Source organism: Cebidichthys violaceus, unplaced genomic scaffold, assembly GCF_023349555.1.
Source record: "Cebidichthys violaceus isolate CVI_PGR_0920_01 unplaced genomic scaffold, fCebVio1.0.p SCAF_15, whole genome shotgun sequence".
NCBI lineage: Eukaryota > Metazoa > Chordata > Actinopteri > Perciformes > Stichaeidae > Cebidichthys > Cebidichthys violaceus.
This window is the reverse complement of record NW_027176318.1, coordinates 14,857,090-15,145,447: the sequence shown is the minus strand read 5'-3', so window position 1 is coordinate 15,145,447 and position 288,358 is coordinate 14,857,090. Positions and strand designations below refer to the sequence as shown.

General features: G+C 43.2%; 1 protein-coding gene across 3 annotated transcripts; it reads right to left on the bottom strand.

Annotated features, from left to right (window-relative positions):
• Positions 1-87,221: 87,221 nt before the first annotated feature.
• LOC137872027 (cadherin-18) lies at positions 87,222-232,024 on the bottom strand. Of its 3 annotated transcripts, none has more exons than XM_068710223.1 (12): positions 231,783-232,024; positions 146,076-146,631; positions 131,828-132,122; positions 126,772-126,891; positions 116,622-116,789; positions 115,600-115,787; positions 114,567-114,820; positions 109,898-110,034; positions 106,202-106,323; positions 103,087-103,204; positions 93,583-93,834; positions 87,222-88,034 (listed from the first exon to the last, which is right to left on the bottom strand). In XM_068710223.1, the coding sequence occupies exons 2-12, from the start codon at positions 146,304-146,306 to the stop codon at positions 87,529-87,531; spliced, it is 2,391 nt and encodes a 796-aa protein (XP_068566324.1). In that variant the 5' UTR covers positions 146,307-146,631; positions 231,783-232,024; the 3' UTR covers positions 87,222-87,528. The 3 variants fall into 3 exon arrangements, with proteins under 3 accessions (XP_068566324.1, XP_068566323.1, XP_068566325.1); XM_068710222.1 differs by lacking the exon at positions 231,783-232,024 and adding an exon at positions 163,917-164,088; XM_068710224.1 differs by lacking the exons at positions 146,076-146,631; positions 231,783-232,024 and adding an exon at positions 145,200-145,271.
• Positions 232,025-288,358: the final 56,334 nt, after the last annotated feature.

The following is a 288,358-nucleotide window of genomic DNA, read 5'->3' as shown; positions in this document are numbered from 1 at the left end:
GGATTCTGTTGCCTTTGTCTCTTCAGATACATTTAAAGTGTCTTCATGACAACTACTGATCTGCTGCTTGTGTCATATCCTAGTTTCAAAACGACACTTTGTAACAGATACATATTTACTCTCACACTAAACCTATCAAGTCTCTCCTCACTCGACATAAAACCACACGTACACACACACACACACACACACACACACACACACACACAGGCTTTGGATCAAAAAGCTTGGCACGGAATCATTTCTATACAAATGCTACTTAAAGGGCCGGCGTGTGGGATTTAGTGGCACATAGAAGTGAGGTTGCATATTTGCAGCCGACTGAATACCGTTTGCACTCGCCCCTAAAGTTTCAAGCTTGTTATGAGAACTTAAGGAAAAAACGTAAGCCCACGAAAGGTTCTGTCTAGAACCAGTGTTTGGTTTGTCTGTTCTGGGCTGGACAAAATGTCAGTGTATTATTAGGGAGGACAGTTATTAGTATGATTCATTTACTCTTTAGTTAAGCTTCAGTCTTTGAAAGTAAAAGTAGAGAACCACGTTCACCCTTTCCCACCTGACTTTGTCCGTATGTTCTCTTGTTTGATGCCAAGTGTTTGCCAGTCGAAAGCAGCGTCAACAGAGTCCATGCAAAGGAGTGCAGAGGATGCCAATCTCTTCTTGTCGCATCAGTGCCTTCTAGTTGACCATGAAACCCAATCTGGGCGCTGATGAAGCGCCTGTCAATGGCAGAGGCCCGACAAAGACGCGTCTTTGCCTCTTTATAAATCACCCCCCTCCCCTCCCCTCCCTTTGTTGCCGTGGAGCGAACCTGGGGCTTTTACCTCTGGGTGAACCTCCTGGCAAAAAAGCAATTTGTCAATGACTCATCTGCATTCAGGCCGTATCAAGTGTGATGCGGTAGAGACTGACAACTCCATCAGCCCGTTCTCCGGGAGTCTGCGGAGTCCGCCGTGGATATATACGGGGTCGATCGGGAAGGTGGGTCCTCTTGTTTTCATGCAACAGCAAGGCTACTGTGTGTGTGTGTGTGGGGGGGGGGGGGGCAGTTTAACCAGACAAGCCGAGTTAACGGCACACTGTGGTTCCACAGGCTCCGTGATGCACAAGCAGGTCTGGGAATATTCATCACGGCACCGCTCTGTAATTGACTCGCCAACGCCAGCGCCTGGCGCTCCATGTGACACCTTCCCACCCCGTTTCTCACCGCCAACATCGGCGACCGGCCTCCATTATTTATTATTTCCTCTCAGCGGGTACTTGAAAGAAGTGCATGGTCAAAGCAGCGGCAGTGAGATCATGTCGCCTCTCTGATAGCGTGAACATATGTGGGCCTTTTAGTGTTGGCAGTGTGATGAGAGCGGTTGATGCTCACACACCGTGTGTCCGACTCACATTTAGTTTCACAGATGTTAGGGGGGGGCAAACCGTGGCATGTACACGGCTAATGGGGGATGCCTTCACAAGAACACAAACAAATGGAAGTCACATTCTGAATAATAGTAATTAGTAAAGATCACAGACCAGCGTTTACAGTGATGCTTTGTGTCAAAAACTGAAAGAAATGTAGAAAGAATCTAGAAGTTGAGAGGCTAAATTTGATCAGAAATATATTGTATTTTGTTTATTTTTGTTGGGCAACATTGTGCCATAATCCAACTCTAAAGAACAGAGTGAGCTCCTGACCCGTCTCAATAAAATAGGCCAAATAACTCAGGAGCCTCGGTAACTCAATTAGGATCCCTTTTGTCCATTTTGTTTCATCTGCAGTCGAAGAATTTGTGAAGCTTGGGGAAATAAGTCCAATAACAGATTAGATCAGGAGTGTAAATGTGAACGGTGTGGCGGAGGGCAAAGTGAAGAACAAAAACCTGAAGTCAAACAAAAGTCAGAAGTTGCAGGCAGGGAAGAGAGAGACAGAGAGAGAGAGAGAGAGAGAGAGAGAGAGAGAGAGAGAGAGAGAGAGAGCCGCACTGAATTATGGGGCTTTTCTATCCTGTATGGAGCACTGGGTCCAGTTCTCTTCAGGTAAATGCAGTGAAGGCAAGGGACTCACTAGGGACTACTGTGATAAAGTTGCTGGGTTCTTATAAAAGTGTAATACATATATATTAATTAGCTTCAGGCCTTCATATACCGGGGGCATGACGAATAAACACGGAAATACGAAATCCTTGCCTGCCAATATTATATGCCTCGGGCTTTTATTGTGAAAGGTAACAACGGACGATGTGGTTATGGGTTAGTATGCACTACCTTTGTTCAAGGTTAAATGGGGTAATACAGTTTGCCATCTTGGTTCCCAAAACAGAGCACCGAGTGGATATAAATATAAGCTCAACTCGACTCGTTCCGCAAATGTGGTTAATTCTGAGTGAGAATAATCAAACCAAAAAAAGTGACGCTGCTTTTTTACCGGAAAATAAAGTTGTGGTCTGTGTGAAAGTGATCATGACAAAAACAACGGATTCAAGAAACATATTGACGAACAAAAAAAAAAAGTTGTTACAGTTACTGCAGGACTTGTGCCTGAAAATAGTTTTCACTTTCATTAAATCAATAACGCCGTAATTAGCAGGCTGGATTCTAAAGCACTGGGAATCATATCCCGTCTCACTGTGTGCAACTCTCTTCATAATTCAATTAATGTCTGCTCTGTCCCGGATCATCGAGGGAAGTACATTTCTTTTACTCCTCTCACAAATATTTTTAAGAAAAATGAAGTGTTTTCTTTGAACATCCAAAAAAAAACCTGCTAAAGCTGGATGTTTCTGCCGGTGGTTCTATTCTTAATGTGGCCTCCAAACAGCTGGAAACAAAATGCTTTTCCTCACTCCGTTCTTTGCCAGAGGAGTGAACCCACAACAAATGTCAGCTGTAACAGGCACTTCGTTACGTACGGGGATAACATCTCGTTCTGCGTCGGAACCCGAGATCCGAGCAGAAAACAAGCAAGGCCCCGAACAAAACCAAACACACACGGAAAATTCCATTACAGAAAGGAGTATGAATCAATTCTGCCTAAAAACAACAAGTCCATTACGCAACGGCTCGCTGTGCAGTGGCGATATGCGCTGAAATGGATAGTGACTGTCATAAACAAAAACCTCCAGAGGAAACATGACATCCATCACAGCCGTGGATGCAAAGCTCTGAACGTCTCCGCGTTCCTGTCGCAAGGAAAAGACACACACACACGAAAAAAAAAAAAAGAGAAGAGATTCCCCCAAAGAGGAACTTATAAAGACCGCTGCAAATGCTGCAAGGAGGAGAAGAAGAAGAAGAAGAAGAAAACAGGGGACCCATTAGGGCCGTTGGAAAAGAGAATGGTGTCCGTTTGCGAAGAGGTACAGGACTCCCAGGAAGTGTGACACAAACACTGTTCGGGAAATCAGTGTCGCAGCGGGGCCTCGGCTCACGCGGCGTGAGAGAAAACAGTTGTGACTGGAGGACGGCTGCCCAACGAAAACACAATCACCGGCACGGAGCCGGTAAACATCCCCAGATAGCCGAGGCCCTAATGAGGAGAGACGCACGACGTTTGGACAAATGCACTTCTTCAGCGCCGCGCAACGACGCCCCGGCCGTCTCCGTCGCTGTGACGTTTTTCTTTTTCCCAAATGCAATTGATATATTTGCTGAAGCTGCGTTAACACTTGCGACTGGAAAGTGTTTCAACAGATGATGTATGTGATCCAAAAGTTAGACCTACAGTACAACCTGCAGAGGCAGTCTGTGCATCACGGGAGGAACACTATTACATGTGACAACACTCAGTATTGCATATTTTTAGCAAAGGGAAATTGTCGGGATTTATAGTGGCAGGAATGGAATATGTTATTCGTTCATGTTTTCATTGGTGCACCCGAAGAAGTGGTTCTGCTACCTTCACAGGTCCTGTTCGGCCAGCGACGGGTCACCGGGGTTAAGCGAGTCGCTCACAATGGTTGGGTTGAATGTGGAGTTTGAATATGCTGAAGACATGGAAGGATGTGATGGACGCATAGCGCTGGAGGAGGATGTGCGAGAACGCCGTTTGTATTCATGACGGGGGAACATGTCACCCATAATATGTTGCTATTATTTGAGAACGTTGGAGTTCATGAGCCACGTCAGACTGAAAATCCATTCATGAAACTGTTTTGACTCAGGGATTACAAAATAAAAACAAAAAAAACAGATCAATATCAAAAAGACGTTAAGTACAATCGATGTGAGTGGCACTTAGTGCCTGCAGTGCCAACCTTGAAAACCACAGAGATGGAGAAAAAAAATAACCATCTCACTGCGTTGTAGCTGCACAACGGATTCCCCCCCGCCGGCGTTTTTGAGCCATGTGATTGACTGGGATCTGACGCCGGAGCCAAAGTGGTTTTGGAGACCGTATGAAAAGAGATAATTACAACAGAGATGGAGGGTTGATATCCAAAGCGAGCGTTCATTTGTCACTTATCGTGTCTGCCTCCTGCTGTGCGCGTTGAGGTAATGTGGTGAAAGAGGCACTTTAAGGATACACAAAACTTACATCGCCGCACGCCGGAAAAGGGGATATTAGAGTCCTTGTTAATGGAGAAGTGTGGATCATAATGAACAAAGGGAAAATAATGATTATCATTAATGGGCTTGGTGGAGGAGGGCGAGTCAATGGGAATGCTTTTCATTCGCCTCTTTAGGGCCACTGAAGAGTGATGCGTCTCTCAGTAGACTGTTGTTAATGTGCCATCAGGGGCTTCTGCAAAGCTACCGCAATGAATAATAAGTTTAATGATGTTTGTTCTCCGCGATGACACATCTACAGTGCCGGCTAACCACTTAGCATTAAAGCACTGCTGAACTGCAGAAGCACTCACGCTGCCCTCCTGCTTTTGTTATTCATAGTGGTGCGTAGGAATATATTTCACGCTATAATATGTGTGTCAAAAAATTGATTTTTTTTTTTTTCTGGCAAAAATTATAGATGATTATGAATCTCTCTCTCTCTCTCTCTCTCTCTCTCTCTCTCTCTCTCTCTCTCTCTCTTGAGAATAAATGGGCTCTCATTTCATTCAAAGTGCCTTGAATCTCAAATAATATGACCTTTTTAATATGCCCTCCTATTCCACTGCTGCATGATGGTCCAGCAGGTTTGTTGAAAAGGTGCAATTGACAGGTGGGCACAATGTGCCTCAGTCTGGACGGGCAATTTTTTTTTTTTTATTGAAATCACCATTTTGAATGCGAGTGTGGTTGAGACCCCCAATGTCCTCTTCAATTTGCATCTCAAACGGTGATGAAATGAAATGAAACGGCCACTAATTATCTGGTGTTTACCGACCAGGAACAATCTAGTGTTTTATCTAGTGTACAATATACAGAAGTATACAGTACCCACTTACACAGAACAGAAGGAATACCTGTTCACAGGCCTGCCTCTGCATACGGTAATTTACACCTTGCTGCTGGAAGCAATAAATTCGGATGAACAAACATTTTTGTTACGGTATCATTTAAAAATAACAAAAAGAGAAAGAAACTTTTGCAAAAAATAAACTTTTTACCTCATGAAAGGCAGTGGTTAGTGACAGCGCACTACAGTATATTGTACTTCACGAACCCCACGTACTTTTTGTTTTATTGCCTCACAGGTTCTGCACAGCGGGGGGGCTCGTGTGGACGTCTAGAGGAGAAAAACACAAAATAAGTTTCAGCTCTGTGCCTCCAACCTTCCTTACAGAAGAGCGTAGATCAGTCCTATGCCAAGTGTGTGTTCCTCTGGTGGAACACAATCTCACTGGATGTTCTGAAATGAGGACGCACTCCCGATAGTTGTATTTTGTCGGAAATACTGAGAATTAAATTCCTCCACCACGATTTACAGCCAGGGTCAGCTTTACCTGCCTGTCTACCTACCTGTCTACCTGCCTGTCTACCTGCCTGTCTACCTACCTGTCTACCTGCCTGTCTACCTACCTGTCTACCTACCTGTCTACCTGCCTGTCTACCTACCTGTCTACCTACCTGTCTACCTGCCTGTCTACCTACCTGCCCGCGCACTCATGCGCATTGTTTACGTTCATTATGACCATTTTGGGGGGGTGTGGCTCTTGGAGAGAAAGCCACACCCCTTCTCTGAAAGTTGAACGAAACTCCAGGAATGAGGAAGTGTCCTTTTTGAAGTTGAACTACACTAATGCAACATCGAACCCTGTCCTGTCTGTTTCCACTCATGTCTCCTTATCACACGCCCATTACAGCGGGGACACGTTTTTTTTTTTTTTTTAATGCTCAGAATTTAACAAAATTCTGCAAAAGCCAGGCTGCCACACAAATCACAGCACACGTCCTCCGTGCAGACGATTTCCTAACTACTCGAGCCGTAACGGTTACGGCCGATCCGATAATTAATGAGCTGTCTGCTCAGCGGCAACAATGAAATACGTTGCTGCCGTTCTGCAGCCTTGAGTGATGCTGATGAAGGGCCGGAGGCGAATCGTGCATTTTCCCTATAGCGCCATCGCCACGGTGACTGCTCGCGCTTTGCATCAGCGGTTAGAGGAAGGGAATGACAACAAGAGGGAAAACAAAAGGGTCGGCGCAATTAACCCCATGGATGTGCTTACCATGCGGGAGTTTCTGCAGACGCCACGGCGACTGCTGCCTTTAATTGGTCAAGGCGAGGGGTTGCATATAATACGCTGATGTTTGAAGCTTAAAGGGCCGCTGTGGAAGCGACGTGTAAACACGGAATTACATGCCAATTAATTATTGGTGCTAATTTCAATTATACGAGGAAACTAGATCCGAACGGAAAGTTTCTTTCCGATCGGATATTATAATGGCGAGAGTAATGGGTCGTGTTCAAGCAGAAATACATAACAAAAAAACACATCGGCAGTGTGTTTTCATGTTAAAGTTGGTCGTTTTTAATGAGTTTCAGGCAGGAAGAGTGAGTCATCCGTTGTACGTGAAGGGAAATCTATTGAACGTGTGCCGCCACAAACTACAGCGTTAGTGTATAATAAACAAAACTGTACTCTTCTTGTCATTAGTCTTACTCTTCCAGTGGGTTAGTCTGTGTGTTGAGGAAAAGAAAAACACTGCTGCTCATTATGCAAAAGCCCCCGTTGGTGCTGGAGCGTTTTGGAGTCCACACAGCGTTTCCATGTTCTAGAGAGTGCATCGACCGTGAAGGTTCGTGAAGCAGAACCCCTAAAACAACCCAGCTCAGGAAGAGTTTACATGACTGTGTGAAGTTCTCTGTATGTATTTCATCTCATTAAAACACACTATACAGGTCCGGTATGTAAGATGTAGGGGGTTCTATCAGCAGAAATGGAATATAATACCCATGAATGTGTTTTCATCAGTGTACAATCGCCTGAAACTAAGAAGCACCGTGTTCTCGTCAGCTTAGAGTCCTCTTCACAGAGTCCTCCATGTTGCACCGCCGTGTCCCTCCAGCAGCCTAGAACTGACAAAACCAAAAACACCTTTTTCGTTTTTACGTTACCAGGAGGCCACCGAATTCACCGACACTGCTTGGAAAACTGCTGTCGCGCGACTCGTGGAGTGAAAAACCGCGGCACCACCAGCTGCCGTCTGACTTCGGCTGCTCCCAAAGAGGCGTTATTACGGTAAGGAAGGGGGTTTTTGCATCTCAGCGGCTCATGTTACCGTGTTTCGTGGAATGAGGAGGGGTTGCAATGTACGTCCGCGCCACTGGATGTCCACCAAATCCTCCACCAAATCCTCCACCAAATCCCGCACTCTGTGCCTTTAAGTCGTCTGCCTGGTCTTACGGGAGGCAGTAATGGAAGTTGGAAAAAGCTGCCACTGAAATACTTGTGGAATAACAGGATTTGTCTGTTTCAACAAATCATTACGAGAACACACGAGTGCTACTTTGAGTGTGAATGCAGCTATAAAAAAAATAAATAAGAGAAAGGTTAGACTTGTACTTAGCTTTGTGATCAATAAGTCATAACCAAGAAAACACAGAGGCACGCTGGGCTGCAGAAATTAAATAGCCTTTGATGAACGCGCTCGGCTCCCATATGCTCCTCAACTCTCGGCCGTCTTCGGTACACGCAAACTCAAGTGACAGCTCAGAGATACACCCAGGCTGCCGTCAGCCGCCAGGCAATCAGGTTAGCGCGGGGTAATTGACATGCGGTCAAGCAGGTAGGTGTGCACATAATAAGTCCGACGCAAAACGTCGATATTACGAAGGGCAGACCGCACACGTGTGAGAAATCGCGGACACAATATGCAACCTGCTGCAGGGCAAAAAAAACAGATTTGATCTGAAAGCGATCGTGACTTTAAGAGTGTTTCAAGTAATGCGTCGTTTCCCTCGTGCTCGTTTAAAAAGAGGAAAGTTCTTGAATGGAGTCGACGTTCACGAGGCAACAAAGTTTCATTGTTTTGCGCCGATTAATTAACACACTGGAATAAAAGGCCACTGAGTGGCGTCATACACAGCGACACTTCTCCATAGTGTTTGTCTAATCTCCTCCAGACTGATAATGGGCTCTGGGTGCTTTTAGTGGTGAAGAGATTAGGTTTGATATCCGTCATCTAAAGCCAAACTGGACAAAGCTCTCTGGATGCTAACACTCAGGGGGCCACATCGAGATGAAATCACGAGTTCAAGTGAGCTCTCAAAAAAAAAAAAAATGAAAAATCACATCTGGCACGTCCTTCATAATGTATCATCTGCATGTGCGTGTTTGACTTTTGATAGTCGGGCTGCGTGGAAATGCCTCGGAGCTCGCTTGGCTGCAGCCGTGTACAGATAAGGTAGGACATGCAACATGCATTATGCGTTTAAACAACGCACACACACACACACACACACACACACACACACACACACACACACACACAGACCAGAGATAAGCCTGCCAATCAACACCAAGGCTCCGACGGTGCATTGTAGATTTGAAAACGAAAAGGTACGCTCACCTGATGGAAACGTCTACGATTTATATGACTACACCGTAAAATCAATTCCCACATATATGTGAGTTCGGGTCACGTTGAGCTGCGAGAGCTGCGTCGGAATATTTTATTGCGATTAAAAAAAATAAGAAGCTCTACACCAATGACGGCGGCGTCACGATGACAGCGGCTCTGGCGAGGACGGCCGTTTTCATCAACTCAAAACTTATTGCAATGTCTGTTCTTGCAAGTTTATGGATCTCATACATAGTCATAAATGTTATGCATTTCCTTCTGTTATTCTTCCACGTCAGCTGTCAAAGTTCAAAGCCTTTGAAATATTTCCCAGAGTCTCTTTGAAGAAATTTAAATTTTACATGCCCCGTTGATTGAAATGCAATCGGACAGAGCACGGCTGCGTTTGCACAACAAAGGGAGAACTGTTGTGTGCCAAGTAAATACAGTACACGTCCGTAAAACGGGAGAAGCGAGCTGAAATGATTTCGCTTGAATTATTCATGATTTGGTAACACCTTGCACATCTCTCCTAGCCAGTGGTGAAACCTGCAGCTTTTTTTTTTTTTTTTCCTCAGCACGCGTTGTTGTTGTTGTTGTTGTTGTTGTTGTTGTTGTCCTCAGTCCTGCGTTGAAAGGCTGAGCGCTGACAGCTCCAGCGTGATCGTTATTCCCCAGAATTGGCGGCGTAACGTTCCGTCTCCTCAACCATCGCGGGCCTCCTCATTTGTCAAAAGTTATTACCATTTAGACCCGGGTGGGGGGGGCGATGACTTTGTGAGTTTTGGGGGTTAATTCGTTGCGAAGTGATTTCACGACCGGCGTAGATAAGAACACAGCGCTGTGACACGCAGAACAAACATGTACACAGCGCCGGGGGCCTGGAGGCTGCTTGTACTGTATGCTCTTCATTAAAACGTCTGGGATCAAAGTGTGTTGCAGCTACACGCTACCGACGGCTGCAGATGCAGTGTGAACCTCGTACTGTAAGACGCCGCTGGCAACTGTGTCCAAACTCATAATGCAGTGAGAGAAAGACACACACACACACACACACACACACACATGAATGCATATCAAAGACCTGCACACAACCTTCAAACAGACAGCCAGACACACACAAGCTGTAATCCATGCCTTATAGCCTGCTGTTGTATTTTTTTTTTTTTTTTTTGGGGGGGTCTAAATGCTTGGGCCCCATCTCGACAGCAGATGGGGGGGCACAGCTGGTGTTCCCCTGTGTGCCACACAAGTGGCACCAGTGGAGATGGATGTTGGAGCCTAATGTATGCGGGCACACAAAAGGAATCAAACTTGCACTAGAAAAGAAAAAAAGAAAAAAAGAGAGACAGCTGAATGAATTTTCAGACTCATCCCTGGTGCCTTTGGGCCGTCCGTGTGGAGGTTTGCTCGGCTCGGGAGCTGTAGATTACATTCCCGCTTTCATCCGGATCTTGTTTTAATGACCAGAGGTGCTGGTGGACCCACATGAACACGTGTCCTATCTGTTCCCCCCCCCCCCCCCCCATGTGAAAATGAGATATTTTTCCATATTTTTTTCCCCCGTCTAATACTGGTGAGGAAATCGTTTCTTCACCGCTTACATGATGTCCGTCAAGGAGCTTCACCAATATGTGGGGGTGCTAAGAAAATAGTTGAGTTTCATGACTTTGCTTTAGTTCTCATCTAAAACAATGAGAAGAAGATATACGGTACATTTGATGTAAATGTAGTTTTTAAACTTAATTTGGACAGTTTACAAGATAAAAAACCTGTTTCTCCAAATGTCTGTTTAAACGCCAATTCACTGTTCATGTATGTGAAGAAGATGATGATGATGGGTTAGCACACAGAATGGTACGTTTGCATGACAGACTTCTACATTACATTACATTACAGTCATTTAGCAGACAATTCAGATCTATCTATATACCGTAGGCACAGCTACGGGAGTAATTTCTGGGGTTAAGTGTCTTGCTCAAGGACAACATTGACATGACCTCTGACCCTCTGATTGAAAGACAGCCCTGCTCTCCACTTGGCCACGGTCGCCCCAACCTTCGGTCTTCCTCAACTTGTTATTTAACGCCCCCGAACTATGAACGGACTAGAGGAGCAGAAGTTTGATGTTGGTATTAACGGGAATAAAATACGCATTTGAAATAAAAGAAGAACAATCTCACGGACGGACAAATGCTCCAGGGCTGATGTTGGGATTGATCCCAAGCACAGGTAGGAGTGGAAACATCATCAAGAAGATATATCATTGTGTAGTTGAATCATTCAAATGTACTAAGGGCCTTTTTCAAAGCAGCCATGTTGCCATAGCAGGACAATTATTGCTAATTGCACCAGCTATGGCTCCGTTCTACTCCTTCTCAGGCTTGACAGTTTGACAGCATGAACAATGGAAGTCAGCCACCGTTAATTATCTCCGCTATTGTATTCACGACGCATTTCTTCTGAGAGGTCAAGAGGCTCGTTGGGTCGTCGGTCTGAATGGCTCTTTAGACGACCGGCTCCACTGTGATTGGCCGGCGGGTTCAGAGGCATGAGGCCGTTTCCTGTCCGCTACACGATCACTGAAAGTCTGGGCCAGTCAAGACGTGGAGGATTAAGATCGTAGCCCTGCCTGATGCGGTACGGCACACGCCAATACCATGCAGTTATAGTGAAATTGAGTGGTTTCCACGATATTCACACGTAACCAACTTAGAACAGAGGGACCTTGAAGATGAGCTGTCCTCCTGAGATCTCGAGTATGAAAACAAACTGGTTCTGACCGGTGAATCGGAGACCGACCATATTAGATGAGCCTATATGACGTATTGTGCTAGACTGTTGAGCATATAAGCTTGAGTGTGAAATCAAAAGTGTGACTCCTTTATGTTTTTTCTCTCAAAGCTTATGTCACATTAATGTTTCGATAAGGACAAAGTAAGGACTACTTGTGGCTGATAGTTTCATTTTTTAAGTCTTTGAAGTGAAGATTTACCTAAAGTACCCGCGTTTTCGTCACGTAGCATCCATAAAAAGTATTCCCTGGTGCAAATAGTCATAGTTGCACGCATGTGACAGCAGCGTGAAATGTCTGGCGTTCAAATAAAAACACATTTTCAAGTCGATCTGGTAGCAATGGCTCAATTTTGGCCTGCGGTGACATACACTGTGCATCAATGGAGGAAGCACAGGGAGGACGCTGACAACCCAGCAGAGAAGATCATCACAACCACACAGCAGCATTAGAGGAAGCTAGTGAAATAGAGCAGTGTCCTCGAACACATTCAAACGGCAGACTGTGCTGGTGGCTCACTGGTGAGGGAAGCTGACCAGATGGTGGTTTGATCGGTGTCGATACTGGCGGGAAAGATCTGGCAAAACCTGGTCGGACTATGATGGTGTGTGTGTGTGTGTGTGTGTGTGTGTGTGTGTGTGTGTGTGTGTACCACACATTGAGGTTAAAGTGCATGTGTGTTTAGAATTTCAAGATATTTTGTGGCTAAATGTACAACACACATAAATATTGAAATATTATACTTGACAAAACCAACTTGAGAGCACTCACACACACACACACTCTCACACACACACACACACACACACACACACACACACACACACACACACACACACACACTACTTAAATACATACAAAGTGTATTTATTTTTCAGCATAAATTTAACAAAACAGAACAGGACTTCTAAATATTTCTCTCAAGTCCACTCATGCCAGACTGGTGGAGTTACACCATCCTAATGAGAGGGACGCCAGAGTGTGCCAGCCTTGGCTGATAAAGCGCCTGTGCTAAGTGTCCAGGTGAAATCACACCCTATACGTGTGTGTGTGTGTGTGTGTGTGTGTGACCAGCTGGTGCCCTGCGACGCTGCCACTTCCCCTGGCCTCTGTCCCAGCCTCTTAGACCACGGATGAGGCCGGTTCAGGGGTCCGCTTTTCGCGCCTCCAGCTTCCCCTCATCACGGCCGATGATGCAAAAACACATTCCCCTCTTTGATCGAGTCCAAGGCCCAGCTGCCTCCAATCAACTTAACTGATGTTGATCAGTTAATCGACTCTGCGAGCAGATAGGGCCGGTTGAGAGAGATTCAGTGTGACAGAATGTAAATGTAAGGAAACACAAGATGACACAAGGTGTTAGCGGGAGGTAAGTAGCATCAGTGGGTCCGAGGATATTCAACATGTGTGCAAGACTACCACACAAAAATACATTTTATTTAAGAATGTTGGATTGAATGTAGGATTCTGCATGCTACTGAAGTACTGTTTGACACTTGTATTGCAGTAAACATGCCACCCGCCGAAAAAAAACAAGGTTCTCCTTCCCTTCCAGACAAGGCGTACAGGTAATGTACCCGATGCTTTCTCCACAGCGAGCCATCAATCAAAAGAGGGCTTCGTCAATGGAAACCCAAATCCCCGAGGGGATCAATAAAGTGTAGCTTCACTTAAAGCTTAAAGGGCAGATTGGACACGAGACACGGGCGATTAACAAAACACACGTCAGCAGGTGTTGGGGTGTGTGTTGCGCTGATTGCGGCTCGCGGTCGAAACTTCTTCAACTTGTCAGTCTTTTTCCTTTTCTTCTACAAAAAAAAAAAAAATCTGCTTTATCCATGTTTGTTGTAATTAAGATACAGAAAGGCTCGTTCATTTCTACGGATCAGGCTGATCCCAGTGATTCGTCGGAGGATAACGTCGGTCACTTTGCACCACGCATGAAGGCCCAGGTTTGCCGCTCTCGTTTGCTGTCACTTATTCAGCGTGATTTCATTTCCACAGACGAAAAATTGCTTGAATTTGATAATCCATCACGATGGCGATAAAAAGCCTTTATTTGGGTTTTTTTTTTGTCACCGTTTCAGTTTTATTGTCTCTTCATTGTGCCCTTGAGTTGAGTGTTTTTCTAACAGTGCACACATTTCGTTCCACTCTGCTTACTGTCAATCATTCGACGCCTACGGGGGGGGGGGGGATGATAGAACAAAATAAATAGAATAAGGAATTCTTCCACCAGGAAATAATCCCTCAGAAAACATCTTAAAATCTTCGCCTCAGCCCTGTTTATTCGTTTGCTCCATATTTGGCAGTTTATTTTCAAGCTAATGTTTAAAAAAATGCGACTAGATGGTAAAAAAAAAAAAAAGAAGCCAATTTCAAATGCGATGTATTGTAAAATGATGGGGCGAAATCAAAGTGGGACAAACGAGGAGACAGCAGTAAACAGGCTGTAGCTAAATGAAAGCTAAATCTCCTTGAAAAGGACTTAGTTTTATCTGTATTAACTTGAATCAACCGCCCTTGAACTTGTCTTGAAATTCTCAACTCTCACGCGCTCCTCTCAGCTGGAGTCCTGACGCCATATTTCACATTTCCAGAGGAGGATTTCTCCTTTAAGTGCCGCGGGACACGAAATAAGTGCGAGGCTGTTTACACCAGAACAGTGCGAGGAATTTAATCAGCCCTAAATATACTTTCTGCTGTACCACTTGTAAACTAATACCAGCTTAAGAGTGTATTTCCATTATTATAGTAATACCCCCCCCCCCCCCCCCCCCCCCACCATGCTGACTTTGAAGTCGAGTCTGTGAAAGCCAGTGTAATCTGTACTGATTTCAGAAAAGCATGTTTTACTGGGAGAACTAGCTGCGATAGGAAGAGGATACAGAACCCTTTGAAGCCCGGCTGACGAACACTCGGATTCAGACGTAAATAAAAAATGTTTTTTAATCTTTTTCCCTTCTCCCTCTTTTCTGCAGAAAGCTTCATCTGAAGGGCTGTTATCTAACAGCAGTCAACAAAGTGTCCAAAGTCAATGACAATGTGGGGGGGGGGGGAAAAGGGGGTTTCTTTTGTCACGAGGGGTAAAAAAGTAAAAGTGCGCTAAACGGACTTTCTACAGAAAAAGTGTGAGTAGCAGGGTGACGTCATCACCCAACACACGGAGCCTCCTGACATTCCTCAGGAAGCTGCATTAGAGGAGAGAAAAGGCACAGATAGGACGTAAAAACATTACATTTCACCGAAACGTAATGTCTTTGTGATAATTGGTCCAGAGATTGGATCAGCAGGAGTCTTTCTGTTGTGAGTCTGTCGCTCTGGTTAGAGCTGCCTGCTTTAAATAATCAGGAGAGAACAGATCTGTGTAAAGAAGTCCAGGCTGGAATCACACGATTCACACTGAGGCTTATATGTCGGCTAAAACCGGGACTTGAGATTTGTCCGTCGTACGTTCAATTTAAGTGACCGGTGGAGATCTGCACCAATGTGAACGCACCAAAAGAATCCAGCATTACTAGTAGCATAATTACAATATGTTTTGAAAAATCGGTAAAGCATCATTCTGTTGTTCATAAGGTTGCCAGTAAAGCATATTTTTGAAGGTAGCTCCTATATATATAATAATGAATGTTGAAATAATTATGTTTGATGAAATGCTATATTTTAGCCAAGAAAGGATTGAAACTAACATGCTGTATATCATACAACTATTATTTTTACTCATAGCCAACTTTCTTACACTTTGTGAAAGAGTTCAAACAATTTAGCATCATTAAAAACCAAAAAAGGTCATTAAGATATTTAAGTGAAATGAATATAATATGATGCATGTAAGACAAATCTGGCATTATACAATGTAAATGTGTTTTTAATGTTCTTTCTATTGCACACAGATGCTTTTGTACTTCTGTTGATGAAAATGTGCACAAAAATAAAGTGAGGAAAGCTTTCAGTCCACCAGAAACAAACAAATCTATCTCCAATGTAAAAGTTTCTACTTCTAAATCCATATTAGCTTTGTTTGCAGGCATTGGTTCTGGACGGTTTTGGACCTAATCGATCCAAACGCAAAATTGCATAAAAGTTAAGTTTTCCACGGTTGGTTTGGATCAAAGAAAGCAGTCGATGTGATCCCACTTTTGAAATACTTGTATGGATTGTGAGTAACTGTTCCTTTTTTGGTTGTTTTTTTGCACACTGCAAAACTCTCACGGGAGTACTGAACCGTGTTCATAAATCTGAATATGTGGTCTCGTGTGACAGGCTGGAATCACATTAAACTAATTAATCAAGGGACTATTTTTGAGCTTAATTGCCCGCCCCTGAATGCCCGTACAGTAGGTTTGAAAAATCATTACATTCATGAGATTAAGCCTCGCTAATTTCATTCTGAGGGCTGAGCTTTAACACACAAATAAGCTTAGCTCAGCAGACTGACAAAAGAGGCAGATTACGGCTGCTGGGGAAAAAAAAAAAGAAGAAGGAGGGGAGCATCAATGATTTATAGTTGTGGTCTCAACAAGGCCGGGCTTGAGGTAAAGTTGTTTACCACACTCCCATCCTTTCTACATCTAATTCTGTCACTCATGTATGGAGTTCATTTATGACGGGGATGTATGGGGGGGGGGGGGGATTTGCATTTTAACCAGTAATTTAATCTTGCGTTGAGTCCTAAAATCTTGAGAGAGAGAGAGGAACGTCTCTGATGGAGTGGAAGTGGTCCCTCTCGCTCCCGACACTCGGCGGCGTCCCGCACACCGAGGCGCGCCGTTATGACAGGCTCCATTTTTCACAATTCTGCCGTTTGATTACAACTGCGTCGTGATTGATGAAGCCCACTGGTTGACTTTAACGCATCGTGCTGGGTGGTGCGGCAGGTTGACATGAGGAATCGGGGGGGAGGTGGGGGGGGGATCCAAGCAACTCACTCGAGTGAGTGGCAAGTAATTCTACCCTTTTTTCCCTTTTTTTTGAAAGGTTCAGATCTTACTTTCTCACGGTTTGAGTCACATAATTAAACCGAGATGACTTTTCATCATTATTATTATCTCCGCTTGAAGGATCACGTGCTCGGTAGCGTCCGCGAGTGATTGAGTGAGCGTGCAGCTCCGTGTCTGTCCGCGGACTAATTCATTCTGTTTGCAGCACACCGCATACTATTTCGGGTGGCCAGTTATGGCTGCATGGTAATAGGCCTGTCATGGCTGTGGTGACTCACACTTTCTTGCTGTTACCGCCATTGGCTGCCTGCCGGTTCCTCACTCGACACCCAGTAACATATACAATACTGATATTTACAAATCTGAACAAATCTCACAAGTGTAACCTTTTATTATACCACCAAAACTATTACAATACACCTTGTAGTTAGAGAAATACACTCTTTTTAGTACGGGTATGCAATTTTCGAGCAGAGTGCATATCCAACCCCTCCGTCCGCTATTCTGCGCCCACGGTGCAAACACTGCTACACCTCTCTGCAAAGCAGTTTGGTGAGTTTCATTTTGTTTTTTGGCAGGATTGTAGGAGGAGCATTATACAAGGACTTCAAGCCGACCGCCTGCATGCACCGCCGCTTGTTTTTGGAGTTTGAATGGAACGGGTTTTATGAAGCCGTGCGGCCCGTCGGTGTGTGGAGAACGCGTGGTTAAGCCAGATGTGTTCATTTTAATCTCACAATACAGCAGTGGTGTGCTGAAGACACACCTGGCAGACATCTGCAACAGTCCATTACTGAAAAAAAGTGTGCAAAACGAGGCATGCAGAGACAGAGCAGCACATTGACTGCATGCAAGTAATAGATGCAGTCACTGTGACTTCACTCAGTGAATGCTTAACGAGACTTTTTTCGGTGGCCTAAATTCATAAATTGAATGGACTGAAAAGAGGCTGTGAAAGGGTTAAAGTTTAAGATAAAAACACGCACAGCAAACACAAAGTAGCCACGCCTTCAAGCATTCCCTGCTTCATCATCTATTTTATTCTAAATGGGACCATAATGTAGGAATCATGCTGTGTGAAACTATCTATTGACAACAACTGATGTTTACAGTGTTTACTGAGGTCATACATTTCCATCATAGACTTTCTACACAATCACATTTCTCTTTGCAACCAGAGGAGTCGCCCCTACCGGATCTTAAAAAAAAGAATCCCGAGCGCTGAAAAAAAAGGGGGGTTTTCTTTTATCATGAAAACACGATGAACTTTAAAATTCCTACAGAAAAACACTTGGCGCCTCCTGACATTCCTTAAGAAATTGCCGGCGACATTAGAGGAGAGAAAAGGCTCAGATAGGACGTGAAAACATTACGTTTCACCGAAACATAATGTCTTCTCTTCAGAATGTGCACAGTGGCTTTGTGATAATTGGTCCAGAGATTGGATCAGCAGGAGTCTTTCTGTTGTGAGTCTGTCACTCTGGTTAGAGCTGCCTGCTTTAAATAATCACGAGAGAACAGATCTGTGTAAAGAAGTCCAGGCCGTAGTTTATAGTTCTGAGAGTTGGTTTGAATTTCGAGCCTGTTTTGGGGAAAACTTGACACAAATGCACTGATCTCCACCTGCTTCAGCAGAGGGAAGCTGTGGCTGCTTTGGGAAGCTTACCAGGTGTAAATGACCACATGATCGACCCAGACACAGGTGTTTTAACTTGTCGCCTAATCAGATCCCTCCACAGGTCCATGTGGGGGGTGTACAGACTGTGATTGACTATCAAGCTATTCTTTTATTCCCTCCATCTCCATCATGCTTATCTCAGTAGAGCTCCAGTCATTGAAATCAAATAAAATAAAAAGTAATCATTAAAATAATGTAAGCTGCACTCATGCATGTTTTTTATTTGACCTGAAGTAAAGAGAGTGGAGTTGGCGACCAAAACAAAAGTTAAAAGGATAGAACGCGATAGCTTGCTGATACAATATTCATATTTATTTCTCCATCAATCTGTAAAATACGTGTTTTTTTTGTTGTTGCAGGAGTTCGTTCCCCCACTGACCAAAGAAAAAGAAATGATGCAGCTTTTAAAAGATAAGCCACCGGTGACGTTTTGTCTCGGGCTCTTCTTCCCCGGATAAATACCCTCATGTTGGAAATAAGTCATGTAAAGTTGCGTCACATTAAACAAGTTTTAAAAAAAGGCACTTACGCGATAGTTTCACTTTTCAGAAGTGGAGGTTTGCTGCCTGACCTTGACCCTGGAACGTTTCCTTCTTTCCTTCACCTCTGGAGCTTTTCCCTCATTAAGGGAAAATCTAATTGATTTGTGTCGGTGGACTGTTGACCACGTTACTGAGAGCATTTGTGGATTCTCTGCATGGAAACATTTTCTGATGTCTGATTTTGTTTTGTTTTTTTGGAAAGAAATCCAAAAAGTGCTTTGGCAGGAGAGTCTTCCCTGACCGTTCACGTCTGCATGAATAAACATGGCCGACAGGATGGCTGAAAGCTTAGTTCTTAATGATATTTCACTTTATCCCATATAGTAAAGGGAAACGTTTGACAAGCACAGAGGAGGCAGAAAGAGGAGAGACAGGAATACATTACTTTACGTCTGCGGAGATAAAAAGGTGGGATAATATTTACTGAAAATATGTGCGGTTCACAAACATTAGGCACGTATCAAATTTACGGGCGCACGTCTTTTTCAGTGGTGTGGCAGCTCTGCTTCAGATGTGACAAATATAATGGATGCCCTCGCTGCTGCCTCACTTTACAAAGTCGGCGCTGATGCCGAGATCGTTACGCTCGTCATAGACGCTAGATGGATGGTGTTGACTTTAGCTTTTAATTTATCTGTAATTACAAGTCACAAATCTGGCTTTTAGCAGACACAAATTGTTGACTTTCAGGTGTTTTGATAGAAGGTACAGTGCAGCGCTTACTTAAGCTTGCAACAGACCAATTTCAACCAGTCATGACATCCATCCATCCATCCATCCATCCAGCCATCTGCAACTTTAGCGACAAGGGAAGAGTGTGTGGAGCCACGGTCGTCTGTAGCTCCGTGTCACGCCGCAATCTAAGCACGCCCACTTTGTAACGGTCCAATCAAATGCTAAGGATTTGATCTAAATCCGTCTTGTAACTGTAATACTCTGTTTCACTGCTGAAGCATCACAGTACAGAAGGTAAAGAAGCTCTGACTTTGAGTTTAGAGCTAGAACTAGAAGGCAAGCTTCAGCACATCATGCTCACTAACAAGCGTGTTTCTTTTCTCCATGTGCACAAAGACGTGTGAATTGCGGGGGGGGGGTAGCTTGCCGGGCTAAGCGAATGGCCTTCTGGCTCTGTAGATCCATACGAAGGGCAAACGTATGAAAGCCGTATTGATTTCTATCAACTTACTTTTGAGCAAGAAAGCAAACGGCACATTTCCCCCAAAAATGTCTTAACTATTCCTTCAAACATGGACTGATGAAGGCTGAAGCTGTTCCCATCTTCCATCAATCGCTAAAAAGCTCTTTAAGAAAAGCTTCATGTTCCCCACGAACCACATCGACCTCTCTGCAGGTCTTGCTCAGCCTGCTTTGCTCTACTAGTGCTTTTTTCTACGGCTATCTTGTTTATGTTTTTCCTATAATGTCTCTTTTTTTATATTAAAACCGATTCCCGGGTCGTCATAGCAGCACTATCTTCTCAGTGTCCGGACGCTTTGACCGTGACTCTTGCACTCCTAATGGTTGCTTTCAAATTTAATCTTTTTATTCTCAAATTATTATTTTTTTTTTTAGATTCTATGTAAGCCTCTCTGCCAAGTAGACGCTCATAAAATATGAATGGAAAGATGACTGATTCTTTCAAAAAAAAAAAAAGTGACGCAAGATTATTGAAAGAAAGCTACACAACACAGAGCTAGAGGTGCATCCCCCCCTCAGCTCAACCTCTCCTCTGCAGGCAGGCGGGGAAGTCTTTGGCTATGCAGGGGAATATCACTTTCCACAGCGTTCAGTCACCCTGCCTGCGCTTATCAACTTACCCTTTTCCCATTTCCGCCTTATCAAAAATAATTATCTTTATTCTCGGGGGCCCCTCGCCCTCGGCTTTTTCTTTTTTTTTTATTTCCCCACTATAACCCGTTATCGCATGTTGACTGGCACGCAGGATTTATGTCATTTATCGCCCTCCTAACATACAGCCCAATATGGTTTATTTCTCAATCTCTCCACACCCTTGTGATCCGCGCCTTCGTTATCGAGCCCCCCTGGCCGCTCTGAAGATAGCGCGGGACGTTTCGCCGCGGCTGCAGTACAAAGGCCGAGAAGCCGAGGGAGTCGTCGTCTCGGGGACTTCTCTCGAAACCCCCCCCCCCCCCCCCCCCCCCCTCGCTTGAAGTCCGACCACCATCTGGTCTTTTTTTAATTCAACGCGACAAAGCAGAGAAGATGATGCGTCAGTGTCACCAAATCGTACTACTTACTTCCTGCTTCGCTCAGACCCTTTTTTTTTGGAGATATGCATAGATACTGTAAACTATACGTGGAACATTTTTATTGCATTTATAATTAAAATAAAAGCGCAGAGCTGATAGCGCACCCATTGGAAACACCTCAATCAGAATGAGCTCATTCTGAAATACATTGTATTCAGTTTTAAACTTAAATCTCTTCTCCGACATGTTCCCTTCGCACACGCTCTGGTTTTGCTCTTTCCTCACATGTGGTTTTCCCAGGTGGCTCCCTTTCAGTTGTTAGTAGCTGCAAGAATATTAAAACCGGTTCCTTCAGTGGAAAACACAGCAGCAAAGCAGCCGTCGTGTTTTTATTTTGACGACACGACACAGCTCTGACCCTGTCGTACGTTTACTTCTGTCAGATTCATGGTGGCCTCTGATTACTGGCTGTGGGGGCCTGTGTGCAAAACATCTTCAAGATCATTAGGTTCAGCGATCATGTAAACACAGGCTGTTGGGAATAATCATCCGTATTCAGACAAATGGACACAGCTGCCATGTAAAAAAAAACAACAACAACTAATTAAGAGTTAAAACATGGTCTTATATTAGTGAAGACACTGAACATTTGAAACCGCCTTGAATAAACGACAAAAAAATGCACAAATATCATTACAGAACAGTATTAAATGTCAGGTGTGCTTGAAGATTAGTTCATGAGATTTATTTGTCGACAAACGCTTTGTACAAATCAACGCTGTTTTAGATGCTTCTTAATGCTAAATGTTAGTAGCAGTGAATGATGAGGATATTAGGATGAACACTCTGCAACTTTGTTGTTGTTATGTTGACTTAAAAAAATATTTAATCCAGCCATAATTATGATTCTTTCACACATATATTGTTGCGAATGACGTAAATGTCATTTTTACAAAACCGAGGTTTGTGTTCGCGGCTCGTAGTGAATTAATTCTGTTGATGTCGTCCAACCTTTGTTAAATATGAAGTGCATTTGTTTCAGCTATAGTAAACTTGAGGCTGTGACGGTATATTTACAGTAGTTTCATCATAACATCCCCTCAGTCTCTCTTACTAACTGTTATCGGCAGCTCATCTTGATAATTGTTTATCCGAATGAAATCATAATTTTCTTTCTCAAACTGTGAAATGACCTTTTTTCTTCTTCTTTCTTCTTTTGTCTCCCTAGCGTCACTTCCTGTAGATAAAGCACGGTTTGACACACAGCTTTCCTTTTTTTCACGCTTGACAACAATCTGTCCAGGAAGCATATACCATTACTATTGTCAAATTGGGACTGCAGTTTATAGCTCAATAATGCAGTCATCATTCATGCTGTCACTGACCATCACGTGTTTCACATTAGCTCTGCGTCTGACACTGATTTATTCCACCGCTCTTTCCGCTGCAGAGGAGCTGAACAAAAAAAAAAAAAAAAGCATCCAGTCAGCATCTGTTGTGCCAACCTGTACTTTGCCAATATTGTATTTTTGTTTAAGATCTCAGAAACTTCACAGCTTTTCTGTGCCGCTTCATCCACTCCACGCACTTTCTCCTAAATCCCTCCTCTTACAGACACAGTCTTACGGTCCAGCGGACTCCGCTCCCGTTCTTGACCCAGACTGTAATGCCCCGTTGGCAGAGAGGTAACGGCCTTGTGTTCTTATATCAACGGTGCGGCCCGGGCCTTTACCGTGCCCATCCGTGGTGGAATACCCATAAATAAAGTGTGACAAAACGCTGCCCGGGACGCTCCTCGCTCTGCTCGTTTGACCTTTTCGACGAAGAGAAACTCGACAAAAAACAAACAACTCCCCTTGACACAAGGACGCAATTTGGTGCAGAGGCTGAAACAAGGCTTTCCATTTCAGAGTCTTTCGGGGGAACCGATTCCAGCTCAGCACACCCACATCAGCGCTGGCACATGGAGCCTGAAAAGAAATCAATGGCAAAGGCTTTAACAGGCTAACCATAATTGGTCTCATAGTCTGGAAACGCTGTGGTCTTTGGAAGTTTTGTAAATACCAACCGAGAATAACAATCTGGGTGAAAATAGCCTGTGTCTATCTAGATGTGGCTCATTGATTTTTTTTTTGTTCTGTTTTTATTATTTATTTATCGTCTGTTTTGTGCATGCTTCAGAGAATCCTGCAAGACAAAAAGCAACCAAGTGAGAAGCTTTGTCAGATGAAAATATCTTTTTTCCGTACACGGAGCGGAATATTATCAGATTATCCATACGGCAAAAGTGCATTATCTTTTACATTTGGAAAGATAATGCAGTCAGCGCATGCTCTTATCCACAGGAGGTGACAGGCAGCACTGCAGCTGAACGAGCACGCATACCTGGGTGTAAAAACAACAAGCGCTGCAGTGACCCTGTGGTCGTTATTTATGATATCTGGCTTTACTAAATGCTGGGGAAAAAATAATTAAAAGCAAGGATGAAAATGCAGAAGAGAAGCCATTTGTCTGACACACTTAAGAGTCTGAGAGTTGCTTTTACTCAATAGTTTAGAGGCTGACGGGAGACTTTAAATATTGGACCGCATGAATATGTGTGAATCAATTAGACATTCGGATGGTAGTCGCTCTCTGGGGGATTTTAGTAATCAAGGGACATGTAACCTTACAGATTTAGTTTCTTTTCCCCCACTGCTAGGAAGGTCAAACAAGGTGGGATTAAAATGACTCCAGCTCAAAATAAAGTAGAAAAAAAACAGGTCAGGGCTAAATATACCCAGATATTCAAGGCAAAGCTTCTGCATCATCTTTCAACATCAAAGAGATTCAAAGTGCTTTACGCCACGTGTTGTTGAGAAAATAGATAAAAGAAGCACAAAGCACAAAGGACGTTAAAGAGTAAAACTAGATTAAATGAACGACAACAAATCAATCCGATAAAAATCATTAAGCCTTTTCTGATCCGACACAGTTTCTCTCATGGTTACAATAATACTTGGTTAAAGGCAGAGCAGGATTTGTAGGGTTTGAAACACAACATTTAAAGTTGGCTCCTCCTCCAACAACACCAGAAGCCACGCCCCTGCCTGCCCCAGATTCACTCTCGTTTTGAAACTACTTCATTATATTTGAGCTTTTTTTTTTCGGACGCTGTGTCCTCCATCTTGGATGCATGCTTACGATCTGACACCTGCTTCGCTGCAGTTTGATGGAACTTGGAAGTCGAGAAACATCCCGCGCACAGCAAAGAAGACAATGCGGGCAGCGGGAAGGTTCTCCCAGACAGCGCTGTGCTATAGCTGGTCATAATCGGACTCATTCTGCCTCTTTAAGGTTCAGCACCAACACCATGGTGATGGTGTAAAAGCAACCCAGAGCCCGTTCTGACCTCCCTCTGCACACTGTTTTGCTCATACTTTCCACAGCCACTAGAGGGCTTACAGACCTGAATGTAAACATGCAGACTGCTGTTTGTTTTTTTAAATGCACTTAAATCAAATAACAATGAACATTTTGTAGACTCTTTCAATCTAAACCTTTCCTCAAAAACAAACAATTTTGGAGATTATTTTGGCATTATATGCATGACAAAACACATCTGCTGCTGTAAATTAGTGTGCCTATTCTTAGGAAAATCCTGGAACAATAATGGATTTGTTGTTTGTTCTTGCTCTTGTTCTGATTATTATGAATACTAGTATTATCTCTGAAATGTGACTTCTCACTGTGTTCTTGTTTGTTAGGGTTAGTTTAACATCACCATGTTGTACTTAGACCTGCGCTGCATATCTCATGTTGCAGTTTATAATTTGCTCATAGTAATTTGACATGAAATTGTGTTCTTGCAGGATACAGAGCTGCAGGTAAACGGTGATGGTAATGAGAAATATAAGTATAAATAAGTAAATTATGTATGTGTCCTACACCAGTAAACCTTCACCAGTTTTTTCTTTTTTCTTTTCCCCTTCACGCCACCTTTTTATCGTTTACATGTTACCTTTTTATTCCTTCACAACAAAGTCTTTTACAACCAGATGGTGTATGAAAAGTGTTTTTTAGTGGCTGGCTCATATAGACACTGATACAGTGCTTCGCTCTCCGTCAGTAATTACTGTCACCACAATTTCCTGGTTGCTTAATTAAATATTTATGAACACTCGCTCCCTATTTTTGTCTGGAATCACTATAACAAACACGAATTTCTAATTAATTACCCCACGGCGGCTCAGGAGACGGCTCGAGTGATCACACAATAATTTGCCGTCGCAATTACGAACCATTGTTCACCTAATATGATGTATATATATATACGGGAAATAAACTTTTGCGAGATACACTGTGAATCGCTGCATAGACCAGCAGTTAAGATGCAAACGCACAGTGAAAATTGACCAGCAGTGAGTAGATTTACATCTGGCTCTGTGTTTACACACACACACACACACACACACACACACACACCGTCATCCTGCAAACAGCACGCCTGATGAATAAATCATCAATAATCATTTTGTACAGTAATTACTTAGCCCTTTCCAATGCCAAATAGCATTGCTTTAATTAGATTAACGGTAAAATAGATTGTGAAAAAGTCTTTGATCGATGCTCTAGGACAAATGACTTCAAAACAAGCTACGTTTTCATCCACATGCATCTGGCTGTTAATCCATGTTGGAGACAATAACCTATAAGGAGCGTGTGAAGCGTTAACCTCTGCGTATGCATATCCCAAAAAAAAGATAACAAATGACAACATGAAAAGGCCATGTAGTCATCTTTAGACTCGCATTAAAAGAGAAGAATGCGGACTGAATTCATGTTCAAGGCACCTCATCGCTCCTTGTAAAAACACACTGGGCAGCAAATGGGAGCACAGGGAGTGATCAATGCAAATTACCCACAAGGTTGTAGGAGAAAAGAGTCGGCAGGTAGGTGCTGCTGCTGCTGCTGCTGCTGGTTGGTTGGTTGGTTGGTGGGAGCAAATTGCATGCAGGGCAACAATTCAGCGGCAATAAAACGGTTGCAGACATCTTTAGATGGTGATCGGACCGCTCAGGTTGTCTTTCTAAATGAGCTTTCAGGTTTTTTGTTTCCTGAAATTTATTCGAGCTTCAGCGTGTCGTCCAGAAAGCTCTGGTCCAAACCCAGGAGCTGTTGGAAGGCGCAATCAATCACACCTGCAATTAGTTCAAATTACCCAATGGTTTTTTCGATCATTTACTATTTGAACAGACAAATTATGTTCTAGTTGCCGACAGTTCGTAAACACACTTCACATGATTTGTTTGATCAAGTTAATGATGTTGGAAAAACAAAGTTAGTGCCACAAAGTACGAGGAAAAAAAAGACAAAGCTTTCGGCATATTGCAGATCAATTGGTCCGAGAGAACGCTCGACTTCTGCACCTCCTCTTGGCTCTGTTTTCAGCCCGTGAGCTCAGAGAACGGGCGTTCCCATTGGCTGTTCTAGAAATGCAGTGCGTGCATTTGTTCTCATGTTGCAACGTCCTAATGTCCTGCAGGATAGGTTGCTATTTCAGCATCGGCAAAAACTGCCTAGGCTGGAAAAACAACCCAAAAAAGGAAGACGGACCATTCAAGGAAAGAGTCTCACGATAACGGTGTTTTAGAGAGGGAGGGAAAATGTTGTGAAGTTTAGCCTCAGGTTACTGTATGAAGGAAAGAGTTTTGGTTTTTAGGCGGAACGCATTGGTCGGAATGAAATCTCGGAACCTTCTGGCCGTCGTTTGACGACGACTACGCTTTTTATTGGTTTAAAAATAGCTTGTAAACTTTCTAACTGTGAAATAATCCGTTGGTGCGAGTCATTTTCTGAACTCCAACTCCAGTCTCTTATCTCAAGTTGCTAGCCAGAGCGTAAACAACGAGGAGCGCACTGAAAAGGAAGCCTTGGCCCGGATATCTGCTAGGCTGCACCAGAACCCCGGAAACATGTCGCCTTCATCCCACGAGCCGATCCATCGTCAGACCCGCGGGTTCCGAGATTGCCTCTTTTAATTACAAAATGCTAAAAGGATTTTATGAAATTTCAGCCCAATGATGATAAACAAACTGCCTGCTCCAGCTTCACCCACTGGAACCCCCCCCCCCCCACACACACACACACACACACACAGATCGACATCAAATATGTTCCTTACCTTCTTGCTCCAGCATCTAATTTAACATTTAACAGCCCTGCGCCCACACGGTTGTTATTCTGCTTGATTAAACCTCTGCTCAAGTTGAAGATGGGCAAACCCATACAGGAGATAACAGTATGCGAGGTCACCAAACTCAGATGTCAGTCAAATACCTTTCTCGAGATATTTAGAGGACCTTTGGATATTAGCACAATGTGCTCGTATGTGATTCATAATTGATATTACAGGGTTTATTGTAAACAATCCTCTGGTGGCTCTAAAGTGAACTAAACCTTTAGAGTTATCACCAACACTCCAACCCCTTTTTATGTCTTTAACCTGTCAGATCAGCAGTTGTTATTTCCACCTGTAGACTACATTAAAATGTCCACTTGTAGGACTTAAGTGCTGAGGACACATCACTTTATTGAGCACAATGAGCCTGCCTACTGCAATGTGCAAGGTCACACAGCGACATAACCATGCATAGTAATGGCTTCTTCTTATTTTTTTTCCTCCATCAAGTTTCTCGCAGAATGCCGTTTAGCATGACAAGACACTTCATTACCGGCCACGCTGAATACGGCGCATGTTGATCCATGCGGAGTAGAGAGGTTGTCTATACAGCTGTAAGCCACCAAGTGAAGTATGAAATACGACGGCGGGGCCGCTCAGCGCGAACGACTTGTTCTGAATGCTCAGATTATCACGTCTCTGTCTCGACTGAAACGCAATTTGTTTTTGTTTTTTTTGTCCGTCTGAAAAAAGTTTGAAAGAAAGAATTAAAAAAGAGAGAGAGAGAGAGAGAACGGCGAACAGGAAGTCGGCAGCTTATTAGAATGCAAATGTGTGCTCCGGGGGTTTGAGATTTTTGCGCGCCGTTATCAGTCGCCATCGCAGGGGTAAAAGAGTCACAGCGGGGACTAATTCAGGGAAACATGACATTTGGGAGATAATCGGCCTGTCTTTTTGCAGTTCTTCAACTTTTCAGCGGTGTGGAACGCTCTCACGCTTCTTCAGATCTGAGCTGCAGAGCAGGCCTCGCACTGTCCTCTGGCAAGGCTTTTATTGACAGGAGGGATGGGGGGTTGGGGGGGGAGGGGGGGGGGGGGGGGGGGGGGGAATATAAGCATGTGATGGAAATCCATATCAAAGTGGTTTAAAATTCAAACGTACAGTGTGTGGATCTTCTGATGGTTTCCTCCTGTCACTATTTAAAAAAAAAATGAGGAAGTATATTGTCTCATAATAATCAGCTAATCTGGAAAACGCTCACGCCAGAACCGAGCGCGATGAGGAGGAGACGGACGGAGGTTATTCCTCTGCTCGTGTGCTCATGGGAGATGTTTTTCTTAACAGTAGATGGTGTGGTAAATTTTGTTTATCACTGTGTCAAATACATTTCAAAGATGATTTTCGAGCCCAGCTGCAACGTGTGAGTTGCTCCCCCATCACACACGAGAGAGCGAGAGAGAGAGAGAGAGAGAGAGAGAGAGAGAGAGAGAGAGTGAGAGAGAGAGAGAGAAGAGGAGGAGACACACAGAGAGAGAGAAAGAGAGCGAGAGAGAGAGAGAGTGAGTGAGAGAGAGCGTGAGAGAGAGAGAGACAGAAGAGGAGGAGACACACAGAGAGAGAGAAAGAGAGCGTGAGAGAGAGAGAGAGAAGAGGAGGAGACACACAGAGAGAGAGCAAGAGAGAGAGAGAGAGAGAGAGAGAGAGAGAGAGAGAGAAGAGGAGGAGACACACAGAGAGAGCGAGAGAGAGAGTGAGAAGAGGAGGAGACACACAGAGAGAGAGAGAGAGAGAGAGAGAGAGAGCTCTGTACACCCCCTCACTCTGTGAACATTATATCCAGACAGTTTGTGCTGCATAATTTAACTCCATCTGTGAAGAAATGTGCAGCTAGAGAAGAAGAAAGGCGTGAGGAATCTGCTCTCCTGTGTTCCTGGTGCCACTTCTCATACTGAAGCCGGCTGGTAAAATAACATTATCTATCAATGAGGCTTTTAAGTTGAAGGAGAGAATGGAAAAGTCTTCAAAGAATCTGGTGGGTTTCTTCTCTTATATTACAGCGCTCCTCTGAAGTGACTTTACAACAGACTTTATATTTGCTGTTCTAAACACTTCAGGTATTTCCCAAGAGAAATCATTGACTGTTCGGAGAGTAATATCGTTCACATTTTGAGTGGAAGCAAAAGTGATATTTAGCAATACTTAAGAAGGAGAACTGTATAGTTGTAAAGTAATGATCTCTCACCAAGAGAGCAGAGGATGGATGTGAATGTTAAAAGTCACGACGGGGGATCTTTCATTTTGTGTCCAAGTCTTTCCGAGCACCAGAGTCCCTTTTAGAAAACCTCTCATTTTTACTGCACCGTGCGGTCCTGGTTCTGGTTCTCCCGTGCCTTCCTTCCCTCTAGCGGGCCCAGCTAGAGGGAAGGCCCAGTAAGGCCTGGGTCTTACTGGAGTCTGAGCTGAAGGAGTTTCTGGGGAACCTGCATGAAGGAGTTTCTGGTGAACCTGCATGAAGGAGCTTCTGGTGAACCTGCATGAAGGAGTTTCTGGGGAACCTGCATGAAGGAGTTTCTGGTGAACCTGCATGAAGGAGTTTCTGGTGAACCTGCATGAAGGAGTTTCTGGTGAACCTGCAGGATTTCATCTGACTGTGCGTGTGAATCTGACCCGGTGACACCGCATTTAGGTTAGTCAGTTAAACAGCTGTCTGGTGTAAAATGACAAAAACAAGAGGTGCTTGTAAGTTGAAGCACTTTGGAGACAAATCCAAGACGGGCGACAAGAAGTATATTAAAAAAAGGAAGTGTGTGTGTGGAAGGAGGGAGGAGAACACTTTGACCTCTTTCCTGTGTTCCATTGAATATCATGAACTTTTGTCCCCAGCCGCCGTGGGGAGTTCCGAGTGGTTTGTAAACCTCCCCAAGTCAGCAAGACAACAGTCTCTGACAAAGAAAGCGTCTTGTAGTTTGAGCTGTACAGCGAGTGTCAGACTCTGAAAGCATGTGTTCTCCCTCAACAGCTTCTTATGGAGGACACTGAGCCCCTAAATGCTAAAGTATGAACCTGAAAGTGATATTTCTCCAGGCACATGTGGCTTCCACATCGAGAAGAAATGCTTTTGTTTCATTTAAATAAATCTACTTAAATTACAGGAGCTAATCCCTTTGTTGATCATTATCTTTCCCAGCTTTTATTTTTTGCTTCTCAACCACCTGGAGATAAAAAACCAAAAAACCAAAAAACAAACTTATGACAGAAAAGTAAAATCAAACAGTTCCCAGAGGATTTTAATGATTAAGCCAAAGTTCCTCGCGTACGTCACAAGTACTTGACAGAAGCAGGCGAGCTCAGTGCGGAGCGCTAAGAGCTACACTAATTAAAGTGGTGCTCAATCCCGGTCATCTGGGCTAGGCGTGCGTTTTAAAGCCCAGTTAATGAGGTTTTTGCGGCGTGGTGATAGTTTCTCCAGGTTTTTTTTCCCCCTGCCCGCCGCCTCTTCCTCCCTGTTGACCTCGGCTCATTACCGCCCACGAGGAGAGGTGACGGTGTCGCCGTGACCCCCGGGGTCCAATTCATTACCCTGCATCCTGCACCGCACGCCCCCCCCCCCCCCCTCCTGGGAACACGCCACTTCCACAGGTTCAAGGTGACGTTGAAATGTAGAGAAAGAGAGTGATGAAAAGAGTGTGAGGAGGAACTAGGAACGAGGATACGTCTTTTCCTGTCACACTTTAAGCCAAGCGTCTGATTAACAAACGCCCTTAATTTACGATCCGCTGATGAAATATTGCCGCCGTCTGGAGTCGGCGGCTGTGACATCACCGCGAGACGACGAACTTGGAGGACTAATACTTCGAACATCGACTGTGGATGCAAAAAAAAAAATACCCACAATGTGTTCTCCAACCACAGCCTAATCAAGCGTAAAATGCAGTGTTGACAGGCCTGTGTTTAAAAAGCTTTCAACACAAAAGATTACGCAAATGCCCCCCCCCCCCCCCCCCCCCCCCCCACACACACACACACCCAAAAGAAATCCTGCAGGCTTGGAGCTGTCCTTTTTTTTCATGGAAGTGTAATTACATCAGCGTCTGCATACGAAGCAGCACAGCGAGGTGCAGAAAGCCCGACACATCATCTCTCAGAAGCGCTAAATTAGCTTTTGGAAGTGTCATGTCAGAGTTGTTGGACTCATCCTCAGCAGGGATCCTTTCCCTCCCCTTTTTTTTTCACAACCCCAACCCCAACCACCCCCCCCCCCCCCCCACACACACACCTCAGCCTGTCAGTTCCCATATCGCTGCTGCTGTGTCAGACGAGGCCTCTCACCCTGCGGAGCGTCGCCGGAGCCTTGTTCCTCTCTCCCCGTGGCAGCTTGTCACCTGCATACACCTCATCCCATCACTTCCTCCCTCTCTCTGTCTCTTTATTTCCCCATCTCCTTCCTCATTTCCTCGAAACGTTTTTTTTCTCAAAGTAACCCAAAAGTGCAAGCAGATGACCTACATGCGCCGGCCTGTGACTTTGATCGCACAGCTCTTAATTCCTCGTCCCTCCAACCGGCTCTCTTCTGTATCCTCTCTCACTCCATCCTAAGTCTCCCTTCCTGTCTGCTTCGCTCTATTCCGCAGTCTGCTTCCTTGTCCACGCGGCAGGGTCGTCCTCACGCTGAGGTCACAGAGTGAGGCGCCACCGATCCTGCTGGAGAGCTGTGTTTTTTTTATCCCCCTTCTCACGCCTCTGCGAGGGGACAATCTGGCTCTATCTCTTAGGAGTCAAGATAAAATTAATAGGATAATGTAAAAGGACTCTTCAAAACAAAGTCCCTTTGGAGCGATGATAGATATTTCTATTTGGCAACATGTTCTTTCTCCGTCTCGCCGACTGATTTGATGATTTGAACCTGCAGTTGCTCAATTCTGGCAGTGCACTCTTTAGCTAAAGCTGTTATTTTGATGACCCGGTGCTTTTCTCAGGGCATGCCGGGCTTATCGAAAGTTGGGCATTTAGCAAAGTGACTTCGTCTCCTCTTCCTCTTTGCACGCCGGTCGAGCCGAGGCTCCTGAGCGGAGGAGCTGCACAGCAGTGGGAAGAGTTTTGACTCCTTTCTCCTTTCCCTCCTTGCAGGTCTCTGAGTTGATGATCTTTGTTTGTCACTCATTTTAAAACACCTCTTGATCACGACCGACTGAGCAGGCGGCGGGGAGCGGTGAAGAAGACTTCCTCTTCTTTTCCTGCAGGTCTCTCTCTAATGGGCAGGCAGAGAAGCCTCAGACAAGAGGAGTCGTGCAGGATAGCAGCTCACTTTCTCTTTTCGCTAATGGGCTGTTGCACGCCAAGGCAAATGAGCATGCCCTGACATGGCCGGCGTCCAGTTTCTCCCCTGCCACTGGAATGATCTCGCTCATTATCTTATTTAGCTGCCGGGTCAACATGAACAACACAAACCTCGCTTCTTCTGCCAGCATCAAGTTAATAAAGGCAATTCTTCCTGCACCTCTACCTCCCTCTTTATGTCCCTCAGGGATTCTATGCCAGATGGTTTTTGCCGGTGATGGTGAAATAGGAGTGTGTGTGTGTGTGTGTGTGTGTGTGTGTGTGTGTGTGTGTGTGTGTGTGGGGGGGGGGTATCAAAGGGGCCTGTCCTGCAGTTGATCAAGGCAGAAATCCTACAGGTGGCTGGCTGCCTGTCTCACGAGGAACATGGCCAGAGGCAAGGGATCCACACAGGAGGGGTGAGGCGATCATCACTTCTGGGTGGAGTCTTGCGCCATATGTGGATTTCTTTTCTGGCTCCGTTTGAGTAATGCCATTATTAATGCATTGAGAGAAACGAATAAGAAAGAGGGAGAGAGGGAGAGAGACTTTTGTATGGGGTTTTTAGATGTGGGCATATTTCCCCTGTGAAGACTTTTATATCCATTACCTGAAGTGCCTGGCAGTCTGCGCCACAAATGGAGATCCCAGTCGCTCTTTATCATAACTCTGACATTCAATATTAAGAATAGATTCAAGCATGATTGAATGTTTGATGGTGTTATTCTATGAGTGATCGAAGTGTCTGGCGGCTGCATATCATTTAGGGGGACTGATGCATTCGTAGAGGCAAACATTAAGCGTTCCCCCCCGCCAGCAGTTGCTAAAGGATTTCTTTTCGATTTGTTCTGACCATTACCGCTGTACCCTAACACAAAAGAGGCAATTTGACTTTCGTGTCATATTAACGTTGGCAAAAAAAAAGAAGAAGAAAAAAAAAGGGGCGTGAGACATGAGTCAGATGTGTTCTGTGTGTCCAGCAGTCTCACATTAATCTCAATTGTTCCCTTCCATTATCTCTGCATCTAGCTATCCGATCATTGACTCGAGGGACAGAACCTTTCATGAACGCTCGCCCCGCGTCCCTCCACATCAAACCAGATAACTGCACACAGAACATCAGAAAATAAAGTGCCGATGGCCGCCGACAAAGAATCCGATAGGAGGCATCGCTCATCCGGCACTTAGTCCCCAATTGTGATCTACGGTATGAATTAACCATGCTGGAAACTGGCTGCAGCGCCGTAGAAACGTCCGCCCGGAAGCAAAGTGGAGGTTGTTTTTTTTTTTCTGAGGGGACAGGCAGCAAACTCTCCGGGGATTTAACTCCGTATTTCCAGAGTCCAGATCAAATGAAAAATGAATCATTCTGCAGAGGGAAGAATGTGACGCATGACTAAAGGGGATGAGGATGCGAGCGGTAAGGGAAGGTACTGTAATGTAGACCGGAACTGTTGGAGGATGGAGATGGACCAACATGTGCCGCATGGTAAAGGCAACTACTATAAGAGAACACAATGTTCTATCAAAGATCGGCAACTATCAAGACCTGGATCACAAGACCTTTGTCTCGACTTCCAGAAGTTTTAGCTCTTGTTCAAGTCCCATTTTTAAGGAATAAAGTAAAAAATAAAGTATTTTTGAAGCAACATAAATGGCGGATGAACATTTTTGGTTGAATGGGCTTTGTTGCCTTGCAATGAAAGGAATAAAAAAGCAAATATAAAAAAGATCTTTGAAATATTACACAAGATACTCATCTGTCATGAAATGACATAAAGAACCTGAGAGTTTAGCATTCTTTTGTGCAAATCAATCTTAATTTAAAGTAATATCTGGGTAGAGCACATGGTATACATTTTATTAATAAAACATGCACATTCCTGTATTGAGGGGATACCTTTGTGCACACTCTTGAGCTGTGGAGACAGGGTAATTCTGGTAGATTGCCAGTGAAACTGACATTTACATTCACATTGGCAAGTCTGAATGGTGCTAAACAAGACACGCCCCACTCACTGCATACGCTCAAGAGAGACGCATGCTCTGGTATTATGATTTAAAGCCGCTGATAGATTATTTCAAGGGATTCCGGCGTTTACCGGAGTAAGTTCCTGGATCACACAGATGTATTCGAGGGCTTTTTTTCCCACCACAAGCGCCTCTTGATATCTTGATTCTCCGTGCGTTTGGTTTGACTCCTGCCACAGCTTCAATACGCAGCCGACGTGTGGCGGATTTTACAGTAGGATGTGGTTTGGGATGCAAAATGGCACACGGCAATAACGTCTGGGGAGAAAATTATCTGTTGTCAGACTATTTAAAAAAAAACAAAAAACTTCTGCTCAACTCCCTGAATAATAAATGTGAAATGTGAGCGTAGCGCCGTGTTTTTGATGAATTTCTTAGACGCATGAGTGCATCATTTATGACTCCAGAGTGGCTGTCTTCCTGACAGGGTCTGGAGATGTTTTTTTTTTTTTTTTTCCCCGTGTAGGACTCCAGGTACGCCGGCATTATAATGACCGCACTCGAACATGGCTGATGTTGTTCCCTCTTCCTCTGGCAGCAGCTGGAATAATGAGCCACTGATGAGTCACACCGTGACAGCGGTGCAACTCAATTACCCAGCAACATCAAACACCAAGAAGTGCAGTTTGATGATCCCGAAAACAAAGCGCCTTGTTCGGCTGTCTCGTGTAGACTTCAAGCTTTTGTTGTGAACGCCCGCTCCTTATCAACTCCGCCGGTTTCCCCACTGTAGCGACGCAGAGCCGAGCCCGCCGCGTTCATTTTATATTAATGCTAATTTGTATTTAGGGTTAAATGACTCACTGGTGTCAGGCTCTCACCTTCCTGTCTCAACGTGTGCGAAAGAACAAAGAGGGCGCGTTTAGCAGACACCTTTAATGCACAAGATGGCACCTGAGGAATTTGACGTGCAATAAACACACACACACACACACACACACACACACACACACACACACACACACACACACACACACACACACACACACACACACACACAGACAGTACAGGGTTATCCACTCATGAATACAGATCCTCTTAAAACATCTATTAAATCATCTCATTAAAAAGCATAAATCTATGTCTGTGTTTACAGTCTCTGCTGCATCATTTGTAGATTAGCTTTTCAAAGCTTCAGCTACCATCTCATGCTCTCCTTCGGCTTCATAAAGAAATGCAATCTTATGGTCCGATTTTATCTTTAACCATTAAATCAATTAATATTAAGAAAGTACAAAGTTTGTTTAGACATCTCATTTAATAGAAATATTACCCCGCAAGCAAGATCCATATCTTATTGACCGTTTCTGGTCTTGATTTACATTGTGGCGGTCAAAACTCTCTGTTTGATTTTACTATTAAAGATAAACACACTTATTTTCCAATGGACATGCGTTCCTTAAAGCCCTATGGTTTGTTGTATAAAACAATGAGTCCGATTTCACTCATTAAATCTTCTGTCCAACTGTAGAATAACGAGCAGTCTGAATGTCTCCCAAGGCCGCGAGTGTGGGGGTGGATCATTTATACGGACACATTTCAAAAGATATACAACAATAAATCATCGCAGTTTTCTCCAGTGGGATAGTTGTAAGTGTCTAAATATTTAGTGCGTAGGCTGGCAAGATACACAAAGTTAACTTAAGCCTAACATGACAGGACATCCTGTTTCTTATCTTAAATCTTAAATGTAAAATAAATTAGTACTTCCAACAGCAATACCGCTTTGCAAGACTATATTCTCTCCCTGAGCATCTAAAACACTGGCACAATTACTGCCAAACACACACACACACACACACACACACACACACACACACACACACACACACACACACACACACACACACACACACACACACACTGCAGTTATTTCCCATTGAAGAGGGTGAGGGTGGCTCTCATTCACACAGAAAAGCATGGGTGGGTGTTGATTAATATAGGGCATCAAATTCAAGTTGGCAGCCCCAGAAAAATAAACAGTCCGCACTTTAATTAACTCTGCAGAAGAAGAAGTATGACTAAGTCAATATTTATCATGTCTGGCGACGGAGGCCCACGCTGGCTCCCCCCACTAAGCCCGACGCTAATTACCTGGAGGCCAAGATGAGCGCCGCACAGAAATGATGAGATGTGCGGCAGATTGTTTCCTAAATTTCCCCCAAATGCCAGGGGCAACACAAAGCAAACACACACACACACACACACACACACACACACACACACACACAAACCTATTATGGTAATTGGCTCTAAAAAAAAATGTGGACAGATGAAGAGATGCATGATTAAAGAGAAAAATAGTTTGTGTTGCAACAAACAGAAGCGCTGTGGTCGCGCAGGACTTGCTTCCCACCTGATGAGAGGGGCTCTGCTCGCCTGATTAGGAGCAACACCTCCAAGTGTTCACAGGAAACCCTCCGCTTGGTCCTTGTTGTTGTTTTGTTTTTTTTTCGCTCAGAGCCGCATGCGGACTCTCTGATGCCGACGATACGCCGCGCGATAAACATGCACGAGGGGAAATGGTAAAAAAAAAAAGTAAAAGGAGGAAGATCTCTGGAGGATGCATTCATCTACCCAAGTTTCAAGTTTGCAGGGTCACAGCGAGCCTGCTGCGGGGGCAATAAAGCAAAACGATATCATATTCCCTTTTCACAGCGCGAGGACTCGCCCTTATCTACTACTGGGGGAAAAAAAAAATACATCTTTGAAGGAACAATTTTAATTAACTCCCTATTTAGGCGTTTTGTGTTCGCTATCTTTTTGCTTCCCTTGCCCCCCCCCCTCTCACCATTTCCCCTGTTCTTTCTCGCTCTCCCTTTCCCTCTGATATGAAATGGTTCCGGGCGCAACTCGCTCGGTGTAATTGTCTCCAAAATGGTGCTATGAAGGTCGAAGCCAAGGGTCATTTGAATAATTTGATTACGGCACGTTTTCTAACCTGCAAAGCTCTTAATCCCGCGGCGGCTGGGGAATGTTAATGAGTCACCTGCCTTGTTGTGTTCGCCGATAACAGAGAGGAAACATTTTGGGTTTTCATTTTGTTTTGGGGAGAAAAAACAAAAAACTAAATTACCTCCAACACAGCTGATAGACATCCCCACACACATGGCGCGCAACTCTAAACGCAGCGCTGAGCTCTTTGGGGGTATTATTTCCAACCGAATCGTAGTGGCCTCCAGCTGTTTCACATATGTAGAGCGATAATTCATAAGCAATTAATGAGGCAATGTGACCCCAGCAGATAGAATGGGGCTCCGCTCTCATCAGTTAACTGCTTCCTTTGCGCCGCTGAAAGAGCTGAAATGGAGCTTATATCACACTCATCCGATTCACACTCGTGAACGTATCAGGGCCTCAAATGCAGGAACTACCTACAAAAAGGGAAAAAAAAAAATGTGCTTTTCAGCGGAAAATTGAGTTTTTTGGTAAATGCATTAAGTGTACTCCTTCAAAATGTAAAATGTTGGAGGAGCATGCTAAAGAAGGAGATGATAGGCCTGTTGAATGCAGTGGAAGTGTGTTAGCCAATCTATGTTGGAGTTTTTTCTTTTTGCCACTGAACACTTTGCTAAGTCCGACGAGCGGAGACCGTCTAATCGTAGCGTAGCATAGGTCGGCTGCATGGACTCTCATTCTGCAGGCTGGTTTTGTGGATTTGGAGCTATTAATAAGAGGTGTAATAGTGATACTTGTTACCCAGAGAGTTTGGAAGGAGGACAAACCTACATGAAAACCTGCGGAGCTAACATGAGCAGAGCACATTAACACTGCTATTACCGTAGCATGGAAGTGCTAACGCTAGCTACTGAAGGTACACTGAATGTATGCACATGCTTCTTTTGCTTTTTGAAGATTGTAACAATCAATAAAGATCTACCTGGCCTTACGGGAACAGTGTTGTTCACATATTAATGCAGTGAGCGCAGTTAGTGACAGTGTGGGCTCCAAGGTCGTTTTAACTGTCGAAACTGACAAAGAAAAGGAGGTTTTTTTTTGCCTGAACTCATCATCATCATCATCAACAGTGATCAGCAGTTAATACTCACAGAGCAGATGGACAACACGCTGTCCTTTTGAATGTACTAATTTCCTAAGTTTAGTAGACAGCAGGATTTCACACTTTGTTGATTTGTATTCATTGTGAAGCTCAGAGACAGGCCAGCACAGGAATTTCTTACTGAAATATTCATCAGAATCCCGCAGGGCTTGTACCATTGAGAAGCTGGCATAACAGAAAGCAAATAACATCCAAACTAAATTCATTCAGGGTAAACATTTTGCCCTTCCAAACAAGTCACAATTACAGAGACATAAAAGCTGCTTTCTCCCGGTGTCGATTTTCCACCAGCAAAGAGAGAAACCGAGAGAGAGAAATCTTTTCTTTCTTTTCAATTAGAAATCAGTTTATATGACAGTCTGGCATGATGAAATGCATGCTAATGCCTGCTGCTAATGCCAATGCATACTAATGGCCTCAACCCACGTTTGAAGATTCAAGATTGAACATTTTATTTTCAACACAGCAAACCTTCACTGAAAATACACTGTGTGCCCGAGATAAAAAAAAAAGACAATTATTCTAAAAACACACACAACCGAAAAACTGTGGATCCATAAAGTGAATTCAAAAACACACATTTCTAAGACAGGGACTTTCTAGCAAAGTAGGGGCAGTTAGTGCTTTTCATTTAGTCTCATTGCAAGCTCGTCGGTCATCAGGGTCGGCCTTCTATGTGCTGTTTTTAACTCTTCAACATGTTGCCACGTACGTCTTTCGTCTGTCTTTGTCCTTTCTTTCTTTCCATCAGTCGGTCTCCATCAGCATATTGCCAGAGCTTGCATAACAGCTGGTAGCTTGTTCATCACAGTGTCTTCGGGTTATGCTGCCTTTGGTTTGAGGCCTGCTCTGGTCCACATAGAGCCAAGACCCTCCGTCGCTGGAGGACAGGCAGCTTCCGAGTAGCCTCACCGGTTTGTTCTTGCACCAAAATGGAGGAATGCTGAACGCATTAATGAATAAAGCTGTGTTTACTTTGCCTCTATGCTGAGTTTGACAGCGTAGACTAATGTATCTGTGTCTACACCCCATGCTGTGATTATTAAAAGAGTCCCAATTCTGATGCGTAGTGTCACCTGCGGCACAGATCTGATGTAAAATAAAAACATCAGTCACAGTTGTGATCTGCACGTGTGGCGCCAAATTGGCTCCTGAGGGATTCAAAATCAGCCAACGACTCCTTGACGGTACATACATCTTACACAATCAATTAAACCAATTCTAAGCCATAACTTCATGGCCATACAAACCATCTGATCTCATTTTTTTTCTTTTAAAGAGACAGTTCACACTAAAATCTAAATTGGATTCCTTTTACCTAGAGTGCTATTTATCTTGATCATGTTTGTGTGAGGTCCCTCGTTTTGGAGGTATCTGCCTTCCCCTCGAACATAATGGTAATAAACTGCTTGTGGTGCACCAGAGGAAGGTAAGAGGATAAATATGCATTTTCTTTTTTTTTTTTATTCATTTTGGGGTGAACTGTGCCTTTTGAAGCAAGCTAAATCTGCAAGACCCATTGACATATAGAATGATAAACATCTGCCTTCAGGGACTTCTTATGCAGCATGATGACATGCGTGTATTGAATGCTTAGCTGTAATTGATGAGCAGCCCAGATGTGTGTGTGTGTGTGTGTGTGTGTGTGTGTGTGTGTGTGTGTGTGTGTGTGTGTGTGTGGCAGAGCCCTGTAGGTGTAGCAGTGTTGAAAAACGATCCTAGACATGACGGTACGTCTCCATACGCCGTCTGTTTATTGTTCTTGCGATGTGATAGCCATAGTTGTGGTCATATTGAGACGAGCTCTCCCTAAATGAATGCATAATTTGCTGAGGTGAATTTAGCTCAGTATTCAGCTCAGTAGATTGCTCAGCAGGTTGCTGGCACTGCGTGGAGGAGTGTGAAACAGCGCTGCAGCCTAACATTAGCCATCGCTGGCAAGCTCTCCGACAGGCGTGCTGTGAAACCTCGTCTGTGTGTCCTGGCCATGCATAAAGACAGCATCTTCAAATAATTAGTACATTAAAGCAATCCAGTTGCCAGATATACAACAAAGTTGTTTTTTTCCCCCCATCATCGACCCTTCGCTAAGTCCCGCCCCCTGCTGCTACTCCGTCAAGCTGTCAGAGCTACCATGCAGCCCACACTTTCAGTAACAGCGCTCCCTGTTAGTGCCGCGATCCGTTCCAGCTGCCCGATCCGTTCTGCGACCTTCCCAGCATGCCTTGCACGAGGAACCGCCGCCGCTCTGCCTCTGGTTGGCAAACTGGCCGCTAACCGCTAACCGCTAACGTCGATGTCCTGCAGAAATATTAGCGATCAGAGAAGGGTCTACTCTCCAATATGCATTTGAAGGACACATCCATGATGTCAAACTGATTCATCAGTGAAACAGGTGAAAGATACAGATAAAAGCTAAAGCCTTAAGATCACAGTGTGACAGTGAACCACCACATTGTTTTAGTACAATTATTTTCAGGAGGTTTAAATTGCTGAGGTCAAATTAACATCTAATTATTAAATGTATGTGTGTATTTAAATGCAATGTGCATAAAGAAGTGATTCCCCCTTTCTGAGCTAAATATAACCTCAATACGGTATGCAAGATGTTCCTCATAATTAAATCATTACGTTGCAGTTAAACCTTGAAACCGTCACAGATCGCTGGTGCTGGTGGTCACTGCAGACACCCAGTCAGTCAACCCGGACAGAGACAAAGAGGGCCTGGGTGTCTTGGTCCAACTGTAACATGAAATCTACAGTACGTTGACTCAGGACTGTGAAGGACTCGGGTGTAATTGGCTGGCGTGTCTGGCACACGTAGAGGACCAGGATCAGCTGCAGATCCGGAGCTTATTCTCCGTTCTAGAAGCTAGCATCAGCGTAGTCCTCTTTTAATTGGCTTGACATGATGACATGATGCTGTTTCAGATGTTTGTTTGTTTTTTCCCCCTTAATGTACTTCTGAATAAGTCAGAAACATCCAGGTTCTATTTCATGTCTTTTTTTTTTTCTTCCCCTCTGAGCTGCTCAGGACTGCCGCAGTCTAATGTTGGCATCTGAAATGTGCCACAGGTGCAGATTTTGGGTTAAGTTTCATATCAGTTTTTTTCCAGGACTTACTTTTTCATTTATCTAGGTACTGAGCTGCTGTCACCTGCAATACCTAAGAGTCAGCATGTCAGACTAGGATGAGGGATGAGAAGCTTCATGTCAAAGGAGAGACTGAGCTCAGATGGTCCTCTCCGTCACCCTCTTAAAACCTTCCATCTTTTGTCCTTCCCAGGTGAAATTCAGGTCGGCAATGTCACCCTTTGTCATGACTTGTTTTGTTGAGATATTACAAATGTTATATGCAGGAACAGGCTACCATAACAGTGACTTTAGGACTGTTAGCAAAAGACTGGTACTATGTAGAGATCTCATTTGATTAATGAATTACTCCCCAACCTCTGTGTTATGTGAAACACTGGGCGATAAGGCAATCCAGTCCATTTACAAAGACTGCAGAAAGGTGCAAAAAGAGGAGTCCATGAGAGTTCTGTTCAGGAGACATTTGTCTTTGCCAAAATACAGTATAGGCAACTATAGGGCTGAAATTACAAGCACAGTGGATTTGTACTGGATTAAAACCTCCAACAATCTCAACAGTCATTAGAAGTCACCGCATGATCCCAGGTATTCCCTAATTGGTCCTGTGCGATTACAGCTTATGTCTAATAAGCCTTACAGTGGCTGAAGTCTCCAAATATCTCCCGCTGCCAACTCCTGGATTCAGTCGCACACTCCCTCGGTGTTGGCCAAATATCCGCTGAGCTGAAGCATCGGCCTCGGCACGCGATGTCAACGAGTGCTTTACCGGGATGAGCAAGAGCATTTCCCCACGGCAGGCGGCTGAAGGGACCGGAACTGAAGTGTGCATTTCTTCACCAGAACATCATTTCTGACTCATGTATGCTGCCAGAAATGTAACATGACAGGTATGAGCTTGCATTTAAAATGTGTATTTTACTGTGTGTATTATTTCCAGGGGTGAAATCTGAATAAAAGAACAATCTGATTAGATCAGGTCAAATCCTTTGGTAATTGTGTGGCAATCTAATACAAAAGTCTGGTGGTATTTTAACTTATAATTGCAAACCGAATGGAATAAAGGCTTTTTAAAGAGATTCCTCGAGAGCCTTGGGTTTCTCTTTTATCCACAGAACTCTCAGTGACTTCTTAAGATGAACATTTCCGTCCCTGCAGAAGCCGGGTTTATCCAGTCTTCCATTTGAATAAACAATTGGCAGATCTCCGTGTGTTCAGCGGAGTTCAGAGGAAGGTCTGCCAGTGTAAAAGCAGATTTCAGAACTTTTAAAATAGACTCCAGTCTTTGGTGGAACGCGTCACAGAGCCTAGCCTCGGCAGCATCCAACCTAAAGCTAATAAGGATTGCCAAGTCGTCCTGCTTGTTAGCCGGAGCCCGGGATGTTGAGCGGCGGTGCTGAAGCCTGAGATAACCAGAGCTGGGATACCTTGCTCCCTGTGCTGTCAGTATTTCATGTATTCGACTCGAACATAAAACTCAAAGGATGTGAAGGATTTCACTCTGAAGCATTTGTACTGTACAGGTTTTAGGTTTTAAGAAGTTGTTACACATTGTGTCAGGTTCAACCTCTCATGCTGACATTTTGAGAGAGAGCACTGTGTGCATAGAAGTTGAGTTATGAGACAGATTAAAAATACAAATGTATAGTCGGTATCACAGGTATGACTATATCCCAGTGGTGAAAGTCCGGCGCTCGTTTCGGACTTGGCTGATCGTGAGCTTTCAACCCTTTACTTCAACCCATGAGAGCCAAACATCTTGTTGCAAATCATCACTTTTAAAATCTGTTGCCATCAACTGTCATTATAGTGAGTGATTGACGTTAAATCCAACTCGTCGGGGAATCACAGTCTTTGGTTTCGCCTCTCTGTCACTCACCATGAACATTGTTTAGAGTCCGTAGAACTTTTCTTCCATGTTGGACATGATGACGTGTCACAGTAAGAAAAGCTTATGTAAAGTTCATGGTGGCAGAATTCCATTTAGCCGCTTTGATGTCAGGCTCCAGGTATTGTACGTTCTGGCTCACTCTCACTCACAATGGGACCGTTGGTGTTATTAGGGTGACCACGGCAAGGCCCGGATTGAGTTTAGAATTTACAGTGCACTGCACCTTTAACTCCGGCTCAAACCAACTAAAAAAAGCCCACAGGTTATCTTTAAGGGTGCATGTGGCAGTGAATGATCTACCGAGACCAAGGATTACCCCAAGATCACAAAGTTTATTACAGCAATTAACAGGATATTAAAATACAGGCAGTCCTTAACACCCAATAGGTTAAAAACAGTAAAAGTATCTAATATACTTAGTAATACAGGTTATAATAAAACGGTAATTTAACAAAGCAACACAAAAGCATGCAAAACAAAACTAAGCGAACGCCTGGGAGTCAGAGAGAGGGACAGACGCGGCTCATGGTGTGGCTTATATAGTGGCAAACAAATTAAGAACCAGGAAGTAGGAGGGGCTAAGAACTACCCGGCCCTACGGTAGCCCAGGAGGAACATTTCGTTAGCACCTGCACTTTTCCTACTTTGGTTAGTCAAAATGGCAGCTGTTGTGGGTGTATTACTGTATGGCTGAAGCACACGATTACACCACTAAACTTTCTTTTTACCTTTACGCTCTCAATTCGCTTTTTTTTTTCTTGATTGAAATAAAGTCTTTTTTTTTTACAAAGTCAGAACAAAGTCCTGTCAAAAGCAGCGGCTGCCTCACTTGCCAAACCAATTCACATAGACCCGATTCAACTGGTTCACGTCTTCTTTCCCTGAGCCGGTAGTCAGCACATTCCACTCGCGGGGGGGGGGGGGGGGGGGGGGGCATAAAGAAACAACACACGCAGACAGACGGCAGCATGTTTCCACAGCGGGGCTCCATCTAGGAAGGGAACCGTTGAAAGCGCCGCTGCCCTCATTCTGTTATAAGCAGTGAAAGATACATGCTGTTGGCATTTGAATGTGAATTGAAATCCAAGGAGCATGAATCTGGTGTCGGTGCCCGGCCGCACATTTGATGGTAATCATTTTTCTTTTTTTGTTAACTGTGATTTCTTGTCTGTGCGCAGGTTGCCCGTGCTGTGAGACATCTGTGCGGTAGATGAACCCGAGATGCAGGTTACGCGGTGACTTGTTTAAATGTCACAATTGACTCTGTGATGGCCGTAACACACCGAACCCCCCCCCCCCCCCCCCATGGTGCCGCCCTCGCGCCGCATCCGTCACACGTGGCACGTTGGACAAACGACACCATTTGCGAAATGGCAGTGGAGATTCAGGGATTCCGAAAGGCATTTAAAGGGTACTTTATCAGCGAGTTACCGATCTGAGGCGGTCGTAATGTTCTTCTCTTTTCCTACTTTCGAGATGACAATAAGATCATGTTAATTAATTCCTCCTATGTGCTGCTATAATGTGGTGTCATCTGTTCAGTGATATTGCCTTTCTAACAGCGGGGCTATCAGGCCGTGGACAAATCTGTCCGATGTAACACCAGGAACTAATGATGTTCTCCTTTCTAACAAGCTGTCATATCCCATTCTTCTGCTCAACACATGACTGATTTTATCCCTTTTTTTCACAGGTTCAATTGAGTATTTAAAGGTCAAATTGTATTTTTCTGAAGACTAGAAATAGGAGAAATCATTGGTAAATGTCAAAGTCAAGCTATCAGATTTTCTAATCAGTCAATACTGATCTTGATAGTGCAACCAATTTTTCAGGCCTAATGAAATATTTTTGGTCAAATCTCGCCTTCACTCTTCCCTGCCTATCGATTCATCTGCCTCGCTAATATACAGTACATGCCGTATGCTATCCGTATCTGTTATAGATAACAGCTACATCCACTTTTCATTAAAAAAGTGATGAAATACAAAAAAAAGTACTACTACTTTATCAAAGTACTCGTTCGCCCGTAACAGGTTAGGGCTGAAGCTGCTGGAGAAATGGCATCATTCATAACCAAGACTGCACTCCTGAGTGTTTCACTCTCTGCTCTGGTGACTCGCTGAGGCCGGAGCAGAACAGATCGAACGATGGACGATCCTTACTAGGTGCATCAGTGGATTGACAAACGTTTGGCAAGCACCAACACGATGAAAACACCTGTTTAGCTTTGATGTAACTGGTGCACCGTTTCAGCATGGTCACTAAGTGTGTGAATGGAACACAATTGGTCTTGGTTCTGTTCCAAAGCGCGTTGGGTTTGTAATGAACCGATAACTGGGCCATGGTTTAAAGAGAGCTTGACCATCTAATCACAATATCCCCGGTGGTGAGTCCGCTCAGGGACCTTTGTTGGAAACGCCATCCCACGTCAGCAAACTACTTGAAACTACTTTTAAAAAGTGTTGCTTTTGAGATGTAAAAGGAGCATTCGAGCAACGCTGTATTACACTTCAATAAAATTGGGTTAGAGATTAAAAAAGAAGCCGCAGCAGAGACTGATTGTTTCGTCCCTAACTCTGAAATTCCCAAAGTACTGGATCCTACACTTCCCACAATGCAAAGTATTTTTGTAAATATTTTTTCATACTTGACAAAGCTCTTTAACAGCCACAGAAGACATTCAGCAAACTGTTTACGCAGGTTGAGTAGAAATCCCCCAAGACAAAACTCTGTGCAGCTCATACACTGTAGGAATACTAACCATTTTCATATAGACAATACTGAAGTAGTCCAGGCACCCGAAGAGCTTTTGCTGGCCTCACCAGTTTGGTTTGCAGACTGTGGTTTTGAAGTCTTGGCATTCTTAGTTAATGGCTGTTGCCTTCTTTGTTTTTTGGAACCAGAAGTGAGAAGAGAGGGGTGGAGCTATGTACAACCGAACGCTGATTAGAACATTTTTAGGACATTTCTTAATTATCTATTTTACTCTAAATGGGACCATAATCTACCAAATGAACAGCGAGCTGTATAATGAAGAAGACTTGAAACTAGAGAATGAGACAATTAACACATTCATCGACTTCTTCTATACAATTGAATTTCTTTTTACAACCGGAGGAGTCGCCCCCCCGGTGGCCGTTAGAAAGAACACCAGTTTAAGGCACTTCCACGTCGGCCTTCACTTTTCAGAAGAGGAGGATTCGACCGGTGCGACACCAAGGAAGACGCTTAACAATAGCAGATGACTTCAGACAGTTATTACCTGGAATAATGTACAACCAGATATTGAATAAACATTTGTTTTTTGCCTTTTGTTTCCCAAAAATCCCTAAAATAATAACAGAAAGTCAGCAGTTGAATTTTAAAGACAATATAGAGGCGCAAAGTGCCAAAATAGCACCAAATGTATCTCTGGCTAAATACTTTTTGGACCGCACAAGCTTAAAAGAGCATGAGAGCTGCTATGTTATGATTTTATGACAAGAGAAGCTGGCAAACACGCATTCCTTCCAGCACAAAGAGCATAAAAAATTCACCCATAAAACTTTTTAGCACTCAAACGAACCACATATTACGTCTCAAATCACAGATTAAAATGCCACGCACGGCTTCTGCTCTTGAAGTTTGGAAAAAGTCTGCTAGGTATCATTTCATTTTATTTAAAAGAAGTTTTTAAAATAAAAAGGGTGAGTGAGGGAGAGAGCGCTGCGGTCTCATAAATGCAGATGGCAGCCAGGCCGTTGAAAAAAAACAACAAAAAAAACCCCGTCGCTGTTAGCCTGCGGAAAACCCTGAGAACAAAAGCATGAGCATCCATCAGGCTGCCGTTGAACAGAGCTCCCTCTGGGGAGCCGGGGCAAACGGGCCTCTCTTCCTCTCTTCCTCCGCTGTAGCGCTCGCTACATAACAAGGATAAGCCCCCCTAGCTAGTCGACTGTGCACGCAGAGTAAACAATTGCATCTCTTTTTCATGCCAGGGAGACGGCTGGAAAGCTTCGGTCGGTATTCGGCTCCCACCTGGCATAGCCGTGTAAAGAGAGAGAGAGAGAGAGAGAGAGAGAGAGATGAGCGTTGGAACGTCACCCCGACCTTGCTGGGCGGGAGATCTGCGGAGTCCTTTCATGTCTCACGACAGCGGGGGAGCAACGATACCCGCCGCACCGCAGTCATAGGCTAATTGTAGATTTGAATCTGGAGCTTGACCAAGTGACACCTTGGAGCTCGGATTACCAATTAAGCGAGCAGTGTGGGGACTGAAAAGGGAGTTTGAGCGGGAATTGTTTGAGCAGCCTTTTGCTGAGCAGCTGTTCGGAAGCTTGTGTTTGTTTATGCGATGAATAAGTCATGAATGTTGAATTCATCCGGCTGGTCACAGTGCGAAAAACAATGTGGTTGGTGGTTGGTGGTGCTGGGGGGGGGGGGGGGCGTAGGGGTCCCGGAGACTTTGCGAGCCGGTGGCACGACGAGCCTCAGACGGGCTTCGTATGCGTGAAGGGATGGGAATGATATGAGAGGTTGAATTAAGTGGTTTTGGCTGCAAGGCTTTGCTTCACTCTGCAGGGGCGCTTCAGCGCTCAGAGAGACCGTCTCGTCGGGCAAAAAGGTCGCAGGGTTCAAATGCATGCGGCGGGCCGAGAAGGATCGTCAGCAGAGCGCTTGAGTGAGACAAATCTGCTCTCTCTAATTGTAATTCACTCCGGATAAGAACGCCATCTTAGTGCTAAAGTTAAAAAAAGGGAAAATCCGCCCCCTGGATGCCCTTACACCGTTCTAGCAGGCTTAGCGAGGGTTCAATCAGACAGACGACTTCATTGACGAATTATCCCTCTCCCGCTTTAATTCTCAACAAGAAGACGGAACGTTCCTTTAGCTTGCATCATTTAATCAGCTAAGCTTAAACATATCCACTCCTCCTACCACACCCACCGTGGGAATTAATCACAAATCAATATGCTCTTTATTGCTTTAAATTGGCTTGTTTAACATGCTGCTGTCATTCCCGGTGTTTGTGATCTCAACTGTATCACCTCCTGTGTCCTTTTCATCTGGGTTAGAATCTTGTCCAGGGCCCGGTTCAGAGTCTTCAGAGTCTGCATTATTTTTCCCCTTTTCAAATATTTCTCCATCGCCGTCCGTCTCGTCACCGCATCCTCTCCCGCTCGCCGATTAATTCTACCGTCTTGAATTAACGCGGTCATTATTGCGCTACCTACTGCCACCCACTGGCGTGGAGGAGCATTTAATTACTTAGCCAGCCACTATATTGCAAGGCTCAGACGCTCAACAACGGCAAATTATTTGCAGCAACTAAATCATAACAACTCATGGACCCTGCTGTGTATTTGTGACAAAATCCAACTTATCATGTTCACGTTATCCTGTTTCCTGTTGAGGATAATTTACCAATAAATTAATGTATCTCACTATTTTATCATAGGAGATGTTGCCCTGTATTTGCAGGTTGAAAATTGCGAGTGCAAAGAATCTGTCACGGACGGAACATTGATTTAGCTGACGAAGAAATATCTCTGTTGGATAATGTAATTCAAATTTGGCCAGCTACCAAAGGAAAACAGGAAACTATACTGTACATCAACCAATAAAACCAGTCAGGGAACGTGTCCATAAGTTTTAGATGCTTTCGTTATTCAGGGTGACTCGTACTTTAAACTATCAGCATATGTCTTTGTCATCTTTGATTTCGATAAAACACTCCGCACACTTTGCCTCCGAGATTTTATTGCAAGGTGAGTTCCAAAAGCGTACGAGTGTCTCCTCTCTGTTCCCGTCTCTGCGATGGCCTCGGAGCTCGGCTGAGAAGATAAAAGAGAACAGCATATGTGTGCATTTTCACTAAAGGTTGACTTTTGAGGCGCGGACCGCATTGTCTCCGGGCTTTTTCGGCAGGACTCCCATGGGTTTCCCATTATCTTTTTCTGAGATGACGATTTCAAACTCAGTCAGTTCTTCCGCTCCAACCAGACGGCGGAAAGGAAGACACAGAACCTCAGTGCCAAGGGAGGTGCGGGGTGAAATGTGATCCTTTTTAAAAGTATTTCCCTTCATTTGGTATTGAACGCACCGACCGCTTCTGACCTTGTCAGAGACCAGTCGTTTGAGATATTATTTCCAAGAGTGTTGAGTGCAGTGGGAATTTGATGTTTTGTGGAAATGTTTTTTTTTTTCTTCTACAGGCATGATGCTGAAAGACAGAATCATTTGCTACTCTTGCCGTACACAAAGAAAGAAATATCTGATTTGTGGCTTCGAAAGTCATCTCGCACACTCGCACCAGCGAAGGTTGATTTAGTTCTGTCAAAATAACAAGGTCTAAGGCCCCAGGCTGCATGTTTCCCTGTTAAAGAAAGAAGGAAAGTCTGTGTTGGAGCTGTTTTTACTCAGAATGCTGTTACTGCGCACAGAGCGTGCTGAGAGACGGGTGCACAGTTCTCTGTTCTACGGCATCTACAGCGACGAGGTGACCTGCCATTAGGGGAATTATCTTACAGGTATTAGCTGACATGTCTGGGGTTCATCGCGGTGGAATGAGGATCTGGACAGCTCGGGCTCTGTGCACTAAGGGTCATTTATTATTCAAGAGTGGACCGCTATTAATGCATAACGTCAGTGAAGTTGATGCAGCGTTAAGCCGGCTGAATTCATCTAAATAATTAGTGACTATCTAACGCGATGCGTTGCACCTGTGCAATCTTGACCTGGGTTCTTCAGGTGTCATTCTGTCTCTGTCCCTCACCGTCACATTTCGGTTTGGGTTTCTGTGCATTACAAGCACTATTCCTTTATGATGAAAAATTGTTCAAATCTTGTGTGGTCTCCTTCTTTTGCCGAGCTCGCTGAGCCTGGGCTGTGACAGGTAATTGAAGGATCTCGGGATTGTGAAGTGACCTTTACCGTTGAAATATATTTTATATTCCGGTAGTCTTGAGACCAACAGATATATATATATATATATAAGATTTACATTGGAACCATGGCCAATGCCACATCACGGTGATTACTTTGACTATTGCCTTCTTGCCAAGCATCCCCCTCCGGCATAATGTGAATGTGCAAATAATGGCTGTTGTCAAAGGCATTTCTCTTGCCTTCCTCTCTAACCGCCGGTCAGGTCGACAAGAGACACGGTGAGAAAGACAATCGGAAGTTTAGAAAACCCACATTTAAGTCATGTTTAAATGCAGTGACAAGCAACCATTGTATCATTTCGGTCAGAGGACTTGTGATCACATAAAAAGACGTTAATAATGTAGGCTATAGGCTATGCCTCCTATAGTTCAAACCTTCAAACCGCCTTCATCTACGTTCGTGTTTAGTGGGTTAACATGCAAAACAGGAAGTATTCAGCCTCCAAAGACATTACCATCCATAGTACAGCACCCAGTGCTCACTATCTCAGACACTAGATACAGCATCAGTTATTTGTACTATGGATAAATGACAAATCAAAAAAGAGGTTTTTGCTTGAACTTATCATTATAAAGTAAATGATCGCCAGCGGCGCCAACAGCAGTAGGCTACCAGTTGCCAACGCTTGTCTGTTGCCATTTTGAGGAGAGAATAAAAACATGCTTCTGAGAAAGACTTGATGTATCAGTCCCCCCAAAGAAAGTCTTAGCTCTCATCCGTGAATTCACACAAACACACAAGTTAGCAGAAGAGTTTGGCGTTTTAGAGGACTTGAACTGAGGTTTTTCTCTCTGAATGTTGCAGTAATTATAGCTTCATGCGTCATTTGAGTGTGTAAGCAATTGAAAATGAATAAAAAATAAGCGAGGATGTTGAAATGAGCCAACCTTCATCTATCCATTTCTTTATCAGTTTGTTTGTAACCGGATCACTAATTCAAGCTACCGTCTCTGTCCTAAGAGGAGTCCTGTTTGTCCTCGCAAACCAAGCAAATCAAGGTCTTGAGACGTTATTACACGGCACAGGCTCCTCTTACATTGAACTAAATGTAACCGTAATTTGACCTTTTTGGCAAATTGCTCATGTTTATATGGCATCAGAGCGTTTCTTCTCTTGCACAGCTACACGATCGTCTCTCATCCTGTCCTCCCAGCGACTGTCCCTTCTGTTGTTTGTGGTCCCCTCTGTATCTTGAGCGAAAGGTTCTCATCATAAGCCAACAACTGAGACACAGTGAGAGGTATGCGATGATTTATCTCCTACTGAGGGGAACATTTCATCCATATTCTATATTGACAGAGTCATAGAGTAAATGCGTTGACGGAAGAAAGACACAATATCTTTGCAAGTCAAAGTAAGACTTTTAAGAAGACATTCTTGCTTTGAAGATAACCAGACACTATATATATATGATATGTATAGAATTAGCTGGTGTTTCATTGTCAGGATCTGACTCAAGATTTACACAATATCATTTATTTCAAGACGACACACGGAAATGTGAGTGTCACAGGTATTAGACGAGTCAGACGCGTTGGTGTGCCTTCAGGTTAGAATGTGAATCAAAATTAAATCAATTGTGTTAAACGATAAATTCCACGGCAGACATTTCCAAATGGCTCTGTTTACATAAGTGGCTTACATAATGCACATTTACATTATTATAATAAAGGCATTAGAGGGGAGGGAGAGCGTGGGGCGTGAGTGTGTGTGTGTTCCACAATGACAAGGCGACGTGTGGAAATGGGAATCAAATGAATGAGATTAAAATAAATACAGTTATTTCTAAACAGAAAGTAAGTGCACAACGTATGTTTAAATTGGACATACATGGTTTACGTTGGACAGCACCGCCTAATTGTGATATATATATATATATATATATATATATATATATTCCTCTATGCCTCCTGGAATTACACCCAATAGGTCTCTAAACTGTACACTGGGATATTTGGGAGTATGATGATAGAATACTACATGAAGGACATTAAAAAGTTAACGGTGGCCTTTAATTGGAAATTGGAAGTTGTAATAACCGTGTGTTTGGCAATTAGCATTCATCTCGACACTCCCAAAACAGCCCAAATATTGGACTACGAAAGGTAGCTTTGAAAGATATTCACTTGATGTGGACTGTATGGAGAGAAAGACGGCTTTCTGCAAAGATGGAGTTAAGAACCAGGAGCAGGGTTTGGGTTATTGCAGGGAGAGCGAGATCTACATGATCTCACTTTATTGTTTGAGTTTAATCTATATGAAAGTGATTTACCAGCCTGATTAATCTTGCGATGGGCTGCACATCACTGCACGACGTCGTTCTCTCAGTCCAATATCAAATCAATCCACCAAAACAAGGAGCGGAACCGCTTCAAAACGTGACCTCGAGCTTTGTAAAAGGCCGCTCAAGTCAAAGCTGCAGAAGATCATACACATCGTGAGTTGTTGCCGCTGTGACTGTGTGCACTATTTTAACCTTTTTTTAAAAAAAAAAGGGAAACAACCAGGGGCTAACAAAAGTAAACAGATGTATTTCAGCGTGATAGATGTTTTATTTTAAATCAGCGGGTACCATTTTTCAATTCAGGGGAAAATCTCCCACTTTGATGCCGGACAAATCAAACAACCGCACAGACTCGGGCGTGGGCAGCGGCGTGTAAGCCAGTGGGAAATACACCCTCAAAAACAAAAGCAATTTCTGGGAGATCACATACCTGCTGCCAATTCCCTCGCACTAAATCTATTCATGATGAATAGTTTGTGTTTCGCCCCCAATTGGAAATGTTGCGTCTGGTTTTCTCTGAAATCGGGAAACGATGAATTTCCTGGGTTACCTCGCCAAAACCAACTGCTGCCCCAGCCTTCCCTTCATCGCCCCCTGCTCCATCAGTCCGATTGGGGATGTTGTCCTCTTGAATTTGCTTCGCTCCGCTGAGTTGTTTTGACCGATATTTTAGACTTTCACATCATCACAGCTTTGATTGTGTTGTGTTTACTCTGAGGAGGAAACAAAACCCCAGCGTGATCGCATATACCCACCCATGTGGGGACTTGTTGGAATACATCATCTCTTTTATTAATGCGCTGCCATCGCTGCTGTATTAAAATGCTGGCCTGTTCTCATCATCATAATTACTCTAATGTGGGTAATATATGTGTCCTTTGCCCTCTGACTTTATTGGATCATGAATTCTGAGCTCTAATTGTGCATGCCGTTTTTTAATTAGAAGGTTATTACAGCAGGTTGCAATGCGGATGAGAGCGTCGCACTTCTACCCACAGAGTTAACCTATTTAGGACAGGGGATGACGCCTCACACACTCGGCAATAACACTTGTTTTGGTGGGCCCGGCGATGACGACACACCCCATGAACTCGGGCCGATCTGCTAATCTTCTGGCTGTTAGCGATACGCCTTTTGTTAGCAGAGACCGCTGGACTTCTGTGGCTCACTAACCTGCTCACTCACGGAAACAAAAAGTTGAAGACGGAGCTTCTTTTTTTTTACAGATGGTTCTGCATAAAAATAATCCAGACATTGATTTTTTTTTTTTTTTTTTAGTACTTGCTTTGATTATTGTTTATCCCTGAAACCTAATTTCACAAGTCTCAAAAACATTGACTATAATGAGCATAAGCTCAGATAGAGCTTATGTGTGGGTGCAATTTGAATATGATGAGTCACTTCCAGGAAAGAGTTTTGTGGAAAGAAAAAAAACTGCTGGAATTATACAGAAGGATACGTTTTTTTTTCCAACAAAAAAGAGGGTTGATGAATTCAAATGTCTCCTGCTAATTCATTTGCAGACATGCACAGTTTGTCCTGGCATTCTTTTACATTCATTGTAACAGAAATCTTCATTCTGGACTAATCCACGGGCAAGAGAAGAAGAAAATGTGCAGAAAACGTTCACAGTATAGTGCTTTACTTGGCCTAAAAGTTTTAATGACTTCTGTACAATCTCAAAAGGAGTTCCTACGTCGCACGCCGTTGGAGTGGAACGTCGATGGAGAACACAGAGTCGATCTGCCTGGAGAGAAGAGTCTCCTGGAATACAAAATACAAAAAGTTCAATTCATAAATGCAGCAGCACGTTAAGGTGTGGTGTACTGTATCTTTAAAATGAAGGCAAAATGATTGACTTTTCAATCCAGAGTGGCCATGTTTGCTTCCCTTATTGATTCATGCTGTCGGTGCTGAATCCGCATCTCAAGAACCTTGATATCGAACAATTCTTCAAAACCCATTGTTACGTTCAAATTCGAACATTTTAAAAATTCTAATTTTCCGAACTCTAGTCTCCTTCATGAAAGTCTGACAAACGCCCGCTCACGTTCTTCATGCCGACCTACAATTAACTCTATGTAAACCCATCCACGTCATTATAAGATGTCAGAGCAACTGACGTAGTTTAAATAGCGGGAGAAAGTCCAGTGGGTGGGGGGAGAAGACCGGAACAAACGCAGAACTTTTCACCCAGGAGACCGTCGTTCGTGTCCCTTGTGAAACCGAGTCACAGTTGTACTTATACTACCACCGTTTTGTGAAGTAACTTCCGTGAGCCAGTTACGTAACTGTCCGTTTCCTGTAAAATACGGGGAGTGTAGTTTGAAAAGACGCTTTGCATGTAACGGGCAGATACAGACACGTTCAAAACTGAGGCTAGACGCCCGTAGCTTAAAGCGTAAGGTGCCTAAACATTACAATAAGCACGGTCACAGGCAAGCTCTCACACCAGGACAGTGAAGTGAAGTGCATGCCTGCTGGTAATATCCCCCTTTGTCCTGTTCATCTGCTCCACTCTTCTGTCAAATGTACCAAACGCAGGAGGAACACCGTCAGAAGTGGTTGGAGTGCTAACTAGCTACCATTTTAAGAAATTACAACAACAACAGCAATTGATATACTGTCTCATAGCGGGCCCTCTTTTTGTCATCTTCCAGGATCAGGCCTGTCAGTATCCGTTTGAACATTTTTCAAACCCCCCCCCCCCCGTTGTCACACAAACAGGCAACTGAATCCAACAAAAGCAGTCCACGGTGCGATTGCTTGCAGCACGGTGGGAAAATGGAGCACATGTTGTCAACTCTCAGCAGTTCAGTCTTTATGCCATCTCTGTGGTGCTGCTGCTGCTGCTGCTGCTGCTCACTGTCAATCTCATCATCGCCATTTTGTGGTGAGAATATTGTGCGCATGATTGGGGTTAAGAGGAGCACGGTTTAAAACACAGAATAGTCAGGAAACAAATGAGGCAGGATAATCAGACATGTTTGTTTTTTGCTATTTTGAATTTAAGAAACGTCAAAGCTTTTTCTTTTGCATTCCGTTGAAGTGCTCCAATAGAGTGATGATATCAGGGGAGATCAATCGAGCACCACATGACTCCTCAGTGTTAATGCCGCGGTGCAGTTCGTCAGCTGAAAACCTGAAGACGCCCGTCCTGGAGGCTTACCGTCACTGGACTCAAACAAAAGAAACATATTATCTTGGCACACATGTGTTCATTGTGGGCCCTCGCCTTCCTTATGGGGACAAAATGCACGTTCCCATAACGTAAAGCATCACATAGGAGGAGGAAGACTGGGTTCGGGTAATTCTCCAGGAAATGAATGGAAGTAAATGATCACATCTTTACGAGTTGAAAGTCAAATCGTCTCACTCTGTCACTCAAAGCAGGTGTTAAACCTGCTTCACCGTATGTGATAAATGCAAAAAGCTGTTTTTTTAAAATTGTCCATTAAGAATTCTGTTAAATGCATCTTTAGGTGAACACCGACAACACTCGACAAAGTCTATCAAAAAGGTTTGAACCATGAAGTGTCAGTACGTCCTCATCTTTTTCAACTGGTGACACAATTCCATCGCAACAAACTGCCGTATTGCTCTGTGGCCCCGTTAACATCAGCTAATTGTACCTTCTTTTCTTTTTTTCTTTTTTTTTTTTGAAAGCCATTTAAACGTGACGCGAGAGGCTGATCCCTCCAGTGAATGAATTAACCCTGACAACTTCACACATCAAAAACGTCTCAATCTGGCCAGCTCGCCGCCTCTCTGAAGGAGCGAGCGCATGACTCACATGAAAGCCCCACGCTTGTTAATTCATGTGAAGGAATCAACCAACAGCTAAGAAACACAGCACATCAATTATTCAGACATGCTTAATTGGTTAATTATTATGGCAGGCACCCAAATCCACCAAAAGAACCCTTTTTTTTTTCTTTTTTTTTTTACAGAGCTCAAGTGTTTTCTAATAAACGTATTTGGCACGACGCTCCTTCCATCTCCACTTTGCCCGTTTCCGTCCTTGATTGTGAAACATTCCAATCAAGTTAATTTCCGTGTTTAAATTGTTTGAATGAAACACCTGTTTCTCCTCCAATTAGCTTCTGCGGTTGCATCTGTCTGCGGGTTCAACATTGGCAGTGTTGAAGGCATCCTGATTATAGCCCGTGTTGTACTTCAGCCCGGGCCGTAACCACGCCGCGCTCAAAAAGCAAAAGAGCAGTCGGCGATGGAACAGTCAGAGCATTTCTCTCATGCAGCGATACGCTATATCTGATGCAACTACATCCCATGTATTATCAATCTGCGAGCGTTGCTAGTGCCGGGTAAGTATTCCAGGCCATTACTTAGATCTGCAGCTGTGAATTTGAAATCAATGATGAAGCCAGTTCTCGTTAAGATGTCTCCGGTTGCTTTCGCACCTAAGCCGTTTGGTGTGGACAAACCGGTGCGTGTGCTCTTTTTTGGGGCTTGGTTTGTTGGCTGGTGATGATAAAGCTGTAATTTAAAATTCTGTCGAAGACCGAGCAGAAACACTGAAAGTGATGCCGGGCTGCTTCCAAGCAAACCCATGGTGAATTAGTAGTGTGAACACAAAGCAGACCAGCCAAAGGATTGTGATGCAGCATGTGTGTGACAGTAAAACAAATATACACACTGTGTGTTTTCTTCACTTTTCAGACTGATGTATGTGCTGTTTGAAACTAAACGGTTGTTTTCATCATTTTTAAGATTTTGTCATATACTAAATAAGCTTTTTTGTGGGAAAAAAACCCTCTCAGATGCAAAATGTGATTTAAAGCAAAGTGTTTTTATGTCTTGAAATGTGTCTGGAGGAGATACTTTCATTCTTCTATATAATCATGTAACATGTTGTGATAATCGTGGTAACGGCTGCATTTCAGTAGGTGTTTTTGCTTAAAGATTGGAAAGTGGTAAGGAGTTAAGACAGAGGTGTATTTCAGCAGGTCTTCATTAAAAGTGTATCGACAGCAGCCTCCCCACTGTGTTACAGTACGAGATGCTTCTTGTTTCTAGCACCATGTCATTACGTATAATGTTTGAGGACCAACTGCAGTCTGGTTCGAAAAAAAAGTACTCTAAAGTTCTAAAGTTTAAAAGTGTTGTGTTGTTTTTTGTCCGCCCACAGCTGAATGTCTGCTTAGTGAGAGCTGATGTCTAGTGGGCAGTTTTTTGACTGAAAACACAACTGAAGAGGCTCAGATGTAAATTGAATTCCCCCATCTCATATCCCCCCTTTTGGTGCCACCACTACCAGAGTCAGGAGGTGAAAGGTACCTGGTTTACTAGTATGGGAGGATTACTGAACGGGCCTACTGGGTATAGACTATCAACAATCAAACAACTACAAAGAGACACAAAAGTCCAGAAAAAGACAGAAAACAACTACATAGGAGATGCAAAGTGACCAAAAGAGACACAAAACTGCTACAATGAGTGGCAAAACAACTACAAAGAGACACAAACCCGCGTCAAAGAGATGCAAAACGACCACAAAGAGGAACAAAACAACTACAAGAGACACAAACCTGCTACAAAGACACGCAAAACTGCTACAATGAGTGGCAAAACAACTACAAAGAGACACAAAACAACTACAAAGAGACACAAACCTGCTACAAAGAGACGCAGAACGATCACAAAGAAGAACAAAACTACTACAAGAGACACAAAACAACTGCAAAGGGACCACAATGTGAGACAAACCTACTACAAGGATGACAAAAAGATACAAAATGATCACAAACAGACAAAATAACAGAATAGAAAGAGTCAATCTGGGTAATATGCTCGCCTGTTGATAGGCTTGAGGGGCCAGGTCATTAAATTAGTCTTTATACATGTTTACTAGTTTCACGAATGTGCTCCCCTTCTTTAAAACTGTGTCCCCAGTCTGGTTCCCCCCCATACAACAGTTTCTAAACACACCCATTCCCCTAGTTCTAACATCCAACCCACCAATCAGGAAAGGGGCTGCGTCCAGCGGCCCACTGGTTTTATGGATTCTAGGGACTTACAGTTAGCCTCTCTGCCCCTCGTCTTGATCTCTGCCACAGCTTCATTACCCAATGCTTACAAAGGATTTCTTCTCTCTGGTGACTCACATAGTATGATCTCCATTCCCTGGTAGTCAATGCTTTTATGTGTGTGTGTGTGTGTGTGTGTGTGTGTGTGTGTGTGTGTGCATATTACAGCTTTATTGTCCTCGTAGCTCATTAAAGCTCTCCTGAGGGATGCGATGGCAATAAACACAACAGCAGCAGGCAGAGCGCCGCCTTCCCTCCGCCGACCACCGGGACAGCAGGATCGATGGTCTCTGCGGTCGGGGCCGATGACCCCGGGGTCACCCATCACATCCGACAGCTGATAACGTGGGAGGATGCAATTGTGGCCACCTGAATGGATTTTTAATTCAAGCTTCTTATTGGAAAGAGCACTGTGGTATTGCCCTCCAGAAAGTACACCGCTCAGCCTGTTTTAGATTGACCTTGACTCACGGGGGGGGGGGGGGGGTGCTGAAGTTCCTTCGTCAGATCTTTTCCAATTCCAACAGAGAAGCTTGAGGATGCACAGTAATTGTTTGCCTATAGTGTTATGAATCCACGGGGACAGAGGGGACCGAACTCGGGTAGAAGAAGCTTTTTTAACACACTTATGTTTAGTTGTAACTGTCCTGGTTTTGCATGTCGCCATGCTTGACGAAACACAGAGTACTAATGGGGCTGAGGTCATTGGTGTTGCAGGCTTTTGTTCATAAATAAATAATATTTGACCATCATATATTATTGATGATGACGGCACTATGCGAAGGGTTGCGAGGTCACCCGAGATATTACCGCTCATCCTGAGGGAGGATGCGATTAACTGGAATTCACGGCAATTATTTCATTCACTTAAAACCACACATGTCAACGCATTGGTGGAGCTAAGACAAGACAGACCTTTATTCATCTGGATGGGAAATTGTTGCACTAACATGAACTGACATTGACCTCTTAACAGCGCATTACGTGGTGATCTCATCTCATCTTCAGCCGTTTTTCCGGGATCGGGTCGCGGGGTCAACAGCTCCAGCAGGTGGATCCCAAACTTCCCTTTCCCGGTGCCACATCAGCTCAGCTCTGACTGGGGGGATCCCGAGGCGCTCCCAGGACCAGTTCGGAGATATAGTCCCTCCACCTGGTCCCGGGCCTCCCTCGGGGTCTCCTCCCAGCTAGTCGTGCCTGGAACACCTCCCTAGGGAGGCGCCCAGGTGGCATCCCTACCAGATGCCCGAAATCACCTCAACTGGCTCCTTTCCACGCAAAGGAGCAGCGGTTTTGGCAGCAAAACCAACAATAACAACAAAAGGAATGTTAGGTTTAGGGTTAGTTGGGTTTAAGAAAAATGTCACAAACTGGACAAGGAACACAAACATTGGTTTTATAATAATAATAAATGTTTGTCCAAATTGCATGACAATCTATTCTATAGTTATATTGATGTTAGTGGACAGACAGACACATACAGCCATCTACAGAGCCGCACCACCAGTGTGTTTTCAGTACAGTGTCAGTTTGTAATCTGCTGATTCCAGGAAGCACAAAATAGAATGCGTGATGGAAATGTATAGCAATTGCATGATAATGCCACAGGCCCTAATTTAAAAAGTGCAGCAACAAAGCACGTCATTACGCATAATGGTCCATTTTGTTTACTTTGATCAAATTATACAGACCCAACACCAGAGTGCTGCAAAGTACCACTCGAACCTCTGAAATGATCAGTTACATGGAGAAAACAGCAACAAAAACAAACCGGGTTGAAACAGCCAAGTTCGGAGTGAGCCGCTCACCGCCACTGCTGCCGACGAGCTGAAGACGTCCAAGAAAGCATTTTGAACCTGAGGACACACGTGTTATGTCACTTAAAAGCCCAGCTAAAGAAAAGAAGCTGGCTAATAATTTAGACAGACATAACGGCACCTTTATGTGCCAGTGACTAATTAATGAATGGTTCATTTATCCTGCCACCAACAAGGAACAAGCTCTCACAAACACACTTATTTTCGTACTCATTTACTGTTTAGAACGTCTTTGTGAACAATGGACCTCATGCAAGAATAATTTCATATTCCTATTTAAAATTTCTATTGATTTGTTTTGGTACAGCGGGCTCAAACAAGAGTGCAAGATTCAATAATCGCTCCTAATTTCAGAGAACAGTGTAAACATGATGAATGACACTTTTTAATGCCACATAAAAAATAAAAAGCACGTGTTTATGAGAATTGTACATTAGCATTTAATTTATCATATAAGGCAGGGGTCAGTAATAGGCGGACCGCGGTCCGGATCCGAACCCCATCGCATGCATGAGCTAACGTCAAATCACAAATTGTCTCATGCATGCAATTTTGAAGGGCTTTTATTTTGAAATGCTACATCAGAATGTCCTGGTTCTCTCTGAGTGACACCTTGAGATGGTCTGCTATCAACCTGAGGTGAAATGATTTTGTAACTATGCACCATCTCCTCTAAAATCTAATCTGAAAATAGACAAATTGTCTCATGAATGTGATTTGAAGTTAGCTCATGCATGCAATTTTGAAGGGCTTTTATTTTGAAATGCTACATCAGAATGTCCTGGTTCTCTCTGAGTGACACCTTGAGGTGATCTGCTATCGATAAGATTTTGTAACTATGCACCATTTCCTCTAAAATCTAATCTGAAAATAGACACCCCTGATAGAAGGCTACGCGTCTTGCCCAATATGTCCTATATTGAAGGTTATATATTGAGGGTTGTTCTGACATAAATAATAATTTGATATGAAAAACAAAATTAGCAGTTAGCGGTTTTTATATTGGTATTGTAGTGTTATACAATAGTATCAACAGCCCAAGATCAATGGTGATGTTGTTAGGATACATGAAAGTCAAACATTATAATGTCAACATATTCATTAATTCTAGATTTTGTCTGCAGGCATAACCTACAATTTTAACTAAACAGCCAGCATGACAAAAGAACTAAATATGATTGCTGCCAACTCCATCAGTGACAGGGCAAGATGTATGCACATGGCACACGCCAAGTGGAAACTGGTAATTATCCTCTGCATGCTGTTCCCAGTATGTACCGGACATGTGCCATAATGGATCTCCTGCTGAGTCATTCATGTGAAACTTTGCATACACTCTGAAAGTTTATAACATTTGAAAAAGTCCAGGTAAGGAACGTCTTCTTATGAGCAATGCACTCACATGCAGTAAAAGTATCCATTGAGAATGCATCCATAGGTAAAGCAACTATTGCTATTTTTCATTAATTCTTACGTCTAATGTCTCCGCGGGCAACCAGTGGAATATCTGCCTGTACATTAAAGTACTGTAGTCTAAATTATCCAAGGTGATTAAGCACTGTGAAAAGCTTTCAAAACCCAGTCATTATGGCACATTCAAATTCAATCTACCAGCAGGCAAAGGCTATTACAGCCAGCATGGCTTTTGATTACTGATTATATGCTTTGATGCCTTCAAAACCTCTCCCTCGCACATTACTTCATAGAAGAAATCCACCTTTCATTGCCATGCATTCACGGTCACTCCCTTGCACCTGCTGGAGCAAATGTTAACCTTAAAGTTGGTGATAATGTACTGCATGGGGTGTTGCTATTTTTGGTTATGAGTTGCGGGGGTCTGCATCACCATCCTGCCCATTAGAGCTTTCCTAATATGGCAGCCATCATTGCACCTCCAGTCTGGAGGAATGCAGGTGAGACCGGACATGATTTGGCAGCCCGAGCTATCGACTGTGAAATAGAGGAAGGTGGACAAAACACACACACACACACACACACACACACACACACACACACACACACACACACACAGGAGAACTCAGTGGTGGACTCAGGCTGTCTTTTTAAAGAACACCAACTGCATGTGGTGGGGCGCTAGCTAGCAGCACGTTTTTTTAGCATGTGAGGCAGCCGATTATGATCAATTTTTCTCCATTTAAGAGCAACCATTGCATCTCATTGTATCTACTGAAATGGCACCCTGTGTGTCAAGAGAACACTGGTCACAGTGGTCAAGTGATCACAGGTGGAGAGTCATGGTCCACCACAGCGGGATATGGTTTTCATGGTTTGGCAGTTTTGCGATTTGAATAACTCTCCTGAGGTCATTTTTATCAAAATGCCTCATCGGAGGCGAGGAAGTGGATTTGATGAAACTGTGTCAATTGCATTCTGATCTAATCAAGAGACGAGGTAGAGGCTTCCTTTTCATTCGGGTTGATAACCTTCCTGGGAATATACACAAAAGACACAGTTCTTATCAGTTCGCATCTACGGGCGCACACTTTCTCTGTAACTCAGAAGCCCTGGTTGTCTTTGATGTGCTGCAGAGAAATAGCTTCGGAATAAAGGAATTTTCACGCTAACTTATAATTACTCTTGTCCTCATCTGCGGTATGTGAAGGTACTTTAGCGCTCAATGTGATGGAAAAGAAGAGGGGAAAAAAAAAAAAAAAAAAAGGGGGGGACGGTGTGCTTTTCTGTAGATCTAGGCTAGCGACACAGCCCGGCTCCAGCTGTGATAATGCAGCCTCAGCATAAAAGTGTCCTACCATTATTGCCATTTCCTCCTGTCAGAACACAGTTACTGAATAGCACTTGTGTGATATACAATAAGGTGCAGTGACAAAAACCTTGAGGAATCTATTGAGAGACTAGTGGGCGGTAATTATTTGCAAAAATGTGTGTGTGTGTGTGTGTATGTGTGTGTGTGTGTGTCCTAATCTTATGTAATCTTCACTGCAGTGCTACACAGCAGTTCTCTTCATCCCTGGCTTTAGCGGGCCCATATCGCGTTGTCAGAATCACATGGAGAACAAGGAACGGAGTGCACTGCGCTAATCCCGTTTTTTTTTTTTTTTTTTGTTGCATTTAATTACCCACTATTTCGGAATGCTCACTGCACCCTGTGCTGCAGAACTGTTTGCAGAAACCTAGGACTACCACTCCGCAGCACACACTCCCCAAGGGAGAAGGGCTCGGCTGAGCAATTGTTCATACTCCTCACATACGTGTCACATTAGCATATCTGGCTCCCTGCACAGACATTAAATGCAGGTGAAGCACAACCAGGGTATTATCACTTTGTTTAGAACACAAAAGGCAGTGTGCTCTTCCCCTCACTTCATTTCCCACAGACAACATCATGCGGCATGCTTTGCATACTTGTTTTTCTTTCTTTCTTTTTTTTAATTTCCTGCTAGGATTCTGGATTCTGACCCATAATCTCTGTTCTCAGCTGCTTGTAGGTCTTTTTTTCTTCTTTTGTGCTGCCTTTTATATAGATGTGTTGTTTTGCTCTCGCTCATCAAAGCGTTCGCAGGAACACCATCAGCACAGCGAATAGAGACGTTCATGTGCCAGTGTACCAATGCTAATTCCAGTGCTAAGTCAATGGAATTGAACGCGCGATGAATGAACAGCGTTAACGGTGTTACGTGAAGACTATGTCCAACACAGTCTTTCATCGCGAGCACAAAACCAAGCAATAATGACGACGTTGTACCAAAACAGCAATTGTATAAAGAGACAATAAGTAACACCTCCAGGGAATGTTTCCTGGACATTTCTTTAATTGCAGGAATTTGCGTGACCCTGCCGAAATCAAAAAAACGCTGCCAAAGTGGACCTGCGAAGGGGAGAAGAGACAGCAACGTTCAGTGCATTGGCTCAAAGAGGCATATGGCTAATGTGCCAGTTGGAAAATGACTTCCAGGCACAACAAAGAGACCAAGGACAGGAATTGAGTATCACATCACAAGCGTGGAGAAATGGTAGGTGCATTATGGATAACAGTTTCATATTTATATCAGCAACGATCCAATTATATTGCCAACGAAGTAAGGGACAGTACTCATCGCCATGCGATTATCAGTAACGGAAAACAGTTAAGGGAAAAACAGGCTCTCTTTCCACACTGCAATGTTAAAACGTCGACTAATATCCAGCCATTAAAAGAAAAGAAGAGAAACGTCTTTCTTCTGCCTCCTTTAAAAAACCAAAACACACATTCACAACGTTAGCAGTGCGACGAGGACATTTACAATTCACAGCGGCGGCAGTCAGAATATACCAACAATCGAAGCTGAGAAATATCAAGTTAGTGACTGTGTGATTGCTTGCTGATTAGCACGCCGTCGTCCTCTCCGCCTGCTGCCTCCCCTTCGCTTTGACACTTACCTCGCAATGCGACGAGTCACTCGTTCATCCACAGCGCATGCTAACACATGTAAACACCAGGCCATCGCCACGCGCTTCTTCATCCTCACTTAAGACGGGTTTCACGCAGGTTTATCCACCGAGGGGGTTGTTGAGAAGCTAAAGGCTTGCGATAGCATCTGGGAGAGCATCTGGATGAACACCGTTAGCACCTCGGCAAATCCTCTCTCGGATGACGCTGGATAAAGAAAGGGATGACATTTTCTCGTAACGCATTTTACTGAAAGTCCAATTAAATTGGACGAGTTGCTGTATTAGATGTCAAAAAGAAATCCCACCTTTGGATTTTTCCATATATTAGGTATATATCAATGTGTGATGTTACATGAAATGAACACATCCCAGAGAGCGAGGTGTGTTCTGTATTTATTCAAGTGTCAATGGAAAGAAAGCAAACGGCTGCATTGGATTCCGGACTTCAGAGGCTGATGTATGTTAGACGTTTCTGTCAATTATTTTCTTTGTCCTCCTTTGCCTTCTTGTCCTCCTATTCAATCATCACCATCCTCCTTTCTCCTCCCCCCCCCCATCAGTGGACTACAGGACACAGAATCAGGGATTGTGTACAGCGACGTCTCCCAGTCCAAGTGAATGATTCCGTCGGCCGTTGCTGACTCGGCTGCGAAAATATGTCGGTGTTTCAAAAAAGTGGGAAACAATGTAACCGAACTCGTGTATAATCCCCCGGCCTGTCTGAGCACATCCGGGGCCGTGTCTTTGTCTTTGCCTGACTGAGAGAGAAAAGAACAGCTGTAGTTCAAAGGGAGAGGTTCCGTCACACGCCTACCGGTTCTCACTCTGTGCATATGATCTGGAGGCCGTGTTTGCTATAGTTCCCTGGATGGTGACTATGTGAAGGCCACCCGTGTAAACGTCTCTCACTGCTGCCTGCCCAGTCTCTTTTACTCACACACAATCACACCCACACAATGGGATGACCTATCCCTACCGCCATGCATACACATCAATGGCAAGCGATGGTGTAATCACAAGAGGAGTACTGCTTTTGTTTTATACAAACACTACACATGAGTATTATTAGTATACTGTGCCCTAATATAATGTTTGCTTTACAGTACTTTTGATGTCAATCAGAGTTCTGGACAGCGTTCCCATCTCGTCTCATCTTCAGCCGCTTATCCGGGATCGGGTCGCGGGGGGCAACAGCTCCAGCAGGTGGACCCCCAAACTTCCCTTTCCCGGTGCCACGTCAGCCAGCTCTGACTGGGGGGATCCCGAAGCGCTCCTCCAGGACCAGTTTGGAGATATAGTCCCTCCACCTGGTCCCGGGCCTCCCTCTAGGGGTCTCCTCCCAGCCGGTCGTGCCTGGAACACCTCCCTAGGGAGGCGCCCTCCCATCCTTACTAGATGAACCACCTCGACTGGCTCCTCCTGGACAGTGTTCCAGCATTAGTTAAGTATTCTCTTAAGAAACTAACTTTAATACGTTTGTTTTCCTCATAGTCAGAATTGCCAAATAAACAGTGATGAACATTATATACATGCAAGTACAGTACAACCAAAAGCCTATATGATATGAAACACATTTTTATGCCTCGGCGCCGTTGCCGGCTGACAAATTGAATCAAATTTTCGTGGTCAAAAGGTCACAGTTTCTGTGATAAAACATGTTTTTTGTGACAATTTCACACAAATGTCTAAAAGGATAAAATGAAGTGATGACATTTTGGACAGACATGGATGTAAACTGCAGCTTCACTGGTTGCTGGAGGTAAAACTAATGCCAGAAAATAATTGCTTAAATCTAAATAAATCTGCTGAATTAGCCTGCTTAAGAGACCATTTGGATTTTTGTATGAACTAGTATTGACGCATCCTTGCCCACACATTTCCACACCTTAACTGAATAACCTCCTTAATATAGATCGCTTGACTAAACAGTAACCTCTACAACCAGCAGCCTGTGCACATTATAAGGTATGCTAAGTTGGTCGATTACTGTAGGCTCAGGTAGCCGTCTAGACGGGGGCCAGCGAGGCCCTGCAACATACTGACATTAACGATGTAATTATTCCTTAGATGGATAATGGTTTATTTACAAAACCCAGTCACTGGCGGGGTTACGTTCATTCCAGATAAAGCAATTTGCTTTGATAGACCCTCCGAAGCTGCTTGTGCATGCAAATGGCAGCATTCATTAGTATGTGACTGCTCCCTGCGTAGCACAGAGAGGCTATTACTACCCGACACTGGGTGCCATTACCAGACCGAAGAAAGTGAGATGGATAGAGCTTTGTTTTCACACTATCCATGCTTAATCTTATTAATTCGGGTCCTTGCATGTGGGAGTGGTGTGTTTTTCTAACGAACCCCCCCCCCCCCCCCCCCCCTCCGCGCTCCCCTTCAATCTACCGCAGACCGAGTTCCTCCGCCGGACTGTGACGTTTGGACAGTGCGGCCGGCGTAGACGGGGGTAATGTGCGATGGAGCGAGAGAGCACACGCACTCAGTGTCGTTGACATGAGCTGCAGACGGCCTCGCGGACAGGATGACTCACTAATCATAAGAGATGTGTGTGCTGAAAAAGTGGGATGCCGGGCAGCTAAGAGTGTTCACATGCAGAGGCAACGGTGTAATGACATGGATTCCGCAGGAAAGCCTCGGCGTTCTACACGTTCTGGTTGATAATGAAGCAGCTCGAGTGTAAACAAGCTGATATGTACTTGACGATAACAGTCGGCCCTGACATCGGTATCGGGTTACACTCTCGCTAATTATGTGATTGTGTTCACGCAGCCGGATGCTCAGCGACACTTTACGGTCCCCTGAAATAAAGAAATAGCGGAGCGTTCTCTTGTTAATAACCCCGTGTAAATGCGGCGATACTTCTAAACAGCGGTCTGGATGAGGACCCGAGCGGAGGAGACGGTGGACTCAGGTGAAGGTGAATTGACACAGTAAAGCGATCTACATTTCATCCTTCACGGACAGTGTACGCCCCAGATACATCCTCTTATGAAACCTTCTTTTCAACCAAAGTTAGTCTTTGTTCTGCCTTCTGGCAGTTCATCCTTTTGCCAGTTTATGACTCCTTATTATTTGGATGATGGCAAAGATGTTGTGTGATTTAAGAAAACAAAAAAAGGCTGACATCAGCATGCATCAGAAAATGCGCCCTCTTAATGCATTTCAATATGGAGACGTATCCAATAAGGGTTGTCAGTGTTAGACCAGTTCATCAACGTCAATCCAAATAGGCAGTAGCTCAGCGACACCTTCATTATTTAGAGCATGTTGTAGATTTGAACGCACCATAATACCATTTGTTGTCTATAGTTTTTTTTTTTAATTTGGCTTGATGTGATTCACTCTCATTAATTCTGACTAAAAGTAGATTTTAGTAGTAGTACATTTTTTTACAAAATACTTTTTACTTTAAAAGAGAAAAAAACAGAACATGTAAGGATTCTCAAGTTGCTGGGTATATCTCGGTCATCAGTCATGCTGACTGGCTGCGGGTTTTTGTCGGCAGGGGTGTGTCACAACAAATCTGATCGCAGCCTCCGTAACTTTGGCTCAGCGTGATGGAGTGTCGGCGCTCTTTGCTGTAATTTACCTTCTGTGGCGCTCTGTACCAATTAAGAACGCATTCATCAAAACCATCTCTGACCTTGGCGGACTTCGTTGTGTGGCGAGTAGGTGATCCACATCAGATGTCTGTCTGCCTAAACAATCCTTCGAATTTTTCATTTGGCACTTTTTATTGACATATTTTGATGATGTCTAAAAAAATTATTTCCACCAATAGAAGGATGCAGCTTAGCTTTGCTGAAGGATTAGTTGATTGCCACAAGCTGTTCAATAGCACACCAGATGACACAGACATGCATGATAGCCTGGTATTTTTTACAGTTGTTCCATCACTTAAGGTTGTCACATTGAAAAAAAAGGTGCAATACTGTTACTGCCTTTTCCCCCCCGTTTTTGTATATAAGTATCTCCCCATGCTGCATTCCATGGCAGAATATACTGTACTGTAAGTCAGCAATCTCCCAGCACTGTGCAGGTGGGGAGCCAGACAGCTTTAGCTTCGCAGGCAGGGTGATAGAGGAGACAGGGGAGTGTGTGTGTGTGTGTCTCTGTGTGTGTGTGTGTGTGTCTCTACGTGTGTGTGTGTGTGTGTGTGTGTGTGTGTGTGTGTGTGTGTTAGAGAGAGAGGGAGGGAGGAAGTACTTAGGAGATGAGAGACACGCTTGCAGAGGAGAGGGTAGAAGAGGCGGGTATTTCCAGACAGGAGGTCTGTGAGTGAATTGGGGAAGAAAAGCAAAGAGGCAAAAATAAGAGCCTGCAAAACCAGAGGGAATATATATAGAGATGGTCTGCGGGAAAGAAATAATAATGCTGAGTAATTTCAACTACGGTCAGTGGCCGTGGTTATATATATATATAGCCCATCTATGGTTGTTGAGAGTAAGGCAAAAAAAATAAAAAATGGAGCAGGGACATGAGAGGGAAAGAGAGAGCAGAGAGAGTTCAGGGAGACAGCAAAAAAAAAAGCTGTTTTGGAGGAGATCACAGCGCCAGACCTTGTCACAGACAGCCAGTGTGCAGATGTTACAATGTACAAAAGGTCCCGGTCCCCCGTGATCTGGAACAGCTTGACTATGGCTGCCAGGGCTCTCTCCGTGGAGTGGTCAGGTGGTGCGAGAGATAGATATAATAAGATGGGCTATTGTGTTTGGATGGGACTGAGGCGAGCCAGGGCACTAAAGGTCTAATGAGGCATCGTGTTCCACAATCACACATAAATACACTACAACGTGGCCACCTGATCGCTGCAGTCGCACGGCCTGCAGAAATTGAACAGCCTGTTGGAAATAATGGAGCGTGAAGACCCCTGCCCTCGGACATAAATAACGATAGCATGAAAACAATCTGGAAAAAAATAAATACTGACAGATGTAAAATCTCCTTCCTTGTTTTTGTCTCGGTTTGTTTGCATGCATGTCCAAATGTGAGCAGCGTGGATTTACATGCCGCCGTATTGTAGTGTTGGCTGTTGTGAGAGCATTATGGGGGGTTTGGATTCACATAACTCAACCCATCTGTATTGTCAGTTTGTTACCATGACATGGCCTTTTGCTGCCAAGTGTATTGTTGGCCATTGTTGCGCAATCTGACACGAGGCTATTGCTTTATTTAGTTTTTTCCTTATTTCTTTTGTCGAGTTCACTAATATCCAGCACACTTATGAAACGCTCACTTTGGAGCATGTACGCACATCATTTCATAGAGAGGGCTTTCGTTTAAATTTATAACAATGCTTATGTCATGAAAAGACAACCACATTGTTTTACCCTGGACGTCTAGACCAGCTTATCACCACGCTGAAGGTTACCAGGTGAATAAGGGCAAGAACTGCAAATAATGGCTCCGCATATGGGAAACTGGAATGTATGATATTCAGATATTCTTGTGATAATTACTGTATAAATGCACGAACATTAAAATGTGTGGTGTAAAGTGTGTATGTAAGGATTACAGGTACTAGAACCCAAAAGCACAACTCGGAGACAAAATACAAGTAAAGTTCTTTTTACTTAGTTCAGGCAGGGTCAAAACCGGGAGGTCCGTCAAACAGGCAAACAAATCCAATAAGGGGCAGGACCTAAATAGTGAGGGCTAACGAGGGAACGGGCTGCAGGTGAGATGGGGTGTGGAGGACCAGGTGAGGGGAGTGAGAGGTGATCGGGTGTGAATGGTAGGATCTGAAATGATTTAATTAAACAAGCAGACAGGATAAAAACAAACTAATATGAAGGGGGAATTCGTGACAGTGTATTTTGCGGCAGCTATCAAGGAAAGTCTAATCAGAAAATGCCAAATGAGGCTTTTAAAAAAGCACTTTTACCACGAATGATGTCCATAGGCTCCGCCCTCTTCTGGATTCTACGGGTAATGCTCTCGTGCAATCACAGGTACGCATTAGCCCTCTGGAAATGTGCATACCCTTAGAGCATAGAGTCCTCCGCCTGTGTTCATAGAACTAAGGTTACAACATCGTAACCTTCTTTATTGAGCAACGTTTCATTGACAACACTCACGTGGACTGGTTTACAGATATATTATGCATGTAGGCTGTATGATGTGTTTCTGTACGCCTCAGCTGAAACCGAGTGGATTATTTGTGTGTTTTGTGGACAGGTTTTTCTTTTGGTAACCATTTTTAAAATGAGCAGCGTGATCCGTATGTTTCAGAGGAAACTCGTGGCTGTAGGTGATCTGTCATGCAAAGATGAGTCTGGCAACAGGGGCTTCAAACGTGCTCCTCCCACACCTCCTCATCATAACAGCACCATTACGATGCCACATGTCACAAAGTGTGACCAAAGGCCTTTTTCTATTGAAGTGCCGGGCTAAGAGTCACTGCTGGTATTTTCAATCTTGCTGCAATGAGGGCCCATGGGTATTTGAGCACATTAGTGCTTTCGAGGGTAGCTTGAAGCCGTTACCATGCCACTGTGTTTGAACTCAGCAGAAGTTATTTCTTTCGGGAGTCATTATTGGATCCATCTTTTTTTTTTTTTTTTTTTTTTTGCAGATATGGTAATATTTCTGGACTTCGCCAAGCTTTGATGGCTTCAAAGAGGTATGATGGAATGTAAGGGTCAGGTTTAATACAGTCGGCGGTAAAGAGTTTAGTGTCAGAGCTTAGGATATAAAACACTCTTTTGCATTGATGTCTTGCATTTAATGTACTGTAGGTCTGTCATTCACAGAAACAGCCATTGGAGAAGATAAATAGTAGATCTCAGGTTTTAACTTCAATCATCAGAGCGACTTACAATCAGCGAGTTTGTTACTGACTTCCACAGGAAACTGCTGCAGGGCTCGTGACTAAAAGCTTCTGCCCACAAGGATCCTCATCTCAAGGTACAAGTGTAGTCCCACAATGTTAGGATTGTAGAGGTTTTCTTGTTGTTGTTGTTGTTGTATGTGCATAGATGTGATTACACCTTTGATTAGTTTCAAAGGAGATTAAAAAAAGGAAGATTACAAGGAATGGACAAGTAACAGTTGAGGTAGAGCTGGGCATTTGACCTTCTTGGTTTTCCAGAAAAAAAATCATGGGCATCACAGTTTTCCCCGTCCTCTATTGGTGGAACGTTCTTAGGATCGCAACGAATGACGGCACATATGAGCCTCCCTGGAGACGCACCGTCACAAGAAGAACACACGAGTCGTATGAAAAGGACATACCGGACATTGCCGGGTAACCGTCATCACCTCGGAGTTACGGTGCATTATGTTGATGAACAGTGGGAGCTGCGTTCACGTGCTCTGACTGTCATGAATACAGAAGACACACATTTTGCTGAAACGTGCTGTGGAACATTTTATTCATGTTGCACAGCAATGGAACGTTTCAAATAAAGTCAGCACACTGAGCACAGATTTGAATTAATTTTTTAACTTTGCGCGTAACAATGCAATTAAAAATTGTAATCGTTGCCCAGCACTAATATATGGTTTTGTTGCCCAAACCTAAAGTTGTTTTGATTCAATTCACAACTTTCATTTTCATTTTCAGAACCAGGTAGGTGCAGTTTGGCTAGTCTGAAGCATTCGAATGGAAGTGAGAACCCCCAACAAATCACAAATTTACATTTTAATCCAAGGTAAATTACAGTACTATTATATACAATAAGGACATTTTGTTGGATGGAAATCAAACCAGGAATTGTATTTTTGAAGTACCCACTCGGAAAAAAAAGGATCTCAATAATGTGCACTAAAGATAGATGACTGAGGAAGCACTACAGGAGAATCTGAGTGCACTGGTGTATATCCAGCTTTGCAGCCCTATATAAAGCTTCTCCGAAATGTTTGTTACTCTGTTGTAGATGAAATAAAGGTTTTCGCGTTTTCTTGGTTTGTTTGTTTCTCTGATGCATTCACCCAACCATACTTACAGTATAGCTGTCACCGCTGAACACCAGCTGTGAAATGTGGATGTTATTTATATAGCACAGATGGCAAGGCATAGAACGCTACCGGTCTCGCTTAATGAATGTTGGCAGTAATAAATGAGTCAATTCTTCATGTTCTCAGCCAAGGGGAAGTGTGTCAATATTCCTAAGAAACAGACATGTCACCGAAAAGATGAGAAAAACAGACATACACTCATCTCAATACTGTGATCAGTCATGATAAGTTGTGTAATGGTGAAGAGAAAGAAAACCCAGTTGGGGATCATTATAGAGCAAAAAAAAAAGAAAAAACGGTATGGATTCAGCCTGCTGTGAGGAGTCATATGAAGCCCAGGGCTCAGTGCGTTGTTAACTCAGGTGCATGGTGGGGGATGTTTTATTTCCCCTGTGTGAGTTAGCAGCCCGCGTGATTATTCTCTAACAGGCTGTAATAGATCCTAAGGCATTTTAACAGGTATTAAAATGATTTTAATGATTTTTTTCAGAGGGTTTAAACATATTTCAAGAAGATTTTTTACAAGTGTCGGGTAATACGACGTTGCCAAAAGTACGTCGACGCCCAAGCATTACAACACATTTATTATTGTTGGACAGCTCATTCAAAACTCATGGGGCATTAATCTGCCGCCATAACAGCAGCCGCTCTTCTGGGCCCCGGCTGCAGGGACCGGCTCCTATTTGGCCGGAGCGTCGGTGAGGTCAGGCAATAAAATGTATTCGATTGTCAATATCTAGAAGAAAAAAAAAAAAAGAATTTTCACAGACTGAACAGTTTATCTTCACTTGGCTCGATTCTGCTCTCTGAGATGAACGCGACACATTTCTGTAGTCAGATTTATTTCATCCCTAAAATGGCGGATAAACTTCTCCACAAACCAAGTGTCGGTGGGTTTGTGAGCCTCCGTTTCCCTGAACATTTGGTTTTTTTTTTCCTCCACTGAATGAAACTGATGAAGGCAACACAGCCAAAACAGGTTCAGTGGAAGTGCCACAGAGACGTGGCCCAATCATGTTTCACGACTCTGAGCTGGTATTTCAGTTGTTGCTCATATTCACACTCATTCCGCCTCAATCTAGTCTTTGAATGGAACCCAACGCGCTGCCTCGGTGCATATTTATGATGAGGCTCGATGACAGATTAGTTCCTCAGACACGTAGAGCTGTGAAGGACTCTGCAGTAGAGGTATCGTGCAGCAGAGGAAATGACTTCGCTTCCTAATGAAGTAATCAAGACCAGGGATGATGTTTATCAGTCCAGCAATCACGCAGTTTGAGTTCCTCTGAAAGACAGCTAGATGAGTTACATAGATTCACCTTTTTTTTCTGGCAGCTTTTCATCAGTCCTGGATGTCTCAGGGCTTCTTCTGTATTACATGCTTGCTTTAAAAAACAAAAATACTTTGCTGCCAAAACTAGCGCCTCTCTGGGACAACGATTGCCCTGACGCCACATGACCATGTACCCACTATTGTAGGTGTGCCATTGGCTGATATTTGCATGGATGCATATGACTTTTACCACTTAAACTACCCAATTTAAATGTTATCTTATCTGTTTCATGATGACTCTGATGGAGGTTGGTCTTGTGGGCAGGCTGTTAGAAAACACTTTTCATAGAAATGCACTGCAATCGTACATATCCTACAAAATCAAATTAGTGTGTAATCCACGTAAGCATTAACCAGGAAGTGTAAAGATCAACAAACGGTGTCCTGGGTGTAGCCAGGAGTCACAACGTTTGATTTCTTTCTTCGGTTATTTCAACTCAAACGTTGACTTTTTAGTCTTTTTTTTTTAGACTTCCATCATTATTTTAACCTAAACCACGATCTTTTTGTAGTTTTGTTGCCCCTAACAAAGAGGTTTTCTGTTAAGATGGAAGTTTATTTTAAAAAAAGACAGCATGTAAGAATTGTAAATGAACATAAGGAGGACAAAGCAGAGATATGAAGGGAGCCATAGTATGAGGACACACTGGAATGATAAAGGCCTTAAAGCGTCACTTTGTCTTGAAGCCCCATAAGGGAAAAATGTTGTTTTCAATTTTGTATTATTTCAATATGTAATGTGTTTACATTTTTATCAAATGAGCAGAGAAAGGGACAGGAGGTGGTGGAGTTACTCTGTTCTATATATTGTCCCCAAAGGTTAATAATACATTTAAATTCTTCTTTTTCCATTTTTGCTGCAAACGTTGCCGTGTATAATGAGAGTCGAGCCAAACCCTTCTAACGGTCCCTATTCACATTTTCAAAGACTCCAAAAATTGAAGCAGTTGCACTCTGAAAAACATAATCTTTTTTTTTTTTTTTTTTGGCGAAAATATCAAAAGACAATCTGGAGACTTAGGCTGCTCTTATCATCAGTCGACTACTTGTTTATTTTGCAACTTTTTTTTCTTTGTTTTGGTCGCAAACACTGTCATCACTCAGGGAATACAATTCCGTGGGAGTGATAATAAAAGTGTTGTATAGCCGGGTTTCATTTATTTGTTTATTCCTTCTCTAAATATACTTCCCTTGGAGATTAGCCTCGTGAGCTGCAGGACTGTGCCGTGAGGCAGGCGCCTCCTCGCAGGCTCCATATATTAGCTTTTTGAGCGGCTGAGCCAAGATTCAACACCGCCATATGCATATATGTCAATATGTCATCCTCACACACGTGGGTTGCAGACATTTCTCAGGGGTTTGGAATTGCGGTGTCGGGAACCAATTGTGTTCCTCACACATGCAAATGGAGATGATCTCGCCCCATTCTCCGCTGGGGAATCTCCCATAAAACTAATAATTCCTTGACCAAAGTCTGTTTGTTTTTGAACATTGTTTTTAGCTTCTTTCTTTCTTTGTAAGTTTTTTGTTAAATATTCGGAGGAGTGAGCACTTGAAGTAGATGTGAGAGCGTTGTTTGTGTGATGTTCCCATGACGGACGCCTCAGGCAGAAGAAGAAAAAGCCTTCAAAACGATTTTGCAAACAATCTTTTCAAAGCTCTTTTTTCGACAATAGCCCGTTTCTTCTTAATCTCCGTGTATGTTACTCTTTCATCTTGTGAGGTTTCTCGTTCACTTTTGGAGTTAGCAGGTGTTTCGAGCTCACGGAGCGAGCGAGCGCTGTTGGAATGGCGGCGCGCAAATGCCACGGGAAGCACGGACGTCCCTGGAGGCTTATTGTAATCTCCAGATCAATAACAATGTGGGATAATCACAAGACCCCAACACAATTATACATAATCATGAGATGCAAACAGCGATGAAAGAAAAAGGTCCTTTGCATTACCTATGGCTCGCTGTTGTTACTCCCCCCAGCAGGTTCTCACAGATCACTCTGCATGTCCCATGCTGCTCTCCTCAACTCTACAAATAGCAGACATCATATGGAACACCGTGTTCTTGCACAAACAGTGTTCAGTAACAGAAATGTGAGCCCTGCATTAATCCCCTACTGCTGCACGGTAAACATACATACTGGCTTTATAGTTAACTTTCCAAGAAATCAATTCACTTTATGAATGACACAATACAATACTGGCTTTTACTTTGAAAAACTGGCAAATAAAAGTTCACAAGGAGAAATCAAATCTGTTTCCGAAAAATTATTAATTCCCAAGATTTTACTGATCTTTTCATCACCGTCCACAATTTGTTTTAATTTCTGTAATTAGCCCCTCTGGTAGCATATAATCGACCCTTCCTATATCCAGTGTTATGTTCATTAAAAAAGCTGAAGTGTGAATACATTCAGTATAGCATAGCATAGGCTAACATACCCTGATAATGTATTTCGCTCGGTTGTAATTCATGTCATTACAGTGGCTTACTGGGACACTTGAAATGAAGTGGAGACATTATGTATTTTGATTAGTTCCACCTGTAATTTTCCCGTTATGCCAAGTCAAAAGCAAAAGCAGCGTTAGGACAGAGACATATCTGACACATCTAGCTGACTTTTCCTATTTAAAATTTTTTTTTATTAATTAGCAATATCTGGCCTCGTCGCAGCCAGATATCCCCATACTAGTTTTTGTATTACGCTGCTGCACATCTAAATGAGTGGGAGCTGGTGGCTCCACCCTCGTCGAAGCGAGCGGTGCGTATTCCGCCCTTAATGACTGACAATCTGCAGGGCTCAGGGGCCTTTTGGTTTATGTTCTCATCAGTGGCTGATTTGCACTTGGGACACCAGGTGAAGGCAATTAACTGTTAACTAGCTGGTAGGACAGAACAGCAGCAGGGAGGAGCGGCCTCTCTTCTACCGTTTCACGAGCATCTGCACCTTGATGTGGGGAAACATCACACGTCAACGACGCACATTTAGAAAGGCGAAAGGAAACACGAATGATTACCGATTCTTTTATATCAACCCGTTTTTGTTTTTAAACCGAGGCATTTAATGCTGATAAAAGAGAAGCTATTCCATTCTCGTCACAACATTACAGACTGAATTACTTGACCGTAATCTATTATTGTTATCGCTTGTGAAACGCCGCAGCGCTCTCCTTCCACACGCATCGCCTTGAGGAAACTCACCGGTTTTGTCTCTTGTGAAGGCAAATCAAAGCGGTGTATATATTCTGTCCCTCATTCAGCTGAATGTCAGAAAACACTCATCAGTGTCTCCCCGAAGACCTCATTATCCTCTTAATTTCCAATTATTTCAAAGACAAATGAGTACACCTGGCATCCGAGCAAACCTGTCAATGATGAACACTGGAGACCGTGCCATCCTTTGCTTCTCTCACTGGAGATAAATGGGCTGATGATCAAACCTTTTTTTTTTTAATTATTTCTCCTTTTTTTTCCCGTCCATATCTCAACTAGGCTGGAATTCAAGTAGGACTTCCTTCTCGTAGCAGCAGCGATTTTTCCTTTCATTAACGTTCCCGAGAAGGGTTCCGTTCTATCCGTCGTCTCCCCGCTTTGATGTTGCGGTGCAGACTCTTTTGTGGTCGACGTTGAAAGAGGGTCTCCCCTGCGCTTCCTATAGCGTGCACAGGCGTCCTTGTGGCTCAGCTGTTCGGGGCTATTACACTGCGTTCAACTTTGACCCTGGACCTCCTCTATCAGTACAGTTCTGTAGCAAAGCACTCCTGTACATGTAGGTCTTGAATAAGGAGTGCGTGTAAGAGCTGGAGAGACTCTGTGTTTGGCCGTCGCATTTGGCCTGAACATCTCAAGACAAAATGAGGTGGAAAATATGCACATAAATATACGCTACAGTTAAATCAGAGACTTCTCTACCAGAGTCATTATGATTCAGAAGCATCAAGGTTGTTGGTCCAATGAGTTAGCAGGTCAATATGAAAGCGAGAAGATAACATCAAATATTTTGGGCTAAAATGACTGAATTCTATTTTCGTTTTTTTTTTTTTAAAAGAAACAAATAAAGCAACTTTTCTGGTTAATTGGGGTAAACTCAAAACTTGAAACGGCCGCATCTGAGGCAGTAAGTGCATTACAAGCTCTGATAGTCGCTTCAGCAGATAGAAAACCATAACATCGTATAGCTCACCCTCTCTCCTGCACTAAGTCCGGGGCCCCGGTCTGCTGCGAAGCTCACAGCCGGAGCGGCTAACCACCTTCACCACGTGCTGCGCACCGCCCACAGAGGGAATGTGACCGGAGAGGTCCCGCGAGGGGGATCCTCCCATAGTGGCCGTCCCCTGACCCGCCGAGTTGAAGTCCTCGGTTCATTGTGAAACACCGCCCCAGGCAAGGTCTGGCTCATCACTTTACTCAAGAGCTGTGATGTTCTGAATATCCAATGGAGTTAGGGGATCTAGTCACGGTCTCCTTTTTTGATGCTTTGAACCCAAAGACGGAGGTAAAGAATCACCAAGTTTATGGAAGGAAAAAAGAAAAGGTTTCTATAGTGACTACCTGGAGCTGTAAACCTAAATCTCATACCATGTGACCTACACACTGATCTAGCGTAGTTTTCCTTAGATGAGGCGTTATTTTGCTGGGTGTTGGACGTTATTCATATTTCATAAAGTCTTGATATGTTACCGGCTGTGGGGCATAAGAGCACGAAGCCCAGCAGGTCATTTTTTTTTTTCCTTTCATCATGCCTGCGTGTAAATTAGTAATTCTTTCTTTCGAATAAGTAATTCCTGGCTGAACTCCAGGCTTCAAAAAACGACTTTCAGATACGTTGGAGTGATGTCACAGATTACCTACTGCGTAAAACCTTTTTTTTTGCATGATTCCCCGCGTGCATTATTTATTCAGTGTGTCGGTTAAAATTTGATCTGGTGTTGCTTTTAAGGAATTTGATGGAGCGGCTGGGAGATGGCATGTGGGTATGTTAGTGGGAACCTCCCATCACAGATGTTTAATTGAACCAAGCCCCAATCAGCTCTCGACTCTCTTTCTTTTTACCGACTTATTTAAATCCCACAAGAGGACCAAATTATCAGCATCAAGTTAAGAAACACCCTTCATTAAAAATCAGTGCAGTAAAGCGTGGTTCTACCCTGCTGAGCACTGGGAACCAATACATTAGCGATGCCATGTGTGCAGTCCAATGCGGCTTATTTCACACTCAATCATGTAAACGGTTGTGACTTCCGACTTGTCAGCTGGGCGGGAAAGTACCGCGGCACCGAGATGAATTGTGAATGTCCGTAACTCATCCGCAGCAATGGTTTGTTTTCTTTACGGGGTTGTTGACAGTAGGGGAGATATCACCACGCTCTCATTGGTGAAGAGCTTTGGGAAATTGTTTGCAGCTGCCAGCACTCGCGTATGGGCAATTTCCACATCTGATAAACTCATGGAGTAACTCCAGAACTACATTTGTACTTAAAGGGTGTCGGATTAGATTTTGGAAATCCTCGTCGAAATACAATTTTAATGTGGGGAGGGAATTTAGTCATAGACTTAATCTGTAATGCTACAATAGACAAACACAGCTGGGGTCAAAAGTCAGTACATCATAATTCAAGGAGTAAGAAGACATTAAGAAGAAAATATGAGCAAACTGCGTCCTCAACAGTCTCCAAACTACTTCTTCAATGAGAAAACAACACGAAACTTCACTGCAGAGAAGCGATAGAAGGTCCACTTTTTGTGTAGATAAATCGAAGTTTGAACTTTTCAAATCAATTGGAGAGTTTATGCGAGGAGAAATCCACGTCGGGGACTAATTAGTGCATTACACCCAAATGTTGGTGTAAAGACTCCGGGTATCTGAATGTGTTGCCTTTTTCATCAGTTGCACAGAATCGCTCTTCGCTCCAAAGAGAGTTGTCCCTTCATTCTCCATCCCTGCGAGGCAAAACGCCGTGTGGAAGAAAACTCATTCTCAGGACAGTGACTGTAAACTTGCACCAAAGTCGTACCGCATGCATGAAGAGAGTTAGGAGCTCTGACTGGCAAAGCCTTCTTGTTGGATGTATCTTGGACGCTTGGGGGGACCAGGTCAAGCCGGCGTCTCATAACTGTGCCCGGGGGAATAACAACGCTCCACCGCCGCGTGGTTCAACCCTCAGCTGCGCTGCTCTTGGCTCAGTGCTCCATCAGAACAGACCGGACAGTGTTTGTGGGTGTGACGCCACTCGATGCAACCTTAACAACATCTCCCAGGGCAACCTGCAGGGCGAGGGACGGTAAGTAGAGCGGGTGAAACATGGATCTTTTGAAGATGCTGAAAAGTCCTCGAACTCAGATTTAAAAGACTCGCTGGAGGGACGTGGTGGTCTGCAGCCGTCTCTGAGCAACAAGACGCCAGACCGCTTTTAACATGCTAAGACTGAGTTTCACTAAATACTAAATTAATAGATTTTATTATATTAAAAAAGAAAACAGTTCCTGTAAGTCAAAAAGGTGTGTTCAGGCTGAATGTAAAGTGAATTTTAGTGGCAGCGTAAATGCAAATTGAGTCAATGCAAAGACGTTGGTGAATGCGTCCCCATTTTTGCTCGTCACATACATACAGCGTCTTTTCAAAATAAACTTCCGTCTCCACAGGAAGTTGGGTTCAGGCAACCACTTGGTAAGGTTTAGGAAAAGAGCACGGTTGACTTTAACTTGACTCCGTGCGTGACTATCAGACGGGAGTCACGACACCAGCGTTGATGTTCACTATTCGTTTCGCACGAGACACAAGCAGCGGCCTCCTGCATGGGTAAAAGTCCTGTCCTGATCCACCCAGTGGACGTGACGCTGATGCAGGTTTCGTTGTATGTGAACCTCATTTCTAGCTTGTTATCTTCAACACTGCATGATTATGTTGGGAAATGATTCAGGCCAAACAATCAATAAAAGACAAAAATGGGTGAAAAGGATGTCCACTATTCATTTAACTTGTAAAGTTTGCTTCCATAAATTAATACAATTCTTTAGGCGAATGCAATTTGCTAATTCTCGGCTAGCTTAATGACTGTGTGATATTTTGAGACGGAGAACTTGCGGTTCATTCCATGTGCATTAAGCAGCACATGGAGCCGTCTCATATTCATGAAGAGGTTTCAATTTCATGATGTAGCTTTATATTAGTCACACGCTGGGGAAGAAAGTCTGCTGCAGCCTGTCCCCACTCCTCCCCTGCATAACTTTTCAAGGCTATGTAGGTCAGCCCATCTCACTGAATGGCGCCGCTTTGAACCATGGTTTTTCAAATTCTTCATTGTTTATTCTCTCATGTCTTTGGAATTTATGTATTACCACAGAGGTGACGTGTCGGGGAGACAAAATGCTAATCACCACGTTCATCGCCTTATTTCCCCTTTTTCCTGTTGAAGCAGTGGAGGCATGTAAGAACTCCAGCAATCAGAATTATGTAATTGTGCTTTCTAAAGAGACTCATTTTCAAAGCCTGGATTCACAGGCTTACAGCCCCCCCCCCCCCCCCCCCCCGCCCCATTACGGCCTCTCAACCGTCACAAACATCGGTGTAAGACGACGTGGCACTGATGAAGCCATTTTTTGCATCTTAAAGTTGGAATTCCAACTTCTGCAGAGAAGTTTTCTCAACAGAAAACAAACCTCTGCTGCTCCCTAAACTTTGGGGGTAAAACAACTTTAATGATCGCGAGCTTGAATTTGAAAGGATTTTTAGTCTCTTTGATCTTTTATTTCCAATTCACCTTCACATACTCCAGAGTCATGAACATTTATAATATGCAAAGCTCTCCACCATTAAATCATACTCGTATGTGAAAGCTTCAAACCTTCTTAGAAGCCTCTGACCTCAAACGGTATGAAAAGAAGCACCGGCTGGCTCTGCCGGCCCTGAGGTCTTAGCTTACACAACCCACCGAAAAACAAAAAAAACACACACACACACACACACACACACACACACACACACACACACCCTTACCTTTCAGGCACTCAGATACACACACGCACATCCATCCTTGACCTGATATGCAAAGTGCAATTAAAGCTGTTTTTAGTATGCAAGCATGCTGTGTAAACAAAGTGTACTGTACGATGCATGGCTGCTCATCTAAAAGATATGAGGGTGTTAAGGGTGAAGGAGGCAGTAAAACATCGCAGGAGCCATCACCACTTGCAACGGCGCTGGTGTTTTCTTAGATAATCCATTCCGCTTCTTTTGACAAAAGATAAAACCTCGGGAGCCATTTCCCCAACACGTATCCTCACGCGCCTGTGAGATATTACCCCTGGCCTTATCTGGGAAACATATGGGCAGAGCTTTGATAGATTGTGGCTCTAAAAGGAAGAAATCTTTATTCAGGGAGTGACGGTTTAATCCATGTAAACCCCCTCTCGGTGTCTTAACACTTATCTCCCCATTCATTTTTTTGCACAAAAGCGCAATTTTGGCACTCTGGAAACTTCACACCACTTTTTTTAATTAATTCATATTTGAGTTTATTTCTCAGCTGAAACTTCGTCTTTGAGTCTCACGTGTGCTTAAATACCTAGCAAGTCGCTAACTGCGTCGAGATTCGGGTTTTTTTTCAGTCTTGGATGAAAAATCTCCGTCTTTCCCTTTTTTTTTTTTTAAGGAAAGCTTTGGTCTTTATCGTCGACACAGATCGCATGTGATAAGAACACGCTCTGTACAATAGAACCTCGTCGGCTGAGGGGACGATGTTCATGTCTTTAGTCTGACGCAGCGTAGTTTACGGTGTCCTTCACATAACATGGGACGCTTACTTACACATCGTAGAATGTAATAATCGTGCAACTAAATCATCTGGAGGTAGTTAATGGCTTCCTATTGACTTGAACACCATCAGCTGTATGAAAGTCATGCTGGGTTTTTAAAATGATGAGCTACAGTATTTAAATTACTGTTGGATACTTGAGGATAGATTATTAAAAAAACAACACAATTAAAAATACAGAAACCTTCTATAATGCTTGAGAAAATTAGCCCGCATGATACTGATTGATTATTAAGTTTGCAGGATTTAATGGCATCCAGCAGTGAGGTTGCACATTGCAACCAACTAAAGATACAGATAGTTATGAATATTATATTCAATTTCTGCCAGTAGACCCCCCCCCCCCCCCCCACCCTATATCCTACAAGATGTCTTGACATTACTTGTGTTTGTCCCTGCAGCAGTTCACAACCGAGCACATTCAGTTTGACGTCATGTAGAACAGAGAGGAGCAGAACATCATCACACTTCAGACTCTCCAAGGATATTTGTTAGTTTTTGCTTGAAAATAAACTTCAAATGGTTTATGATCAAAATTGACAATTTTCTCTCAATTAATAAACAAATTCTTTCTGGTCTAAAATAAATTCAATGGGTTCTCCAAGGATTTCAAGAACAGTGAAAATGTGTGCAGCAGAGAGCCCATATTAGAGCACAGAGGACTTCATGAGAGCGACTTCATTCTCTGCTCCGGTAGAAATCACTACAATGAATCTTTACACGTAGCTAATAGTTGTTGGATATACCTTTTGCTCTGAATATCAAATAGAGAACCCTCAATAACTGCATGCTTTGATTCAGGTCACCGCAATTCCATAATTCTCTGTATTTTCTAGCTTTCCGACAGCTTTACCATTCAGAGCAGAGGGTCTCCATCTTTCAGCCAAGGGTCCCCTTACAATATAGAGAATTCACCGGGGACCCCCTTCATGAATGTCCCCTGGAATCATTTGATGAAGCCTATTTCATACATTGTAATGTATTAAAAATATATTAGACATAATATTCAACGCATTTGCAGATTCTAAGAGTTCTAGATTAGAACGTAGTATATGAACAATTATATTCTAGATTTAAAAATCGAAATATCTGCTTTTTGTAATAAACCCTGGGGGTCCCCTGACCCCTCTTTGGGAATCGCTGGTTTAGAGCCCTCTCCTGTATAGAGGCAGCTATCTATCTTACCAAAGTAAGGCTCACTTTGTCCAAAACTGCCCAGTTTCCACACACAGCCCTCCAGGGCATGTACTCGTATCTGTGTTGCCGGAGGAAAAGAGAGACCCTTTAGGAGCCTGGGAGTCATTAGAAAGTTGATGTTTCCCCTAAGAGAGACGAATTTTGTGAAGACTGGGGGACAAAATGCCGGATGGAAGGCAGGTGGACGATACATTGTGAGAGTTTGAATGGTTGCTGCTGCATTCATCTGATGATGAGTCATTAATTGAGGCTCAAATCTATGCGCGTTAAAAATGCAAATACACAAAAAACCTCAAATGGAAACATAAGCAGAGAAATAACTCCTGAATTTCAGTCTGAGAACTTCCACGCTCGCCTTTGGCTGCCGTACACGACCGTCGCCGTGGGCCAGCCCTCGGGCCGCTCACAAACGTTGGAACGAAATGTCTGTGCTGATTTTTCGATTCCGATCGCGAAAAAGAGGAAAAACACTTCCGTTCTGCGAGCCAAGGAGGAATTAATGAGCGAGAAACCCGAGGAGGCAGAACGAGACGGAGGATTGTTATGTAGAGAAGACGGTTGTTATGTCGGGAGGTACAAGTGGAGGTTTCTGAAATATTCATCGTCTTCACTTTGTCTTTCCTCACGACCGTCGTCAACGCTTCCGACGCTTGAACGAGAGCCTGACAGGACTGAGGAGTCAGTCAGGGCTGGTTGAAGATAACTAATCGCCCTGTACAAAAAAAAAAGCAGCATACAAGTGATGCGATCCCTGTACGTCAGCGCTGATGTTTCTGCCCCGGCACATTGTTACTCACAGAACCAGGGAGTCTGGTTGCAAAATGACATTCACCATCCGTGGCAGCTGCTGAACTTCACAGACGTGGCCTCGTTTTTTTTTTTTTTTTTTTCAAAATGCTTAATAGAACAAAATGAGAGCAAATCGTAGCGTTTTGTCGGTGAACTGGCTACTTTAACTCCCCGTTGAGAAAATGACAGCACTTTGAAGTTTTAGTTTTCTGGTTCTCATGGAAATGTTGCGTAATGAATGTGAGATCATTCTTTGTTCCCTAATGGATGTAAAGGAAGGTGATGTTCCTTCCACTTTATGTCATACAAAGTACTAAAGATGTCACCGACGGTACTTTAAAATGGGACATCTCAGACTTCTTATGGATAAAGCCATACTTCAACTTTTAGACAGAGTAGAACTACAGTATATATTAACAATGGATCATCTCATTGGAAACCACATCATGTCGCCTGATTCTGCAGAGCTTTATAGCGTCTTTCAGCACATCGTTTTTTTTTTTTATTACGACCCAAAACTTTGCTGTTTTGGTTTCAGACGTGTTTGTAGTGAAGCGGTTCTTAAAACCCACTGGGTGCTACAAGGCAAACGAAGTTAGCAACTAGCTCAGAAACACAGTCCATCATTTAGGAGCTAAAAAAGTCTGATAGTTCCATCAGGAGTTGGTGGAGACCAAAACGGAGCTAAAAGAGCTTGGACATTGAGACACAACTTCAAATGAATTACGTTGCTCTGAATCTCCAATATGTCTAACATGTCATGTCAAGACGAGACAACATATCAGTTTTGTGTTTCAGCTCGTTGCAGTTTTAACATCAATGAAACAAGTGATTTAACAAACCCTGCAAAAGTGGCCCAAATCAGATGTTCTGAACAGCACAGATCAATCTGATCTCTTAAAATTCCGCTGTGAAGCCATTCACACTGCGATCGCACCACTCCTGGCTTAGAAGTTGCCGAACAACAAGCCGTAATTACATATTATGCAGCTCTCTTTATCCCCGTCCTGCTCACACACTCACTCGCTTCTACTGCGCATCACCCTATCAGCGAAACCGTAAAACGCTGACTTCGTGCGCGGGGCTCAGTTCAGGACCGTGAGCAGCTCACACCGGGATCCGATATGTGACGTAACGTGACATAATCCACATTTTAAGAAAGAGCAATAAGGCTTGCAGTGTGAAGGTAGCTTGACTGAGCCATTACAGTAAGACAGTACGTGTGCTATACTTCCTGGTAAAGTCTGATGCACTAATGTTTGGTATAGAAGTGCACACAAATTCCTCCGTAACCTTGTTAAGAGTGTGTACGTATATATATATATATATATATATATATATATATATCCCTCAGCGGTCCCATTGCAAAAAGCGTCACGCACAGACCATTTAATGAAGCGATGCAGAGAGAGAGTGGCTCCTATAAAGGGGCCCACACACACCTAATGAATTGGAAAGCTGACCAGGAGGAGGTCCTGGGGAAACTTCGGGACACCGAGGCTGCATTTCTTGTGTTCTGTGGCTCCAGAAAAAGTCTGCTGCGTTTGTGGGGAGCAGCATGTTCTGAAAGGATCACAGGTTAACCTATGAGCTAAAAGATTTCATATCATAACCACTGTTTGCCCTGATGAATGTAATGCTAAAAATACTAGTTGTGATACTAGCATGAAGCTACCTCCCTTCAGTTAAAGAGAAATGTACATATGTTCAGAAATACTGGCTGAATTCAATGTGTTTCATAGATAATGGCAACATGGAGGAAAATGACACAAAACACATTGCAGCGCCGTAGGTGTCATTATTGTGCATATGGATGTCTCAGCGTCATCCTCTGCTCGGTGAATTATAAACACCTTTTGGTAATGCCTCCCACCGTGATCATCTTAACCGCGCGCTGCACGGTGAATCCACTCCTGGATGAAGAAGACAAATGTACAATTTTTTTCTTTTTTTTGTTCACATATCCACTCATATGGATTTCAGGACTTTATTGAGCAATAAAAAATATACACCAAGGAAAATATCATTTTCCTTTTTTCCCCATATTGTCGTTCTTCTCATCTCAAAATCTGATTTAACACTTCCAGATGAACAACCCCATGATCCAAAGAGACGGAATGAAAATAAAAACAAAACAAAAAAATTGTAGAGCAGTCATTTTTAGTTCAACAGCTATAAACCACCTGGAACAGTTTGAAAGCATCTCTGCTTATATTGTTCACTGAAAATTTGAAAAAAAAAAAAAAAAACGGACTTCAAACGGGTTTGGTTTGAACGGCGGTGAAATCACAGACTAGGTCGTCACATCCGAATCTGCCTCTGCGTAGAGTTCTGCCAGTTTCTGGAACTCGGGCCCCCAGTTGTCCAGGTAGTTATAATCCTGCTCTGATTGCGCGGCGGGAGTGTCTAAAGGGCTGATGGATCCCGTGGGCGAGCCCTGCCCCTCGTAAGCGTAGGTCTGGAGGGAGTCGTACGGCGGCCCGCTGGTGTCCATGTCGGCCTCCACCAGTCTCTGCTTGATGAACTCGTGCACGTCCACCTCGTCCAGCTCCGCCGACGCGCTCCGGCGGCTGCGGGGCCGGCCGCAGTGTTTTCTCGAATCCGGGCGGATGTCCCGCCGGAACTTGAGCTCCTCGGCGGCGGCCGGGTTGCGGAGGGCGATGATGTCGAAGGCCTCGGTGTCCTCCTCGCCTCCGCCCTCGTCGTCGTAGGTCACCACGTTCTCTCGGATGTCCTCCTCGGAGATGATGAGGGGCTCCTTCTTGCTCCGCCTCAGTGTGATGAAGAGAACCACGATGGCTGCAAAACGGAAGAGCAATTTTGTATGAACGCTTACATTTAAGAGGAAGGGAAGTGCTGGTGATAACACGCAAAAAACAAAACACATTCAACTATAAAGATGAGCACTTCTTACGATACACTGACTCATTTTAATAGTTGTAGACGCAGTCGGACAGAAAGAAAATTGCTTTTCCCAACATTTCAATCCACAAACCGCTAAGCAGAAGAACATCACAGAACACAGATCGGCTCCATGTGGTTACAATGATCAGCCGTGTTTTCACAAACAGCCGAGCGAACGAACACAATGTGAATATTTATCCGATTTTTACATCAGGAACAATAAAACTAACCAAGCGCTGAAGAGTTGTAAATCAATAATACGCATTAGCCGACATTAGCGTCGGCTGTGATGATTGTTTGAATGCAAGCTGTTGGGAGATGATGACAAGCGTACGCATTATCGTCATCTGCTGAGCAAATTTAAACTCGCATCCAGCCAAAAATGCAAAACAGCCTGTAAGCGCAAGGCGATGTGTGTCAGCATATGGAGGTACGTCTCGTGTGATTATCTTTTTGTTAAATGCGAAGCCGGCGGTAGAAAGAACGCGCCGGTTGTGCCACATTAAAGAACATATAGCATGTAGCCGCTAAATGCCTCTGCAGATGAAGTAGCTCACGGAGTGAAATATCTCTTCCAACTGTTAATGAAGTCATGAAGCCGAGTAATATTTGATGACACGCTACATCTTGGAACTTGTTCCTGCAGCCTAATGAGACTTATACTCTCTCCGGGTTAATGATGACCTCCTCTGCAATATGTTAACACTAACATCTATTAAATAAAAATGGCGTTGGCCAAGAGAAGTGCATTTGTGGAGCGGTGCAATATCTTAAAAGGGAGTTCATTACGCTGCATTAACAGAGACGAGCGGAGCGAGATCAGTGCTCCTCGCAGTGGATATTAGCAGGATAAAACCAAGGTGATTTGAATGTTTTCCGGCATCTTGGCGCTCCGCATCAAAACCGCGAGATAAAAAAAGAGCATATTTATAACCAGCAACACCCCACTGTGTGAGCTCAGCCTCTCAGGATGAGACTCCCTGCAACACATACAAGGTGAGAGCTCAGCGGAGGCGGGAAGGTGGTGCTGGATTAAGAGGAGGGGGGGGGGGGGGGGGGGGGGAGTTTCAGATTTCTATAATGTCAAGGATGCAATGAAGCATTTGGCTAATCTACTGTACTCGCTCAAGCGTTACATTTTTTTTTTTTTTTTGGTATATTGCGATGACTTACGGCACACTAGACAGAATATAAAGCAGTTTCAAAGAGAAGATGTAAGCCTCAGAGCAGACTTAGATTAAAGGTGCATTCACACCAAGCTGCCGCAGCTGTTTAGTCCAACACTGACGCCTTCAGTTCACCTTCAGGTGAGAGTGATCCCATACAGACTCTGGTAGGACTGAATAAGTGGACCAGACAAGATTGATAATGCAAAACCTCGCCCTAGTTTTGACGCAGCTAAGGAACCTAAACCAACTGCAGGGAAACAAATCCCCCTTAAGGGGCTAATCGTGGACAGATGAAGGTGTCAGGGACAAAAAGATAGATGTAGTCTCCTACTACTGTGAAGTAAAGAACTGTGAATGAAGCCGCTGAGCCCGGCAGGAAAAACCTCTATCGCATATCAGTGCAAAATAACATTTTTTAAAAACCTGGCTCAACTTTTTGCCCTCTGGGTTGACTTTAAACTCGTGGATCTATAACTTAAGAGAGCAACTTAAGACCAGGTTAAAAGGTAGTGTCTTTGTTGCTGTCTTTGGTGGATTTCCAAGTCTATTTCACCTCTGAACCAGGCGGCAACCTCCGGTTCTAAAGATGCAGAAGTGTCTTAAAGCTGCATTCTCTCTAGTGTCCAGCAGGGGGCGACTCCTCTGGTTGTATAGAAGTCTAGTCTAATATGACTCTACTTCTCTCTTGATTTATTCCCTCAGTAAACATTGTAAACATGAGTTTATGGTCTCAATCTCTAGTTTCAAGTCTTCTTCAATACAGCATGATGTTCATTTAGTACATTATGCTCCATTTAGAGTCACACAGACCATGAAGCAGGGCGTGCTTTAGGGGCGGGGCTACTTTAGGATTGACCGGTCGCTGCCCTGATCGAGCCGTGTACGGCGTCTCTACGTCACTCCTCCGCTGTCCAAATACGGTCCCTTCCGTTCATTGGTTGCAAAAAAGCCAAGATGGCGGCGGCCGTAATCCAAGATGGCGACGGCCAAAACGCCGAACTCGAGGCTTCAGTACGGCAGTCCACAAACCAACGGGTGCCGTCACAATGACTACGTCCACTTCTTATTATCAGCATATGCTCTGAACAGCCTGAACATTTTTTACAATGGGCCATGATTTTGTGCAGTATTGGTGCATATTCTCCCCAAGAAAGATACAATTAATCGGCGTACCTTTAACCAAATAGAGAAGTTAATACGTTCTGTGACCACGGGGCGTATGCCCTCTTTGTCCATCTGATAATCCAGCCCTAGGTATGAGCAGACAGATAGTTATGCTAATACTAAAATGAATTAAAGTGGTCTGGATTCATACTTTTGCAGCTATTTCTTCTTAATGGTTTAACTGCAGGACAGATCACTGACCTACTTGTGAGGCCACGAGGCTTCTTTCCTCAAGCCCTGATTGAGTTGAACCTGGATAATGGGAAAACTAAATGTAGAATGCAACAAAGTAAACTTTTCCATTATGGACTACAATTTGTTTGACTGTACCCTAAGACACCGTGCGACTTAAGTAATTATGCGCAGGTTTATCTATCTACATATATTTCATTGTTCAGTGCGGTTCCTTGCCCGTGGTTTTAATGAAACCTGCACGTGATTAATCTACGTTAAAAAAAAAAACAACGAATCCACTTCACTCCACCTGGTGCACTGGCACTGCCCGATTGGGGTTAGAGAGGGTGAGGACGCAATTTGTCTGGGACAGTGTTTATCGCTCGGCTCGTTTAAAGCGACCAATTACACGACGCGGGATGCGAGGGCCGTGCGAGGTGAGCTGGGTCAATCACAGGAAGCAGAACTAGGAAGTAAAGAATCCCGTTCTTCTCGTGCCGCAACGTTTTTGTCCACTTCCTGCTCCCGCTACGTACAGTTTAACGCCTCACTGTTCTGTCGAGGTAAACGGCCTGAATACAAAGACTCGGTTAATGCACCTTTTATTATTTACCAGCCTCTCGTACATTAAACGCCACTTCCCCACAGTTCGTGATCTACTTTTATTTGAATATTCCACATCCACTGTACACGCTATATTGTATTACACCTCTCTACATTAATGCTCCCTCAATGGTCCATTCGGGTCATTTAATTTGCCTCGCCAAGGCCAGTTGAGGTCTATCTAGCTTGTTGCTCGGTGCACCACTTACAGCATCTGGAGCATTACCTCAGTCTACAGATACCCATCTGCTGCAGCAGAAGCCGTTGCAGGAGTCTCATTTATGCTGCGTTCATCCCGGTTACGGAGGACCGTGTTCGTCAAAAGGATGTCTCTAACGTCTCCATTTCAACTTCCCAAGGCACAAGCGTCAGTTCAGAGAGAGCCACACTTAAACAACACAAGGTAAACACTACGACCAATATTCAAGCCGTTCATGTGTGAACAATATATTTTACAACAACTTTATTAATGTGGTTTATATTTGAGAAATGCAGTCATTGAAAAGCAAAGTTTTGCCTTTGGGTGCATATGTTAACCACCGAATCAGCGGAGCTTTGTTAGCGGCTATTCCTCGATAACATCAAGTCTACTAAGACTGCAGGGAGGAAGAGTGTGCAGCAAAAACCAGTACGGACTCGCTTTGTGAAGGATCTATAGGAATTCAGATGTGTTTATCCACCGTCCTTTGAACACGATCTGGTGCGTCTCGTTAACAAAAGACGAAGTGTAACCGCAACCTTAGATCGCTGTTTGAACGGCGCAACCGCATCCAGCTATTCCTTCAGAGCTGGTGAATTTGTAAAAAAAAAAAATACAAATAAAAAAAAAAACCGGTGCAGGCAAGTTCAAAGAGCTGCTGTTAAATGGAGTGGAATCTGATGTATTTTGAACACGACCAGGCTGACAATCTCTTATCTCTTGAGGTGACGGGTTACCAGACCTCTGTCCAGTAGCTGAGCTATGTGTGAGACACTTCCCTTGTAAGTGGAGAGTGTGAATCCAAAATGCAACACACACACACACACACACACACACACACACACACACACACACACAAAAAAAATAGATGTGATCTGTCTCTCTCTCTCTCTCTCTCTCTCTCTCTCTAGTATCTGCCCTGTGCTGATGATTAGGGATTCAGCGTGTGTCTCTCACTCAAGCGTTTGCTCCAAACAGTGGTGATGGCCTTTTGTTCGCCTCAGCCAGAGGCTTTGGCATGGAGGAGGAAGACAAGGCGGTATGAATATGCATAACCTTCACGCACTAATGTCCACAGACAATCACCGAGGAGCGGAGGGGGAGAGCAGCGACGGTGAGGCCGTGTTATTAGACAGTTTTGTGTAATCATGTCCTCCTGCAGAGAGAAGGAATTAGTGCGAGACATCTCTCAGTGTGATTTGACAGGAAGCTTGTTGACTTTGTTTTTTTTTTTATTTGATCTTGGGATTTTTGTTGCGCCATCTTACAGACGTTTTTTTTTTCCACCTGTAAAGCCGACTGTCCCCGTTCCAACTTCAAAGTGTCGAGATCAAATTTGCAAGTTTATATATATATATATATAAATATATATATATATATATATATATATATATATATAAAATCATACGCAGTTGCTGCAAAGACCGGTTGCTATAGCAACAAGGCACGCACATTCATCGATTCAGGACGTGTGCTCTGGCTGCTGCAATGAGCTGGCAAACATGCATGTGCCGCCCTGTTTATTTTTTCCACAGTATTTCTGGTGGGATCATCGTATTCATGTCCGTCACACCGTGAACTCAACGTACTAGCGGCATCGGTGTCGGCCGTCACCACACGGCTCCGCGCTTTGTGTGCCGGGCACCGGGAGCGATGGGGAGGAAGGTTCAGTTGAATTTTAAATCGTCAACAAACGTGATTCAGGTCTAATCTGATTCTCTGATTCGAGCTGCCTGTCTGGACTTGAATCCAGAGCTGCTCTAGGATTCAAGTTCGACTCCCCGACCCCTGTAGGGTTTTTTCACAGTTGTAAATCACACTGACCCTGCAATCTCCACTCCACTCTTCTTTGTCCGTACCATCTTCTTTCTAGTCACCTCTCCTCCAGCCTCCTCTCTCTGTGTCCTCCCTCTCTTCTGTCCTTCACACGCTTTTCTCTTTCCTCCACCTCTGCCCTCCTCAACTCTTTCTACCCTCATTCTTCATTCTACCTGTGTCCTCGAGTGTCTTTTTATCCCTCTCTCCTCCTCTGCCCTTGTCAGAACCTTCCTCCCTTCCTCGCTTCCTCTACGGTTCATCTCCTCCATCCATTGCCCTCGGGGTATTTGTCCCCGGGGCGGCTGTCCCAACTTACCCAGCAGGATGACGATGCACAGCAGGATGGCGATCAGAGCCCCCGTGCTGAGACCCGCCGAGGAGAGGAACGCCTCGCCTTGGCACATCCGGATCCTGCCGTGGCTCTGGCACGGACACACCCGCAGGGTCAAGGTGCTGGTGCCGCTCAGCGACGGCTCCCCGCCGTCCCACACCACGATGGGCAGTTCATACAGATCCTGGGTCAGGTGGTTGAAACGCCGCCGCCTGGCAATGATGCTGGCTGTGCTGTCTAAAATGAAAAAACAACAACTTGTTTAGGATAATTAGACCCCTTGGCTAAAAAGACTAATTGATGGTTTGCTTTGTCTTCTCAGCCGTGTCACTCTTTCAGCAAAGCCTGCAATTACCTATTTATACAGACAGACATTTAGGGTTAAGGGTGAAAAAAAAACCAAAATCCAACCCACAACATATTCCATTCTGAATTGGATCTGTTGCTTTTGAAGCATCTCGAGCTGCTAGATTTCTGTGACTTTCTGTGGCTTCCCCGTGTGTGTCGAGGCTAATTATTTTCAAAGGTGTTCGTTTACTATTTAAATGTGCTGCAAGAGAGCAGTTCACCTTGGCCTCTGCAGAGAAACACGTCTGTTAATGGGACTCGTCGCGTAGATAAACAGAAATAAAAGAAAAAAAAAGGGCTGCGTTTGTAGAGGAAGGAAAGAGCAAACAAGAGAGAGCCCTTCGAGAGGAAGGTATGATGGAAATGAGTCCACAGATGCAACACATGCATGCAAGTGCGGGAAAAAAGATACTGATTGTGTTACTTGTTACATCTGTGCTCTCTCCCAGGCGCACTTTAACCCGTAACCTGAGTGACATCACCACGACTCTCTAATTGGCTTGAGCTCACACCAATAATGTTGATGATAAATGTTCTGATTCCTTCAGAATGAATGCATACCACCGCAGGGATTCATATTTACATGTGTTTGCGTAGGGACATCTATATATGCACAGCACAATGTCCTATATACTGCTGCAGCCTATTGACACAGTATTTTGACATCAGTACACTGTGGAACTACAGAGAGATTGTATAAATAAGGGTCTCAATAAATATTTATGTATATTAATTGCGTATATGCTAAAAAACAGTGAGGAGCATATATAGAGCCTCTGTATGTTCAGGAACAGGGGGAACAACACAGCCGCCATTAGCCACCTGGTGGCATATATATATATATATATATATATATATATATATATATATATATATATATATCGTCCAGTCGTTCACCGATTCCAACCGGAACCCCACTTCCACTGTAGACTGCTTTGTTCGTGGCGTCGCATGAGGACAAACCAAAGACACGACCGCGGCCAACAGGATACGGGAGAACAGCTGACTGCTGACTCAGTGCACCTGGAACTCAAATCTGTGTTTGTACAACAAACGGCAATATAAATTATTCAAAGGCGGAATTAATTTTTTTGGAGCTTGAAATGAGGCCATTTCAAAGTGAGTAGAATGTTAGAAGGTATTCACTTTATTGACATTACTAAGTAAACGATGGGGATTTAATATTCTGAAAAACATAAACAGTGGATTTAAGGAACTACTTCACACTATAAAACATGATCTCATACCTACTTACTGTATATTCTGCTGCTTTGGCAGAAGGCCCCCAGCGTTAGCCATTTGCATAGCATCTTGATGCTAAAGGGTTGCGCTGGCTAACGTGAAGCGGTAGCGGTAAGCCTGGAGCATCTCACAGTCTCACGTCTCGTTTCCACTGTAAGTCACGCTTTGTCAAAATAGCTTTAAAGAGCGTCGCTCTTCCTCGGGGCTTGATTGTGGTTGAACAACTCACACAGCTGCAAACAGATCTGCTGATTTTAAAATGTCTCTTTTCCAATGTAAGTTTATGGGTTAAAAAGCCCAACATTAGCTCAGGATGGTCATTATTTAACCTGCAGCTTTTGATCTGCACAAAAATAGCCCCTGTTCAGCTCTGTCCTTTTTATAACAGCACAGACTAAGCTCACTTTGCATGTGGAAAGGTCAACGCTTCTTTTCAAAAAGCATGCATGCTAAGTAGCTCACACGACCACTTCACACGCCGGACTGAGGGTTCACCGTTAAAGAATCGAACATGCGTTAGGCTCTTTCTAGAGCGGGGGTTATCTCAGCGGGAGATCAGCGGTCTGTATATATCTGCAGGGCGGTCCAGATAGCTATAGCCTGATGGAACGCAGCACGGAGCGAAACATCTGCAAAAATTTCAAATCATCCCCGTTAATTGAAACGTATGGCTAGGCGATTCAAGGAACCACCGGATGACTAACTTGAGCTTCCCATGACTGACTAACGAGAAACTTGCATATGACACGTTGATATATAAGTTCCGGAAAAGAAAATGCTGAATCGTGCACGGGGTAACCTTTTCCCTTTCCATCCAGCGAAAAACACCTCCTTCTGTGCTGTACTTTCGCACTGCTGCTCAGAGACCTCGCCTCCCACTCCAATCTCTGCTCCATCTATGAATAATTACAATGATCGACAGCTGAAATGACAACACGTACTTCAAGCTTTATTAAGTCAGACTCTCGCAGTATCACCGTATCAGCAAGCAGATGGGTGGGTGGTGGTGGTGGTGGTGGTGGTGGGGGAGGATGGTGAGAGGGTGGAATGTGAGAGATGCAAATAACAAGGAAGAGAGATGGGGAGTTGGGAGATGAGTGGAGGAGAGGGGGGAGTGAACGGAGGAGATTGTGTGTGTGTGTGTGTGTGTGTGTGTGTGTGTGTGTGTGTGTGTGTGTGTGAGAAAGTGCCAAAGTGAGCAGAGAAGACGAGAGGCTGAGGCAGAGAGAGACAAACAAGCCATGTATACGTGCGGAGTCGGCCGTCACTGCCTTCACACAGACCCGAAGGCAGCGCGGGTCCTTGTAACAGACCACGGCGAGGGAAGTGCACATCAATTATGTCATGCAAATTTCACACTAAACCGCCTCTTCGTCGCAGGTGGGGGAGCGGGTAGAGGAGCAGCGGGAGCTGATTAGCGCCGCGGTGAGATGGGCCGTCAGCGTGGCCACGTGGTACCAGACTGCAGGAGTCAGCGCTGTAACAGGCTAACCGTTGTTGTGACAGCTCTCGCTACGTGACGTTACCCCGGCGGCGCCAGGCGAGCGACCGCCCAGGAAATGACGGAAGGAATGTGCTTTGAAGAGCATTTCACACTTTGTTTAGAAGTGATCCTGAATGCGCATCACTAGCAAGCAATTTTCCTTTTTTTCATCTGGTTTCTATCACGTATAAAAAGATATATATTAATATGCGTAATATGTGGTTCAACACAACCCTGTGGAATTCCGCCAGCGCTGGGTTCGTTAAGCCAGAGTGCGAGCCGCTAAGTGGAAAATTACCTCTTTTTTTTTTTTTTTTACTTTTCCCAATGCACTCGCATGCATTCACACATGGATTCCTGGCTCTCCATCTCAGGATAAGAAGTTCAGTGAGATTTCACAGCAGCAGATCAAAAAAAAAGTTGGCGAAAATTTGAAAATTTGAAAATTTTAGAGGAATACTTTCCTACAGGACGTATTTGTTGTCACTAAACTCTCTAAAACATTGTATGACTGTCATGTAAAGACAATGAAGGCATTTCAAATGTAAATTTATAGAATGAATTGATATAATAAAATGCCCAATTACATTGAGATCCAAGGCATTTAAGGTATTTGCTATATATGTATATATATATGAATGCAGATATCTTTGTTGAGGAGCTGACTCACTGTAAAACAGACAACCACAAAAATATATATCGACAACGGACACGGGACGCAACCACGTCTCTGCAGACTTCACACTTGCCCACACACACACACACACACACACACACACACACACATATGCACTTAGCCGGATTCCTTGTGAACTTCGGTGGGTGTGTGTAGGTGCCGCTCACGGGCTTCGGCACGAATCTTCTCTCCGGCTGCCACTCGGAGCACGACAGAACGGCGCTATTTTGGGGCGGAACATAATCTGCGGTCAAATTCTTAAAGGTGGGTGGTTAATGTCTGGGCGATGGCCAACTGATCAGTCGATGTGAAGCACGGACGTTTCCCTAAATCCTGTTTCAAAGTTTAAACTGGCCGTTGACTGAGTGTAGCGATGACAGAAACTATGACAGAACCGCCCAAGATCAGCACCTGCTATACAGTAGAATAATAATATTGATAATACATAAGGATGTGATAGAGAATGCTCTGTGTGGTACCAACCAAACAGAACAGGGCAAATACATATACCGCCATAAGTCTGGCTGTTATTATAGGACGGCTTTGAATATTGATTAGTGGCTCAGTGTTGTTCAAACATTAAAATCATTGTGTGCCAAAATAAAAAGGCCTTTCATGCAGAAAATGACAAACAGCAGATCAAGAGACAAACATAACAATCTCCTTTTTAAAAGAAGCCCCTGCATTCAATACGGATTAGTCCGACTCAGTGTGGCTTAACTTAACCAAACACGGCCGGCAGTGACGGGCTGCTTTTTAAATTAAAAAACGCCGTGTTTGCCCCACTGCATTGTTCTACAGGCATATTCACACGGCCGCAGTGTGGTACGGTTGTTCCATAAGGTTGTGTGTTTGAGTGACTTCGGGGTCAGCCTGTGCGTTTCTGCAGTAACGATTCAAAAAGAGGGCCGCAGAGTGTTACACAGGAACAAATGGGTTCACGGGCGCTGATGTGGCACCGACGGCTGCCGAAGGCCTTACTGCACATTCTTTATAGGATTATTTAATTAGGAACTTAAATCATAAACAGTAACGAGAGAAATATCTGACCTTTTGCTTGAAATAGCAGCTTATCATATATGTGAAATTCTGACAATTGCCAGCTGTTTGTTCTTCGACTTTTTTTGACAAAAGCAGCATGAGACAAGCCGCTCTGCCCTCGTTGCACAAATGATGCTGTTTCAGCAGATAATGGGTGTTTTGGGACACCAAGCGAAGGTTGAATGACATAAAAGCTAATTAAACGTCCCACGTATCAATGTCGTGGCGGCGCTTCTTTCTAACGCGGCTGATTAACTGTAATATTATAAGTTCCTCTGTACGCACGCCGGAGGAAGATGCCTTCAGAAATCAATTGATCTACTTAAGTATGTGGCTTATCCAGAGATCGCAGCCTCCGTTTAATTGCCTTTTTAGAAGCAAATGTCATCCCAATGTGACAGATAACGAGATCAAAGAAGCAGTCATTGTAAAGTAGGCATGGTGGAGTTGAATATATTTAAAAGGCTTTTAACAGAACAGGTTTGTCACAAAGTGCTTTCCCCTTGTTTTTCAGCTTTAATGGTGCCTAATATGCTGTAGGAGTTTGACCTGCGTTTAACGCAGCACATGCAGCACTTGAAATGCATCAACGCAGCCGCAAGACTGCTAGGAAGCCTCGGCTTCATCTCCGCACGCGAAGATCACAACTCCACATGAAGAGCAAGGCCGTGATCTAAATCTAAAGAGTGACTCTGTGCGTTTGTCTTCTTTTAGCTCAGAGTCGACACTCAGCCGCTGTATTGATCTGACTTTGTTCAACAGCTGGAGCCGTTACAGGTCTTTCTAGGGAGAAAAAAAAAAACAGCAATTATAACGAGATAGCTTTTAACAAATCTGATATGGTTGGAAGTGCGGAAAATAGCTTCCTGCAAATTATGCTTTAGTTAATGGGTTCTTTTAAAAGTCGTGATTGTTAAATTACCTGAATTGAATGAGGAATCAATTTGTTATTTAACAGAGGGAGAAAAAAAAATGGTCCTCAGTGTTTTAAATCCTTTTTTTTTTTGTTTTTCCTACAGCAAGAAAATGCACACCATAAAAAAAAAAAAACAAGAATCCAACTTTCATGAGGATCCATTGTGAGCGATCTGTAAGTGAGGAGAAAAGGAGGTCACGAGAGAGTTAGTCGTGTGAGTGACAGAGGGATTTCCGTCCGTTGCACAACAACAGAGGGAGGCATTAGGGGCTGGCGCAGAGCAAGCTACCAACTGTTGGTCGGCTGCAAACGGCAACGAAAGAAGCTGCTTCGAGTGCGAAGGGCTTTACTTTAATTATCAGACGCAGGAGTTGACAGTATGGTGCATTGTGCCTCTCTCTCTCTCTCACCCGGATATTGTGAATGCAGCAAATAACTTCTAATACACGGCGGCAGTAGAACGCAACATGACTCCCGACACCTCTTTCGAGTGGGAGTTCAAATGCGGGATCGAAGCGACTGAAGACGACTGAAGTAGCACGAACTCAAGAGTGCGGCGGCTTAACACTAAGAGGGAGTTTGGGTGTTTTGAAAGTGCGGATAAGCCTAGAGGAATTAAAAAAAAAAAAAAAAAAGTGATATGAACCATTCTAGGTGGACATGGAATTATATATTCAAGACATGAGAAGGCAGCACACAGGCTAAACGCTGTAATATCGTCTCTGTCTCAACCGGGGTTACGAGCTTTTTGACCAGCGAATGTCCAGATACGTGTTTTTTTTTTTTTTTTTTTTTTTTCCCGTCATTGAATTGATTGGTCCGCTCTGCCGCAGAGGTCACACCGCTAGCCGCCAAGGCTAATCTCCTCAGCAAACACTTCCGTCTATAATCACAACGGCAACATCAGAGCTCAATTTGATAAGTACACTCAGGCGGCGCAACCTCTGAGACGTGACGTCAATGTGAGAGTGCCTTTGACTTGCATTCTTTCTAATGGCCATCGCGGGGCGCCTCTGACTTCTATACAATCAGACTTCTTTTTACAGTCAATGACAAAATGGCTCTACTTCTCTTTTGATTTATCACCTCAGTAAACACAAAAAAGAAGATGGGCTGTGGCCAGAATGCCGGATTCGATCCCTCAAAACCTTCCACAACCAACGGGTGACATGGCGGCGACTACGTCCACTTCTCACGTACAGTCTAAGGGTGAACTGTGTAGTTTTGAATGAGGAGAAGGATATTGTGATTGTCTTTCCAAGCCAACCTAGAACAGGTTGTGGGTCCAGCGAGGCCCAGCCAGTGCCGGAAAGAGGTCTCACGGGGAGGGGGTGGAGCTAGAAGTGGTACCGACAGTTTGAGGATATATTGGAGTCACCAGAGTTAGTAATGAGCTCTGTTTCATACATGTCACTGGTACAATGTTCGTAAAGGGAGACCAGTGATATAATGGTTCGTCATTCACGTTTTTGGCCTAAACACAACACATTCCTTCATTGATAAGCTGCTGAATATAAGAGGACATGTGTGTGTGTGTGTGTGTGTGTGTGTGTGTGTGTGTTTGGTTGTGTGTGGACCTGGTCTCAACGTTAAAGGTTAAAGAGCGCCTTTGATCATTTCATTTAACTGCTCCAGTGCAGCGTCTCTGTGGTCAACAGAACAAGATGGAGGCTTTACTCCCTTTCATCTACTAACTACCCGTCTGAATCGGATCACGCTCTTTAACAGCTCCCCTGGTTGAAGAAAGGACGCCGTGGGAGGAGACATTAGTATTTCAGGACGTGTAAGTGACATTTTTAACACCATGGCCTTCATAAAGTTAGCTTTCCTTTCAACTTCTCACCGACAAATTATTAAAATATGAGTAATTTCTTATTTCCATGTCATGACACATAATCGGCCCATCCCACACGGGATTATATCACAGATGAGAAAAAGAAGAAAAAAAAAAAAAGCCAAGATCCTGTGGGATGGTATGCAGCAGGAGCTAAATCCAAATTGAAAGGCACCATTACTCAAACAGCATGAACCAAAAAAAACTGCGATCAATCCTTCAAGAAAGAAGGGTTTCCACCCAGAATGCTTTGGGAATATTTGTTGCTGCAGATGACGATGTTGAAATACATCCAACAGCTTTTGAGAGAATCACTCTGCAAGAGCGGGGAACACTTTTCAAAGGGTTGGACATCTATATAGTGTTGGAAGAGTGTTATTTGTTCTATGTGCCCAAGAGTAGACCGGCCCAACCTGTCCACATGTATAACCCGACCACCGGGCGCTTCTCTGGAAGGCCTGGCTCCAGGAGGGTGCCCTGGTTTTCATGACCCAAGCGGACCTTTGCAAGACACCGATCAATGGACTCTGGTCCCACATAGACACCAATTTGTCCTGGAAGATCCGAGCAGGAGCTCCCGTCAAAAAAAAAACCTGCCGCGATGGCAAGTTCTGCAATTTATCATGTTCAAAAATATAATAAAGATGAAAGCGGGGGGCAACAGCAGCACAGAATGACTTCATCACTGTGGCAATCGTTGTTGGTTAACAAGCGCCATTTTTTGGGGGGTTTTGGCATCTGTTCCTTCAAGTCCACGCTGTGGTTCTGTGAACACGGCGTACGGCCAATCAGCGAGAACATGTTTTGCAAGGCAACAGTGGAGGTGTCCCTCCTCATGTTTCTCGGGAACATTCTAGAAAGACGAAGTGACAAAGCGAAGAAAAAAAATTTGTGTTTTTTTTTTTTTTTTTTCACAACATCTAGAAAAAAAGTCACACCCAAAAAGAGGTGTTAAAATAACAGCGCGCTGCTGTAATTTTTTAAACTCCCCACGGGGGAACGAGGGCTTACTGCGGTAGGTAACGATTATAATAAAAGAAAAATATAAATACTGCACTAATTATTCCATCATCTACCTTCGACGAATCATCATCATCATCATCATCTTCCACTTCTTGGCAGTTGACTTCAGAGCTGCTCTGGCAGAGTTAACGTGTGTAAAACTGAAGCAAACTGCTGATGCGGCCGGTTATACGTTTTTCAATCTACAAACCTGCTTCGTTTGATTCATCCACCCCTCAGGAGCGGTAGGTGGGCAGGAGGTGAGGGACGTCTCTAAGTGCCACTTACACGAACGCGGCAAAAACTTTCCACCGTAACTCAATGTAGGCAAGGGTAGGCTTGTGGTGGGAAGCAACTGGACCAAGGGCTAAACAGACTTATCTCCTATTATCATATTGATTTTTTTTTTTTATCTCTCTTCCTCTCTGTTTTCTTGCCTCTCTCTGTGCTCAGAGATTCATCTGGAGTGCTGTGAACTCCCCCCCCCCCTCTCTCAGTGGGCGACTGTGAGATCTTCTGGCTGAGAGCTTTTCAAAAGCCGTGTGTGTGTGTGTGTGTGTGTGTGTGTGTGTGTGCGTGTGATTGCAGACCAACCCAGCGCTCGGGAATTCACCTGAGACCGAGATGGTTGCCACGGTAACACCCACTGTCGGGCCACGCGCCGGGGTTGGTTATCCGTTCGACGACGCGATGCGTAAAACACGGCAAACCTCTGTGTGGCTCCTGTGTTTTATGAGACCCGACTCAGAGGAGACCCCGGTGGCCCCGGGTTGGACCTTAACGCATATTTTCCTCGCGCCTCTGAGGTATGAGGAAAATCAGTACGGCTTATTGGACTTCAGAATGTGAGCAATGAGGATGGAGATCCTGCCCCCCCCCCCCCTCCCCGAAGGCGGTGCACAATACTCATAAGAAATGCAAACAAACATATCGATCACTTTAATTACCTTCGTTGTCCTTCAGGGTGAAGTTGGGATTAACCGGTAGCAGGCTGGGCAAAGCAAAGGAAAACCGCTGTCCGTTGGCAAAGTCGTCCTTGTCCACCGCTGTGACGGTCTGGATCACCTGTCGTTCAGAAGAAGACATCACACATTCAGTCGGTCGCCGCACCGTTCAGCGGAATCCTCTCTCGCTCTAGTTACAGGCAGGACAAGCAGCTGATGTTTCTCACGCATGTCTCATGATTTGTGGATCACAACAGGTCAGAGTCGAGTTCCTCTGACCTACAGCCATCTTGGTCTCGCAACACTTTCTCCTTCTACCTCGATGCTGCCAGAAAAAAAGACGCAAGGATCTCACAACAACACGGGCGCTCTCAGGGCAACCTCACTGCCACTTTGGTCAACTTGCTCCTCCTAATTGGTGAAGAGACACAGTGAGAGCAGGCAGAGAGACGGCCTCGAGAGAGGAAAAACGACCCGATGGCTCTTGTCACCACGGGGAGTTCTTCTCTGCAGTGTGAGATTTGGGGCGTTGTTGCGCTCAGGACAGGAATGTCACCGGCGCCGTGGTCCCGATGCCCTTCTGAAAAACGTATGCCCACCGGCCTCGATGCCCCGCCTGCACCGCTGCCTCGTTCCTGTCGATACCGTTTGTAGACAACTAGTGTCTTTCGTTGAGATCCTGAGCCTGGTGTGAACCACAGGTAAACCGGGGCAATTTGTGACAATTTGACGTGTGCCGCTGGAGCTGATGGGGGCGGCTGTAGCTCAGCGGGTAGAGAGGGTCGTCCTTTCGCCACAAAAGACGACCTGCTCCAGCACCTCAACGATCGATCCCCAGCTCCTCCTCGTCCGCATGTCCTACTGTCCTTGAAAGAGACACTGAACCCAAACGTTGCTCCCTGGACGCGTCACAGCAGCCCACTGCTGCTAAATGCACAGGGTGGATTAAATGTACCTCTGGTGTGTATATGGTTATTGTAATTATCTTCGTGTTCTACAGACAAACCAGGCGAGCCACAGTGCGTCTCAGAAGCTAATCCGCTAATCTCTAGGAGAAGAAATGCAAGCATTCACCCCTGCTGTATATGAAGTATAGATACACGATAATTACCAGGATGAATGTCTTTTTTATGAACCGGAATCTTTCATGATCGGACTTTCAACGGTAAAAACGTTGTCAGCCGGCTACAGCACAATAAAGTGAATAAACTAAATAAATAAACTGAATTTTAGTATTAAAAACCACCAAAGGCCAAGTGGCTTTGTGCTTGTGCTCCTGGTGCAGAGTCAGGATGTGCTTTGAGGTTCCATGTCGAGGTTGACAGGGTGCCACCGGTGGGAGCTTTTTGGCCAGAGTTCTCGTTCTTTCAGGTAATACTGGCGACAAAGTTAAGTTGCGATCAATTTGTTTTCCATCAATGTGAAAAAGCAGCCAACTGCCACTTGATTAGTCTTAAAAAAAAAACAAAAAACAGGATAGCGGGACATCTAGAAAACCAGAGTAAGCAATACAATTGTCTGTTTGCTTGTAAATGGGTGCCTGAGGAAACATCACCACATGATTGTTTCCTGAGTGGGTGCAAAGTGGGTATTTTTCCATAATGCAAATTTTGGTTTAGAGGATAATGATAATGGATTTCTTAAGAAACATGTGAGCTCGTGTGGCTGCTCGGTGGTGGGTGTAGAAGTACTGTAGCATACGTCTAATATTTGCATTCAGTAATTAACGGTTGCAAACTGTTGAGCGGCACGCTGCTGTAATTGTTAAGTTGACCCGATTCCTCCTCTCGCGTTGAGGTTAGCGCATTTTAAAAAGTGCGTCACAGATTACTGAAAAGATGGAAATAAGAACCGAAAATACAAAAACACCAATGCACTCAAAAAAATACAATGATAAAACATGTAAAATAAAAACTAAATTAATAAAATGGAATACAAATATACAACGTAAATACAATAAAATAAGTGAATTAAATAATGTGCGTTTCCATAATCCATTATTTATCAAACCTGGCTGAATAGATCAGTTATAAGGTCACAGTTGCTTTTAAACACTGGAGCTATGTTTATGTGGATTTATAATGATGGACTTATAATGATAATAATGATGTATGTTCATTTCGATAACGGAGCACCCGGGAGTGTGTTCATGCATCTCACCGAGGCCGGCAATCAAAGACGAAGGGAAGCTGTGTTAGAGGTCATTTAATTAATGAATGGTTCCATTTTGCCGGAGTCCTGTTGCTATGGCTGCCCACAGTCCAATGCATCTTCAGGCCCGATTTACCGCAGAGATTCCACTCTTAATTGGAATTAGGTGATTTGACGGACAGCTGCCAACCCATAGGAAATACATGTATGAATGATATAAACATTCTAATCCAAAAATAATCTGAAACATTAACGAGCAGCTCTTTTCTCTCTCACACATGTCATGTGAATGTTGGTGAGCCACTGCCTCATTCATCCCCACTTAATCCCCGCGCCGAAAGAAAACCCCCGAGGCTGTAACGCAACCTTAATTCAAATTTAATGCAAACCTTAATTCAAACTTTTTTTTCTTCCACTGGCTAAAAACTATTAAAAATGTATTTAGTTGCGTCTTCCCCGCTCTTTACTCCATCATCCTTTTGCCCGAACTGCCCTTTCAGCCATTTCCACGCTGCGGATTGCTCTGCGTCTCTCAAAAACCTTCTTAATTTGAATGAATCAAAGACGACTGAGAGCAAGTTGGAATGAGCTTCGATTTAGAGCCGTCATGGTTTGCTGCTGAGATACTCGTTTCCAATGAGGGATGATCGAGCAGCTCCCCCCCACCCCCACCCCACCCCCCCACCCCACCCCACCGATGCCTTTACAGTTTCTTACTGCTCAGCTCTCAGTGAGCCACCCAAAACTGCTGAGGGAAACAATAGCTGAGTGCAGAATGCATGCAGTCGATGCATCTGAGGTTAATGCACAGCGCCCGGGAACTTCGAGGCGTGCGAGCGTTGTGTGTGTGTGTGTGTGTGTGTGTGTGTGGAGAGAGCTGCGAGCGGATAGAGGGCGAGAAGGAGAGCAGAGGTGGGCGGCGCTTATTTAATTTTTTTTTTTTCTAGGCTGAATCCGAGACGCTCACCTGTCCCGGCCTTGAGCTCTCGCACACGATGACCTCCTCGTCCGCGGCTATTTCTGGCGGGTTGTCGTTCACGTCCAGCACCTGGACTGTAACGGGAACGTGGCTGAGAAGGCTGGGGTTGTCTGCAGCAGAGGGAGAGAAACAAGCGTTTGGTGAAAGTCAAACGTAAAGAACTTAATGACAAAGTGGAGCATCGACGCTGTGATTTCAAACTGGGACACACTGTGCTCTCCTCTTGTTAGGCTGCTCATGGGTTTTGTCTTAAGACTCCGCCTGCTATGAAAGCGCTGAGGAACGCAACGTTGCAGAAGGCAATTTTGTATATTAAAGCACATCTGATCATCTTTGTGCAGCGTTTTTCGTGTTCCCAGTTGGTGAAGCTGGGTTGTGATGCATTATTTGGCCCCCTTTGCGCTGCACGAGCGACTCGCGGGGCGTGCGAATCAAACGGCCTTCCTTCCTTCATTTTAATATAACGCAGCAGCCTTTAATGGCAACAAAATAGCCTACTAATTCACTGAGATAGGCGAACTGCGGTATGTGTGCCGTGCGGTGGACACTGTATCCGTGAAGCATCACGGTGCCATGAGGGCAGTAATGTCGAGCGAAATGTTTAGGTTACTTTGCGTTTGAATACAATTAAGTATAAATGCTCTGGTGAGGAGGGGGGGGGGGGGTTCTCTTCTTCATTGTGCCCGTGTGCACCTCTGCGTCGCTGAGCACACATATGCAGGTGGGTGAAATAAAATCATTAATGAGTTTTTTTTTTGTTTTTTTTAGACATTTTTGGATAAAGTACCTGCAGCAAGAAACGATGTGGGTGTTCAGAGAGAAGCTGCGTGCGTTAACGCTCAGCAGAGTAGCTGCAGTGATTATTCAAATCTCTTTGTTTCAAAAATGACATGTAAGGGAGCTTTATTCATTAATTTGTTTTGACACAACTGTCACTGCTTCCCAAAAATCAATGGTTTTGAGCAGACACTCCTCGTGCGCTTCAGTTACCACCAACCCACTGAAGACGCAAATAACATCGCTGTAAAAGCGTTTGGCTATCGGCTCTTCAACAAGGCTCGTTTTCATATCAATTTTGCGCCAATTTTATGAATATTACCTGGAATAAATACGTGCAAATAGCACAGGAGCAGGCACGCTTTGCTCTGCAGTGCAGTTAAGGATGCATTTTTCCATCTTGAGACGGTTTCTTTTTGTCTTATTTGCACAAGTTTAGCGGCTGCAAAAGCTGCACAACCCTTGTATTTTCACCCCGGTGTGATAAAGGTTTCCCATATATTACCGAAGGGCCCTAGAGCAAGGCATTCCACCCACAAACGCATACAGTACGAGGAGTGTGTAGCAGGACAACACGCTCGCTCAGCAAAACCTTGCTTGAATAGGAAAAAGTCCGGCAGGTGCGACAGTCTATTTAATTAATGTTTCCAGATTTTTTTTGTCTGCTTTATCTTTTGCATTACATTTTCCATACGTGGTATATTTCCAGCGCCTGAAGAAGGTCTCACATTGCACCAATAAGTCAAAGTCACACATTCATACTTTAAATTCACTCATTCACTACAGTCCGGCTACATTAGAAGGTCCAAAGTGTCCTGCTTTGTGTCGTCGCTCATTCAGAGTTGTATAAATGTATTGTTCCGTTCTTTTGACTACGTCTCGGCCTGTAACTGTACCCTTGAATACCGAGGAGAGGCGAGCGGATACAGAACCATTAGCATGCAGCACCTCTGTCGGTCGGCAAGAGATTTGCCTAATTGTGATTACAAATTACCCAAGTTACCTGATAACAATTCTAGAATTTAGCCGGGCCTGCATTGATTTAATTAATTTTCAATGTAGAGAAGGACATTGAAACAATTGGGACTAATTTGATTTTGGAGTTAATTATAAGAAAAATACACTCTAATGGAATTTGTATACATTCTAATCAATATGCAAATGAGCTCCTTCATCCTTGTTTTCTCCAGACTTTAATTGTTACTTTAGCTATTAACTCATCTGTTACTGGGCTGTGTTTAAATACCGTTAGCGAGTATGATGCTACTGTTCAAAATGCTATTAAAACATCTTGCGGTATATAGGAAAAGTGCACTGAACTGCACCATGCTTTCTGTTAACTATCGACAAGAGACGGACCTCCGATGGTACTGATTAAGAATCATGAGGTTACAAAACAAATACGTTTCTTTGTTGAAAGCTGTGTCTGAAGTGGCATTATTTCACTGCATGTAAATTGGATAGAGGCTCTTCACTGTGACCCTTAAATGCAATTTAGCAGACTAGTTAGAGTCAGAGGAACGAGCAAAGAGGAAGCAGAGACACTGAGCCGGTTAGCTGAATAGCTGCAGGCAACAGCAGTTATTGCAGTTGTGAGGGTTCGAACACTTCTGCCCCTTGTTTCTGTGCGTTCTTTCCAAATGTGTGATCGGTGGAATGCATCCTTAACTTTGCTGCCAATCAAAATGGAATTCCATGCTCCTCCGTATTTTATACTTTTGGCCCAAAAAATTGGCTCCTTTTTTAACGCAAATGAGCCTCAATACAAAAACAGTCCAACCACAAAGATCAGATCAAATAGCCACACGCAGTTACGGCGAAATTATCAGCGTCCTCAGAGACTGAAGAACATGAATTAGATCTCTGTCACGTTTACATTCCTTAAGGTTTAGAGGAAAGCCTCGTCGGTCAGGACCTGTAGCTCGCTGTCTAAAAAGAAGCCTTTTTCTTCTTCTCTCTGCCATTTCTCTTGCAATCAGCCGCAAAACTGAGGGCATGGCGTTATACACTTTGCGGTGAGCGAGGCACAAAACGTGGTGGTGCCATCCGGTCTTTGTGGATTCGCCCACGAGAGTCCTGCAGTGGATGTGAAACGGCGTTTCCCGTTGAAGTGAGTTTGATCAAACCAGTGAAGGGGAATATCTAAACGGCGCCGGTGGTTTTATTCTGTTGGTAGCGGTAACAGTGTTCAGTGGAGATTCATAAAGCCATTTCTTTTTTATGGATCGCTTCTTTTTGTTGATATTGATTTTGACTCCAATTTTACACGCTGTGATTTTGAACCCGGACTGCTCTCTGACTCTACGATCCCCTCAGGGTGTCTTGTTATCTTGTGGGGAAGGTGGAAAGGAAAAAAAAAAAAAAGCCTCTGGGTAGAACTATGGCACCTATCATTGCTTTTGACTTCCTAGTCTTTAAATCATGCTGTCGTAGCACAAAGCATAGCACCCCGTGATTTCAATGCAATTCTGATACCGATTTACAACGTCTCCCGTTAGCTCGGGGCGACGCAAGATGAGTGTGGAAAGCAAGAGCAATCTATTTTAACTGCTTCTTTTAGGCAACTGGATAATAGCATTGTGTGTGTTTACTACAGTGCCCGAAGGGGTCAGACACACTGGCTTTTTAAATATGTATATGTTAGAAGGTGACACGTATGTACAGCCATTTTTAAATATAAAGATAATTCAAAGACAAAGATCCTCTAAACATGATGAAATTGTGTGTCTGCAATTACATTACAATAAGGGAAGAAGTCTCCAGACTTTCTTAAACTATGCAAAATGAAAATTAAATCTGAATCCGTTTGTTCAACCATCATCTGCTCACTCACACGAGAGCATCACGTTTACTCCCCCCCCCCCTTGTAAACACTGTGTTTATGGAAAGCGACCGGGGGTTACCTACCAACCTCCGAGGCCATCACGGTGATGTTGTGCCAAGCCATGTCCTCTCTGTCCAGAGGCTGCGTCGCCCGTATGAGTCCACTGCTCTCATCGATTCTGAAGTACCTCAGTCCTTCCTCTTTGCTGTCCAGGAAGTACCTGTTAGGGAAGGAACAATATGATCTTATGTATCCACTCCAAATGCATCCTGAAAAAAGTAAACGCGGTGATGGAAAAAGAATAAGAGTTTAGGCAGATTTTTCTTAATTTACTGGTTGAAAGACGTCAAGATTTTCAGGTTACACTGAGCTAAATGTGCTCGAGAAGTCATGTTTTTGTACCATTGTTTCCACTGCATTTATTTGACTGCACTGCTTCACATTGCATCATATAGTATAGTGTGATGTGCCTTTACAACTGCTTTATGCCCACTTTGAACAATAACTTCTTCAGGTCTTTTGACCCACTGTAGAGCCACAGAGGACATTAAGCGTCTGTTTGTCACAGGCTGTTGCTCGAATGGTAGAGGGCCCCTTTAAGTCACACAGTGCTTGGTTAAACGCCTCTGGTGCAGGTTCTTCAGCCCTGGCTTTAGCTCACCAATTGCACCGAGGCCTTGGAAATCACATATTTACTTACTTTTCTTTATATTATATTTGGCAACTAAATACATCAATCCAGAAAACAAATAAACCTTACATTGACGATAAGAGATCCAGAAGACCAGAAGCGTGCAGTGAAATGAATAAAGTGCAGACACAGCGCAAGTGGAAGGGGGGGGGATGTTCTCACGCTGCTTTGATTATCAGCGCACGGGTAGAATAGTTCCCGCTGCTTTTAAATGGACTTTAGGCCTCGAAAGAATGTTCTGAAAATACATATTTCTAAGTCAAGAGCAATTATCTTCAATTTTTAATAATGACAAAAGGCGATGTTCTGCTGGCAGCGTGTTTGCACTGTTGTAATGGCTTTCTAGCAACGCTGTTATCCAACTAGAAGCAGAGCAGCCTGTGGCATACAAAGCAGAAATGGGCTCAGCCGCTCCCCTCATGAGTTCAAGCACGAAATGAGCATTGACTGTGTATTCCCTAATTTATCTCCTAATGACCTATTTACACCTTTAATCCGGCATTCATTCATTCTCCTGAGTAATATAGCTAAGTCGACAATTTTCAATTGGCATGAGAGACGGAAACGGTATAGGGGTATTAATGCCAGGATTGCATTTATTTGAAATAATAAACTATTTTCTTTTTTTAGCTTGGATTGCTTACAAGTGTACCCAGCAGCCTCGGTAGAAATGCTGTCATGATTTATTAAAAGCTCAGGCTCATAAGAGCGTGAAGGCTCTCCAGCAGTAAGAGAGTTTAGGTGCTAAGCATTTGCTTTGTCAAGATTAAAAAACGTGGGTTTTTTTGGGCTTGTAGGGGAAAATAAAAAACAACACTTTAATTACTGCTTCTGGTGATGAATCTTATTTGTTTTAAAGTAAGAATATTTGATTTATTTTCTTATTCATGTAGAAAACTAGAAAAAGTACAGGACGTGTTGTATCGTGTAATGATTATTTTCCTGAAATATCTTTTCTTTTCTTCAGCTAACATCAGGTTTTGGAATCAAACGCCCCTGAATCAAACAACAGCTGATGCTTGTGTGCAGATTCCCGTTTGTTCCGTAGCTAATAGCCCCCCCCCTTACTCTGGCATTCTGGGAAATATAGGGAATTCAAACTGAAATACAATATTTGTTTTGTTTTCATCGTAGCCTTGGAGCGCACTGAACATCAACACGACTAAACGCTGACAGTCCTGCAGCCCAGCAAGGTGGTAATGCTTGATACACAAAAACACAAAAACAAACTTGTTAGACGGACGAAAACAGGAAAAGCTACTTTTTTGGCACCTTTTCCAATTCTCAACAACACGCATCAAACAAGCTGACTGGTCTAACCTGCAGTGTGTAAGACGGACATACAACAAACTATTTGTACTCTTGTACAAGTGTTTACTACGTGTTTTAGCCTCAATCTCTTTGTCATTTGAACGTTAGCATGTTAGCATTAAATGTGGAAGTGTGAGTTTGGACCTGTTGGTGGCGCTAGATGATCTCATTTTAAGGTATTACACTATGAGCTGGCTGGGGATCATTATCTGTGTTCAACTGGACTTTCTCTTTAATGCTCTATTTCTTTTCTTTCACATGGAATGCCAAAATAACGTAACAAAAAAAAGCTGCCTTTTTCAGAGCCAGGTGGATTTTTTTTTCTGAGCTTTCGGCACCGTGAATAAAGTCAACAACAAACCAGGTTGTGCTGCGTAACGGACATATTTACGACGTACACTAGTGAGGCTCCGTAGTCCAGACTGGGACAGCAACGTTGTGACCAGGTCCACCGTTTCCGTTCATACCTTTCACAAAAAAAGCTCGAGACATATAAAGTGCACTGCATAGCTGTTTACCAGAGGAAACTAAAAGTCACTCAGAGCATTTCCCCCACAGGAAGCTCAATAAAACAGCTGAGAGCAGCTCTGGCTGTACAACACTTTAGCTCAGACAGACTGCTAGACGCTGCTCTGGTTCAAAAGCGCCCCGGTAGTCGGTCCTCTGCCTACGCAACTCTATCCAAACCTTTTTATTGAAAAAGTGCTGCAACTGTTGCAAACAGCAGTGATGCATTTGTTTCCATTTCATCTTCATATTTTCAAAAATGCACAACTTTCCTTTTTCCGTGGTATGATATTACAGCTGTTTCCACTTCAAGTAAAATGCATGATGAGTTAATAGAAGGCTGACTTAAAAGTAACCCAGGCCGACCGAGATGTTTTCACAGCTGCTCTGCTGATAATGTCAACCAGAGGTAATGAGCCATCAAGGCGTTCTTTGGCTATTTAGATGTCAATTTTAGACCAACATTTAAAATGTCACTTCGACAACATGTTTGTTTCGTTGCACGCATGGCCGGGCCCTCTGATGATCCCTCCTGCATGCTGATGCCTACACAGGGAGCGGCGGCGCGGTTCTTTAGCTTTTTTTTTCTTCTTCTTCTCCGGGTTCAAGTGGCTGCCGTGGAAATACCGCCCTCGTCTCCCGTTTGGCGAACGTTCGGGAGCGGTGAAACTCGGGAACGGTCGAAGGAACGACGTATCCCACAAAGGAGAGCAAAGGGAACTCTGACGCAGATTGCCTTCTTGTTCCAGCGAATCATTCACAGAGTCTTAAGATTGAGAAGATCGTTTTTTTTCCCCCCACGTCGTCCTCGCATTTTCAAATTACAGTCATTAAGGACCGCAGAGCTCGCCTTGTCTAAAACAGGGAGGACGGCGGCACGGCCATAAGTCATGTGCTAAGAACACCCCTGGGCTCTGCACCCTATGGCAAAAGCTTTCCTGTGATCCTATAACACATAATAGCAGCATAACTGTGTCTTAATGATATATCAGCAAGAATTAATCTCATGAGGACGTCCGTGTTTACAGCTACTCCATCATTTAACGCCGGGGCTAAAGAGGGAATTCAGATGAACACAAGCAGTGCAGAGCTGCTCGAGTGCAATGTCACGAAGCAAAAGGTACCTGTGCAGAGCTAAAAAACCCTCGGATTAGCCCACTGCCTGAGGCCAGTATCAATCTGTTTCAACAGTTCCCAAGCATGTGTTTAGAGCGCATACTAATGTGCTCAGCAGTTGTACCGCTTCGGGTTACTCTTGCAGACTTTGCAGACAAAATAACTAACGACGGTGCAAAAAAAAAATAAAAAATGAGGATACACAATGCATGTTGTTGCATTTGTACACGTTAAAGGCGTGTGCATAGGAGCAGGAACAGACAAGGCGCTACTAAAGAAAATGCAGTGCATCCGTTTAACATTATGCTCTGTAGTGGCGGTTCAAAGACGTCTGAAAAATCCTCAATTTGGCAGAATCGGAATTGTCATATGGCGCTTAAAGACACAGGCTACTGCATATGTTGAACATGCATGACGAGTGACATATACTGTACATGTGCAAACCACAGCGTCATAGCTTCAAATGCTTATCCTCCCAATTATATGGGGCAGAGATATGACATGCAAATCTGGGTTTTAGTTAGACAAACATTTCTTGGAGGCATAAATAATCGTATTAGCTAGACTTAAAACCTCGAGGGGCGGATCTACAGCACCTCACTTTTTTTGCAGCAAAAGACATCTCAGTGGTAAACCTGAATGCCAGAAAAGAAAACTCTGATCAAAAGATGAATACATGAATACATAAGCGAGTAATTCCCAGTGAAGCTGTGAGCGATTTGGCAAAATCTCGATTCTCATCAACAATCTTGCAAGGCGAACGTACGCTTTACCAACTACTTAAGCAGATGTGTGTAACCGTTCTTCATGGGGCTTTATGAGGCTGGTATGCTTCTAAAATTTGGCGACTAATTAGCTGACGAAGTGAGAGTGGCTGCATTGGCTGCCAGGCACATCTGCAAGAGCACTGAGCCTCAAAATCAGCCTCATAATATAAGTAACCTCCACTCTCACCCTTTGCTCTTTTGCAGTGGGCTTGTCTGATATTTCTCAACGAGAGAAGCGGTAGATCTTCAATTATACCCATTGGTGCACAACTAATAAGACAGTATGCCTACAGAGCTGGTCCGCCTCTGCACATTTGTAATCTTCTCGGCAGATCGTATAGGAGTTAAAAGTTGTCTTACCTGACAGGACTGTTCCTGCTGTCGGGGTCTCGAGCCGTTACAACGCCCACCTCTGTGCCGCTGGGAGAGTTCTCGTATACGTCCATGATGTAATGGTCTATGGAAAAGACCGGGGCTTCGTCCACATCCCCGACGGTGATTTTAAGGGTGGCGGTGTCTTTGAAAGAGCCGAGATAGGAGAAACGAGGATCCACGTGTGTGTTCGTGCCCTCGATGTGGAGAGTGTAGGTCTTCTTTCTCTCGTAGTTCAGAGGCTGTCGGGGGGGGGTGGGGGGGGGGCATCATTAGCACACTAGAGCTGTCAGATTAATGCCATGCTGGTTGATAAACAAATAACGCAGTGGAATCAGATGTCTTAACTGCATGTAGAACGTTAGAATCCTGTGAACATCGTAAACCTCTTAGACGTACACTTCCGATGCATTCTTCTTCTTCTTCTTCTTCTACTCTTTTATTGGAGCATTATTGGAGCTATCTTTTTAAGTTCCACCAACTGTTACCGCTCTCTGCATACGGCAGCATTGTGTAAGCATGAGCGTCCTCATGTGCTGGTTAATCATTTGATATGAGGACCTGTTTTATGGTACCACTCCAGAATACACCTTTTCAAAAGGGGGAACATCGTGGAACACACACTTTCTTTCTTTTCTCGCGCACATACAGATGGGTGTCCTGAGTGCAAAAAGACAACCTTTGCAAAGGTACAGCCATATTTTTTCCTCGCAAGCCAATTAGAGCAGCAGACTGGAGCTTGTTTCAGGAAGGTTTAAGGTCTTAAAGAGACAGGCGTTAAAACGGAGCCTTTGAGACAGAGGGTGATTACAGGTATATTCAGGCAAACAGTACAAGAAAAATAATGTGTTTTTTGAACATCAAAGCATGTAAACATGCTCTAATTAAAACCCCAAAATACCAGTGTGAACCTGACAATTAGTGTGTTATGTCCCCTTTAAGTAAGTGTTCAAGCAACACTGCTACACAGAGCTCTTTCCTCGTATATATATTTTACGGAGGGGTCACGTTTCTGTGTTACCTTTTTGAGGCTGATGACGCCCTCTCTCGTGTCCCTCTCCGTGGCTATGGAGAACATGTTGGCCCCCTCCGAGTTAATGATGCTGTACTTGATGTCTGCGTTGATGCCAAGGTCCTCATCGTTGGCTTTGATCTTCCCCACCGGCTTCCCGACTTGAGCCGATTCAGGGACGTACAGCTGGTAATTTTCTGTGGATAAACATGAATGCGTAAAATATATATATATATATATATATATATTTAAAACAGAAGCTGACTAGCCCCACAATTCGGACAACGTTGATGGTATTCACTGCAGCACAGAATGAAAATCTCCGAGCTCTGGGGGATCGTGCTTGGTGGACAACAAAAACAACATAATCACAACTTTATCATTACTTATATTCATTATTAAAATGGGGGAAATTCAGACTGCAAAACAAGAGGGTTTTGATGAATGCTAGTGTAATTTAGCTAATTATGGAAACATTTAACTGCAATATTAGACTACTGAGCCACACAATAATGAAGTATAATACATCACAGTGAGGAATGGTAAAGAGGTCTATGAGGGGGAGCTTCAATAATCCATGATCTGCTCTCTAAGACCCTCTAGGATTGATATATGGTTAATCATTGCATGCATGAATACATTATAATTAAAAGAGAATGTTGTCCCCGTTAAATACTGAACTGTTTCTTCTTTTCATTCAAAGCAGCAAAAACAGCAATAACCTGGTTGTCTTTTGTGTGCAGATGTGCTGCGTGAATGATTTTAAAAACAGCGTGTCTTCTACGACACAGAGCTCCTTTTAGAGACGCCGCTCAGGATCAGCCTCAGGCCTCTGCAGTGGAGGTCCTCTGCTTCAAATGCTTTTACAATTTCCAGCCAAAGCAACTCAATTCAACGTAACATACGTTGTGTAACACGTTAACTTTACGGTAGTTTGCGGTAGAGTTTCCAAATGGCCAAAGACAATGTAGCGTATCTTTCCAACCTAGCCATTGTTCACGTAGCTGTGGATTGTAACAATGCATACGCACTTTGGGGAAACATGGGCGGGTTGTCGTTGACGTCCGTCAGAGTGATGTTAATGGTGGTGGAGCCGGAGAGGCCTCCGACCTGGCCCGCCATGTCTTTGGCTTGGATGACAACGGTGTAGTGTTCTCTGGCTTCCCGGTCCATCTCGGATAAGGCAGTCCTGATGATTCCTGAGCGGAGGGAGGGAAACACACGTGAGCTAAAATAGGCGTGGATTTTTGAGAATAAAAAACAACAAAAAAAATAAATAAAATCAATTTCGGGATGAAGACGCAAAAAGAGATCACTGTTGAGAGAGTGAAGATAACACTGTTACTATTGTCAAGATGTTAGTATCATTGTCCTCGTGTTCTCCACAACAAATCGTCTTTCAGTCATGGACTACCCGTGCGGCACCGTATCACACTTCCCTTTTAAAGACCAACACCATGAAGCTGTGCTTCTTTCATCTGTGATTCTCCCGGTCTTTCATTGTCAAGGTTAGTCTTTCCTCACTTTTCATTATATTGGAAAATGACTATGCAACCTTGGGATCGGGGCAGAATGCAACTTTCTAAAAAAAAAAAAAAAAAAAGGCACAACCTCGATCACATTTATTACAACAATAACGGAGAGCAAACGCAACCGTGAACTTTCACAATGCTAACTCAGTGATATATGACCGCCCCTCTGCCCGCTGCACAGAGATTCCGTACACAGGTAAATTGCAACAACAAAAAAAAATAAGCCAAAAAGTCAGGCGGAGTACTTTCTTTGTGTAGGTGATTTATAGAATATAATAGCCGCATGTATTGCACACATTCTTTGTCGGTGTCTGTGTGGAGTCTTAACACGTCCGTCTGTGTTAGTGTTCTGTTTGTGTCTGTGTCTGTGCTGCAGGGTTAATTCGCCCATCTTAGCTCCTGAAACCACATCACCACATGGGGCCTGATTTAATATGTTCTACCAGTAACATCAGTGTTCTTTGGACATCTCGCTTTTTTTTTCCTCCCCCCCCAGAGACGAGACCCTCCGGCAACCATTGAACTGATGTTCTTGTGAACTTGTGAACCCTTCAATAATACATAGCGGCTGACAAGGGGAGCAGCGGGACCCGGCAGGAGAAGGGACGGCGTTGATCGCGGACGGTGGATGGATTGCCGTTGCTTCGCGTTGGGAGTGGAAAACGCAACAGAAGGCGACGTTCGACGAGAGGATGTCGCCAACGTCACTGAGGCCAGGTGAAAGCCGTAGACCGTGGGTAAGAAGGGGGCGTAGTCACAGCGGCCGTCGCCCGTTAGTTCAGCATTTTGGCCATCTTGGTTTTTGGTCCGTCACCACGTTGGTTTACGGGAACCAGAAGTGAACACAACACAACCGGTGGAGTCACCACAGATGCACGTTTATTAAGGCACTTCAGCACCGGTTTTCACGTTTTAAGAACCGGAGGTCGCCGCTTTGTGAAACATATTATTTACACCAAGTTTGGTTTGTGGAATCTTCTTACTGCCCCCCCCCCCCCCCTCACTGCTTATTTGCATTCTACTCTGGGAAGCAAGATGTGTGTATGTCATTGACTGCAACCGGCCCTCTTCACAAACACGGCTTCCTCACTTACCCTCACTATTACTACATGCACACGTGTTACAAAACATCCAGAGTATATCAGTTCAAAACCCTAACAACTTCAATTTCACAGAATGAAAAAAAAAAAAAATGTTTTTGAGTGAATTAATGCAGTTTCATGATTTTTCCTCATTTTCACCAAAGAGTCAGCTACAGCTGCGTTATACAACAGGTCAATTTTCCTCTTTGTTTCTCCGAGGCTCTATAGGCAGAATTAATCCACTGGCCTAAGGCAGAATAATCATTAAAAAGTAGGTTAAGGAGCAAGGCAGCCAACAGTATTAAGATCCAGGGATCTCAGGTCACACATCATCCGTCACACTGAGCTGCTGCTGCTGCTGCTGCTCAGGTCCACAAGAAGCAAATCAACAAAACAAAAGGGAATTATGTCATAGCTTCATAGATGCAGAATCTAACTATCACAGGCAATATGAATAAAAGAAGAGATATATGAGCAGAAGTTGTTGTACGGATTAGTGTTCCGCTGACATTTGCGTTTGAGATGTGACCTAATGTCACAATGTAACCTTTCAAAAAACGACCCGGAGACGGTGATGGCGTTCCCGTGAATGAGTTGTGATCAACTCCAACCTATTGATTCCTCTTCTTCATGTTCCTCTAGTGGCTGATGCGTGGAGACTTCTTTTCCATAGACATAGACAGAATCTGCCGGTTGAGGGGGGGGGGGGGGGGGTTTCAACGTACGACGTCAGCGTACTGCATGTCCTCAGATTCCTCTTTAAGGCTACACAGAAGTGCGAGTTGTTGGATGTCGGGGAGATAAAGCAAAAACAAGATTAAGCCACTTTCTTTGTGAGGTACTTTCAAACATATTGCGGTGATTCGGTGTGTTTTGTGCAGCAGCTCCGATAGTGTCGACTCCTGGTGCGCCGTGATTTAATGTGTCTTAGTTCTGCTTGCAAAAAAGAACAACCGTTAAGTGGGGCAGCAAGCTACGCAGACACTAATGTGTTGCAGGGGCTTTATTCCAGGAGACATCAAAGCAAATTCATTTACTTTGACTGTCAGGTAGATTCTTTTCTGACACAATATGAAAAATATATATATATATATATATTTCACAGCATTTATATCGTTTCCCTTTGCTCTTTTCATTGATTCATTCGATTGTTCAAGAATATAATGAGTTCTTCCTTGAAAAGCAATGACAGCGGTTGTATATTGTGGCTCCGGCGCTCGTTGAGTGATTAGCTTAATTAAATGGGAGAGGACCGACCTGCGAGTTGACGGCCAATAACACGTTTGGTACATTCTGCCTTTTTCAAACGCTGAAGAGAAGACGACAGACCGTACTCCGTTTGAACTCTGACGGAACAGATTAACACGCCGCCCTCCCTGTCGGCGATGCCGGAACTATGAGTTGAAACGGACACGAATATGTACGCCAGTGTTTACAATCGGGACCGTTGGGATTCTCTGCAATCTCAAAAGAGTCTGAAATATCTGTCTTCTTGTTGCAGTAAAGTATATATTGATAATGGACTTAATACAAGAGGTTCAAATTGTGCACTTCAAGAGAAAACACAGCTGTGCTCATTGGTTGCCGAGTGTTTTCACTTAAGCCGGGAAACGATTCATAGAAGTAGTAATAAAGACCGGGGGTGTCCGATATCCGATATCTGCGTTTCGTCTGTATTGTGTGCACTTGTTATATTTCAGTTTCTTGCGTTTTGCCGTCATCTACGGTTTCAGCACAGACCGCACTCACTCACCACGCCACCGCAAGGTCAACAAAAGCACTGAAAGTATTAATGTAATGTGCACAAAAGATTCACGGACGACGTGAACAAACGCTCAGCGGATACAGTTGATTCACTTTGAAAAAAGGGAGCGAGAAATTCCTTTTAAGACGGCGACGAGGTCAACAGAAGTACAGAAGTAACTTAATGCGATGCAGAGCTATTCAGTTGTTGAGCACATGCATTGGATTGATTTGAATAACTTCAATGTTCTTGAAGTGTGCACTCTGCAGCTGCGTTATTTAGGAAAACACATGGCATTGAGTCAGGAGTTAGTATCGGCAGATACTCAGGTTTTTATTAAACAGACCCTACAAGACTGCCTTATCGCAAATGCAAAAAAACTAAATGTGATAAGAAAGATTTAAAAAAACAAAACATGTAATGTTATAGAGATTTCCACTGCAACAAATCCACATGTGTATTAAAACGTTTCCAGAAAGCGGAGCCCAAGAACTCTTCATTTTTTTTTGGAGCCATGCTGTTATTTCTTCTTTTTAAATGTCAGCTCTCAGCATGGATCCACTTCTTTTTTTCCGCAGTTTCTAAACTAATCAAAGTGCTTGCAGCCACTTCCCTGTAATGATGCGAGCTCTGCAAACTCTATTTGAAGCCCCTTTTTGTTATTAACTGGTGTCTTAGCATTACTTAACCTGGGGTCCTTGAGACACACCAGACCTTGGCGAGTGGCCACACTTTCCATTAAACAACAGCAAGACGGATGATCTGACCTTTCAAGTCTCTTATTACGCCTTTACTCATGAAGGCGCAGCGCTCCCGAGCAATATTTCACGGCGCCCGGATTTAGGAACGACGAGCACACGCACTAAAAGTACGAGGTCTTCTTTTCTGGGCTCTGGGAATTCCACCGTAGCCCACACCGATGGAGATGATCTTCTGTCAATCATCGAAGCGAGCGATCAACAGGAGGAGAGATTTGTGAGTAAACACGTTCACAGCTGATGCAACGCGGCTACATGTGCAAACGTACTCTCGCTGAACTGCATTCAGTCTTGAATTTAATTATCTAACGCCATAGAAAATGCCACGAGGGTATTCTTTGGTATCTGAGAGGTATGCCGGTGCTTTGACACGAGGATCGCACACCCCTGAACCGCCTTCCCCGACCACTTCTGAACCGCAATACCTCAGACAGTCTCCGCTAAATCTCTACGGAGCCTGTGAGTTAATTTGGAAAATAATTGAGAAAGAGCTGACTTCCTTGAACCCTGGGCCCATTTGACACGGCGAGGTGGCTAGCCTTTTCCTCAACCTCCCCGGTCTATTAGAGTTGATACCATCGCAGCTATCCACCTCTTTGTCTGGCTGCAAACTTCTAAAGGAGGACAATCTCCTGGGTGAACAAAAAGGATTATAGGAGATTACTCGAGCACTCTTCAATCTCCAGCTTCAGGAATCTTTTTCGGCTCATCCAATACGATGTTATCCCTGCGTGCCTGCACTCGCACAGCATTCCTGGAGAAACGGTAGATAACGGGAACAACAGCAGCTATAAAAACAAAAACAAAAAATCTCAGAAATCATAACGGGAAATCTCCTCTTTTTACTCGCGTATCGGAGAACATATCTGATTGAGAATAATTGGTTGGTCCGCTCAAGAGTCTGCACTGATTGCAAAAGTGGCGCTGTATTCCTTGATTTATACCAGAGGTAAGGCTTAATCCGCGAACCGCAAAATAATGTCTTGATCTGTGTCAGCTCCTTCAATAAACTCGAACACTCCCAAATCCCAGATCAGCAGAGAAATTAGCCTATTTAGAATGCAAAAGGGACTTAGGGGTTCTGCGGTGTCGCGTTCCTTTGTGTGTGTGTGTGTGTGTGTGTGTGTGTGTGTGTGTGTGTGTGTGTGTGTGTGTGCCAGTGCTGATGTATTCGACTATGAGACTCGAGAGGGGGGGGGGAGAAACCCTGATGTCTCTGCGGGCAAGTGACAGATGCGCGGCAGCGATGGGAAAGACGGGAGTTACGACCCGACAATAAAAAGGATAAATGCAGCCGCCGTCTAAGTTGTACTTTTCCTGAGATATGGAAGGTGCTTATTAAAACTGCCGGCTCGCAGTTTTGAGATTTGCAAAAGCAAATGCGATCAAAGTTAATCCATCGCAGCGGATGCTTCTAACACAGTTAGCGTGTCACTTTAGCTAACTAGTCTGATGGCAAGTTAATATTGTAAGAGGTGTCAGACAAAAAGAATGAACCCGTCACATGTACATCCAGCCGCCATGTGCGACTTTCATCCCGTGTGATTTACACTCAGTGAGCCGACAGAGGTGCAGTCAGTCTGCCTAATGCCCCGTTGTCCTTGTGTATCCGCTCTTGTTATTGACCAAAATCCCCAGACAAGTCACAACACAAGCAGCAGGTAGTGGCGTTCAGGGTCCTTCTTAAAGGACAACTTGTCAGGATTTGTAGCTGTTGTCAACACGTTCTCACTGCAGACTCGTCAAATACCCCGGCTGGGTCAGTGGCCCTAAGCTTCAAACTAGCTCAAGCTTCAAAATAGGTACAGTTAAGGATGTGTCAGGGACAAAGTGTCAATGTATGCAAAGTGTCTTTTCAAAATAAAATCTAGCGAACCTCTTTCCACGTCTAGCTTCTCTGCAAAAAATGCAACACATGTTAACGACGTAAAGGAACAGTTTGACGTGTCGGGACATGCACCTATTCTCTTTTTTTGTGAAAACTTGGCCGAGCAGATTGATGCACTCTTAGCTGGCAGACATTTGTTTTAGCCCTTCGGACAGAGCAAAGCCAGCTGTTTCCAGTCGTTCTGCTACGCTAATCACCCGCTGGCTCTCGCTTCGCATCAAGAACACAAACATGAGAGTGAAACATGAGAGTGTTCTCGATCTTCTCATCGAGCTCTTGGCAACAGAATGAATAACCTTATTTCCCCCAAATTTCTTCCTCTAAATCCATTTCTAGAAAAACCGCAAATGAATTCCTGTTTACTGGTGATGAAAGCGAACGGCTGCCTCCATGCGCAGTGACTCCAGGTAGGAACGGGGAGCGAATGGTATCGAATTGTGCGTCTGGAAGTTTTCACTCCTGCCACAAACGGCTGCACCAGGTGACTTCACTGATTAAGGTCTCCACTCTCTTTGAATGTGTGGTAATCAGTGGCTGTAGTCTGTAGTGTTTAATGTAGACACACCTCTAAATAACATATCGTTGTGCTTATTAATGCTAAAGACACCTTATGATACATTTACACAGAACTACACTTGATTTAAGAGGTTTGTGTTGGTATTTTTTGGCAGTTTTTTCGTCTACATTGTGTGACGTACACACCGTTTATGATTTAATGACCTGATTGCTTTGACAGATTGAAACAATTCAACCGTTCATTGATCAATTCTCACTGCTAGAAATGCAAAACCAATGCATTTAAATGCATAGGTTCGCATATTTTGCCATTTGTTCTTTTTACTTTAAATAAATGAATACATTTCTTTTTCATTCATTAAATGAACCAGTGACCAGCCACACTCACCCACTGGTACACTGGAGCGCTTATGACGGCGCCACATAATGTGTAGCGACACGATGAATCATCGGAATTGCAGCTCATATTGCCATTATCTATCCAAATGTCAGTCGCACATACTCGCAGACAACTCTGTCATTCTGCTCACAATTTGGAAGAGATTATTCATGAAAAAGAACTGCGAAGAATGTCAAGTTATTACAACGCAGTGCAAAGCTGACACATTTGTGTTCTTCTGCCCCCCCCAGGCCTCCCATCATTATCAGTTGCATCAGTTACATTTCTGTATTTACAAAGTCTGTGTCATGCTCATTTATTTCTTCAGCCAAGTGAATCTAATCTGAAATCCCTATCTCTCCTTGTTTGCATGCGGCATGACACCACCTTAGATGCATCAATTACAATTTTTACATCCATGATTGAATCTCATTTCCAGCGGAGACGAGAAGCCGCCTTAATGCCGTTCTCCGAGTTAATTAGTCAGTTAGGAAAGTGTGAACTCAGTTATTTTTTATTTATTTTTTTTTGCACTGAGCAATTAGCACGTCTGCCTGAGTTATCCAACTTTAAATTCAGAATGTCCAATGTAATTTGCCTTTGGTTTGGTTGAAGATTGGCGTGAGTTTAGGCAAATAACGCTGGAAATCACGACTCAGCTGCCGTGACTTTAGGGCTGCGCTTTTCTTTTGTTAAAAGCATCAATCTGGGACAAAATTAAGAGGCCAGATGAACAATTTTGTGCTCTTGGATACAATTTAATCATAAACACGCCGACCCGGACCCCGTCCGCTGAGAGTGGTAAAAATGTTTATGGCTCATTATATGAAGCTAGGCTGTAATAATGTAAAACTCTGGATTAGCCATTGAAAATGAGAAGCGTGCGAGTTTTCCTTTTCGTGTCAAGCAGTAAAAAAAGTTTCATCATTGCACGTCCTGCAATGTGACTATTGTAGCCATAATGTAATGATAATATTTCGCAGCTTTTGTCTTGATGAACACGGTCATGTCTTCACGATCTAACAACAAATTATATGGATCTTGCATAAGTAGGCGTTCGCTCATGCCTGTTTAAGTCTGATTTTGGTTTTTGAAATATAGCTTTAACTGCACCAACGTGACCCTAATGTAGCTAAATAGAGGTGATGCGATTTACAGGCATATAATCATTACCCGCAGCTGTTTGTTGTTTCTGATTAAGGACATTAATGTACAGTATTTTAATTCTAACAGCTCTGACAAATAACTAATGGGGATATTTGGTTTCAGGAGCTGAAACACTAATTCGGGACCGATTTGCCGAGGCAGTGTGTTATACGAGTCCTGCTCTACCGTTGAAAGGGGAGATCTTCTGTAACTGTGGTCAATTTTACATTAAACACCAGTTCCAAACTGTCAGAACGCCCGGTCATTTCACTCGCTGGTAGGTGTGAGATGATGTTATCAGAAGCCACGAAGCCAGGGGGAGGAATCGGGTGAAATTGTTCACTTCGTGGCTTGCTGAGGATTTGGTTCAAGTCTGAGACGGTCCTTTGGGGATTCCTTCAGCACCATGTGTGCAGGCCAACTGCTATCATTACCCTCTGTCCTTAAACGATTTCTCCTTCTACCTCGTGGGTCTTGTACAAATCTGTCACAGGCCACCAGACCAAGGTCAAATGAAAAGAGGTGTGTGTGTGTGTGTGTGTGTGTGTGTGTGTGTGTGTGTGTGTGTGTCGTCTGTGTTTAATCCCGCTAATAATACATGAATTCCCCGAGATGATGTCTCTTCCGTGTAATCGAGGTGGGAGCCAGGTACATGTGGACATAAGGAGGCGGGAGCAGGCGAATGCGCTGCGAGACGTGTCGCAGGAGCAGCTTTCGGCTCCCCAGTGTGGCGCTCAAAAAGGTGGCAGCGTGCCAACGCGACCGCTCTGCGACTCGGGCTTGGCATATTACAAGATCACATGCGAGTGCGGCGTCCTCCACGTGCACACTTCCTCCACGTGCACACTTCCCACTGACCGCTGGAGTTCCTTGTCCTAATTTAAGGGAGGAGGGTGGATCGCCAGCGGCAAAAAAAAAAAAAAAAACCCAAACAACCGACGACTTGTATGAATGAATACATGCGCTGCGCTGAGAGTGCAGCTGGCGAGGCCTTCGATCGCCCTCCTACTCCTCTGCACGCCCCGCGCCGAATTACAATGCAGGCAAGATGCCGAGTCAGCTCAAGCAAAACAAGCCATCTGATGTGTCCAACAGCACGGTGGCGTACGGGAATTGGAGAGAAAATTACCGCAGGATAATCATTTTTACGGTCAAAAAACGTGATATGAAATAGATTTCGGCTGTAGCGTTTTGAACGGAACAATGTATGTGCTGTTGCGAGAGAGGCCCCCGGTTTTCATTCAAAAAGTTGGCATTGCTTCTGCCTCACGACGCCGCTGTGAAATTGCTCCATCAATCCCCACCGCCTGGTTTTCCCTCGAGGTGAAGTCAAAATATTCAGCAATTCATTTGTGTTGCTCATTCAGCAAAGAATTCATGTTTTACATGGGCGGTGGTAGTCTCAAAGGGGCCAGTAGTTGTTCCAGACTGCAATGAATCAATTCATACAAGTGGATCGTTGTTCAGTTTAACCAGCAGCAAGCAAGCAAGCAAGCAAGCATGACTTCAGATAGAAACGTGCACGCACTCGTTTGTGAGACAGAGGGATTCAAAACAAACAGACACACACACACACACACACACACACACACACACTTGCAACACATCTTTCACATCATATAAAAGTTATATGTCTCGCACTTTAGAAGGTTTATAAACATTTCATAGATTCCAGCAGAGGCCTTTCAGACAAAGAACGGAATTTTAAAGCGCTGAGCACTGCAGCCGTTGTAGCTTTTTATATGTTTTCCCTCCATTTCGAAAAAAAAAGGTTGCAAACAATGGCTTTTCTGAAGGCATCTCTACAAATGTCTTCTGTGACCCCTGAGGAGTTAGTTATGGCCCACAAAGAGCAGGTTTGCGTGTTCAACAATACAGCAGTCGCATGAGTAGTCCATAACTCTACCGCGGATGCTTTAGCTTTTTTTTTTTTACGGCGTCAGACGTGCTGCAATAACAAGAAGCGGAGATTCACTGAAAGAAAAGCACGGCGCACATATTTCACCGCATGACACGCGCGTCTCTTTAGGAGATCAACAACGGAGATTAAAACTAAGTTATGACATCCATTTGTTGTTATAGTTACCAGGCTTGAAATAGCATGTGCAACATACTTTGTCTGCAGTAATACCACACCTGTTTTAGGGTCGACGGAGAAATACGGCTGTCCTTGTAGAATACTGTAGACTATTCTGGCACTGTTTCCATAGGTGGGGTCGTCTGCATCAGATGCTGTGATTTGCAACACAGAAGTGCCTAAAAAAGAAGAGAGAGAGAGAACACAGCAAGATTATTTCCTGGTATTTACTGTCTCTTATACAGGTTTATAGGCTCCGTGCTGAAAACCACCTCGCAGACCTTTTTAAGATTCGCTAACCGATCGAACGACTCGTAGAGGTTAACTCGATTCGCAAGCAGGAGTGAGTCCGAAGCTTAAACGTGGCGAATGCACAGTTCTGCTCGAGAGCTCGGTTAACACCCGAGAGCTGCTGCTGCTGCTGCTGCTGCTCCAGACTCTCTCCAGGTAACGGGACCCTCGTTCAATGCGACTCTCGTTCGAGGAAAATAAATATCGCTCATGAGCACACAGGACTACGAAGACAGAGACGCTTAGACGCTGGGCACGTTCTCACAATAAACACCAGGAGAGCTGTAGCCTTTAGAGGAACACCTCATTCAACCCAAAGAAACAGCAAACTAACAAATACTAACGCAGTATTTCGCCAACTGCAAAAAAAAACCCCTCTCTAAAACACAAAATAAGTAAGAAAAAACATGATAAATGAACTGTATATATAATGTAATGTAGTGTGTATTGGGCTGTCAAACCCTGGGCAATGGGGGAACGCGAGAACAAGCTCTCTACTTAAGTTTTCACGCATTTTTCATTGCGTGAGATGACAAAAACAAAGACAAATGATATCAAAAGTGAGAGGGAAGAGTCATCGTTAACACCGTTATTTAAAAATGCCCCGCGTGAAAGCCACTGTGGTTCAATTTAACAGCTGAAGTGTTGCTCAAACAGCATTACAGGCTCCATTAACCCGTCATAATTGCATGATGAGTGCATTGCAATTGCACTACAAGCTTATATGATGCATGAGAATATGTATGAATCAAGAGTATGGCATGAGACGCAGTCCTGGACATCTTGTGGATACTTGCATTCTTTTTTTTTGTCCTCTGGGAATAAAAACTAAATTAAACAAGTGAAAACATTACACTGGTAATATTTTCGATATCAATTGTGGAATTGCTTCAGAAGCCGTTCCAAATCACCCGGCTAAGGAAACACATTAGTGAGTACATCACTTAATTGATGAACCTTGAGTTGACCTGCGTTAAATGGCTTAAGTAAATAAAAACGCTCATCTGTGACCTTGTGCGGTTTAATATTTCTACATAGCACGGCGATGAATCCGACTGCAACACGCTCTTACAACTTTACCACGGATCACATATTCACACCGTTGCATAACGCACTCGTTGCGCACTCTCACAAGACTACAACGTGCTTTCTGATCGCTCACAATGCGCTTCAACTGGAGAGCTCAAGTCTCACTATGTGTTTGGGACTATTAAGGTAATGAGCGCAGCGTTAACGGGTCTGATTTAACTCGAGAGTCAGCATGCACGTGTTTGCGGAACATTCATTTTTGAGAAATGATGTTTCACAAATGCAGTAAAACTCACCAACGGGTCAGGTTTTCACAGTACCTTTTTAGTCCCGTTAGAAGTGTTCTGGAGAGGACAAAACACACCAATGCAGCGGCTCTTAAAGGCTCTAACAAAGGGACCAAACAGGGCTTGTTGTAGTCCGTCTTCTAAGCAGGAGTCTGAAACCTCTGTAAGTGCTGAGCAAGTTTTCAAAACTGGGACTCATCCCACTTAAAAGGATTTGGTTTTATCTCTTCAGAACCCCTTTAACCAGGTGGTACCCCTACATTGAAACAAATTGATTATGTTTGATCGTTAAACCCCTTAAGTCCTCAAGGACGTATGACATTGTTGGAGGCCAAGCTGCTTTGAAGACAGAGAAGCATCGTATATTTAGATTTAAAAGTACACTCCGCTTTGCATTGCGCCTTGAATATTTCTTCTTTTAGAAAACGTAAGTAAGAACAGCCGACGCTCCGCTCCACTGGTCAAACACTTCCGACACATTTAGGAAAAGCACCACGGTTGGGCTTATAATAACTACACGAGTACAAGAATTCTTTGAGCGTCCTAGAACGATGTGGACGGGTTGGTCTCGTGCAGCGCTGAAGGCCGCCTTGAGCTGTGATATCAGATGTGACAAAGTGTTGGTTTTTCACGCCCTGGGAATGAAAAACAGGCTGGAACAACGTTGAGGATAATCAGAAACACACCATGCTGGAAAACTGTGAACACGCAGAGCATCCCATCCATCATGAACCCAGTCACATACTGTTTCCCCCGTTTTTACATGTGCTTTCATCAGCTCCTTTGGGTTTCAACATCTACTGACCTCGCTGGACTCATTGCTGCGACCGCGAGACTTAATGTACTCTTAAAAGATCAAGGATGGCGTCTGAAGGTGGATTACAACCGCGAGGTTCCCTTCATCCTCCCTACGTTTGAGTCAGAGCTCTTGTGCCGTTTGCTTCATCCCAAATTATAAGAAATGAAGAAGAGAAAAAAAAAAAAAGAAGCATTTCCTCGACCTGTAACGTAGCAGCAATTAGTAAACAAGATGTTGTTTTAATGGGTGGAAGTAATGTGTCATCTTGACGGGGTGAAAGATGTCAATACACAGCCGAGTGTGTTTTTTCAGGGAGGAAATTCAAAAACTGAAATTGATCTGTGTTTTATGATGGATAGCAACATTTACCGGAAACAACACCCGAGAGAGACAAAGCGTTGGAAAATAAATCAAAAAGTGCGTGTTCAGTGTGCAGCCCTGAATGTTTGCTTCATGAAAGGCTTTGACGCTCACCAGCGTGTGTGCTATTCAGGCTTCCAATAACACTCATTTTAATTATAACTCCTCATCTAAAAAGGAGCAATCACAAACACAACCACTGTTAACCGGTGATTCTTTTAACCCAGAAGTGAAATGGTTGACAGGAAAGCAGCGATGCCATCTCCAGCACGTCTATTCAGAGACACGTCGACCCGGGGAGACGCACAGCAGCTGGAAAAACGATACTCTAAAAAAAAAACAGTATTGCACCGTTGAATCGGAGGTAGGAAGCGGTAACGCCGGACTACCTGGCACCTGCCCGGCTAATCAATTTAGACAGGAAATAAAAGATCATCGCAGCCAATTAGTTGCCACACTCCCAGACAGCCCCCCCCACCCCCCCCGCCCCCCCCCACCCCACCCCTCCCCCCTTTCCTGCACTTGGGCGCACCGGTATTGACAAACGCTAGGGGGATTAGTGCTTCGGAGTGCGAGGACAGCTGATTGTTACAGACGATTTGACGCCGCAGATGCCGAACCAACGAGGAATTACTTTAATGGGCATGAGCAAAAAGAGGGGGCGGGAAGAAAAAAAGAAAAAAAAAAGGCTAATTATTTTCCCCTTCACAGTCCTTGATTTCCTCCCTTGGGTCATCAATGGTGATTGATTCTTTTTTTTTTGTGTGCAATAGATGATGAAGTTTCAACTGAAACTTTAAAAATAAGCAGTCTCGTTAGGACTAAACGAAGGATGCCGATACGCAGATCGAGGCTGTTAGTATATTCTCAGTACCTTATTATGCACTCATTCAAAGATAAAGATCACAGCAACTGATTTATCTAATGAGATAAATAATATATATATATATATGTATCTAATAAAATAGAATATTCAGTACGTGCCAATACATACCAAGCATCAGAACGTGCTGCGCAGTGCAGCTCTCTCTGCAGAGATTAAGACATGCTCTTGACACATCCAATTTAGGTACCAACATACTGACCAGTGCAGTTGTATGTGTGTCAGGTCCGGTCTGGTCCTGAATATTCATCAATGCAACCGGGGAGATATTGACTGTTTATACAGAGGGCGTCCGCGGGTCTATTGAGGTTAGCATATTTAATCAATTTTTCTACATTTCCATCTTCTCGCTGCAAAGAAGCTGATGATTCTGTTCATTTTTCTCTTTGAGGTATTTTTTTTATTTATTTATTTTTTTTTCGTAACGGGCCCACGGTATTGCTGCTTGCAAGCTTTCTCGAGAACCTCTCATCCAAAACGATTTCACACTCAACCCTGAGCTTCCTTTGGTCCTGAGAAACACCCCCGCTATACGACGGAGTGGCACCCCCCCCCCCCCACGGACGCCCACATACACCAGCGCCATTTGGGTGCAAAATACAAGAACATCGAACATACGGACGCTCTAGTTTGAAGTACGTCTTTTCAGCCACTAAAGGAACTATTTTAGACGGACAGATATAAATGGAATGTTTTCAGCAAAGTGTCAGCGCCACAGATTCACTACCTTATAGTGCTTCAGAGGGAAAATCGCTCTGACAGCAGTTTGGCCACCATTTATGTTTGGCCACAACCTACATATGTTTTTTGAAGGAGTGCTGTGAAATTTCTGAGCACCATACTTTTGAGCTATTGTGCTGAGAGGCAGAATCAAGTGGACTGAGAAAAGAGGGTGTGTGTGTGTGTGTGTGTGTGTGTGTGTGTTGGGTTTTTGCCCACGAATAAAAAACAGAAAGGAAATAGATGTTTGCCACATGATTCTGGGCAGGAGCGGCTGTCTCAGAGGAGGTATAGAGGCCTTTTCTTTCCTCCGTGATGCGGAGGACTCCGCCGCCCCGATGGAGGGGGATTGCTGCGGAGGCACTATTGAGTGCTTTATAAAGACCTGCCCACCCGGGAAACCGTCACAGCGACCGGCAAACAAAGATGAAAAAGAGGACTCGGCTGGCTTACAGGAGATCAAACATTCTGCAGAACCATCATCACAGAGAGGACAAACCAGAACGCCGCGCTGGGTCGCAAACATGCTCGAGCGAGACATCGTGGAGCGATACTTGCTCATGAGTGTATTTGAAATGTGAACGAAAATGTAATTTATTTTTTTACCGCATTGGATAAGAGGGATTAAAAACATGAAGAATATGTCAAACTCAAAAGTTTAGTCATTTATTTTCAACCCATTCAACGCTTACCGCTGCAGATAATCACGTGAAAGTCCGGTTATTAATCGCGGAGCGGCTACTCACCCAGTTCAGACATCTCCGGCACCGTAGCTACAAAGGGTCCATCTGGAAATTTGGGCGCATTGTCATTGATGTCTTGTACTTTGATGATGAATTCCGACTTTGGTTCCAGCGCCTCCTCTGTGTTGCGGTCCAAGGCTTGTGCGTGCAGGACGTAATGTGCTTTCCTCTCACGATCCAGACTCTTAGTGGCGTGAATATCTCCCGTCACCTCGTCGATGATGAATATGGTCCCAGCTCCGTCCCCGCTCAGAATGTACCGGACGGATCCATCGCCTTTATCGGAGTTGGAGTGAAGCTGCGAGGCAAACCAGACACAGGGTGTGTGAATACAGAGAACAGAGCGTTGACAAAAATGATGTGATGTTAAAATTATGATGCCCAAATTAGTGCTGAAATGATTGAATGATTATAATTCAGTTGTCAAATAACACATAACTTTCAAGTAGTTAATCATTTTTCAAGAAAGAAATACCAAATATCTAATTTCAGCATCTGAAATGTGAGGATTTTCTATATTTCTCTGTTTTATACCGACGTATATGAAATAAATGTTGGCTATTGAATGGAGAAAAAGCAAGTAAAGTGTTAGCTTTGGGTCTTGGAAATGGTGTTTTTCACTTGACATTTTCAAGATTACTTAAAATTGGAGCTCAATAAGAACAAACTATGATTCACATCTTAAGTACTCCACTTTACCGAGGCCATTTCAAAAACACGTGCTTCACATAGCCTAACCTTTGCAGCGTTACTGCAATGCATGGTGGTCCACCGGCCCACGTTTCAGACAACTCCCAACATTATTTAATAATCCCGCTCAGCCTCCACTGTACCCGAGCATCGCTGAAGGAAGATTCATGTTTGGGGTGAAACCCCTACGAGAGCGTAGAGAAGGGGGACTAAGGGGAGACTTTTCAGCCATAATTGATGCCAAGAGGATGAAGACTTTCATGCCAACTGCTCAGCTGGCTTTGTAGTTTTTAGACTTTATAAATATATTTTACCAGTGGATTTCCAAACCAGGGCGCCATGGTAACATCATCATTTAAAGAACTTGATCTCACCCATGAATAAAACATGTTTTACATTTGTTCCTTTTTTTCTTTTTTTCCCCCTCAGGGAAGTGTCACAGCTGAACACAACAGAACAATCCATTTCCATTATGTGTTCTATACTGGTGGTACTGGTAGTGGTTTTGTGTGTCATACTTGTATATGCACATCAATGAACTGTGAACACAACCTTTGAATTCAAAGTCAGTTTCGCCGCAAACAAGATTAATGCATGTCTTTGGAGAGCATAAGACACACACACACACACACACACACACACACACACACACACACACACACACAGAGAAAATGAATAATTCATTCCCTATTTGTATGGAGGCAACATGTTACTCTCCCTCACATTATTATATATATATATATATATATATATATATATATATATATATATATATATATATATATATATATATATATATATATATATATATATATATATACACACACACACACATACATACAATAGAATGGATATGATACAAAACCTGTGTGCAAAATACCAAAATGTAAAGAGGAGACAAAATAACAAAAGCATTTAAAATGTCATGAAAAGGGACTTTGAAGTGATGCGTTCACAATTACTAGGTGAGTCATTGTCTGTGTGATCAACATCTGTCAGATATAGCAGAGGTCAGCACTTCTATATGCGAGTTATCACAACAACAACAACAACAACAACAAACTAACAAAAGGGTCTGATCCGTAGGTGCATCTGTCAAAACAAATAATAAACAGATTCAAAAATATGTTTCAAGTTGAGTAGTTAAAAAAAAGAAGAAGAATTACATAACATAACTCTTACACCAATCAAAGGGGATGTGCTCTGACTCTACTGGCGAAAAAGTGTAATATGTCCTTATCATCACATAATACAATACATAATACAATATAACCATACGAGGCAAAATGAAACGGGTGAAGGTGTTTTACATCCTACTGAACTTGTAAATATGAAATCTCACATGCCTACATATTAGGACTCTCACGATAACTACTATATGTTGTGCCAGAAAGAATTGCAATAAATGATATTGTCATTTTAAGACTCTGATATAATGCGTAACGATGAAAGTACATCCTTTCAAAGAGCAATGAACTCTTAATTCTTAAGAATATTTAAAAAAAAGTGTAAAAATATGACTTCATATCTTATATGATAATATGCATGTAAACACAACAGGCAATATCGAGGTCATGAGCGAGGTCGTTATCCATGTACGGTATGATAAGTCCATAAGGTCGCTATTGTTACAGGCCTACTCAACGTCTCGTGTAACTTCTGCGTTGTCTTTGATGGGGAATAATCAGTATTCTGTGATCTCACTGCTGATGCGTCTGATTATGGATGTGTCAGCAGTGAGATCTAAACAGTGAGCGTGATCTAAACTGAACAAGATTAATTGTAATTCTCAGTAGGAGAATGAGAAACTCCGATATACCGTCGATGAGCTCCGTTGCTTGATAATGTAAAGCTATTTCCAAACACGACATGATTTTCCAATATAGGCTCCCACTCGGGTGGGTCAGCTCAACACATGCTATAGCTATCCAACATTCTCACTTTATTTTTTACGGCGAAGTTCTGGCAACCACAGCTGCCAGTAACTTACCGTTAAGTTGCATATTACCGTAAACAGGTTCATGAAATCTCTGGGGTTTTTTTTATAGTAATTTACTGTAAACAAAAAAAAGAGTTCTCAACTGTGAAATCTACGGTTGCAAAACAAACATACCGTGATGTACGATACAATTTCACTTCATTTTTTACGGTGAAATTCTGGCAACCACAGCTGCCAGTAATTTACCGTTAAGTTGCATATTACCGTAAACAGGTTCATGTTTTTTTTTTATAGTAATTTACTGTAAAGAAAAAAAAGAGTTCTCAACTGTGAAATCTACGGTTGCAAAAGAAACATACCGTGACGTACTATACAATTTCACTTTATGTTTTACGGTGAAGTTCTGGCAACCACAGCTGCCAGTATTTTACCGTACATTACACAGAATAGTTTTTTACAGTGTAGACGGGGGAGATGATTGAACTTTTAGTTCATCTAAAACCTTCATTGCTTCCTGTTCTCCTCCCATCAACGCACCAAAGACATGAGAAACACACCGTCACGCATAGCAATAATACATGTATTATTATTGTTTAAAAGTGCAAGAGAAACATTCATGAATGTTGACGAAAAAAAAGATCTTTTTTCTTTTAAATTAAAAGAATATTAGGGCCTAAAACTAAATTCATCCACCGCAGCTGAGCAGTTTATAGGCTGTTAAACAGTTAGTTGGTCGCATAGCTATGTTTGACCTGCTGCCCATGTTGTTGGAAACAAACATCATGACACATCAAGTCATTTTAGTTGGGGGGGGGGGGGATCTTGGCTAGAAATGACTTGTCCGCCGCAAAATCTGCAGCACTCAATATCAGACAGTCAGCTGCAGCAGAAGCTGTTGTTTGCCAGCAGTAGGCTAACTAAACACTTTATGAGAGACAGCAAGCGCGGATTGAAAACCCGCAGGTCGCTGCTGGGAACAAACACGCTGCCACTGGAACAATTTAGAGGCGATTTGTAAGGAACAAACAGAACTCAGAGAGTAGAAAAGATGTTCTTTCAGCTTCGGCGTGTTCGTGAGCTTTACGTCAAAATGTGGAAACAACACGGACGCCACAAAGAAGACGTGTAGCAATTTATTGCTAGACCAACACATTGGCTGCTCTGGAGTTGTTGTTCCGACTCGAGGGGGCGTTCGTGGGAATTTTTCCCGCGATTATTCCGACGGCGCGCACAAATGCCCTCTCTGACATCCTTCATGAAAGCGAAAGTGACGGTGTTGTTGTATGTGGGTTTTGGCAGGCAGCTGCTTCCGCCGCATTCTGTGTCCCGGCTCAACATTCACAGAATCCTTAAATGTAAGGAGCTGTTGTGGAATAATGAGGCAGCGACAACATCACTGACACTCCGGTGAAGTATGGCCCCCGTTTGGCGTCGAAGATGAAACGCTCCCAAGCAAGGCTAGTCTACTTAGACTGATGTATGTACATCTACTAAGCCAGAAACAAAGACTAAGTTTATCACATCACCACTAAAACAAACTAATATTACAGAAGCTCATAACTGACCCTGGCTGTAAATATCTCAGGGTTTAGACACGCTTGAATAACAACTTTCTTTTTGTATAATTTGCTTATCTGAATAGATTCTGGATGTACAACTAGGGAATTTTAAGTCAAAGTGAATCTTGCAGAGTAATATCAACTGACATGAATAAAAGTATATATATATCAGCCACATCGCCCCAGCTCTAGATCTAATTGATACATAAGGATTCATATTAATGTTCCCCTGCAAAGCTTGCAAAAAAAAATAACTCGCCAACCAAACTGCATTGATTTTGCTGTAAACACATTTAACTGGCGCAGTCCCTGAATTAGGACACCGCTAAATTGTTTTGGAGTACAGAACAGAGCTGAGAAAAGACCGTCTACTTTGGCGGTGACCCAGTTTTAGAAACAATCAATCGTCATACTGTTCAATTTTATTAAGGGCATTCAACTTCGCACCCGTTATTGACTGGATTCATTGATTGATTGTTTGTTACATAATGATTCACTATTTCAGCACTGCTGATTCCTATACTGGATGTGCATCGCAGAGATCTCTGCTGGGAGGTATGACATGTTACCGTATTGACCCAGAAGCCCAGTTAAACCAACCTGGTGTGTATTTTTCGACTAAAGGGGACAAAAGGGACATCTCACAACCTACAAACTGGGGAATGTGTCGTTGTTGTTGTGTTTTTTACTCGCTGTCTAGATCAGAAATCATTTGATTTAACAAACCAATCAGATTTGTCTCTCCTTCCTTTGTCACGTTCAGGTTCATTAGTATTTTATTTGTCACTTTTGGAACAGTTTGGCTGCCATTCTTCTTCTTCTTCTACTCTTAAATTGGAGCACAGCTACCTTTTTTAAAGTGCAGTACTTCCACCGACTGTTACCACTCTCTGTTTACGGCAGCATTGTGTATGCATGAGTGTCCTCATATGCTGGTTAATTATTTGATATGAGGACCTGCTTTACAGCACCTCTGCAGAGCACACCTTTTAAAAGGGGGGCGTATCATGGAAAACCCACTTTGTCAGTGCTTGTGCACACACAGTTGGGTTGACGGAGTGCCTACCAACCCACAAACTGAAATAAGGTAACCTGTACACAGGTGCACACTATTTGTCTAACGAGCCAATCAGAGCAGGCTGGCCCTTTTTTTTTTTGTGATGGGGGCTTAAAGAAACAGGTACATTCAGACCAACAGCATGAGAAAAACAATTATTTTTCTTTTACTTTAAACGTTCAAGCAGGAAAACAAAATTCTTATCTGCCTGAACTCGAGCATGACGCGTCTCCTTTAACAATGAGAACAACCACAGAGACAGAACTGCAGTACTGCCAGTATAAATGCTCAACCATAAACAGACACAAGTTATTTAACGAGCTGAACAGCGGAGATCCTGAGGCCACATCTAATCAAAACCTGGACTAGCGAATAACTTACTAATTAGAAAGCCACTGTCGATAGCAGACCTGACTCTGGATGAGAGCCGCCTGTACTTCCCATGGTAAATACCGGGCCTGTAATTAGATAAGGAGTCAAAGATGCTGTTGAATCAGGTAGCTAATCAGCTGCTAGGTTGTGCTAATATGAAACACAACCTCCACGGCAACCACTCCGACTGCGTTTACACATCGGAGGCAGTGTGGATGGGAACAATTACTTGTGTTGACATTGTTTGGCCCATCGTTGCACTCTTTGAATTATATATATATGTGTAGACATTAGTTTGATAATCAATTCCTACATATAAATTCTATCATTTAAATGAACCAGGCGGAACCACTTCTATAACGACTACAAGGACATATCCACTTCTGTCCTGCAGCGCGCCACAACTCCGGCTCATAAATGTAACGTCGCCTCCAGTCACAGTGCTAATTTAGCCATTGACTTCCTTTTGCAGGAGCCAATGAATCATGCTCGTCGAAGTGCAAACCAACGATGCATATGGCGACCGCCGCCTTCCAACAATCTATAGGCGATAAAAAGGTGTCGACGGGTTGCGGGGGCCATTACACAAAACATCACAAGCTAAAAAAGTACAGCAGTGTCACGCCAGCTGGGAGAAAAAAAACAATGAGAGGAATGCTCAACGTCCAAATCCCGAAGGAGCCATGAGGATCCACGCTTCGATGCGAGTGTCTTCAGGAGATCTCGGTATGTTAGGCGGTCTTGATTGCCATAGAAATCACCCTCATGTCCCATAATACCCCATCATGGTCCATCGTGTACTCACGACAGATGTGTCCTACACTTCAATATGCAACATATCATCAGAAAAAAGAAAATAATAATCAGTTTCTATCAAATCCTTGTTTTGAATTCCAGCGAAAACACAAATATTTGAATATATTAGGTGAATTAAACGTACACCCTTTGGGGTGTAAAGGATTGGTAAGTTAAAAGTGATCAGTATTGCGTCCATCCATCAGGTGAAATTGTTCACTGTTTATTTGTATTGGAACAGTAAAGTGCATCACAACCAGTATTGCTAGATCTTACACTGATACTGAGTGTCTCCTGGCTTTAAGGACGCTTCACTAACCATCTGTGAGATGCAAAGAAAAGAGCGTCTGAGCGTCCGTGCTGCTCTGGACAGAGACCTCCCTCATTGCTGTTCAGTTCAGTTTCTATTTGCTCCTCTTCTCTCAGTCAAAGCTGATTGTGCAAAACTGGGCTCTGGGCAAAGCTCTGTCACATGATTAAGAAAACAACAAGGCTCCATTTCTCTGCAGAGGGTGCTGCTACTGTGCATTTCGACTACAGCGCTGGGCTACTTTTATTCAAGCTTCATTCATTTTGATCACACAGAAACATTTCATGACAACTCGCCTTTATGTAATTAGTGTTTAAAAAAAAAAAAAGGCTGAAATGAGCTCAACGTGCCTCCGATTTATGTGTGGCAATCTGGAAGAGAGAGACGGGGGGGGGGGGGGGCAATATATAATGAATGGAAATGAATGGCAATATCTCATACACACGGATCAGTGAAGACGAGAAAGGTGAAATTGTGCCGTGTGTTGCGTCGTCGTCGTCTTCCTACGAAGACTCGCGGCGCTGTAGAGGAATCCTTTTTCCTCCGCAGGTCATCAAAACAAGGGATTGCGTTTATCTCTCCGTCTCTACGGCCGACTTTATTAAAGACTAGAGGAAGACACGACTGGCATGTGGCTGGCGGCTGGCAGCTGGCAATGCATTTCTGAGGAGTTTAAAAAGATCAACGGAGTCTGGGGGCTCGGAAGCCGCCGGCGGTAAAAAAAACGAAAGAAAAAAAACACTCCAATCTCAAGGAGAACCTGGCTTATAATTTCATCATACGCCCAGAGGAGCAACCCGGGAGGAAGCGGATCCTCACTCTTCTTTTGTCAACAAGTTGCATGTTTCCACTGTTTGGGCTCTGCATACTCATTGTCGAGAGGAGCCTTAAGTTGTTTGTGTTCACGAGCTAATTGGTGCTCGCAGTCAGACGGCGTACTTTTGACTCCGTCGTAGCGCTTGTTCCGTGTCTCAGTCACTTAAGGGGAGAAAAGAGGAACAAAGCCCTCCTCCGAAGCTGACGGATATCTGCCACAGCGGCAGCATTTTCTGCAACCTCAAATAGTGTGGAACATTATCACGTCAAATAATAATGGGTAATGCAATCAAACTAGAGCTACAACCGGTGATTATGGTTATTCAATCGCTAATTTAGGCTGTCGGAAACTGACGAAAAAATGAAAAGTCAGGAGTTGTGAGTTAGCAGAACACAGTGTGAACATTGCTCTGATGAATAGAAATAGAAGCTGTAAGCAGCACCTGTATGACCAACGCAATTATCAAAATTAGAAGTAATTCATTCTGATTGGTAGATTATCAACTCGTCTTTCATCTCGTAAAAAAAACATGTTCTTCCAGATATTTACAATATATGTATATACAATATATTATTGTGATATACTGTATTTTATTGACTTCACAACGACACGGCCCTGTGAATTAACCAGATTTACATATAGTATTATTATAAAATGTTATTATTTGAAATTATCCCATAATCTTCACTGAAAGTTATGAGCCTATGTTGATAAAATAATAATAATCAGACGTTAAAGCTGGGTCTACTGCTGGAATCACATTGCTTTGTGATCCGTAGCAGCCATTCAGTCTCAACAACAAAGCTACCTTACAACCAACTTGACAACAACACAATAACTTACAAACATTGATGAATGGATTTGCTCAAAACCGCTATAATGACGGCCAACCACCACAGAAGAAGCTGTTGACCCACAGCAGATGAAAGAAGAAGCAAACGCTCTATTTCTGGGCCGACGGAGCGTCGCGCACAAAGACCGAGGTTCAGATCTCCGGTAGCCGCCATGCCAATTATTCTATTCCTGCCAATGTCTCTGCTGAAGAAAAAAAATATGAAGCTGCCAAAAATGCTGCAATGGAAACATGCATAACTCATGTCCCATTTAAGGTTAAGTCAAAAAAAAATGTAATCTCCTCATGTAAGTTTAATGAAGCATGGAATATATCAACGTTTTTCAGAAAAGGAGTACATGACATGGAACACAATGTTCACGATTGCTCTGTTGAGCTTGACCTGCGTCTAGTTTGCTCCTCCACTTACTTCCCTCTTCAGAAAACAGCTTTTAGTCCTTTTTTCCGCAAATCCTGATAATGTATGTGCCTGGTTGGATTACATTATTGGTGGAAGCCACTGATAATGTCTCGGTCTTATTCGGTGTTACAGATCCACATAATGTATGTGCCAAGCCAGCCTTTGTTTGCTATCTGCTTTGTACAAAAGGACATTGCTTCGCTTGCTGTTATTCGCAAGTCATTATGAACCGTGGGTAGAGAACAAGAAGGCAAACGAGGAGAGTCTCTCTGCCGGCGGAAAAGGAACGAGAACAACGCGAAACTCCGACGTGTGATCAAAATCTACACCAGGCTAAACGCCATCAAATATGTGAAAATACAGCCAGGGTCGCTGCATCTCAGCTGATCGATCCCCTGCTGATTTATTAATTATTGTAAGTAAAGTGCTAGGGCCAAAATGATGAATCCTAATGATTTTGATCGATGTTTTCAGCTTCATTATATCTTGGTATCGCACAAAAAAACAGAGCAATGCTTTCACTTTCGTGTTGTGCTACATGTACATCCTGTACATCCTGCAGATATACAAATATTTGCATCAAGACAAGCCTTCAAATGTTTTCTTCAGCTATCTGTTATTAGTCTTCTACTGCGGACAGCTCCCTAAAAGTGAAGCCAGAACCTCTCCGTCGCCCCTTGGTGGCTGGCTGCTCAGATGCATTTTATATCGCAGCCGATATTACGTTCATTTAATCGTCGGAAGCCGAAACTCACGATTAATAAATCAATTTGTTTGCAGCAGCATCTTTTGTTTATCTGCGTGCTCTTTGTTTGTGACTTCACAGCTCCAGTAATCAGGCCCGGCGCTGGACAAACAGCGGAGACGCTTACTCCATGTTGCTTTTGGAGAGATTCATTAAAAACTGCATGGCTTTGATGTTGAAAGCCTTGCTGATGCAGAAATGGGGAGCTGAAGGTGGGAGTCAGGTTGTTTTGGGCATTTATTCCATCAAAAATGTGGGGGGGGGGGGGGGGGGGGGGGTGTCTGAAGAGAAGGAGAAATAAGCAGGCTGAACTCCCTAGCTGATGATCCGTGCCTTGGCTTCATATTTGCAATTAGTGAAGGGGGGTGGGGGGTTCATTTTTGATTAAATCTCGGCTCTTCTTATACTTCACTCAAGAGGACTTAATCACTTTCTGTGTGGGCGTGCTTGATTGTCTGATTATCACCACATTTTGACCGTGGTCCCTCCCAATCAACTCCTCCGGAGGCCCCCCCCCCCCCCCCTTCTCTTCGATTGATTTGTAACAGTCACAGTGAGCCCTGATGATGGAGAGCCCGTCCTAATGACCATACATCAAGAGGGGTGCGACGAAGACGTGCTACCGATGCACATCAACGGAGATCCGCCCCGATGGTCGTCCTCTATTTTTGACATCTGCGGGGAGAGGAACGGAATGAATCGTTGTCTTCCCAAAAGGACGGTTTGACTTCTTGATGTACAGTAATGAGATTATTAGAGTCCCGGAAGCAACTCTGACACTCATTTAGTGGCTCTCTCTCTCTCTAACTGCTGCTAAAAATTTGATATTTCAGACAGAAATGAAACCGTCAGCAGACGAGCTCGAGAAAACATGAAGTTTCTGCCTCGTGCTCTGGCAGCGAGTGAGGGCAAATGGCTTCAGCCTCAAGTGTCTAAATGGTGCTAATACGTTTGAACGTCTCAGCCAGAGGACAGCGGAATGCACTTAGGATATATTAGGCATGCCTGCACAGGCAGCAGACTCTTCGAGTGTTATTTTCTGCAGTTGGTGACTCCATGGAAACTGTTCACTGGGTTCGCTTGATTTGTTTCACCATCACTTGTGTGGTGAAAGCGTCACCTCCCCATACAAAGACTGTTCTCGAACACAGATGAGAGAAATCAATGAATCATGAGCGCGCGCACACACACACACACACACACACACACACACACACAACTCGTACTGAGTGTACATGCCGGTGCATGCACTGAGTGTACGATTGACCCTTTGCTAAGCCCCGCCTCCCGCTGCTACTTCCTCAACTGTCAGAGCTACCGCGGAGCCCACACTGTCACTAACTACAGTCCCTGCATAGATAGGAAGTAGAATATCTTTGAGTTTTGTAGACCAGAATCTGGGCACCGCTCGAGACGATGTAACAACTAAATAGCTGGTTACTTTCACATATTTTGGAACCGTCCAGCTATAATAAAACAGAAGAAAACAAAATAATCAATAGTGTTGGGAAAGTAACCCTTAACACAAAGCTAAACTACTCATATATGAGCTGGACTGTAATGCCACTGGCGACATTTCTGTCTCTGTCAGTTCTCCAGTGCATTTCAGTTCCATTAAAACAACAATAGAGTAACAATAAAGGAAGCTATTTGAAGAAGACATCATATTGAGCACAAGCAGTTAACGTCCTTGTCTGTGCAAAATGTTACAAAAAACGTGTTTGTGACGTCCAAGACCTTTTATCACCAAACTGTAATCAGTTCATCCTTGAGTCTAAGTGTATTTTCATGCCAAATTTGGGACGGACGACCAAAAAAAACTCAATGTCGCCGAGCCGCAGCATGAAAACCTTGAGTTGAACTCTCAATACACACCCAGACACAGAGCCACCTCCACACTCACATGTGCATGCCTCAGTGTGTATCAGTGGATGATAAGTAGTATATCTGCCATTTTCAGGATGTTTCTCTTTCCCAACTCCGCATGCTAATAATGTGACATCGACTGTGAAATGTTCCTTGTTATTTCACGTTACACCTCACTGGTTTAATACTGACAACATTCCAATCTGCATGCATGTGTTTCCTGCATTGCAAAGAGTGGGTGAAAAGCATTTTTTTTATGTGAAGACCTCGCTTCATTTTCTTTCTTTTCTTGTCCTTTTTGTTGTTGTTGAGCTATTACTGTACATACGACAAGACAGTTGCCTGATTCTGTCACAGCACAATCCATTTTTAGATGTATGAATAAAACATTTAGGCACCTTTCTTAGAGGTTGCTACTCTGCCCTGCAAATGAACACAGGATAAGACCAATGAGACGTCAAGTCTCACTTTATTTACTGTATATTTCAGCAGTGGGCGAACATGGATCGATTCAAGGACACCTGACTGATGTTTTTCATCCAACCAAGTTGCATCAGACCGTTCACTGCGACACACACAGTCATTCTGGGTCCGGGGATTTGCAAAAGTCTTCTAAAAAAATTACCATCCAGTCCGTAACCTGCCCGACTGCTTCAAGGCGCCACGCTGAGCAGATTGACGCGGAGACATTCACACCTCCCGTCGGGACAACGGGTTGTCTCCCGTCTCGTATCTGGACAAGCCCTGTCCGCAACCGAGCATTTGCGCCTCACTCATGCACAAAGCTGTCATTTTCCCCCCCAAAAAATGCGTCAGCCTCCCCAGAAAGGTGTCACTGGGGGATTATGGGATACCTCAAGGGGATTAAAAAATGTTCTTGACAGACTGGCTGCTTCACTTATTCACAGAAGTCACTCGATGCCGTCCTTTATGTGAGACTAGAAGAAAAAAAGTACGCATAACATCACCTGCTGCCAAGACCGAGTCTTACATAATGGCGTGTTTGTGCGATGTTTGACCTTGCAGGTTTTTTTTATGTTGACCACACGATTATTAAAATTCCATTTCTGCACGTAAGAGTCCTCGCGTCTTATCGCAAAACGTCTGTTTCAAAACAGTCCCATTTTTTTCTCAACGAGAGCGATAATCGACAAAGACTGTGTCGGCAATTCCCGAGTGGAGCTGCTCATTTGCTGCTCGCTAATGTCCAGAGTTTTTAATCAAGCACAGGAAGGAGGGGGAGAAGAAAAAAAACACACACACACACACAATACAGCGCTGTACGTGCTGGATGCATTAATCCTCCTCCTCCTCTCCTGTCTTCGTCTAATTAAGGGTCATTCTGTCTCCTGGCCACATTAGGACACTGCACACAAGTCCCAACCCACATAATTAAATGGGTTTTTTTGTGCTAACCATCTGGAGACCTCATCTCTTTAAACATGCATGTCAAATTGATTCCTTAATAATGTTTATGTGTCTTCTCAGTGCTTTATCATCATCCAGGATTAGCTGTTTATGTTTGCTTTCATCAGCGGCACCCGCCCCACACACACACACACACACACACACACACACACATAGACAAACAACAGCCTTAAGGTATGAGCCGGCAAACCCAGTCATGAACTTCCAGGCGGACGGATCCAACGTGTGAGCGAGTAACCGCGTCTCGGTGCGGTTAACGCATCGACAAAATGAAACTTTGAATATGCAGCAAATGTCTTTGTTATTGTGTGACACTGGGGACACAATGCCTCGTGAATACTGAGGGATTGTTTTTGTTGGCACTGTGGGATTTTATGGTTCATTCATCCGTCAAATAATATTACCAAAAACATGTTTCACCAATAAATAACCTTTCTTCCCTGCCTCGCAAGGACATTTGTGATTAAAACCCCAGGTTTTTTTCAATAAACAGTATAGGAAAGTGATATTTACTGTTGTTTTGTTTTGTTTTTTCCCCTTTCACCTTTTTTTCCAAGCTTGTCATCCCCCTTTTTCATCCATTTTCCCTTCAAATGGCACCCGTTGTTGAAATACAGACATATGTGCAGTCGGAGGAGCGTTCTGCCTTTCTCCTTCTCTTTCTCTCGGAGTGCAGTTGAGGGGATTAGTCTGTGCCTGAGTGCCTAGAATAATGATCACTGCAGCGGAGAAACACATTTTAACATTTCAGGAGATAAGGGCAGGCAATCTGCAAGCAGAGGACTTAACCAGCTCCCTGTGGCTTATTGTGGAGCTAACAGAAAAGTCACCACCAACAACCGGGCCACGCCGTACCCTCTATGAACAAGCAGAAAGAATACCCACCACTATGGTTTCCTCTGTGAGGCACATCGGTCACTCTGAAATTCCATTCAGAAAATGTTCTAGCTGTGTCCCCATTGCGGAACTGCCCAATTTCCAACCGCGGTGGTTCATTTTCCACCAAGAGATCAAATCTGGGTTGAATTCCCACCGAGAGCAAATCTGATATTCCAGTTCAAAGATAGCTTGATGTAGAGAGTGGCAGACATGCTGAGAGCCACTCCCTAATTACAGATAATAGCATGCTTTTTTTGGACATTATCATGAGAGGAAATCAGTCCAACATTGTAATGACAAACACCGACACACCTTCAACAAATGAGCGCTGAATTTCCACATCAGAAGATAACAAAAAAACGCGTGCAAAATGCCGCCGTGGCAATCTACCTCAATAGAACAGCTTGGTCCTGCTGTAACCCATCCCTCAATGAACAAGAGGGGAGAGAAAACTGCCAAGTAAGATGTTCAAAAACCAGTTACCTGGGATAAAAAGAGTTCTTTTGTTGCAGACAGTTCAATAAAAAAAGAACAATCCTACCTTTCCCACATACTGTGCTTCCGGTCCCAAGTGTTCTTCTAAAACAAAGAACTGGTTCCAGATCCAGCCTCGCTTCGGCCTGTGGTGCACCTCCGTCTCCCCGTTGGCCAGTTTGGTCTGGTTCTTGGAGGGCACTTTGGCGGGGACGTGGTGGCTCGCCCCGCAGCACCTCTGGATGAAACAGAGGCAGACCAGAAAGGGACAGAGACAGGCGGTGGTGGATATCCTCATGGTGGCGAGTGCTTTTGTAAAGTTATCCAAAGTGGTAAGGTCCTCCCACTCCCGCCGCGGCAGCCGCCACAACCAGCCACCGCTGCAGGCCCGTGGAGTAGTCCCAGCAAAAGAGGAATCTAAATCCAAACTAAGGAAATAGCGGTCCGGGTAGATCCTCTAAGGTTCATGGCCCAAAGCGGAAGGTTTAATGAAAAGGAAAAAAGGCCAAGATACATTTACATTATGGAGTTTCCCAGGCTGTGAGATGCTGCGCCAACGGACGTGAACTTCTGGGTAGCTCTACCAAGTGCAGAGGTTAATCCCGGAAGCCATTCTGGATTTCCTGCGAGAGAGAGGAGGGGGGGAAGAGAAACACAGAGTTAGAGATTAATTTGATGGATATTAGAAGCTAAATGTCCACTAATTCCCTCCAATTAAATTGAAACTCATAAATCCTCACAGATGAGGACATGCTCTTCAAACCGGTCGACTGTGAAAAAAGTACAAACAGGCAACAGAGACTCCGGTATGCCGGCTATTTTTTGCCATTATGCAGATGATACAAACTATTTTAGACTTGAGGAGTCACAGTGCTATTAAAAGAGCGTTCATGATGAGGTCAGAGACCGATACCGCCATGTGAGGTCAAAGTCGCGTATCAGAGCAGAGCCGGATGAGTAGGCGGAGAAAAAGGTTTGATTCGACTGTTTTAATCAGGACCGAGGCTTTCTGCGAGGCTTACCGTGTTTCTCGGCGCGGTGAATAATAAGTGTGGCAGGAAGAAATACATTTACTATGATAAGGAGAGACATCAAGCCACTCAGAAGAAAGGCGGAGAGGGATTTTTAAGAGGCAGTGGAACGGAAAAGACAAAGGGAAACTGTTCTTTTTTTATATCAAAACTATATATTGAAGATGGCATTGAAGCAGTAAAAAGAAATGACTGCAAGGTTTGTTAAATTTCCTACTAAGCATTCCAGTGAAGCTCTGCTAATCTTTTGACAAGAATGTGCATTACACCTGCGAGTGCAACTCTGTGTTCTTTAGAGAGGAGATATTATGGAGAATCATCTAGTCTCGGGGAGGATTTTATAGTTAGATATATTATTTAAGTGCTGCTGAAGCATGAAATCGGTCCTCGCCGCTCACTGCAGAATTTGACCTTGCTGTTCTGAGATGCCCTTCTGTGTGATGTCACAACCGAAGCAAATAACCGATTCCGGAATCTCATTTGAGGTTTCTATACAGTGAGATACGAGGCATTTCTCAAATGGAGTGCGTCGAGTTCGAGCTTGCGCCGGGGCGAACGGGAGGAGCGCAGAATGCTCAATTTGCAAACGAGACAAAAGCGTTCTTGCTGACATCGCCGGCTCTGCCAGGCTCTGGTGATTACATTAAAAAACACCCCATTGTACACCTGCTGTGTGACAAAATATTCTCAGGGTCGACTTAACTATAGCTCTCTTTGGAGCTTTCAACCCTGTCGACGGCGCAGTCAACACATTCTCACTCCCAGTCCGTCACATACCGACGCTTGGTTAGCGTCCCTAATCTTTAAACCCGTGACGCTCTACGTAACCTTCTAGCGTCCGTTTAGGGCGTGGCAAGAATGACCCTGTCAATGCAAGTCTTCATGGGAAGCTAGGTTTAGGAAAAGATTGTGGTTGATGTTGAACAGGACCGACTAACAACTCACATGAGTAGCATGACTAAGGAGTCATGTGACCAATGAGTTACGCGGCTAAATGAATCAATGTTGACTTCTAGTTTCACATAGAACATGAACAGCAGTCTCCTAGGTGAAAGCCCTGTGTCTGTTTGTCCCAACTACCATTGCACACTGTATAGCCGACACTACATCCGTTGCTCTGACCCTTTAATAATAATGCTGATGGGTTTACAATGAAGTTAGTTGAAGGCCCGGAGCATCTCGTACACCACTAAAGGGTGCCTCTGTGTCTCAGTACAAGACACCGAGGGGAACTGACAGAGCTGCAGTATTGAGTTTGAACAGGTTGGCATGGTCAACAGATATCATACCATTGCATTATTATCACTGCAAAGTATATTTGAAATAAAGCTAAATTTGATAAACACAGAACTTCTGTTTTTAATGAAAGCGTGGGAAGAGCTGTCCAGCCAGAGGTACCCAGAGGCAGCAGCTCCGTCCATTGTGAACAACTTAATACAAACATGAACCTTAAATTGACTTTGGGCCAAAACAACCTGACCAGCAACAGATATTAGATTTTAACATTGAGTTTAGCCTCTCAAAGGAATTATATCATAAGTTTAAAATTCCATGGAGACACCTCTACCGCCAAGAAGTTACAAAAAGGCTCGCTATGGCGAGGGAAATGTTGGAGGTAGGTTTATTTTTGATAAATCAACCACATATTCAAAATCTTCACGGTTAGTTCCCCTCTTCAGAGGAAAACTACACCTTTTGACACGGTAACAGATGAACAAAGATCAAACAAGTTGAAGGTCTGGCTCATACTCTCTGCCATGGCTACTCAGCAACTCCATCCAAGGTATCATCGGTGATCAGCCTCATGACTACTAATCTGAAGCTATTAGAGTGGTAGTGGTGATAACGTCCCTTTAAATGGGCCACTGGAAGTGGAGGCTGGTGTGGAACTCTTTGAGTTTTCCCACCGAGTTCTCACAAAAATGGGAAAATCCTTCTAAATGAAAGCCAACTGCATGCATTAGCAAGTGAAACACTGTAAAACAATGACACAAAATGAAAACAGAAGTTTGGATATTGTCCCATAAATGATAATAAAAATAAGATACACCAAAGTCTCAACAAATGACTAATAGCAGGACAGTTGGTCCAACATTGTGCGCTCCAGCAGAATAGCAGCTTTGTGGGGATTATCAAGCGAACAAACACATATGTTGATATGAAACGGGATACAGGAGCTGACAGACTTCAAAGACTGCTGCTCTCTATCTCCCACAATGCAACAGTGGCAACATTAGAGCACAGCGCTAAAACGAGACATTAATGCAACTTATGACTGGCACACACTTTGAAGGATAATCACTGAAGTTTTTTTTATGAATATAAATATATTTATTTTTTTTACATACATATGGATTAAGATTTGCTTAGAACCCCTGACTAATCCCCATGTTTCAAAATATCTCTACATGCAAATTGCGCAGCCCGACTATCGACTATCGTCGTTGGTGATGTTGACTAAGTGCGGTGGCTGCAACGGGTAATTCCTACTGCCAGCCCCGACAGTGAAAGGGGAAGGCAAAGTCTGTTCCGCATCGACTTGGATTAAAAGCAGCGGAGGATAAATACTCCAGCCACACACTAAACACGTGTAATCTGGGAAAAGATTCTCATCTGCATAGGTAGAGCTACGCCCAAATCCCGCTTCCCCCGCTCTCTTCCAATAACGGAGAGAAAAAAAAAGACATCAAGCCCTGCAAAGAATACTGATTGAGTTCTTTCCAACAAGCTGTTTCAGAGAGAGATTTTAAGGTTGTTGTTTCAATGTGATTCAATAACATCACGATCAAACCACGTTCTAGCAAACCTTCCCACAGAGTCGAAGCGTCGCTGAGACAATCGTGGTACCCGAGTGAGTCAGACTGTCAGAATGAGTGGTTTCACTTTCACCTGCTGGGGCTCTCTCTCTCCCCGTCAGTCTCTTCATTTTCTGATTATCATGCAAGAGCGACATTTTTTTTTTTTTTTTACAAGGGAGCCATGGAATCAACGGCATCTGGCTGCCGTCAATGGAAATAATCCCTCCATTTTTATGATGACGATATTGTTTTGTGTGGCCTTCTGCCCGTGGCATGTTTAATAATGTGCAGCGTTTAACAGGATGGGTTATGCACAGCGGCAGCCGCAGAGATTTTGGCAGGATGCATGCAGTCTCTATCTCGCGATGATGTGCCACACAAAGGCCCGTAGTTATGTTCCAAGCGCCATGTGAAACAGTCCCCAACATATGCACCATTTACTGCCGGTTGTACGATGTTTTCTAAAAAAAAAACTACCGTTGTTTTTAAAATCAATCTTTTTAAAAACTGAACCAATATATTTGTGAGCTGTTTTCCCTAGACTCATCTTTAATAGATCTTACATAATCAATAGGAACCAATGGGCTGAGGCTTGAGGGCCGGGTGGGGAAATCAGAAAATATTGAGGGACGGTCAAACTTTTGTCTCTTTTATAGTCGTTGTTTCATCAATCACGTATACCTCTGCTTCCACGGACCGTCGATCCGCCAAAAGCAATTCAAAAATGTTGTGCTGTTGGAACTCTTGAAGAACAATTCTGACTTTTTTTAAATATTTCATTAACTAAATGATTTATCAACTCCTCAAAATAAACCAATCAATTATGAAAATGTTAATGAGATGCAACTGTAACTCATGACTTCCACACTGCAGAGCTGCCGAATCATTTGTCTCCCAGGACCCACTGCTCGGGTTTTGTATGTACTAAACTATTCAATATCTTTGAGAAAGGTTACGCCACATGATTTAGCACGTGTCCGTACATTTGCACATTTTCAGAAAAAACACCTATAACCATCCTTTGAGATTTTTCCCAGAGATCCCTCGCCAGCATCTGCCCTCTTCCTGTCACCCCCACTGCTACCGTATGCCAAACCTTTCACACCTCATATTGTTTTGCTGGTGAACTGTTCGACATGTGGCTAGGACACCGTCGGCAGACAGAAATACTCCGTCTCTGTCTCCTTATTTATTCATGTAAACAGAAAAGCACAATAACAGGGAATCAACCGGTCATGAAAACAGCTGAATAACACCTTAACCGGAGTACAGCCAACAGCTACTGCATGTAACCCAAACCACTAATGACTCCGCAGGAGACCGAACGCTTATGATGGCAGAAAGATAAAGTATAATGAAAAAACAGCGAGAGAGAGAGAGAGATGTTGGGAGAGCAACAGAGATACACCTCAATTCAGAGAACAGGCATCTGTCGCCTGCCGCTAATAGCTAATGTTTTGGGCTCCCCGCTGAGAGCTCGCCCACTGCATTCGATTTCACAGCATCAGCCTTCTGCCGGTGTCAAACACCAGATAGCAAGAAGACTAGGGCGGGTCAAAACACATATCACTGAAGCGCTGTTCTGTCCTCAGAACAAAAGAGGGCCGGGCAGAGATAGACCGCAGCCAAAGAGACTCTTGACTTTTCACCTCACCTATGAAAAGGAAGTACAAACATGTCCCGCCCATTTACAGCGCCTGTTTGCTGCCTGTGATCTTAGGCGGCGTTTTTTACTAAGCGGATGTAAATAAACCAAGAGGGCTAAAGTATGTACAGGCAGAATGCAAACAGCACAGGAGAAAATGAGTGACACAGCAATGTGCTTGTGTGAAATCAGAGTGTAACGCTGCTGTGAAATGTTCCTCATGTCTGAGCATGAATTTATTTATTTCTTCTTTGTTGTTTCTGCTGAACCAAAAGGAGCTCTCCGTGAACCTGCAAAAATGGTAAGCAAGCCAAAACACATCCTCTGCACCAATCGATGCCGTATGTGCACTAGCATCTCGTCTAAAACCAATAATAAGACTGCATTGCTTATGGCTTATGTCTAGCTTTACACTGAATGCACTGTAAGAGGGAAAGGCCACAGGATCTGGCTGCATTGGACTTAAAGGCAACTGTCAATGTGAAGGGTTGGGTGACACAATACAAACAGTGAGTTGAGGCAGTAGAGTTTTTTCTCAGATCAAATATTGGTGGCTGTTATTTCTCTAGATGTATGTTGTTATTGCGGGCAAACGTTGCAAATTAAACAGCAATATTGCTTTATGAAAAAAAAATTGATGTCTATATGATTCCTGCATCGATGTGATGGAAGTACCTGGTGTGTTTCAGGATTAGCCGAGTATAAACCTTGATTTAACAATACCGTGAGTGTATTTGAGCCGTATACCATACTCCTACAAGGAATTACTTTGACTTAAGGGTTATTTGCAGAGGCCAGTGTCTTTTTTCAATCAAAAACCTAAATATATACCCGAGCTGTGTTGTGTAAGAGACAGTAGAGTCTCAGAGGGCTGAGTTACATTATTAGTACAAAGGAAGACATATTTGTTCACAGCAACTTAATAATCACACGTTCGTCTATTCTTTCCTTCCATTGTTTAAATCCTGTGTGTGGAATGTGTTTCAGTATAAAAGCAACACATCATTCTGCACAACCAGATTGTTTCACAAATAGCCAGCTTATGAGCTGATTTCAAACCAATATAAAAGCTTTAATCATTGTCAGACGACAGCCTGTGTGGATAGCAAACCCAACGGCTGTTTACCTGCGTTCAACCAAAACCAACTCAAAGCGCGATTGGTCAGTCGGACTACAAAACAGAAACCAGAAATATTGTCTCAGCTGCCTACAGGTTCTGCAGATGAATGTAGAATCTGCTCTTATCTGCTTATAATCTGCCATCTTGTTTTTTTGGCAGTCGCCATCTTGTTATTTAGGAACCAGAAGTGACACAAGAAGGTGGAACCGAACGCTCAATAAGACATTGAAAAATTTGACCAAAATGTTACAACCAACTGTCATGAATGGAAAACAACCTGTCAATCACGAGGTAGGCAAGCCCTAAAGCATACCCTATGACATTACCATATTACATGGCAACATCATACGTCAACATGGTCTCCACTTCCACTGCTATGCCGATGATGTCCAGCTCTACAGCTCCACAAAGGCCATTACCACTGCTACTCACTCCACTCTGACCAACTGCCTCACTGACATTAAATCATGGATGCAAACCAACCTCCTAAAACTCAACTGTGATAAATCTGACATGATCATCGGTCCCAAATCCCTCACTAAAACCAGTCACAACTTCTGCCGACTCCACTCCTGTCTCCCTCCTCACACATCCACAACCTCGGAGTCATGTTTGACAGCAACCTCTCCTTCGAAACACCGCGTCAACCAAATCACCAGAACTGCCTTTTTTTCCCCACTTATAAAACATAACCCGTCTCCGCCCATCACTCTCCTCATCCGCTGCTGAAACTCTGATCCGCGCCTTCATCACCTCCAGAATCGACTACTGCAACAGCATTCTTCACGGCACGTCATCCACAATCCTGAATGAACTCCAGTACACCCAGAACTCTGCTGCTCGCCCGCTCACCCGCTCCCGCGATCGCATCACCCCTGTTCTCCAGAATCTCCACTGGCTCCCCGTCCCTAAACGGATCCAGTACAAAGTCCTTCTCCCCGCTCACAAAGCCCTCCATAATCAGAACCCCCTCCTACCTCACCGACCTGCTGTGTGACGAATGTGTGTTCTATGTTTTGTGTTTAGCTTTTTTTTAATGACGATTTTAACGTTTGTAAAGTATCTTTGAGAATTTTGAAAAGCGCTCTATAAATATAATGTATTATTACTATTATTATTATTATTACTACCTTATGGTCTGTGGCAATAAATCAAGTGAGAAGTAGGGTCATTTTCTCATAGACTTCTACACAGTCAGACTTCTCTTTGCAGCCAGAGGCGTCGCAACCTGATGGCCATTTCAAAGAATGTAAACGATATGTAGTTTTACACTTTAAGTAGCTTTTTCCTTGTATTTTCATTTCATGTCAGAACCATATAAATCAAAACTACCGCCTTGGTTTGGCTCTTATTAGTCACATCAAAAATAATTATATGTTACAGTCCATCAAATAGAAAAGCAGCTACACCTGTCGTATACCTCAGATGTTGAACTCGTGGACTGCATGCATCACCGAATTTACTGTGAGCCAAACGCTGTATAAAATGGGTTTTTTTTTTTTTTTTTTTTTAGAAGACAAACAATAACACCCACTTTTGTCAAAACTACAAAAATGCATTTGATTGATCTTTACACGTTCTAAAAACAAACGATTTTTGCCTTGCATTTGACCCAACTCGTTGTTTGTGAAAGGAAGCAGATTAGTGTGATCAGCTTCAGAAGCGGGGCAATCCTCTGCGTGTGCGGCACACCCTGGAGGTTCACCGAGACTGGAGGAGACGAACAGGCTGGAGAGAGGTGCCAGCCATTCAGGGGGTTTAGCCAAGCAGACTGTAGTATTTCCACAGTGCCATCTTACTAGAAAACACACCGGGGATCATGGCTGAATGAATTGGTTTCGTTGGGGGTTTTTTTGTTCTACAATAACTGCCTTGGAGCTTTTTTTCCCACTCTGGTCTAGTTTAAGGTTTGTGAGACACGTCAGGATTTGCAAATTAGCTTGATGTGATGAGGGTGTTGTCCACATATTTCAACACCTGCAAGAATACAATCTCTTTATACAGATTCTGCATTCATAAGCAGACCGAAAAAAGATTGTGGTGTCGGATGATTTCTGTTCGTAGTCCGAGTAGCGTTGACCGATCACATTCGAACAGGTTTTGTTTGAATGCAGGTCCATGTTGAGAGCAGAAGAGGTTCTGAGATTGGCAGGAACACAACTTTGATCACATTACAGACGACGATCAGAAGACAACCTTAAAATCATCTGATAGTCGTGACACGGCTCTATAGATTAAACTCTCCTCGACTCGTCTCCTTGTCAAAACCGAGATCTGAAAATCAATTCTCTTTCATCTTGCCTTAAGTGATGAGGCCAAGAGTAATTTAGTTTTCAGGCTACAGATCTGTCTGGGTTACATCTTAAATGAAGGTGTAAGCTGCGAAAAAAACAAAACAGAAAGAAAATAAATTGGCTGTCAAACCCGCTGGTCCTGTAGAGCACGAGGACGGTAAAAGTCCTCAGCGTAAACAGTCCAGGAAGTATAGGGCGACAGTGACGCTGCAATTAGCCATCTGAAGCTTGGAAATATGACATATCGTCACAATCCCTGCATCTATTTCCTCTCCCTCATGCACATGCAAAAGTATAAACAAAACAAAACAAATGCTCCAACCTCGCATTTCAATCTTTTTCCAACACTTGTGGGTAATTAAACGCAATAAGCAGCAGGTTTTCAAACACAGATTAGGCCTGAAGGTAATTAGGCCCATTGCAGTAATGACTCCCACTGAGTCATGTGGGCTGGATGGTGTGTCAGTCACCCCCCCCTCCCACCACGTCTCCCAGAGTCAACAGCGACTTGTCCTTCCAGTACACTACCCTTTCAAACACCATCTGTCCTAACCCTCGGCTTTGATTACCTCAAACCCAAAAAACGCACCGCTCCTCACACGGGCTCGGGCCGAGATGAGAGCGGGGAGGCCTCTGATGGTTCCGTCTCCTCGTGTTTACACGCCAAGTTAAACAACCTTTAATTATATCTGTGGAGGAGGAGATCTTTCTTTTTCTGTCGGTGTCAAATTAGGAAACATGTCTGCACTCGTCAACCCGGCTATATGTTGTTTGGCTGCTTAATGAGAGCTGGGTGGAAGATGGAAAATGTCCCATCTGTCGTATGTTTAATGGCTGGATTCTTGAGCTCTAATCGTGCAGCCGGAGTGCCAGGATGGAGCAGACAGCCCCCATCTGCTGGCCACTGCAGGGAGAAAAAAAACAACACAGTTTTTCAACTCGCATCATCATCATCATCATCATCATCATCATCATCTCGCTCTTCTCCCACTGCAGCCACTGCTGCACAACATCCAGACAAGGTTCCATCAGCATTATGCAGAAAATGTTCATTGTTGTTTTTTACTAATAAACCAATTCATTGTTTAGGATATTGGCTTGATAAAAAAAATTAAAAAATTCCCTTTCCGACTCATCAATGAATTGGCTAATCGTTTCAGCCCTACCTGGATGAGCGTCTAATGCTTTTGGGATTGAAGTCATCCTCTTGCCAAATAGAACAAGAGAAATAGACACAAGGTAGGATTCAGCATGGAAATATATTCATATCCCCTACAGCGCTTGCTCCTCTTCATGTCTGAGAAGTCTAAATTCAGGCTGAGGCTACCGGGGTTTGGCAGGCTTCACCGTTTCACACATGCTAAAACACACAGAGCAGGTGGGTTTTACAACGGAGGAGAGAGCCCCGTGTGTTCTCATCCACCATGTGGGGCTGGGGCTATTCGCATTAGCATTTCATACGCAGATAAGCTTGCTTTCCCGCTGCCAGGTAGATTCCCTCATGAGAGGGTGAAGTGCGAGAGATTTTTTTTGGGGGGTGGGTTTCGCAGATGCTCTCGCCACACTGCTTTTCAAGTGCCTGCGGAGACTCGTGGGGGGGGGGGTGTCAGGAGTCGCAACAGACAAATACGCCGCCTCGCCATCCAAACACAGAATAAGCTGGTGATGTAGACCGCAAGGTGTGCAGTATGTTGTGTGGGCTGGGAACACACTAGAGTTTTCACGCTGACGTTAGAAAGGCTGTTAAAAGTTAAATCTAGTGCAGTAGCGTTAAACAACAAGGGAAATAATCAATTTAAAGAGCACATCTGTGGGGAACATAGGAACGATGACTTCCTCTCGCTGCTTCGTTTCCTCTTTCTCTCCATCACCAGCAGGGTTTCCTTCCTTTGTCCAACTTTTTTTAAATTGGTGACTCACTATTTACACTTTTTTGTATACAATCCGTCCGGGTCGATAGCGACGTGAGCTTGTATAAATACCACTTCTGGTAATAGCTGGATGTTAAAGCTTGGAATGGGGCTCCGGGCAACAGGGTCCTCAACTTTAGGAGCATTCAGATTCATTTGAAACACGGAGAGCTGTCTGACGCTTTGACGCTTTTGGCAACGGTGCCCTAGCTTTACAAGCGCAGTCCTCGGGGCGAGGGAGCGGCCAGATGTTGCTACAAAGTGAACGGTTCGAGCGCAGTTCTGGAGGACAATCCTAAGAAAATCTGCTCACACACACACTACCGCAAAAATAACAGTGGTGACTGACAGTGGGAATTAGGCAATATTTTCCAATGCTTGAGCAATGTTGTACGCTATCGAAACAGAAGGAGTACGTTCACGTCTAAAAATTGGAAAATGGGGGGGAAAAGGCAAAGTTTATAAAACACAGCATAGAATTTAACCTTTAGCGTACGTATTCAAGCAGCATTAGAATTCCAGTTCCCCCCCCCCCCCCCCCCCCCACCCCCTCCAACCCCTCCAACCCCCGTGGCTCGCCTCTTATCCACCTCAGATCTGTGATTCAGTAGGGACGCCCTGTCCATCTCCCCCCCGTCCCACAAAGGTCCAATTAACATCTCTCTCACATTTCAACGTCCCAGCGTTGCATGTGAAAGGTGAGCGGGTCTGACAGGCGCACGGCACACAAATGTTTCATCGGCGCCACACATCGGGCTTTCCCCATTCCCCCCCCCCAGAGACACAGATGACCAACTGACGTGACTCCCCTTTTCCCTCGGTCACGACACTCCACGGTTTGTCAGCGAGAGTCCATCACATCATAATAAAGAGGAATTACATTTTACTTTTTCCTTGAGAATATTATTATTAAGTCATTTGTTTTAGTCCCGTACTTTGAAATATGTTGCACACTATGGGTTACTTTTGTTTCCCCACCATTTTGGCTTGAAACTGCCTCGTCACCTGAAATTGAATCTCAGTCTTTTCTACCAACACGCTTATATTCTGCTGAGCTCTCCTTCAGCTAGTTGCCGAATATCTACCAATTTATTATGCGCTCATACTGTGGAGTATGAAAGCGTTCGAGAAACGCCTTGAGGTTGAAATGTAAATCAATAGGGGGACAGGTATGAGAAAGAATGTGCCCAGGTGAATAAAAACACAGGCTTTCCCTTTAAAAGGAGCTGAAACGTCCCGAACGTGACCGAAGGCAAACCCACAGCCCCGATGCTTTTGAGCGGAGAACAAAATAAAATACTCGGAGGCAGCCCCCAGGATCCCGGGCAGAAAAAAAATCGAGCAGCGATTACATAATGACGGTTCATCCTTAAGAGCTGTTTAAAAAAAAGTGAAAGTCTCTGAGCAAACATTTGCAAACGTGAAATGGAAATCCAAACTCCCGAATGGTGCATTAACTATTCATGCATATTGGCAATCACATGACTCAGTTTTCATGGTTTGCAAAAGACATTCTTCCCATTAAACAGTTTTAAGTAACATCACACATTTTTTTATGCTACATCACACTTATTGAATACGTTTAAATCAAGAAAAAAAAAACACGATTGCAGAGTTTAATCGCTTGGTTTGTATTTTTTATGTAATTCACATCTCAATCCTCAAACAGCTGGAATCTCTGCTGACGTGGAGGACATTGTGATGCTAGCTGCTTTTGCACTGCCTGCACCAAATAGATTCGATTAGCGTCCACTTAGCAGGAATGATGTTTTTGGGTAGATTTAAACACAAATAGAATAGAATATGATATAACGAAAGGCTGCCAAAAAAAAAATGAAAGCTTGCGACACATTAAAATCCTCAAAACCATTTCATTTTGCCAATTAGGGACTACTTTATCGTTAGTTTTCCTGAGGTCAAAGTCACATGGTCATATAAAATGTGCTCCGTCACGATCAAACCCAGACTTCCTCTCACTCTGCTGAGTGTTCTTTAAGGAATATGCTTCGCTGCCCATTTGTCACCGACGGTGAGAGCAGGAGATGAATCATTCTAATGTTGCTTTCACCCATACTGAAGAAAGCCACAGTGCAATAATGTCAGCACGAGGCAGACTGCTCTGTGTACCACGGTAAGAAATGAAAGTCTAAATCAAAAAAAAAATAAAAGGACAAGCTAGATAACAGCAGGCCAGAAATGGCGAGTTAAAGGTACAGGACCCTGATGCTGCATGACTTTTGTTTTCCTCAAAGTAAGAGAAGCCAAACGCATCCAAGGAGTTCTCACTTTCTACATGATTAGCGTCAAACCACTTGACCACACCGACCTAGCTGATGGAGAACACCTTCTACCTCTTACCACCTGTCACAAGACTGGCCTTAAACAATGCAAGCAATGGCCAATTTAAGTCTCCAGAAGCACATGGCCTATGACCAAAAGCTTCCACTTAACGTTCAAATGCAGTCAAAATGCCTTTTTTTTCTGTTTTTTTGTTGCCGGTATATGATCTTATATGAATTTGACCCACAAAAGAAATGCCCCCAATTGAAAGATCATACTGTTTAACAACCAGAATATATGTAGATTAATTCTATTTGGATAAATATGGTGGCCACAGTGCCTCTTTGTTGATAATTGGAAAACACACCAATGCAGTAGCATGCAGGATTTGCCACAGTGTGATCAATGTAAGGTACTGCACATACAAGTCAGCATACAAGTCACCAGATGCTGCCAAATAGGTTATCCGTGGTTGTGTATAGAGAGTCAAATACCATGACATAGACTCCGAATTTAAAATTGATTGAGTTTCAAAATGGGTTCTACAATCGCAAGCATCTTTGTTCAGTCCAGTGGGAGTCAACATGGTTAATAATTTGTAGCCGTAGATGCTGCGGATGTTTCGGTTTAATTGGTGACTTTCGGCCAAATGCGTCCGCTGTTGCTCTTAGTTAGTTGCGTAAAATGGTTGGGGTCGATAATGAACACAGATGAGTATGTGTTTTCAATTTGTTGAAGGCTTTAATGAGGACACTTTCATATTTGATTCATGTTTCCATCTGCTGCCATTACGACAAGCAACCACATTCGGCTGAGAGTCACCAGTTAACACGGTCACTCTTTAAACTGAAACACTTGTCGCCCGAAAAACGCTCGTGATCTTGTCGGAACTCTGGAGAAACATTGTCGATGACGTCGGCTGTGAAACGGTCGATACATTCCCAAAAAAAGGAAGCGTGTCTGATAAGAAACTAAATGTCAAAATGCATCCGTTATTTATCTCCGTAAACCAGACAATAACATCACACTGCAGCATTAAAAGCAAGGGATTATTTTTACCTTGTCGCATCCTGGATTTAGAAGCAGATTGCATCGCTGACAAGACCAATCACTTAACTTGTCAAAGCTATAATTCTGACTTGCAGAAAAGCCTTACATTGTCAGTCTTTGGTTGGCAGGCAGAGACGGTGAATGACCGTTCTTTGTTCGCTATCTGTGAAGAGACTGTTAATGTTTGGAGGAAAGCATGATTCATCTTTTGAATGGCCCTTTGACTGTGCTGTTGGAACAATAATCCGCCGTTCTTTTTCCTGTCTGCTGGTGATACGATTGTAAACACTATGGCGGCCATCAGGCTGCAGCCACCTGGGGTGAATCGTTTCTGGGTGGACCATGAACTCTTGATGCATCTCGCTCTTTGCTTTTTCGGATTGATTTGGCGCGATCGAGAGAAAACGTGAGTGCATGCTGCCGCTGCTGAAAATTCCACTTCCATGACGTTACTTGTGAGAGAGATCCAAGCATCAGATGCAGATGGGCCTTGGCATTTAATCCCAAGTATGGATCCGTCTCCAAAAATACCGGGTCCTACATGCAATTCCCATAACGCAACTTCTTTTGTTGAAGCCTTTCTCCAATCCACACCTCCAGTGTGCAACAGAGGATTTCTATTAGTCACCACGCCGAAGGCAAGATGGAAAATAAGCCTGATGACATCATCTGGTCTTTATTCTTAGACCCCTCCAGAGCCACGAGAAAGTGATCTGATTGTGTATAAAATTGGTGAAGTGGACTTTTTTTTAAATGCATGTATATATGAACCAATGTAGGGATGGGAAGATACAAATTTTTTACCGCGGATTGCGATCAAATACGCTCACAATTAGTCGATAACGGTGAATTTCTATTATCAGGATAATTCCGTTTACGCAAGAGGACCTTATGATTTATTACTTAAGATAGTTGGTTTGTTTTGCACCTTCACTATGTGTTAATTGTTAGTAATTATAGGACATTATTTTGAAAAGCTGATTATTTTAAGCTAGTTATTTGAACATGTCATAGTGCCGTTAGCATGTAAACTAACATGCTTCAGTTATATAACATGTTCTGTTCTGAATAATTGTAACGAATAATAATATTTTCTAAAATGATCATCTTATTGTGAAAATCTGATAGCATTACGTCCTTATTCAGAATCCAAAACAGTAGCTGTGAGTGACTAAACAACCGTTAATGAGTAAAGTTTGACATGTAATTATTTGATGGCGTTGCACCTTGCCACCATGCTGAGCGACATACTGTTTTAAAGATGTCTGCCCTGCTGCAGGCACACTGTCATCAGTGACTGATTATTGCACAATTGTTCACACTTGAGTTCACAGCACTTCTTCAGCTGTAGGGTTTGTGTAACCGGCATCAAATAGGGGGGAGGGGGGTTGTGGGGATTTGAGTGATTAACGCAAGTGGGCTTCATGCAGTTATCGTGATGTCGACATCACACGCAGTTTGATATTCAAACACTGGAGTCTGCCCGCAAGTAAAACAGGCATTTCCCTGCGTTGCTCGTCTTTCGGTTAGGTTAATAATGGTGTAATTAGCTCGGTGCCCTTTTCAAACAAGGAAACACCCACGGGCTGGAGAAACACACATACTATTATATCAACAAAGAGTATCTAATAAAGGGTAGCGAGGCCACCTTTTTGTCCCGTCAGAACATGTGCAGTTCGCTTTAGGATGGCTTCCAGGCAGGTGTTGGCCTAGTGTAGCGGGAGAGCCTACAAGAAGGAACTGGGAAAACTAACAACAGGTTAAATGATCATTTGTTCTGGTCATTGCAGGGACAACAAGCTTTGTTTATGTGTTGTTGAGGAAACCCGCTCCACTGTGGAGGCGATTAAACGTTAGATTAGCTGGGTTATATTAAGGCCTGTCGTTTGGGTCTGCTAACGTGTTACTTGTTTTGTCCTATTTATTGATCAGATCATTGAAATAAAGAAACAAATCATTACTTACAGCCAGTGCAGCTGGCGGGTTATGCTTTCCACTCGCCAGATTAAATAGACCAATCGTACGACCGGTTAAATCTCAAATTCAAGCACCAACTAAAAGGCTTCTTCGGAGCTCTTCCAGCTGCTTCATGTTGTTTCCACAGCAGTAAACACATGGCTTCAGACTCCACGTTTTACAAGACTTCTCTCTGTTGATGTGTCAGCTGTTGTGATGGTTTATTCAAAGTTTAGGTGAGCTATTATGTAGCGCTCCTGTTACAGTAAGTCTTGCCCTGCACATCTCAAATGCAGGGAAAAGTGAGTGATAATGGCTTTTACGTGGGAATAAAGTACCGCTGAAAGGTTCGGAAGATGCGGCAGGGGGCCTTCTGAGTCTGTTGCCTTTAGTGCGAGCCACACAAGTCTTTGTGATTACATATTGTCTGCCATTCTGTTGCACAATCGCCAATGATTAATGAGCAAAAAAAAAAATGACAACCTTTGCTGGATAAAAGCTTCTCAAATGTAGGGGTTAGCTGAATGTCTTCGGTTTCCATGATTTGCAAATGGATTCTGGAACATAGTGATGGACATGTTTTACTAATTTCTGACGGTGTAGAGCAAGAAATTAACCAATTATCAGAGAAATAATTGAAAATATGAAAATGTGAATTTATTGCAGCCCTAGCCACGTCCTCATGGTTAAATAGAAACGGCTATAGTATGTCCCCAGGCCCCAAACTAAAGAAAAAACAAATCATTAAAACGTCTCCCTCAGCACAGGGCTTCTGATCATACATGCACATAACATTTACATGTTGTCTGCATCTATATCATTATGGGAATACGGGAAACATATCAATCCACGGCTTCTTTTTTTCCTTTCTTTTTTTCCCCCTCCAACAGACTGTAGCCCAACTGCAATCACGTGACACCATCTTTTTCCCAAACATTTGCAAAACACATCAGAGAGGTGATCACCTTGCAAACAAAAAAAGAAAAAAGATGCAGTGCTGAAGATTGGCAGCCATACAGCTCACCAGAAGCCAATCAATGCAACATTAACAGGGACAGCCAAGCATCTGGCACTTGGCTCACGCATCGTTCTCCACACACACACACACACACACACACACACACACACACACACACACACACACACACACACACGACTGTCAGGGCAGTCAGATGACTGAGGCATCTTTATGTGTTTCTCCCAGGAAAAGATGGGATCTGGCGTGGAGAGAGAGAGAGAGAGAGAGAGAGAGAGAGAGAGAGAGAGAGAGAGAGAGAGGGGCTGCAGTCAGAGTGGACTCCTGTTTCCTGCAGTGCGCGTAAATGTCAGTCTGGCTACACTGGTGCGGCACACACGTATCGGAGGGGATCGGATAGCCTCCAACTCTGTTACGGAAGCCTGTCTATCATTCATAACTCCACCGAGGCGCTGTGCGCAACGACACCCCCGGGGGAGAGGAAAAGGTTGAGGCGCGCGAGAGCCACGTCCACTCCTTTTTTTATAGAAGGAAAAATGAGTGCGAGAAAAGTGCGCGCTCTCCTGCTTCTAATTTCACCTCGCCTGGTTCTTTCTGCTCTGTGCCAAAGAAAAAATGTGCAAATACGCACACAGTCAAAACTCGCTGCTTTACGAGCGCGCGCACATGCTCCCTCAGCGCACAAGACTCTCCTATTCATTTGCCAGCTCTGTCAACCGCAACGCATTAGGGCTATAGGCGGGGGCACACGCCCGCGCCTCTGTCACGCGCACAGGTGCAAAAGGCAAAACTTACACTCTAATACAAATAGCAGCTCAAAGCCACGCAAACTTATTTGTCTCGCTTACCTGTCCGCGTGAACACGCATGGCAGCTGATTAACGGCGAAAAAAAGATGCGCGAGTTAGAGTTTGTTCCTCATTCCTCTTTTCCTCCGTCTCTCCTTCAGTTGCAAAGTAATGCTGCCATCCTCTCCAGAGCAGAGCTTGACTGCACGGCTTGCGGAGAGCCGATACTCTCCTTCTATTTCCGTGTGAGTGTGTGTGTGTGTGTGTGTGCGCGCGCGAGTGTGAGTGTGTGCGCATCTCTCCTCCGAAGCATCCTCCAATCCTGCCCGGCTACTGCGGCGGCTCAGGCCGAGGGAGGCACCCGATTGGTCGGTTTTCACATCAATCCATGGCTATCAGGCTCGGACCGGCCTCCCCGTGCCTCCCCCTCTACCTCTCTCTCTCTCTCTCTCTCTCTCTCTCTCTCTCTCTCTCTCTCTCTCTCTCTCTCTCTCTCTCCGTTATCTCCCTCTCCTCCTCTGCTACTCTGTTAACACGTGATTATATAAGATAGTGATCAGGAAGCGATACGTTCTCCCCGTTTTATTTTCTTACACACACACACACACACACACACACACACACACACACACACACACACATAATGCCAGACACAGCCTACCTTCATAGACTGTCCCAGTAGGATAGAGAGCTTCAGCAATCAACAAAACTGCACCCATGCTGGCTCAAACTCTGGCCAGACTTGTGGGGGCTGCAGACTAAATGTTGCACTGATTTATTTGATATTTTCTTCAAACAGGAAATATAAGTGTCTAAAACTCCCATGCCAAAACCTCAACGTAAGATCAAGATGAAGAAATAGTTTTTGTGACGTATTGCATTGAAGATGCACGATGTCAAGTCAGTCTCTCTGACTTCGTATGGTCAACACCTATGTGAAATGATAACAAAAACATTAAAACAGTTAGAAAACATAGGCGGCTATTTAGTAATACCTCTACAGCCTCGGGGGCGGAGCTTCAGGGCTCTGCAGTCCAACAGGTCATCCACAGCGGAAAGACAGTGGCTCATTGACTGCAGTTCACTCTGGATATACATATATACATATATATAAATATACATATATATATATATGCTGGATATAGCCTGCTAGCGCTACATGAATGCTGGATAACCCAAACTTGTCCTCCCTTCCCTGGAGTCAGCGAGCACGAGCGGAGGAGAGCCTATGAAGGAAAAGCGCCACTCTGCCTTTGCAGCTCAAATTGTGTACGTTTTTTTGCCGTACTAACTTCCAACTTAACCACCGGCAAAACACATCCGTTCATTTCCTCCAAGGTCAGCTTCATTACCACAGTGGTTATGTCAAAGCAAGCGACTAGTATGCCTCATTGGAAAATAACCTTTTTTTGGCCATAGACAATTGATACAAATTGATAAAAGACCTGTAGGAACATCACTAAAAAAAAGAATGTGATTTGGTATCAAAAACGTTTCACATTTGGAGGTTTCTGCAAGAATTGTATTTCCCTGCGTTTTGGAATGGTGAGCTCTTCCTCTTATTGTCAATATATCTTGGGGAGCCATACGTCCTCTGCATGCCCGGTGGCCTGTAGTTTGTTCTTGTGAGTGAGGACATAGTTTCAAAAGAAAAATGGTCTCACCACAATTAAAAGGCCGCGATGGGGACCTCACGCGATACAATCGAGCTCATTGGCTCCGTGACTCAGCGGTCATTTCCACACACTACCTCGACTCTAGCTCTACAGCTGCTTCAGCCTCTGAAACACCCTAATGTCAGCTCTGACGTCCTCAGACATAAACAGTCTAGCGGTCCAATATTTCATCAAAATAAAAAAAAAACATGAAGAGCCGTTTAGGTTCTCTGCTTGAGATTTGGCAATCATCAAGAGTTGAGAGTTACTTTCATCCCCCAAGAATCTCGATAGCGCCATCAGCAAAGCACGGCTGCCAATTACTCCAGTTAGTCCAGAAGAAGTAAGGAGAGCGAGGTCAACATCGAAGCAGTGGATTTTTTTGGTGGGAAAAATATTCTGCCGATTAATTTGCTCGTACTGGCCTTGCCTAAGAAAGAAAGTGTGTAGCTTTTCAATAGTTAAGAAGACAACCGTGCGCTTTTGATGGGCTTAAACAACGGACAGACTGTCAGAATCCAGTATCCTTACAACCACTCATCCCATTAAATGTACACCTCTGCCCACAATGCATAGCTTCTGTTTACAGACAACAGTTCAAAGCTGCATCTGCAACCGTGTATGCATCCTCAAGTGTCTCCATACGTGAAGATATTCCTCTAAAAAGCTCTCTACACCATACGTAAGGCATTCCTGCTTTTGTCACAGCATCCTGGCTTTGCTGCACGTTGTAAATGCACTGCATATCCTGGAGTAAAAGGACAATGCCATTGAAATGTAAAACAAATGTGTGTGTGTGTGTGTGTGTGTGTGTGTGTGTGTGTGTGTGCAGCTCCCACATTGCTGCCATGACATCCGCTGACGTGTGTTCTCTTTTCAGCTTCCGTACTTTTTTTTACAAATCAAAACAATAGACGACAACACGAAGAGGAAAATACCGTTCTAATGTGTTCGGTGTCACTTTCTCGGCGTGCGGGATGGCTGACTTCACGGTGTCAACATAACCCCCTCCTTTATCCACTTTACAGAATCATAACAAAATCCAACACAACTAAAGCAACCTGTTCTGCCCTTTAATCGCACGGCAAATATATCAAGCTCAGATATGCCTCACTTATCCACTCTTCCACGGAAAGCTGCTTTTGAAACACATTCAAATTCTAAGTCTCCGACCATTTTCAACCTTGAGACCTCCTGTATACTTCTTTGTATAGCTGCATTTGCTTTTTTTTTGGGTTTCAAAATACATTTCTCAGCCTGGCTGCTCTATTTTTTCTCTTTTTTTTTGGGGGGGGGGGGGGGGTAGAACACTCTTCTGCTTTAACTTTCACTCTCTCTTTTTCCTCTCTATTCATCTCTGCCAATCAATCGGTCCATCTGTCAATCAGTCAAACCGTCTCGTTCTACCTCCCACTCCCCCGCTCTCTCTTCCACACACACACACACACACACACACACACACACACACACACACACACACATTAATTTTGCTCAGGTACCCTTGGGCCTGCTGTTGAGTCTGCCCATGAATTCAGCCGTGCTTTTGCTCTCTCTGGATCCAAAGGGAAACTTAATGAATAATGAACAGAGCAGTGAAAGCGACGGGCGGGGGTGTAGGATGAGGAGATGGACAGCACGAGAGAGAGAGAGCGAGAGAGAGAGAGAGAGAGCGAGAGAGAGAGAGAGAGAGAGAGAGAGAGAGAGAGAGGCCCTTTAGGACCAGGACACGATGGAGAGATGGAGGGAGGGCAACTTGTTAGTGTTCACTCATCAATTAGGCTGCAGAGGAGACATGAAGAGAATGGAAGGTGATGCGTCATGGACAAGGGGAGGAGGGGAGGAAGGGAGGGGGTGAAGGTCTATAAACTAAAGAGTGTGCTTGCTGAGGAGACAGATTAGGCATCAGAGAGGAGGAGGCGAGCAGTGGGATGAGAGGGAGAGGGAAGTGGACGCGGAGAGGCAGGGGTCTCGAAGACGTCAGAGGCTCCTCAGCACACTGCCTCCAGCTTCATCTATCATCCAGGCCTAGTTCTTCCTGCCAACACAACTGTGTCTCTGGTCCACGTCCAGAGTTGGCATACAGCTTCAAACACGCTCTAAAGTGGACGTGCTCAGTATATTAAATGATAAGTAATGACTCTACTTGAAACTGTAGATAGGTATTTTCATTTTTGTCACTGACGGGGAAAAAAAACAAACTAAAAGATCTGTTCAGGGTTTGTGTCACATCTCTACCAGGAAAAAAAAGGATAATGTTGAAAAGCAGTGGTTGAGGTTATGAAACGATTTGTTATTTTAGGTTAGGGTAGAAAGAAGGTCACGGTTTGTGTTGAAATAGTAACGACGCAGCAACGTAACAGCGTGACACCATGACTGTAAAAAACAACAACTCAACGTTTCCTTTAGGTTTCACACAGGACACAAACAGGTTGGTGAAAAGTCCTGACAGATGAAACGTAGCAGCATATTTTACTGGCACCAGTAAGGTCGGGGGTGTGTTACTCCGGTTAGCTCTGACTAATGATGCAAGCTGCATCCTCGCCGTCTGGGAAGTCTCAATCAGTATTCTGCTGGCCACTGTGCGAGAGTTTTGATTGGTTCGCCTGTGGTTACCTGAAAACAAGTGAGGCAGAGACTGTTTATTTAAAAAAAAAAAGAGAGAGAGATTTCCAAGTGCCTAGAATCTCACATTAAGGTACGAGGCCCCGCCTCCTTTCCTGTTCCGTATGCCAAGCGAAGAAGGCTCAGCAGACTCTGGACATCGTTCACTAACAATGCGGAGATGCATGTGTCACAGCGGAAACGTCCCATATAGGGAGCTTGCACTAATAGCTGTCGGTTCAATAACCTGACAACATCACCTTAAAAACTCCCACCTGTGCATGCGTCTTTACTTGCTGGAACCAGGATTTCCTTTCAGTCTGCGTTTGAATGCCATTCGTTTAAAACTACGCATGCGTGTACGAATTTCAAAACTTTCGAAGAAATAGCAGTAAAATAGGAGCAAACAGGCTTCAAACCAATGTGACATTTGTGCAAAGTGCACGGATTCCACTGAGGGCGTGTTAATGAGGGCCAGGAGAGCCTTCTTGCACATACAGTCTATGAGTGTGAAAGTCTGTAAACACGAATGCCTCTCCCTAACGACAAGCTGCACAAGGGTTACTCGGGTATCGATCCAAAGAGCCGTTTCTCTGCAGGATGTCTATTTCCTTGACGTGTTTTTAACGACAGGTCAGTGGATCATTTTGCCAGGGGGGCTAATTGCTGGAGAGCTTTTAACGATACGCTGAGATTACGATGTGTCCTGTGGACAAGTTTGCGAGCTTCTTGACTTGCACTGGGACGTATTTGTTTGCCGCGTACAGAATAGCCAGTGTGTTTCTTCTTCTTCTCTTTTATAAATGGTGCAAACCAGTTCTGTAAACCCTCCATATATAAGAGATATTTGGTCAATTAATCACAGCTAAGCAGAACTGAGGGATTACGCACTTGAGCGAATCTCATTTCAAGCTGCTGGTTCGGGTGGGTGTGTGCGCGGGAATGGCCGCGCGGACACAGACAAATGGTGGAGGCAGCGGACTCTGCTGGAGCTGGGAGACACACATCGGCGGGGTGGGACCGGAAATTTGTTTGCCTTCGCCGCAACACACTTCTAATTCACATGTGGTCGACGAGCATCAAGGTTACACCGCACACCGCCATTAAAAAAACATACACTCTCTCCTCGGTACAGGATGCTGTGGTACGGTTACCCATGAGCACCTGCTCTGCCAACACAAATTGCTGCTCAGGAATCAAACAAATGGTTGTAAAACATACAGGTCCTGCTGAAGAGTACACAGGAAGTAGTCTCTCTAACGCACAGCGGTTTAGTTACAGGCAGATATGAACACTGTATGTCTATACAGTTAACATTTTATGGGGATATTGGTGAGCATATAGTTTTGAATATTAAACTGACACTTCATATTTCAGCTTTTGTAACCAGATACATGAACGGAAACAGCGGATGCATATATTTTATGGTCTTTTAAAAAAGCCGAGGTTTTATTTTTCATATTCCCAGCCCACGTTTTACACTCCGGATTAATTATGAATTCGCAAAAGATCTGATTTACAATACAAAACACAGGCGGTGCCTGGTGGGAAGGAGGGAGAGAATGTCAAGAGTCAATCTGTTTTACACAAGGGGGAAGTTCACGCGCTGCTTATTTACATCCGGCTCAAACACGGGATGGAAAGAGCGAAACTGAAAGTAAACTGCAAACCAGATCTGAAAAGTAATAGCTGTGTAATCGGAACAACTGACCAAAAGAAAACCAACCCTACGACAGAGCCATTGACTTTCAAAACCACATTTCCCACCATGTGACTCAGCTCCGTTGCTCTGAGTGATGACAAAACACAGGAACAAGAGCAGGGAGACGCTGTCAAAAGTTAGGACTCCTAATGGGCCGAGCGGCTGAACGATGGAGCTGCTGCTAATGAAAACAAGAGGTACCGTTATTGAAGTGGGTCAGGACATTCAATGCCTCATCATGAGTATGGAAAACTTTTGGATGTCTGCAACACACACACACACACACACACACACACCGCTTCAACTCGTGCATCTCGCACAGTCGACGCAGCCGTTCTGCAGTTCACGGCGTCACTCTTCATGTTGACTGTGAAACGCTCCCTCTGAACAGAAACAACCGGTCCCGCTGTGTGTTTAGCTCCGTCAGCCAAACGCACCGCAGGGCTCCCACCGGCAGCTAAACTAGCTACCGACAGAAGCCCTGCCCCCGTTGTAGTCAGCGCTCCGTTCAGCAGTTCCACACACACACACACACACACACACACACACACACACACACACACACACACACACACACATGTGTACATACTTGTAATTGTCTCACTCAAAACAAGACATTTCCAGAGACTTGTGTCTCCTACCGTCATGTTCAGAGTAGTAAGGAGTCAGCGGTCACTGATGGTTTAAATATGTCGTCAGGAAAATATGTTTTCAAAAAGTGTAAATCACAGCAACCACGCAGCCCGGTCTTGGAAAATGGAATATGACTGACACAACAATTTGTAAGTAAAGCATCATCTAATAACGACGGCATTCTTTTCAGCGTCGTGATGTATTCTGAAGTCACATTAGTGACGTTTGTGACATGTTTTCCATACTTATGCTGTGTTGTTTGCGTCCTTATTTTAAGCCCAACCATGATGTTTTTTCCTGAACCTAACAAAGTGGGTTTTGGTGCCTAACTCTAACTACGCAATACACCAAAACAACGATGTATCCGTGACGTTCACTAGGGTTAACCTGGTTCCAAGGCCCACCGTGCCATATGCCCACCATTTGTTCACCGGCACACACTCCTTCTGGACTCTGCGTGGCAACAAGAACACAGCACTTTGTGGACTTGAGAGAAACATTGCGAGTTGAACGTAATCCATTCAGCGATTATGTTTTTTTCTTGAATATGTAACAGCCGGAAGCATTAAACGCCACACAAACGTTATTGTTTGTTTTAGGAAAACTGCCCAACAAAAAAGGTGGCACCTTCAAAATTGCTTGTTTTGTCTAAGCAACACTCCAATAACCAAAGCTATTCAATTTAATAGAGTCATAAACTGACAAATAAGCAAATCACATTTTACGTTTTACTCGTTTGAGGAAGTGGTAAATATTTTGCATGTTTTTTGCATCATGAACGGCTTGAATAAGCAATGAAAACTAGTGTGGAGCACTACGCCCAGAGATATCACATTAGGTATAAGTGATTCATGATGAGATTTTTGTTTGTCAAAGAGACATTGTGCATTTACCAAAGTGTTGATATTTTCAGTCATCTATGCACCGTTTACAATGTCCTTTAAAACCTTTTCATAAATGCACAGTAATAAAGCACACACGTTCCCCCGTCACAGGTTTAACAGAGCGGCCTCTCCGTACCGTCACTTCACAGATACTATGGCAACCTTTTATTTTTTTTGAGCCGTGAAAGAACAGCAGATATTCCAGGAATTTGTCCTCCCCCCCGCCCATTGTTCACCTCCTCCAGCCGGAGCTTTTTATTCGCATCTTATCCAATCAGTGGAGTAGAATATCGACGTGAGAAGACATCTACGATTACCGCGGTGGCTGCTGGGAAAGGAGATGCTCACATTTACATGAGAACTGAAATCATATCCACAAGTGCTTCATGCTACTTAATACTCAACGTCATTCATTTCAAAATGAACTATTGTACTTTTTCTTAATTACATTAATTTGACAACTATGGCTAAAATAAGTGGACGCCCTAATCTCTGTCTTTTTTTGATGGTTTTCTGCTCGGCCCCTTCATTCCAATGACACTGCATATCATGGAGACACGCGTGTGCTTCCATCCTCCCTGGCTTACACAAGAACTTTAGCCTCCGCTCCCTCGAACACGTTTTGGGGACGAGCTGGTAACGCAGACGGTGGAGGAAGACCTTATCGCCCGACAGCAGCGGCTGACCTCGCCAACTTCAACTCATGGCTGAACGGAAGCTAATCCCTGCAGCCAGGATCCAAAAAGTTTTGTCGAAAAAAAAAAAAGACTTCCCAGGAGAGCGGAGTCGCGTTAGAATGGCACGTTCGATAATCACTTTCGGGTGAAATATTCTTTGTCTTTGGTGTCCATACCCCCCCATGATATGCCGTGCGCCATTGTTATTTCTGTAACACGGTATCCAAAACCCTTACCCATTGATTTTTTTTTTTTTTTTTTTTTAAATGTACCCGCTCCAGTTATGGTTTCTGAAATGTAGCCGTGAATGAATTATTTAACATTTCACATGGTGAGGTATTCACCATTAGACATGCACCGTTGTGTGAAGCATGTGCAACATTGCAGGTGGGGACGACTCGCTCCCTTGTAGTCGTGCTTACAGGAGGATTGGATGATGGTAGATTTGCAGTCGGATGATATACGCTTATGAGGATGTGTCACAAAGTATTCGTGTTTTGCAGGTTCGTGTTGGAAACTCTCCACCGCTGCGTGTTCCCGCCTCTGGCAGCGCCCAGAGGATCTCTGTCCTCCCATGCATAGAGATCTCATTTATAGACACACGGTAACCAATCAGGGCCGACTCAAAGAGTCCCGGTTCCCACTGAGACGCTCACCAAAAAAAAAAATGTAATCAAATTCCGGAAAGTTTGAGATGGCACGTGGCAATTTATGTGCTTTTTTTGACAAAATGACCTGGATTCATAGTTTTTGTACGTATATATTTAATGTTTTATGTCAACATAGGCGCCTTCATTTGGAACCTAATTCACTCTAATCAGAATAATAATAAAAAAAAAAAATGTTTTACATATTTGATCCGTTTTATTAACGCCTCTGTTCTTGTTATTGTGTTGCTGTTATTCATTAAACCGTTACATAACGTTATTATAAAAGAGCATGCACGCTTAGCCAACCTGTTTTGCATTATAAAGATTAAATTATGAATTCATTATATTGATATTACAATGCAAAATGACATATGAATCAGTCTCCCATGAGGGCCTAATTGTGTATCCCTTTTTTCACGTCACTCTTTCTTTGCAAAAAGACGCAGTGTAAAAGACCAGATGGCTTCACAATCCATAACTACGTCCAACTTCAACAGAGCGCTGCAGATGTTGTATTTTTGTAAGCCAACCAAAGAAGTTAGCGTCACCACGGTTCCTTTGGAGAAAAAAAAAAAAGCCAAATGGATTTTTTCACTTATTGCAGAAAATAAGCTCTGTGGCAAACAAACATTCATAACACTTTCTGTTCAGGAAGATAATCTTCTTAAATCAACTTCCCCGCTTAGGGTTTTTGAAGCGTGAATGCAATCGCCACCTGTGAAAAGAAGCTTGGTTTGCAGTCTCATTCAGCCACTTGTTAGCATGCACCTTCCTTAACACACATTTACTAATTTATTTAATATCGCAGAACAAAATGGTAAAGTGCTACAGACCATGTTTCAGGCCCCCTAACCCTAGAGACAAGAGAACCATGAACGCTAACTCTTGTTCTGCCATCAAGACAAACGCACAATTCACGGAGAACTCCTTAAAATAAGCATTAAAGCTAAACTATTGAGGATAAGAATGTTTGAGAAGTAACCCTTTTTTTTTTTTTTTTCCTACAAATTATCTTCATAAGACCAAAATCAATTTACTCTCTGCTGCTAAAAAGCAAAGGTTGTGGATTTGAATCGGTGTGCTCCAAATTCTTATGGGCCTCATTACATCCAAAGTAATGAGTCTGCATGGTCATTTCAGGTGCCCAACCAAAGTGTTACAGTGTGACAACAACACAATATGAGACCATTTTACACAACATAAGCACCCTATTGTGCAAACAGCGCTGCCTCGCAGTGCTCCCATATGCTGGAAACGTATCAACTTGCATTAAATACCTGACTGTCTGGTTAATGTGTCGGTTAACTATCTCAGTTAAATACCAGCTGAGCTTAACGAATGTATTTTGGACAATTAGCAAAACTCGTGATATAATCAACAAATGAATGGAACTATCCCATTCTTCATAAAAGTATCAATCAATGAACGATCGACAGGAGTTTTCCAGCATAGCCAGTAAAAAATCTACAGCCTCCAGAATGGAACTATATGTTTTAAATATTCAATTAACAGTTTTCTACTCCAAATACACATGTATTTTTCTATTTAGCACATACTTTACTGTACAGTACAACTGACTACTTTGGCGATGGAGCTCATTTAGCTGCATGAAAAAGGGCCTTGAGGTCAGTCCTCTCTTCCAAAAAGCACACAGAACTTAATGTGAGCCACAGGAGGACCGTTGACACGGTGCTGTAGTTATTTGAGGAATGATGAAACTGAGCAAACTTCAACTGTGTACAAAGACACTCACTGCTGCTGAGGAGTCGCAGCCCCAGCAAACAGCACAAAACTCCATTTGGCCTTTTGAAATGATCCACTTCGCTCCAATTAAACCCTCTGTGCAGGAAGTAAGACAGTATAGACTAGAGTTATTTTGTCATTGCTGACAGCTCCAAATGGAAATAAAATGGCTCCCTAAATATAAATATTCTCAGTAATAGTATGTTTGTTTGTTATTGTCGTCGCTTGGCTGCTGGTGACTCACTTTGCCCTTTGAATCATTGATGTGATCAATACCGGGTCCGAGCGCTGCAGCGGCGGAGGATGAAATTCAAGTCGGAACTTTAATATCAGGGCAGGCACAGAGACCACAAGGCATTGAATCACCCATAATAATAGCCGGATGAGAGACTGCATGGCGGATGACGGCCAACATGTGATGCATTAAGGAAGGATGCCGCGCTAGAAGTTAGGGCTGGAAACACGGATTCATTTTCATCTATTTCGGGGTCAACAACCTCGTGTTGCAGCCAATGTTATTGGATGACCATGAATAATTGACTCCACATTGTTGGAATGCACGCGCACGAGAGGCGACTCCGCGAAGAAGAACGTGCGTGAGGGTTGAATCGGACATCCGAATCATGAACTCAGAGGGATGAAGAAGACAGATGGACACTTTTAGAACTGCAGAGGTTGCACATTGAACAAGGAAGATGGAGTTCTACATCACCTGAACAACATCTGTGTTTTATTTACATGTTTAAATCTCATTAAGGAATATTACCCAACGTTTAACCACGACATTTAATCCACAAAACCAGCCTGAAGATGAAGAACAATCTGAAACTGAGCTAGCCGATGCTACACTAAGATTGGCCATTTGTGTTGATACAAATGTGCGTTTGTAAGATATTTAGAAGTTTAGATATTTTATTGTCTTTTAGTTATTGAGATTTGGTCGGAGTATTAACACAGTAGTAGAACTTGCACACATTTTATTAAAGACCAACCTTCTAATGAACACCGACACTTTTATGCAACGATTCTGCCACCCACGATATTAAATTAAGATTGAGCTAATTGGTATTGTATGCGTCGATTCAAAGAACACCATGTGTGAGATTTCATGCCGGACCGTCTTTCAGACGTTCCGTTGGGAGGAAGAAAGATCTTCGGGGACCCGTGTGAGAAAGAGGTCCAGCAATATTTATAGATGGATTTACGGCCGGTTGAAAGTCATGGGTCAAAAGGCTTCACTCTCTGGCAGACAGTGTTCGCCAACGGCTCCGTCTGCACATCAGCTCTACAAGGCTGTAGTATTTCTTAACCCTGAACCCTTCTCTATAGATGTATACGCTTAGTGAATTATTTGTCATATTGCAAGCTAACATTATACAGCATTTAATTGCTCATGAAACACGGTTTAACTCAAGGCAAGGATGACATATATCCAACGCTTACTATACTGTCTCCTGTCAATCATTACAATAAAACATATGCTTCGTTTTAGACGGGAGGGCATGCAGAGAGTAGTCATTTTCTTCTCATTTATTGCAGAAGACGATGCTTTCTCCTTGCTATAAACACTCTGATGCAACATCCACGCTTTGAGCGGATGTTGTGCACCATTACAAAATCAAGGTAATGTTTAGTGACAGTTGAATTTGCAATTTCTTTCTTGAAATTACAGGGATATTTGGGGATTTTAACATTCAAGGGACCAATTAGAATAATGTCCTCTTACTGCTGAAGTCCCAGTCAGCCTCCGTCTCAGCTTGTGTCCCAACACACAGCAACAAGCTAATATGAGCGCTGGTAGGCCCGAGGAGCATTTTCAATATCCCTTACACCCGCTCAAACACAGTGAGTTCGAAGGCATCGCTGGCGTGGATATAAGCTACATTTTTCGGCAGTGGCTTTAAGAGATCCTCTCATTATGCTGAGTCAACGGCGTTTGACGAGACGCGAAGTGACAAACGTGTTTGCTACCGCGACACCACCCTAAATGTCTGGGAGGGATCCGCTGCAGACGAGACGAGCAGAAAAGGTGCCTGGAGCCCGAGCCACGCCGTTTCGGAGGAAATCGACACTGTCAGATGTCATTCACATGAAGAGGAGGAACCGTGGAGACACCTGCGTCACTCAACTCCAGGACTACAGGGGCCACAGAGGGAAAGATGGTGACAGGATGTGATCATGCAGAATCTCACACTGGAATACTCTCAGCAGAGTTTTACTCGCACAACGTTGCAATGTTCCGACTTAAGAATGTTGGACCGAAGCCGAATGTAAAAACACTAAAGAGAAATAAGAAGTGACTGTAGAAATAGACGCTATTGAGTTTGCTGTTGGTCCCATTGCTGCCGTAAGTCATGATTGAACAGAAAGAAGAAAAAAAAAAATCCCCATTTATATTCTAATTAATATGTTTACGAGAGTTCCTGCTTTCAAATTTGTTGAATGGCAAACTCAACTAATTAGATTATTTCCGCCAACAGAGCAGCTCTGCCTCTGTGAAATGTTCATATGAATCCAGCCTGCCTCGTTTGGGGAACACGCTGTACCAGTAAAAGAACTAGGTTACCTTGTGTTTATTAAGAGATGTTTTGTCTGCTGTTCGGTGGGATAGAATCCAGCACACCCATGACCTTGAGCAGCAATATAAGCAGGACACGCTGCAGACGTCTACATTCACAGGACACACAAAGGGGTTTGGCCCAAACAATCAAGGCTCATTACCAACCCGAGACGGGCTTTCTTTTCACAGTGCGGGTCTGTGTTTGGCCACTGGAGGCTGCCTCCACAAGCGAGTCAATCCCCACTTATCAGCAGAAATAAAACATGTTTACGGTCTGGTATGAAAACGGTTTTGGTGTCCATAGCTCATATCCCTTCTCCTGATATCTGTTCGGGGGAATGACTTTTTATACAACTCACCTGTTTAAATTGCATTAAGGCTTGAAGTTAAGCGCAATTGAGGGCTTTAACGTACAGGTGGGTGTCGTCTCAGGTCGCTAGCTGTCGCTAAGCTGTCGCTAGCTAGCCGCGTCACCCGGGCCGCCTCAGTCCCACTGACGCATCCACGATTTTTTTAAGTTTGGCCGCGTCGTCACTGTCAAGATGGCAACGACTGAAGCCACCCGGTTTGACTTAGACTACCTCCATGTGTGAAAACAATGCCACTGTCACCGTTGTGGCAGGTAAAACAGGCTTAGTGTAAATGTTTTGCACTTTTGGCCAAGACTCACGGTGAGATTATTAATAAAACCGTGAACGATAAAGGACGTAGTGTTTCTGCAAATGGTATTTTCAAAATGAGATTATTCTACAATTTTTTACCAAAAAAAAGCATAAAACGGTCCCTGTGTCACTGTTGTCACTGTAATGAAAATAATAATAACGAGGGACCATCTTGCAATGCGATCACAACAGCCATGATGTGACATATCGGGTCAGGGGCACGATAGGGGTCAATCACCCCCCTCTGCACTTCCTGCCCCGCTTACTTCCTCCCATCATTTTGTACCACACCCGTCTTTTAACCTCGGGCTTCATTTTGATCTCCAAAACTCACCTGTAAGATGTCGTGACTGCATCTTGCAAAAAGCTGTAACGCTATCGCGGTGACACAGCCTGTCCACGGACGAACAGAGAGACGGACACACACAACCGAACTGCTCACGCTTCCGTGGTAGTTACAGTAGGCGTCTCCGGGACCACGCTGACGCCCACGACGACACAGACGCACAAAGGGAAAAAAACGCTACCAGCTACCCGCTGTTGCAGCTGGAAAACATAATGAGCTCTGACTGCAATAACAGATGTCAAGAGTACATTTGACGCTATGTAAGAAGTTCAGATGTCAGAAATAATGACCGCCCATCAAAGACAGCTATAGAACACATCCTTGCTCCTCCGTAAACGTATGTTTCACACGTCTGCCAATCAACACCTTCCACTTGCACACCACTGCTTCTGTGAAAGAGCCAGTGTTCTCTGACCTTTCGCCTTCTATACGATTATTCCTGCATCATCACAAAACATATGTGTAACCAATGCTACGAACATTTGTCGGCTGTTTGCTTGCGACAGAGTGCTCAGCGGATTAGAAACCTAATTGTGAACAGCATGCAATTACACTAAATGAAGAGAAAAGAACATTTTTACTAAATAGAAACCTTTTTTATGCAAAAACACACACATATTTAAACAATATAGCAATATCTCTTTGTCTTCATTCAGTGAAGACTTAGCATTTTGAGGAAAGGTCTGAATCCAAGAGAGCGTCATGCACATAAGTTATCTTTTTCAAAAATGTTTTCTTCACGCTGCAACGTTTGCTGTGCAGATCAGCCATGGTTTAAATCTGCAATGGAACTGCAACCGCACAAAGACTCCCTTTCTCCTTCACTCACGGCTGCTTTGGCACAATACTTCAGTGTTTTCCTTTGAGAGCGAGGCTACACAATCTTGGAGCAACAAGATGCTCTCCCACTGAGAAGTGAGACTGCTCACAATTGTTTCAAGCTTCTTCATCGGTTTTCGGGTCCTGCTTTAGTTCTCGTCTCCCACGCAGTGTGTTCCTCAGGAGGCTGCCCTCATTACGTATGTTCCGTAACTCCGAAGAACACTCTAAATTCATGGAACATGTGTCACAAGCAAAACCAAACACATAAGCCATGACTGAGTGGTATTTAAGAAAACGCCAAGACAATGCAACGCTTCCTTTTTTGACATATTTATATACTTATTCGCCAAACTGGTGACATTATTTTTGAATTATGGGCAGGTTTTTCCTCCTTTAACAGCATTACAACAATTCCTACCAAGCTGTACAGATCAGCCACTTCTATGTTTAAGGTCTATCAATAAGTTCACTCAACTCATCTCAGACCTCTGCTTTACGGTGTGTTTCTTTTTCTCCGTCCCCTCTGGCAGCAGCGACACCAGCACTGGCAACTCAAAGAAATATAAACATATCTAAAGATAAACCGAAGTGTGACTGTACAGAAGTTAACTAAATGTGCACGCTGCAAATAGAAATCAACGTACCGCCAATAATGCATCGAGTAAAAAACTAAAAGTCTCATCATTTATCTGTTTGCAGAAGTGAAAATGAACTATTAAGTGCAAACTATGAAGAAAACCAGAGGTCTGGGCAAGAGGGGTTACTCACATTTGAATCAGCTGTGTGGCAGCAGGTGCGGCCATCACCATCACCTTTGCGCAAGTCATGGAAGACTTTGATTTGACAGGGTTCACTGTGCAGGCTGCTATGGCATGGCAACAAAGAATCAGCCTTGCTCAACAGTGATGCGCAGTTCTACATGCGTACGTAGATGTTGAAAATGCCAAATTCATATTTCTTAAAGTGACTCTAGAGTAAGATATACCGTCCGGGCGTAGATCAAACTGAAGCGTGGATTTAAAAAAACAACATATTCGTGGTGTTATTGTTCTGATGAAACCCGACAAACAACTTCCCTCCTTCCCCTTGCTTGTGGGGAAAATCATTACCTAATGAGTGCAATGTTTGGGGAAGCTGGAAATAACTCAATGAATATTTTAAAGCCACTGGCTCCAGTAGCTATTTACTAAGAGCTAGTTTCGGTGCGGTTCAAGAAGAAAATAATATGAACAAACAGCGGGCTGGGTGGGTGGGGGGTGGTGGCAGTTAAGGCGTGTCACTTCTTAGACTTGCATGTGGTTGATTTCCTCAGTGCTAATCTTTGCGAGACAGATCTGGGATTAGAGAATCGGGAGTGTATCGCCAGGTAATCCAGCTTGTGTGTCTCGCTGGCAGAGGTCAAGCGTGTCAGCGTCTGCTGCTAAATATGGCCTCCAGCCCGGCGCGCTGCAGAACGGCAGCGAGGATCCTGCGGGATAAGCTTCTCAAACCCCGTAACAAGCAGTGTGTGTAAGTCAGGTCGCTGATTCTGGCCTTGCTGGTTGATCCAACGCAGTAGATTTTATGACTATCCTTGGAGTAAACATACATGTGGAGTATTCTCCTCTCCGAAACCTTTACATTACCAGTTTACCCTTTGGGAATTCCATAAATGGTTCACTCACAAGGGCTGCAAACATTTAATAACACGTAATCACTGCGATGGTTTACGGGGTCAAACGCTACCCTTGCCTTACACAAAAGACGGCAGCTCTTGCAGATACTAAATCTAAAAGGTCGCTCTTCAGACCGCCAAGAAAGATCAAGAGTCAACCTCTGTGTCACGCCCCCCCCCCCCCCACTACTCCAAGACACTCAGACCTCCCCGGAGGCCCTCTACAGAGAGCATCCGGATCAAGATTGGAGAATTACAGTATCTCGGTTGTGAACTCCATGCCGGTTGCCTATACGCCCACCCCCGATCGATACCTCCCACCCATAACAAGCCTGCAGCGCTGTGATGCAACGCAGACACTGGGTAGCATCCTGACCTGTGGAGGCAGAGGCCTTTACCTCCCAGGTTAATATAGAAGCTGAAATAAATCGTTTTCTTCCGTCTGCAGCCACGGCTCTGGGAAAGCCTTCTGCTCTGCACCTCACCGCTCCGATGAGAAGGGAAAAAACGGCGAAAGGGCAGTCCGTCGTAACATTATGAAAACTCATATTTCAACATGATTGCCATCGCTTTCATTCAAAGACGGAGAGTCTATCTTTACTCTTCGGTTTCTGCTAACCCAAGTAACGTAACGTCATAACATTTAACCTGCGTTTGTAATCTAAAATTAGTCAGTGCTGAATTTGGATTCACGTGGGACACAAACACCGGTGTCCCGGGTGAAAGTCCAATGTTTTCATTTACTCATTTATGTTTTTATTACTCTTCTATTACATCACCTTACTCCCTCCATACGGCCTCACAGAGCATCATAGAGTGACGTGTCGAGGAAAGCTCTTCTAGCGCTACAGCAAGGTTGAATACAGATTGTTTTGAAAGTACCAGCAGAGCATCATAGAATAATTACATCATGCAATAATAACCCTCCTGACTTAAATCAAATGGAAACTGTCTGGGCGACCTAGAGGCCAACAGAAATCCCTTTCTACTAACTCCAAATTCCACAGCTAGAAATGACATCCAAATTAGAGATTTGCGGAGTAATCACCGAGCGCTCCATCACTCTCGCCCCAAACAATGCCGCGAGAGGTAGCCGCGGAGTCAGAGTCATTTTCAATCCAATGGGCTAATACAGCCTTCGCAATGTGAGGCCAACGTCTTAATCTCTTACCTCATTAAGCTGCATAATGTGTAATAAAATCCTCATTCCAGGCAACGGAAGCGGAAAGCGTTGACTCGGGAGTCCGGTGTTACTGCCAGTAGCAGTGATGGTAAAATCCCACATGGGCAGCAGCAGGCTTTATTTATCAAAAGCAACACGCTGTGAGTGTAAGACCATGCACTTTTTACCAAGACTTCCTTGTTAATACCTGGATAATCCCTTGTTATCAATTCAGGGTTATAAACGCATGAGGAGATTGCCTTTTCACACATCTTTTAGTACGGACGACCTTAATCCTGATATTTAAAAAAACGTTGTTGGCCGTGCTTTCAACTTCTGTAAATGAATAAACATACACACACGTCCTGAAAGGGAAATATTATATTACACGTCACTGTCCAAGACCTCCAAGACATACAATGTGTTCATTTCATTGTTAAATATGTGTTTTTAATATTTCTATAAATGAACAATTAACACACATTAGAATTTCGTAAGATCACTCAAGTTTTTGAAAGAGCTCCCATTTTTAAGTTTGTTCAAAATGTGTGTTTTGGTTTCATGGCTTTAGTGCAAAACGACTTTTCCTTGTGAGAAATGAAAGATCTGAGCTGATCCAGTCAGTAAAGTCATTAAAAATATGATGCAAATATGTTGGCAATACTGCCAAATGTGCACATCACAAACACATCACAGTGTTTTCTCACCAAATACCATTTCACAGGTGATTTCATTATGACATTATGCACTTTACAGCATATTTGTATGTTGTTTTTTTAATCCTGTCTAGCACAGCTGCCGAGTCTGCTTATTACAAGCAACTCTGGGCTTGTTTTTCTGTAAAGTCACTCTCCAAAAATATTGGTAGACACAGCTTGCGTTTCTTTTTTGGGCTTTGTTTGGTTCTAACTCTCTCCACTATATATCTGTCCCAGCTCTGTTCCCTTAACCCTCTTTCCCGCCTGCATGCATACATACAGCTGACTGGCAGTCAGAGCATGTGGCTCTGCAAGCCAGGCCAAGGACTAAGTGGGTGAAATACGAAAAAAACCCCAAAAAAAAAGATTGGGAGAAAGAGTGGAATAACAGACTGGATTTGACCACAAATGGAAATAAAAATAGGTTTCAGTAGTTTTGAAATGGTTGCTTGTGAATTGCCAATAAATTCATATAAATATATCTCTTTTTTTTGTCTTTTTGGAGAGACAAGTTGTTTCTTTTGTGCTGCTTTTGCTTTCCATAGCCCCGGTTGCTTGTTTCTCTCACAGGATCTGGCAACGGTGACTGCTCTACCAAAAACATGAGTAATTTCTAGAACAGTGAGCGACATGCTCGTTTATCTTCTGCATGGTTGTCGTGTGTCTTAAACAGAGGGATCAACATACAAACTTAAAGATTAAAATGCCTTGCGGAGGGTGTCACAATGTCAGAACTTATTTTTTTTTCCTTCTGTAATGGAATGATTTTCCCATCGCATCAACCTACAGTCCTGCCTCGGTCACACAATAACAATCCATCCTGAGATATGGAATCACTTGTCAAATATAATGCATCAGGACACAAACGGGCCGTTTCATCGATCCAGTCCCAAGGGTGCTTTAAATTGTTTCACCACTACTATGCATTATAGCGGGACCGTCGAGAGAGACCGCGTCCAGCTGAGAGCCTCCGTCACCATCCTTATCAGTGAGACATCCTTAATATATCCCAGTGAAGGTAACTAACAAGCTAGATTTTGAATCTCAGAGAGACTGTGTAGGATCCTCCAGACAGCCTTTAGTCCAGATGCCTTAGATTTTCCACGCTTGCGTCGCCAACACTCTCCCCGGGGCTTTGCCTGCTCCAGAAATTTCTGTAGGAATGCCTACGCTTCTGCTCTGTCACTCCCTGTGATCTTCAGGACGAATGGCCCCGAAGAGATAAGGCAGCCGGACAATGAGCATGTCCACCTGGCAAGGCGAGATGCTCCATCACGGGGCCCAGGGTTACTAAGGTGTCACTAGCTCTCCCGGGCCGCTACGTCGAAGAAGTGCCATATCCTCAACGGTCCCTGGCAGATACAGAAGACCTCCTGGCACGCTAAACGCTGCTGACTGCACTGACTGCAGTGTCTGATTTTACTCTGAACTCGGTGTCCAAAATTAAAAGCTGCACTAAGCAAGAATGTTATGTAACAAGGACACACAGTGTCGCGATGTGAAGCACCTGAAAGCAGGCCCTGGAGGGCTGCAGTGGTGGCACACTGAGAATACAAAGTCTGGACTTTTGCGGTTTACGGATGAACCTACTGGGAGGTCACAGCAACACCAGCGTGGAATTGAAGATGTAGATATGTCAATGTGCACCATACCATCAAGGGCCGTCATAGCTTCTGTGATAGGAAATAGCTGTTATACCTGGACATTTTTGAGAATGTATGTGCAGGTGTGTTTGAGGTTTTAAAACTCAATTTATACAATTATTTGATGGGATTAAATTTTCTGTCTTGACTTGCTTTGAAGAAAGAGGCTTTAATTTTGAAATGCTACATCAGAATGTCCTGTTTTTTTTCTGAGTGACACCTTGAAGTAGCTGCTATTAACCTGAAGTGAAATTATTTTTGGAACTATTCACCATTTCCTCTTAAATCTAATCTGAAATTAGACAAATTGTGTCATGAATAAGATTTTGAAGGGCTTTAATTTTGAAATGCTACATCAGAATGTCCTGGTTCTCTCTGAGTGACACCTTGAGATGGTCGGCTATCCACCTGAAGTGAAATTATTAACTATGCTATTAACCTTTGACCTGTGCTTTGCCTGGAGATATTTACTCTTCTACAACTAAACTCTGTCTGCTGTAGGTTTCTAAGCCCAGAGGTGGAAATATTAGGCTTCAGCAAACTTAAAGGTTTGGGGTTCACAAAAAAAAAAATCGGAGTCATAATTTTTTTCAGACTGATCTTTGCTCTTTGGGAGTTCCTTGAAATGTTTTCCAGTTTTCTTAATAATCAGGAAGGCTTTCAAATGTATTTTAAGCTACAACCACAGTTCAGTTCACCCCTGAACTATCGCAAACAGCGCCTGTGATATTAAGACATTTATAAACAGTTATAAAACTCGTCTGATGGAGCCTGCTGTTTAGTAAATCAGTTTGTTCTTTGCTGCAGACCCAGGTTGTGATTCAGTCTCCAAACCTTCTAAAATTCAGACTATGCTGAACTATTGTGAACCTCAATAAAAAGCCGGTGTCAGGTATATGACCCACAGGCATATAAAACCAAAGAGTAAAATAAAAAGCTCAAATCTGCTGAAGTGCAGTGAGCATATGCTCCGTCTGGTTGTATTGACGTTCAAGCTGGCATTTAAAACTTTTGGATTCTCTCTCACAATGTGACAGGTCTGTCTAGTGACTTAACAACTGGAAATAAAAGTGTCTGCTAACACCAGGCTTCGGTATCTGCCCAGACGGAGGAGAGACAGAAGATCAGATACCTTTTTTTTGTGTTGTGCCCACATTATAGGCTGTTTGAGAAGGAGCCATTCTTTTTTTTTTTTTTTTGCTTTCATTGGCTAATCATCAGACGCAGTGTACAGTAGCAGCCAGGGGCTGAATTTCAGTACAGGCACTCCAGCAGCTCTATAGAACTAGGCCGTTCAAATAATATCCTTCAAAAAGTTTGGTCAAAAAACTACAAAAGTTTCCTTGTGCACATTTCAAACAACAGCATGTTGGGTTTGAAATCTTAATTCAGCCAATTCAATTTAAATAATAAATTGCATTGTGGAATTGTTACATAACAAATTGTTTGCTGTTGTGTTAATACTATCGTATATGTCGTATATAATAGTGAAGTTGTTCTTCTTCAAAGAGACTTTTTTTGGTGGCATTTCCTCCGATTTTTGGGCATGTGTCAAGTGTTTGCACACGACACAACACGCGTTACCAATGCTAATGTTAAATATTCGGCCACACGCTTCCATCTTATAATGACGTTGGATTCATCACTCAGCACACCTGCAGACTTGCATGGTGAAATATCGTTGGTGCATCTGGAGTTGACACATTTTTCTCTTAACAGAAAGTTAAGTGAGAATGTTGCTGCATGAGGACCAATGTTTTAAATAGTGTTCCGGTGGCAAACCCATAAAAATGTCACTTGCTTGATTCACAGCAATCCAACGCAGTTAGAGAACGCGTCTTCCTTCACTCCACTATCATTTCATTTCAGGAAAACTATAGGAAAAACTTATATAATAATCAAAAGAATATTCTAAATATGTCCTTGGGGCAATATAACTTTTTTTTTTAAATAATAACACACACACACGCTCCACAAATAAATAAATAAAATGAAAAATCTAGGGAACATATTAAATCACTAATGGCGTTTTTGACTGAAGTTGTTGCCAAGTACTTTTCTGAGCCGCAGCCATCCTTTTCTTTGGGCAGGGAGGAGCCGGTGTTGAAAACAGTGTCGCCCACCGCTTAAATCACACCAGATGGCTCCAAGAGCGACACAAGAAGTAGGTAATCTGGATTTATGACCTCACACATATGCTGAGCGCGGGGGCATCTGCTGTGATGAAAATGGCAGCTATTTTAATGAAAGCAGGAACTTTGCGCTAAGATCTCGTGGGGGGGGGGGTGGGCTGTAAAATTACACAGCACATTACACCAAGGTTACTCCTGAAACGGCCCTGTGCTTGGCCTCGCAAATCACCGAGCGGCTTTGAATCACACTTGAAAGCGATTTTTTAGCGCGCCGCTTCTCTTGAGCCCCTGACAACATTTGTGTGGTGAAAAATGCATATGATAATAACAAAAGTCATCACCGTCGGTATTTACATAGCGGCTCTGAATGCCCTTTGTTGTGGCTGCTGTTTCATGCCTCACATCGGCAAGTCTTTCCTCAGGTATCGCCAAGGCTCCCTCGCTGCTGCCGCTTCTTTTCTCAGGCACGAATAAACAACTGTCAGATGCCGTTAAAGGAGATGGAAGGGGATGATAGAGAGACAAATGAGATGTGTCTTGTTGAGGCCACGGAAACGAAATGTCATTTACTGTGAGAGAAAAAAAAAATCTACTTAAAAAGCCATTTAATCTAGTAAAAAGTCACTTTTTCAGCATTTGTTTGTCTTTTTTTGAAACATAAATATTGTCAAATAAAGCAAATCTTCCAACTGACGTTATCTTTGATTATTGTTATTTGATTGTTTTCGCAGATTACCTCCGCTCGGTGTCAGGTCACGACAGAGAAATCCAGCTGATTCAGCTAAATTTCCTTGAGTTGTACACAAAGGCTGCTTCTGCCACGGGAGCGATACGAACTGATTTATTTCTCTCCGTCACCGAAGCGTTGCTCATACTCCTTTTCTCTCTGCGAAGTTGCAATTTGGTGTGACAGGCACAACACGTAATCCTCGCAGGGAGATGACGAGGGAATGTAAGTCATGTCACAATGACTCTGAAATAGAAACTGAATCACAGGCTCCCTGATGATGGTCTATCATGCAGAATAACAGCCACGGAGAACTGACGAGCATGCTTCTCATGATGCGTACCCCATTTGCTCCTATGGGAGGACTTGAGTCCTTTTTTGATGCTTCTGACGCTCGTGTTATTTTGGCGTGAAAATACGACGCCTCAAAATACAGACGGCTCTTTTATTGGAGCCTGGCCGGCAGGACCGTGAGCTCTCATTTACGTCCATTTTGGATTGTGCTTAAACCTTAAGCTTTATGACTAATTGGTTGTTAAAACGACTCGAACGCAAACAGAGCCAGTTGTTTTCCTGCCCCCTCATCAGGGGGAAGCGACAAGCGACAAACAACATCCTCCATTTGATCTGCGATTGTTTGACGAACAATGGGGTTGCCTCAATCAGAACAAAGCCAAATCCTCATTAGCGATCGGAGCTGTCAGCAAAGTCATTTCCCACATTAACTCGTAAAACAGTCCGTTAAACTCCAGGCTGCTCGGTAAATGAAAATAAAGATTCTTTTTTTTTTTTTTTTTTTTTGCCTATCCATATTCGCACAATCCAATATGATGCCTTTGTTATAGATTCCCTGCAAAATGAATTAGCCCCTTTTTGTAAGCTGCTGCACATTACCGCATGTAGGTACCAGGTAAACTAATCCTACAGCTGAACTGGTGTATTCCAGGCGCAGACGCAGAACATGATGGATGATTGAAAAAGGTGCCGATAAGACGCCCGAAATGATTTTCTGAGCAAAGATAAGAATCAACAGCTTTGCCAACCTTTCCAATTTTCTTCAACCACCATTTTTCTTCCCATTGGTTTCAAATTCACAGCTTTGCCTCTGCATTAAACAAAAGGCTGTCACATGTGCATGCTTACTACAAAACAGTGACAATCAACTGTAATCCCTAAAGATGTGATACTCTTAATGTGCAGGTGTCTCACAGTTCCACTTGTTCTATTCTTCAGTCACAAAAGTCACATTTTTTTAAAATTTTGTTGTCCTTCAAGGCCCGGGAGAACCGGGGGCCGCATGCATAAGAACCTTTTTTTAGGATTTACAGCACATCGGGAATATCGGTAACATTTCTCTCGTGCTGATGCAGTGTAAATTAAGGGACACCTTCACCCTGAAAAGTGATCCGCAGACGGCAGGCCGTGAATCTGGACCAATGAATACCCTTGGCTCTATCAATTCAACTCAGCCTTCTCCGGTCGGACGTGGTTTACGAGCAGCTTCTATGGGAACAACAAAGTTGGAGAGGAAACAGTGTGTTTTCCCTGACACAGAAGGGACCCCGTTGTCATCCCTTGAAACTGCAAAAAAACAGAGTCATAAAGCTTTGGATGCAGCCATCCATCTTCTATTTTGCAGAGCTCGAGGATGTAATAGAGACGCTTCTAATTCACTAAGTCCAAAAACGGTAGCCAAGCGTCTGAACATTTCAGAATTTCGTTTTCCCCGAAAAAGCTGGCTTGTTAAGATTGCTTTAACCACTCGGAGGAAAATTCTAATGAGGAACGCGAGTGAGTGTGAAACCAGATTTTTAGCCTCATCTTGCATCTTGCCTCCATGCTGTCTTTTTTTTTTTTTTTTTTTTTACTTCCATTCACATTTTGCATCCATGCCTACTACCCATGTCCTGAGCTGTCACGGCGGATCCTTCACTGTTTTTCACCCTCTTTGAAGCGCAATTACTGTTGATGAAGATCCAAACGCGAGCTTGTGTAGCCGACGATCAGACCGGAGCACAGTCAATTTCCTTTAATTGGTTAAAAAAAAAAAAAATGACGCGTGGAACCGGCGTCTCAAGGCGCTGCCGCTTTAATTGTGACATTTCTTCCTCTCGGTTAAAGCCACACACTTTAATTAAGCGGCGGGCCAGTCGCTTGCGCGAGCGTCCCGGGTTAACCGCCGTTCATTCTCAGCGTGGTTTGGCATGCTGACTGCGGAGGTAACAACACCTCTCGTCTCATTTTTTTGGATGACAAGAGCACCACTGTATGGCATATGCTTGAAATGAGCTGTAAAATGGCGAACAAGCTGGCAAAGGAACATGACCCAGTGCCCCTTCCCCCCCCCCCGCTGCTACAAGCTGCGTTGGTTACCAGACAGCTAATTTAGAGCTTGATGCGACTCCATCCGGCCTCCCTAAAGGGGCCTGACTTTGTACTGACAATGTTCTAATACAATTAGAGGATGGATTACGAGCTGAACATCTGCTCTTTATACTAGCGATGAGCAGACTCTTCAAGCACCTGCGTTGCTCGTGTTCACGTCCCAATATGCTACACTTGTGTTCCATCGCTCACGATGCACAACGTGAGAAATCCGCGCGCTCGTCTGTCGCTTTGCCTCTTTCTAATAGAAGTCATTTTTACATTTCTTCACTCGCGCCGCATAAGACGGGACAGTTCAATCTTGCGGCTGGTGGGACGGCTGGCCCCTCGGAGAGCTTATCGCCACTGATGTATAAACTTCAGTGTGACTTAATGAAAGCCATTTTTTTTTCTCTCTCCCCACTGTGCTGCACATACTGTAGCTGTTGGTGCATTATGTCCAATTTCACCTTGGAGTTACAATTTCCCACCCGCAAGCCTGAATGCGCCCTCCCGGGGAGAGGCTTCACCTCCTAACAACACAGTAGTTCCTTTCCTCCAGGAAGCTATTTACCTCTTAGCATCCATGTTCGGTGAGAACAGAGGACTTGTTCGTGGACGGTAAATCAGAAAAATTAATACGTTTTGTTTGTTTTTTTTCATAACGAAAAAGAAAAAAAATCAAATGTATAAAATAAACAAGTCATACAGTAATTAGATTGCCCGGTAGCAGTGGCATTGATAATCATGTGTAATTGGTTATGGTAAGAAAGGCAACGCTAAGCCCTTGCATGTACAGTAAATATTAATTAATTTCGGCTTGGTGGCAAAAAAAAAAGACTAATCTTCGCAAAGTTGTAATGTTACATTGCTAATTATCACCAAACAAAATAAAAGGTTTTGAGTAATTACATTTTTACCGCTCTGTTCTCTTATTTACCATCAGGAGCGCATGCTGGCTGTCATAAGGGGACTTACAGCTGGGATTACCAAAGTAAATCAGAAAGCTTCTTAGCCCCAGGACCTACGACATCACCGCTTTGAACATTTGTGTGTGTGTGTGTGTGCGTGTGTGTGTGAGAGAGGGATTGTTTGTGTCGCACCGACGCATGCTATGAACTCAGTAGGATGTCTCTAAATGAGAGCAGTTGTTCTGAGGGATTGTTCTATTCATTTATTGCCTACTGATAGGTGTCACAACACAGAAGCCACAAGCTGCTGTGTTGCGTTTGTTAAATCAAGTGGTCTCCTCCCGGCTGGCTCCACTCACTCTGTCGCTCCGGTGTCCAGTGTCGCTAACAGTACATACACAATACAGTGTTGCTGCCACTATAATGTTGTCTTGCTTCTCTCTTTACTTTTGCTTTTTAAGGAGACATACATACATGCTGGGAGTCTTTTGCTCTTAAGAGAAGTTCTAAACAAGAGGCATGAAATACTGAAAAGTACATTCCAGACATACGTCTATACTTCTATTTTTTTTCAGGATACGTTCAGAAATTTGTCTTTTTGTTTTGTCCCTTTTTGCTTCATAAGACAGCAGTCATCAGTATGAATGGTAGTAGAGAATGTCAGTTATTTAGGATAGGTCATGTACAGTGTTAGTGCTGTCCTTCACATAGACTGTATATAAGTGGACATAGTCACCATAATGTCACCCAGTGGTTTGTGGACTTTTGATGCATCTAAATGGACCATAATGTACTAAATGAACATCATGCTGTATTGAAGAAGACGAGACCATAAACTCATGTTTACAATGTTTACTGAGGGAATAAATCAAGAGAGAAGTAGAGTCATTTTAGACTAGACTTCTATACAACCAGAGGAGTCGCCCCCTGCTGGCCATTAGAAAGAATGCATGTTTAAGGAACCGGCCTATTGGCTTCACTTTTCAGACCCGGAGGTTGCCGCCTGATCTTTCAACCTAAACACCAAACCATCATCAGAATGATACAATACAAATACAAAATCATGAGAAGAGAAAGTAGTAAACAAACACAGCACAACAAGAAACCAACTCATGTTTGACAATCAGTAGAGGCCACTGTAATGGGGGGGGGGGGGGGGGGGGTAGGATTGCTTCCATAGCAGTTTAGAATATTAGAGATCCAGAGTGACAAATATAGCTGATGTGGCCTCACTGGAGCTGCGTGGCACAGGAGATGATCCCCATCATCGTTCTCCTGGTGGGGTAATAGGAGTCTGTGAGTAGCTCTGCATTGATTTGTCCTTGTGTGAGCTGTGACTGCACCACGAACAGGTCTGGAAGGCAAAACGGGCCCTCGATCTCTGACTGTCGTCTAAAAGTCACCCCTTAAATCATCTGAGCGACCACTGCTCGGTGTCATTTCGTCAGCACGTAACGATTTAGCTCCGGGGACCGCCCTGGAGCAGCGAGCTTTCAGAATCGGCGTAATCGGCCCGCTGTTGCACGCAAACCACACGGCTTGCAGAGGGAGTCGAAAACCAGAGCGCATCTGCATGCGCTGCTGAGGATTTCTCTGGTCCCGTTTGTGGTCCGACGAGACTTGCGCTCCGGCGGCCCGCTGTGACCGTCACCGCCACGGCGCCGGCGCCGGCAGTGGCCGTGCTGATCCACCGACCCTGCCGCAGAGATGAACAGATGCCGATGTTTAAGAGCACAGCAGGGAGCGGCGTAGAGATGAACTAGAGAGCTGGAGAGCGGAGGAGGAGACGGAGTGAGAGAAAACGGTTTTGAACACGACATGAGTAGCTGAATCCGATCTTTCTAGACTACAATGAAACCACATTTTGCAGGTCGGGAACATGGATTTTTGAAAACTCACTGGTGCCGGCATGAAGGACCATATTCAAATTCAACCTCAATAGCGTGGTGGATGTTCTTCATTGCTGCTACTGTGCTAACTAGTGACATGATGTTTGTCAATAGATGTACAGGCTGATTACAAAAAGCACGATTGAAACGCTATTTTATTAATGCATGGGAGTCTGGTGCTTCCTGTCTTTTGTTTGCTCAACCATTAGCTGGAGTGGTGGTACGTAGCGGTAGCACAAGCACTTAAAGTCACATTAAATAACTAATTCATTTTGATTCATGCTTGGTACTGCATAACTGTCAGCCTTCAAATGTAATATTCTACCCACACATATTTCTCTCACTTGACTAATTGCTTGATCTATTTGATTCCAGCTAAACAATTAACAGCATCACTATTAACTGTGTTATTGCCATTGAAGGCAACTCATTGTTTCATAGCTGGCATTTATTTTCAGTTCTCAGCTTTGCTGAATGTCTTTACATGTCATGAGATTTCTGATTGTGTAGAATTCTATCTTCCCTTTGGTCGATTTTAAGTCTTTTTGTTTTTTTGCTGCGTGAGAATAATCACCATAAGACACGGACGGCGATGGGCAATGTTCAAGACAAAGAGCGAGCGTGTCTTTGTGCTGAAGAGCCGCATATTGCACTGAGCACTCGGTCAGACGCAAAGAGAAAAGAAAAGAGAAAAACAGATTAAAAGGAGGCAGACAGACATTTGTTATCCCACAGTCAGACGCCTCGATCAACCAGAATGCAGCAATAAGACGTGTCGTTCTTTTCACACTCTTCTCCTACACATGGAACCCACATCTGAGGACCAACACTAAGCCATTTCTCTTTTCTGGTGCGTTCTTCTGCGGAGCAGTTTCTGCTCGTTACATGCATGCAGCCTTTCCAAAATGAACTTGTGTCTTTACAGGTAACAAGTAGGTTGAGGCAACAGAAGTAGTTGGTTGAGTTTAGGAAAGAAATAGTGGTTTGGGTTAGAATAACTATGGAAGTGGCCTTACTGAAGTACAAAGGTCATGTGAAGAGTAAATCGACGTTGACTTGTAGTTTCTCACTGGACACGAACGTCTCCTTAAATCAACCACGACGTCTCCGCTTCACTTTTTATAGTTCCTCTTTGACAAGTACGTGGATTACATACAGATTCATTTCATGGTAAACAAATTACATTGCTCTTTTGTAGGTACAACTATGACTACAGTGTATGAAAAGAGCCTTTTGTCAATCCAAAGAATCAAGCAAAAAACAAATGGCATTCTGGGAAATGTAGGAAATCATAAGGTTGAGGGAAAGTGGGGACACGCAAACTAAAAAAAAAAGTATCCAAGGCGGAGGTGTTCCTTTGAAGCTCGGTGAGTTATTCAAATGACCCACAATCAGATAACCATCATTGGAGACAGAAGAACAAAGCCTGTTTGGCCCAGTTAGGCCGTTTATTCACTTCTCTTTGCTGTTAATTGCGCGGCGCTGCAGCAACATCTCCGAGCACACACAACAGTCAGGAGGACGCCTCGCTCATAAAATGCCCGCTGCGAGCACCATTTCACAATCAATTTCATCTGCTTTTATATTCCGATCAGCAGTATCATTTGTCCGCATGTTTAGTCAATTGGTATTGAGTGATTGAGTGAATTCTGTGGTCATACAGAAGACTCCTCTGATGTGCTGGAATGATGACGCCGCCGTTCTTTCTGTCGGGAGGAGCAACGTTTCCCATTAAGTTGTGCCGGCTCTGTTTCACTTGATTTGATTCAATATGCAGAGGCCCTCTGAGAAATCAGACGGCCTGTAGGGTGTGTGCCATGGTAATGTGGCCCAGAATGAAAAGCATGCTTATGAAGAGGGTAACACAGAGCACACAGCGAATGATGGATCCTTCCTTCCGACCTACCTACCCACTCACCCTCCTCTCATTTCCTTTACCCTTCATCCTTTCACTTTCACACAATTAATAGAATCCTTTTTTTGGCCTTGACATATGACAGCCACTCCTGGAACAACTGTGTCCACAGGGTGCCACTTTTTTTTTTTTTTGTTGAACCGCCAGGGCTAATAGGTTGTAAGAGGGCAGCCATGGTTATGGCTCCTGTTGTTGCTAAGCGACTATAGAAAGCCCATATGAAGCATGCCACTCGTTTAATACAAGTTTTATTTTTGTTCTCTCTTATAACTCCTGGTACTTGATGCTGTATAATAGTGTGAGTAACTGTGATCCTTCATTTGTTCATGTAACCTGTGCGATCTTTTAATTAAAGTAAAAGGAATTTAAGGACCAGTTGTAATGTTTTAGACTCTAGGCTCATTTACGGAGCCCCATTTTCGTAAAGGAACCACCGAGAGTCACAGGTAAGTTTACGCAAGCGTCATATTGTAATTCTTTTTTTCAACAAAACAAATTCATTACATGCAAAAATGAAATACAGTTCATAAGGCTCAGTTCCGTTCGATTCCTACCGCACATCTTGCGGACAGGAAGGAGAATTGGGGTCCGAGGAATGCTCCATCTTGTTGCTCGCCATCTCAAGTGTCACAGGTGATCCGGATTGATCCGGAACCCCTGAGTCACAAAAACCTGACCGCTGACTGCTGTTCGAGAAACTACGGTAACCAGGAAGTGACCTATCTAACCCGGATATTTACACGGCAGCGCGCAGTCGCGTAATTTTTCCTTTGAATAAGCATTATTAAACAGTATCTGGATCAGAGGGTTACATCCAGGCGGCTCAGATGCGATGTGTGTAGACATATGCATGTGTTCATACTGTTTATTAACCGAGGTTTAAACTGCAGACAGTTTAACACGGAAACTGAATTTCACGGTGTCCTTATTTCCTCCATTTGGTCCTCCCTGTATTGATCTGAATGAGCCGGACAAGATAAATGTTCCTTATGAACTGGCAGTTGAGTTTATGTTTGACGTCACACGAAGAAGAAGAAGCAGAGTGAGAGGTGATTGTGATGAAAAGCAGGATCAACAACAGCTACAGCACACGCTGCTGTTAGCCGTTTCTTCCTGCAGACGTGGTCGTCGAACACAAAATGTATCCGCACATTTGCGTTGTCATCGTGGCAACGACACAGCGAAGCACACTGTCGAAACTCAATCTGATCACTCGTCAAACACAGCGTGGAAAGTCAACCTTAAATATCAGATTTGACAAAACAAATTAGATTTTGCTTGCTGTCTGAGCACCTCTCTCTAGCAGCTCAGAGCAGTCCTCCTGCTCCATTCATAATAAAAAAAAAAAAGGAAATGAAGCCGGCGCTGTAAAGTGAGGCTCCCAGCGGGCCCTGAAAACTGTAAATGTTTTCACACTGCGCCAACCGAACCGGCAACGGTGCGCAGCCAAAGTGTGAGATGCGTTCTCACGCAGCCGCAAAGCGTCACGCCGCAATCAATGACACGTGGTGGTCAGGTGAACGTTCACACCGGCGGGAGACGAATGGCGCCGGGAGGAAAAGGCTACGACTCAGCAAGCCATGCACCTGTCGCAGGAGGAAAAAAAAAAAAAAAAACCTGCATCCTGCATGGCAGAAATGAATACGGTTGTTTTGGACGATTAAAAAGAAAAGGTATGATTCACAATATGCTGGAAGCACACGGACAAACAACCAAGTACGGCTGTCCCTGTGCATCCTGTTGAAACTCAAAGTGGTTTCATGTAACTGCCAGAGTGACTTTCCTTTGTCTTTGCTGTTAAATAGAAAAATTGGAATAATGAGTAATGCTGCCATCTGTTAACGTCAATTCAAACAGCCATATAGTCGAGTCCTGAGGTGCAAAAAAAATAAATAAGCAGAATTCCCGCATACCTGTGGCACTACGTGTGGGGGAATCAGATATGATATGTCATATCGTGTGCGTTCGGCTTATTGCCTCTTAGCTGTCGATTGCTACCGTAATACATGTGTTCATCTCCATTCTGGATTTCTCCAGCAAACACACTTGAGTAACAGCTTTTCTTTTACAACACAGACCTGATAGACACTTCATAAAACTTGGGGTTTTATGTGACCGCATCCCATTTAAAGATGCAAACAAGCTGACAAGCCTATTTTTTTTTTTCTCCTTCTGTGTACAATTATTCTGTTTCACTGATGCGGACCTCGCATTGAGGTCTCTCGTCTATGGTTGTGCATAATGTCTTGAAAGATACCGCTATGGCACTTTATCGTTATGTCATGCATTCGGCGTGAAGCAAACATGTCCTCTATTACCATTAATACATTCTACTATGAAAAGAAAGGCAATTTCCACGACATGCAAAATTAAATTAAAGTAAACTGGGGCTGCTACAAGCTTATTTTCTCCCTTTCCACCAACTAAAATGTTATTCACCATCTGGTCCCTCAGGCTACTTTGAGACATCACTTCAGAAATACTCATATGTGTGAAATTTGGATTACTAAACACTCTTTAATCACTCATTTAATTCCTAAGACCGTCATAGTATGCTTGCTAATGTCTTGTAAATCTACAAGAGCTGAAGTGCCATGGCTTAAGTCTATGCTGACATGTTGCATGGTTTTTACGAGCCTGTTTCTACTTCATGTGCCGCTGTTAAGTTTGCAACATTTTCCTTTTTTCTTCATTTTTCCGGGCGCTTTTCTCTCGGGAATTTAGTACTAAAACACATCGTGGACCATTGGAGAATTACAAATCATGACGGGCAAATTATGAAACATAAAGAGCCAGACTGAACGTGTAGAAAAGGTTTCTTTGAATAGTGTCTCAAACAAACGCCAATGGCTCCAATGACTCAATTTCGATTCTGGATCTGAAATTGTTTGAATGGCTTTCTGAAAGTACAAGATTGCCCCTGAAGTGGTTTCTATCTCGGTGCATCCATTTTGAATGGTACGTGCCGATTGAACGGGTGTTATCGGAGTTTATCGCTACCGTTTCAATGCTTAAGATGGGCAAACGTGCACCTACAACGTTGTGAAAGTGGAACTTAATGTGAATTGAAACAAACAGCTTTAGGTTAAGGCCACAAAGGTACTTAGATTCAGGAAAAAAGATTGTGGTTTGGTTAAATATAAGTAAGGAAGTTTCATAACTCAGAGATAGGGTGAGAAGTTCGGTCATCCGTGAGGGACTCGGAGTAGAGCCGCTGCTCCTTTGCGTGGAAAGGAGCCAGTCGAGGTGGTTTCGGGCATCTGGTGAGGATGCCACCTGGGCGTCTCCCTAGGGAGGTGTTCCAGGCACGACCGGCTGGGAGGAGACCCCCGAGGGAGGCCCGGGACCAGGTGGAGGGACTATATCTCCAAACTGGTCCTGGGAGCGCCTCGGGATCCCCCCAGTCAGAGCTGGCTGATGTGGAAAGGGAAAGGGAAGTTTGGGGGTCCACCTGCTGGAGCTGTTGCCCCCGCGGTTGAAGATGAGATGAGATGAAGTTGCATAACAAAAGTCCAATGAAAGGAGTACATTTTAGTTTCACATTAGACACAATCAGCCTGGGTGAAAGTCCTGTGTTTGTTGGTCCCATCCATCACCCCCTAACCACCACAACGGGCTCTGTTGCTATTTATACTTCCTCACCGGACTTCCTCCTTTGCTCTTCATTACAGCGGCAACTTCTTCTTCTTTTATCAACCGCGATACAATGATACATAGACTGGCCGATAATGGGGAAAACTAGTCGTTGAAATGTTTGAGATGCTTTTATTTACCTTTTGTAATTCCTCCAAAACTGATAACAGCATGATGCCAGACAGCTGTAGCGCTATGAGTGTTTAGTTCCTTGATAATAAGTGATATCACGACTCGTTTAACAAGGATCCAACACTTTTGGAGCCTTGCCTTTCTTTGCTCATAAAATCAATGCTCCCTCTTAAATAATTTAGAGCGTTGCTACTTGCAGAGCAAATGTGTCTGGATTTGTTCGCGTGAACAAAGCACTCTACCATGAGCGAATCAGCATACATTCGACATCACGGTACAAAATGCTCGTACATGTTCACAGAGCAAATGCACCAACACGCTCAGACATGCAGCGCACTCATTATCACACAAGACACATTAACATATCAGTTTAATATTTATGATGAAACCACTAAAAGCATACAAGCTGCAAAGAGATAATGCATGCTGTATTTACACACACACACACACACACACACACACACACACACACACACACACACACACACACACACACAGCTGTGGGTAATGCGATGTTTGTAGATTCTTAGATTGGAGTCCAAAAGCAACACAGACCTCTCCAAGGATCTGCAGACAAAACAATGTGCACATTTAAGACTTCTGTTTGACATCACAGCCATTCACTTCTATGGGCAAATAAACCTTAGTTTGCCTTGGTTTGCAGGGAACCTTCAAATGGATCCATAAAGCTGTCAGCAGCTGGCCTTCCAGTGGTCTGTAATGCGCTCCCCCAGCAGTGAAATAAAGACCGTCTTTCCCTCCGCAGTACAATATCATCACGCGCCTCGGAAGTAACCAAAGCGAGGAGGAGCGGGACGAGAAGACGGCTGCGAAATGCTAAAAGCTTGTGGAAACATACAGAGGCAGAGGAGTGGCTTTCTTGCGTACTTCTTTGATGTCTCCCGCTGCAATTGATTTCTTTGTCACATGCATTTGCATCTCATCGTGTTTATAAAGCAGACACCTGGCAGAATAATGCAACATGCATATCATTTTCCCCGCACGTTTTCTTTCTCATCTGCAAAGTAGCCGTGCGTAAGTCTCTCAGGATACAAAAAAATAAATAATGCAATTACATCGGTCACAAACCTCACTAGCTCAAAGCTCGTTCATTTCAAACAAATAGAATATTGCCTAAAATAGGAATGGGAAATCTAATAATATCTCTTGGTCTCCAAGGACCTCAATTTCCTGGACACCAAGCCTGGACTGGAGCATATTGATTTAATATGATTACATGTTCTATTCTAATGTAACACGCATATCAGTGCAGTATGGAGCGTTGTCTTTCAATCGCACTGCTCAAGTGTTGATGGTGCTCACTTGAGTTTTTATGTTTTATGTGAACAGGGAATGATCCAAATAAAGATTCTTTGAAATCAAGCAGCAACTTGTCTCATATGTTGACACAGGCCTGGGAATCCATAAGACTGCTTGTTGCACAGAGATCCTATCATCCCTCACCAACGTCTTCCTCTCTCATCCCCCCCCCTCTCTCTTTTCTCCCTTCAATTTGGGTAAAAATCAAGGCTGGATTTTGGACCTGGATATTAGTCAACGCGGTGACAGATGGCAAACCCCGAGATTTATTTTCATGGTTGAGCCGGTGCTGCTGCTTTGTGACTGAGATTTCAAAGGAGCGGCATTAATCTTCCCCCGTGTCTCAGTGTGGGCCGAGGAACCGGTTCAAGGTGGAACCGATATATAAGACAAAAGTCCAAGAAATTGATGAACCGGCAGAGGGCACATTAGCATTCTCCAAAGGGGACGACTCAGACCGGCCACAGTGAAAACGCTTTATATCCATTTTGGAAGATAAATAAAACAAATGTCATAAACTCACAAACAGTGAAACAGATAATTATCTAATAAGCTTCTCTCTGTTTTGGGCTGTACAGCATTGATAATGTATTTTTCCTAATGGTGTATAGCTCAAACGCACTCTTGCCCAAATTTCTGTAGAGAGAGAATGTGTGAATGTGCAGAAGGCTAATATTCCCTGAGGTGATCAAGTGATTTATAATAATCATGGAGAGTTGATAAATATAATCCCATGAGGAGCGTCCATGCCTGTGATTTGTACATTTTACCACATTTTTTTTTGGGGGGGGGGGGGACAGATGTCCCCTGATAATACTAATCCCATGCAAATCAATCGCTTGATCCATTTATTATTTATTAATTTGAATATTCTGAACCCAGTTCTGATGAGAGTTTTATTCCATTATATCAGATTGTGGCAATAACCCTGATTCATCCTTATGACATTATTGCAACAGAAACAAGGTTAATGTGAGGAATGCATTTACGCAAAATGTTCGATCAATATTAATAACCCAATAATAATGTCATAAACTCAAATGACCACACTATAGACACTGATGTGTTAAATAGCTGGATGTGGAACAGCAACAGCGTGATGGCTTTAACAAGCTCTAATTGACTGGTTTGTGAAATTGCCAACCCCCGAATGATAAAAGGCAGATACAAGTCTTTGATGTTCTCTTTTTTTTTTTTGAACGCTGGGCTTTCACTTGAAGTTGGAGGTGGGGGGAGAAGTCACAGACATCACTCAGCCGCCTGAAATCTCCTCCGAAACGTCTGATCCAGGCCTTCATCCGGTCCTAATGAGCCGCGCTAATGAAATATGATTAAATGGCCTCCCACTGAATACCAGGACGCTTAGCCATTACCTAGCTTAAATGTCGACAGTAAACACAACACAACACGGACCTTTTTTCCTCCAATGACCCTGTTCACTGAGTGGATGAAGTATGCAATCCCACCTCCACACCTCCGCTGTATTAATTCCAAACTAGAGAGTTTGGCAAATATTCAAATTTGAACGTTTTCTATCTGTGGGTATTTCGTCACTGTTCCCAGTCACAAAGATGTGCCTTGCTCAAAATAAGCAGGGCATGGTGTTCCCTGCCACTTTCACTTAGACTCGCCTCTTCCTCCCCGCAATGATTTCAGACACCTGAGTGAGACATTCACGATTCCAGCATCCTTTGGCGAAACCTTGGGGCTTGATGTAGCCCTCGCTGACAATGATGGATGCAGCCGTCAGGGAGACTGACATGGTGGACTAAATTATATTACATTCAAACTATTTCTTTAGTCCTTTTCAAGGCTAATGTTGCAATGAGATGAGGCACATGTCCTGGGAATAGTCACATCTCTGAGAGGGAAGGTGACAGCAGCAGCAGCATACAGTGTGCCATTGGCCTCTGGGAATTGATTTATCTAATAATTGACTCTAAATATTGTTGCTTCAGCTCATGATGGAATTGAGGCCTGGAGCTGCTCATAGCTGATATTTAGTGTTCAATCAAACTCACGGCTTTGACGGTCTTCAAAGGTCGGTATCCTCAGAAATAAAAAAAAACATAATGTGAGACCTCTCTTTTGAAGCCGTCCATAATCCTTAATGAATTCAGGTGTTTTAGCGCGGTCACCAGCTCCCCAAGGTGAAGCAAAATGGGTTTCACTGCATGTTTAAGTAACTACATCCTCTTACATTTCCGCAACGCCAACGGGCGTCATTGAGGGACGGATTACTAATCAGGCCTGAAGGGCCAAAAGCACAGGGACCTCGAACCGCGGGGCCTCGACCTCGGCTGACATGGAGGCGAGCCCCTCGGTGCTCGGACGTCCCCACCTGGATACAAGGGGCAGATATCAAACACCTTTCAATTTAACCTTGTGCACTCCAAAAAATAAAGTCACGGATGATTTGCAAATGGATGCGGAGAAGAAGAAGAAGAAGAAGAAGAAGGTTAGCTATTCTGGAAAACATCTATTCAAACATTTGTCAAAATGCCTTCATTAATCGATGTAAAAAGAATTGTTTCTGCGTCCATATCAGTATTTTAAATCTGCGCGTTTTTCTTTTTAAAACTTTAGTCCTTGGAACTGCTAAATACACTCTCGACGCCGTAGAGTCGCGTCCCTGCTAGTACTTAGAAATTAAACTTTGGAGGCGACCGTGGCTCACTGGGTTAAGAGGGCCGTCTGGTAACAACAAGGTTGGCGGTTTTGATCCTTGGCTGGTACCTGTCCTGTCCTGTGTCGAAGTGTCCTTGAGCAAGACACTGAACCCCTAACTGCTCCCCGGGCGCCTGTCAAGGGCAGCCCACTGCTCCCTATATATACAGCGATGGGTCAAATGCAGAGAGAAATGTCCCCTTCCGGGATGAATATAGTGTATAAAATAAAAATAAATTCTACTGAATCAGCTTAAACCTGACCTGACGAAGTCTGCAGACCTTTGCCACGTGACATTGTGCTTTTCTGCAAGCTCATAGAGGCAGAGACGATATGAAACATATTCATAAAATGTATTTTTTGTTTCAGAAATATCTTCTTGCATGTGACTTTTTTTTTTTGGATGAGGCTGCAAGCAATCAGACAAACGGGCACGGCACTAGCTTTACAGAAACACGAACCACAATTTAGAATCAGTCCGCCGAAGCACACTTTGACCCAATTACGAGCGGATTATTTGTCAGTGTGGATTCCTTTATTCCACGGATGGCTTCTTCTAGTCTGAAACCGCTGACATCATCACACGTGACCGTTGTCGGTACGAATCCGTCTCCGAGCGCTCGTTCCCTGCAGAGCCCGAGGACGCTCACGTTCGGCGGCGGTTCAGTCTGCCCCGATGTGTGTGGAAAGGTGGAAGGAGTGGCGATGCGATGTGAGAGTGTGTAAGAGGACAGGTTGAGGGGGGGGGGGGGGGGAAGGAAGAATTCAGTGTATTATTATGTGACTACCGGTCCCTTATCACTATTATTATGCAAGTGCAAGCAGCAAATGTTTTGGTGGCCTTTAACACTGTCAGCATATCTGATTTTGACTGGTTGCTACCGCAGCGGAGGAACGGAAGTGTTCAGCAACGCCCCTCTCTCTCCCGGCAGCATCGCTCACATTTAGGGAGCATTTCACTATCTATTAGCAATGCCACATTTCAAATCCCTCCAATCAGCCAGTCCTGTAATTCACGGGCATTATTCATGCGCGCTCGTTGGCGCGGGTCGTTCCGTGATGCGGTTTAGCGCCGCAGACCGGTGGGCAGGAATCACAGTCGGTATTGCTCACACGCAGGGCGAGTCCACAGGCTATTTAACAGGCTACAAAGTTACGCATGGTCACTACATTTCATTAAACAAGACAAGGTCAGCAGCCTGGGCAGAAGGATCTGTTTTACTGGCGTTCGAGGAACGCCGCGCCGCTAAACGGCGGTTGACCTTGTTGTTGCATCCTGACAGACAGCGGCTTCCATTCCCTCCACGCTGCTCCAGCAAGGCAGCAGCTGACGTGCTGCTTTGCCTCGATAAGGGGGGGGGGGGGGGGGGGGGTGGGCTCCCTCTGTGCATGAATAATGTCACGTTTTTTTTTTTTTTTGACGCTTGATGACAATATTAATAATGTATTAATTCCTCCATTCTGGCTGAGTCACCTCATCCAAGACGTCCACAAGGGTCCGCGCCTGGGCGGCTGATACGGCCGATTAGGAGAGGTCAACATGTTAGGTCATTCGGTAATCGTGCTGCAGCCGCGCTGAGGACTTTGTCAAGTCTGTAGTTTGGACGTGCAGATTAGCATCAGCTGAGTTGACACGGCACTAATACAGGAGAAGTCAAACGATACAAAAAAAACAGCTTCGATTGTCAGCTCGGCCAAGGGTGCTATGTTTGCTCGTTGTATCTCAAACACGACTTTACAGATTTTTGGGGAATGTGATGGAATCATCAGCCAACATGTCTGTCTATCAGAGGCTAAAGCAGGCTTTGAAGATACTTTAGGCAATTAGGCAACCTCAGGCATCTACTGGTAATAACCATGTCATGGCGTGGCCATTTTCAAAGGGGTCCTTTGACCTCTCATTTCAATATATCTGGATGAAAATGAGTTCTATGGATACCCAAAAGTCTCCCCTTGCCATCTATTCTGCTTATACCATGCAATTTTGGACATCATTTTTCCCCCCAAGACATATACATAAGTTATTTTTGTCTATTCTAATAATGTAGTTTTTGAATATTTCTCAACTAAACATTCTTGTAATTGTAGAAATTGGGTTCCAAGACCTTATACACTCTAAGCTTTCAACATATCTATAGGTGCCGAACCTAAACACAACAGCTGGGTGGTTGAGGAGGATAAAAGTGCTCAGAATAATGGAATAATGAACAGTTTTAACACCGACAGAGATGAAACGACCTCCACTTGACTCCCTATCTTTTGATCGTGTTACAGTTTGTCTTTCCCTATTAGTCTTTAGATGCGGCTCTGAGATCAAACTCTTTAAAACATCTATTACATTATACAAATAATGGAGTCAGCCACATGCTCTCTGACCAGCTTCCATTTGTCTCTTGGCTTCATTTGTCCGATGTGCAGCCTGGTGTGTTCTTCTTCTCCACCCTCGTGTTGTGCTCTGTTCACTCCTCCTCTCCGCCGGTAGCAGAAGCCTCACGGTTCATAGCTTGACTCGTCTTCTCCTTTTTTAAAGCGGAGCATTCATTATGTCTGGGTCGCGTGAAGAGGATTAATAACCTTATTACTCATATTGGACATGCATAAAATAGAGGGCTGACCTTCTTTTAACCTGTCTTCAGCAATAGATAGAGGATCTCCATTAATTGAATATAAAGAAGCTTCGATGTACTTGTGGGCGTTTACTTTTGCCTTGCTTTAAATGTTACGAGAGCCCCAGTTAGAGAAAAAGGAATATTCTTTGCGTTTTGCGTGGGGCACCGATTCATTTTTGTTCCATGAGTACAAGCTGCAATATGGAGCTTATGAAGATGAAAGGCACAGGAGCCCCTCAGACTGGTGGAGTGTTTGTCTGCTATTAAACCTGCACACACACGCACAGCTTTCATCCAAAGTAAAAAAAAATCCCACTTAAACAGTGAGTTTCACTCAGGCAGCCTGATATCCATCCATATTAACACTACAGCTGAATGAGGCAAAAAAGACTAATAGAAAAAATATATACATGTATATTGAGAAAACAGCCTTTAAAGATCTGTGTTGAAAACGTCCATATATTTAGCAAGAAATTAGGAATATTTAAAAAAAACAGCTAGTAATAGATATCACAAGGAAACTTCCCCAGATTGTTATTAAAATTAAGATTTTTTATTTTTAATTGTATGTTTAAATATGCAAAGAGGTATTATCTATTTCCAATAACTACAAATGGTCATCAACATATTAGTAAAATAAACACCTAAATGTGTATTTTTGGATATTTTCTCTGATTGATCAGTGCAAGAAAACAATGTTTTTGCCTTGACCGTCTCATAATCAGTAATCCTGAAATGTTTATATGAATATGGAATGATTATATACAACATGTTAGAGGGTTGCTCTCCATACACATACTGACTTGCATCCAAGAATAAAACTAAATGTGGATTTAGGGGGAATCTCTCTGAACTCCATCTCTTCTTTCTCTCCACCCTGCCTCTAAAACATCATGGTCACTTCCTTCCCCTCTCTCAGCAGAGGTTACTTTTCATCCACGAGAGAGAGAGCCATTACTTTAGCATCTCCATCTCTGCCGTCCTCCTCCCCACAGCTCTCCCGACTCAGTGCCATTCTCCTTTGTCATTCTAATCTTTTCCTCCGGCGTTACTACTTTCTTTTGACCTCCAGCCTGCGTGTGCACGCGTGTGTGTGTGTGTGTGTGTGTGCGTGTGTGTGTGTGTTTTGTTTTTTTTATTTTGGGGGGGGGGGGGATTTGTTTTCATGCTTGTCGGTTAAAGTCATTGGATGAGGCAGGAGAGGCAAAGGCAGCAGATTTTGTATTCCTGTTCGCAGCTCTTCCCCTCCCCTATTTCTACAAAGGATGTGGATCAGAACACACAGTGGGAACGTGGCTTGTTGGAGTAATGTGTGGTGATTTTTCAGCATCGCATATTAGAGAAGTTGTCCACGGCAGTGCAAGAGGCCCGGCGATGAAAACATGAAAGCTATCTGCTTCATGTGCTTCAAGTGTTCCATTTGCCGTTGTTTCGCCAATTATGCACCACGCATTCGATCTGTATAATGTCTGAAAAGGGTTTCCAGGTAACACAGGTCTCCGCATTAAATATACAATTTGTACAGTATTAAAGAAAGGCAAAGTTTGGAACATAAGGGAAGATGAATTTCAGCATTATAATAAAGTTTTGACATCCAGAACTCTCAAGTATTATTGTGAAAGTAACTAATTCTATTGTGAAATCATCAACCTGAATTACCTCATTATTATCAAGGTATTACTCCATTAATATCACCATATTACCATTTGTTTAATCCACATATTGCACTGATATAACCATGTTGTTGTAATTATACTTTTACCTGTTAATAGCTTCACCTTGTTGAGAATCTGTTTCATGCATTTTACCATTATTACCCTGTTGGTATAACACAATTGTAAAGTTATTTCTTACACATCTGTCTCGTAGGTCCAATGACTGCAGTTCATGATAACACTTTGTAATTACCCAGCAAACACCTGGATACACAAATAGGACTGCGTATATTTAGGAGGAAACTAACACCCACATTGTTTCCAGTTGACAAGTCATTCTATGGAGACATCGCCTCCTCAGGTTCTTAGAGATTAACACTTTATATCAGGGGTGTCAAACTCGTCTTCACTCTGGGCCACATCAGCATCAAAGCGCCGCTGGTAACTGTACGACTGTACCACTGTAAGACTGTAGCTACTCCCTGACATATCGTTAAACGACTCTCTCTGCTTTTGATTATTACTGTTTATTCAAATGTAAAATATATTGTACATGCAGTTGTATGCATGTAACAATATTTTTAAGCACATTTCTGCACAATCCCACGTGCATTTTAAAGTTTAAAGTATTCTTCAATGTACTCGCAATACATTTATATGTCAAATGTAAAGTGACCAGCCAAAGAGATGCTTCTATGACTGTTTAAGTATCTCATAATTTTGACTTTCTATTTCATAATTTTGACTTTCTATCTCATAATTTTGACTTTCTATGTCATAATTTTTACTTTCTGTCTCATAAGTATGACTTTCTATCTAATTTCGACTTTCTATCTCATAATTTTGACTTCCTATCTCATAATTTCGACTTTCTATCTCATAATTTTGACTTTCTATGTCATAATATTGACTTTCTGTCTCATAAGTATGACTTTCTATCTAATTTTGACTTTCTATCTCATAATTTTGACTTTCTATCTCATAATTATGACTTTCTATCTCATAATTATGACTTTCTATCTCATAATTTCGACTATGGGGATATTTTTATTATCAAGTCTAACTTAAATATATATATTTTTTTGTACTTTTTGTTTTTTGTACTTTTTGCTGGCGGATTCACGGGCCACATAAAATGACGTGGCGGCCCGGATCCGGCCCGCGGGCCTTGAGTTTGACACCCCTCGCTTTATACGGTCTCCAGTATGTGATGCAACAAGTCGTCACCCAAATCACAGAGACACCCACCGGTATCCTGGCGTAGCCACCAGCAACAGCAGATAATTGGCATCAATATTTCACGTACCGTGTGACAGTAGGGCGTGACCTGATGCAGCTCAAGAAAAATCAAAATTTCTTGGCTCTGACAGACCATAACTCAGCTGCTACAATTCATCACAGTAAAAGGTGAGACCCCCAGAAGGAAAGTTCCTGACAGGGATTTGACTTATCACTGTTTGTGCGGCAGCTTGTTGAGTTTGAGCTATTAGAAAGACGACGCGCTTCATTCAGGTCAAAGGTCTTCTGGATCTCAGGTGAAAACTTAGCACTTCATTCTAAAGAGAACGCCGTTGCCGATGCCTGACAAGGACGTATCGTGACTTTTAAAACAACTCGAACAAAAATCAGTCTTGATATTGACATTGAGATATGGCTGCAATCTATATCAATGAAGTATCCGGACTATAAACACTACACGGATTGTTGAAAAATCGTTTTCCAAAACTGTCGGCTTTAATATGCTGCTATACAACCTCCACTCTTCTGGGAAGGTTCAACGCAATATTTTGGAACCTGGTTGCTCACATTTAGGTACAGGAGCGTCACCTTCGGTTGGACAACTGATGTTGCAGTTTGTGTTGCAGTTCATCCCAAAGTTATTTCTTTGTGGACCTAGCTTTTTTTTTTTTTTTGTGTGCAAAAATGCCATCACGTTCTCAAACCTTTTGCGTCAAATAACGCAGCTCGGTCAGTGACGCTAATCTTCAAAAACGACGGCGCTCTGGACCCCACGGAGAGTCAGCTCTGCAGATACACTTGTTACATGCAGAGTGTCTTTTCAAAATAAAGTTCCATCGTCACAGGAAATTAAGGTTTAGGCAACTTCTATTGACCTATCCACCTCCCTGTGTGGACTATCGCACACTTTATACAACGCAGTTGTGTTATTGTGAATGGACCATTAACATCATTGCTGCAGCGTACGTCATTTCTTTTTTTCAGGCGGTATTGTGTCAAATTTGCTATTATACATATAGAACAATCTGTCTTCTTTATATACTCGGGACAAAACATGCTGTACGTCTTCTTTTTGTTCTTCTTTCAAACCTGTGGGAAATACATGCAACTGGCAGAGTAATCGTCACTCATCGCGTACTGAACTTCAGCAGTCAAGAGGCTCCCGAGTGGAATGAATCAACAAAAAGAACCATTCTTCATGCAGATGAATATGCTTTTGCCGCTGTTCTGTTCTGTTTTTTTTTTTGTTTTTTTTCCACCTTCCCTCGAGTCAATGTGATTTCTACTTCCTCAATCATCCACTCTGTGCATAATGTATATTATTGATTGTTCCCCGTTGGCAGGTTTAATTTTCAAAGCTGCACTCGGTAGATTCAGATGTTGGTACGGCTGCAGAACTCAGATCATGAATGTAATCATCGCTCGACTAGATCATACTCTAATATGTGACGCATTTTGAAGAAACAGTTGCCATTTTTGCACAATCTGGATCACATTTAGCCATCATTCCTAATTGTATATTTGTATTATTCAAAACAGAAGTGGTTTGACCTCTGTGTGGATTCTCCTGTGATGTTACACCATGGAGCTTGTTCCTTAATTCTGAACCATTAATGCTGAGCTTGAACGGAACAATGTGTGAAGTGCAGTCTAAAGCACATTAATCATTCTGTTACGATATGTTGCTCTTGTCCTCATAGCGACTGAGATTGCCTATTAGAAGCAGAGGTTTTGCACACAGGTGAAAATCAATGGCACTGAAACTCACTGTGGGTGTCCACTGGTGTTTGTGCCACTACGGGGTGAAGCACAGTCAGACTCTGTAGTTCCCACAACAATAGGTAACAAAAAAAGGTTGCACAATTCAGACTCCGAGCACGGTACTTATGTAATGCAAGGTAGCCATGGAGATCAGACCAGGAGGGTTTTTTTTCACCAAATACACCCTGCTCCTCCACAGCATCTTTCACTAGACCTGCCATGCTGGGTACATGGACACATCTTTTTTCATTTTGCGATGCAAAAAATAAATAAATAAAAAATGGCGTTTTGTAGCCCAAGCAGAGATATCCAGGTGATATCACTTCAGACTAACCGGTTATGAAACAGTCTCGATGTAACGCTGACGTCTCTATGTGACGTACGCAAGCAAACGAGATCATCACTGAGAATATTGGTTGTCTTGTAATTGGTGCCACCGGGTCGGATTCCGCAAAATCATGCAGGTTCAGCAGTGGCTCCTCTTCCCAGCAAGAGCCCGAGCTTCACCCCCCCCCCCCCCCCCCCCCGCCCCGAATGAGCAGGGCAAGAACCCGCTGCAGTAGAATGGTGTTCTGAAACATCACCGCTGTTGTCCCACAGACAGGGACCGTCAAAATCAACTTCATCACAGTAGCTTTTTTACCACATTTTTTTTTTTCTATTATCCCTTTATGTATAATGTATGAGCGCCTAATACTGAATACATACTTGATGCTGATTACAGGTTAAATGCACAGGAGAGAGTTCACGCCCTGTAAAGCTGGTTCGATATGTGGAATCAGAAGTGTTGCAGATAAGAGACCGCTGCAAATATTTAAACAAAATTATTTTCCTTCCTTGCAAACAAGGAAAAAACAGCGTTTCATTTTAAATGCCAGTGATTGTGAAACAATCAGTGGAACAGTGACGACCAGGCAGGGTGAAGAGGAGAGAGCAAACATTACTCTTTGAATTGCTGCTGAAAGGAACCGAAGACAGATTGGATGTTTACGACCCCAACAGGTCCGTATTTTCCACAAACACAAAAGACATTTACCTCTTTAGATTTGTGAATCTGTTTTTTTTTTCTCTTTGTAAAATGCTATGTGTTTTTTTTTCCCTGTCATTTCTGCTTTTCATTTCCTGCGTGAGCCGGCGGTGAGATGGCGATCTGCAAACTGTTCTCCACCAGACTCCTGTGAGGCCACTAAATGTAATAATAGAAACAACAACATGGTGAAATAATAAAGTCAAGGACATTATATACCATGTCTCTAATGTTCAAGTGATTGCTGAATTACAGGAGAAGAAAAGCAACACATACTGTATATTATTCATGAAAATAACATAACGTACACAGCAATCCTTCCTATGTGGAACTATTGAAATAGAAATCTAATTTACTCCCATAACATTGTTGGCACCATGAGTTCTGATTAATACATAATATGTATTTTATATATATACTGTGCATTATTAAGTAAGAGAATAGGACATGTACATTGTGTATTTATGTTTAAATCTGAACATATTAAGCTATATTTCATATAGTTTGATGTGTTCCTGTCAATGGATTGTGTGATTGGTGCATGTAGCAGCTCAGCACACACACACACACACACACACACACACGGTTGAAGAGGGAGTCTGGAGTAACTTCCTCCTTTTTAAGACGCCGCCCATCATCTTGTCACGCTGTAAACAAGAAGTGCTCAAACGCCCCCCAGGTATTAACACTGATGGAGGGCGCTGTAGCATTTCTCCATTACACTTGAACTGCTGATCTAAAATGCAGTCAAATCGAGTGTTCTTCTCCCTTCATCTCAGTCCAAGGTTGAGTCATGGTGAGCCGCGGGGTGTTTAAATTAAAGAGAGACAATCAATATGATTTTGATAAGAGCATCGTGGCCATAATTATGTATTACTAAATAGTATGTTAGCTGTAATGAGAGAGAATCGCACTGAATTGGAAGCTAACTGAAGAATTTATTACATATTTTAAAAAAAACAGCTGGAAAGAGTCAGTTTTCAGTGCTTTATTTTGGAACATTTTAACATCACAGCTGGACAATACATACTAAGCCCAAAGAGCAAACAGACGTTCTTCCACGTCAACATACAAAAAAAAACAGGAACAATATCAAAAGATGAATCTACCAAACACATCCACATTCATTTTTTGTATTGAGACGATTCCTGGAAACAAAAGGAAATGTGTTTTTTCCTCAGTAATGACACAGTGAATATAAGCCCGGGGTTATGTGTGGTGCTATTAAATTTGAGATTGAGGGAATTGGAAAAAAAAAAGGTCTATTTCTTGGCATTCACTGATCTCGCTTCATTAGCGAGTTAAAACATCGGCCACCGGGGCTTCATTTACTTCTGACCACAGTTAGCTTCACGGTCAACGTCTTGACTTTAATCTTTTATTAAGGAACAATGAGCCTAATCCTCTTCCCATCTTAAAACGATGCCACTGGCTCTTCAGGTGAAGTTCTTCTGATTTGGTCTCTACGCACGTTCACACACATGCAGACAGGCATTTTGCGAACACAAGGCTACATGATGAGACTGTTCAACATGCCGCTGACGTATACTAAAGCTTCCATAAAGCTTTCATTTAGTGTTCTATAACCACACACTGTCTGCTGGGTCGTTCTGGGGAAGAAATCCTCTGGCACGTCGGAAATGAACACTGTTACGCTTCCAGCCGAGGCATCGATTGCTTTTGGAGTAAATAAAAGAAGAGCTGGATTGTCAGTGAACTGTCAAATCAGGGCAAAGTAAATATCGCCATTTCTAAAGACTGAGATGCAATCATCATAAAATCAGAGGTAAATATGCTGCAGTTCTGACCTAACTGTTTGCTCAACAAATGTTCCTTACAGTGGGTGCTGCAACAGCTACTGTCAGCGAGATGAACAAGCCGTCTGGTGCGAAACCTTCTCAAACCAATGGATGCCGAACTCTAGATGTCATATCGGAATGACACGCTGCGTCCTCTACTGGGCTCTATGGGTACAGTGGGTGGAGCCCGATGATCGGACCCCGACCAATCTGATCCCGGCTGACTAAAGGCTAGTGGCCGCACACTCAAAAAACCTGTGTCGTTCCAGCGAACACAGACCCTAAAAAGGAGCCCGACATCCTCGAAGCACTCCAACAGCTGTTCAGTGCGCCTGAATTTCAGGATAACGTGCCAATGCACACACTGGACAAAGCATATGTAACTTCGCCTCCCTTTTTCCTGCATGGGGTTGGAAGACAGAACGCATTCAGCTGTAAAACCGTCAACCTGAGAGAACTTCTAAAGCTTCTTGGGATCAAAAGAGGCATTTGGTCTGAGCGACGCCCCACTGCAGTCGCCACAAAGCAGGCAAAAGACTGGGGTTCAACGGCAGGTCGGTTAGCTCACATGCTCTCTGAGGTCGGTGCAAGGGCAGTAGAACTGCCTTGAACGACAACCCCCTTCAGAGTCTCAAAGGGACCTTTTACCAAAGCCGAAAGCACCACTGGCAGCTCCCGCTGCAAGGAGGATCACGAGCAGCACGAAAAGAGTGACCAAAAGATCGATCCTTCGCCAGAACCCTAATGGCAGCAATAAATGGCTGCTGCATACACCTTAACAGTGGCATGAGACAGACCTTCTTACGTGAAACGCTACAAAAGGAGAGAATAGACCCACCTTCACAGGACAGGGGATCTAGCATGCTCTCCTTAGCACCAGCGCTGGAACCATGACCACATGGCTTCGTAGCAGCCGATGGTGGATCCCGCTCTTGCCGCTTGGATGGTCTGAACCACCATCCAGCCTGGTCCTCTCACGTGCCAAGAGTACAGATCACCATTAGCCTACCCGCTCGTATTCGGGTAGACACTCCCTCATTCCCACGCTCGTGCACGCTCGTGTTCGGAGGAGAGTATTGCCCAGAGAGTCTAGCAGAGGGCGGAGCCTGTGTCGGTTAGAACTGGCTGTTTAGGATCTAAACATTAAAATATATGAAGTAAATACAAAAAGCGGCATTACGTGATGACGTGAGCTCCTTTTAGGTCATCATCTGTCATCGCTCATTATCTTTTTTGCCTCCTTTCAGCCACCGACAATGCAAAAGGACAACACAGCGTCGGATATTAGTGTCGGACGAGAATTAAACCGCAGACAGAAAATCAGTTAAGCTGTTAAAATTACAGGAAATCATGTTAGCTGATCTTTGATACTGTTGAGCTTAAACAAAGGCTGCTGAGACTTAAATGATGAAATATGTGGCTCTCTTTTGTTCTGTCAATCAATGACATTGAATCTCTTGAAGAACCACCATAATGGCATTTCATTCCCCCGCCCGGCTGCTGTGTATACGTCTTCACCTGTTTTTATGCCGTTGACTAAGACGTCTTCCTCGTAGCAGTTTCTCATGTTACTGCTGAGTATATCTTCTGGCGCAGAGCTTCTTGTCGTGCTTCTTTCCCCAAAACCCGGTCTAGGCAGGACAGACTTTAACCCGGCCAGGACTGTACAGTTATACGAGCGCACAGGATGGCGTGAGGAGCAAATGAGGCTCGCCGACAGTTTTCAAATTGCCAAATATCTGCCTGGCAGCGAAGGCAAGTTTCTCTCCTGAGGGACATCTTGCATGGCAGGCTTACAGCCATCTGTGAATTGGCGATCAGCTTTATAAATTTATTTATTTTTTTAATTAGTGCCCCTTTCCCTATCCTCAGCCAGCACTTTTTCAAGCGTCCAAACTAGTCAAACTTACCCTGCCTTCTAGTATAGCTCCCATGCAACCGCTACACAGAACGCGACAGTATTTGATGATTAAAGCACAGTGTGAATACTCACTGAATATATGTAAAGGTTTAATAACTGGGCGGAATGTTGGATGTTGAGGGGGGGGTCAGTCTGAAACGTCAGCAAGTCTTCAGTGCTCCCAGACTGAATGAAACACTGATGCTGCAGATTGAATAGGGCCGCTTCAGGGACGCATACAATCCTCACAATCCCTTGTTTTAAACATCCCACCTCTTTGTTTCTCCTGTTTTCTTTCTAAATCCAGGTAAGGTGTGCTGAGCAGGCATGTTCCTCTTTAGCGTTTCATGCAGCCGCAGACATTTACACTTAACAAGGTAACCCAGCACTACCACGGCCCTCTGCTGCTGCACTCAGCCCCGTCTCCTAAGAGTTCCCGTATAACAACACCTGCATTGTGAATTATGTTCGATTTATGTTTTTCTACAAAAAAAGTTTCACATGAGTTTGCTGTAAAACACAAGACACTGCTGTACGACCAAGTGGTTTTCTGTCCTCAACATAACCAAGTACTTTAGATGCACGTTTGTTTTGTTTGGGTCATTTTAAGCCAAACCAAGTAGTTCTGCGGCCTAAAAGTAACAAGAACTTTTGCTGCATTTTCCCCTCTAACCCTAATTTGACAGTGTAGTTTAGTTGTATGGAAACCAAATTTAGTAGGAGACAGGGTTGGGCCACTGAATGGCTTTGCCTTGCTCAAGAGCGTATCGGTAGAATCGTCATTGAATGAGACAGTTGTATACGTTGTGATGCATTTCTACTGATAGAATAACTTTCTATTTGTTTAGGAATTGTTTAATTAGTTAGCTAGTCTCATTTACATACTCCCTCTTGGCCACCGTATAGGTAGACTGGTTGTATCAGTTTCCCTTTTTTACGCAGACGATACTTCGATCTATCTAGACATCTGCAAGTGGACGTAACAAAATGTCCTGCAGTTAAACACCGATAAGACAGGAGTATGGATCATAGGTTAAGATCAAGATCCCCCAGAATCAAACAGTCACGGTCCTCTGTCCCTTTCAACAACATTTGTTATCAATACCTCAACTTAGACAAACATTAACTCAACGGCTCAGTCCTGATTTCATCATCACGATTAGACGACGCTAACTCCTCCCCCTAAAGTTATCAGGGTTGCGACCTGACTTGTTTTTCTGGGGGGGGGGGGGGGGGGACGTCTTTGAGATAGAAATGTTTAGGCTTCCATGGTTGGAATGGTTATTTAATGGTGATGTGTTGATGTTTGTTTACTTTGTTTATCAAAAGCTGGCGGAAGAAAGCAAGATGGATGACTTAATTAGTATTCATTCTGATGTCTCTAATATTATACCGTACATATTTAGTTTTTCTTTTTTGTAGTGAATACAAAAAAATATGAATATATATCTGAATATCAAGTTATTTTTTTACTACTTTCTGTAGAATCATATGAAAATGATTCATCGTGTCATAAGCCAATGTGGACTGTGCATAGTTTCATGTGATGAATTCTTAAAATGAATATTCATTTATTCAAGTAAAATATACACGGACAGAATGTAAAAATAGTATTGCATAGGGAATAAACTAAATGTTCTTGTGTTATAATGAAAAAGACTAGCATATTTTATAAATACCGTCTGCACACTGTATGTAAAGGCTCCTTCAGTACGTCACTATGTCTCTACAATGATGTTCCAGACATCAAAAACAGTCACATGTACCAGCAGATAACAGTTCTCAATAAGTGTTCATTTAAAAGAAAGGACAGTTAATGGCAGATATTTTCAAACTGCCGCCTTTCGCACTTAATCATAACCATTCAGTGGACGGCCAGTCGTCTTCTGGAGGCGTGAACACACCAAGGTCCTGCTGAGAATAATTCATTACGCACGCCAAACGACTTTCAGGTATACGCCATTTGTCTCCACAACTAGGAATGTAGATCTCCACGTTAAAAAAAAAAAAGGAGGGTCAAAAAGTCATTACTATGGTAATGCGATGCAAAGGCCAGAGGGAAGGAGGCAACAATTGATCTTGAAATTGACATGCTGTCACCGTGACTGGTCCCCACTCCATTGAGATAAACAAATGTGCAGCCTAAAAAAAGAATAATCAATCCTGCATTCTCAGGCTCCAAAGTTGGTGAAATGATTATTTTTCCATGAAGTTATCAGATTGAAAAGTAAGTACTCTGGGGGGGGGGGGGGGCTGTGACTATTCAAACTACAGAAAGGTTTTATATTTGCAAGAGTATAAGAAAGTCAGTCGATCAACCTGACAAGTTAAAACATACAGTAGCTCAGTCTGAAGTCGTTTAGGGCAGCAAACACTGGCCGGAAGATAGGCGCCAAGTTATTAAAACACGTCTTTATTTCGCCGACTTGCTAATCATAGATATTGTTCTCTAATGTGTGTTTGGCCTCAAGCCGTTCCGAGGTCGAGGATGACGAAGCTGCGATCTCACAGAGACGGTAAATGAATATTCTAAATACAGAATCAAATATAGATAAAGTCATTCTTGCGTAAGAACTCAAAACACCTCTTCATGTTTTTTGTTTTTTTTTCCATTTGCGGTTAAAATTAAACACCTTTCAAACAAACTGTTTGAAAGGTGTTTAATTGCGTCAAAGATAATTTACTTAGACGTGTGAACACTGTATTTAATATAGGCCCATACATAACTGTTAGAAGGGCTCTTTGGCTTTGACAGGGTTGATAAATACAAGCTTATTGGTTCTACTGTTGACGAGAGCGTTAGCAAATTGTCAAAAATGTAATATATATGTATTAAAAAAAAATGTGACATCAGCCATCCAACAGTAAACTATTTTAGGAAGCATGAGATTTACCAATAGGCTTTGATATTGCAATGCTTTGTCCAATTCATATGTCAAAAGAATTATGTTCTAACCCCCAAATGTTGTCTATAGAGGATACGGAGAACGGCGTTACGCCTACGTCATTTGGAGATTTTGGTTCTGCGGCAAACATTTATCCAAGCTTGTTCCAATTAGGACACAACCTCAGAGTGGAGGTCAGCGAGAAAGCGGCTATTGACGGTTTCACGCTGCGCTGATTTAATCCCTGCGTGAGGCACGCTGAATTTCAACTCGCATTGCAACCGGGTTGCATCATGTTGAAGAATAAACGTCAGGTCACCGCTGTCTGCTTGATTAGATTTCAGTTCCGGTACACCTACATTTGCATTTTTCATTCAAAACAATCAATTGAATGCTCTAAACCAGAGCAACTGGGTCTAATAAGCTTTGAATTTTCTAATTACCAGCGAGCAACAGAAGTAGAGAGGGACGGGGTCATAACCAGTATGTCCTAGGAATAGACGTCACAAACAGTCCTCCCTTCCTAGCAGGCGTCATACAAATGTGCTTTATAATGACTGACGATTTAATCTAGCAATCACCTGATCGTACCAGACGTACGTGTTGCAGGATACAAATATGTGGCCACAAAGCAAATGCTCATTTGGAATGAAATGAGTATAGTCGGAAAATAAAAAAAAGTAAGTGAGAGGAATACATTTCCTCACAATGAAAGGATTATTTGGGGGATACATAAATAGGATTCTACTTTAGGTCTTCAAGCCTGACAACTCTAGTTAATGTTAAAGTTTTTTACTGGTGTTTTTTACTTACAGTTTTTTACGGGTGACCGTGGATAAGGGGAGAGCAGGGCCGTCTTTCAATCAGAGGGTCGGCGGTTCAATCCGACTAATATCCGACTAATATCTACTAGTCTCACGTCAATGTGTCCTTGAGCAAGACACTTAACCCCTAAATGTCTCCCGTAGCTGCGTCTACGGTGTGTCGATAGATACTGAATTGTAAGTCGCTTTGGATAAAAGCATCTGCTAAATGACTGTAATGTACTGAATGAGGCTTTTATTCTGAAAGAACTGCTTTTAAACATGGCCAGAATGTCCGAAAACTTTAAGCAGCACATAACATACGTTTGGTACAACCTCTTTCTATTGTACATATATATATATATATATATATATATATATATATATATATATATATATATATATATATATATATATATACATATATCTGTGTTACTACACATTGTCTGTGTTGCACTGAATTGAATTGTATCAGATTGTACAATTCGTGGCCGTATGACATGTTTCCACCACTAGAACTCTCTTTCAATATTTCAAGTCACTTCTTGAAATATTTAAATTACTTTTGGCAATGTCCTTTGATTAAGGACTTCGTCTTGATGGAACTTAATCAGAAATTACTGACTCGGGTCAAAACCTGCCACCTTTAGTCATTTGAGATGTCTGGGCTTTTGACTCATTTATTGCCCATGGCATGTCAAATTAAGGCACCTCACAGCGAGGGGTTTTGGTAAAAATGGAGATTCATTAAAGTTCACTCTATGGCCTCGAGGGAAATCAACAGTGATAAAGTCAAAAGGCTTTACCGTAATCCAATCTGCCCAGATATGACTAATGCGATCGGTAGTGCCTTATGAGTAATAAAGTAGGAAATATTTAGACGGCTCAAAGACTTGAGGGGGCAATCACTGAACTGGGAAATGATTCAAATTGACAAAGACCCTCTGTCTTGAAGACATCACGTACATCTTGAGTCCCTTAAGTCAAGTCCCAGTGTGCCTCTGGTAGGAAATGGTTGACTTGGATTTTGAATTGAGTTAGAAAGAGCCCATAATTATACTGTTAATATTTATTAACAACAGCCAATCAGTCGCGCACTTTGCACATTTGATTTGACTTAATTGTTGTAATGTTTCTATCACATTTAGCATGAAGAGAAGCTTCCCCTCAAAAGGCACCAGAACATTGTGACGGAGACCGCCTTTTAACCACAACCTTGATTTTAACATTCGTCCACCTGTAACAGACATCCCTGCGAGACATATACCACTAATGATGCATTTTATGTCCAAATAATTAAAGTGTGGGTTGAAATTCATTTTCCACCCCCGGTTCTCCAAACCTCAGAAGAATAGTTTCAGAGTGGGGAAATGCATTATCAGCACTTAAAGGGCAATGCCCTTGATTTACTATGTTTTATCAAGATTTCAGTTGGAAAGAGGCCATAAAGCTTTAAGTCTGTCCTCACTGTGTTCAGTGCTCATTAAAGAGTTCTGCATGAGGGACCTCTTTTGTGTTTCTTTACCAGTAGCAATAATGTTTTGGGTTTGACTATGGGTTTCATAGGTAAGTATTCACTAAAGAGAATATAGTGCTTTGTCTTGTGCGCCTGTCAGGATCTTTATTGCTTCATTTGGGAATCCAAGGGATTTCTGTTTTCTGTTAATATTATTATTTATTTACTTATTACTTATGTCTTTGGACTGGGGGAGGAAGCCTGGAGAACCCGGAGGGAACCCACGCCGCCACGGGGAGAAGGCGCAAACTCCACACAGAAGGACCCTCTTGCTGTGAGGTGACAGCATACCTGAATGTTTCAGCACCATGGACAGAGACATACACACAGAAACTGGACCTGAATGCTTCAGCGCCATGGACAGAGACACACAGAGAAACCGGACCTGGATGTTTCAGCACCATGGACAGAGACACACAAAGAAACTGGGCCTGAATGTTTCAGCACCATGGACAGAGACATACACACAGAAACTGGACCTGAATGCTTCAGCACCATGGACAGAGACACACAGAGAAACCGGACCTGGATGTTTCAGCACCATGGACAGAGACACACAGAAACTGGACCTGAATGTTTCAGCACCATGGACAGAGACACACAGAAACTGGACCTGAATGTTTCAGCACCATGGACAGAGACACACAGAAACTGGACCTGAATGTTTCAGCACCATGGACAGAGACACACAAAGAAACTGGACCTGAATGTTTCAGCACCATGGACAGAGACACACAAAGAAACTGGACCTGAATGTTTCAGCACCATGGACAGAGACACACAAAGAAACTGGGCCTGAATGTTTCAGCACCATGGACAGAGACACACAGAAACTGGACCTGAATGTTTCAGCACCATGGACAGAGACACACAAAGAAACTGGGCCTGAATGTTTCAGCACCATGGATAGAGACACAAACAAATAGATAACGATATACCACAGCTGCTGCTGTCAAACTTCAACACCAAAACTGACAATTCACTTATGTGCAATAGAAATTTAACTGTTCAATATCAACATGTCCTATGTGCAATGATTTGAATTCAAATTTGTAATTCATATTTGAATTATTCATTCTAGGCCTATCTTGCTTTTTTTTAACTGATGCTTCTTGTTATTGCATTATCCCCCGCGCTGCTGTAACGCTGCACACGTCCCCGCTGTGGGTCCTATAAAGGATTATCTTATGTTAAGCTTTGACAACGAGGTGAAAAATATTACTCCATTGCACAAGGTTGGGATTGAAATTAAAAAAAGGGAATAATGGCTACCAGTCACACATGTTTAAATGATACATATTGAGAAGGGTTGGGACCATATGTACACTTTATCCAACAACTTTTCACATAATTATTCATTTAAATTATTAATGTGAGAATATGTTTAATGATATTTTGCAATATTTACATTTTATTTGTTATTCTTGTTTTGTCATGAGGGACTGTGGGATGCCATTGTCCCCCAGTGGAAGCTATGCTTATGGATATAATAAAGGAATTATTGAAGGAGCTTTTCCTTTTAACATTAAGATAATTTGACCAGCTCTCATCATCGCTGCTATTTTGATACTTCCGGGTCATTTCACTCAGTTAGGAAACACACAAAGAGACTGGACCTGCATGGTCTCAGCACTATAGGCAACCTGAGACTTTGTTTTAAGTACGTCCACAGGTGTGCAAATGGATGCATGATTACTCATCACTCAGCGCACTAATGTGACACAGAAGGGGAGTCGTCTCAATTCCTGACATGCTGACATATTTGAGATGTACAATCCCAAATGGCCTCTCAACAGCATGCGACTGTTCCTAAAATAAACTGAGGGTGTAGTGAAATACGTATATGTTCATAGATGCTACATCATTTAACATGCTGCTCCAGATGAAGCTTGCTGCCTCGGACGTGACAGTAAAGCCACAACAACAGACCCGAACTTCATGGTCCCCGTAGTGTTCAGACAGACACACTGTGGGGCAGATGTTCCAGGGGTTTCTTGACATTACAAGCAACATGTACACCTTTTTTTTTAACACCTTCACGTTGCATATGCTCGCCACCACACAGCCTGCCACAAATGCACTTATACTTTAGAAGTCGATGATGTGTGGGCGGGCCACGCTTAAACGTGTGAGTCACGGATAAGACGGTGATTATAGTAGACTCTCATGAATGATTAATCACAGTTTCTTTACTTTAAGAGCTTGACAGACTTCATACTTTTTTTCGATTGGATAGAATTTAGTGGGCGAAAACACACGTTTATCTGTGGCGAGCAATACAGTGAAATAATCTGCCTTTAATTACACGAGTGTTACTGAGGGCACATTTAAAAATAAATTGTTAGGAGGTACCGTGACCGTATTCAATTTCAATATTAATTTTTTTACTTTTTATGATCAAGATAATGAGAGCATGTTGGCACAGCTACTGCAGCAACCTGCTATTTATGTGGTGATTGTATTCCGCACTTGCTTTCTTGTTGTGCGTTGTTTTATCTTGTGTTGTGTTAAGTGTCTCACTGGAGGACCGCAATGGAAATGAGCCTTCCGGCTTTATTGTGTTTTCATCCTAGGTGATTTTGAACGGACGTAATGACTGCAGTGCATTTTATTTAAATCATGAGAAGACTTTAATCAATCCAGAAGTGACTATAGATATATATATATATATATATATATATATATATATATATGACGATGATTACAGTACTGAATGCAGCATGTGTTGTTTTTCTAACTTCTTCTAGCTCTGTATTCAGGTCACAATGATGGAATACTGCTAAATGAACTCTGATTACTCTGCACGGCTTTGGTTTTACCTGCTCTGTTTTGCCGTGTGGTTTTAATCTGCCCCACGGAAAAAAACAAATACTTTCCCTACATCATCAATCCAACCACCAATATGGCTCAGAGGAACGCCGGCAGAATCGAGCAGCGCGGGCTCAAGAATTAAACACCCCGACACAATAATATGTTTTAATCTGGGGGAAGGTTTGCTGAGTTTGCATTCTTGTTTTTCCGGCTCTGCCTTGCTTCACAAATCACACACAGTACACTGTACTTCTAAGCTCTTTAGTAAAACCACAGTGCTACATACTACGGTCTGCGGTGCCCGGAGCTTCTGAGCTGCTCCAACACAGCACTTTTGGGGACACATGCCTTGCACAAGTGCATATAATTCACTCCTCTCAGTTCAAGGATTTAAGCCAGAACCCCCCCCTCCCCCCTTTGTCTCTAATCTTTAGTCTAAGCACCCCGTTATCTGAGCTATTCTGCTGAGTGGCACTGTTGGAATGGGTTTGCTTTGCTCAAAAAGGAGTGAGATATAGAAAGAAAAAAAACAAAACAATAAAGTCTCGCGCACGAGAAGTGGTAAGACCGCAAATTGCTTTTTGGAGCTATATCCGCGCCACATGCATGGTGGCAACACAACTCCACTGCCCCAGCGGCTCTGCGGCACGTGAAGCCGGAGCTGCGGTCGGCCTCCCGGCAGCGACACACAGGAGCTGCCAGTCAGTGGAGAAACGGCTGAGCGCGCACAGGAATGACTGGTCCATTCATTCCAGAAGCAGGGAGGGAGACTGATGCCCCTTGATGACGGCTGGCCCCGTCTGTTGCGTGGATCTCACCAGTGATGGTCACTGTCACCAAAGGTACTGTGAAATGTGCTGGTGATTGATTTCCCTTGTCAGAGTCAGCTAGATACGGGAGGAACTAGTGCTGGTTTTGACTGACGTTTTCTCAGAGTTTTCCCAGGTCATCCCTGCTCGCAATCAGTAGATGTTTTCAGTTAGGAGTGATTTCACAAGTGCGGTGTTTTGAAGGCAACTCATCATCAACTAACTGCGATTTTTATGGCATGAAGAAGTCCAAAACCACCCCCCCCACTATCCTCAAAGAAGTGTTACAGACCCTCTACACACCTCCGTCAGCTAAGCAGAAGAAGAAGAATCAACGGATCCTCTCTTCTGATGGAACTGATGGTATCGTCTATGCTAAACTCGAGCAGCCGTTGATGTTTTGAAGGAGAAGCTTCCTCTCTGTGTTGCCTCCCACACGCACCTAAACAATGCCTGTAGCTATACTTCGAGAGACCTGCGAGAATCCAGCCGCCACGCAAAGTAAAAGAACCTCCTTAATGGGGGGGGATCGGCAATTACAGGTTTCCCTCAACTGCACTTTACAGCCCAATAACTGTGTGTGTGTGTGTGTGTGTGTGTGTGTGTGTGTGTGTGTGCGTGGCCTTTCATTCACCTCCAAATGTATCATCATTGAATCTCTCGGAACGAGCTGGTTTCTGGTTGGCGTGTGAAGTTAAAAGGTGTCATTGCAGCCCAAAAACCCATCGATGAATTAGACCCTCCCGAAGTCCAGTCACAATTTCAATCACCTCCTCTGCTATTGCTGTTTGTCCAGATAGATTTGCAGCTGCATTTCATGTGCATATAAGCATGAAGTGACATATGCTACTGACACATTTATAGGTGTTAAAAAGGTGCCATAAGTAAGACTCTAAGATCCCGTAGTACAAACATGACATATCTGCAGGGTTTGATAAGGTTGTTGATCACCAGCAGTGAGTCAGCTGCTAGATTTCTCTCGTTTTAAAACTCCCTGCCTGCACTGTTGGAACAACCTTGGCTGCTCTCATATTTTCAGCTGCTCAGTGATGGATGACGGTGCGGTTGCCACAAGCATTTTTTGTTCCCTAGCCAAAAAAAAAAAAAAAAAAAACGCAAATGGAAGATTATTGGAGTAGTTAGCGTTTGATATATTTCGTCGTCACTTGATGTTTCTGTTATCCGCTCTGGTTAATGTGACCGTCGGGTGCGGTTCGCCGTAAACATAACATGTAAGCTGTGACGTAGAAAACATCAGCTGCTGATGAAAATCTCTGATGTTTGACTGAGGTTAAGAAAGGTCACGGTCCGTGTCAAGAAAGCACGGCTCAGTTTAATCTCCGATGAGTCACCGGCCCATTTTTTCCTCAGTTCTTTTTGATCCGGGACAAATTCTCTCATTATGGTTTAATGAGTAAATACCTCCAAGTGGCAACAACAAGCTAGTTGATATTTATCAAAAACAGAGGGCCAAATAAGTCATCAAGGGAAATGTCACACGGAACTGTAACCTTTTTAGCGGGGCTAACCTTTGTGGCTCGTTTGGCAAGATACAGAGTCGTTTGGTGGAGGTGGAGCAGCGCTGAGTCGTAATGAGGGCGGCTGTGGTGTTCTGCGACAGGAATTAACTTTGGGTTAACGATCGAACAGACGCTCCCACAGCGGCACGGGCTTTTGTCCCCCGCGTGCGAGAACACGGAAAGCGCACAGACAGAAAGCGGTGATTAGTGAATGCAGAGTGTCGATCTTGTTGTTTTGCCCTCGAGGCTCTCCGGGGATTATTTGGTCAGCAGCTTCGCTCCGACGCGAAAGCGGCCGCTCTCGATTCAGATCAGGTATCGGAGGACATTTTTTTCGAAGTGTTTGAAGCTCGGAGTGCTTTTCCCGCTCTGCCGTATTTGCTCACTACAACCTGTTCTACAACGAGCCTCTTTTCTGTGTGTTCATAAACACATGTGAGATTGAAATGTAGGCTTTCCCTTCCTCTCTAAAACAGCTGGTGGTAAACCCTTTATCAGTGATATGTTTGGTCTTCACCGCGCGCTGTCTGTGCGGTCGGCACGCAGCTTCGCCTGCATGATGAAGCATCTTGCCCCGGGTTTAAGTCATAAAAGTGAAGCTGCTGGGCCAGAAAACCACATTTTCTGAGTAGGTAATCATGACCATTAATCATGGCGGCACACTTCTCTTTCCCATTGGCCAAAAAGAATAGGTCATGGCTGAAGACTGTGCCTCCGCACCGGCGGTGAATATGCATCCCCCTCCACCTACTCAAGGCCATTTGGGCTGATTTGTAGCAGCAGTCCTGTGAAATTACCTGAGTTTGAGGTTGTCAAAAATGAAAAGAATATAATAATGATGAAGTGGCCATGTAGAAGTCAAGGCTTTCCTAGCTCTCTAACACTGTTATGACAGTGTCGATAGCGGCTCGATTTTAATGACCCTAATTTGAGACACTCTCAGGATATTAACTGGGAGGGGAAGAACAAATGATTTTCACGGGTGTTATGTCAAATCCAAGCTACTCCGTTGCTTCATTCATCACAATCTCACGCACGGTTTAGAAATTCTTTATTAAAAACAATGAAACATTACAGGAGTTTACAGCCACTAGCTGTGTAAAGAGCACTCGTTTCTTGAGATTGTGACACATTCCGGTACTTTTTGTAATATAATTGGGTTGTTCTGTGACATTTGCTGACAGATAGGAGGAGGTTTAGGTTTAGGTATTGTGAAAAAAAAAAAAAAAAAGGAACACAAAATTGGATAAATAGAACAAAAAAAGGCACAAATGAAATCAAACGAAGCGTCATCTTGAAAGAAGGGAAATGAAAGCAAAATCATTCTCCTCCAATAAAAAAAAAAAAAAGGTGTTCTGCTGAAGTGAAAACAAAACCATGTTCACGTTTCATGTCAACATCTTGGAACAAAGCAGGGCGCTCCACCTGTTTCAAGACGTCAACTGAGCCACGAGAAGTTAAATTGCTTCAGAAAGCGGTGACATCCGCCACTTTGTGTTCAGCAGAGAGACGACTCAAGACAAGACGACGTGACTTGTAAGACGAGCGCTTTTTTTTTTTTTTTTTTTTCGCTTTGCACCTTCAGTTATTCCACGGCGCTTTTTGGGAGCTGGCTCAGTGCGGGGCAGATTATGATAAGAATTGGGTCACACACTGTAACTGCTGCTGTTTGTTGTTTTGCTGCACTCTGCCGCATATCGGGGGGGGGGGGGCCAGAGCGACTTCTCAAAATGCCCCCCCCCCCCCCCCCTTGGGTCTTTTAAATCTTTAAAAGTGTGGACTGATAGCTGACAAGCCCAAAATGCTGTCAAAAAAAAGTCTCTTGACCTGATACCAAACTGCTGCATTGCTACAGCTGGCAATATTGCTGACATACTGCGCTGATACTGGATAATGACTTTCCTCATGTGGAGAAAAGAAATCATGGAAGATGTTATTAGAACCGGAGCTAATTTAGAAATGGAGGCAATTTAAATGGAGACCTTATCTCACCAGTGCAGCATTTGAGATGTCAGCGGTGAACATAGAATCACCTTACACCCATCGTGACAGCTTCTGTGTCTCTCAGACAGGGTTAAGTACCACATGCTCCCCCTCTTCTTCTACCACGGCGTGCAAAAATACATTTCATACACGCATGTGCTACTCGGTGAGCTTTTGTAGGCCCGCTGGGGCATGTGGTGTTACTGAGACGCTTCAATCAAATCCCTGGTGAACTGGACTGTTTTAACTAACCACATGACACGTGTTAAACTTCAGTTTGAGTGGAGTCCCCCCCCCCCCCCACAGAGGTCTCCATCAGCCGCTCTTATTCCGTAGAAGAGAAACAACACAGTGTGGTGAGTGTGTTCATAGATGAGCCCAATCTGTCAATGTGAATGCTTTCTTTGGTGAAATGTTAATGAAATAAACAGGCTGAGATCAACATATTTGCATCCTTGAGAAAACAACATTTGCCTCTCTCTCTCCCTCTGTGTGTATCTATATATATATATATATATATATATATAAATATATATTATTATTCTCAGTGTTATGATGAATCTCTCAACAGATCACTGATGGAAAAACAGTGCCACCACAGGGCTGTTTGGTAACAGCACTCATCCCACATTAGGGCGTTGCTGCCTACAGTGGCATTAAACTGTGATTTTCATGTGGAGAACCTCCAAAGACTGAACCAACCTGGACAACTTTCTGTGAAGTCTGTAAGAGCGCCATCGTCTTAATGGCACCCATCCTCATAAGGAAAAATATATGAGCCAGACGGAGAAAGAAAACATAGAATGGCTTGAAAGGAAATCAAAGAGCAGGAAGAAAAGAGACTGTAGAACTGAGAGATTAGCATCTTAGCAACATCGTATCAGCTCCGAGCCACTCGGGGAGATTAGTATGGACTGGTTGAAGTAGGAGAAAAGATAGACAAAAATGTGTATTTACCCATTAGACCCATTGATCAAAGTAAACACACTCGGAGAGACGCCCCATGTGGAATGAATCAATGACGGTCAATGAAATCGGACCAAACGGGCTGCGGCCTGTAAATATCAAAGGTCGATGTGCTTGGCCACAGATGTATCCCAGCAGAATAATAAGGAGGTGATTCATCAAAAAAAAAAGTTGCTCATGAGTCACCGGCGTTTTAAATGTGTAGCGTTTGGTTTGATTACAAGCCTTGGAGTAGAGGCGAATGAATCGGATCAGCTGGTGAAGGTGTGTGTTCATAACAAAGGCAGCGTCTCGGGCTTTTTTACCGTCGCTTTGTGACGCCTCCTCTCACACATCTTTTCCCCTCTGTTTTTTTCTTCTTCCGACTCACTAATGATGGAGGAATGTCATCAAAGTCATCTTTTAAAGGGCACTTCCCCAGACACACTTTGCACGGCAAGCAAAACATCAAATGACGAGATGCAACGCAGAGCTGCACACGTTTCCAACTTTTTCTTTTCTTTCAAGCAGCTTAAATACGTTTCCTCACTTTCTGCACTATAATCCCACTTCCATTGTTTAAATATAATATATATATATATATATATATATATAAAAGGCAGAAACTCATTTGTATTTACATAACTTCATTTGCACGCATACATACATGCGTAGCTTGAAACATGAAATTGAAAGTCTTTGATTAAACAGCGCCGTGCCACATTAGTGTCTATATTTGGTTGCACATTTAAAAGTTGCCTCCCTCATTAAAAGATCAATGATCCGCTATGTGTTCAGGTGACTCCACGCCAGGCTGCTGAAAGTAAAGAGGCATTCAGAGGACGGTGCTACCGACGGTCCGACTTGTTATTCTATACGTCTGAAAGAGAACAAAAGAAGATTCTTTTGAACGCAGCTTGACATGTCAGAAGAAAGACATCTTGGCAGCTTTTCCATCAAAAGAAGATGTACTTTGCACAGACTGAAGACAGAAAATGAAGCAAGAGTCGAGTTTTTTCAAACCACGAATGTCTCAATTAGGTCTCATTTCCACTTTTATGTCAAACAGACCTCAGTTGGTGACGTGAGCAAAAGGAGAAAAACAGAATGAAAAGTAATTTGACCACACAGCTTTGCCACCATTATGCTTATTGTATTCCACTATCAGGTAGCAGCTGGCTAATCACACGCATCTGCTTGAGGCATTTTTAATCAACAGCTCGATGGAAAGTGCAACAATGGGATCCTGTTAACTCTGAAACCAGATGCAGGCCGTCCGTTTCTAATAGCCCTATTCAAACAAGAGCCGCATTATGTTTAATATTAATGAATTACGCCTCAGCCTGTGTTTCATGATTTCATCCTTATAATGAAATTTCCTGATCCTCTTGTGAGCCTGGATACAATCATGTAAGGTTAAGGTTTAATAATGTATCAACGTCTGATTAAGCAAAGCAGAACGGGTTTGGTGATAAAAATGTTTGTATGTTTTCCTTCCCAAAAAAAAAGAAGACCCATATGACTCATAGTAGCGTGTTCCCTGATCTGCTGCCTCTATCAGGTCTAATTAAGGGTTGACAATTAAAAGTACTGTCCATAGTTGTGGTTGAGGGAAGATGGTGGTCGTAATGTTTTAAAAAAGCAGTGTTTACTGTCGGCGGCAGATGGATTGTAAACCGCAGTCTCTTCGTACCGTGTGATGGCCTTAAGCTGCGGTTATGCACATGAAAATGCATCTGCAGATCTTCTCAAAGACAGGTGTCATAATTAACTGAGGGTCCCAGAGGCTCGCAGAGGAGGCGACACGGACACATTTAAAAAGCAGCCCACTGTGCAGCCCTGCACGTCGAGTAACCGACTTCTAAAAGTGACAAATAATCATGTTCTACCAAAATGCTGAACGCTGACATCGTCACCCGTGCATATCTACTTATTAGATATTATCGCAGCAGGTTAACAAGGCCACGCCTCTTTTACTTTCGCTCCTGAGAGAGAGCAGCAGATATTCACATGAGGGCAAGAAGTCACGTGTGAGAAACACAATTTTTTTTCTATGCATTTTTTTGGGGAATACTGTCGTGAATTCAGCTGCTCTCACATTCTACTTTTCTGGATTATGTATCATAGTTTTATTTAGTTTGTCTGTAATACAGAAAATAAAAAATTTGGGGTCTTATAAAATAATTTTTTATGAATTAAAGCCTGAATTATATATCTGCGGTTTTGTCTCAAAGCGTGTTCTTTAAACAAGCCACGAGGCCAAACAACTGTTTCCACGCGCTTCTACCTGCTGACAGCATCCAGTGCTGAGAAATGAAGAAGAGACAAAACTTCCTTAAATGGCCACTTGAGGCTGGCTTCAAGAGTGAGTCATTATCCCAGACCTCCATGTTAAAGTGCCCAATTGTACAACCCGGTAGAAGAAAAATGTGTTTTTTGTCACTCTAGCAAATGATAAAATACATTTAAAAAATTCACCCCTGTTAAACACACTCAGGTCAACTGTGAGTGTGTTTAACAGAGGGGGGGGGGGGGGGGGGGGGGGGCTTTGAGCTTCACAGCAGCTCTTCAGAGACCTGCGGGTGAGGTCACGGACTCCACGTCCACTTTTCAAACAGTCCATGTTTTGGGCAGAGAATCGTTCATAAATGAAATTCAGTTCGTCAACATCATAGACACCAGGCTGATTTGATGTAACCGCACATCAATTCTGCAGCTCGCTAACACCAGAGAGTGCTTAAGCTATGAATATACAACAGGATGTGTAATTACATCCAGGCTTCATTAAAGTACTGTGGCTAAAATAACACAGGGAATCATATTGATGTGTTCCAAATGTAAATTAAGCCTCAGCAGCTACAACGTGCGGCATTGGCTTAGACGTTGACCCAAATAGAGAAAAACACCAAAAAAAAATAAGAAGCTGGAAAGACATCTCCTCGCACTGATTTATGAACAGGTGATCATCAGGAAGTGAAGTGCATAAACACCTCCGTAAAGCTGATTAACAGCTTAGCTGTGACAAATTATCGCTACAAAATGTTGCCAGAAAGAAGTGAAAATCTTCATTTTCGTTGACGAACTCATTGAAAACTTAGAATAGAAATACACACGGTGCTAAATGTTCGAGAACTGAAAGCTCTCAGTTCAATGACAACATTGCCAGTTTCATATCGAAGCGCCTGACAAGCCAGGGCAACATCTTTCCCACTCTGCGACTGGTCTCGCTCCATCATCGCCCATCAACGAGCATGAGAAGCTCAGCCTCTAACGATGCATTTCACCAGCAGCAGCAGCAGCAGCAGCAGGGGGAATGTGTTACAGGGGAAGGAGCTAGTGAGCACGGGCAAAGATGTCACCTGAAACATGGAAATGAAAGTGTTTGATTGTGTACAACCAACATGAAAAGGAGTCCACATGAATTCACAGCGTGCGAGTGGTTAACTAGACTTTCTATAGGCTGTTTCACTCAGTAAACAACACTCTTTCAGTTACCTTTTCTCCATGCCTCAATCAAATGTCGACAGCATCCCACTCTGAACCAGCCTCTTTGAAACCCAGCTGTGTTGACAATCGTGCGTCAGGCTTCGGCTTCGCTGCACCTCGACACCCTCTGGTGTTACCAGCACATCAGCAGACAGTCTCAATGAGGAATCACACGTTCTCTGTCTCTCCTCCTCTTCCTTTGTTTTGTTTTTTTTTTTTTTTTTTTTGCTCTCTCCAGCATCCTGTTCTACACCTGCTGCATTATGAAACGTGGGGAAACAGCGTAAAGGTATGCCACGGTACATCGAATGAATGCACGGCCCTCAGGCGAGGTTCACTTATCAATCTCTGGCCACATGTTGCGCCGTCTCACATAATCAGAAAAAAAATGCATGTTTCAACATTTTCTGCTTGAAAACATTCATTCTTTTTGACTTTATACTTTTCAAACAAACAAAATCCTTTTTCAGCTTTGCCAATCTTTAAATGTCAGTCTCTCTCTCTCTCTCTCTCTCTCTCTCTCTCTCTCTCTCTCTATATATATATATATATATATTTATATATATATATATATATATTTATATATATATATATATATTTATATATATATGTTATATTTTAAATCAAACACAATCTGCAGGAAATAAACAAGGCAAACGAAAAGCCCCTTTTCTTTGCACATTTATAAACATGCTAAATATCAAAAGTGGGACCCAAAGGGTATTTTTCAAATACAAAAACCCACAGATATCTGCTCAACAGCATAGATGCAATGCAGCCACAGCACACGTCTCGATAATCCAGGCACACTGTACGCCCTCCGTCGGCAGCAGGATGCTTCCCTGCACTATGAAATGTAAAGCGGCGGGGGTTTCATCCTGTTAGTGTGCCTCTGTCTGGCAAAGCAACACAGTCCAGTTTCCTTTTTTGAGCTCCACCGAGACTCCGGTGATTGAACTCACATGATAAGCTTCGCTGTTTCACCTCATTGAGTGGATGAAGGTAGAGCCGCCCGCAGAATGTGTGTGTGTGTGTGTGTGTGTGTGTGTGTGCGTGTGCGTATGGTGGGATTATCGTCTCACATGGGGACATTAAACTTTATTACATGCCAACGACCAACGCTCCAACAATTTCTAATGTACCCCCCGATGTGTTACCACAGACTTTTTATTCCTCATGGGTTTTTTTCGGCTGCTTCCCTTAGCTACCATAGCAACAGTTTCACCAAGTCTCCCCTCCCAAAAAAATCATCTAAAAAGGTAAATTATGCAGTAAATTAGGAAGCGACTCAGCCACAAGACTGTAAAAAGATGCGTGCAGCCGACACATTTCACACCCCGCAAACTGTGGATCTCATGACGGAAAAAAAGTAGCACTTTGTTTTGCTCTCACCTTACCTGTGCTGTGATGCAGCGTTCCAGATGGGCGGACTACAGACGGCTGATACTTCAGGTTGTGGATGCCGTGCTGGAGTGCACACGACAGCAGCAAAAAAAAAAAAAAAAGCAGTGGGAGGAATGAGACAGGAGGGGGTGGTGGTGGTGAGGAAGGCGCAAATGCTGAATTATGGATGTGGAGGGTGGTGGTGGTGATGGGGAGAGAGAGAGAGAGAGAGAGGGATTCCTCTGCCACTCTTACTCCCAAGATCGCAGAGCGTGAATCATCTTCTGCATGGATCAAATAGCACAGTCCACTGAAGGGCTGGGTCGGCGCCGCAAACAGAACAGAGGGTCCCTGCCAAGGCTGGGATGGGATGTAATCGTGGGGGGGGGGGGAGTACAGCACAGAGCAGCACAGGAGTGTTACAGAGAGCATGGGGGGAGCCGGTCCTCCGGCTCAAAACGCTCACCATGCTAATCGTCTTTTTTTCTCTTCCTCTCTTACACATGCACAGGTACGGATTCAATCTCAGTCTGTCTAATCAGTTTATTCTCAGACTGTAGCTAACAGTCCTTCTAACCGGGGAATCAATACTTGGAGTTCTTTATGGCAACTGCCTTTCAATACCCCACTCCCTCCTCCTCCTCCTCCTCCTTCAACAATTTATTCTCTCCTCTTCCAGACTCCCTAAATCAGTTTGTTCCAACTAAAGTTTCTTCTGATCTTCTTCTTCTTCTCCTCGTTAGGAACAGACAGTATTCTTTTGTTGTTGGAATTAGCTGATGGCTCTCTAAAATCAGGTTGTGTTTATTCAAAATCACATGTGCTCGTGTCATGTCTAAACCTTGATATATCACACGGATTACTTTGGCCACAGCTGCCCTGCATGTTCCCGATTCTTACTCAGCTGCTTCCAATTACCCCGACAATCGATTTTTAAAGTCTTCTCTTTTTACAGCTTGTCATCATTTCTTGCTGGTCCCAACTGTTAAGTGTCCTCTCGTCTGGCGCGACACCAGCTTCTTGTCACATTCCATCTGTGTTCCTCAATGTTCCCCGGAAGTGTTCCAAAAGCCTATGCAGCCTTGGGGGATGGTCTCACCAGCACGTATGACATACACTACCTCAAAAACAAAGCTGGCCACACAACATCAATCCATTAATCCAACACGCTCCCATTCCCAATCTACCCAACCCACTCCCAATCTACCCAACCCACTCCCAATCTACCCAACCCACTCCCAATCTACCCAACTCACTCCCAATCTACCCAACTCACTCCCAATCGACCCAACCCACTCCCAATCTACCCAACCCACTCCCAATCTACCCAACTCACTCCCAATCTACCCAACCCACTCCCAATCTACCCAACTCACTCCCAATCTACCCAACCCACTCCAAATCTACCCAACTCACTCCCAATCTACCCAACTCACTCCCAATCTACCCAAATCACTCCCAATCTACCCAACCCACTCCCAATCTACCCAACCCACTCCCAATCTACCCAACTCACTCCCAATCTACCCAACCCACTCCCAATCTACCCAACTCACTCCCAATCTACCCAACTCACAGACGCTTGGTCAGTGGCCCTGTGACACTCTCGGTTCCCCTCTAGCACCACCTTTGGTCGTGTCAGGGACACAACTGCAAAGTCGGGTGAGCATTCTCTGTTGGCTCATTATTGTGAGCAACCCCTTTCACATCACAGTATAGTCATGTTACCCACGGTAATAGAAACATATTGATTAGTTGGAAGGTTGAGCTAATTCACTAACCAGCCTCTATGGCCCGTGTTTGCAGCAAATGGAGAAACGGTCCATCCTCCTCTGCATGCTTGGTCTCTTCTTGGGTACGTTTCCTTTTGAAAACCTCCACACACATCATCCGGCTCTGTCTGTGGGTACGGTCCCGAAAACAGTTAAGCCTCTATTAAAAAACGGGTCTGGATTTGGAGGTCCTTGAGACCACTTTGCTGTTGTTTAGTAGCACATGGCAACAAACCTAATCATGACCATGAAATCCAAGATAAAGTGCTTCTCCTCTTCTACTCGGGCTGTGGGTTTTGCAACTCGAAGCCACTCTCGTCTTCCATTTCACTGTCCGTTACATTACATTGCATTATCATGGCTCCTTTGTGCTCAGTGTGAAAGCTACTGTATGCTACACAGAAGAATAAAATAAACTGGTTCAAGCGATCATTTCCTGCATTGATTGAATTCCTCAACGAACTCGGAAGCTGCATTACAGCAGGGCATTGTGGGGGTTACGGCTCTCTGTCTTCCATCTCGGAGCAATAGTCGGTTCTGAAAGCACAATATTTGATGGGTGGTGGACAAGTGATTGCTGGGAAGTGCAGTACAAGGACACCACAGTGAGGGCTGCTCGGGAGCAAGGATGGAGAATGAAAAAAAATTGGATCCACTTGAAATTTTTTTTTGTGCTTCTGTGTTACTCAAGATTATGTTTTAGTGTCAATCATCTGGAATATTCTATTCATACAATGTGCTGGTCTGTTAATGCGCTTGAAAAGTCGTGACGTTTCTGTTTATAACGCATTATAAAAATATTATAATGCGATAATCTTCTTACCACGGTGTTATTATAGTTCTCAGCGCTCATAAATATTCATACTGCTTCAACAATAATCACAACCCATTATAAAGCATTTGATAATGACCTAAATGCTTCATAATTATCACTTACTGACATTTCAGCAATGATCATAGTGTGTTATAATTTCCATAGTCATCACACATTATAATAATTTATGATGGATTATATAAACTGTTATTAAGTGTTTTTTTATGTAATACAAAGTTTCTCTAACCAGCTAGTAAAATAAAAACATATAATTCAATCAAAGCAAGAAAAACACAAAACGTGACCTATAACCACATTGTGATGCACAACACAGTGATTTTAATGCATTATGTTAAGATAATAACACATTACAACTAAATGACAATATTATCCTTGCAAAAACAATAAAAAAGTGAGTGACCAGAAATTATTAAGTATTATGATACTTGACCTGATAAGTCATTATAAAATGCTTTATAATGAGTGAATATTGTTATCAAGCATTGTGACTATTTATTAGTGCTTAGAACTATAAATATACAGTGATATAAACAGATTACAATGCATTATAAGTATGTATATAATGTATTATAGACATGTGTACATGTTTTCCTCTCGATCCCGTTACCCTTCCACATGCCTGTAGTCTTTGCTACATTATCTGAGGCTGCTCTTTGGTGATATTTGAGGACAAAAGTCACAAATCCAGGTGACATTTTCTCAGCTTTAAATCGTTTTTCCGTTATTTACCACAAGGGGTCGGTGATTGAGCTCGATGCCGTCCGAGAGATAGTTGGGTGCGTTCCTATCGAATACCGATAAGCAGAAACAGTCGGCCTCAGAAGCCATTGATGCAAACTGGTTCTATCTTTACCTCAATCGATGTGATCAGCCGCGATGCCTCTTCATGTGTACGTCACTGTATTGACGGCACCGAGGAGCGTTTCTCTCCCTGCATGCAAGCGTGCCCTCGTCTCCGAGATTGAGCTTCACACCTGTGTTTCCATCCTTGTTAGTTTCTGCCTTGTTGGACCTATCCTCGGCTTCACGCGTGCCACCCCGCTGCAGCTCCTTCCCCTATCAATGTCAGGCTGTCAGAGGAGGAGGGAGGCGGCGGCGGCTCCTCTGCTGCTGGGCCCAGCCATGCGTCTGTAATCATTCTGGCTGTTGCGGTGCTGATTGGTGCTCCTGTGTCAGGCGCCGCTGTAGGTGAGTGATCAGCCGTTCTCTGGGATACACAAGTCTGCAGTTGATCAATTGCCCCATTAATCCAGCAGCAGAATGGATAATGCACAGCTAGCAGGGATACACACTCCATGCGGTACGGCTGACACAGGCACGTGTTCTCACTTTGCAGCCCTTGTAAAACAACGCCTGAGGTTGTTTAGGGGAAGAAAAAAAAAAAAAAAAGTCTCACACGGATGATGTCCTCTCTGGCCATTTGCATAATGTGGTACCATGTCTGAGCTGAATATTACCTTGCAGAGATGTCTTTCTGATGATGCACTGGCTTATTGAGGTTGAAGATAAACATTCAATCCATGCGGGAAATGATTAACTGGGAACCAAAGTCATTTTGTAAAAAAAATAAAAATAAAAATAGCCTGCAATTACCAACAGCCACTTCAGCTGTCTGTGTAAACAATGTTGACATAAGAGGAATATGATATTGTGCGAACTTCAGGCTAGAAATGAATCTTCCTTTTGGGTACAATGAGCAGGAAGGTAGCTTTTTTTTTTTTGCAGCCCAACTGCACTGCAACTGTTACACCGCCTTTATGCATATGGATCTCAAATTGGTAGACAAATATGTGAATTCTCCTTTTATTCACTGCACTTAAGCACATTAGTACAAGGAGTCCTGGTATAAACAAAATAAATACAAGACTCGCTGGAAGTCACTTTCACACTTTGCTTTATCAGATTTTTTTTATAGTATTACTGCTGATTGTGTTACTGAATCCCTGCAGATAAAAAAAAAAAAAGATAATGAAATCTCTGGAGATGTTTACAAATGAAGAAAGAGCCATCAATGTGTATCCATCCACACAGCATTTTGCATCAATCAATTTCCTCCCAACATCGATCCAAAATAATTAAATCAAGTGAAATAATATTAATACTGCTCATGACTTGTTTTGAAATGATTTTCCACTCTGTGTCTCTTTGCATAGACAACACATCTGCAGTGAAGCAGCGTCTCTCATCAGTATGGGTTGTTATATATATATATATATATATATATATATATATATATATATATATATATATATATATATATATGTCTATAGCAACACTAACGCGCTGTAACTGCAATCAGTGGGACCTCGCAAGAGTTTGTGGGCAGTGGAATATTTTAACAACCGATTCAAAATAAAAAACGATTATTGAGTTAAGTTGTGTACTTGATGCACTGTTCAGCTCTTTTATATTGTTCCCTCACACAATGGCAGCAGGCAGACAGGCTGCATTAAAACTTACACTGTTTCTCTCGCCCTCTCACCGTCACATGTTTATTGTGCACCCATGGCAATACAAGGAATTAAAGAATCATAGCCATGCATCTGGGAGAGGTTTAAAGCTTGCAGCTACATCATTAAAAAAAAAAAATGCATTTTTTTATAGGCGAAAATTTAAATTTTCAATTTGTGCCGTGTGTCATCTTAATTTACTCTTAAACCGGTAACATATATACCGATATTTACAAATCTGAACAAATCTCACAAGTGTTACCTTTATTATAACACCAACACTATTAAAATACACCTTGTAGTTAGAGAAATACACTCTTTTTAGTACGGGTATGCAATTTTTGAGCAGAGGCCTAAAAATAGGGCCAGGGTACAGAAGGTTAATGTGTTGTTGAAGGGAAAAGCAAAAGCTGACTTTCTCATGGGGTACTACAGCAGCTATATGTATGTATACAATATACTGTTTTGGCATTTTGTACACAAGAAATGATTGTATTTAAATGTTCTCGTTGATGGTCTCTTTTACTTAAGTAGCTCATGCAGCGACATCAGTTAAACATTGAGACTGTTTCCTATGCAGTTCAAAGTTAAGTGAACACAGAGATGCACATTTTGTAAAAACACAACAAAAAATTGTTGTTGTCAAACTTCACGATCTCTCACCTTCATAATTGCTTTTTGTTTCTAAATGACGCTCCCTCGCGAGTCGCTGTTTCCGTTCACAGTAACGTCCCCGCAGAGCTGACGCGCGTGTATCCAGGAGGAACTGACGAGTCACGTCCCAGTCATTAATTAAGAAGATAAAGCTGAGCAATGCAGCCGCTCATTAGCTGCAGAGTGACTGGGTGTGTTGTGTGTCCTGCTCGCCAGGGCGCCGTCTCTCCCCGGACAATTTCAAGGTCACTGTCTGCACTCTGCCCTGCTCTGTTGGCAACATTGTGGGTACTGCGGGTATTCCATCAGGCATGCGGCCACTCATTACAGAGCAATTCAAACATAATGACAGAAGTGGGACACTTTTTAGGCAGGCTTTGAGGTCGCCATGCATAGCACAGTCTCCCTTTCTTATCACTTTAGCTGTATTGCTACTCTCGGTATTGACAGGTCACTGCATTTACCCTGCACTGCACTAACGCGACAAAATGCAACCCTAAATTGCTTTGTGTATGCCCTGCATCTGTAAGTCCACTCACTGTACTTGGTACACTGAATGTCCCCGCCCCGCTGATAAATTAATCTATATGAGGCGGAGGAACGACGAGTGAGGAAGGAGCAGGACACTCTCCTGCAAGCCCTACATCATCCTGCCTCCCAATCACCCACGATGATTGAGGCCAATCAGAGGCATCAGCGTCTGCCTTTCTGCTTTCCCCTTTCCTCCATTTGTGACCCACTGTAAGAAGCATTAGCCCGCCGCGCCAAAATGCAATCCTCCCCGCAGAATCTTCTCACATCGCACCCAGAACCTAATTGAGGTTGTTTAAATCCTCTCCACTTTAGCTATGGCTCAATCATACCGAGATTGTGTCATCCATAAACACTGTGGCTTTCATGTCTGTATGTGTGTGTGTGTGTGTGTGTGTGTGTGTGTGTGTGTGTGTGTGTGTGTGTGTGTGTGTGTGTGTGTGTGTTTGTGTGCATGTGTGCATTCCCCTTTGCCAAGAGGAAATATTTTCGGCAGCTTTGAGATTACGGCTGGATGTAAATAGTAAAAACCTGAGCACATTTTGATTTCTATTTTGTGTTGTTTTAATCTCATCAACATATTCCTATAATACAATCGAGGGGAGACCTGATTCCATACTAGAAAGCCTTGTAAGTCTGCTGCTCTTAACACCAAGTGTGCTTCAAAAGGTCAGAAAATGATTGTTGCTTCTATTCCTGCATGGCCAAGAAAATTGATGTCGGTATGATGCTGCTTGTAGCCAATTGAAATATAATTAGTTATGAAGGTATTTGGTCCTGAAACAAAGCATTAGAGCAATTGAACTTTTGATCAGATGATTACTACTAGATGGGGAGGAATGAGATCGCCACAGTTTTTCATAATGTCAAACCTTTCATGGAAATCCTACCAACGGATAGAAGACAAAAGAAAAATCAGGGGAGAACTAAAGTTTTTACTAATCTCTTCAATAGTCATCAAAGTTTCACTCTAGACGAGACCAAACAAGGGGGTCTAACCGAACCAGTGTGGTTATTCCTATAACCAGGCAGCTAGCATGCCTTAAATGGAATAACTGGAACAGTTTCCAGTTAAAATATGACGAGAAAATGTGTATTCAATATCAATGTGTATCAGGAAATACAATTTTCACATTTTGCTTTGAGTAGGAACAACCATTTGAATTAGCTGATCAGCTTTGCCCACACAAGTGTCCCAAATGCACTTTCCTTTACTCTAATGTGTCCTCCACCTCCTCATTCTACCTGCAGCCACATGGTTTGTTAACATTAGCAATGACAGCACCTGTGGTAGAAAGACACCAAGGGAACAAACAACTTGAAGAAAGTGCAAAGCAAATCCATCACAGCGACAACTAGTTACCAATAAGGCGGTTTCATAATGGATTCTGTTGGTTTATGGCTTACAAATGGACTGATATTATTATTAAAAGTAATCTCATACATGGTTGCTTAGAAGGATAAAGGCTTTACTGTAGTTTTATGATGAACAGAACAAATGTCGGGTACAGAAACATGTATGTCATGGGCACCTTCGGCTCTCAGTGTTTCCCCTACCATTATATTAGTGGGGCGCCCCATTCCCTTTCCTATAGAACAGGTCTATACCTTGTGCTTTTATTCAACAAACTAAATAGCCTTATGTTATTTATCTTATTTACACGACACCATGTCATTTCACACACACACACACACACACAGGTGAGCACACTCCCACGTCGGAAAATATGTTGCGTCAACCACCTGAAAAACAGACAATGCTCCCATGTGGTGAAAATGGCAACACTTGTTCGCCTGCGAGTAGCAGCAGGAGTAGCTCTCCTGCTCCGGGTCCAAGTACAGAAAAGAGCCCAAGTGCTGCACGCCACCCCCCTACCCCCCCCCACCACCACCACCACAAGCAGCTGAAGTCCAGTCACCACCGGATGACAGGTTTTGACCCAGCTCGGCTGTCAGAGGGGAAGTACTCCCCCTGGCTGTATGATCTCGGTAAGTAAATAAATATCAAGAGGCTCTGGAAATGTTCTTCCAGAAGCCCAGCAAGTCACTGCAGTGACAAGACAAAAGCTGCACACTTTGTGGATAACTGTCATAAAAAGAAATGTTGCAATGTTTAGTTCAATACAGTTCAAATAATTGTTCAGTTGTTATAACGACTACTGTCATTAAAAGAAACACATGAACGCCATGATTCCTTGAAGTGTTTGCGTCAGTGCCCCCCCCCCCCCCCCCCCCCCCCCGCCCCCCCCCCCCCAAAAAAAAAAAAAGCTGTAAACCTAGGGGAACCACTGGCTCTTTTGAATTGGGTGACACACTTCTGCCCAGGAGACATAGTGAGCAACGTCTGAACCGTTAGTCACAGAGAGGGCTCAGCGCTCTGTCTCGGCCCACAGAGACTCATACGATTGCAAGGTGTGTGCTAGTGGACATTTCCTGCCTCACCTGTAACCCCTGTGTATACGAATGACCCACTGATTGCTAGTGAACTGCAATGGTCTCCCTGTCCCCTCTTCAAGAAATGTCCATTTGTCGAAATGGCCATAAAATAGTCTTGGGGGAAAAAGCACCCAACATGTGTGATTTCAACTGAATAGAGTAGAAAGAGGGTCGTGTTGTTTTCCTCTCAAAACAGTACATGGCAAAACAGCATGAGTACAACTAATATTATGATTGATATTAGCTTATTATATGTTGTAGGATGTGCCTGATGGGCATGTTACCTCTCTTAAATTACAGTCATATGCGGTAGCATATATATATATATATATATATATATATATATATATATATTTATATATATATATATATATATATATATATATATAAATAAAGGCACGATGTGTCAAATCTGGTCAGAATTGTAGTTTAGAAAAAGTTTAGAAATGATAAATAGAAAGTAAAGAGGTTATAGTGTTGAGCTGAACTGAGCATACTGAACAGCCAAGGCCTTGTAATACCACTTGTACCTCAAGGGGAGGTAGTGAGTCACCGTAGGGTTTAGTGTATTCTCAGTCCAACATGAGAGGACGAAGACGTAGCGCTGCACCGAGGACTTGTTTAATAATACGCCCATGGTCCGTGTACATTTTGAGTAGTTTGATTTATTGAATTAAATCCAAAGTGGCAGAAAGGAGAAAATAACTTTGTACCCTCACCTTGTTCTCCCCACCGCCGGGAAGAGCAAACGTGGGGACACTGACCGTTACGTTACAAACATACCGAGCTATTTGAAGCTGTGCATCTTCCTCCAGGTACACTGCAACGTGTGGACGGGAGAAACCGGAGATTAAACCACCAAACCTGTGATTAATAACTGACTCTACTATACCCGAGTTGCAGGATGGCCTAAACACATTCAGTTGTATCTATTTATAGCACACATGTACCTGTCTACTGTCATATATCTCCATTATCATCAAGCATCATAAGTGTCATAAATGATTTAGCCTTGTGGTCATATCGTAACAAAAGAAAATCTAATTATTTCTCCAATAAGGACACAAAACAATACATTTGTGTGTTTGATTAGTATATAAGAAATGTCAGTGTAGCTTGCAAAGATGTATAATTGATCAGTTCAATTAGAAAAATGATCATGAGTTCTGTCCCTGACGTATGTTTAATTCTCACTTCATTACACCCAGCCCTTCCTTCTGATCTTTGCACTACAGATACACTTAAACAAATACACGCTTCTTTATTCTAATATGTTTTCAGCTGCAGCAGACGAGTCTCTGCATCCGTTTGCTGCACTGAATTCACAATATGACAGCACCTTTCCTTGCTTAGGTGTGCTTGTTGGCTTGTTTCCGTCATCCTGCAGGTAATTGGTGGGGTGGAGCTGTCAACTCAGTGCAACTGGGAGCACCTGGGCCCAGCGCTCCTCAGGCACTATACAAGCTGCAACAGTTTAGTCGGGGGGGGGGGGCGGCGGCTTGCTCCATGTGCTGCATTTGGGTTCATTTTTCCTTTCCTCTCCAAAGCCATAAACTTACAACATTGACACTTCTGAGCAAACCATGAAACGGTAGTGAAATGTAGCAGCCAATTAAAAGCTGCTTATTGTTGAAGAAAAGCCATCTCTTACGTACTTCCATTAATTGTTGATATGATTAATAGTGTTGAGAAATGCTATCAGAGTGTGATTGTGAATGAACTATGACTAATTATTCCCATGATTCATCTTTACAAACATAGCCTGCCCTGTATATAGAAGACTTAAAGTACCTGCTTTGTATTTATCATAATGTGTTGCCTCCGTTTGAAGAGTGGCCGATGCGTTTATCTACGGATTAAAGCTGTAATAACAAAGCCGACTGTTTTTAGGGGGGGGAAATTTGTATTTGACACAATATTCACGAACCGTAAAAATGTGTGCAAACACCTGGTTTGCTCCGGACCCAACGGTGCGTATTACTTTAGTTCAGCTAGTATGTTGCTTACTTGAAAACGGCAGTTTAGTTGTAGTTGCTGTCTGGAAAATTGCCTGCAGTTAACAATGAGACAAATGGTGCAAAAACAGATGCATCAATACTCGGCAAACAATGTGATGGCCTCTGTGTGTGTGTGTGTGTGTGTGTGTGTGTGTGTGTGTGTGTGTGTGTGTGTGTGTGTGTGTGTGTGTGTGTGTGTGTGTGTCTCAGTGTCTTGGCTGGGTGGAGCTCAGAGCTTCTGTAACTGGGAGCATCTGGCCAGCATTACCAGTGCCCATATGTCAGTGTTTTTCTCCTTAACTTGCATCAAGGCTTGTGGCTTTTGTGTTGTTTGTGTACAGTAGCAAAATACATCTCACGCTGTTACACTCTATTTCATTTTCTGTTTCATTTCTATTCACTGCTAGCTTTTTTGGGGGGGGGGGGTTTAACAAATTTCTATATACAAACTAAAAAATATTATAAGTGTAACCAAATCACAAATCCAGTGGTTTGTATGATTTATAAATCATTTCTGGGTTTTATTCAATAGAACACAATTGATGCGTTGCGTTAATGATCACACCATGATCAGTGCTTTTGAGCTCATTCTCTATCCTGGCGGGTAGCTGATTTCACATAATTGCATTCACCTTGCACCCCTGGAGTAAATCAGTCCCCAATCAGGTGGCTGGAATGTAAACCAGCAGGCTGCTGGACCCGTGTGGATCCAAAATTAGAATGGCTCGCTGTTGAATCATTAGCTTACCTGGTGAATGTGTTTTGTCTCTGACAAATTTGCACGTTGCATTTTCTTTTCAGAATTATCATCTGGAAAGTGCCTTTTTTTTTTTCTTTTTTTTTCGTGTAACCCCACTGGGTGGAAGTCAGAACTTCTACCTATTTACTTGTATTTCAATTTTGGATTTGTGGAATATTGTTTTAATAAAGAAGGTATACAATGAGTATACTTTAACAGGCTGTCAGTTATCACATCCAGTCATTATTTCTACTGTAAGAAGCAGACTTAACACCTTAAAGTCCTTTAAATGAAGGACCGTTGTTTGTCCTGTGAAAACTCCTTTCTACAGTCGAGAGTACTGAACATGAACTGCCTTCTTTCTTTTTGATATCCGCTATTTTGCATCGCTTCTGTTTGTTAAAGCGATGAACAAACTGAAGAGATGGCGTCATAGAAAACTGCATGCATCACACACACACACACACACACACACACACACACACACACACACACCAGTGGAGCAAATCCACAAAGTAATTAAACTTTTCTCACAACATGTTCGGCTTGTCATGTCTGCAAGACGAATGGCTGTTTTATTTACGCTGGCAAAGTTCCATTTACCGCCCAACCTATGATATGTATTTTATGTGACATCAGATTACAAAATGGGCAAATTCAAAATGTGAGCCACAGAAAACACATTATTCTTCTGTGAGCGTTATTGACACAGTGCGTTAGAACTGAAGCTGTCGAGGCCAACGTTCGTGTTTTATAATGAGATATGAAATAAGGCATTTTCCGCAGCAATCAGATGAGGTCGTTCATGATTTAGCACATTATCCAATGTAGCCAGTATCAGGGAGCCCAAGAGATCTGCTTTTTTTACAAAGCAGATCTATTCGTCTCCAAGATCCCACCTTGGTCATACATGTTTTAATGACAGATAACTCCCTCCTCCCCTTTTGCTCAGAGAGTGTGTGTGTGTGTGTGTGTGTGTGTGTGTGTGTGTGTGTGTGTGTGTGTGTGTGTGTGTGTGTGTGTGTGTGTTTAAAGGTAACAAGGTCTGTCTTTATTTCCCCTAGACAGAGGACATAATAAACTCATTGACCAGATGTTGGTTGTTGTTTTTTTCCACACCAAAGCTGCAATTTACTGTCTTCCAGCCCACTTTATTTCCTGCTCTTGTCACCCGTTAAACTGAAAACAAACAAAAAAATACACATGTACTGACAGTTTTCCAAAAACTGAGACAGAGCTTCCAGGTGCCATGATGCTGAGCGAGAAGAACTCGACAGATGACCGGAATGGAAAACATCATGAGATCAAGGAAAGACGTGAACTTAGTGAGACAGCGGTTTCATTTAGCAACATTATTCATAACGCATAGAAAAATGAGTATAATACAGCGTCGTCTCTGTGCCATAAAATTCAAATATAGATTTCTGTCAAACTGAAGCGCACTTCCTAAGAAGGATGTTTACAATCAAACCGTAAAAGTGGATGTTTATCACTGCCAAAATGGCTTTACATGTTACAGCTGAGAAGAGTTGTGCGACAGCATTATCTCCTTTTTCCTTTCGTAAAGGATGGTCCAGTGTTCCCTTCGCTGAAGGAGATAAGAAAAGAAAGCACCGAAGCACCTTTCCTTTTGCATTTAGAGAATTTCATCATGGCTGCCACTTAATACTTCTGGGTCATTTCACTCAGTTTGACGCCTTCTTAAACACAAAAAGACGATTTGACCGCAGCCCAGATTTGATGAGTATGACTTGAATAGAAAACGCCGCTCTAAGCCTAATGTTCCTCAGAGGCTGCTGTTGCTCCTTCCCAGACAAATATTTCTCATTTAGAAGTCTACTCACAAAACACGTTGTCCACTATTAGCATGAAGTGACACCGACTAAAATACAAAAAGCACTAAAATCAATACCCAGTGGAAGGGTTAGTGGATAACAGAAGCATGAGACGTCTTTCTTTCCACAGAACCAGCATCATCTTGTGAATGAACTCCTATACAATGTGCACAACATGAACACAATCCCATCCGAGGGAACCAGCTGATTGGATTGCATTTTTTATAAGCATCTCCTCGATGAATATTGTGTTTGTCGTGTTTGCTTTTTTTTTTTTTTTTTTATTTCACTATGCGAGAAGCCGAGCTGCTGGAGTGATGGCGCTCTCCACACACAGCTCACACTGATTAGCTGGCAGGATTTGGTTTCTCAAAACCCCGACGACTCTAATTAGCTTCTCTTCAGTCACCTCGAGCATGCGGCGACCTGCCTCCGTTCTGTACTGTGTCTGTTCAAAGTAAACTTCCAGCCTCAGCCATGAGATTGGTGCTGAAACTCTTTCTGTGAACCGTTCAAAGACATTAGCCGATGCGTTTCAGACACACTTCGCACATCTAGCATGCTAGTGTGTGTCCGATTTTAAGTTGGGATGTGCAAACGTACTACAAAATCTTCCATTGCTAAGCTCTACTGCCGCTTATAGCCTCTGTCAACAGGAGAACCAATACTTATCGCGTCACCAGGAAGTTCAAGAAGAGAAGATTGCGACATACTGCAGAAAAGTGCCTTCAGCCCGGTTCGTCTGGCTGTGTGCTTTTGTGGACAAAAGTTGATGCAAAAGTTCCTTCTCCAGGTGAAATGTATCGTAGTGTGTGTGTGTGTGTGTGTGTGTGTGTGTGTGTGTGTGTGTGATCCCCTGTCGTTGGTCAGTCATGTATGTGAAAACCATCCTTATTTTGGTACTAATCCGTTTATGAGAGTAGGAGGGGAATATCACAATTGAGAACAATTTCCACACTAACTCAATTTAAGGTTGGGAAATGAAATGAGCCATTACTTTATAAATCTAATCTTGTCGTCCCATTGCATCCTAAAGACGAAGTATTTTTAATACTTCCATTCATTCTTGGTTATTAACTTGGTTCATCAAGGGAAATTAAAAGCTGATTTAGTGGTAGGCCTGTGGTAGAGCCGTGAGAGGATACTGATGATTTACATTTGTGCCTTCCAACAGTCTAGACGTTTAGTTCTCCTTCTGCACTGAAGTGAAGTCTTGACAACATGCTCCAAACAAATACTGGACCGTCTCTCACCTCTGCTATAGGTGCATAACTATGAGGTCATCCTTTATGGCAATATAATAGCCAACTAACAATAGAGCCACGCTAAATTCAACCAAGCTGCTGAGACTCTGAGAGCTGGTGAAACTATATCACCGGGGACATCAACTGTGTCTTCAATCATCTTTTTGAATATTTTTGCACTAAAACTCGACACTTTGCACCTTTTTTTTCTTCTTAATTCTGATGTAAAAATGTGTCAGTTTTGCGATATGCACAGTATTGGTGTCCCTGTGTTTAACGTATCACATGTGTTTCTTGTGTTTCTGCCGTTAAACCCGCCATTGCACTACTCCGGCACACTTACAGAAGTGTATACTAACGTGCCCTGCCGCTACTCGCTGTATAAGTAGATTTAATAGCGTTCGTGGGTACACGGTTTAAGCTGATATTAATGACTTTTTTTAGACTTTGCTGCGGCTATCTCTATATATTGATGTTGAAATTTACAGTCGGAGAGAGAGCGAGAGTCCCTTTCTCCCTGAGGGATATTAAATGTGAAACTTGCATCCTCTGTAGAAGTCTTTCGGTGTTTACACTGGGATTCCAGTTTTCCTTTCATTTTATTCCACAGAGCGGGTTCATGACGGACTTGTTTGAGCCGAGCATTATGGTGTCAAAAGACTAATAAGCCTTCATTTTAGAGCGGAATGACATTTTTAGAGCCACAGAGCGGAATCCATATCCACCTGTAAAAGCAGCTGTTTTTCTGCACAGCGGGGTTCTTTCCAGCAGAACACAATTAGACTTTGTGAGCTGGTTGCTGATAACAATGGTGGAATTGAACTGGACATGTAATTGTTCACAATGTGACCGCCTGACGAGAACAATTTGGATCATATATAAGATGCATTATTAATACTCAAATCAAATCAAAGTTCAGTTGCCCTTCAGCCATTGAGTTGGCTCTTGTTAAATCTCTTAAAATGTGATTGTAGCCATCTTATGGTGATATATTTTGAATATAATTTCAAAAACAACTGATATGTTCTTAAAAAAGGAAAGTATTTTCAGGATGTGTGATATATCTATAAATGACAATAGAAGGAAGGAGTCAGAACAATTATTCCTTAAGCTCTGGGGATCAATAGTAGTGATGCCAAAATTCATAGCTGTGAGACAAGATGGGGATGGTATTGTTTGAACATGTTAATCACTTTTTGCCGTCATGGTAACCTGGTCTGTGGACAAATACCAGCAATGGTAAGTAAATATGAATATGAGTCCCTGAAGACGGGCCTGGCACCTCACAGCTTTTATACTGAAACTGTTTTTTAATATCATATTCGATTCAGAAGTTTCATGTTTTTTTTTCAGTGTTAAAAAAAATAAAAAATAAAAAGACATAGCACTGCAATGATTTGTGTAATTCCATCAGTCAAGTAGCGGCCCTCGGCACTCGTGGACTTCTTCTGCATGCAAGTTTGGTAAAGTGCAATAAATCCAGCTTTTCAATTATGGATAAACTCTGCATGTAATTGGAAGCATACATCATATCCAAATTATACACCGAAGCAGCATCTCAGTGGCTTTTCAAGTCGGTGTGCCTGGATGAACTGTAGAGTCAAAGCTTCACTATTCCCCGTTTCCTCGAGTAGAAATATGATAATAAGCTGTTGGTTATGAACCATGACTTGGATTCACGATTTGGTGCAATGCATGCATCTTCTTCAACTTGGCAACTTGGCCTTTCGGCAAAAATAATTTGACTTCAAGTGTGAGGAATCTATCGGAACTCTACCCGATGCAGCCTCTCCATTTCCCCCTTCTTCTCAACACACTATACAGTGAAAGACATCTTGTGCTTCTTGTCGGATGTAAAAATTAGCAAAAATGAACTTTGAATTGTTCATATCATTGTTTGATCGTGATGTGATAGTTTCCAGAGTGTTGTCAAAGAGAATCACACATTTCTGTGACTGACGGAATGTAATTTCACTGCAGAGTTTATCCTTACGCGCCGTTATCCTCCAATAAACTGTTTCGCTTTAATTTGCTGAGCTAAATGCAGCCCGCAGAGCTACATATCCAGCAGTCAAGTCAAATTAGGTCAAATCCAATCCCAAAGCACTTTAAACAGATTTGTAGAGAAGTGTTTAAAAAAGGAAACAAAAGACCGGAATGCTTAAAACCGAGATGAAATAATGGATATTAAAACGAGGGATAAAAGAAGAGGAAACTGAATGAACACATCACCAAACTCCTCAGGGAGTCTGTGTGTGATGGGTATAAGAGAGCGACAATTCAGCAACAATGGTCTGTGTCGTGCAGATAATTTGGTCCCAAAAAAAAATATAAAAACAACAGCAGGTTAATCTGACCTCCGCTCTCCTTGTACATGTTAATATCACAGGGCTGAACACAGGCTACCGACTGCAGCGCATCCAATGCATAACGAGAGCCAACGTTAAATATATAAAAGCCATATGAATTAACTGTCACATCTGTTTCTCGCAGTGCAAGCACTGTGCTTAGCGATACCAGTTTCAGCACCCTGATGTTTCAATACATTTAAAATGTATTTCATCCTGCAGCACCATAGCTAATGCATCTCTTGCAGCATTAAAGAAATGGACATTTGGGTAATGAATCATCCCACACTTTTTTTTTGCGCTAGTTTCAATTTTCTCAATATTGTACAATCAAGAGAGGATAATTGGTTTAGCTGTGTGCAAAGTTGGCTAGCTTACACTGTACATAAATCACTCCGCTTATTCTAAAGCGGATTGATCAGCATATTTTGAGATGTATTATGATAAATCAAATTTAATGTAATGTCTTAGTTTAAGCTGCGCTAGGCTCTTTTTAAATCTAAAATAATACTAAAGCAGTAAAGAATATATAGAGGTTCAGTGCTTTATGTGCTAAATCCACTTTTTTTGATATTCGTCATTTACTTATAGTTCATACAGTGCGTATAAAATCATCCCACCCCCAGCTAAATATGACCCTTTTTAAATCTGCTCAAATTAATGTTTTTTTATTGGGTATTTTTCCTCCCTTGTCCCCTTTGCTATAAAAGTCATTACAAGGGTAAACATGATTGTAGAGTTTGCTGGCATGGAATAACATAACTTCTGGGAATTGAAGTAAAGTTTTCAACCAATTACCTCTGGGTGATGCTGCCAACACGGTTAGTCAGCCACTGCAGTCACAAACAAATGGCATGTTGGGATAAAAAATGCTTTTGTAATGCGATGTGATGGAGGATTAAAATGTGCTATTGTTCAATTTTATTCAAAAAAGTAGAGAAATAGGTATCATTTATTTAATAGCTAGGGTGGATTTGTGGGATTGCTTTTTGTGATACGGCTAATGTGGCAGAATGAGCACAGCTTAAAGTATGCTTCAGGGGGACAGAAATGATTAAAGCTTTGCTAGGTAGAATTGGAGAAACCATCAAGATTAAACTAGATTTTTTTTTTTTAATTATCCAACCAAAAAAACTCAACCTAGTGTTGCCAACCCTTTGCAAAATGTAGAAATAAGTCAGAAACAGCTCATCCCTTTAGGCTTTCTTCCAGAGCCACTCCCCACGAATTAGAATATAATATGAACATAAGCATATCATAATGAATGTAAACAATGAACATGGCTATCATTTCATTTGGCCCGAATTAGACGGACTAATTACAGTTTTGCAACATCCAGGTTGCTTTTTTTTTTCTCTTCTACGTTTTGAGTTTTACCAGCATGATGATATTAAGTGTTAGAGTTGCAGTAGTTGTGCATGGGACTGAATTATTCACTTGTTGCCTTTCTTGCCCCGGCTGTGGGGTCTGCTGAATGCAGCTTGGTCCCCGTCCTGTTTCTTTATCAAGCATGTATCCTCATCTTTCCCCTCCAGCAGAATAAAATGAGACTGTTTTCCCCGTAACCTACCAACCAAAGAATTGTTGTCTGTGGTGTGGGAGTACCCCTGAGGAAATTATGCAAGGGTTGTATGTATGTCTCGAGGACTAAGTACCCAAATAGGCGATGTAATATTCTCAACACTCTACAACACAATAACATGAAAATCAAATTCAAAATGTGATGTCAAACCCTCTTGCATCTTTAGATGTTTAAACAGTTATGAAGAAGAAATCAAGTCTATTGAAGGTAAGCTAGATGAGATGCTAATGCTAGGTGGCTAGCACAGAAGCTAATGACAGCCAGTGTATTGTGTATTGTGGTGGCTTGGATGTCCCTGTTGGTTTGTTCTTACTGCCTTAAGGTGCACATTTTTCCTGGCCAAAGTTATTCTTGTGATGTGAAGGAAACAGGCGGGAAAATGAATGCTATGTAACAACTAGCATAGCTAGCGGGCTAATAGCAATTTCTGTGAAGTTGTGAACTCATCCACCACCCTGACCACATTTACCATCACTACTGTGAAACAGCTGGGATAAGTTGAGGCAACAAAACTACGGTGACGAGAGCAAAAGAAATTGTTAGGTTTAGGAAAAACATCATGGTTAAGGTTGAAATGAATACGTAAACTAAGTAAAATACGTACGGGAACAATGCAACAGGAAAACTCGTCACAAATGTCTCTTCAAAGCAACAACACTTTGGGACACCGCTCTGAAACACCAGTCTCCCAGTTCAAAGTGCTGTCTTTGTTTGATCCCTCCACTTTTCCTCTAGTCCACCACAACAAGTGGTCTCTCTCACATTTCATGCTACCTGTCTTGATCAGAACGTATCATAGTCGAGGTGCTTCGTAGTCAGTACAGACTAAAAGGCCTACAAATGACACGCAAAAAGCAAGAAAGGCGTTCTTATTGCATGCAAAATGACTTACAAACAAATGTGGACAATGTACCAAACGAAGAATTGAAATTGAATCAATTATAAAATGCAGCTGACAGTCATGTGATATTGACTATATTGGATGCTCTAAATAAAGTCTCTGTTGCCAGGACAGTTCAGATACTTGTTGTGGCAGAGTAACCCACTTGCTTACAAGACTGTCCCTTATTTTAGGTGTTGCTCATCAAACACATTTTCTTAAAGAGGGACACCAACCCTACCTACTTAAGAATTCCATATTTCTGCGCAAGCAGTGAGCCAAATGCCTGAAGTGTAGATGCAAAGAGATGAAAGCAATGTCTCGCTCTCAACCAGCCAACATCTGGAAGGATATTTCAGCCCAGGCAACAGAGACGGTTACCAGGGAGGAGTAATTACACTTCTTTTTAATGGTTTTGAGTTTGTAGAGATTTTTATGTGGCTCCAAACTACCATCTCAACCTCAGTATTTTCACATTTTTAAATTCAGTCTTTCAGTGTGTATTTTTTTTTTTTTTTTCCCACCTCTGCGCATATTTGCACCATCATAAATCTGGCTACGGGGAGAGACATGCTCTGAATATGCTGCTTGCCATGTAAATCAATCATTCTTGCAAGGCGTAGAAACCAAAACATTATCAGTGCTGCAGCTCTCTACTACCAAGCTCTCGAATAGTTGTGTTGTTGCTGTTGTTGTGTACCGGGGGAACACACCCTGTTGACGCTGACCATACATTTTGAGCTATTCACTGTATTTCTACCATTTACATTAATTTCAAGGAGCTGTGTTGGATCATGTTATCAGAATTTCAAACTTCATCCAAGAAAAAAAGTAACAAGTAGTAAGCTCAACAACTCCAGTCCAAAAGAACCGTCCCGTTCTACCTCCCAACTCGTTAGATACCAACGCTTGTTCAGTGGTCCACGTCGCCTGATGCAGATGCACCAAGAAGGGACCCTTTAGGATCTGCATGAGTCGCACCAGGCTTTCAACTTACTCCAACATAAAACCATCTGTCAGTATAAGACAATCAGAGCGACTGGCAAAGAGAGAAAGAGAGTGTGCTTGGGGAGGAGGTCGGGGTTGACTGTTTGTGTAGGACTTTTTCTCAGGAGATCACTACTCGTGTCTCTTGTTTGTGACTTATGCCATGTGCATCAGTGAAATAAGAAACATAGTTATTTCAAACCCAAACATCATCTCTCCCTAAAGCTAACAGGTACCTTTTGTTGCCTCTACTTAACCAAGTAAACATCAAAACTAAATAAACCTCGGAAGTTTATTTTGAAAAGACAGTGGTCAAGCACAGCCTATTCTCTCTCCAAACACATCAAACACAGTTGTTGTTGTTGTTGTTGTTGTTGTTGTTTTTTGCCGAAACCTTAACTTCCTGTGAAGGGGGAAGTTTATTTTGAAAAGACGCAATGCAAATAACGGACGTACTGTATTTTGACGCACCTCTCTGACACGTGAAAACAGCTGGAGCGAGAGGGGTACCTAGTTAAAAGCGTTGGTATGAGTCGAGCTGATGTGTTGACATTCTGTGCAAGTCATATTAACTGAAATGTTAAAATCACTACCTTTTTTATGGTGAGGTATTTAAGGTATTATTTATGAGTTTCTTCACTTAAGCTAACCACAGGGACACGCCCACACGGGGGCCAACGTGGCTCAAGCTGCTACCAACCAACCACATCAGTCAAAAAAACATGTGTTCTAATTTTGACAACATCGTTGCTTTACTTGCTGCTGTTATTCTAAAACGTTAAAGAAAACTCTGCTCTTGCTTATTATATTCATGATTAAAATGAAAATGAACTTTTACCCTCTTCACCTTCTTTCTCTTTGTCTTTAAATGAACAGAATGTCAGCAGTTATTCTTAGTTGATTTAATAAGCAATTACTGTGTTCTATTTTTGCCTGAGACTACATTTTAAGAAGGCATTTTGTCCCTAATTGGTTCTATTTAACGGTTAATAAGAGCCCGGGTTTTGGTGTGGTGGTGAGTGTGTTCTCTGGCCCCAATATTGTCGGGTTGACAAAGAATAACTACTCTGGCAGAGATTCGTTGTTGGAACCTAAAATATAGCAGCAATGTTGTAACATTTTGGGCCTCATTTCATGGGTTATACATTAGATATATATACAGTCAAAATAAGAAACAAAATGCATCAGCACTGTGAAAAACAGCACTAGCTGTACACAATCTGAGTGTTGTAGGGGGTTTCTCTTGGGGATTTAGTTTCGGCTCGCTGGAGCAACTGCATGAATACTCACTGCTTTTCAAAAAGTGTATTGTATTCGTGGGAGAAACTCAAGGGCATCCATGTTTGTCTCCTGTTGTTTCCAACTTGGGTCGCTATAATGCACAGAGGCTGTAAATACCAACTGCCATCTGTGGATGTCTGACTTCCAACTGTCAGCGCAATGCAACGCAAGCCTGTGTGCAGGAGATACCAGCCCTAAGCCAACGCAACGGGTGAGAGAAATGAGGGTTATGGTTGTTTTCGTTGAACATAAACTAAATATTAGCACTGTGAGAGCTTTGCAGAAGTCTCTCAGCGATACGGGAAACACGCTTCAGCGCACACCTTCCTTTTCGATCATAACAGTGAGAGCTCCGCGGTTCCTGGCGGACGCGGGCTCTCGCTGTGAGTGACAGAGATGACAGCGGGTCATCCCTTCGGTTGAAGCATGTTTTTCCAATCGAATGACAGAATGACAATGAAAGAGTCCGGTGGGTTTCCAACGCTGATACAACACATGAACGATTTTTCACCCCCCACAAGACAAAGCAGCCGTTTGGAAAGATCCGTTGACACCTACTGTAGAAACAGAAACAAAGATTGATGGGTTGAAAACTCTGCAGGTGGCGGACAAAAAAATAACATGAAAAACATTGCACAATATTGTAGCCTTAAACAATAGCCATACACTGCATTCCTACTTTTACAAAATAAAACCACACAATTACAGCTTTATACTCAAAATAAAATGTGGTTTTGTGTCTTCGATACTGTGATGTCCTAATGGGGAAATTGATCTCCGAAAGGTCGTTTTTTTTTTTTTCCACGGAGACGTGACACCCTACGGAACCAAACTCATTGATCGCTCCTCATAGGGATTTAGTGTCTTGCTCAAGGACACTCCAGCAGGGACTGTGCTGTCACGAGTGCTTGAATCTGGGCCATCCAGGTGAAAGATGGGTGCACTTTATTCAAGCCGTTTCTGTTGTTAGTTCCTGGCTTCCTCGGCGGCGTGCCTCTTCCTCTGTCATTGCATAGTAAAACACGGTTTGGAATTGGGAAGGGCTCAAAGAAACATCTGCCGTAAGGGTTGAACAGAGGTGCAGAGGAGAGGAAAGAGGAGAAGCTGTGCCTCTTTGAAAGTCACTCGCACCTTTTTTTCAATATTCCTGTGGGACAACACAGAGTCACAACCGAGGTTTATTCAGATACAAAACAATAAAGTTGTTTCGTAATTTTAAAATGCGCTGCCCTTAAGCTAGCCAGAAAAATCTCATTCTGTCAGCTGCAATTGAAATTCAAAAAATACCAAACTAAGCAAAAACCTTATTAAAAATAAAATACTCACACAATCCAACTAAATGCATTAATTCTGAAATGCATTATGCATTGATAATAAATGACAAAGAATAAATAGATAAGAAATACAAAAACCAATACATGCAAGACATTCATATTTGTTTATTGTTTTCTAAACATCTACATCCTCTGGCATTGTTTTCTTGGTCTGAAATGTCAAAACAATATATAATATTTCCTGGATCCATTCATATAGCATGTGTTCAGCCATCCTACTATGAAGACTACAAACGGCACACAGTCTCTGTTAACAGTAAACTATCCTGGATGTTGTCTTTACTGTAAGCCTCATCTCCACCACGTTCCATCATGTGGTCATGGAGATCATAACCCATTCTGTATGTCCAGCTCTGCTTCAGAGCCCCCTCTTCATATTTCAGTTCATCAAATAAACATAAACCTGTCAAAGTATCCCTGGAGAACAAAGGACCTCCGGGTTCTTTTTTAGTCTTTCGCCTTCAAAACCAAATTCAAACACCATTAACATTTTAAACCCCCTTCTCATGAAAGCCTCGAGAACTCAAAGAGGTTTTAACCAAAAGTAGAACCACTCGCGCACGACGACGAGCTCTCAGAGAAGGCGCACGTTTGCCATGACGGAGCTCAACTCGCACTGCGACGCAAATAAATAAAATGCATCGCCGCCTGATATTCCGTTTGAGCATCTCTCCACACCAACGCAACGCTGAGGAGATCGTCAGATGATGCTTCGACGTGTGGATGAGGATTGTGGGCTGCATTGTAAAGACTGCTGCGACCGTGTGTGTGTTACTCTTTGAGCCCGAGCCAGAACTGTGAGTCTTTGTGAAGCTGGTCTGTATCCTTATCGCCTTTATCGCAGCAGAACAGACCGCGGGCTGAGCCTCCGCTGCCAGAAACGGATGCAACGTCTGTCTACTGTATGTCTGCATCCATTGTTGCTTTGTCTGCTCTCACTTTATTTTGCAACAAAATTCATGCGCCATTTTTTTAGCATTTCGCAATTTCACTTGGAGGGGCTTAACCGTGTGTTGATAAACTGCAGAACGTGCTGCACTGCTGGAACGCAGATGTTGTGACTGAATGATTGATTAAATGAAGTTTGGTAATAAAGTTTCTTATCTGAGATTGAGGCATTTCTGCACAGCTGTGGTTCTATGGCAGTCATATGTTTTTGAGCTCAAAACATCAACGGGTTTGATAAAAACAACTTTAGAAAAATGATTTCAGAAATGAGTACCTGCTGAACAAAAGGGATCTCCTCAAGCCTGCAAAATGATGCCAACACATATCAAAAGACGCTGTTATACATACAAAAGAAATGCAGGGAAATGGAGGTTATCATTCGAGAGTTCATCCAGCAAAAAGATGCATTACAATAACTCAGTTTAATGCATTACACATCACAACTGGTGACATGTGTCACCGCTGAAATGGAAGTGGTTTTGTTAAGGCTCCAAAATTACTAATCCACACTGGACTCAGACAGCTGTGTCCGATCCACCACCATGACCTGGTCCCCATGTGGGCTTCTGCAGTCTCATATGAAACTTAAACTTAAGCAAAATACTTTGTCTGTCCGAACATGATTCACGATCTAGTTTCATTATGGGAACCTCATTTAGAGGAGACAGGACTGGCTGAAATGCGTGGCATCGCCTATGTAGTTTTACAATGCATTGCATGCTTCTGTCGGTAGGCAGGTGGTGGCTGCAGCTGGGAATTTCAAACATGGAGAGCACATCAAGCAGGTGGTCGTGGAGCGCTCTGGAAAGTAATGGTTGATTGGTCCACTGGCTATTCACCTTCACTTCATCCGTGGCCCTTGCAGACATCCATCTGCACTTCCAGCCATTGATGGCCTAAAACCAATCGGCGGTCCGGTCCCTTGATCCTGCTTTCCCACACCTCAGCGGACATTTCAATTCTATTACTCTCGGTTTGCTGCTGCCTCTCTGATAACTCGAGAGACTCACGCGGTGTGGCACCGGGCCATTTGGTGACAACCGCTTATTAATAAAAGAAGAGCAGGTTGTTTGAGTTGCCTCAGAGTTAATTCTCCTTAAATAGCACAAATGGTTTGCACCAGCATATATATATATATATATTGCCAAAATATGAGCTACAATTCATCCATACAGTATGTGAGTGGCTGTCACAAGCACGCCTATAGTGGTGTTTTTGTTGTGATGATTTATCATCATCCAAGATTGATGAAGAGGAACGGCTTAAGATGCAGGTGCAGCTCTCCCAGGAGGGAGGCTTGGCTCTCAGCGGGGCTCTGGCAGTAGTCTCAGGATGACATATATGATAGAGTGATGAAGGATTAACATAAAGTTCTTATTTCACGGAAGGGCTGTGTGTGATATGGGGTAAATCGTAAACAGTCGAAACAGTGAAGAGTTTCGTCTGGATGCTTTTCTGTATCGTCCCCCGGGTCATCATCTTAAATTAGACTCTAGGTGACCAACATTCAGGTTGCTTAATCACCAATGCTAGACATGACGTCAGTGTCCTCAATGTAAGCTGTGGCCATACAGATTATTTTATTATTATTACCAAATTTAAGCAATTAAGTGTTTGAGAAAATTACATTTCTTTCTACTTTAGGGTAATATATTTGTATTAACTGGTGTTCCTATATGTAATGTACATAACAAAACCCCCTCAGTGAAAATAACACTTTATCACAACAACCATATATATATATATATATATATATATATATATATATATATATATATATATATATATATATATATATATATATATATTCAGTATAGGGTTATCGGATAAAGCTGGAAGTCACACATGCATCTCTTGGTTCAAATCCACATTCTGCTTGGATGACATTTCCCGGGAACCCGTCAGATTGCTGCGTGACTGGGATGTCCTCTGAAGCGGCCTAATCACACTGCAAATCCCCGGTCTGCCCATGTCTGTCCAAGGAATAAGATAGCGCCCCAAAGTGAATAATGCACCTTTTTCTAAGGAGCACCTAGTCTATATTTGTCCGCCGCTGATATCTGACACACTTCAGGGTTGCATATCTGAGGCTAGGCTTTCTTGTTTGGCACTGATGAGAAATCCCAGGTACCTATAGGGGTATATGGTATACAGCGGAATAGTGATAAGCTGTGTTTCTACAGTGAGCCTCTCCCGGCAGGTGTCAAAGGTCAGCCTTTAGGAAGCGCTCTGCTTGTCCACGGATGTTCTCGCCCCACCGGCCTTTTGAGTTCCTCCTCAATGACCTTGCCCTCTCATTTAATAGCTGACCTCACAGAACCACAGGAGCACCTTTCCATTTCTACGCCGAGGCTCAGTATGGCTGCAGAGAAAACATGCTGCCGCATTAAAACTTCACTTTAATCATTTTGCATCATTAAGACTCACTCAGCTCATCAGATTTATCAAATGGCAATCACATGTTGGCTGTTTTTATCCTCTTTTTTTTGTACAGAGATGCTCACTTTTTGTGGAAAGACTCCTCTTTATCTTCTGCCATTCAAACCCACGCACGAGTATCTTTGCATCTTCGTTTACATAAATGAATAAGCAAAGAAAATTACCAAAAATAGCCTGAGGATATTCATCAAGGTTGTGCTGAAATGGTGCCAGTGAGTGAGAGGGGGGGGGGGCTGTTTCCTAACTTAATTGGAGACAGCCAAGAGAAACAAAGGCTGAGCCTCCAGAGGTGTTGACATGTGTCATTTGGCGTTTTGAAATGTTCCCTTTGTTGATCTTTCAGGTTAATGTTCCAAAGCGCAGCTAATCTCACCTCAACGGAACAAGTCCTTCATAATCCACCCTCTGCACTGAGGGTGGATTGAACTGGATGAACACGAGTCTGATCCACACTCGCAATATCTATATCTTGCTTTCTCTGAATTGGAAAAAAAAAATGTGCACATCTGACTGTCTCGACAATCCTCGGCTCTGCAGCGAGACAAGCCCACGGTGTCAGTCTGACAGTCACTGTGAAATTAGATCAGGCTCGTGTGAAGGACGATTGCTCTGTTGTCACTTTCCTTCAGTGAAATAACGTAACAGATGGAATGTACCATGACAAGGATTTGAGGTTTAACCCTCTTCAGTCGCCCTATGGAACGGCTTGTTCTTTTTCTTTTTTCCTTTTTTTTATTCATGATAGGTTTATATTCTGACAGTTCAGTTTGTTACGACAACCACAAAGACTCACTACAGTATCTCTGGAGGTTTATTCCCTGTTCGTACAGCGGACGTTTGTACGACACAGATTTATTGAAAATGAACCCGTTGTAGACACATTCATCAACGCGACTCCTCGAAATGTTTGTACAGTACTGTATCGTTTTTATATTTAACGTATTTCTTGACAATAAAATTGATAGCAGGGGTCGGCGAGTTCAGTTCCAGTGTGCCATGTCAACATTGAGGTAGACATTAGGTTTATTTACGTCATCACATTTGAATATATATCTCCAACAGATCTGTCATCTTTTCTATTCATACAGGCAACATGCATGGCAACATCTTTTTTTAAATACCCTTCATCGCATAATCAGTACATTATATATGAGAGCACTCGTGTATAAAACATCCACATCTGAGTTGAAAGCATTAACCCAACCAGCCTTTCTACCACTCTTGTTCGTCAGCAATAAACGCAACAAATTCTTTGAGAAAGGAAACAAGTACAAGCCAATCAGAGGCACAGTAGGGCGGTTCTTTTGCACCTGGGGGAAAAAAAAACATTCAACCACCGTAAATAGCAGATCGCGCGCAACTGCCATTGGCTGTAAAAGAAGTCATTTTGCATGCAGATTTTCCAAAAACTCTCTAACTGCTAATCAGTTAAGTATTGCTTTCCAATGGTGGCACACGTGTCTCAGGTTACCCTGATATATGGGGTGACCGTGGCTAAGTGGAGAGCAGGGCTGTCTTTCAATCAGAGGGTCGGAGGTTCGATCCCCTGCTCCACTAGTCTCATGTCACTGTGTCCTTGAGCAAGACACTTAACCCCAAAAACTGCTCCCGGTATATAGATAAATACTGAATTGTAAGTCGCTTTGGATAAAAGCGTCTGCTAAATGACTGTGATGTAATACATAGATGTAAAAATGTTGCATGTACAACTTACTATTTGTGTTGACAAAGAATTATGTCATGCGTTTTTATGTTTTGGCAGACTGTTTCTCTTACATGTAAAGAAAAACAAAAATTACATGAGACTGCAGAGACGGTATAAGTGTTTGATTTCTTTGGGGAAAAGAATAATGAATGCACAGATTTGTCCAAATTTGAAGACGTGGCTAAAATGGAAAGGAGGCTGTTTTTGTGGTCAGTGCTATGGGACTAGTCTGAACCTTAACGCCGCTGCCCAGTTAAACCTTTCTCCTAGATGTACAAAGGTATAGCTGCGTTTTGTTATTTTCCCCCTTTTTGTTTTAGCAGGAACAAGAAACCAGACCGGAGCCTGCTTTGATTTCACAAACCGAGGTGCATAAAAAGTTCCTTTTTTGAAAGAGAGTAATTTGTTTTGTTTAGACGCCACGCTGCTGCAGGAAAAATGAATCATATGAAAAATGTATGGACCTTGGGTCTCTTAGAATTACCTGCCAAAATGTTTCATGACTCATGATGTGCAAACAGCTGAAGGGTATTAGGCTGCGTCTTTGCATAGTGTTGCTCGAATAATGCAAGAAAACAAACATATTGTGTTTTGTTAATATCAGTCAAGTCAATGAATCACCTCAGTGAAGTTCTAGGGAGGTGTTTTCTCTCGCAGTAAGTCCCTTAACGTCTCCCATCCGTGACTCATCCGCATACCCTTGTGCTCCTCCTGCGTCAGCCCATCGGAGGGTTCTGGATCTTCAGCGTGAGTGCCTCTGGATCTTCATATAAGGGCCGTCCATGAAGCTCCCGGGTCACGTGACTCACCATATTCTGTGGTTATTACTACTTTCTCCAGAGGAAGCCCTTCTCTACCAAGCAGGATAAATGAGATTTAAACAGCAGAGAGCTCCAGGGTCACGGCGCTGCACTTAAACTCCTCCATCAGAGTCTGTCAAAGGGGAGAGTAACTACAGAACCAAGAGAAAAGAAAAATGGAAGAAAAAGAGGAGGAATTCAAGGAATGACATACAGTGACTAAAAGCTTCTGGCGCGTGAAGGAATCTAAGATAAAAAAAAAAGAATTGTATTGTTCATTATTGGTGCACATTTCCACGCCATAAGCTCTGCAATCATTTCAGATTCTTCAATTCACGGTGGGCACGGGGGAAAAAGGAAATGGCGGTATGAAGTATAAATGCCTTATCATCCAGAGAGAAATCGCTTCATAGTCATTTTGGAGACAAATCGATATCTAATCTCATGGAGAGTGATCAGGTTTAATTTCACCGAGTGCATTCTGTTTCTTTTTGCGGTGGTTGAGCAAGCCCTCGCCAACTTGCTCTATGCAACAGGAGGGGGAACGTCGTGTGGCCTTTCAGGTAAAAGGAGAAAAACATCTGAGGGGGAGATTCCTCTTTGATGTCAAGTTGCCAGCTCTGACATTCTTTTTCTTTAAACTGATTCTTGGGGTGATGCGGCTTGAGACCGATCAGATCTGCTCCCGGAGATTTCTCTTATCCCCCCCCCCTCCCTCCCTCCCACTACAGCATGTCATCCTGGCTGAGTTTTTTTTTTCTCCCTGATATCTCATTGCAACACCTTGATGTTGCTGAACTCCACTGCATCCCCTGCAGTTGTCTGCAGAGATTGGGGCTAGCTCGAACAAAACTTCATTCTGGTTCATTTTAGTGATGACAGTGATGGAAGTGTGCAGGTACTGAGATTTTGAAAAAAAAAACAATACAAAGCAGTGCTTTTTCTAAGTCAGTGGATGATAATCTCCTACATTAATAAAGTGGCTGAATATATATATATATATATATATATATATATATATACAGGGCTCTCCCCAATTAGGGGAGACTTGGCCGGGCATCTTTAGCTACAGGCAAGCTTGGGGAGATTTCCATTAGCCTGCGCCTCAGCATTAAGTTGCTGCTAAACAAGAATAATAACAGACACAGAGAGCAGATCGAAAAACAATTACCAAGCACGCCTCGCTATAAATGCAAAGCAAGCACACTGTACCTCTCTGTTTGCCACCTCCAGCTCATATTGAGGACTTTTGATTGTTTTATTTGTGGCATTTCTGATTTCAAACAACGACCAGTAAATGTCTAACGTGAAGCTGGAAAAGAGGGTGGTTTCAAGAGTCAAGTGTGACTGTCTGAGCGGCAAATCTCACATTTAACCCATCGAGCACGACGTGCATCAATTCCACTGACACCTTAACTTCCTCAATGGAAGTGCAGAGTGTGTATCCTCCTGAGCTGCTCTGTGGGGAATCAAAAAGTAAACTACAGCTTTAAAGGGACAGGAGAGGTCACCCCAACAGGCCCCCTCTCTACCTCCCTCTCCCCTACATCCTCTCTTTTCCCTCTACGTTTCCTCCAGACTTCTCCTTCCCTCGCGCTTCATCACTCTATTGCACAAATGCGTCCTGCCACTGATGGTCCCACCTGGGACTCGTATGTGACCTCCCCCTCCTTGTCTCAGTGTGCAGAGGACAGAGCCGATGCAGCGCAGGCAGCCTCCGGAAAGCCAACAACAACACGTCTGTCCTACATACAGTAGACTCAGCAAGCGTGTCCCAACATACGGTCATACAGGCTGATGGGTGTGGATTTCATTGATCGCGCTGAACTGTGTAGTAGTAGCAATTTTTTTTTATGTTTTTTAAGTTTTAAGTTTTATGTTATATGGGCTATGCTTGAATACATTTACAGTATATTCCTTTTGCTTGCTAAAAAATGAATTCATACAACAAAACAATACAGTATCTTATCCTGCATACAGTAATGACATCACTTATGTTAATTAACTACCTGATAACGCCTTGTTAGACCTCTTAAAGGGCTAGTGTATAGGATTTGGCGACATCTAGCGGTTAGGTCGCAGATTACAACCAACCGGGGGAAAAATGGTGGCCGACACAACAGCGTGAATGTCCCTTTAATTAAAGGGCCAGTGTTTGGTCTGTCCTTTCCGATCTGTAGAACAATGACTCCGTGAACCTGCTGTAGATACAAACGCCTCGCTCTAAAGAGACGAAAACACAATTCTTATTATATATAGACCCCTAAGAAGAAATGTGTAATATTCTGTTAGGGGTCAGGGTTTTGGGGTTGAAACAACTAACTGCCTCTGAGTGAGGGCCTCGCTTTCAATATTTGGTAACTTCAATATTTCTAGCAGAAAGAAATTGGTGCATCATAAAAACACGGCCGTCCCTTTCACCCCTATTCAATAAAACGCCTAACAGATTAATAATAAGAACACAGTTGATTCTTCTGCAAAACAAATTTGCTCAAGGGGAAAGAAAATAACCCCTTTGACTACAATATATTGGGCCTCGTCACAGAAGTGACATTTGCAAAGTAATAACAAAGACACATTGCTGAATCTTTGTCGATAAAGCTCATATCAAAAGAGCTGCTCCGCTTCATCTGAATTCGTGCCAGCTCTCCTTGAGATTAAGAATGTTTTTGTGCGCTGGGATTTGAATCAGAGTGGAGAATATTGAAATAAAGTAGAACAGAATCTGTGTGGGGAAGCACTCCCACATGCACAAATAAATAAAAAAAAAAAATCAGCAGTGTTTCCTTGAAGCTCTGAGGGATATCAACATCTTCAGGCAAACGGGGGATGCTCACAGATGATGTCACACCAAGGTAAAAGTTCAGCCCGAGGCCATTGTCTTCCCTCTTCTATTCTTCACTCTGTAGATGCAATTTTAATGAGCATTGATGGAGCCTTGATTTTAAATGTCTTATGAATGTTTCTGGTTAAAGTATGCTGCTTCTGGGCATCAAATATCGTGGATACACATTTTCATAATCCTTATATTTAAATTAAATTGGCTTAGAGTCATAGGAAAGAGAAACCTTGCTCACCTGAGCGACGGACTAATCAATTATTGAACCTGTTTGCAAGTTTGAAAGGCTCAGGCTATTGTTTGAAGGTATAAAGGCATTTGAATATTCTTTCATTTTGATCAAAATATGCCCCATTTCAAATTTGGCCAATGGCCCCTTCCCCGCTTCCTACCCACCTACTTCTTGCGCCCTTCCTTACTTGGACCACATATTTTTTTTTTCAAACCTTCATTTTAATCTCGATCTGACTTCTGCGGTCGTCCTCGCTACAGTAGGTGTCTCCAGGGCCACATCTTGCCATAATGACACAGACTCACAAGGTGAAAACAATAGCAGCAACACGCTGTCGCAGCTGGTAACAAGTTCATTTGTGTGGCCATGTGATTGTGTCGTCACTCAGAGGAAAAGGTGCGACTTCAGTGGCTTGTTATATAAGATCTTTCAGGGAGGGGTGGATGGTCAGGCCTCAGACTTTAACACAGGAGATTAATGTTTGCATCCTGTTTCCTACCAATGTGCTACGATCTTTACTTTAATCAAGTAGTGTTTGTATGGTACAGGACTTATTTTTTATGGTTATGGCTTTTTTAACAGTTTACACACTGATGGGTCGAGCTGGCCGCCATGTTTCCACAGCGGCTCAGAACTGACAAATCAAACCGTGGCTCTAGACGGGCCAATTCTCATTTACAGGTCGGCCATCGTAGTTCTAGGCACTTGGCACACGGGAGAAGTTTCAGTTGAACCTCACCGCTAGATGTCGCCAAATCCTGCACACTAGACGTACAACAAAAACCTTTGATCTCTAATCATCTGCTGGTCCAAAACATAAATCATCCCCAAGGCCTCAAGTCAATCACAAAAAATAAAAACGGACTGCTTTTCTACCCTCCCGTTTGAGGTTCCTTATTAAACTCACGCCTAACTGTGTTCTTCCTGCTCCACATCTGACATGGCCCATCCAAAACAGGCTGATTCTCTGCCAAGGTGTTGTGCTGAAAGCATTTGAAGGATGGGAGGTTATGAGCAAGGCTGTGGCTGTGAGTTAAAGATCCATTAAAACTGAAGCATTTCCCTGCAACTTTCCAGGGACCGCGCACTTCGTTAGGCAGACGGCTCGGAGAGGGGTCGGCTCGTGACTGACTGCGGTACGTGTGCTGTGCATCACCCAGCCTGATGATCAGAACAGTGCTTTAGCTCCATTCAGCAGTTTGCTAAATAATTAAAAGTGCATTTCATTTCTCAGCCTACCGTTTCTATTTCATTAAGCACTTAGGGATTCTTGATTAGCCTATGCAGCTTAAGTGGAGGTGATTGTGTAGCCGCTGAAGGGATTTAAAGTAACATTTTGAACATACCAAAGCATATTTTGCATGTGTTCCTTTAAACTTTGTAAAAAAAATAAAAATAAAGAAAATGTTTCAGAAGCAGTTTAACTTACTCTCTTGGGGGAAGCACACGCATTTGTCCCCTTCAAAAAACGCACTTTTGAATCGGTTCAATCAGAAGCTCGGCCATCTATCACACCGGCAGTAAACTGACGAAGCCACAACACCGGCTCCGTCCAAGAGGTCTGGGGAAAATCAAGTTAGAGGCCGCCGAACAGGCGGGCCGTGTGGAGCACAAGGTTAACAATTGGATTGGCCGAGAGTTTTGAGGAAAAGTTTGTTTCCGCACTCCCACGTAGGAGGCTCCTCTTTGGTTTGTTTATTGGACTGGACAGGGTACGTTCTCAATTATTACAATGCAATGTACGCAGTCTGCCACCGTGACTGAAAAGGTCATTGGTAAAGTCTGGAGTCTGTTTTGCCTGTATAGTCTGCTTGTTAGAGCAGAGCTGTGCATTTCACCGCCGCACTGAAACGGGAGGACAAAGGTCTGGTCTACAGGTCACTGTATATGGGAGAAAAGAAGGTATAATAATATGTTTATGTTTCACTAATATCAGCAATGTTGGATCAGTTTTTTTGTGGTAAATGGAAAATGAATCATAGGACAAAAGAAACATGTATTGTCTGGTTTAGAAATAAGGATGGTTTCAACTTTACAACTTTATGTTCCTGAGAAAAATGGAGGGATAGTAATTTGAAAATGTATATTAATACATTATATACTGTATATTATAAAGAGAACCTGGACAGAATCATGCAAAATAAGTCTATATGAGCCAATTAGTTAGACTCTGTGGGAGTGTGAAAATACGAGTAATATACATCGGCTGTCCAAAGAGGAGTTCATTTCACTGCACACTCTGTATACAAGTATTTGGTTCAATCCTCTTCATAATCATTTGAAGATGTCTGAATTTTATGGTCATACCAGTTGTACTACGAGTGAAAAATATACAAACAAAAATAGGACAAAGGAGACTTGATGAAGGAGCTGTCGAGTCACGTGCGAGACGCTCTCGGGTTGCGTAATGCACTCGGGTAATCTTGTTTAGACAAAGTGTGAAAACTGACGACGACGAGAGCAACAAGAACGATGTCGCTTTCATCAAAGCGGTCGCTGAATTATTCAATCAAATTAATGAAAGTTCATGAAAAATGTAGGCCTTTGACACAGCGCCGCCTCGCTGACAGACGTATCTCGGAGAAATTAACCGTGACATGTTTCTTTGAAATGGTGAGAGGTCCTTCATTATTAAAGATCTCTGGGGTGTGTCTTTTTGAAATAAAGGATTACCAAGTCTGAGTGTGTGTGTGTGTGTGTGTGTGTGAGTGTGTGTGTGGGGGGGGGGGAGAGACACACACAAAGTCATGTTCTGGACCGGTCTAACAAAAAACCTCATTTGTCGTAGGATAGTTTATCCTGCGCTTCAGCAAGAAACGTGAATAATGCCCCGACGTGTTTCTGTCCACATGGTGCAGGTGAAGTATCGTTCAAATTCGTCCTGAAATAACATTTTTTTTTCGTTATTTCAAAGTGCGTGCGATGCTAGTTTGGTGCATCCACATTAAAACGTCTTCTCCGCCCTCCTATCCTGTACCTCCTGGAAGACGCTCACACTGTCGACACTCTTTTACCCCCGAACCCTTTTAATTATCCAAGTGATTGGGTAAATTCATTTACTGCGATACAACCACTTAAGTGATGCCATGAGCCCTAAAGCCAGACTAAAATAGTCAACAGAGTGATGGTGTGTGAAGGCAATTAACAGCCAAATGCTGTGAGGGTTGGTTAATAAGACTTTTCTGAATACGTTTCTGACCAAGCTAGATAACTTGACCATGACTAGTTTGACATGTAAACACTTTAGTGAAGCCTAAGTCGTGTTTTCTAATCAAAATTTCAAGTCATAAAAACACAACATTGATTACATCAAGGAGGACACTGTTGACATGCTCAGCCTTAGGTTTCCAAATACCCTGTCCCTGTCTTTACGGACATTTGTTTGACCAAATCTAAAAGTGACACAATGTTATACAATTTGCAATTAAAGCTACTATGAGGAATCTTCATTTTTGTGTTGATGGGATAAAACGTAGTCGTGTTTCCAAGCACCAGATTCCCTTCAGAAAACCTCTCACTTTACTGCAGCAGGATCTGACGGGGTCTGCGCCGTGCTGTCCTGGTTCTCCCGCGTCCCCCTTTCCCTCCAAAGGGGCCCAAAAACACAGCCTGGTCTCCCTGCAGCGTGGCGTCTGTGGTGACATATAGCGAAGGTCTGCTCTGCTCTGGCAGCTTCAGGTCGAAGGCTGCAGCAAAACCCCCGATCTGGGTCTGTTTGCAAGCAGGCTGGTCGCTGCCAGAGGCCCCTGGAGTCTAAGTAGAGCTGGAGTCTAAGTAGAGCTGGAGTCTAAGCTGACGGGTTTCTGATGACCCAGCTTGATTTTGTCAGAAATCAGGCTCTGTGGCACCAATGACGAGCATCACGAATAACTACAGAAACAGCCAATCTCCTCGCTGATTGTCTCTTTTTTTTTTATGTAGGTCATATAGAGGCATAAGTATTATAAAGAAAAACCATACAGTCCCTGATGTTGAAATATACGAATCTGTCACCTAAAAACCCACAACACAAATGAAAGAATGTCTTGAGAGAATGAAGTTCCAGAGTCTATATATATATATATATATATATATATATATATATATATATATACTAGGTAATGAGCATTTTGAGATTAATTCCGAGAGAAAAAAAGATTTATGGAGTTAATTTGAATCTGCTGCCGAACCTCCTGGATCCCTCCTGCAACATGCTGCAGCTCCAATTAAGAAAATGTAATTATGATGACCAACATATGGGTTCAATGGTGTGCATATTCACATGTGGTAATAGTGTGTACATGTGTGTGTGTGTGTGTGTGCGTGTGTGTGTGTGTGTGTGTGTGTGTGTGTGTGTGTGCGTGTGTGTGTGTGTGTGCACGCATAATTCAGGGACTCACGCAGAGTCTCATGGAGTTGTAGACCCTGGGGCAATGCAGGTAGGATCTCATTAGTTGTGTGCACACCACCCCTGACACTAATTCTTCCTACATGAGGATACCCACTGCAACTGAAAACACATCAACCAGTGCCGCTGTTACTGCCTAGTAATGTCAGGCGCATGCAAGATTATATTCTATACTTTATCGTGTTCTCTTCCTCGTGAAATTTCATGACCGTAAGATGAAAGAAAAGTCTTCTTTTCATTTTTTTTGTTCCTTCATTGTGAGATTGAAAGTGAATTTCACTGGTTAACAGCACGTATTTACAGGGGTTATGTTGACAACATGCTGTCAGGAATCTGAATACTGAGCCTTTGACGTGTCCTTTTACAGGGTGACACGCACAACACACGAATCATGATTTAATACTCGTTATAAAATACCCAAACGTACTCTTCATTAAGTCTTTTGTGTCCTGATATATACAAGGTAAGATGAGCGTACGCCGTGTTTATGTTGGAACAAGCGGAGGCACTAACTTCAAGCACCTTCTTCAAACAAAAGCGGACACTTTTAGTGCTGTTCACATTTCACAAGTTCCTCTGAGATTTGCTGTTTGTTCTGGTGAAGAGGCCGTGTGTTCGGCACCTTCTGCACACTTTTCTTCCGGGCCCATATCCTCTAGTACGGGCTATTATTGTCTGAATGACAAGTGAGCTTTGTGACACGTCGATGAAGAGGTCTTTGGAACTCACTCTCTGCTGTGACTCAAGCGGCTGTATGTTCTACATGTATTGTTTTCAGTCTTGGACCGGTTTCCAAAGCTCAAGTCACAGGAATTAGCTAACCCAGTCCAGATGTGTTTTTGTGGATCGCAAAAAAAAACAACAACAACACAACAAATGCTTGCAACCGTGTTCCCTGAGGTGTCCTGTGGGAGGTATGCAGGACTCAGGATCAGCAGCCATGTCCACCTACAGAGCATAGACAACAAAAACATGAAGCAGCATGCAATATAATGCTATCAAATTGAGCCACATGTACACGCTATCACCCCCCCTGCGCGCTATTTTAATGAGCTTAAATGTATTGAAACGAGGCTTTGGATTGAGTGCACAAAACGGAACGTCTGTTTTCTCGCTTTACAGTAGGATTCCCTTTTTGCACATACCTCCTGAAGGCTCCTGGGCACATTCGTACACGAACACGGCACACCGGCTCCGCTCGGATGTTTCATGTGAATCGCCTTGAATTGGCAAACCGAATGTGCAGGGGCCTGGCGTTTTCGGAGGAACCCCCCCCCCCCCCTCCCTCGGTGAATAATTATTGTCCTCGGTGAGGCAAATTTTTAATTCAGGTTCCTTTTTGCAAAACAGCCCTGCGGGGAGTTTCACTGTTAAATTAGACATCGCAACACATCTGAGGGTTCAGGAAACGAGAGCGCTACAATGTAAAAGAAACATTTAAGAGTTATTGTGTCATTTCTGAGTTATAGAAGACACGGTATCAAGTTTCCTCGCTTAGAAGGAAGAGAGACCGGTTTTTACAGAATGCCGGGCTCTTGATCAACACCGCCTCCTTCTTCTGACCTAATTCTACATCAATTGTTGTATCGCGGCTATAATTGCACAGTCGTGATGGATTTGACAGCTGTCAGGTATCCGACGTGTTTTTCCATCCAGTCACGTGACGCGCTTCTAATGCTCCTGAACAGCCGAGGGAGTTCATCATGAAAGTGTAAAGTAATATAAAAACAGCGAAAGTATCATGTGACTAATTAGACATCGAATAGAGGAACATAAAAATGATTTAAAAAGAAGTATTTAAGAAGTATCTATAAAGTAACTTCCCACGGGGTGTGAAAAGTACGTGTTTTCAGTTTGAATTTATTCTAAAACGTTTGAGCAAATAAGCGACGACAGACGCGACATGCATACGCATAACACATCCCAGTGTTGTAGCTACATGATGTGAGAGTTATGTCTGACATCCTCTCGGCTATTAGCGGAGATAAAACACCACTTTGTCAATAAAACGGGAGCATTTTTGGATATATTCAAACACAGTCAGACACACACAAAAAATAGGAATATCTGATTGAGTGACGAGCGCTGCTCGTTCACAACATGCAAAACAGAGAGGAAGTCATGAAGGCTGCTGCGGTTTTTTTTCTTTTTTGAAGGAACCAAAGCTCATCAGGGTGCAAAACTCACGGCGAGCCAATATCCTGGCTCCACCGAAACTGCTGAAGACTCGGCTGTTACAGCACCTCCGGGAGAATTTGGCGCTCTTCCAAAACTTCATTAGCTACATCGCTGCATGTTGGCAATGAAACGATGTCTGCTCACATCTTTTATTTTAATCATTTATTGTTTGCAATAAAGATCTCTAGTAAGTCAAGTGAGGTTGATGATGGAGCTAACGTGAGCTGTTCTTTCCTCGCCTCTTGCCAGAATGGGGATTAGAGGGAAAGCACTGTATAGAGCTTTAGAGGTTGCCAGTGCTATCTCCTTTATAGAGAGGTTCTTAGTGCATTAATGTTGTGCTCACAGTGTCAAAGCAATATTTAAAGTACGGGGCATTTCACAGATCCATATACAAATACTGTACTAAACACATCTGCATAATAACTCCAATAATCTTAGAATTAAATCAGTTCCAAATAATCAAATTTCAGCTCCTCAAACAAAACAATATATATATTTACTATACATCTCGTTTTAATGCACATCAAAGCGTTTCATCAGCAAAAAGAGAGAGACTAAAGCTTAACTTTTCATCAACGGTAAGTTAGTTAGTGGTACCAGTACAACGCTCCTGGGATCAACATATCTTAGCAATAAATCCCTCTGTTATCGCATTTTTTGGATTCGGGTAATTCAGATGACGTTGAGACACGTTGAGTTATTTCAATATTCACACGTAGAATTTTTTTTCAGTGCTGCTCTAAGACATTTCAACTTGGTGTCATGAGAGCTGCAGGTGGCTGCAGGAGCAGCCTGAATCATTCCTCAGCCATTCATTGTGCTTAAAGAACACATGATGCAGCTTCTACGATTGGTTTCGCTCATTCATATTTTCTCATTTTGCCAAAGTGTTGTCCTCAGTGATTGCCTAGTTCACCGATGTGGACTCCCCTGGCCCCGCCTGCATCACGAGGTTGACGTTCATGGTGAAAAACAACTATTTAATCGATTGCTGTGAAATTTGCCGGAGATATTGAAAGTCTCCGTACAGGATAACGCCCCCGTGACCTTTCCTTTAGCGCCACCATGAGGTTGACGTTTGGAGTTTTGAGTGACATATCTGAGCAACGACTGGACGGATTGCCATGGTCATCAAGTCAAACTTTAATTTTGTCCCGTGACATGCAACACGGGTCTCCAGCTGCCCTCATCTTGTCTTTAATATGGTGTGACGCTCATATCCATATGCACCCTCACCCTCATTCAAATTTCTGTTTGAACACTTGGGAGAAAGTCTTCTTCGACAACAGTGTCTGTTAAATACAAACTGAAAAGAATACCTTTTTTTCCACACATGGATTCCTTTCTCTATCACATTAGAGGTGAAAATACAGCCTTGATTGACATACTCCGCACGCTTACAGTTTGGGATAATTAAATGTCTCTGCCAGTGATAACTGGTGAATCATCTCCCGCTTGCACATCGTTCACGTCCCAGCATGCCGTCTGTTGCGACGGCATCTCTTTAGTGACTTGCAGTTTCATGGAAAATAACACAAAGAGCATCGCGGTCAATGTCGGCTGTAATTCAAAGTATTTTGCAGGTAAATAACCTTGTGGAATTCTAAAAAACACAAATAAAAGATCTCAAGGGTCCTCGACTCGTCTATCTGTAATATAAATGATGGAATTTGAAAACGGTGACAGAAGTGAGTATTAAAAGCCTCAGCAGCTAGAAAACTGTTGATTAAACGGCTCAACGGCTTTATCAACGCACAGCAAATATTGTACACTGTATGGTGATTATGTTCCACTGTGAGACAGAAAATGTTGAACTTGTATCATTTTACAGGCTGACATTTACTCACACACGAAGCAGTGGATGAGGAGAGCCTCTAACAGGTATAGTGCGTTATCTTACATTATTTATCAGCTGCATAACCGCTGCATTACCATCTTCATCTTGTCCCAGCTGCCGGCTGATCTCAAGCCATATAATGTCATTTATGTGGTCGTCGAGGTTGTCTTCACGGTTGTTTGTTGAATAATATTCAGTTATGAGAAACAAAAAAAAAGCCTTCGTATTCAACAGAAAACAAGGTATAGTATGATTTTGCAATGTTTCAATGCATCTTTCAAAATCCTAGAAACACTTTTGATCAGACCGCCAACAATTTGCTGGAAAAAAACATCGATTACTCTTTATGAAAGAGCAAATCTTTGAATGAATGAAGCAGCAGCATCCTTTTTACTTCAGACCTTCCTACTGTACTGTTTGTACGTCAGAGGAGTCGGGCCTGACGGCCGTCAGAAGGACTTCAAGTTTAAGCCACTCCCACTTTGACTTTGCGTTTCCGACCCACAGGTTTCTGTTTGGATGGAGATAAATATTACTCCGAGGGACTACAGATGTTGCCCTTGTGTCTGCTAGCTTTGTAAAAAAAAGGCAATTATTCCCTAATTCCCATACAAAACGTTACCGTATAATTTGATATGTCAGTGGTGGGGCCAGGGGAAGTTGCCAAAAATATAATAACAAAACACGCACAGCAATAACTAACACATATATGAATACATTTGAATTTAAAGCAAAGCTATTTGTAGGGTTTTTTTGTGGTTTAATTACTGTATTATACTTTTGCCACTTCAAAATAAAATGCCGTCTAAAGGGGCTCTGGCTCTTTCACTAAATTATGAAACCACTCGAGCCCAATCGCCTCCATATTTTATACAATGCATGTGTACAAAGGGAGGTCACAATGCTCCGTAGCTCGAGCAGACTTCACAGAGACAGCCCGCCGCCCTTGGCTCACACCTCCTACGATAATTACTTGGCTCTAAAACTTCCTTTTGGAACGCGAAGTGAGTGGACCGCTGTTAATTTGATCCTGCGTGAGGAGAGCGTCAGCGGGTGGCCTGTGGCGAGTTTCACTGTAATAAGGTGATTTTCAGACGAGACCGATCCGGGGGGTTGAGGAGGGTGAAGGTTTAGGAGAGGATAGCGATGACACATCAGAACATGGCTTTGCAGTAGGCTAAGTCCGCTTTGTTTGCTTCCAAAGCTTTTCTTTCTGTGTATGCCTCACCATGTGGGAATGTTTGGCAGTCGGACTGAACGATATCGCGGTTGAAGCAGCCACCAATGGAGAGGGATAAGAACCACACTTCCAAAGATTGTCTTTTGAGTGAGGGGATTCCTTGTTGACGCCTAAACTTTACTGAAGCTCAGCTTTGTAGCACTGCGAGTGAATCCACTCCCTCACACTCTCAACTCACACACACACACACACACACACACACACACACACACACAAAAAGAGAGAGAGTATTGAGAGTATCTCCACAGCGGATCCTTGTTTTTGAGGAGAATACCGCTCCCATGCCTGTCTTGTCACTGAAATAGGGCAGAGTCAGCCTGAGTTGCTTTGAACACTCTGACATGATTTCAGGAGGCATCTTAAGGGAACAGAAATAAAAGAAATGATCTCTCAAAGGTGTCGGAACAAAAGCACAAAAAAAAAAAAAAGTTGAGGCCTGTTGAAAGTTTATTGCTCTGGAGCCAAAGCATAACTATTTTCGGCTGAACAGCAGTTGACTGTTGTCAATAGTTAGCTGAGATACGCGGACCTGCCCACGAGCATCAACATGACGAGATGGACACTTCCTGCGTTTTCTTTTGGTTCTTGTATTTCTGTGATCTAAAGGGTTGGGGCGGACTTTGGGGATAACAGTTGTAAATAAAGTGTATTACATTAATGTTCTTAATGGTGTGTGTGTGTGTGTGTGTGTGTGTGTGTGTGTGTGTGTGTGTGTGTGTGTGTGTGTGTGTGTGTGTGTGTGGCATACCTACTGTAAGGTATAGTGTGACTTATTTTAACACAAACCGCACGTTTCTTTCCTGAGGCGAACCAAGTGGTTTTGTTGCGTAAGTAAATCTGAAACCTACCGAGGGCTTCAGAGCCCGAAGCGTAGCGCTGCTGACCGGGCTGTTCACTCGATGGGTTGAGACTGAGAACGTGTTAGAAGTGCACAAAATATTTTGTGTTTTTATGGTTTCGAGTTGTTCGGCAAAACAACCAGGGAAGCAACCTGTGAGGAAACAAAATGTACCATCGTTGTTCCTGTTTTTACCTGCTTCATACGGGTCACATTGTTGTTGTTGCTGTCATCCCTGGAACCTGGAACATATGCATATTTATTAATAAAACATAAAACAATGTTCCACCCTATTCTCATCAATGCATTAGTTTTACATTGTTTGCTAGTTTTACTGACTTACAATACAGTATTTATTTATTTTTTCTTTTGTATTTATGAAAATTGCTCAGACACGTGAGGTCACTTATGATGGATTCATAATAACGCGTGCAAATATGTATTTGTTCCATTTGAAATGCAAAAGTCAGTTGTCAGTGGTGTACTGAATTATGCATGTTCCGTTGTGCCAGATGCACTTGTTTATATAGCAAACATATCGGCAACAGGAGTTTGGAGCGTTGGCCCGTTAATGATGATTTTCCAGACGTTTCTGATCCACAGAACTCCAACATGACTTAATAATTCTCGAGCAGACAGGTGCTTCTTGGTGAAGAGCTACATCCTCAGTGGGATTTAAACCACGATTATAATCCTCAATAAATCTTTCCCTTTATTAGACAAATACCCATCTGTGTTTGAATAAAATGGCGCTCAGATAAAGTTGTTAATGTTTGAATGCTTAGCGGGGGACGCTGCGCAGCCGTATCTTGAATTAAGCAGTTTCGACTGGGAAATGGGGGGAAAAAAAGGTGGTGTGCAAAGTAAGAGACTGACAGTCATGGATGACCACACTGATCTCCATATCTTGCAAACACAGCCTTGTTCTCTGGGGGGTCACCTTGTGTGACTGCTTTTGCTGCAAGGGGCTTCATGCATAATCCGCCATTTGCTCCCGTGCTGGAAAAGCACTGGCTTACAGGCGCAACAATGCTCGAGTTACGCCAGCAAATCTTGTTTTCCTGCGCTGATCCACACCTAAAACACCCAGGTGGCAAGCTGAACACGTGTGTGTGTGTGTGTGTGTGTGTGTGTGTGGGGGGGGGTGCACACGGATAAAGCTGGAATTGCTTGTTGTCTTACAATGAAATGATTTGCATGAAGCCTTTTGAGAAGAGAGAAACTAACAATATGGATTATAATTGAGTTAATGTTGTATTTATTGGTTTACAAAGCGGTTTAGCATAAACTAACACAAATCCTGTGGCTCTGAGCTTTGCTGATGCAAACTGTTTTATAAGGTCAACGCTTTGCTGAAGCTTAAAAACACTAGTTAGCTTGTTTGAGAACAGCACTACTCAGGAAAAGATTAGGTCGCCTTTTGAGAAACTCTACCTCCGGCACACAGGCAATTTGATTTCAATTAAAACATTTAATGATCATTATTTGACTAAGTATTATGAGCTTTCTTAAAACCATCTGCTAAAAAAGCATTTAGCAATTTGCTTTGGTGTAGCTCTGTTTGTGTCAAAGCGCCAAATATCACAATGAGTCACAATGGGTCTGGTGATCCCTTGACTTTTGGTTTAGTGCTGGCAGCAGGACACAGGAGAAAAAAGAAATGGAGAGCCTCTGTCCGTGTAAATGAATCGGATTTTGATTGTGTGACTGTTTCATGAAGTGCCTTGAGACTGGGCTGCATTACAAGGTAAACAGCAACATGTCTGAGCATGTTTAACTGAGGTGGAGGAAGACAAACGGCCCATTGTCCACTCGAGGTAAAAGACCTGCGTAGACAAAGGATGCGTTCAGGGGTGACATGATGTCCCAGGAAACGATGGCCCTCAAATAATAATGTCTTAATGTGTACACATAAGATGGTTACATGGTTGTAATTAATGACATATTTTTCACTTCACTGACATTGAGCTATTTCTAGTCAACAGTCAACAGCAGTTTATCTCAGCAAGGAGAGGAATCTTTCACAACCAGGACCACAATGCTTTAAGAACGGGATCAAAACCAAATGCAGCAGAACCAGAGCTATCATATTTTTTTTTATTCCACCCTTCTTCTGTCTAAGCCATGGCGCCTAAATTACCCATGATGCAACGCGTCTGCCAACAATTCGGTCGAATATTTGAGTTATGCTGGTGGTGGCTAAGCTAGCCGCTAGCCTCTAGGCCTGGAAGGCTCCCTTCTCTCTAACTCTGCACACTTTTTCCATTTTCAATTTTATTCCTCAGGTAAATCCGGGGATTGACTCAACAGACATCACTTGACGACATTTATACGACTTCCTGCAGCTCCCTGGAGACACGGAAAGCTTTAAACAACCATATGCAGATGTACTGCAGGTAAACAAACTTTGATGCATGTAATAGGTGGAGTTGCCCTTTAAATAAGTATGCATAGAACACTTAAAGACTCAGAACATCGTGAGCAAAAGGGGTGGCATAACATGCTCACAATGTGAGTTGTTTTGCATATGGGTCATTTTTGAAGACAGTAACCTATTTTGTCTTTAAGGTATGAATGAAAAATTAAAAATTAAAAATTCTCCAACGTTTTACCAGAGCCCATAGTGCCCAGAATATATCGAAGAGTGCCTTGGGATCTTCAGCAAAAAGGACAGCGCAACCTGTCTCATTTCAAACTGTGTTCAATCAATTTTGTTGGCCTCAATATGAAAAAACAAGTCAAATATCAAGTAGTAGTTAGAGGCAAGTTGCACAACTTATTAGTCATTTCCAGTTCTTTCACTAGAGCTCGCCCAGCATCCAAGGACAGAGAATCTCTATCTATTTGCCGTATTTTCCGAGAATGGTGTGTGTGTGTGTGTGTGTGTGTGTGTGTGTGTGTGTGTGCGTGTGTGTGTGCGTGCGTGCGTGCGTGCGTGCGTGCGTGCGTGCGTGTGTGTGTTTTCCTGAGCACATCTCTCCGATGACATTCTGTCAATCTTTTGTCTCCCTGGCACTGATCAGCCTTTGTCTCATAGCTGCTCTGTGTAGTTCCTCCAGGGGGTAAAACACTTCTTTTGTTCTTTCATGGCATAATGATGCTTACAAAAATGTCACTCAGGCGCACATATACGTGTTTAAGTAAAGTAAACATCGGAGTTTAATTGGAAGGCGACAGAGCGCATCGCTCCTCTCAGCTCCTGCGTCACGCATTCCTACGTAGCACTAATGACCGCCGTAATACAGCGTTCAATAAAAGCTCTAAACACGAGGATCTCCATCTCAGTGCAGCTGATTGATTTACCACAGGGTCGCGTGTTTTGACCTCGCTCGTTACCACCGTTCCCCCACAGATGCTGCATCAAAATCGCTTTGTTTATGTTGCCTAGAGACAGGGACGGACCGGTCTAACCCTCCTCCTCAACCTGCCTCGGTCACATATAAAGGACGATCTTATTTCTTTTTTTTTTTAGTTGACGGTATGAACCGCTACCCGCAACCAATGTGCGTAGTTCATACCTACATTTGAGCTTCCGAGGCTCCCCGTAGTTCATCTCCTCATTAGAAAAGGTATTCAGCGCTTATTGCCTCCGAGTCCCCTTCATCATCTGGAAAAGGAGTCAGAGAAGCAGCAGATCAGCTCCACTTGTTTACTGATGCTGTAGAAGCAGAACTATTTACATTTAAACTTCAATAAAACTCTCGTGCTTATTACAGACTTGGATTGCGCTCCGCGTCGTCACAATCAAACTTCCATAAAACTCCTGCACTCATTTGCATGATTGTTCTCCACAGAATCATGTCAGAATAATGCGTACTGAAAAACAGCTTCTGCCTGAGTTTAGACGTTTAGTTTTGTTCTTTTGGGACACAAATGTTTGTGAGAAATGTGTCTTTGATGTGCACACTGCATGCATGTGAGCGTGTTACCACTGTCTAGATGTAAATTGTAATTCCATTACGGCAATATCCATAAAGGAAGCTTAAATAAGAAAGTACCAAGACGTTAAACATGAACACACATTTACATATGCGTGTAAAATCTATTTTGCATTTCATGTTTAACAATGGAAATATAACCAATATTGGTGTGAACACAAACATCAATTAAGGGCAAAAAATAAGTAGCTTATTAAGCAGATATGACCTGCATCAGAAAAATGCATATTACATTTAATGTACCACAATTTTCAGCGGTGCATGATAGTTTGCACAAACAGAAAACCTGAAATACACACATGAAGACATTTAAGAAGTACTTTAAAGCAAGATTGTAAACATGAGTTTATGGTTTCAAGTCTTCTTCAATACAGCATGATGTTCATTTAGTACATTATGGTCCATTTAGAGTCAAACAGACCATAAAGTAGGGGATGCTTTAGGCCGGGGCTACCTTGTGATTGACAGGTTGATACCACAGCGTTGTCCGGTCTGGGAGTTGTCCGTGTTTTTTCGTCTTTTCACAGAGCGTTTTCAGATGATGAAAGATCATTTTCAACCTGTTTGTTTGCATATAAACGTCTTGTTCACTTGTCTTGTACTTTAGCTCCACCCTCTCATGTCACTTGTGGTTGCAAAAAGCGTGGACGTCGGCGGCCAAAAACCAAAATACAAAACTCAGAACTTCCAACAACAGACCACAAACCGACGGGTGACATCTCAGTGTCTATGTCCACTTCTAATACACAGTGTATGGTGTGGACCCAGTAGTAAAGGTGGAATCCCGTTTGGAGCACGTTATCGTTACACGTTGCACTTTGAAAGTGAGTGTTTTAGATGGCTAAATATCACTTCCAGTGTTCTGCAATGAAACCTCACTCACTGCATTAACATGCGCTGCAGTCTAGTGTCCTGATCTGGGTTGTTTGCAGAGGTTCGACACCATCTGAGTTAGGCATCAAGAGCAGCGATGAGGAGAGTTTCATCACGCACCGAATTCCACCGTAAACGTCTGACTGCAGTGGCCAATTTCTGTGTTACTCTATTGTTTCTTCCGTTCCCTCTCCCCCCTCTGGCAGTTGTTGAGTTAGAATAGTATGCTTCTCATCAGTGAATAAAACTGACATGGGTAATGAGTTTCCTCATTGTCTCTTGCCGAGTTTCTGTTTCAGCGACGTAGGTGCTTTTGGCGAAGTCATTAGCGCTGAGCCTGTGCCGCTGTCTGCCGGTGTATTTTCTGCACCACGTTTTAGTGAAGTCTCAAGTAAGTCGAGCAATTTACCCCAGACGGACTACTTTCCTCTTTCATCCCAAGTTAAAACGCAAAAAGAACATACTCATTAAACTAACGTCTGATAAAACACGATGCGGGTCATAAGCACACAAATATTTTGACAAGAAACGTTTCACCTTTTTAATTCTTAGCTCGTTCAGCCTCTCGTCAGCCTTCACACGAAAACACACAGGATTTAAAAACACTCATGTATGTGGAAGAAGCTAATTACAATGCTGCCGGTGACACAGGAAAGCAGTTATCTCTCCTGGCAGAGGCGGTGAACTTTAATTCCATTAAATAGGTGGCAGCCAGGATAGCGCTGGAGGTGTCGAGTGTTTCCGGTGTTGCAAAGAAATGTCAGAAATGTAATGAAGAGTGTATTCACGGCTGACTTCCATGAACGGAGTGTGATGATCAACAAATAACAAAAGGCATAAAATCGTTTAAAATCATTAGACAAAAGACGAAGGTTACCTAAAAAGGAAAAACAAACAGAGAGCTTGAATACATGAATATGCTTGGCTGCAGTAGCCTCCCTCCAAGACATCTGGTGAGCAGGATTAAGAGACCTGTGTGGTTCAATAGTGAACACAGACTGAGGCAACGAGAATCTTTAAAGCACAAATCTTGAATCTTATCTGCGTCCATCTTTGACTATGGAGGTCAAATACGAGACGGATGGAAATAAGTATTTATGTTACTTTTTAGATCTATGCAGGGGGAGTTTAGTATTTCACATTAATACGACAAAACTCCTTCCGTTGATGGCAGAGGATTCGAGGTGATTAAATCTACAGTCTGTGATGATTAAGGATGCCGAAATCGGGCAGAATTACAAACAATTCAAAATAAAAAAAATCTGCTGCGACCTCTTCAGAAGTTCTTAAATTAAAAAGAACCAAAAGAATAAAAAGAAATGTGACATTTGTCGGCCAACATCAATACATTTTGGATACATATATTTATATACATATAATGATAATAATGAAAAAATACCTTTTTAAATTCTTACTCTTTCCTCCTATAAAACATAATAAATCAAAAGATACTATACTGAATTCTCTAAGCGTGGGAAAAATACAATCTATTCAACAGCAACGGCTTGAATGATGAAGAAATAATGACTATCATCAAAGTGTCTGAACAACACAACACATGTCACTTTCCCACCGACAAGTAAAGCAGCCAGTGCATAAAAGCAGAGCTGACATGTCTTTGTGTGGATCCAGGGGAAAAGCAGCCATTATTGAGACGACGTACTGTAACGGGGTGGATCGGCGTGTCTTGGTTTCTCTTCATTACATAACCCGATGTCACTTGTAGAATCAACATTGATGTACTGAAGACACAAACCAATGTGTTACGATGCTAGAAAGTAGCATTCGTGTAAATTCTCAAGCAAAATACAAAATTGCAACGGTACAAATTAACTTAGTTATTCTTTTTCTTTACTTACTGTACATTTAAACGGTAAAAGATTAGAATAAAGGTACAATGTGGCGCGTCAATGCAAGTGTACTATTTATTTCCCCCTGTTATTTCTTCCCTGCCTCCCCCAAAAAGAGGCCCATGAGGGCTGATGTCACCTGCATCCACCCCAGCTGGTTTATGTCCCCCTCAGAAAGCGCTAGCTTGTAGCTGTAGACTGAACGCCTGTTTCGCCCCACAGTTGAATGGAGGTGGCCAAGGTGCCGTTTCACAGAGCACAGGGATAATCACAGGAGTCATATATATATATACTATATATACTGCATTATATGGTTGAGGTATTATTTATGTGGTTTCTTTCAATAGAAATTAGAGCTTTTTGAAAAAAATGTCAGTGGATGTAGCATGGAATTGGCAAATTAGTGGCATGTTATTTATATGCAATAATGTCTCTCTCTTTCCTGAAGGTTATGAGATTATATGATAATTAGAAACAGTGTTATTTCGCTATAACAAATATATTACTGCCTTTAAATAGACTCTCTGTCATGTTTTATTATATGTGTCAGCTGCGTGTTATATGTGTCAGCTGCGTGTTAACCCGAACAAAGCTGGTATCACTTCAAATCTTCTTGTTTTCAATCAGCCGGGGACTCTCGTTTAAATGTTGAATAATCATCTCCATGGTCAAGATAAACCAGCTGTCAGCAGGAAACAGGAAGTGACCGGTGGTGGTGTCGCGTGTCCCAGACCGTCTGTCCTCTTGTCAGTGTGACGGAGGACTGCGCTGCCTTGGCGAGGTATTCGCTCTCTGAGAGAGCTTTCTGGTGTTAATCAGTAATTTGTTCAATTTCACAGATCTGTGGTCAAATCATTTACTGTACCAGTAGTGCAGAGAAGAAGAAAGCTTCAGGCACGGATGCTCTGCTAATACTCTCGAAGCTCTCACTCTCAGCAGACCCAGATCCAAATTGGGTGGCACGGTACAGTAACAAGGTGAATTCAGACACGAAAAGCCCAGACACAGCGATAAATAAACTGGTGTTTACGACGGTCAAAGCTGTGGTTTGCCCTCGTTTTTGTTTTTTTCCCCCAAGCATGAGTAAGTGCTGCCTGTATTCTCCTCCACCTTTTCAATGGTCATAAAACCTTGCATTTTGGGTTTGCTTGCTGTATTTTCTTTGGATGACTTGTCCTAAAATGCCACAAGCACCGCATTTCAAGATCTGTATTTCGAAGCCATCTTGGTGTGGTTCTTTGAGTTAAAAATGACAGATTAGACTAAAACAAACTCTCACCCAGGAGGCCGCTGTTTGTGTTCCGTGAGGAACCCAAAGTTCACTCACTAACGCTACGGTACGTTATTAGGTTCAACGCAAATCATGATCGTTCTGTAGTTTCTGTAAAGCATTTCTGACACTTTTTTTAGGGGGATAAGAAACATCGGCCATTCAACGTATCCTGTGTTTTTTTTTTTTTTGCAGAAACATTCAATGGCAACATTTTCTTCTGACAACTTGGTTGCATAAACTGCTTTAAGCATGAAATGTGTCCATCCTTATTTTTTTGGGGGGGGTATTACAGAGGCAACCAGCTGTGGACCCTCCAAAAAAAAGAACAATTCCTAAATACAGTGAAAGGAGCCTTAAGAGGGAGGTGACGGCAGACAGAGCGGCCCTGACCAACGATCCTTTAGATAAAACCCATCATTCGTTTGTTCCTTAGTAGGAGGCTTTGTAATAAAACGTGCGTTTGTGTCTCAGCAGACAGCTCAACCTGTTGCTTTAAAGAAAGCACACATCCCCCTCGGGACACTTAACTGCGTGGGAAATGGTCCGTGTCGGTTAGCGTTAGTAAAGCACACAAGCAGCCGACTGGATGGGGAGGAATACGTTTATACATGCTAAGACTGAGGAGAGAGCGCGGAGCATATGGCCCTTAACTCACTCAGTGGTGAACAGGGAAGCCGCTCCTCCTTTAGTTAATGAACTGGCAAAGACGGCGGCGTCTTAAAGATGACTATTTGGGGATTCCTGGTGTTACGCTTTGCATTTTCCTGGTTTAAGAACATGATAAAGCATCTTTCTGGCACATTTTATGTCCATAGAAACATATTGTATGTTCTTTTTTCCCCTATTATTACTATCATTATTATTATTAAATAACAACTGCAGCCACAGTGTATTTTACCTTTTTAACTATATGACAAGAAGTCGTTCAGAGTGAATGACCTGCAAATTGTCATCAATTTCCCTTTGCTGTTAGTCATTTGTAACGACGACTGTATGTGTATTTCATGGAACACTGAACCATTACTTGCCATGTCATTATTCCTTTTTTGAAATTTGAAGAGGGCTGAAGTAAAGCTTTCCTGCTCTTTGATTGTAAGTTAACTCGTGATGTTATTATACATGTTACATCAGTTTTTGACTGAGCCATGCTGTGAGCGAAGAGGTGGGCGAATTGCTTGTCAGGTGAGTCGCGCTGCAAGTTTAACCTGCAGTAAAAAAAAAAGATGCAATCTGTTTGTTTGTTTTTTCTGTTTATATTGTGTGTCATTGCCATATTAAAGCAGGAGAGAGGGAGTGCGGGCTGCATGGGTTATTGTGGCATTTAATGTTTAATGCATCCGTCTCCACTCTTGCCATTTATCGCCCCGGGGGGGGGGGCAATAATATCCAGGACACTCTGAATCTGAACTACAGAGGTGTCGGTTAGGATTGAGGCGAAGATCAATATTCAACGTATAGAACTTTCTCCACCTCTACATGTTGCTTGATGAATTAAAGCAACGTTTTGACGCATTACCTTTTTGTTGAGTTCTATTTGTAGAGTTCTATTTTATTCAGCTCTGTCGCCATGTTCCTCCCTGGACTTGTTTTCCCAGATATAAACCATTCCTTGCCTCTGTATTTGAAAGGTCCAATACAAATAAATTCACCTTGCTATCTTTATTGTACTGTATGGCTCCTCTTTGTCTCAGCAAATATTCCCTTTTGTCTTTTTGCCATGAAATATATATATATATATATATATATATATATATATATATATATATATATATATATATATATATATATATATATATATACGATGCGCTTCCCAGGCTAAGCAATGAGTGTTATAAAGAAGTGTTGTGCTAAACTACTAACGACAACTATACTAGCTGTGGATTTTTAAAATTAAACTATATATTCTCCCTTGACAAGTGTCCTGTGAGCTTACAGTTTCTCATTGTCGGTCTGAAGTTTGAATGTCAGTGTTGATTTGTTCCCCGGCAGTTCTTAGGAGACAAATGAATGCAATGCATTGATTTTTATTTATTTTTTATTTTTTTAATGTCAAGAATCACAGCGCTACAGGAGAACAGTGACAAGTTGGGAAATAAAGTTGCTACATAAAAGAAGAATTTAGAATTCCACACACCCTTCAGGAATGTGTGGATGGATTTAAAACCTTACTCCGCGGCTCCATTTTTCTGTAATACCTTCTTAAAGTAAAAATACAAAGCTCTTTATTCACCGGCTGACTCTTTCACCCTATCCCTTTCAACCCCGTCTCCAGAGGAACACCAGGGGAAGGGCTGTGTTTGGGTAGCTGAGACTTCTTAAGTGATTAAGTCAATGAGCCGCACGTGTGCTTCATAGTATATCAGTTATCACCCCTCCTCCTTTAAGTGGAGTTTGACACCAATATGTATGTTCCCTCAGCTCTGTGTACCCACAACACTTAGGGCCCTAAGTCCCCTATGTCCCCTCAAAACGATGCTTATTTCCCATCCAAATTAGGCCCTCAGACCAACGTTCCCTCATTTAGCTTTATGCCTGGCAAATGAGCTTTCGGTCCAATGGGACATTTTTCGGACTATTGGGCGTTCGGGGAGGTACTGTTCAGAGGGAACACAGACCCACTCCCTTCAAAACCCCTTCAATCAACACTTCTCTGACACATTGTCAGCATTTTGAGCTGTTTAAAGATAAAATAGTGGGAATTTCCCATTGAATTGCATCTAGGTTTACCCAATCAACAGGTTCATTTGTGTCCTTCCTAGCAACTGCTTAATAATGCCTTCATTACCGCTAAACACTCAGTTAGCATGTTCTCAAAGTGTGACTGCTGTGTTTACTTACATGCCACTGTCTCAAGGTTAGTCACCGCCGCCGCTGTTGCTGCATTATTAAGAGGGTTAACAAAGGTTAGCGGCTACAAATGCATGCACACCGAGATCAGCACATTTCTGTAAAGAAAACCCGTCGGCTTAGAGAGCACTCGGCGGCGGCGGTGACAGCTTGATTTCCATATGCATAAGCACTCTCGCAAAATACCCTCAGATGCAGAATAATGCAAAGTGACTGGTATTAATTAAAGCACCCATATGCATCAGCACTACAATCCCCAACCACAGAAGTGTGCAATACAGGGCTTCATTATAAACTGAAGCGTATTTCCACAGCAAACTGAAGAAGCAATAACAGAGAGAGTGGTCTCGGTGATGTCGCGCATTCATTTATTTTCCGTCTAAGCAAATTGTTCAGCGACTGCAACAATAGAGGAGTTTATTCAAAAGGTGCCGTGACATCTCGTCTTTGTCGAATCGTGACAGCTTGTGCTCGTACGGACTTGCATGACTCAGATATGGAAAAATGCTGTAAACCCCTCGGTTCCCGGCGAACAATGCTCCCATCATTTGAAAGCCCTTTTAGATTGTGATGTTTCCCCACGTCGCAAAAGTGAAATGTTTTCCTCATCTGTGGCAGGCAAAAAAAATAATAAAAAAAGTTAGCTGTTGCGATGAAATTGCAAGGAAGAGGATGATTTTGATTGGATAGGTATCTTTCGATTCGATGGAGTCACTCTACTGCTGGTGGAGCATTGGCAGTTAGGAGGAAACTGAACAATGAGGCTGGACAGTGCTGCTCACTGGGGCACAGAGGGTTGAACCCGCTCCAACACAAACAGTATCAATGCCATCACTTATTTTTGCTTTGGCTCGTGGTAATAGTAGCTCTCCCCTGAGCTGCTGTTGTGGATTGTGCCAGTTCTCTCATGTTTATGCATGGGTTGGCAGCCCCCCCCCCCCCCATCACATCCCACACCCACCACTCCTCCCTCTTACTGCTGATGTCTCCGTTTTGTCTGTCTACACTGCCCGAGTGCTACTAGAAATGATGAGTCATGGTGTGGAAATGTTGTGTTTTGGGAAACAGCAGCGGGGATTCAGGCCTATATAGTCTTTAAGGAGCACAACTGCAAGTATGCATTCGCCAAACCGACCACTCACTGGAGTCCTTATTGATTCATCCCACTGTTATTGTTTTAATTAAAAGATTTTGTTCAAGTTGAACTTTATTGTATTAGAAATAGGCTGAATCCTATTACTCTGGCTCTCTCTGAGGCATAAACTATGTATTTACACGATGAGTCACACACAATATACAGGACAGGATAACACAGCAGTAGCGCACACAATAACACAAGATGGAGGCGCACAGGGTCGTGTCAGCTGTTCAGCACCTTGAACATACTTGTGGAAAGAGTACTCGTGTTTTTTTTTTTTTTTTAAATGGAAGGACCAAGGACAGAGCATGAGCGGGGTGGCTGGTGTCCTTAATGATGGTGTGGGCTTTGCTTTTGCAGCGAGTGGCGTAAATGTTGTGACATTGGTGCAGCTCTGTGCCACTGATTCTCACTACTGTCTTTTAATTAAAGTCCTTTTGGAGCAGACCACAATCCTGAGCAGTCAGGATGCCAAACCGCGCTTGTAACACAGCATGTCGAGATACTCTTGACGGTACTAGGATACAAGTTAACAAGAGTGTTGGTACTCATACCGGAACTCTTGTAAGAAACCTCTTAACAAGCAGTCTCAGTCATCATTTATGTGTACAAAAAGAACAGTACAAAACAGGTCTGTGAGGCTGTTCACATTGGTGCTTTGAGCTATATGTTAACATTGATAAGCTATACTATGCTCACAGTGAAGCACAAGCCATGTTCACGTGTACAGCATGGTTTCCCAACATTTCTAATTAGCACGAAACACAAATTGCGGCTGAGAACGATGGGAATGTCATTAGTTTTGCATTAAATATTGTAGAAATTTAAATTGTGACCATTGAGGGCCATCGAGGGAAAGTGATTCCAGTTTTTCCTGAGGAGGACATGGATGTGCACACCAAAATGTCATTGCAATCCATCCGACAGGTGTCAAGAAATCCCACTCAAACCACGGACGTCAACCTCATGGTAACTCCAGAGGATAAGTCAGGGGATCTCCAAAAGTCATGTGGATTTATTTCCTGAAAACAATCAATGCCTTTACTAAATTTGAAGCCAATTGATAATGTACATGTTGAGATATCTCAAAGGATAAGTCACTAGCATGCCTAAAAACCCCAAATCCATTCAGCTTGTAATGGTACGAGATGTACAAGAACTGCAAACCGTCACGGTGGAAAAGCCGGAGCTTACGTTGTTCTGTTGATCCCCTGAGCGAATAATTGACTGATTATTTCAGTGCTGCACTCAGAGTTTTGAGAAAGAGGAAGATTGCAGCTCTAATAATGAACCAGGCAGTACAACAACAACGACCACAGTAGAGGCCTTAATGGTAAGACCGAAGGACGCTCCTCGCTGCAGCTACATGCTTTTGTTATGAAGCCACAAAAAGTCAAATACAGAGCAGCAAGCACCCCCCCCCCCACCAAACTCAAAAACACAGCATGCCATTGCCTTCCAAAATAACCTATTGATATGTCACTTGATCCGCAGGAAGACTGTTTGTCAGTGTCTTCCAAACTGCCACATCGCTGTGGTTAAGGTTAGGGAAAGAGTGTCGTCACCCCCCTCCTCAAAGAAGGTTGCATGGTGCTACAGCCTCACATTGCTTCTACCTTTGCATAAAACATAAACATTGGTATTTTAAGTTAAGTCTAGTCGGCGCCTTTTGATGAGGGCAGATTCCATTTTGACTGGTTTGTTTTATGGTGATATATCAGTTGGATTTCTGCTCTAATTGGCTCTAAATCGCTCATTTCTCTTTGAAAATGTGACTACAGTGTTGGTGTCAGTGTCAGACCACCATAACTCAAAAGGATGGCATGGGTGTAGAAGGTCAGTTATGTCACTGTTGTTGTAATTCCTCCTGTCTGCAAGGGTCATAGATTGCTTAATGTCAATTCAAACACTTCATTGCACATTTACTGAAGCTCGGCCTTGAGGGATACCTATTGGCCGTGATAGAGAGGGAGACAGAAAAGGAGAATCACCTCGCGTCCGTCGGTAGAGGCTCTGCATTGTATGTCACCGACTGCTTTGGCTTTCATCCAGATCTTCCATTATGTCGTCACCAGACCATGGAGAGAAAGGTCTGAGCTGCTCCATTCAAAGACTGGGACAAAAATTGGCCCTCGTGATACTTTCCCGAAGCCTCGGTGTGACTTCTAATTCTTGCATTTTGATTGTCTCTCCTTGTCATGCGGACGTTTAGCCCAATCCGGAAACACTCACTTTAAAAGCATTTGTTTGTCGATTTGTCTGAAGAGAACCAGTCAACTGTTAAGGAATTTTTCTCTCCCAGGATGGTTGTGCTGCCTTT

What these genes read in the sequence shown, in the direction of transcription:
- LOC137872027 (XM_068710223.1), bottom strand. Translation starts at nt 146,306, where the DNA reads ATGAGGATATCCACCACCGCCTGTCTCTGTCCCTTTCTGGTCTGCCTC. An exon ending in CGTGATGGCCTCGGAGGTTG is followed by an intron (nt 106,324 to 109,897) that starts GTAGGTAACCCC and finishes CCTCTGCTGCAG; the next exon opens with ACAACCCCAGCCTTCTCAGC. An exon ending in AGAGCTCAAGGCCGGGACAG is followed by an intron (nt 103,205 to 106,201) that starts GTGAGCGTCTCG and finishes TCTGAACGACAG; the next exon opens with GTGATCCAGACCGTCACAGC.